Consider the following 288,358-nt stretch of genomic DNA (forward strand, 5'->3'; position numbering starts at 1 on the left):
AACCCTCCTATATTGCAGGCTCCACTCTTAAGTTCAGACATCCTCTCTGTTAACATAGCTGAGGCCCGCTGTGGCCCCAGGCCCACCAGGAGGGTACTGTTCGCATCCTAAGTTACAACTGATGAAGCAAAAGCACAGAGCAGGTGAGTGACTTGCCCAAGGTCACACCGCAGGATGTGGCTGAGCCAGGATTTAAACCCACAATGTCTAGCTTCTGAGTTCATACCTCCCTGTCTACAGTGCACCTCCTAGCACTCCCCCCGCCAATGGCAGGGGCCTCCTGAAAACCCTAGGACTTTGGGTGGTTCCTCAAGCAGTCAGACAGAACTACCCCATGACCCAGCATTTCCACTCTAGGGAGCATAGAGTAGGGGCCACAACCGATACCCACGTAGCCCTGTCCACGGTGGCATCACTCTCAACCGCTGAAGAGCAGAGGTGACCCCAAGTGTCCAGTGATGGAAAAATGGATAAGCACGACATGGGGGTGTGTGTGTAATGAAATGCTATTCAACCAGAGAAAGGAAGAAAATTCTGACACGGGGCTATGCATGGATGAACATTGCAGACATGAGGCTAATTGAAATAAGTCCATGATGAAAAGACAAACACCACATGATTCCACTTAGAGTGGGCATGTGGAGTAGTCAGATTCACAGACGCGGAGTGTAGAAAGTGGGGGCCGGGGAGCAGTCGGATTTTGTGGTGTCATGTGAACAGAGTTTGCATCTGGGAAGATGAAGTGTTGTGGAGGTGGATGGCACAGAGTGTTGCAAAGTGATGTGAATGCACTTAATGCACATTTTAAAATGTTTACAGCGGTTCATTTTATGTTATGTATATTTTAGCACAATGAAACCAGCACCCTCGGGCTTTGGCAGCACGCAGAGGGGAGACGGAGGACGCTAACCAGCACAGTGGTGTGGGCACAGGCTAAGAGAAGCCCTTTCTTCTCACCTTTGACCTTGAGCGTGCCATTCTCGATGCCAGTGTCCGGTTCTTGAGTTTTGGGAGGACATGAGGGGAGCTGGGAGGATGGACCAACACAGGCCGCAGCCATGATTATAGGGCCACCAAGAGGCACTCGGGGCCCAGGAGAACAAAGCTGGGAGCTGGCTGCTTTCATCTTGAGAAGTGGCTGGAGACACAGTGGCTGCAGAGAGAGCCGCTACCCTGTCCCAGGGACAACAGCTAGGGCTCCATGGCTGAGGCCAGGACAGCCCCATCTCAGGGGAGGCTCCGCTGGTTGAGGGCACCTCCTGGCTGGCTTGCTTCGTCTGTGGGGTCCCCTTTACAACCCTGCCCTCAGGATCCGTTTCTGCTCACGGGGATAATTCCAGGAGGAAGATCAACCTCTACCTGGAAGGCTGAAGACTTTGATCTTTGGGGACCATGCTGGGGGTTGATCCAGGGAACCCGGATTCAGGGGACCTAGTTCTAGGTTTGTCACTCCTGTGACAGGAGGAGCGAGAAGCCTCTGTGGTTCCCCACCCACCCACCCACCCCCATTCCTTTCATTTCCCACCCTCCTTTACTTTCCAAATGTGTTTTCTCTGTTTCTTTCAACCCCCCTACCGAGCTGGATGGCTAGTGATTTGGAGACTGACAAAGCAGAGTGCTTCACAGTTTATCAGCGTCAAGGATGAGATAAGGAGTAGGCATCAGTGCTGGCTTTAGTGGATGGATTTTTGCATCTGATTGAGCTCACTCATGGGGCTTCCTCCTGACACTGGTGCCACAGCACTGTCAAAACAGCCTGTCTTAAATATTTGCAGAGGTCCCCAAAGGGACACTGAGTCCTGGGTATTCTATAGCATATGCTCTGGAGAGTAAGAATTAAGTGTAGAAAATGCCTGGTACATTGTACCTGTTCAAAAATAAGTTATCAACTTATTTTTTTTACAAGTTATTATAAAAATAATTGTCACAGAAAAAAGGGAGGACTTTGTTTTTAAAAGTATGTGCTGAGTACCTACCATGTCCTAGGTCCTGCAGCTTGAGGTGTCTGCTCTGGGACTCTGGCTTGTCCAGACTAGAGCAATCGTGGTGACCTCCAGGGCCTTCCCTGGTGGCACATAGTCTCAGCACTATCACGCACTATCAAGCACTATCAAGCTCTCACCAGCCACTGCAGCATGAATTCAATCCCTGGCCAGGCAGCTACCCACATGGCACAGCAGACCTCTTCTGTCTCGCCCGCTGCTCCCCTCAGCAGTGTATTTCAGTGAATCTGCCTGTTCTGCTCCCTACTCTGTCTCTGATGAATCCTCTCACCCTCCACCCCCACCTCTGGCCTACACCACAGTTCTTGTATGCATAAATAAATAAATCTTTAAGAAAAAAAAAAAAACAGTAGTGACCTCCACAGAGGACATCACCCTGGGAACAGCAAAGTGAGCCACATGGAGGCAGAGGAAAAGCCAGCTGTGTGGACCTCCCAGGTGGCGCAGCGGGTTGAGCGCCGCCCTGTGAAGCCGTTTGCAGCCTCTGCGGTGTGGGTTCAATTCCAGGCTGCCCAGGGAGAAACCCACATGGTGTGGCAGACCTCTCCTGCCTCACCCGCTGTTCCCCTCAGCAATGTTTTCTATCTGTCTGCCTGTTCTGCTCCCCGCTCTGTCTCTGGTGAATTCTCTCACCCTCCTGCACCTCTGACTGTACCCCAGTTCTTGTATAAATAAATAAATCTTAAAAAAAAATCTTAAAAAAAAAAAGCCAGCTGTGTGTCCTTAGGCAAATTGCCTAACTTCTCTGAGCCCCTGTTTTCTGATCTGCTAGAGGCTGGGAATCCTCCCTTGCCTTACAATTGGGTTGGGGGGCAGATGAAAGGAAAGCTGTGGTCTGCCTTAGCAAGCAGGACAGTGCCACGGGGCCAAGCATAGAGGTCACTGTCCACGGCCACCAACCCTAACCTGGTCTCTAACTGAAGTACTTGTCCACAGCCCTCAAGCCGCCTCTGCGGAAGCATGAGAGACACCCTCGCTTACATCAGATCTGCCTCTATGTGGAGCTCCAGACCATCAGGACAAGGCTGACCCACCAAGTCCTCCACTGCGGCTCCTAGGTAAGGGTGTAGCCATGCCCCCAGCCCCTCCCAGTCTGTGCCTGACTCCTGGCCAGTCAGTTTCCATGGAGACCAGAGAAGGTGACAGCACTTCGGGGAGGTAAGGTGGGCTTCGTCAATGGCAGACTGGGTTTCAAAGGTTGGATCAGGTGGCACCAAAGGAAAGTGGCAGAGCCATCATTATACCAGCAGGGCACAGAATAGGATATCAATCTCAGGGACAGTTGGGGAGGCCCCCAAAGATGGGCAACATTTCCCAGGAGGGCCAGGTGGCTGTCTGCTTTTCCCACAGGCCTGTGCAGAGTAGTGCTAATGTGTGGTCACATTCACAAGAGTCATGTGCCTGCTACCGACATCAGTGACTTACAGGACTAGCTCCTTTATGCTCACATACCTTCGTAAGGCAGCTGCTAGTATCATCCCCGTTTTACAGATGAGGAAATTGAGGCCCAGAGAGGGTAAGCAATTTGTTCAAGGCCACACAGTGGAGGACCTGAGCCTGGACTTCAGCCCAGGCTGTCTGAAGCTGGAGTCTGTGCAGGTGACCTTGCCATATGCTATAGGCCAGGGAGTGGCTGCGCAGAGGTAGGTGGGGGAAAGAATAAAGGTCCCAGGTCCCCCTTAAACCTTTCCTTAACATTAGAGTCAGGCTCATGAGGAGTTTTCACCGGGAGTGTGGAGAGGTCGGGTGCGCTCCCCCAAGCAAGGGGGCGACATCTGAACCTACATATGTTGAAGCAGTGCTATCTTGGTCATCCCACTGCTGTAGGTGGCCTCCTTGGCGTTTTTTTCCCAAGTGTTATCTGATTCGAGAGCCCAGAACGGAAGCCCAAGCTATACATGTTTTCTGAAACCACGTCAGCGATCCCAGCCATTTCCATTGGCTGCTCCTTTGGGTGCAGAAGAGACAGTGGGGTAGGAAGTCTAGTGACCGCCCATCTTTTGTGCATGCATATTTTCCTGGGCCTGAATCCTCCTGAAACAGGGCTTAAAAAAAAAATCATGTGGAAGTAATTGCATCTCCTTGACTTTGGGATGAGTCAATGAAAAAAGAAAGCTCTAGGGGACTCAAATTGAAAGTCCCATCTGTCTGTCCATCCACCCACCCACTCATCCGTCCATCCACCCATCCACCTCTCTCCAGTCATTTATCTTTTTGCATTCATCATCCACGCACCCATCCATCTAGCCAACCAACCGGCCATCCTGCGCATCTATCCACCGATTTATTCACCAAACATTTGTCCCAATCAGCCAAACCAAAAATCAAAGACAATCCCTCAGAGAAGGAAGCCATTGTTTGACATTGTAAGGAAAATGAGTTCATTCAGGCTCTTTTTCTACTTTCCAAACAACAGGCAGCGGGGAACCTTGAAATGTCTCAGTTATGTTTCCCCCTTTCGGATGCCCAGCAAACAACAGGTGGGCCTCGGACGCACAACAGTATATCAGCTCCGTGACTAGGGGCACCTAACAGTATAAAGAGACCACGAATCTCAGTGACTCTTCAGTCTTTTGGTCTTTCTGTCCCCCTGCTCCCCTGTCTGTGCAGCCCTTCTCCTGCTTCAGCATTGAAGGCCTAGCAAAATTATCTAAGGCTCCAAGATTCTTTTTTCCATCTGCCCAGATCAGTGGTGAACCTTCCCGGCCTAGGATGGTTGCACAGACATTTTCCTTTGTTTTTTTTTTTTTTTTAAAACCAACAGTTTAAAAACAGCATTATTGAGAGAGAATTCACACGCCAGACCACCCACTCACTCAAAGGGCGCAGTGCAGTGTAGCGTGGTTGTGAAGCCATCACCGCCACCCACTTTAGAACCCTGTCATCACCCCAAACAGAAACCCCATGCCCTCTGAGCAGTCATTTCCCGCTTCCTCTCTCCCCAGTTACCTTCAGTCACACATTTGCTTCGTCTCTGTGGAATCACTTTTTATGTGAGTGGAAGCATACGTGCGGTTGTCTCTTCGGACTGGCTTCTTGCACTTAGGGTGCTGTTTCAAAGTTCGCCTGTGTTCAGTGTACGTCAGCCGTCAGACCCTTCTCGCTGCTGGCCTTGCTCCCTGGTAGGGGTGGCCCACATGTTGTTTATCCATCTGTCAGCTGAGGGACACCTGGGTTCTTTCCACCTTGTGGCCATTATGAATAATGGCCATTCACGTCCCAGTGTCTGTGCAGACATGTGTTTTCCATTCTGGGGTGCACACCTGGGGGTGGAATTGCTGAGTCATATAGTCACTCTATGTTTAACTTTTTGAAGAACTGCTGGGCTGTTTGTCAAAGCAGCTGCCCTGATCTCCATTCCCACCAGCACTGTCTGCAGGCTCTGATTTCTCTATGTTCTTGTCGGCCCTGTTGGGTGATTTTCTCTAGTAACTGTTCCAGGGGGCGTGAGGTGGTGTCTCCTGTGATTTCAGTTTGCATGTCTCCAGGAGGCTGAGGATGGCCAGCATCTTCTCCTGGGCTTATCAACCACTGTGTGTTTTCTTTAGAGTAGTGTTTATATGAATCCCCCTCCATTTTTAAGTTAGATTATTTGTGTTTTTATGATTGAGTCATAAGACTTCTTTATAGATTCGAGATTACGTCTCATCTCAGATAGATGATTTCCCTCCTATCCTGTGGGCTCCAGCTCTTCTTCATTGTGTCTTTGTTTGTTTTGCGTAGAAGAACTGGGGTGTAGGCCAGAGGTGCAGGAGGTGAGAGGATTCACCAGAGACAGAGTGGTAAGCAGAACAGGTGGGTTTGGTGGTGAAGAACACCACTGAGGGGAGCAGCAGGTGAGACAGGAAAGTTCTGCTGCACCATATGTAGGTCAGCTCGCTGGCCGGGGATCAAACTCAGGCCATAGCAGTGTGAGCGCTGAGACTTAACCCATATGCCACTAAGGAGGCCCTTCTTTATTATATCATTTAATTATAAAAGCATGTCTCCTCATGCTAAGATATTTGAGATATACAGAAATGCATAAAGAGGTGGAGAAGGAATCACCCAGAGACCACTGTAATTAGTATTCAATCATGTGTCCTTTCCACCCCCCCTCCTTGGTTCAGTTATGTGTTTATTTTTGGCAGATAATACTTGCACAGGTACAGAATTCTCCAGGTTTAGAATAAGTCTCCTTCTGCCTTGTTCCAGCCACCCAGACTCCTCTCTAGTCACAGCTACTCTGATTTTTTTGGATATTTCTTGACATACAGACATGGATACATCAACTTTTTGTTCTTTTTTTTTTTTTCAAAGATTTATTTATTTATGCATACAAGAACTGGGGTATAGTCCAGAGGTGTGTTGGGGATGTGTGAGAGGATTCACCAGAGACAGAGTCAGGAGCAGAACAGGCAGATGGACTGAAATACACTGCCGAGGGGAGCAGCGGGCGAGTCAGGAGAGGTCTGCTGCGCCACGTGGGTAGCTCCCTGGTCAGGGATTGAACTCATGCTGCAGTGGCTGTGGATAGTTTCATAGGTTGTGTCCTTCCCCCTGTTCTATAGGGTATTATTCACCCAGCCAAGGGTTGTCAACAATTCCTTTGCAGTTTTTCAATTGGACCTAGTTTTCTTTATAGAGTCACCTGGAGATACAATGTTTCCACCAGTTGTAGGTGCAGAGAAGAAACCCTTTCCCCATTAGTGAAAATAAGGATATGAAAGGATGTTGGTGGATTACAGACTTCCCTGGAGGACTGAGATCCAGGTCTGGAATCTACATGGACAGAAACAAAGCAAACCCACTTGCAGAGGATACCAGTGCAGCTGCCCTGCCAGGACTGGGCTTATAAAATAGTGGTTCTCTGGGGAGGCTGCATACTCTGCCCTGCTCCCTCTGGCTGCCGCTGTCTCTGCCACAGCTTTACCAGCTGTGTGCCCTCTGACACTCGCCTTGCCCATTCTGGCTTCTGATGCTGGTATACTTGACTGATGGGCCCCAGAGTTCAACCTGGCAAGGTGTGGCCTCATAAGGGATGGGGTATTCTGGACAGTAGGAGTAGGAGAATAGAAGCTCACTGCTATGTAATACTTCAATACAAAGGCTCCATAATCATAAAACTCCAATTCACCTAAATATAAAAGCAGGACAAGAGTGAGAAAGGATGTGTGGTAATGGTTAAGTGGACGCAGCCTTGGGACTGTCTGCCTGGATCCTGTCCCACCTTTGTCCCTCACCAGCCTGTGACCGTAGGCCTTGCCGAGCTTCCTCATTAATAAAATAGTGACAATAATAGACCTTCCCTTATGGGGTTGAGCTGGTGATTGAATGAATGAGCAGATGTTGAGGACTAAAACCATAACCAGCCCATCATGTTTGCTGTGTCATTGATGGCTTTTATTATTCTACTAATGTTTTATTGTGAACATGTAGAAACACTCAAAAAGCTGAACAAATTGTACAGCATGCATCCATATAACTACCACCTGTGACTCCATGAATATTCTGCTGTATTCATTTTATTAAGTTGCCGCCCATTAATGTCTCTCCCCAGTCATTAGCCATTTGAATCTTCATGTATTTCAGAGAGATGGCAAATGTAGACATAGTTGCTTCCCCTCTAATTAGTAAGCCAAGTCCTAGAGGGTGAAGCAGAATCAGCCAGGTAGAGAAAGTAGAACAGGACTTCCTGACAGATGTCCCAGCCTGTCCAGGGGTGCCATATGACACTCCCCCATTAGGCAGGCTGATGATATAGTGTCCCTGCCAAGGGACTTTTAAACAACACTTGTTTGGATTTTATTTAAAGGAGAGGCTGAAGAGGAAGCCCCAGGGAAGAAAGAAGGAGCATTCTAGATGGCATCCTCTCTTCTACGGCCCTGGACAATTCTGCTCTGCCCCAGACTTGCTAGGCTAGCTCCACTGGGCAAAGCAAACCCCTTCACTGGTCATCTGTTGCTGTGTAACAAGTCATCCCAAACCTTAGTGGCTTAAAACCACAATTCTCTTTGATTATCTCCCAATCAGTTCTCATTGATTATCTTGGCCATGCTTTGCATGGGTCAAGAAATTGGGGTGTAGGGCCTCCCCGGTGGTGCAGTGGTTGAGTGCTGGGTTGCGAAGCTGCCCGCAGCTGGTTTGATCCCCGGCCGCGGGGTGAGGGTCCCACATGGCGCGCAGACCTCTCCTGTCGCCCACTGCTCCCCTCAGCAGTGTACTTCGTCAGTCTGCCTGTTCTGTTCCCCACTCTGGCTCTGGTGAATTCTGTCACCCTCCTGCGCTTTTGACTGTACCCACTGCTTGTATGAATAAATAAATAAATCTTTAAAAAAAAAAACAGAAATTGGGGTGGCTGGGCAGAGCTGGCTCCGGGTCTCTGGTGCAGTTGTAGGTGTGTGCTAACTTGGATGGGGGCCATATCAGTGACTTCTCTACTTTCATATCCAGTGCCTGGGCTGGGAAGACTTGACCAGAGAGGGTCCAAGCAGTGAAGGCTCCCTGGGTATCTCTCTCTTTCCCTGTGTGGTTGTTCTCTGCAGGCTCTCCAGCACGGTGAGTTCAGAGTGTCAGGTCTTAAGTCAGCTTGGGGTTCCCAGGCCACATGTCCTGAGCCAGGCAGATATTGTCACGTATCTTCCCTTCTGCCACATTCTGTTGTGATAGTTATAATAAAAAAGTGACAAAGCTCCACCCAGTTTAAGGAGGGGAACTAGATCCTACCTCTCAGCAGTAGAAGGTTGATGTGGATGAGCAGGAAGGATGGACAGGTGTCTTTGGAAAACACTGCCACCCTCAGACAGGTTTGAATAGAGTCACTCTCTGGGGAAGAAGGGTGTTGCCCCAGTGACCACCTGGGGCCGTGGGGTCTCGCCCTCACCACTTACAGTTTACTTTTCAGTCACAGCCAAGTTCTCTGGCCATTCCAGTTCTCTCTGAGGCCCATGACAAGCCTATTTCCCTGCCTTGTCTGTTGTCTCATGTACCAGATGGAATAGTGTCCACCCCAAATTCATGGTCCCTCTGAAACTCAAATATTACCTTATTTGGAAATAGGGTTTTTGTCCATGTCATCATGTTAAGAAGAGTTCTGGTTGGATTAGGGTGAGCCCTAAATCCAGTGACCGGTGTCCTTATAAAAGGAGAGGACACAGAAACACTCAGGGAAAAGGGTGTGTATCCAGAGGCAGAGATTGGCTTGATGTGTCTCTAAGGCAAGAGACCGCAAGGCCATCTGAAGCTGGAAGAGAAGTCGGGACAGTTTCTCCTTCTTCCTCCAGGTACAAACAGCCCTGCTTGATTTCTGCCTCTGAACGACTTGGGAATAAATCGCTGTCATTTTAACCTTCCCAGCTTGTGGGGTCTGGTTGCAACAACCACAGGAAATGAATGCACCCTGTCCGGGACAGTTTGGCCCTGTACAACTGGGTGGTCTGACTCAGTGGCTGGTCGGCAGCTTAATTCAGACCTGATGCTGAGCATCAGGAAGAACGTCCCCTGCACGCTGTGTGGCCCAGGGGGTGATGCACCTGGACAGAGTTGGGTGGGGCGGCTCTGCTGCCAGGGAGGACTCGGGTAACCCATGAGTCATGGCACTACCATGTGTTTGCTTGCTCTGGTTTTATTTTTCACTTTTCAAATTGGAAAATTCAGATTGGCCTTCCAAGATGTGTTCTAAGTCCCCCTGTTTTCCCTGGGGCTGGGGTGATTTTGTCCACAAGGGCTCTGTTCCTGATGGCCTCAGCTGAAAGCTGCCTGTGGTGCAGGCATTGTCTGTACACTGTAATTCACCAAAATTGGGAGGACAGGCTCACAGTCGCTCCTAGGGAAAGACTCTGGCCCTCCTCTGCTGGGGTGGCGATCCCAGGAGTGCAAGCTGCAAGCTGCCCCCCAGCCCAGGGCTTCCAGGGATTCTTCTAGGGACTCAGTCTGGAGTAGCTCAGAGCTTTTGCACTTGCCACCCCTGCTGCCTGAGAAGTTCCTTCTCCACCCCCTCACTTAGCTGACTCCTCCCTCTCCCTCTGCAGATCCCAATCAGAAGTCACCTCCAGGAGGCCGCATTTAAATACCCCTTCTCCCCCACTGCAGTCATCTGCTTAGTCAAAGTGCTGTGGTACATATACACCATGGAATATTACTCAGCAATCAAAAAAGAGAAGCACATGCAATTTGCAGCAACATGGATGGCGCTGGAAGGGATCCTGCTCAGCGAAATAAGCCAGAAAGAAAAAGAAAAATACCGGATGGTCTCACTCATAGCAGGAATCTAGAAAACCTAAAGAAGGGACCAAGAAAAAGACTAATCAATACAAAGTAATAATCAAAATCAATAAGCAACTATAAACCAGAGACACACTTTGGGGGGAAGGAGGAGGGAGGGTTGGGGAGAGGAAGAACTAGAGTCAAAATAAGGGGGAGATGCAATTTTATGGGGAATATAACCAAAATGAAAATGCATACATTGTGCAAAGATGAAAGTGATGTAAGAATTATATAAAATGAAATATTTAAAAAAATACAAAGGTTCTTCTGCCAAAAAAAAAAAAAAGCGCTCACCCCATCTGAAATGATCGTGTGCACGTGTTTCTGGTTGATGGTCTTTTCCATTGGATGTAAGAGCTGTAGGGATTTCGGTCTTGGGGAGGAGGGTGTGCGTTCTTGAATCCCATTCTTGTATCTTTCACCATGCCTGGCACAGGCATTGTTCAGCTGGTGACTGTTGAGTGACAGAATGTCTCAGCCAAGAATGCACAAGCCTAGGGAAAGAGCTTGACCATCTTGCTGCTTCTAGCACGGTTCCCTCATCCTGAGCTCCTGCTGCTCACAGATGATTTTTCTAAGACAGAAATCTCTCCAGAGACCACCTCTTCTCTAAGATCTCTGATAGCTCCCCAGCGCCCCAAAGCTCCCCAGCAGGTTAAGTCCCAAAGCCTCGGCAAGACCAGACGGGTCCCAGCCCTGCCCTCCTGCTAGCACCCACACCCATCTCTCCAGCTCAACTGAGTCACGCCCCAGAGAGGGCGTCTTCATGCGCTTCCCACCATGGCCATGGGAGCCCTGCCTTCTCTCCTCCCCGTCCAGCTGACACCCCTGGTCTTTTTATGGGACTCAGCGTCCAGACCACCACCTCCGCAGGAAGCCTTCCTCGCCTTTCCCAGAACCTGCATTAACTGTTGCTTCTTCCTCACCCCCTTGTATAATACAGATTCACCCCTGTATTGTAACCATCTTTTTTTCTTTTAAGACATGATTTACACAGAGGATGAATTTTATTTAAATCAGTTCTGTGCTTTTTAGCGTATGAGTCAAGTTGTGTAATCTCTACCCTAATCAAAATAGGAAACAATTCCAACCTCCCCACTACCCCAAATCCCCTTATCCTGTTTTGTAGTCAGCCTTTCTGCCTACCCCCAACCCTGCTTTTATAGCTCTGGCTTTTTCAAAATGTCTTTTTTTTTTAAAGAGTTATTTTTATTTATTTATTTATTTATTTATTTATTTATTTATTTATTTATTTATTTATACATACATACATACATACATACATACATACAAGCACTGGGTACAGTCAGAAGCGCGGGAGGGTGAGAGAATTCACCAGAGCCAGAGTGGGGAACAGAACAGGCAGAAGGACCGAAGCACACTGCTAAGGGGAGCAGCGGGCAGCAGGAGAGGTCTGCGTGCCACGTGGGACCCTCGCCCGGTGGCCCGGGATCGAACCAGTGCTGCAGAGGCTGTGGGCAGCTTCGCAACCCAGCGCTCAACTGCTGCGCCACCGGGGAGGCCCTCTTCCAAAATGTCTTATCGATGTACTCATACTGTTGTAGCCTTTGATTCTGGCATCTCCCTTAGCACACTGATGTGAGCTTCATCCCTGGCGTGGAGGCCATCACGCGTTTACAGGCATACCTCGTTCAAGGTCGCAGCACTTTATCGTGTCCCGCAGATATTGCACCCTGCCAATATTGTGCAAGTGAAAGGCTTGTAGGGGCCCTGCTCCCAAGGGGTCTCTCTGCTGATGACTAGTGTGATCCAGCAATAAAATAACTTTTTTTTAAAGATTTATTTATGCATAAAAGAACTGGGTGTGGGCCAGAGGTACACAGAGTGGGGAGCAGAACAGGCAGACTGACTGAAATACACTGCTGAGGGGAGCAGCGGGGGAGACAGGAGAGGTCTGCTGTGCCATGTGGGTAGCTCCCTGGCCAGGGATTGTACTTGTTCTGCAATGGTGGCTGATAACTTAATAGTACTGTGTCTTTAACCCCTGCGCCACCAGGGAGGCCCATAAAATATCTTTTAATTAAGGTATATACATTATTTCTTAGATATCATGCTATTTCATACTTCATAGACTAAATAGAGTATAAATATAACTTGCGCCAGGAAACCCCAAAATTTGTGTGACCGCTTTACTACAATAGTGAAGTTATTGCAGTGGGGTGGGAGGGGTGCTGGATCAGAACCTGCAATGTCTCAGAGGTGTGCGTGTGCTCCCTTTTACCACTGCAGTGGATATTATCACTGTGTGGATATTTATTCATCTTATCACTAACTGAAAGACACTTGCATGGACATCTGTGTTCCTTTCTCTTGGGCACATACCTACACGTGGACTTGCTAGGTCATCCAGAAGCATATGTTTCACTTTTTCAGAAACTGCCCAGTTGTTTTCCAAAGAGGCTGCACATTTCCCGTTACTGCCACATGCTCTCCAGTGCTGGGCATAGTCCATGGTTTTTAGTTTAGCTATTTTTTAAAAAAATATTTTATTTCATATAATTCTTACATTATTTTTCATTTTTGCACAATGTATGCATTTTCATTTTGGTTATATTCCCCATATAATTGCACCCCACCTTATTTTGACCCTAATCCTTCCTCTCCCTGCCCCTTCACCCCCGGCCCCCCCCCCCGTGTGTCTCTGGTTTATAGTTGCTTGTTGATTTTGATTTTTACTTTGTATTAATTAATCTTTTTCCTGGTCTCTTATTTAGGTTTTTTAAATTCCTGCTATGAGTGAGACCATCCAGTATTTTTCTTGTTTTTTTCTGACTTATTTTGCTGAGCATGATCCCTTCTAGCTCCATCCATGTTGTTGCAAACTGCATGTGTTTATCTTTTTTGATTGCTGAATAATATTCCATGGTGTATATGGACCACATCATCTTGATCCAGTCATCTATTTTTGGGCATTTGGGTTGTTTCCATAGCTTAGCTAGTGTAAATAGTACTGCTATATAGTTTAGCTATTTTAACAGGTGTGTAATGGTATTTTTACATGCAGGTCCTCCCACCAGCTGTAACCTCTGGGTAGGGAATGAATCTTCCCTCTCCTTACCTTCATAGCCTAGAGTGGCAGCTGCTTAGTAGATTCTTGCATGCTGAGTATGTGATCAAATGCATTGGTGTTTAAGGAGAATTTGTCTGAGACCCCAAGGGCAGAACATTAGTCAGTGCTACCTTTCCCAATAACTCATTATGAAGTGGTCTTCCTGGAATGGAGCCTTCAACAAAATCTCCCTATTTTTATGGTTGATACCTTCCTATATCTGCCCAAAGTACCCAGACTGCTTTTACCTGTTCTTCCCTGTTGTTTCAGCGGAAGGCACTGGTTCATAATAGAGGGTGTAAATGAATCATGGGGTGGAGTGGTGGGTTCTAAAATGCAGGTTCCCCAGCCCCTACCCTGGAGGTTATGATTCAGTAGGCCCAGTATCTCTGGGTATGTCTCCCTGACAATTCCCTAGGAGAGATAGGGGAATGGAAATAACTTTAGATCTTGGTGTCACCAGGCTTTAGATTCCAACTTTGCCACCAATGAATGGGTCACCTCTGTGATTTGAACACCGTGAGCCTCAGTTTCCTCATCTGTGAAATAGGCAAGAAAGTAATTGAACTTTCCAACTTTGTCATGAAGATTAAATGCATATATACCATGAAGGGTTCCTGTGTAGAGAGCCTGTGCACAGATCCTTCCATAAATGTTACTGATTTTGGTGAGCTGCAAAGATTTTAAATTCTTAGCCAACTGTCTTTTATTTGGATGTTTTTGTAGCTTCATAGCTTAAAGCAGAGAAAAGTACATAAGTGTACAGTTCACTAAATTTTCACAGATGCAACACCCCGGTGTAGCCAATGCCCTATCAAGAAACAGAAGCTACCCGTGTCCCCAGGATGCCCTTCTGCTTGCGTCCCATCACCACCTTTCCAGGTAAGTGACACTCTCCTGACCTCTAATGATCTTGCTTTTGAAACAGGTTTATTATCTGTGTTATTTTGCGTGTGTTTATCATTTAAAACATGCTCAGTTGCACAGCTGGTGTCAGCCATGATGCAGTTCCATCTCATGCCACCACCAGCCTCTGCCCCCTGCCACCCTGAGATCCATCCTTCTGCCCCCTCCACAGAGCCACTCAGTTGATGCCTATGGGAACTGATCACCTTTGTCCACCAGTCTTGGTCTAGCAAAGCTTTGCCCTCTCAGGTGCTCTTAGAGAGCTTTTGCTATCCCTCAAAACACAGCTCTGAGGCCACCTCCTCTGAGAAGTCCTCCAGCCTCTGGGTCTAGCTCTCTAACACTGCTGGCACCATTCTGTGGTAGTAACCCCTCTTCCTCCTGTCTCCTCCTCCAGCGGCAAACACTCTGCCCATTTTATCTAAGAGATGATATAGACAATGTGTTGAAGGTCACCTGCCCTAAAAGATCTAAGTCCAAACCCCCAAAACCCGTGAATGTGGCCTTAGCTGGAAATAAGAGTCTTTGCAGATGTAATGAAATGAAGGCTCTCCAGCTGAGATCGTCCTGGCCTAACTCCAGTGACTGGTGTCCTTGTCAGAGAAAGGAGAGGGAGGTTCGAGACACTGATGCAGGGAAGAGGGTCTTGTGAAGATGGAGGCAGACATAGAGCATAGCAGCCCCCAAAATCGCCAGCAGCTGAAGCCAGCTGAGAGGCAGGCATAGCTGCTCCTTTTGAGCCACTGTCAATTGTCAGCACTTTGAATTTGACCTTCTGGCCCTCAGAACACTGGGTGAATAAACGGCAGTGGTTTTAAGTCACTCTGAAAATTCGTGACATGGGCCAGGACACTAATACACAGGGTCTGGAGTTGATAAGGGCTGGCTATGTTTGCTGAATGAATAAATGAATGAAGTGAGAGGGCTGCTTGGCCTCTAGTGGGAACAAAGGAGATCCTTGGGTCTTTTCATGCTCTGTGCTGGCTGCACCAGCTGCTGGACCCCAGGGTGCCCTCCAGGCCTCATTTCTCCTGTCCTGGATCACCACTTCCCTGTTTTGTCACATACCCTCAGCCCCCACACATGATTTGGGGGAGGCTGACCCTGTCCCCATCATCCACCATTTGTGTGACCCTATATCTGTGAGCACCAGGGACTTGTGACCCGATGCTGTAAATAACAGAGGAGGGGAATAGTGCTGGGGTGTTGGGGGAAGGTTTCCTCTTCCTGGTTTCTTCCCTTGGCAGGTCTGATTGCCAATGTGGCAGAGGTGGGGAGAACCCTCATCCTCTTGATGGGTTTCAACTTCACATTGCCCCATACCCCCACCACCCTTTGGGGATTGTAGCTGTGGGGCGGGACATGTGGCAGAGCAGCCACTAACCCAGCAGTGTGGATCAGGACACTGGGACTCAGAGATATGAGGCACTTTTCTGGGATCTAACCCAGGTGAGTGGGGAAGCTGGGGCTCACCCTGGTGTGCCTGTCTCTCTGGACTGCATTCACATGTGCACCTCCACACTGTGGCTCATGCTTTTGAACCATCTCTCTTGACTGAACATGAAGCTCAGAGCCTGATCAGACAGTGGTCTCAGCACAGCAGGAACAGTGCATCCTGTATCTACCACAATACAATGACTGGTGTCGCCTGTGGGGTCCCATGGAGCAGGTAGCAGGAGCCAGAACGTGTCCATGCATTGGTGGGCTCACTCCTCCACAGCAGCCCTGTCCAGTGATGCCGAAGCTGAGGTTCACAGAGGAGAGTTCCATGCAGAGCCACGCACATAGCGAGGTATAGAACTGGGGTTCAAACCAGGTTAGTCTACTCTGGAACCAACTTCATGCGTCCCCCTAGCTAGACTATATACTCGCTGGGCAGGACTTTGATGATTCCCCTACCTCCCTGAGACCCTTCCTGGACAGGTGTTTGTTGGATGAATAAACAAGCCCTAGCAGAACCTGGGGCTTGAGAAACCCAAAGAAACCAGAAGACCCAAGGCCTTTCCAAGCAGGCCTCAGTTTAAAGGGCAGACTCCAACCACTCAGTGGTAAAAACAGTAAATAGCCTGACTGGAAAATGGACAAGGGACTTGAACAGACATTTCTCTGAAGAAGACATGCACTGGCTAACAGACCTATGAAAAGGTGCTTGAATTCACTCATCCTCAGGGAAATGCAAATCAAAACCACAATGAGGCACCACCTCACATCTGTGCCTCTGACAAAAGATAACAAGTGTCAGCGAGTTGGTGGAGAGAAGGGACCCCTTGTGCACTGCTGGTGGGGATGGAAATTTGTGAAGCCACTATGAAAAACAGCCCGGAAGTTCCTCAAAACATGAAAACTAGAACTGCCATATAAAACCTGGCAATTCCCTGGAAGAATTGAAAACAGGATGTCCAAGAGGAATGTGCACTCCCATGCTCATTGCGACATTACTCACACAGCCGGGATGTGGAAACAACCCAAATGTTCATCACAGATGAATGAATAAAGAAAATGTGCTATTTGCAGTCGGAGGAATAGCATTCAGCCTTCAAAAAGAAGGAATTCCTGCCATCTGAGGCAGTATGAATAGACCTGGAGGATCTTATGCCAAGAGCAATAGCCAGTTACAAAAGGACAAATACTAAATACTGTCTGATTCCGAGGAAGCATTTAAAATCGCCGCAGTTAAAGAACCAACACGAGAAGGATGGTTTCCAGGGAGGGGGTGGAGTGATGGGGGTCTGGGGACCTGTTGATTCAATACAAAGATTGTATCCTCCAGAATGAGTGAGTTCTACAGCTCTGCGGTGCAGGATTGTGCCTCTGGGTAACAACACACTATTGGATACGTAACATGCTCTCTATCCTCTTAACAGATTGAGAAGCATTTGTATCACACACATACACACAAATGACACAAAAATGACAGCAATAACAAAGGGACACAAAAAACTTTTGGAGGTGACTGTGTCTTTATTATCTTGACGGTAGGGGAGTTTTAAGTATTAACATGGTGCAGATACATGTGCAAACTCTGAGTGGTGTTTATTCCTCATGTGTGATTTTTCAAATGTCAATTACACTCAATAAAGCTGAAAAAACAAATAGCAGAGGGCTGCGAGGCAGGGCCTGGCCTTGCCAAGGTCGGGGAGGCCTTCTGGGTGGTACTTCCTCTCCTTGAGGCCTGCCAGCCCACAGCTGGGACTCAGCTTGCCCCACGGGACGTGCACTTCTCTGAACAATGTCGGGAAAGGAAACAAAACTCAAAAGCTCTTAGGGGTTTTTTTTGGGTCATTTTTGGCTGTGGGGGTGGAGGGGGGAGTTGGACAAGGCTTGGGGGTGCCTGGAGGGTCTCAGCATGGCTGGTGTCTTGGATAGTAGGGAGATGAGGCCCAGGCTTGGAAGACACTGTAATGAGTACTAGCAAAAGCCACTGTTAGCGTGCAAAGGCTGTGCTGGGCTGAGCTCTGTCATGGTTCAGCCACCCAAAGTCCACAGTTCAATGGCAACAGAACAAGCCATCATCACAGTCAATACTGTAACCCTCTCACGACTCGAGAAAGCTTGAACCCGTCAGTCATCACCTTCCAATATCCCCATGCCCACCAGTCCTAGGCAAACAGTCCTTTGCTTCCTGTCTCTTTATTTTTTTTAACGATTTATTTATTTATGTATACAAGAGCTGGGGTACAGGCCAGAGGCGTGGGGGGTGAGACAACTCACCAGACAGAGTGGGGAACAGAACAGGCAGACGAACTGAAATACACTGCTGAGGGGAGCAGCGGGCGAGTCAGGAGAGGTCTGCTGCGCCATGTGGGTAGCTCCCTGGCCGGCCGGGGATCGAACTCATGCTGCGCCACCAGGGAGGCCCTTCCTGTCTCTTTAGACGTGTCTCTTCTGGATATTCTGAAGGTAGGTCTCGTGATGGGGAAACTGGGAGATTCAGAGTAGGGAAGTGGCCCACTGAAGATCACACAGCTAAAGAGATGACAGACCTGGGACTTGAACCCTGCTCTCCAAGACCGTACTCCCTCTGCCCCTGGAGGCCCTTTCTTCCTCCAAAGAACAGTATGAAAAGCAGCCCCAGTTGTGGAGCTAGCATGCCTGCTTCACCTCGATTGTCTCATTTGATCCTTAGTTACCCTGGAGGTAGGTACTGTTATTCCCACCCATTTTTCAGAGAGGGAAACTGCGGCACTGTGGGCTCATGGGCCAAGGTACCATATTTAGTGAACTGAAGAGGGTTCTGGGGCGGGGGAAATGTGTGCCTACCTGGGGACTGGTGAGGGGCACAGAGTCAAAGGTGAAGACAATGCTGACTGAAAGACTTTTCTTTCAGGTTATTTTAAGTCCCATCTTAACCCTTCTTTCTTTTTATATGAAAAGGAAAAGAATGTTCCCTCCGCCCTTTGAGGTCACTTCCTGACCCATTTGTGAACCTGTGTGGAGTGGTTACAAACTCACTCCTCCGGCCTGCTTGCCTCCTGTTAATGCTGGGATGGGCAATGGAGACGTGTGCCTATGGGCTGTGGCAGCAGAGAGAGCCGCGTTCAAATCCTGCCTCCACCACCCATGGACCAAAATGATCAGAACCCTGTAACAGCTCACGAGTGACAGGGGGCTTTCTGCCTCCCCCCAGGTTCAGCCATGATTCCTGAGGAGTTCCCCCATGCCCCCAATCCCCAGTTATAACAAGCCTTTCAAAGATCTCTTTGGAAAAGAGCGGTGAGGGACATCTGCTGAGTAGCCCTGGAATCTTGCTCCTCCCCAGCCCCATCCCCACCCCTAGGGGAGCAACTAAAGAAACGAATCCTTGGATTTTTGAGTCAGCCAATGAGTCCTGTGGCTTCAGATACAATTTCAGTCACAGGGGCACTCATAGTTCCAAAAAAAAAAAATAATTCTGGAATTCAAGCTGGGGATAAAACTGATGGGCTCTGACAGCCATGCAGGTGACTCAAGAGTTAGCGCTAATCCTGGTGAAGACGCGGGTCAAAGACCAAGGAGAAAGATTTGAATAAAATTGCCTCAGGAAACATGACACTGGACAAAGCAATATTTCTCTTAAATACTAGGGTATAGGGGCCCTGAGCACCATAACTAGGCACCTGTGTCTTCTATATGCTTAGAGGTTGATATATTAAAGCTGCTGATGAAAAAAAAAAAAAACAAAAACAAAACCTCATTGGGAAAATGGGAGATGATTCCTTCATTCTTGACAACTTTGGGGGCGGGCACAATTTGGATGCTGTTTGACAGATAGGGAAACTGAGGCTATTCAATTGGCATCTCCCAGACAGCGCCAGGTAGCCTGACGCTTGCACAGCCCCAGCGACCATTTCAATTAAGGGCCGGCTCCGGTGATGAGGATTATAAGGCGCACACTAAATGCACAGTCAAGTGTATACAGTAGGCACTCCATAAATCCTACTAGCCTACCTGGAACTTCTCTACTCGAGTGACCAGGACCAGTCACTTCCACTCCTGCCAGTTTCTCCCTCGTCTGGTGGGAGGCGGGTCCCGGTCCTGGCCCGCCCCCCAAACCGGACGCGGCGCTCGGGGTGCTACTGCTCAGCGCCGGGCCGTCCAGGCCGGGGGTGGGGCCGGCGGGGCGCGCGGGGCGGCCCTGGAGGAGTCACGTGGCGCGCGCGGCCGAAGCAGAAGTAGCAGCGGGGCGGCGGAGGGCGTGCGCCTCAGGGAGTGCCCGGACCCTGGGCGGCGGGCGGCTGCGCGGGGACCCCCGAGCCGGGACCCGCGGCTGGGCCACGGGCAGGTGAGTGGCTCGGGCGCGCGGGGACGCAGGCGGGCGCCCGGGAACCGGCGCCGGTGATCTGTGCCCGGGGGTGTGGGGGCGCGACCTGCGCTCGGGCGAGGCGGCTGGGGTGGGGCGCGCCGTCTGGGGGCCCTGTGCGCTGTACCCGGGCTCGGGAGGGGGCGGCAGGGCGCGTCCTCACCCGCGGCCGGTGCGCTCCCGTGGGTCGGTGCCGGGGCGCTCTCGTGGGTCGGTGCCGGGGCGCTCCCGTGGGTCGGTGCCGGGGCGCTCCCGTGGGTCGGTGCCGGGGCGCTCCGAGCGTTGGGTGCAAGCCCAGGGGGAGGCGCGCGGCTGGCGGCTGGGGGGTCGCGTGAGCGCTGCCTTCCAGGCTGCGGTGGCCCGGGCGTCCTGCGTGGGGTCGAACTGCGCGTCTTGGCCACTTCTGTGCCAGGGCTGGCGGACTTTGGGGCGGCCCGGCCGGCCCCCGGCACTTCCCCGTATTGCACAGGTGGCTGCGGGTGGGTGGATGGCGAGCGATAGCGCGCTGGGCGCAGCCCTTGCCGGGGAGCGACTTGGAGGGGGTTCTGGCAGCCAGTTTCTCTCGCAGCCCTCCGTTGTGTATATAATTATGTGTGTAGGTCGGTGCACTTCCCTGGGTTTATTTTGGAATCCCAAGGAGATTATTATCCCCGTAGAGGAGGAATTGGCGAGGAAGATGTGTCCCGTTTGGACTGGGATTCTGGCACAGCCTGTGAGGGCCTCTTTTCAACTAAGATCTTGTGCTGGATGAAGTCTGGCTGGGGGTGGGGGGTGGGTCGTGGGGAGGGATGCCATGGTGCCAGGGAGCCAGGTGGCCTTGTGTCAGTCAAATGAATTTGAATTTCACTTCCAGTTGTGTCCCCTGGGCCTGCTGAAGAACCTCTCTGAGCCTGTTTCTTCCCCTGGATTTGGGACCACTCAAGCCTAAATTCCAGGACTGTGCTGAGCATTGGGGTCTAGCTATGGAAAATGGTGCCGGGGTAGCTCTTCACCCCCTGGTTAAAGGGCCAATTGTGGAGCTGGGACCATTGTTGTTAGCGCTGGTTCTGCACTGAGCCCTTGTTAATGCTGTTGTAATTGCCACAGTGTGTGTGGCTGTGCATGCAGCAGGGGTCACCACTCACGGAGGGCTTCCCTGCTGCTGCTACTTCCCCCTACCCCCCAGCTTGTAAAGCTCTCTAGAGAGGCAAAGCTGGGATCCCCATGAATAGTCATTTTGCTATTGCTGGAAAATTATTACTGAGAACACTAGAAAACTCTTCTTAATTTAGAAAACAGCAAGAACAGCTACAACCAAAAAAGCTCATCCTTTATGTCACCACCTAAAGTCACAAAAAGTCAAGTCATCGCCTTTACCCTCTTCCACCCTCTACAAGTCACCACCCTCCCTGGCTGTTTCAAGCATCCAGCTTTTTAAAAAATGTAATTATATTGTACTTACTGGTTTGTGAATTTTTGTCCTTGTGCTTCATGGATTTTCCAGACCGTTTGCTTATAAATCCCTCACATTCTTTTCAATAGTCAAAGGGCGTTCTTTTGTGTGTCTTCCGCTATTTTTTTAAGGTACCCCCACCCCACCATTGAAGAGCAGTTGAGTTGTTTACTCTGTTTTTTCTTTATGATTTTCTATTACAAATGTTGTTTCCGTGAACATTGTTGTGTTTTTTTTCTCTGCTCATATTTGACTCCTGGGTCAAAACTTGTACATGTTTTATGTTTTAATAGATGCTTGTACCCTCCCCATGGGACAAGCTCACACTCTACCTGCCGTGTTCCTCCAAAGAAAATATGTGTCCCCCTCTTGCTGTGGGGTAGATGTAAGATGCAGCAGTAATGTCCCCCTAGCTGTAAGAGGAACAGTAATCTCTTAGGGAGGCCGCGGTGCTGGATTTTAACAGAGGATAGTTTTGGGGGCGTCTGTATAAAATTCTGTGTGGCTCTCACGTGTGTGGGGAATATTCACCAAGGAGCAGCAAATCCCCCTGCTTCCTGGTGCTGCGTCCCGGTGTCCCAGAAGTTCATTTCAACAAGAAGGGCATGAAAAGTAGAAATGGCCAAACCTTCTATTAAATCTCAGCCACATTTGTATTGGTGCCACTGTCATTCTACAGAGTTACCCAGGGAAGATGAGAAACAGGAATGAAAACGGGGTTTCAAGACTGGTTCTTTCCTTTTTTCGAAAGCAGAAGCAAAATGGAAATTGCCTGTGTTGGCTCGCGCCCTGCCGTTGGGCCAGGTGCCTCAGAGACCTCCTTGCCTGGGGTGGTGAAGTGTTGATGTCTGGAAGCCCGAGCTGGGAGCTGACTGGATTTTGGAGGGTTGATTGTGAGGATCTTGTTTATGGTTGAAACAATTCACTGGGCTTCTGAACTCTGGAAGTCACTAGAATCCACAGAAGGTCAAGTTCTGGGTTGTCCCAGAGCCAGCATCAGAAAGCACTGAGGCTCCTGCCTCCTGGCTGTCCAGTTGAATGAGAGGTGCAGGGAGTGACTGTTTCCCAGTGATGCCTGTTACCCCGTGACCTTGAGACCTGGGCCTGGGGAACTCCAGAGGCACATGTCTGGGGGTGGCAGCATCTCTAAGAAGCATTGCAAAGTGCTGGGGAGCTGGCATCTGCTCCAGTTCCTGCTCCTGCCACTTTCCAGCTGTGTGACCTCTCTGGGAGGGGTGGGGCCTGCCAAATTAGTTAATATCTGGCGGAATTTGGTCAAGGGGCTTCTGAATTCCAGAAAGCAAATGTGAAGCAGCAGTGGCATGGGATTCAGACCAGGGATCCAATCCTGATCCAAACCACTTCTGGAGTTTCTCATCGAGTTAAATGAGATGGGCCACATAGAGCAAGGGTCGGCATCAAGGGAGAGCTGGTAAATACTTTACCAGCACAAAGGTGCTCCCAGGCACCCCTCTGCTCCCCCTGGCCTGCAGTAGGGCTGATGAGGCAGGAGGCTCATCTCAGGCTCAGTTCTTGGTGTGCCAGATTAGTCCTCCACCTGGCCTTTGCTTAAGCCAGGTCTGGCCTGAGCACTACATCCTTGACTTTGTCTGTTTTCAAGATTGGATCAGGATGCCCTCTTCCTCCAGACACTTTCTCTGAACCCTCTAAGCTTGGGCCTCATCCCAGACTGAGATTAGGGACCTTAGGGACCTTCCTGCTGTGCTCTTAGCTCCTGGGGCCGTCCGACCACTGGTGTGCTCGCCTCTGCCATGGACTCCCTGGGCTGGTTCCATATGTTGAGAGCACAGTTGTAATTCATGACTGCATTTCCGGCTGGTGGCACACCCGCCAGGGGCCCTTGGCTTCAGTGCCATATCGATGGAGGAGGTAAAGGGCAGGTCTCTGTCCCTCCCCGTGCTCCCTTATTTGCATGCAGTCCCCAGCTCGGGGCCTGGCACAGAGCTGACACTGAATTCACACAATGGCTACCTGGCTGATCCATATTTACAGAGGCCCTACTGGATGCCAGGATGGAGTGTATCATACCTTGCAACTCATAGTCCTTACAGTGCCCCCGGAGGGTAGTTTATTACTCAGATGAGAGCACTGAGGCAACTGGACTGGAGGCTGCGGGAGGCTCTCCAGAGCCAGACTGGTGGCCCAGACAGCCCTGGCCAAGCACCTGCATCTCATTTTCTGGTCTTGGGCACTAGCAGAGTCATAACTGTGCATGCCTACAGGAATTTGGCAGGAGAGGGGGGCATAAGAAGGATACACAGAATAATTCCATAGACTAATTGGTGGTAATAGTAGTGAGGCCAAAATCTGAGGAGCAGTGACTTTGTATCTTTGTTTTAAGGGACCCCGAAATAAATTATTTGGTTTAATCCTTGCAAGAACCCTGGAAGTTCTTGTCTTTCATTTTCTTCCCCTTTACAAATGTGGATGAACCAGGGGATTTGAGAGACCTGCTGTCAAGCCTGCAGTGAGCCGGCCTTCCGCCTGAGCCCCCTGTGGGTGGTGGGCGGTGTGTCTTTGGGGGCTTCCGAGGCAGAATGCGGAGCCTTGCAGAGCCAGGCTAGGGAGTGACAGTGTCACTCTTGTCTGCAGCATCCCTCTGGCCATTGGTATGACAGTTGACTGTAGGGGGCTGGGCTGGAGCAGGGAGACCAGTTAGCAGCTGATCAGAGTAATCCAAGTTCCTAGGGATCCCAGGGAAGGGGAGGGGCTTGGAGTGCTGGATTCACTGTTGGATTTGGAGAGGGGTTGCATGTGGGGTGAGAGGCACAGTTGGTGTCTGGCTTCCTAACTCACCTCCTGACCCCCCCAGCCCCCATTTTAGAAAGAATACAAGTTAGGCAGGCAGAGAGAGGGCCTACTGCCTGCTCAGGACTGCACATGTCAGCAGGAACCTACACCAGGATTTGCACTTGAGGCAGCTGGGCCCAGATGCCCTCTATCCTTTTTGCCCTATTTTTTATTCCTATTCTCAACTGAACTCAGGAAGTAAAAGGATGGTTAGAAATATCCAGGCAGGATAGAAAAGGATGCTGGTGCAGGGGGCAAGGGTTGGAAGCCAGTCTGGACTGCTTTGGCTATTCAAATAGGAAAGTGTGGGGAGGGAGTGCGGAGGTCACTGCCAGGCTGGGGTGATTTGGTTATTCAAAGCTGGGATAACGGTTGAGTCTCTGAGGCCCCGGGGTTCCTCCCTTACTTTGCCTTCCATTTAAGCCTCTGTATATCTTGCCTCAGCTCTCCAAGGATCTGCTAGATCCTTCTCCTGAAACTCATCCCACAGGCAAAAGGCAGGATTTTGGCTCCTGACGTCCACACCCCGCTACCTAAATCACTTTCAATTGACTACAACCTGATTCTCTTCCTTCCAGCCTCCCATTTCCTCACTCCTTCCTTCTCCCTGGAGTGGCCAGCAGTGACCACCATGGCGAACGTGGACAACCTTGCAGAATACGAAAAGAGTCAGATCAAGAGAGCCCTGGAGCTGGGGACAGTGATGACCGTGTTCAGCTTCCGCAAGTACAGCTCGGAGCGGAGGACGGTCCAGGTGATCATGGAGACGCGGCAGGTGGCCTGGAGCAAGACGGCAGACAAGATCGAGGGCTTCTGTGAGTACCCGTGGCCCAGGCGGTATGGCCTGCCATGCGGCGCTCTGGCCTATGACCTTCCCTCTTCCTGCCTTTAGCTGCAACTGCAGTGGTTGTTTGATATTTTCTGCTGTTCTTCTGAAAATGAAAGTGTGTCTGCCTGGTCTGGGTCACCAAAGGGGTTGCGAGCAGGTGGGGGGAAGTTCAGCCAGGAGAGCCCTGGAAGTCTCAGAGACCTGCTTGGGCCAACTTGAAAATGTTTGCAGGGCTCACCTGGCCTGGCAGGGGTGTGCTCTTGCCTGACAGCACCAGGGGTCACTTGGTTCCCCTTGTTGGTCTTGCATCTGCCCTCTTAAGGGTGAAGTGGCCAGAGATTGCAGAAACTCACAGCCAAATGCCTGTTTAGTTTTACTGTAAACCATAGAGCAAGGAGCCTTTGCCCTAGCTTCTCTGTGCAGAGAGCAAGCCACGGAATGTTCTGTAGCTTTCAGATGAATTGGAGGCATCTTCCCTTCCCCGCCCCCTTAGATTGGGCAATTGACTCAGTTCCTAAAGTTTTTAGGACTTTTTTTTTTAAACAGAGTAGAGAGACTTAAGCAATTGTCAGTTGCAGAGACTTGCTTTAATTTGTATTTTAAAAATATTTTAACTAGCTTTTAATTGGAAAATGAAAGTATACACTTGGGGGAAAAAATCAAACAATTCATAAATAAGTCCTTATTTCCTTGTCCCCTACCCCATGTATCAGAGGCAAAGCAAGCTCATAACCAACTTCTGGTGTCTTCTCAGAGTGTTCTGTGCACATATCGCGTGCTCTGTGTTTTTTACATGAATTGGGTACCTACTGCCCTACCTATTCTTTTGTGCCTGAATTTCTTATTTTTAACTTAGTTATTATCTTGGGTGTTGTTTCTTATTAGCACGTTGATCTGCCTTATTCCTTTGTGACCATGTAGCTTTCCGACTGCAGAGTGACTGTGTGACCCCAGGGGTGAATATTTGGGTCTGTTTCCAGTCTTTTCCTGTTAGCTGTAGCAACTCTCCTTGCATTGTCTTTTTGTGGGTCACAGCTTTATTGAGATGTCATTCACACACCATGTGTTTTACCCACTGGAGATGAGTTGTGCAGTGCTTTTTTTTTTTTTTTTAAAGATTTTATTTATGCATAGAAGAACTGGGGTGTAAGCCAGAGGTGTGGGGGGTGAGAGGATTCACCAAAGACAGAGGGGGAGTGGAACAGGCAGACTGACTGAAATACACTGCTAAGGGGAGCAGTGGGTGAGACGGGAGAGGTCTGTTGTGCCATGTGGGTCGGCTCCCTGGCCGGGGATTGAACTCAGGCCGTAGCAGCGGTAGTGTAATAGGGCTGAGACTTAACCCCTATGCCACCAGGGAGGCCCTGCGATGGTTTTTAGTATATTCACAGATATATGTATAGCCGTTATCACTTAATTGCAGAGCATTTTTAACACCTCAAAAAGAATCCCCCCTTTAGCCTCACCGCTACTCAAACCGTTCTCCTCCTTCCCTCAGCAACCATTAATCTACCTTCCTCCTCTGTCATTTTCCCTGGACATTGCCCATATGTGAAATCACATGACCTTTTGTGTCTGGCTTCTTTAGCTTAGGTTGTTTTCCAGGTTCATCCATGTCATAGTGTGTAGCAGTGCTCTGTTATTTTTTACTGCCTGGTAATATTCCACTATTTGTTTACCCATTCCTCCATGGACAGACATATGGGTGGTTTCTGCCTTTATGCTGATGGGAATAGTGCTGCTGTGAGCTGTCATGTTCAGGCTTTGGTGCGTTTTCATTTCTTTTGCATATGGGCCTGGGAGTGTAATTGCTGGAGCATATGCTTAACCCCTTTAAATCATTTGTGGAACTGCCGGTCTATTTTCCAAGTGGCGGCACCATTTTTCATTCCCTCCAGCAGAGTGAGAGGGCTGTCTTTGTATGATTCTTTCATGCACACATGTGTGTTTATCCTCAGGATGACTTCCTGTCTGTGTCATAGCTGAGTTAAAGAGTACGAGGTACTTCACCTTTCCAGTTTGACACCACCCCACAAAAGTCCATGAGGTATGAGAGTAACCCCACACCTTAATTCATGCTGTGATGAAGCTCTGAACTTGGTCATTCTTAGGTCAAACCTAATAGCTGTGAATGGTTCTTCATCTGCTTTCTGTCATCATGGGGGAGATGAAACAGCCTTCCAAAGCTTTCCTGCTTTATTTTTTATTTTTTAAAAAGATTTATTTATTTGTTTATACAAGCACTGGGTACAGTCAGAAGCACGGGAGGGTGAGAGAATTCACCAGAGCCAGAGCGGGGAGCAGAACAGGCAGAAGGACCGAAGTACACTGTTGAGGGGAGCAGGGGGCGGCAGGAGAGGTCTGTGCGCCATGTGGGACCCTTGCCTGCGGCCGGGGATCGAACCGGCGCTGAAGAGGCTGTGGGCAGCTTTGCAGCCCAGCGCTCAACCACTGCGCCACCAGGGGAGGCCCAGCTTTCCTGCTTTAGAGCCAAGCCGACCTCTTATGGCCCAGAAGCCCTGTGTTGGAAATGCCCATGTGTGGGGGCAGCTCTTGTCCCAGTTTTGTTTGCATTGGTGACACTCGATGTCCCAGGTGGCCCAGAAACCTGTTGCAGCTGGGGCAGGGGTGGAGCAGGCACTGATGGTAAATACAGCTGTGTCGCACTGAGAGTAGCCCGAGCGTCCTTCCTCTACTTGACCTATGGGTCCCCTGCCTGGCTGACCATTAGAAACACCTGGGGGGGGCACTTTTAAAAGCACAGATTTCTGGATCCTTCTCCTAAAGCTCATTCTGGTGGTCATGAGACGGAGTTCTGGCTTCCCCTCAGCTGGCTAAAGCAATACTTCTCCCTGAAGTGTTAAGGATGACTGTCATTCACTAGGGTGGTTGGACTCAGTAGTTTCATAAATGCCCCAAATCCTGGTACCTAGCCAGGTTTGGCATATACTTCCCTAGAGACAGTTTCTCTCCATCCTTCCTTCCACCTGTCTTTTCATCCTTCTTCCATTAGTCTATCCACCCACCCTCCCTCTCTCCCAGCCTCCTTCCCCCCTCCCCGGCCCTCCCTCCCTTTCCTCCCACTGTATTTGAATGCCTGCTCTGCCAGGCCCTGTTGTAGGAACTGGAGATGCAGCAGTATTTAAATTAGATTCAAATCCTCATGGCGCCTCCATTGTCTCCTTAGGTGCACACAATGTGGCTCTTGACTTCTCCCTTATTTGATGAGCTCTGCTGCATGACTGTGGGCAAGCTACATCCAACTTTCTGAAATTTAATCTTTTGTCAGAAATGGGAAGGACACTGGTGTCCACCCGCAGGGTTATGGTTGGGAGGCTATAAAGGAGTAAGCATGCCTGAACTGCAAAGTGGGGCCTAGCAGCCCGTGGGAAACGGGGTTGTATTTTTGCCATTAGTAGCATCCAGTTTGTCTGGGGTGCCAGGTCTTGGCAGGTGGTGGTCCTTTTTCTGGAGGGCAGTAGGGGTCCACTGAGGGGCTTTCAGGAAAGGGATGGTATGATCAGTCTGCACTTTGGACCATGCTCTGATGGTCCCATGTGAGGTGGCTGTTTTAGTGTTATTTGCAAAGTGACGGAAAATGCCAATTTGGGGTTAAAGAGCGTAGACACAGTGCTCTCTGGGCCACTTGGAGTTCAGTTGTCTGGACCCTGGGTGTGGACTCTCAGGGCTGCATGTCTAAGCTCCTGCTGTAAGGGCGGTGCCCCAAGGGGAACCTTCCAGGTTTCTAGTCACCAGTACCCTGAAGGTTACTGTGAAATCTCTAAGGGGTAGGCAGACATAGGCAGAGCCCAGGCATGTGATTCTGTGGTACTTGGCAGGTGGTGGGGGGCTTCTGGACAGTTGTCACAATCCCTTGTACAGGCCAGGTGAAAGCAGACACACATAGACCCTGCTGTCTAAAGCGGGGAGTGGTTCTACACCAGGGTGTCCACTCCTCTCCCTCCAGGGGCATTTAGTAGTGCCAGCAATATCTTTAGTTGCCATATTGGGGGGTGGGGATGCCACTGGCATCCAGTGGGTAGAGGTCGGGGGTAGTCCTTAAGTGTACAAGACACAAAGAATTATCTAGTACAAATTGTCATCGGTTCCATGGTTGAGAAACCCTGGTCCAAATTCACCCAGCTTACATCTACAGACTGTCATTGGGTTTAATGGGATTTTTCCGGACCCGCTCAGATGGAGCCATTGCATTTGTTCAGTGCATACTTGCCATTGTGCTGGGTGCCGGTGCTGTTGAGAGAGAGGGAGCTGCCTGGAGCCCCTGCCTGGTAGGGAAACAGTCGGCAGTCAGCCCTTGCAGGGGCGAGTGACCCACCTCAGTGAGGCCCTTCCTGGGGGCTGTGTGAGGGAGGCAGGAAGGTGCCCCGTGTGTGGGTGTAGGGCAGGTGGTAGGGAATGGGGGCGGGGGCTCAGTGGAGTTGCTGCTTTGGGTGAATAGAGGGATGCTTTGTCAGGTATGATAAGGTGGCTCTCCCAAAGGGGGACCCTCACTGCTACTGAGAAGCATTGGTCAGAGACTTGGGAATGGCTCAGCTGGGTGGTTTTTCTACTCTATGAGGCCTGGGTGGTGGTCATTTGTGGTAGTCAGTTGCATGTCACCTGTTCTGGAAGATTCTGGCATCTTCATTCCCACACCTGGAGCCTTGGTGGTGATCGCTGGAAGACTGGGCTCAGCTGGAGGTGCTGACTGAATGCTGACTGCCTGGCAGTTCCCGGGAGTTGGACTCGTTATATGGCGCCTGGCGGCTCCCTGGGGTGCCTGTTCCATGAGGGCTAGGCAGATGATGTAGGGTTTCTGATGACGTGCAAATCACAGGAAGGCACTCAAGCCAGCTCAGGTGAGCAAGACCAGCTCAGGCTCCAGGAGCAGGGACTGTTTGAGAGGGAGTGGCCTGCATGTCCAGAGCAGGGGCCTAGAAACTGATGGTGGCCGACCTTGGAGCCAGCCGACTCCGAGCGCACCTGGACTCTGGGTCCAGACTTGCGGTTCAGGCCCTGTTCTTCTCCAACAAAGTGCATGATCCGAAGCAACTTCATTTGACCTCTCTCTGCCTCTATTTCCCTTTTGTCAAGTGAGAAAATCAAAGTTCCTGTCTTTTGGGGTGAGAATTAAATGGATTTTGCTTAATGTGCATTTTGTGTGTGGTAAGTATTGCATAATTGAAACTTAATGCAGTCAGAGAAAAACGCAGTGGACAGGGACTCCCAGGGCCTCGCTCCTATTAGAGGTAGGACCGTGGCTCTTGAGCCAACCACAGACACATTTTCCCTTTTGCCTTCCCAGTGTGCCGGGGATTCCCCCCAACACTGTCTCTGAATGTCAGGAGGGAGCTTTGCAGCTGGTGACACAGTGACACCGGGCTGCCCGTGTGGATTTTCTTTCCTCCCAGGGCACCAGGTGAGCAGTCGCCAGGTCAAAAGGGACCCACTTGTGCGTCTTTGAGTTGGCCCTTTGGAGTCCTCTGCAGTCACGTCTGTGTGGGTGCCTGAACATTGTATTAGGAGCCGACATGGTACCAACTATTTGTGAGTCTGGTTGCGGTTAGTTGTGGCCTTGAGCTGCCTTGGAGGGCTTGGACCATGGCCAACTGGACTAAATAGGCCTTTATCCTGAAGTTTTCACTTTTGCTTACCTGTTTTCTCCTTCTGCTTTTACTTATGGCAAGTTGGGGATGCCAATGAATGAGGGGTTGTGAAAAATAGGGGGTGTTCTGTTTCCTTGGTATTAGGTTCTTGACTTTCCTGCCTGGTGGTGGTGCTGATTGGTGGTGGTTGTTGGTGTTGATTGGTGGTTATTGGTGGCGAGTGGTGGTGATGTGGCGATGGATTGGTGATGGTGACTGCCAGTGAGGGATGATGGTGGTGTTGGCAGTGGTTGTTGTTGTTGGTGGTGATCATGTTGGTGCTGGTTGCTGCTGGTGGTGGTGATAATGAATTTGGCAACAATGAAGATAATGCTGATGAGTCGCCTCAATGAACACTTACCATGAACTAGTTCCTATGTGGACATGTCACATAAAAACCCTTTACATCCTCACAGTAACTCTGTAAGCAGGTGTCATCTCCTGGGGAGATGAGGTGACACGCTTCAGGCCACTCAGCCAGGAAGGAGCAGGCGTCCAGTTACACTTATTCTGTCTGCGTTGAGATTCTCCACCTTCTTCCTGCTTTGTGATGCTTTCTCTTCCTCTTCCATCTCAGAGATGTTTCAGATCTGTATATGATACAGAGCACGTTGCTGGAACCTGGGGTAACTTTGCTCAGACTTTTTTTTTTTTTTTTTTTTTTATAGAGGCATGTTTTTCATTTATTTATTTATTTTGTTTGTTTGTTTTGTTTATACATGCACTGGGTACAGTCAGAAGCGCGGGAGGGTGAGAGAATTCACCAGAGCCAGAGCGGGGAGCAGAGCAGGCATAAGCACCGAAGTACACTGCTGAGGGGAGCGGCGGGCGGCAGGAGAGGTCTGCGCGCCATGTGGGACCCTCCTCTGGTGGCCGGGGAGCAGCCGGGGATCCAACCGGCGCTGCAGCCGCGGGCAGCTTCGCAACCCAGCGCTCAACCGCTGCGCCACCTGGGAGGCCCTGCTCAGACTTTCTTAACAGAAGGCAACTGCACCAACTTTTTTTGTGTGAAGAAAACTCTACTGGGAACTGGAGATGCCAAGAGGAGGGATTCTAGAAATGTCCTGATCAGCAGAGAGACTGTGAACGTGGTGTGGACAGTGCTCACAGAGCCAGGGGTGGTGAAATGGAGTTGTGTGGGGTCTTGGCTGGCTCTGAAATTCATCCTTGGGTTTCTTATCCTCTGAAAAAATTATGAGTATTTTCAGATTTGTTATTTTATCAAAATGCTTTTATTTTTCTTCTATTTTTATTTTGTGTAGAATTGGGGTGTAGGCCAGAGGTGTGGGGGTGGGAGGTGAGAGGATTCACCGGAGATAGAGAGGGGAGCAGAACAGAAGGATTTACTGAAATACACTGCTGAGGGGAGCAGTGGGGGAGACAGGAGAGGTCTGCTGCGCCGTGTGGGTAGCTCCCTGGCCGGAGAGTGAACTCAGGCCTCACCAGTGATAGCACTGAGTCTTAACTCCTGGGCTACCAGGGAGGTCATCAAAATGCTTTTAGGATAGTGGAGTTGTTGATATTTTCTTAGCGGTACCTCCTTTCTAAGAAGAAGTCCATTGTCTGAAAGTGGTTCCCAAGCTTCTAAGGCAAGTGTCCTTTCAGAGTTGAGATTGGGCCGGTGTCAGCTGTGTCTGTAAATGTACTTATCTTTTGATTATAGATGTGCTGCTAGGCTTATAACACAGACTCAAGAGCCTGAGGATCCGAGTTCAAAGACCTCTACCCCTTCATGTCACTTCTGTGTGCTTCCATCTCTTCATTCGTAAAACGAGGCAAATAAAAGAACCCATTCCTTAGGGCACTTGTGAGGATTAAATGGAACGATGTATATAAGATACCTCAGTGCCAGGTACTGGGAAGTAAGTGTTCAGGTAGTAGCTGCTTTTGTCTTTCTCATCATCATCAACCATCAGTGGTAGTACATGGCAGAAAGGATGGGGTTAAACACTAGAACATCTATGAACACAAGTTTCCTTCCTGCACCCACTGGATTCTTCTGCTCTCCTTCTGGGGTACATATCTCCTCATTGGGGTTTGGAGTGAAAAAAAGAATTGGTGTTTCTATTCTTGCTGCTGGTAGAGACCTCCTTGTGTGCTAGACAGTTGAGGAATTGGTTTCTGTGGTTCTTCAGGAGGTGATCTTCTGTTTTTGATGGTGATTGTCAGTGTTCTTAGCCTTGGTTCCTTTGTTAATTGAACACTCAGGTGCTTATATGCTGCTTGTCTCACTTGTTACTGGGGAGAAAATGAATAGGTCTGTGGAGGTCTGCAGTCTCATATCATGATAGTCTCATATCATTCCATCACCATGGCGTGTGGCAGACGCTAGGGAGGAAGAAATAGGCACCGTGACAAAGAGTGACCAGTCACAGGCTCTGTTTCAGTAGATCACCTCTCTTTGGGGGTGACCTTTGAGCTGATACTGGAAAGGTGACAGGGGAGAACATTCCAGGCAGAGGGCCCAGCAGTAAAGCTTGGACATTAGTCAGGGTGGCCTACTATAGTGACAAGGGATTTCTTGATAGAAGTTTCTCTTTCACTCAAGTGCTGATTCTGGGCAGGGGGTGAGGGGAAGGACTCTGCTGTCCACTGGCCCAACCATCCCCTAAAGCACCTGAGGTCACCACAGTGTCTGCCAGCATATGTGGGAAGAGAAAGAGTGGAGGGTGGCTCAGAAGGCTTTTCAGAGCCAGGTCTGGAACTGCTGTGCCTCTTCCTTCCTGCCTTCTATCCGCCAGAACTTGGCAGGACTTGCTGCAGAGGATGCTGGGAAATGTGGAAACTGTGTGCTGAGAAGAATGGACAATGGATTTGGTGGGCACCCCCTAGCTCTTGCATGGCCCCTAATTTTGGAGATTACAGAGGAGGCTGTAGGAGCTGCACCCATGGCTTAGAGATTAGAATTATTGTAGGGATTTTGGGGGCATGGTCTTTGTTGTAGGATTCCAGGAAAATGAACACCCTAATTCCTGGGCTTCATGGGAAGGGGAGGTGATCAGCAGTGGGCACTGAGGACACCCTGTCTTATCTGTGATCAGAGCCTCTGGTGGTGCCATAGGCCATAGGCAGGCCTTGTGGCTTCTAAGGTTGCCTCTCTGCCCATCTCTCCAGCTACTCCTTCTGTGGTATTGCTGCTCTACCTTGGCTTTCTGTGGTCCTGTTCGTGAAGGCTTGGTTTCCCGGCCTCTGAAGGGTGGAACCTGAGGGAGGCTTCTAACCGCCACATGCACCCTTTGGTCAGCTTTGGTGGGGGCGGGTGGATGGAGCCCCCTTGGAGCACTGAATTCTCCCTGTGAATGAATGGCGTGGGTTCCCAATCTCCAAGGCCACAAAGCAAATCATGCAAATACGGACCCTCTTGGGAAGTAGGGTCTTTGCAGATGAAATTAGTTAGGATGAAGTCAAGCTAGCGGAGGGTGAGCCCCTAACCCAACATGACCACCACCGTCTGTGTAAGCAGAGAGTGAGGCCATGTGATGAGGGCCCAGAGGTTGGGGTGACGGGCCAGGGAACATCACGATTTGCCAGTGACATTAGAAGCCAGCAAAGTGTCACGGAGCCAGTTCTGACTTACAACTTCAGAGGAAACCAGACCCTTCCTCCCCTTAACCCCCCAGCCCTTGTTTTTGGACTCTCAGCCTTCCAGAACCATTATCTGAACCTCCAGTTTTTATTTATTTTTATTTATTTTTATTTATTTATTTATTTATTTTTTCCGGTGCTGTAGAGGCTGTGGGCAGCTTGACAGCCCAGCGCTCAACCTCTGAGCCACCAGGAGAGGCCCCCTTAGGAATTTTGTTCTATGATTTCTAGATGTGCTATGAGACATCTTTTATTTATCAGGGTTCCGCAAAATTTTTTTTTTTTTAATGTTTTACATAGTGAGATGTTTTCCTTTGCTTGTTATTTTTACTTCATTTTTGTATATAGTATGCATTTGGCATTTTGGGAAAGACCTAAATGAGGAAGTGCTTACAATATTAAGACTGTGCTATATATGTGCTTTTGATTTTCACTTTTCTATATGTTTTCTCATCTTCTTTTGTTTAAATTCTTCAGGACGTTGAACTGCCAATCCCTTTTTGTAACCTTCCTATGATACAACAGTGCTAGTATTTTAGAATTCTATGGAAAATCACCTGTAAAACTCATGTTGTTTTTAAAAAAGTCCATATATTGTATAGCTATGAAGTTCTTAAGATATTAGGGCTAATGTGATGTCCAGTTGAGCACTGTAACCATTTGCTATCAATGCCATATATTGTGTTTTTATTTTTTTTTTTATAAATTTTATTGTTATATTCCCCATACAATTGCAGCCCCCCCATTCTGACCCCAATCCCTCCCCTCCCGCCCCCGCCCCCCTAAAAGTGTCTCTGGTTCATAGTTTTTTGTTGATTTTGATTTTCACTTTCTTATAGTTATTCATTTTCCTGGTCCCTTATTTAAGTTTTCTAGATTCCTGCTATGAGTGAGACCATCCGGTATTTTTCTTTTTCTTTTTGGCTTATTTCGCTGAGCATGATCCCTTCCAGCGCCATCCATGTTGCTGCAAATTGCATGTGTTTATCTTTTTTGAATGCTGAGTAATATTCCATGGTATATATGTACCACATCTTCTTGATCCAGTCATCTATTTTTGGGCATTTGGGTTGTTTCCAAAGCTTAGCTATTGTAAATAGTGCTGCTATAAACATAGGGGTGCAGGTGTTCTTTGGAATTGATGTTTCTGTGTCCTTTGGGTAAATACCTAGGAGTGGAATTGCTGGATCATATGGAAGCTCTATGTTTAGTAGGTCCAGAAATCTCCACACAGCTTTCCACAGTGTGAACCTCCAGTTTTTAGTTATAGGTTACCATGGCCCCAGGAAATGAATTCTCCCCTTTGAAGGGGCTTGAGGGGCCCTGGGGTGAACATGGCTGTGGTTGATGCAGGCATTTGGCCATGATTTAGGTGTGCGCTGGAGTGTGTCCTAATGGAGTTCCAGAACCCTGGCTTTGTTCCAGGTGCCCTCATACTTCCAAGCCCCTGACTTCTGGCCTGGACTGTGAGCAGGAAGAGGGTGTCTTGTACAGTTTAAATGTGGGGACTGTGGAGCCAGTCTGCCTGGGTTTGAAGCCTGCCTCTCACTTCTTAGCTGTGTGACCCTAGGCAAGAGAATTCCCTCTCTGTGCCTCTATCTTCTTACCCATAAAATGGGGAATGTTAGTGCCTGCCTTACAGGGTTGTCACAGGAGCTTCCATAGCTAAGTTGCTTAGGTGCATGGGAAGCCGCCTGTAAGGCTTGTTCTTGCTATTACTGCTCCTGCTTCTCTCCTGCATCTAGAAGGACATCCATGAATTTTCTTCTCTAAGCAACCAAGCCTCCCCTTTGGGCAACCCTGTACATGTCCCCTGGTTTGTGGTTGATCCGCTTCTCTGTGCTCCTGTGGACTGCCAGGCATGGATATGAGGCTTTTTCAGTCTCTTTGGTCTTTTCAGTCTGCTTTTGGGAACCTGGTGTTCCAGACCAAAGCCCCACCTAGCCTTGGGTGGGAGGGGACGGAAGAGGATGGGCAGCTGCAGTAGGAACACATCTTGCCCTGAGAAGCCAGAGGCTGGACAGGGAACCCCTGACTCACTATGGTGCCATGCCCTGGGAGGGAGGGCAGTGTACCCTGCTCCGTGTGATTAGAAGCTCCTGAACAGTTGGGCAGGACAGATCTCTTCCCAATGTCTAACTAGGGGAGGGAAGGCATGCCCTGCTGAATCCTCTGGGCAAGAAAGCTACCCTCACCGCCTGCCCCCCACCTTTCACGTTTCAGGCTAGCAAAGCGAGGTGTCTTGTTTTGTTTTGGAAGAGGCTTAAGTGATCTGCGATTTGAAGTCCAAGTCAGAAATCCTGGTGTAGACTTTTCCTGCCCACTGTCGATGCCTGACCTCAGAGCAGGGCCCTCGGTGGTCCTCACCCCACATTCTGAACCCTGGGAGGCAGGGACCCATCTGTTCTGCTCGCCTGGAGGGATCCCCAGCATCTGGCTGGCACTTGACCCAAGAGGGCACTTCACAGATGTGCAGTCCCAGATGAGTCAGGCAGAGGCCTGGGATGCTCCTCTCTGCCTCTGCTGCCTTTGTCCCAGAGCCCGCCATGTCTGGGGTTAAGACAGGACACCTTTGTGACAGCTCCCTCTTTAACCACACATCTGGTTCCTGTCTTGCCTGGTGCTCACGGTTGTGGGAACTGGTTTAATTTTCCCCAGTTAAAACAACTGGAACTTTTTTCCTCTTCGAAGCAGGAACATGCATTCATTAGTTAGAAACATCATAAACTACAAGCAGGTGAGGGTATGCCTTGCCCTCCCACAGCCACCCAGAGGGATGTGGGTTAACCCTTGGCGTACACCTTCCAGATTTTTTTTTTTTTTGCATGACAGATAACATTTTAGCAAGTACAATCCTTTCATAATACTCAAGTAGTGTGTTTTTTTATTTTGTGCTATATTGTGGTGATCTTGCTGTTACGAGCTATTTTAAACATAGAGAGTGGTGTGGAGAGTAGTAGACATCCTCAAGAGCTTGTCTGGGTTCAAATCTTGGCTCTGCCACTTACAGTGTTTGTCTCCATGGATAAGTTATTGAGCTTGTTGTACCTGTCTATAAAATGGGATAACAGTGGTGCCTTCCTCACTTGATCCTCATGCATTCCTTATGTAGCACCCTTTGGGATAAGGCCTCACATATGTTCTGAAGCACGTAAGAGTTAGCTGCTGTTGCTGTCACTACCATCATCATCCCTACCACTCCCTCCACCATCATCATCATCCCCACCACCATCATCATCCCCATCCCCACAGGGGGATTATAGCTACTGTTATCATCATTTATTGTTATTTCTACATACTCCATGATAGGCAGAATGAAGCACACCACACCCCCTCAAGATGTCCATATTTTGGTCCCCAGAACCTGTGAATATATTACCTTATCCTACAAAAGGCTCATTGTGATTAAGTTAAGGGTCTTGAGATAGAAGATTATTGTGGATTTTCTGGATGCGCTCATTACAAGGTGTTTCTAAGTGGCAGAGGGAAGTGGCTGAGAGCCAGAATAGGACATGTGATGACAAGTTGAGGTTGGAGTAATGGACTCAGTGACTTTCAAGATGGAAGGGGACTCAAGCCAAGGGATGCAGGTAGCCTCTAGAAGTTGGAGAAGGCCAGGAGGCAGATCTTCTCCTGGAGCCTCCAGAAGGAATGCAGCCAAGCTACCCTCTTGGTTTTAGCCCAGTGAGACTCAGTTTGGACTTCTGACCTCCAGAACTGTAAGAAAAAAAAGCCTATGTTGTCTTAAGCCATTGGGCTTTTTGTCATTTGTTCTTGCTGCCATTGGAAATGAACACACATTCCCAACCAACTTTCCACACATTGTAATATTTGCTTTGCATCTTGTTTGTTTTAAGAAATGGACTGTGTTTTGTTTAGCCATTTTGTCATTTGATGGGCATTTGGATATTTCCAATTTTTGTCTGTCATGAGCAATGCTGCTGTGAACATATGTGTACAAGTTTTTGTATGACAATGTTTTCATTCTGTGGGGCCTATATGTAGATGTGGAACTGCTGGATCACAGATAACTCCATATTTAATCGTTTTCCTAAATGGTTGGATCATTTTACTTTCCCACCAATAGTCCAGTTTCTCCACATCCCCATCAACAATTGGTGGTGTCGGTCTTTCTGATGACAGCCAAGCTCGTGGGGTGAAGCTGTCCATTGTGATCCTGATTTGTTTTTCCCTGATGGCATATTGTTCTATTTTATTTTATTTTATTTTATTTTATTTTATTTTATTTTATTTTATTTTATTTTATTTTATTTTATTTTATTTTAATTTTATTTTATTTTAAGATTTATTTATTTATGCGTACAAGAACTGTGGTATAGGCCAGAAGTGGGGGGGGGGGTGAGAGGAATCACCAGAGACAGAGTGGGGAACAGAACAGGCAGATTGACTGAAATACACTGCTGAGGGGAGCAGCGGGCGAGGCAGGAGAGGTCTGCTGCACCATGTGGGTCAGCTCCCTGGCTGGGGATCAAACTCGTGCTGCAGAGGCTGCGGATAGCTTCATAGGTTGTGTCTTAACCCCTTGCACCACAAGGGAGGCTCTATTCTATTTTATATAGAACTCATGGTGTGCTTTTTAGTTGATGAGATGTTTTCCCATCAAACCCTTGCTTTCATGGATGTTGTCAATATCTTACTTTCATTTTCATGGACTTTCACTTTTGTGCCATCGGGCGATCGTCATGGAATAATCAATGAGGAAGCTCTGAAAGGTCAGTGCAGAGTAAATGCATGTGGACTTTGATCCATGAAGTTGTGATTCCTGCATCGAGTCTAGAACCATAAATTTTGCCCATTACTTCTGCTTTTGGGGGACAAAGGTCATTTTTTGAAGGTGGCAGCCCATCTCATCTTTTCCTTGATAAGTGGGCAAGATGTGACCTGGATTTTCCATTATTTCAAGGCTTAGTGCCTCAGCCCAGTGTGTCCACACTCACACTTTTCTCTGAGCCCTGGAAGTGCCTCCTTACTCCTCACTGTCCTCTTGAGCCCCTGCTCTGCTATTTGCTACTAGCTACCCCCTAGAAGGAGCTGCGGGGGTAATAATTGGGAGGTGCTGCTGGCTCCAGGACAGGGGGGTGTGTTTCCAAGTTTGGGAACACCTTGAGGACACAGCAGTTGTTGCACACCTAGAGCTGTGATAGATGTCGGGGTGGAGCTGGGTGCTGCAAGAACAGGTGTGTCCATGTGGTCAGTAGAGTTGTCACCAGTCACCACAGTAAGCCTGTGAGTGACGTCCTTTTACTGGTGAGTTAAGTGGGTTTGGGTGACTTGTCCAAAGTTACCAGTCCCCTCCTGGACTGTATTTTTATAGGAACTACCTCCGGCCAGTTTTCCCCAATTACTGTGTGCTATAAAAATTTTCAGTTAAGAGATTAAAAAGACAAATGGAAGAAAATGTTTGCAAAACATGTGGCAGATAAAAGACTTGTATCCAAAATACACAGAGGATGCTTGAAACTCAGCGGTAATTAAACTACCCATTTAAAAAATGGGAAAAGATCTGAACAGATACCTCATCCCCACCCCCATACTGCCTCACTCCCTCACCTCTCTATTATGCCTTAACTAAACTGGACCCTTTCTTGACCTCCATCCTCTGAAAGATGGTGCCAGTCACATGTTTGGTAGTAATATTTCAACATGTAGGGGCCTCCCCGGGGGTGCAGCGGTTGAGTGCTGGATTGTGAAGCTGCCCGCAGCGTCTGCAGCGCCAGTTCGATCCCCGGCCGCCGGGTGAGGGTCCCACATGGTGCGCAGACCTCTCCTGCCGCCCGCTGCTCCCCTCAGCAGTGTACTTCGGTCCTTCTGCCTGCTCTGCTCCCCGCTCTGGCTCTGGGGAATTCCCTCACCCTCCCGCGCTTCTGACTGTACCCAGTGCTTGTATAAATAAATAAAATAAATCTTTAAAAAAAAAATTTCAACATGTACACACTATAATTTTTTTCATTTATTCTAATATATTTTAAAATGTCATGGTATTAAAACTTATGTATCCATAGCTGTGCCTAGACAGTGAACTCCTCCAGGGCAGGGAAAATGTCTTTTTTTTTTTAATTTTATTTTTATATTCCCCATACAATTGCAACCCCCTTATTTTTACCCTAATCCCTCCTCCCCCCCCCCCATAGTGTGTCTCTGGTTCCTAGTTATTTGTTGATTTTGATTTTTTCTTTCTTATAGTTATTCTTTTTCCTGATCCCTTATTTAATTTTTTAGATTCCTGCTGTGAGTGAGACCATCTGGTATTTTTCTTTTTCTTTCTGGCTTATTTCGCTGAGCATGATCCATTCCAGCTCCATCCATGTTGCTGCAAATTGCATGTGTTTATCTTTTTGATTGCTGAGTAATAGTCCATTGAACATGGACACACTATAATTGTTAATGAAATTTTGCATTCATGTTTTTAGTATTCAAATTCTGGTATGTATTTTATTTTATTATTTTTTGATTAGCTTTCTTATTTATGTATATTTTACATCATTATTTTTAAACAATGTTTGCTCCCCCCCCCCACAGGTGTAGTCCCCATAGAGTTTCCTTCACCAGTGCACCCCTGCACCATCACCTCAGTCCCCTGTGCTCCTCCCTCCTTCCCTCTAATCCCTCTCCTTCCCCCGCTTCAGGATGTCTCTGGTTTATAATTGTCTATTTGTTTTTGTTTTGTTTTGTTGTGCTTATTTTACTTTTTTCCCCTGATGTCTTATTTGGTTCCCCTATATTCCTCCTTTAAGTGAAATCATCCAATATTTTTCTTTTCCCTTCTGACTTATTTCACTGAATATAATCCCTTCTAGCTCCATCCATGTTGCTGTGAATGGCATGCGTTTATCCTTTTTGATTGCTGAATAGTATTCCATTGTGTATATCTTCTGGTATGTATTTTATACACAGGAAGGAAGGAAGGAAGCACATCTCACTCAGAACCAGTTCGGTTTCCGGGGCTTAGTCACCTCTGGCCCAGAGCGCCTCTTTTGGACCCGGTGCCCTTCCAGAATCTACTTCCTCCTTTGCACAGCCCACTTCCTCTGTTGTCCCCTTATTCTCTCCCTGGCAGCAGATGTGTTCTCTGCAGGGCAGCTGCTCTGATGATTATGGTAGTGGGTCTGTATCCCTGCTTCATGTGGTCAGGTGGCTTTATTTTCCCACAAAGGCAGAAGTGTGGAGTCGTGCACATGTTCTGGCTTCGCCATCTGCTGGGGAGTCTCCTAGATGTAGATGTGACACCCGATTGCCGGACTTGAGCATCCAGTTCCAGCTCTGCTTCTGCCCATTTTGGGGGATTACAGCAGAACCTTCTGGGGGGGCTGCATCCCAGGGGGTACCGTTCAGCTTGCAGACTGGGAGCTCCACGGGTGCTGGACATGGGAGTCTGTGCTCTTAGGTGTTACTCTGGCTACCAGCGTGGGCCACAGGTGGGCAACTGATCTTATATGTCATCATCGGTTGAATTACTTGCATCTGGAAATAGAGCATGGCGGGTAGATCGTGAGGGTCAGGGTTGGGATTGGGGGTGTGGGAAACCTCAATGGAAAGGTGACATTTGAGCAAAGATTTGGAAAAGACGAGGACTTGAGTCATGTGGGTTATTGGGAAGGCGATTTGGGTCTTGATTGAACCGGTCGGGGTCTTCCCGACCCTGCTGCTGATTCGGACTGGTTGGTTTTGGGTCAGAAACTAAACACTGCTAGTGCCTGCCCTTGTTGCATGGCACAACTTCTGTCAATGTCTGTGACTATGCCTGGGAGCTCTCGCTGACCTCTGGTGCAGGCAAGTCCTGGAGAGTTAAGGCCTTTGGAAGTGGCCAAAGACCAAGGACAGACGGGGAGTTGGTGGATCAGTGCTCCAGCTGCCTCACCCTTGATCAGAACAACTCTGACGCCTGTTTCCCACTGGCTGTCTGGATTCCTAGTGCTTTAAGCAACCTTTGCCCAGAGGAGGAAGGAGCTTGGGAACGCCTGTTCTGACTGCCCTTCCTCCCCTGCCCCACGGCTGGGAGCCTCTCCTAGATAAACAACCTGGACGTGCCTTCTGGATAGAGGGTCTGTTTCTTGGGGGAACCTAAATGGAACAGAAGCTGTGTCAGAAAGCACATGGGCCAACATGGAATTGCTCTGGGACTCCTTGTTTTCTTCGTCCTTGGTGTTGCGTGGCCAAGTGTGTACTTTCGCCTCTGACTCTTGATTGCCAGTCCCCTCTGCCATTTGTCCTGATTCTAGAGAGACAGGGCGCCTGATGGCTCAGTGACCTCTGCCCTCTATGCATGTCGGTCTGTTTTGGCTGACAGGGTCAGAAAGTGCTTCAGCCAGAAAGAGAATTGACTGACACGTGGAACAAGAGTGGGAATCCCTTTCATTCTCTGTTGGTTTTTCTGCCAGTTTTGCTTTCCACCCTGTTCTCTATTCTCCAGCAGATCTCAGAGAGCAGATCCTGTGGCCGTGAGCAGTTCGACCCTGCAGCCCTGCGCTTACTCTGCTCATTGTCCGTAGTCAGTCCTTGCTGGTGGGCTTCTTATTTCCACATGTGCTTACTCGCATCTGCAGTCATTTATGGGGGTGAAAAATTTGAGTCGCCCTGCATGCAGATTTCCAGCCAGCTGCCTTCTCAGCTCATGCTCTCTTCCTGAAAACAGGTGTCCTTTTTACAGACTACTCAGTGCCACGTCTTTCTCATTTTTTCTGTGCTTTTCATGAGTAATTTTGTTGTTGAAAAAGGCCCCCAAGTGCTGTCCAGTGTTCTAGGCACAAGGTGGCTGTGAGGTTCCTTATAGAGAAACCATGTTTCAGATGAGCTTCGTTCAGGCACACGTTACAGTGCTGTGGGTCGTGAGTTCAGTGTTGATGCAGCAACACTATACATTAAATATAATTACATAGAAATACACACAATTGAGTGGATGATGAACATGTCATGACCAGAGGCTCTCAGGAACCTAATCCTATATTTCCTGTAGGAGCTCTAGTTCAGTATCTGCTAATTCAGTGTTCATGGTGACTTTACACGGTGCTAATTCTGTAATCATGGTGACTTGACTGTAAAGGATGAGAACTGGCTGTCTCTGTCAATCCAGGGGAAGACTCTGGGCCTGCCTTTGTTGCCTGCTCACCACGAGGATCAGTGACATCAGCTCTAGAAGAGCAGAGTCTGCTGAGGCCAGGGGATGGGTGGCACAGCCTCCACATGGAAGGGGACCTTTGGCACCAAAGCCTCCCAGTCTGAAGTCTGAGTGCCCACAGTCCTGTTTTCCTGAAATTTCTACTAGTTCTTCCAACATCCCCAGGAGGTACTAGACCTCAGGTCTGAGTGGGGAGAAGGTCTGTTTCCTGAGAGTTAGCCTCTTCCTCGGCAAGGTGGTAAAAGCTGTTTGGGAGCTGGTGTGTTCAAGTATGAGATCAGGAGAGAGTGTCTTGGGATGTGGCTCCTTCGGGTGGTCATCCCTTTGTGCTGATTTGTCATTGACTGGATTCATCCTTCCCACTATTTATTCATTTAATGACTAGTTATTGATCATCTAAGGGCAAGGAGCCTAACAGGTGGAGTTTAATCAGTTGAATATAGGTTGAAATAGGCATGGTCTTTTTTTTTTTTTTTTTAAGAATTATTCCTTTGTTGTAAGATTTTATTTATTTTTGTGTAGAAGAACTGGGGTTCAGGCCAGAGGTGCGGGTGTGGGGGGTATGAGAGGATTCACCAGAGACAGAGTGGGGAGCAGAACAGGCAGAAGGACTGAAATACGCTGCTGAGGGGAGCAGAGGGTGAGACAATAGAGGTCTGCTGCGCCATGTGGTTTTAGCTCTCTGGCCAGGGATCAAACTCAGGCGTCAGTGATGACAGCATTAAGACTTAACCCATAGGCCACCAGGGAGGCCCAGACATGGTCTTTAATTTCATGGGTGTTATTGTTGGGGGAGGCAGGCAGACATTGGGCAGATCTTCTCATGAATGCATTTACTGCATTTATTTTTTTTTTTAAGATTTATTTATGCATACAAGAACTGGGGTACAGTCCAGAGGTACAGGGGGGTGAGAGGATTCACCACAGACAGAGTGGGGAACAGAACAAGCAGACTGACTGCAATACACTGCTGAGGGGAGCAGCAGGTGAGACAGGAGAGGTCTGCTGCGCCAGGTGGGTTACCTCCCTGGCTGCGGATTAAACTCATGCTTCTTAGTGCTGATATGTAACCCCTTGTACCACCAGGGAGGTCCCATTTACTGCATTCACAAGGAGAGGAGTTAGGCCTTTCTGCCGGGGACCCTGGGAGCGTTGTACCAGCTGGTTGCTCAAGAAGCAGCAGCCATTCTGGTCTGACAATGACCTCTCTGGTCCCAGGGGCTGGGCTTTGTGTCTGACGCCACATTGGACCTGTGTCTGAGAGGGGTGTGAGTTTGTACTTCCTGGGGCGACCCAGGGTGGTTGAAGTGCTGCAGGAGGTCACGTGACATCGTGCAGCCAAGCTGCTGTGGGCGTGACTCCTAGCTCTGACGCTGTGCTGGCCCTTCAGCATCTGTGCCTGAAACATCAGTGCTGGTCCCTGCCTTGTGGGCCAGATCCTTCAGTTCAACACTCAGCTGTGTTGGTGGAATCAGGGGCAGCGGATGGCTTTGCTTACACAGGATTGGGGCCGCCGAGGGAAAGACCTTTGCTGGTATTATCTTCTGAGAAGGAGATGCCCTCTCACCGTCATCCTGTCCCTGCTCTGGCCTGCACGCCAGCTTTGGGATGGAGTTTTAGTTCTCTGTTGCTGTATAACAAACCATGTCAAAACGTAGGACCTAAGAACAATGATGTGGGTCAGGACCCAGCTGGGTGATGGTTCTGTCTTATTTGGTACTGGCTGGGGTCGGGGTGGGGGGGACCTTGCCAGCTGTATTCAGCTGGTATCTGGGAATTGAGGTCCCAAGACACAAGGGCTCATGCCTCCCATGTCGGGCCCTGTGCTTCTTCATGCAGCCAGTGTCTGTCTGTCTGTCTGTCTCTTCCTCCTCCTTATCTCCCTCTGTATGGCTGGCTGGGGCTTCCTCACAGCAAGCTGACCTCATGGTGGTGGGACTTGTCACTTGGTGGCTGGCTTCCAGGAGAGAATGAGAGAGAGCTGGAAGGCGGCAGGCAGTCTCCAGGTCTGAGGCTGCAGCTGGCCCAGCGTCACTGTGAACGCTTTCATCTAGTCCAAATCCCAAGTTGCAAGACCAGCCTGGGCTCAAGAGAAGGGAAATAGATTCCACCTCCTAGTGGGAAGCGTGGCATAGAATTTATGCCTGTCTTTAGCTTACCAGCCTTAGAGACCATAGTAGCCAGGGGCATGTCTAGGGCTTGACCTTGACTGGTCCTGACCTCTAGAAGGCAGCTCTGGCAAGCCTCTAAAGAGGGTCCCCTCCAGGAGGAGAAGGGGTCACGCCATGCAGGGCAGGGTCTTTGTGCTCGTGACACCTCGGGGCTTGAGGGCAAATATCGTAAGATGCAGCTGGGGGAGTGGGCTCGGGTCCAGCGGATGTAGCATTGGAGCATCTTTCTGCTGTTCGCCTCACTGTTGGCCTCAGTAGGGCGTAAAATCTTTGCCTATTTTTAGCTGAGATGAGGGGCAGGGATAGAAGAACACTGAGGGACAGAGCCCCTCCCTGGGGGTTCAGCGAGGTGGGAGGTAGCACCAAAGACACTCAGCGTGGAGAGTGAAGACCCAGGCTCCTGACCCCACTGCTCCCTCGCTGTGTGACTGTGGGCAGTTGTCTTAACTTCTCTGAGCTCAGCTTCTTTCTCTGGACCGTTGGATGTTGGGGCCCCACACCCCATCGGATTGGAGTGGGGGTCGAATGGACTTGGGAGCACAGCGCTCGGCCCAGAAAGTGCTCAGAGCAGGTCAGCAGCGGGGGTAGTGTTAGCTCGGTTACTCTTACTTTTACCAGGAGTGCTTGGATCTGCAGTTGTTCCAGCCTTTGCTGAGGTTAACTTTTGAGTGTTCTTTTCCCCCAGTTATAAAAAGAGAGGGTGGCCATCATCAGCAGTTTGGGAGTTAGAAGGATTGTTGTCAGCCCGCTGTGCCAGCCTCGCATGCCGCAGCCAGTGGTGCTAAAGGTGGTGACAGAGGGAGGGGCTTCCGTGCCCGCGGAGATGGCTGCCCGCGGGTGCTGGCTGTTGGTGGGAGGGCCTCTGTTCTCCATGGTGCCTTGATTGCTCACTAGCGTGGGTTCCTGGTGTGGGGGCCTCAAAGAAACTGGCTGGGAGGGAGATGGCAGCTGCTGGGTGGTTGCTTCAGGTCTGGGCTCTGGAAATTGACTTCTCTCTCATCAGAATGAATGATTGGGGGGTGGGGGGAATAGAGCACTCTTCTTGGTGGGGGGAGCTGTGACGTGGGCAGCCATGCTTTTCAGTAGACCAGGGTGTCTGCTGCATCCACCGTCATCCTAAGGGGCACTGCCTGCCCCTAACACGGGGTGCCTGCCCCTGATCGTCTGCGTTTAGTGTGGCTATGGCTTCAGCCAACACAGTTAGCAAAAGAGAAGTTCTCACATTGCACCTGCTCTTCAAGAAGACTCCAAACATGACTGCAGAGCATCTGAAGTGGCGTGGTGGTCTGTTACCTAACTTTTTGGTCTAGAATGTGGGGCACCTCCGGCTCAGGCCAGGGTATGCAGAAACAAGACCTGCTCCTGCCCTCCTGGGACATGCAGTCCAGTGTGTCTTATTCCTGGGGTGAAAACACAGGGACTAAGTTAACCTTAAGGCTGATAGTAAGAGCTCAGAGAAGTCAGATTCTGGGAGGATTCATTCTGATAAGACACAGAGACCTGGTTGTCATCGACTCTGTTCCTTCCTGGCATGTGACCTGGGCCCAGTTACTTCTTCTCTGAGGGCCCAAGGCCATGATCCATGAAGCGAGGTTTAAAAGACTTACACCACAGGGTTGTAAGGGCCCTGTGAGCTGGACTGTCAAGCTCTACGATTGTTCTGTCACTTCCGTCCTGTGCCTTGGTGTCCTCATTGGCGAGGGCCTTTCTGACCCATCGGTGCGGAATCCATTCCTGTGGGCATTTGGTGCCCTCTCCCTTCCTGTAAGCCTTTGCAGGGGACTGCGTTGGTTCTCTTCACCATGCCAGTGCCCTGCACGATGACTGCCCTGAGCCATGGGCATTGTCTGAGTGGGTGAATCTGTGCCTCTTCTGCCTGGCCTTGGTGATAACCTTTGGCTGCAGTGAAATGAAGCTCTGGAGGTTTGAGCTCTAGGAGCCAACCGTCTGCCAAAGGCTGTGTTGCCAGAGATCTTGGCAGAGTGGACAACAGGCAGGCCAGCGCCACCCAGCCAAGCATGCCCCTTCATCAGATGTGGCTGAAGATAGGCACTCGCAGGTGGTGGAAACTGGGTGGAATATCTTCCCCTGGCCACGAGTTTCCATCAACACTGAGTGGTGCAGTCAGAAACATAATGTTGAAATGGACAACAATTGATGTTGACAGGGAGCGTGAATGGAGGGGTTGCTTCCTCTTCCACGAATTAATGGGGAATTGTGGAATTTCTTTTTTTTTTTTTTTTTTTTTGGTGGGGAACTCTGAAGAAGTAGTGAGAACTTAGGGGTGTACCCAGATACCATCATTTCATCCTCTAGCCCTCTCCCAGAGGCAGGTATAACTCCTGATTCACAGATGAAGAAGCCAAGGCTCAGAGAGGTCTAGTGATTGGCCTAAGCCACACAGCCTGGGAGTGGCAGGATTGGGAGCCACATCCTGGCCTGTCTTCTCTGGGGCTTGGAGGCCTGGATGTGGAACACAAAGATCCCTTTGGGTGTGTGGAAGCTTCTGGGGATGCATGGATGGGGGGAGGCTGGACACAGGTGACAGGGAGGTTCCTGTGAGTCCCCTGCACAGCCAGGCTCAGAGGGTTAACGGCCCCAGGGGCCCCTCCTGACTTACCACCCCTCTTTGGGGGAAACAGTCATCCAGGCCATTTCAGGAGGAGTGGACTGCGTCCCATGTTCATTTTTGAAAATTACAGTGACTGTGGTTTTATTTTCCATTACACGAGCATTACAGATCCATTGTAGAAGCTTTGGAAAATATAAATGAACATGGAAAAATATCCCTCATTGCTGCCTAACTCAGCAGCCACTGGAAACAAGCCTTGCCTTTGGTACCTTTCCTGTGAGGATGACATCTTTTAGGGTTGTGATCTTCGGGGAGGTAGAAGATCCACCTGGGATTTTTAACTTTTCAAATGAAGTTTATTGAGGGACAATTTACATGCACTGAAATGCACCCATTTTAAGTCTATAGTTTAGCACATTTCGACACATGTGCGAACCCTCCTGTTGATGATAGAGAACACTCCATGACCCCAGAAAGTCCCTGGGGTCCCCCGCCAGGCAGCCACCTGCCCTCACCCCTGATGGACTTGCGTGTTCTAGGGTTTCCTGTAACTGAGCTCCGGGTGCCATACTCTGCTGTGGTTGGCACTTCAGTGCCCTGCCTGAGGTGCCTCTGTCTTTGCATGTCTCTTCTAGTCTACCCTTGCCCATGCCGAGTGCAGTTTCACTTCTGAATACATCTCTGCTGTTGACCCGTACTCCTGGTGGGGGACCTCGGGCACCTCAGTTACCCTTCTGTCAAATAGGAGAAATCGTCTCTTCTGGACTGAATTGGTGTGAGGGTTAAGTGAATTCCTCTAAGTGGCGGAGAGATTGCCTGGCACATTCAGCATCATTGACAAGTGCTAACTGGAGGGTGTTGGTTGTTGATGGTAAAAATGATGGCTTCGGCTATCTGTTGCTGTGTAACAAACTACCCCTGACACTTAGAAGTGGACATTGGAGATGGTTCCAGTTTGGCGCTCATTCTGCATGTGTGACTAAAACAACACAAAGGGGAGCCTCCCGGGTGGCGCAAGGAGTTAAGTCACAACACTATGAAGCTGTCTGCAGCCACTGAAGCATGAATTTGATCCCCAGCCAGGAAGGTGACCCAAATGGCGCAGCAGACCCCTCTTATCTCGCCTGCTGCTCCCCTCAGGTGTATTGCAGTCTATCCACCTGTTCTGCTCCCCACTCTGTCTCTGGTGAGTCTTCACAACCCCCCCACCCACACACCTCTGGCCTGTACCCCCAGTTCTTGTATGCGTGAATAAATAAATCTTTAAAAAAATATAACACAAAGGGCAGCCTTGATGGCCGAGGCCTGAACACTGTATCTTGGTGACACACTGACCAGCAGCTGCTGCCTCTTCTAAGATGGGCAGTGCTGAGGAGCGTGCGGGGCTCTAATCTGCTCTGCACTGGCCCTGTTTTGTGTTCTGTGTCCTGCTCTGGTCTTGCTGGGCAGACTCGCCTCTTGCCTCACACGAACTGCAGGAAGTGGCCTCCATAGAAAAAAAATGTAGAAGCAGAGGCTTGTGAGCTTTGGGGCAAGGGAGCAGCTCACTGGAGCACAACGCTCCAAAATAGGTATTTGTCAGCTACATCGCCGAGTGGCGTGGGGGGCAGCGCCAAATGCTTTGCATAATTTCCTACTCAAAAGGATAGGTTTGACTGTGAGCAACTTTTTGGGGCCAAAGGGAAAAAAATATCTCAAAAAGATTCAAGTCTTTTCAGAGCAGCAAAACGTAAGAGCCAGATGGAGCTGGGTTCGAATCCCAGCTCCATCATCCAGGCTCTGTGGTTCGGGCAAGTTCCTTAACATCTCTGAACTCAGTCTTCCGGCATGTTCACTGGCCAAGATGGGGTCAGACACTCCAGTGTGTAGGCAGAGCTCCTGGCACTGCCTTTGACATGGGGTAGGGATGCTGCCAATGTGGAGTGTCTTTTGTTTCCTCTTCCATTTTCTGCTTTTTCCTTCTTCCAGTTTCTGTTTCTGTAGCTTTAGGAAGGCATGAGGGAGGGTTCCCTTCAGCTTTCCTAGGGAAGTGCTTCCAAAACCATCTATGAAGTAACAACAACTACTGCGAGTATCTCTTCTTCTGCAGGTCACTGACGAGGGATTGAAAGGCACAGATGTGCGGGGCTTGAATAATGCCTCTAAAGATACCCATGTCCTCGCCTCTGGAACTAGGAATATGTCAGCTGACATGGCAAAGGAACTTTGTAGATGTGATTGTGTTATGGAGTTCAGGTGGGAGATGATCCTGGATTGTCCAGGTGGGCCCAGTATTCACAAAGGGTCCAGATAAGAGAGGCTGGAGGGCCGGAGTGAATAGTCAGTGACATGAGAACAGAAGCAGAGGGGTTCATGAGCCGAGGGGGCAAGATGGTCAGTCCACTGGAAACTGACCATGCATGGAACAGGAGGCTGGCCACACCTTGATGTTAGCCCAGCAAGGCTGATTCTGACTTCGGAACTGAAAGAGGACACATTTGTATTACTTTAAGCCACAGAATCTATGGTCATTTGTTATAGCAGCAGTTGGAAACATAGACAGCTTGCTGGGCCTATGTTGTGAAGGTTGCAGAGGAAGCTGCCCTCCCAGATGGTGGCCATTTTGTGTCCATTTTTTGTTTTTGCTCTTGGGCAGATTATTTTAGTCTGCCTCTGGCACTGGGGGATGCTGGCTTCCCTGGGGTCTGACCTTGGCGCTTCTGTCTCTGTGGTCAGGCAGCCAGTGAGTTCCTGTGGCCGGGGAAGCCACTGCTGAGGCTTCTCCCTTCCTCTCTCTAGCAGGAAGAGAAGCGAGCTTCTCCTGGGGGTCATGGGGGCCTGGCTTCCTGTGTATGTCCCCACCTGCCTGTGCCACCTTGAGGTCTAGGGGGCTGGCACAGGACCTCTGCTGCCCTGGTGTTCTCTGCGGCCAGCTCCTTGCCAGCTGCAGGTTTAATTTTTCTTCAACGAGTGATTTGGTAGCATGTGGCCTGTGGAGATGTGTGTTAGAGACCCGTCAGACCCCATGCAGAATGGGGTGAGACCCCAAGTGTGCTTGTGATGCCTGACTGAACTCCATTTGGATAATAGGGATCATTATTATAACTAAGGAACAATGCCAGGGCTGGGAAGTAGAGCAGGTCTCTAGGCTGGAGTGGTCTGCCTAGTGAATGTATGTATGACCTCTGCCCTTTCCGTGCCTTCCCGGATGTCCACGGTCATTGGATGACACCCCCCCCCCCCAATGTGGACAGAAGAGGGGCCCTTCATGTCCTCATCCGGATCCCTGGAAGCTGTGAAATCTGTGACCAGTGAAAGGGACTTTACACTGTGGTTGAGTTAAGGATCTTGAGATGGGGAGAGGGTCAGGGGTGATGGGGGTGCACCCCCATGTCATCACAGGGACCTTAAAAGATGCAGGGGGAGGTAGGTCAGACTTGAAAAGATGGGAAAGATTCTGGCTTTGGGGATGGAGGAAGAGCCATTGGCCAAGGGATGCAGTGGCCTCTTGAAACCGGAAAAGACAGGGAAGTGATTCCCCTGGGGCCTGCAGAGGACATGCAGCCCTGTAGACGCCTTGATTTAATGAGACCCACTTTGGGCTTTGGACCTGAGGAGCAGGACGGGAATGAATTTGTGCTGTTTTAGGTCACCCTGTTTCTGGTCACTTGATAGAATGGCCACAGGCAAGTAACACACTCCCAGATATGAGTGTCCTTCAGGATGCCTCTCGTTGGCCACTTGCCAATGTTCATGGACCCTGATCTTGTACTGGACATCATGCTGGGCATTGGGTGAGGCAAGGTCAGTCCCTTGGGGGCTCACAGCTACAGAGGAGATGGACAGGGTGAGGTGCTGTGACAGGGGTTCTTGCAGGCTGCCCTGGGAGCATGGAGAAGGACACAGAGGTCAGACTGGGGAGCACGGCAGGCTTCTCAGAAGGCCATCAAGAGGGACATTGAACTTGGATCAGGAGGACTTGCCACATCCTGTCGTCTCTTGGCTGTTCCTAGTAAGTTTCAAACTCAATCTGTCCAAAGTGGACCTTGTCACCCTCAAAGTTAAGGTGTCCCACTTTATTTATTATTATTTTTTAAAGTGATTTCCTTTGTTTATTTCAAAGATTTATTTATTTATTTATACATGCACTGGGTACAGTCAGAAGCGCGGGAGGGTGAGGGAATTCACCAGAGCCAGAGCGGGGTGCAGAGCAGGCAGAAGGACCGAAGTACACTGCTGAGGGGAGCAGCGGGCGGCAGGAGAGGTCTGCGCGCCATGTGGGACCCTCCTCCGGTGGCCGGGGAGCAGCCGGGGATCGAACCGGCGCTGCAGAGGCTGCGGGCAGCTTCGCAACCCAGCGCTCAACCGCTGCGCCACCGGGGAGGCCCAAGGTGTCCCACTTTAAAGCCAACACTTTATCTCCATCATGTCTGGGAGTCCCTGGTGTCCATGCCAGAAACCAAGTCCTCCTGTCCCTCCCTCGCCTTTACCTTCTCTGTTGAATCCACTGCCTGGGCTATGCGGGATCTGTGGGTTCTATCCCCATTTGGGAATGTTTCCCTCTTCCTTTGTTCCCTCCTAGAGCACTGACACCCCAGTCTCAGAAGTGGAGGGGACTAAGAAAACCTTCCAGTGCAGCCTGTTTCCTCTTACAGAGGCAGGAGACAGTTAAGTGTCATGGAAAATGGGGGGACTCTGGGGGGGCACGCCCCAGGTTCCGATCCTTTCCTGTGCTAACTTGAGTTCTAGCTCAGCTTCATTTTGAGTGCCCCAATGCCCTCATGGATGAAAGGGGAACAGCAGTAGACTCTGTGCCATAGGGATGTTTAGGATTAAACATGTTAATATATAAACAGTGCTTAGAATAACAGCTCAGAAAGTGACATTGGTGGCTGATGGGAAGTCACGGAGAAAGAGCACAGCAGCAGCCACATCCCAGCCGGGTCCTCTGGGGGTTCTGATTAACGTCTTTGCTGGGTGCTTTATAATCCCCTCCACCCATTTCACATGGGAAACTGAGTCTCAAAGCTAGCATGACCTTCATGAACCCACTTAGCGGGCATAGCTCTGCCGAGATTTTTTCCAGTTTGTCTCTTGAGACAGCTGAAGACAATTTTGAGCAATTTTTGTTTTTTTGCAAGGTTTTTCCATCTCCGTTTGAAGTCTTGGTTCCTATTGCTGGAGAGCTGCAGAATTATCCTTCTGCTTCCTCCGGGACAACCGAGCAGATAGCTGAAGCCAGAAACCTTGACCCTGAACTGGTGTCTGGTTTCCTCCTCAGTTCCAGCAGGGATTTTCTTGTGCTCCTGGGACTCAGTCACTATGCTCATGGGGCCTGCGGATGCATTCATGCTGAAATAAGACCCACTGGACTTGTCATGGGCCCCCAGCGGACTGTTGTTTCATAAATTAAGGTCTAATGCAACGAGAGAGGGTCAGCACTGGTTTGGAACTCTGGCCGCTTCTGTAGAGATGCGAATCAGTTTTCAGATTCAAGAAGAATCATCTGGCATTGATTCCTTTAAAACCTCACTGCCTCTGGCCTAGAGGAGTCTCTGGAGGCCAGGCAGGTGCCCTAAGTAAAAGAAATGGCCTGGGACGAGGTACAGCTAACAACATCACAGCTGCACAGTTGGTGAGAAGCTGGGTAGGCAGGAACAAGGTTAGTTCGAGGGGAGCCTGTGCAGACCTGGGGCCATGAAGGCAGGTTAGCCCCCACTTCGAGGGCTCAGGGTGGACCGATCTGTGACTGCCAATATAGGTTGTTGTGGTGAAATCTCCTCAAAGAAAGTGCTGACTATTTTAAACCGGTAAACATCAAATAAACAACCAGAGATGAAATTCCCAGGCCAACAGTTTTGTCAGGTCTGTTATAGGATGTTGAGGAATTTTGCAGTTTTTATTTGGTTGTGTGGCTTGGGGTGCCACCTTCATGGTATCAGCTACGGTTTTGATCGGTGCATCAGTGGGGATGCCAGAGGATCCTGGGGTGGGGGAGGCACCTGCATGTGTGACCTCTTGTAAGTTGTAGAACTTGTCTGGGACTCAGTTTACTAGTAAAGAAGCACCGTTATGGCCCCCTCTTTTCATGCTGCTTGGAAGGTGGATGAGCCCAGCCTTTCCAGGGTGCCTGGGGTAGGGTGTGTTACACACAAGTTTTCAGTGCATGTGCATTTCCTTGCTCTCAGCTTGCCTTCTTTCTCTTTTCCAAATTTTGGATGAAAAAACAAGGAACTAAGAAACAGAGCCCTGGGTTAAGTGCTCGAGGGGGATCTTGCATGTCACCTGGTCACCTGCATGTCCTGCCATTCAGCCCACTGTTGTGGTTTGTGTTCCTCTCAGCCAGATGTGATTTAGGTTGGAGATTCCCTGGACCCATGTGGTGTAGAGGGAAGAGTAAGTGCTGCAGTTCTGAATCCTGGCTGGTGCCAAGGCCCTGGTGTTGGAGAGTGTTTGCTGCATTTAGTAAAAGAAGGCAAAGAGGGCAGGGCACGGGAAGCAGAGTGGGTGGAAATGAGGTAGTGAGCTATGAGCACACAATTCTGACTGCTGCATCCACTCTGTCTTGTGTTTTTAAACTTTTTTTTTTTAAAGATTTATTTATTTATTTATACAAGCACTGGGTACAGTCAGAAGCGCGGGAGAGTGAGAGAATTCACCAGAGCCAGAGCGGGGAGCAGAACAGGCAGACTGACGAAATACACTGCTGAGGGGAGCAGCGGGCACGGCAGGAGAGGTCTGCCACACCATGTGGGACCCTCACCAGTGGTCGAGGATCGAACCGACACTGCAGAGGCTGCGGGCAGCTTCGTAGCCCAGCGCTCAACCACTGCGCCACCAGGGGAGGCCCTCTTTTATTTTTTGAATTGGCAGCACCCACGAACTATTCAGTAGACTAAATAATTGCAAGAAACTACCATCTAACCATCACTCAAATCCAGACCTTTCCAGCTCCCCTGTTTTCTCCTTTGCTTCTCTTTAGAGCTTGACCATCTATGTTTGCTTTTGTCCCCAAGTAACAGCTTGGGTCCATTTCTTTTCTAGTACCCTTTCTACTGGTTGAGTGATAACCCACAATGTGGCTGAGCCACAGTCCATCAGCTGGTCAGCGGCCCTGTGCTCCAGGTTTGTATTTAACCACTGCAGACATTGAGATAAAGGGGTCAGATCTTGCCCTGTTATTACAGAAACAAAACGTGCTTACGACAGCAAACTCAGACGGTGAGCATGAAAGAAAATTCTCTTTCTCCTCCCTTCTCCCCCGTCCTGGAGGTAACCAGTCTTTACCATTTCTTGTGCATCCTTTCACATCTTTTATATGCACATAGACACAGTGCACACACACACACGTTTATGGTCATTGTTTTATGTATAGATTTTATTTTATTTATTTTTTAAAAGATTTATTTATTTATACAAGCGGAAGGATGAGTGGATTCATTGGAGACAGAGTGGGGAACAGAACAGGCAGACGGACGGAAACACACTGCTGAGGGGAGCAGCGGGCACGGCAGGAGAGGTCTGCGTGCCATGTGGGACCCTTGCCAGCGGCCGGGGATCGAACCGCCGCTGTAGAGGCTGTGGGCAGCTTCGCAGCCCAGTGCTCAACTGCTGCACTACCAGGGGAGGCCCTGTTTTATGTATAGATTTTAAAACAAAAATAAGAGTATACAAAGCACACAGTTCTTCAGCTGACTTTGTCCTCTGGTTTCCTCTGGGCAGCTTCTGGGTCAGTTCCATTCATTTCTGATAGCTGCCCAGCAGCCTGGAGGTGGGCTGTGCTGTGAGACCTTTAGGGTTGGATGGTGGTCCTTGCCAGCCCTCCAGCTTACAAACCCCCTTTTCCTGCATCTCCTGCCTCCTGCAGATGGACTCCTGGTGGTGCACGCCTGGCACTGTAAAAGCTTGTCCTGCACCAGCCCCTGGAGGGGCTGCATCTCACCAGCTGCAGCCTGGTTTAGGGGGCTCATCCAGTGACCTCTGTGGCTTAAATATCAAAACCCTCAAATAGGTCTAGAACAAGAGTAGTCAGAACATCATAAAGCTGGGTTTTAATGGCCAGGGCTCCCTGCCTTTTTCTGCTTTTGTGGTTTTCATCTATTCATGAGCTTCTGTTTAATTTCAGTTACGTTCAACAAAACGTTTGAGTTTTAAAATTATAAACTAGTGGCACAAGAGATTGAGGAGCAGCATTATGAGGCAATCCGCAGCCACTGCAGCAAGAGTTCAATCCCCGGCCAGGGAACAACCCACATGGCGCAGCAGACCTCTCCTGACTCACCCGCTGCTCCCCTCAGCAGTGTATTTCAGTCAATCTGCCTGTTCTGCCCCCCACTCTGTCTCTGGTGAATCCTCTCACACCCCACACCTCTGGCCTGTACCCCAATTCTTGTATGCATAATAAATAAATCTTTAAAAAATTATGAACTATTTCAAATATACATAGGAGAATATAGAACATAATAGGAGTGATACCCACACCCAAACCCTGTTTTACCAGGTCTTAACAGTTCTTCCATATCTGCTTGAGATCTGTTTTCATTACATGTTAGCTCTCTGACTATAAAACAAGCCCTCTGCCTTTTCGTGAAGTTGGCGTGTGCCCTCCTGTGCTTTGTACTTTCAGTACACAGGTACCCATGATTTGTATCTTTTAAATCAGTTCCCATTCATCTACATTTTAAAATGTTTTGCACCCCCCTCCCCCATTCAGCTTTTGGGAAAATAATCTTTTGTTTGGAATAATTTGGATTTACAGAATTCAAATACAGTACAGAGTTTGCCAGGGCTCCTCCCCCAGGCTCCCCCTGAAGTTACTGGTGAATTCACCCAAACCAGGACATTAACATTCACATGTGATTGGTGACTAATATTCAGACTTCATCTGGATTTTACCAGATGTTTTCCCACTCCATATTCGTCCCACGTATCCCATTACATCGAGTTGTGATGTGTCTGTCAATACACACTGATCTGTTTCTTTTCACTGGCTGGAGAGTTGTCCCTGGGTGCCAAGGGCCAATTTCTTTGCTCTTTCAATGTGGGACCTTCCTGTTGAGTTCCTTTTTCCTCTGCTAGTGCAATCAGCACTGTAGTCAGTGGGTGGGAGTTTCTTGCTGGTGTAGACTGAGAAATGGGATTGCCTGGTGGGAAGGGCTGTGGGTTTGGAGTTTAATTCAGAACTGCCAAGTTGCTTTGCAGAGGCCTCGTTCTGCTTCCCGAACTAGTGGCTCCTGGTGCCAGGCTCTCTCCTGATCTGGGTACAGAGGACAGATCCTGTGTTCAAGGAACAGGGAGATAGGATTAAATAAATGCTGACAAAGCCACCCACTGAGGGCCACAGCATCTTCTAGGGGACTGCAGAGAGGGCTGGATGAATCCAGGTGAGAGTGGGGAGGGGGGAGAAAGGAGGAGAGATGGCTGCAGGCCAGTGCAGAGACTGCACAGGCGGGGGGTTCAGGGGGGAGAATGACTGAGTGCAGGCCTGGTATTGTAGGCAAGGGCAGGCAGGAGAGGGGAGGTAGGTGGCCACCATAGTCTCAAGGCTCCAGAGAGTACACACTGTGACCCACCCCGTGACCTGCTTTTTCTAGAACATACCATGCACATATCCCTCTTGGGGGCCTTTGCACTTGTTTGTTCTGCTTGGAGTGTTTTCCCCCAGACATTTGCATGTATCTGCCCTCACTTCCTTCAAGCCAAAGCTAAGAGGATACCTCCTCTGGGGAGGCCTCCCTGATCAGCCCTGCTACCAGAGCTCTCCCCTGGCCCTGTATTCCTACTGTGTCTCTGGAAGTACAAACTGGAAGGGGTGTAGGTGGCTGTGATGGGTGGGCATGGAATTTGAACCTCTACCTGACTCCAAGCCCCAGTGGGGACCCCATGCTGGGTCTCTGACCACTGTTGGGTAAGAGGGAGACAGGTTGTGGGTTTTAGCTTCAGGCTGCAGAATGAGACAAGTATTTGTACCAGACTGGACTCAGATGTGTGTGTGTGTGTGTGTGTGTGTGTGTGTGGACTCAGATGTGTGTGTGTGTGTGTGTGTGTGTGTTGTGGGGGCGGGGGAGAGCCGGGAGGGAGGGCACTCTCTTGCCCCAATCCTATCTTCTCTGAAAGGGAAGGAACTCTCTCACCTTCTAGCTGCCTGTAACAGGAACTGCCCTGGGCTGCACTGGCTGCCCCCACCCTCCAACTTTGGTTTGCAACACTGAGCCTGGTGGGGAAATGAAGGGCTGGCTGCTAACCACACAGAAGACTCATTTGCAAAGGCAAGGCCTGAACAGCAGGCCCTTCTCTCACCCCAGCAGGAGGGGGCAGCTTGCTGGAACTAGTTTCACCCTGCTGTTGGGCTCTGACAATGGACTTTACAGTCTCCTTAGTGTCCTGTTGAGTGTCCTGTGGAGTAATCATAACGTGGTGGTGTCTAGAAACTCAAGTGAGACACCTAACCCTCCTCCTAGCTGTTAATACTGAGGTGGAGGTGTGGGCTTCCAGCCTTCACACCACAGTGTAACAGCTTTTTTGTAATAACCTTCAGGGGTAGAAGGTCTTAGTTAAAAGTCTGAGTGACATGGTATTCAGGTGACAGAGGGAGGGCTTCATGAGGCCAGAGCCTGTTCCTAGCAAGCAGAGGAAGGACACAGAAGCCTGCCCTCAGGCCTTGTTCTTGGGCAAGCAGGGGAGTCTGGGAGCGAGCAGGATCAGGGCCAGAATTGAAAGGTGTTAATGTGCTGGAGGTCCAGACAGGCCTGCAGGGATGGGGAGCATTTGAAGGCTTTCTGTGTGCCCAGCTTGGTGCTGGGGCCTGAGGCTGAAATGGTAACGGCTGGAGATGTGACGAGAAGCAGGAAAGGGGAAGTCAAGAAGGGGAAGGGAAGCCCTCACAGAGAGGGGGCAACCATGCTGGCCTTGGGCCCCCATGAGGGCTCCTTCCTGCCCTGGGTTCTCTCTGTGGAGCCTGTTCTTTCCCTGCAGAAGGAAAGCACAGCTGCTGGCTGCTGCGCTGGGGATTCAGGGATCTTTGAAGGCTTATGGGCCCCCAGGGGAAATTGCTCCTTTAAAATGATAACAATACAAAACACTAATAACAAAAACAGACAGACAATTATAAACCAGAGACATCCTGCAGGGGTGGGGTTGAGAGAGGGATCAGAGGGAGGGAAGCAGGAGCACAGGGGACTGTGGTGATGGTGTGCAGGTGCATGATTGGAGGAAATTCTGTGGGGACTACCTGTGAGGGGGCAGGAAAGCAAACATTCTTTAAAAATTAACAATGATATAAAATATAAATAAATAAATGAATAAAAAAATAAATCTACCAAAAAAAAATTTTGAGATACAAAAAAAAAAAAAAAAAAAAAGCCAAGGCTTTATCTCTCTGAGGAGGCTTTCTAGGCCAAGAAGACTGGGTGCTCCCCAACTCCCGAGTATGTGGTAGATTTGGCTCCTGGAGAGGCTTCTAGAAGACTAGGGCCTTTGCTGGCAGTCTGTTCACATCCCCTTGAACGCTTTCTCTCTTTCGTGGCCCTGTCAGTCAGTCCAAGGGTCCAGAGTCAGTGTTCTGGCCTCTGCGTCTTCCTCCCTGGTGAAACATGAGGGCCTCCTGCTCTGGGGAGGTGACTGGAAACCCCCTTCTGCCCTGTTGCCCCCAGCAAGTGACAGGCATTCTCGCCCCTGTTATCTAATACCTGACTTTGGCATCTTGTCTCTGCCTGCAGGGACTCTGCTTCAAAGAAATGATTCATGTTTAGCCAGAATCCAATCCATTCACTCCAGGGTTTTTTGAGATACCACTGTGGGAACAACCCTGGTGAAAATGGGAGTGGGGAGGAGAAGGAGCAAGCCCACATCACCTCCGTGGTGTCTTTGGCATCAAGGCCCAACCAGGTGGCCCAGAATGAATGACTTCACCTGCTGGAGTTGATGCTGGAAAATGGGGTTTGCTCCCAGGCTGTGGGAGGATTAAGGAGACGGTGAAGTCAACTCTGACACCTAATAAATATTTTGGAAGGAGGAACCAGTCTGTTTTCTGTCCAAGTCAGGTGTTTTTGCCCTGAGTTTGACCTTGGCTGGGATCCACCCTCTGCTGGCAGAATGGATTGGTTCAGTCTGCATGGGCCTATCTCAGCCTGAAGCCTGTTGGCACCATCAGAGATACCTGCTCTGTGGCTGGACCCTCAGCTCACCCTACCTGCAGGAGCCTCAGTTTCCCCTTCTGTGAAACAGCAGTGATTGACAGTGACCACTCTCTTCCTGGGGCCACAGGAGGTCCTGCTCTCATGATGCAAAAATGAACTGTCAAAGCTGCCTTGGCTGTTGGGGGAAGTGGTTTAGCATTCTTTCAGGGAGGCTCCTGAGGATAAGAATCTGGCAGGAGCCAGCAGGTCTAGGGTGAGGGCTGAGCAGAGAGGGGCACTTCCTTGGAAAGGAATGCCTGGGGGTAAAGACATGGCTCCCCTTTCCAAAGGCAGCCTGGATCCACCTGACACGTGGCTGGGATTTGTCCTTGAACAAAATTCCTAATCATCCTGGAGCGATTGATTGTGAACTGAAGATTTACACTTGTTTCATTTGACTTTTATAGTTAGTTCCAGTTGCTCTGGGTCCATTGCACAGATGGATGCTGCTACGGCAGTGGCACAGCCCGGGATGAACCCCTGCCTGGGCTCATGGGTGTTTCTCAGTGGAAGGAGGTAGAGGCACCTATTGGGGCTGGGCTGGTCTCTGTGGGTACGCTCTTGGGGAGTAGGTTTCTGCACTGCTTTTCATCTCCTCTGTGATCTTGGAAGAGCTCTTTGTCTGCCCTCAGCCTTAGTTTTTTTATTATTATTTTAATTATATATTATTTTAATTATATATATATTTATATCGTTTTTCATTTTTGCACTATTTACAATAGCTGATCTATGGAAACAATCCAAATGCCCAAAAATAGATGACTGGATCAAGATGTGGTACCTATACACCATGGAATATTACTCAGCAATCAAAAAAAAGATAAGCTCATGCAATTTGCAGCAACATGGATGGAGATGACCCTTAGTTTTCACATCTGCAGGATGGCTCCAATGACTCCAGCATCGGGCTATGGGAGAGCTCGGAATGAGTACATCAGTACTTAGTATGACCAAGAGTCTTGTGCACAGTGACAGCTGTTCATACTAATCATGAAAATAGAGGGAACAGCTATCACCTGAACTTGCAGACTTTGAACAACAGAAATTTGCTCTCCCACAGTCTGGATGCCAGAAGTCTGAAATCAAGCTGTTGGCTGGGCACCCTCTGAAGGCTCTGGGAAGGCTCCTTCCTTGTTTTGCATCTGCTGGTGGGAATCCTTGCCAACCTTGGCGCGTAGATGCGTCACTTCCCTCTGTTTCCACCACCATGTGGCCTTGCCTCTGTTGTGTACAAATTTCCTCTTTCTTACAGGGACACTGCTCACTGGATTCAGGTTACTTTAATTCAGCACGAGCTTATCTTAACTTGAATACACCTGCAAAGACCTACTCCCAAGTAAGGTCACACTCATAGGGACCAGGGGTAGGACTGCAACAAATTTTTTTGGGGAGCACAGCTCAATCCTCCACATTATCCATTTATACTTTCTCTCCAGGGCCACCTGGGGCAGGACTAAAGCACTTTTCAGCCTGAGTTAATGTCAACAGTGTTGTCATCACTAAGAACTCTGAAGATGCAGGTGTCCCCCCACCCCCTGCCATAGGTTGGGGAGACTGAGGCCTAGAGGACAGAATGACTTTTCCAAGATTAATGACAGGTGGGACCTGTTCCCAGAGCTCCCAGGCTGGAGCTGTCCCTGTGTTGCTGAGTCACATGCCCCATGCCAGCCCATGCTGTGGCCTCTCTGCCTCTGTCTGGAGCCTGCGGGCCACCTTGTGCTCAGTGACGGATAGCAGGGAGAGTACTTTGAGTACTGGCTTCTAATTTCCTCCCTTCCTGTGTCATGTGCAGGTGTAGAAGCCAGAAGGGAGAGGTCCAAATCCTGCCTCATCCAGGGGGAGGCCTTGGGCAAGTCACTGACACTCTGCCTCAGTTTTCCCATCTGTGGAACATAGATGACAGTCTCAGCCTCATGTGAGCACCTGCATGTCAGAACCCCTGTGTCCTAAATGTTTCCCTCACTGTGGCTTCCCTTCCCTCTTCCCTTCTTTGGTTTCCTCTAAAGCCAAGAGGTCCTGGGTGGCACCATGAGGACCAGTGCCTTGCATGGAGGGACAGAACGTCATTTATTCACATGGGGGTGATTGTATCCTTTTCTTTTGCTATACATGTTTATAACGCCCTCAGCAAAACCCAAGCCATCAGCCTCAAAAAACAAGCATGCTTTTGTGCTCATTGGATTGAGGTCAGGCAGGGTATGATCAGAGGGGTCTGTGGTTAAGGGGAATGAATCCACGTTGGTGCCTCACAGAGTTGAGAGCACCCCATCTCCACAGGGACACTCAGAGACAGTGTTCTTGGCCTGACTTGCTTTTCCCCTTTGTGAATGAATATGTGGCCCCTGAAGCAGGCCCAGCTCTGGGCCCCTGCGGGCCACTTCCTCTGCATGTCAGTGACCAGCTTATCAGAAGGCTGCATGAGCATCTATTTCTAGCCTGGCCAGAGATAGCATGGATCCTGGCGGAAGGTGGAACCCCGAGTTGGCTGTCTGCATGGCAACGTGGCCCGGGAGGGGCTAAGGAATGTTCTCTCCAGTGTCCCTAGGGGAGACCAGGCTTAAGGGCTGTGGCAACACCTGGATTCCAGGGGGACCCAGGGAATGTCAGCAGTGGGCTTCCCCCTGGCTTTCTAGTCTTTCTGATCCTGTGGAGGAGAACCCTAAGTCTGTTTGGGTTTAGCTTGTCTTTATTGTTGTTTTCCTCCCTTGACACTTTGTATTTCTTGAGAATTTTATTGAGATGGTTATTGTTTCAACAGATCTGTGGGCCCCATGCTAACAACACTTTGCCAAACTTAATGTGATATGGAGGTCAGGCTAGGGACATGGATGTAGCCTGCTACTCGCCCTCCCACCCGCTCAGATCCCTGGTTTTACTTGTCCTCTCTGTGTGTGTCTGTTTTCAGTTCTTTGCAGTTTTATCACATGTTTGGGCTCCTGCAGCTGCCACCACCATCAAGACACAGAGAAGTTCTGTCACCCCAGGATTCCTTGGGTTCCCTATTAATAATGACACCCAGCTCCCTGTCTGAAGGCCTACCCTGTTTCTTTAGACCTGAATTTTCTTTAGTAAGGTAAGATGTACCTTCCTAAAAGGTGCGTGTGATGCACCAAGGGTGAGTGTAGGCTCAAAGGCACGCTGTGGGCCCCTGGCCCTTCCCCGAGCCCCACAGCCCCCCCACCCCAGAGGGAACCTCTGCTCGGGTGTGTATCTCCGTTGGCAAGACTTACCCCTGGTTCAACCTCACTTGCTCTAACAACTGCTTCTCTCCTTTTATGGCTCAGAGACCCGCGCTGAGGGCTTTGTCGCCGCCAGTAGCTGCATCCAGGCTGAATTGAATAATGTCCTGTTTCCTTTCAGTATTTCTTGTCTTGATGGGTGGCACTGGTTGTCTTTTTACCAAAGACACAAACTTATTCCTAAGATGGGCCTCATCAAGTGGGAAGGGGAATTCATCTAAAGACAGTGGTGAAACAGGGAACGCCAGCTTTGTGCACACAGGGCAGTCTCCCCAGAAATTGGTGGTCAAATGACTGTAGCTTGAGAAATAGCATCAGGAGGGCATGTGGTTCCCCAAAAGTCCCCATATGAAAACTGGTTGAGCCAACCGGAAAGAGACATCTCTGAATGGTTTGTGTCCAGGGCGGGCCTTTTGTGTGATTTTGTACACAAAATCAAATTAAAGCAAAGCAAATTGAAGTTTTAATAGACCACAAATAAAATAAATCCTTCCTTGAATGCCATAGCAACTTTCATCATAGCTGCATACCACCTCTTTTTTTTTTTTAAGATTTTTTTTTAATTCATGTGTACAAGAACCGGGGTACAGGCCAGATGTGTGGGAGGGTGAGAGGATTCACCAGAGACAGAGTGGGCAACAGAACAGGCAGACTGATGAAATACACTGCTGAGGGGAGTGGCAGATGAGACAGGAGAGGTCTGCTGTGCCATGTGGGTATCTCTGAGGCTGGCCAGGATCTAACCGCACTGCAGAGGCTGTAGACAGCTTCACAGTGCTGTGCTCAACTGCCTGCGCCACCAGGGAGGCCTGCATACTGCCTCTTATACTTAATACATATTTCAAAATGGACTCACTGTTTTACACTTAAATTTCTATGAAAGGAACTTGGATGTCATAGGTTAGAGGTGCTAGGTGTATATTTTCCCTAAAACACATCACAATTAAGACATAACAACATGTGAGCACCATTCAAGAGTTATCCCCCGTGTCCTGTATCTGGGGGTTGTCCTTATTTAGTCTCCAACAGGAGGGAGAAAGCATCCAATTTAAGTGACATTATAACAAATATTTAAAAATTGCTTGATGGTGTTTGGGTTTTAGTGGGCCATTTCCTATAGGTCTTGTTCTCATCTGCCCAATTTGAGACATCTCTAGCCACTGAGACAAGAGATAGAGGTAACTGATGAACCGATGTGAGAAGGTCCACTCTGCTTGCATTGCCTAGAGAGTGACTTAGAACTGACCCCTGACCTGCTGCTCCCTCTGGCACCCTGCCACAGGCCCCTCCCAGTGGCTGGGAGTAGGGCAGGGCTCCTGGTCCCTGGGGGTGAGGTGGGGTGGGGCCAGATGGGACTGGCAGGGACCTGGAGGCTGGCCTGTACACACCCAGTTCTTCCTTTCAGACTCCCCTGTCTGAGAGCTCCCTACTCCCCAGGTAAGAGAGAGCCCCAGAGGAAAATGAAGCCACAGGCCATTCCTCCAGTCTCACTTAAAATTCTGAAACACCTCTAGAAGAGTTGGTCAAACATTTCTGCGTGAATGTAGTGTAATGACTTGCGGTGATGACTGTCTAATTATTTAGATATTATTCTGGAAGAGCCTCTTCCTAGGGAAGCATAGGACTGGGATAGTCTCTACTATTATGGGCAGGTCTCCTCAGTCGTTAATTTTTTTTAATGATTTATTTATTTATGCATACAAGAACTGGGGTACAGGCCAGAGGTGGGGGGGGGTGAGAGGATTCACCAGAGACAGAGTGGGGAGCAGAACAGCCGGATTGACTCAAATACACTGCTGAGGGGAGCAGCCGGCGAGCCAGGAGAGGTCTGCTGCATCATGTGGGTCACCTCCCGGGCTAGGGATTGAACTCATGCTACAGTAGTTGCTGATAGCTTCGTAGTGCTGACACTTAACCCCTGTGCCACCAAGTTGAGGGGAGGCCCACAACTTGTTAATTTTTAATAAAGAAGACAGGAGCAGACCCTATCCAGACTTTCAAGGAATTTTAATATTTGATAGTCATAGAATGGCTTACATTTTACCGAGTTCTTTCAGGCATGCCTGCTTTTGGGGTGGATATTATTTCTCCATGTTACAGATGAGAAAGTAGAGACCGAGCTAGAGTAAAGTAGGTGCATACCAGGTTGCATAACGGAGATGGGCCATCCTTTACACGAACCTAGCAGACATGTGCTTAATGGTGGGGTCTTCACTTGCCCAGGTCTCGCTTGAGTCGCTGCGTGTTCTGCAGTGCTTCTTGGCTGTGTAGCTAACGTCAAGGTCAGATGCTGCTGTGAATGTGCGATCACCCAACCCCCCTGGCTTTCTCAAGTAGGGTCCCTCCGGGAGACAGCTACACTGAGACAGTGAAACCACTCACAGTGGTGAGGGTGTTGCTGAGAGTGATGTGAAAGAGCCCTTATCCCAAGCGCTAACCTGAGACCTACCGAGGCCAGACCGTCTTTCTTTAATGTAATTTCATCTTATTTTCAGAACAGCTCAGCGAAGGAGCTGTTGTCATCACGGTTTGCACAGATGAACGAAAAGCAGAGAGGGGACTGGGCCAGGCGCCCACGTGACCTTGAGGTCCCAGGGTAGACTTGCCTCCTTTGAGGTTTTGAGCACGGTCATGGGTTTACATGTCACGGGCTGATTTACATGGGGTCTGCCCGCCCCCTCCTTCAGCCTCGGAACTTCCGGGGACAGAGGCAGGGGCTCTCTGCTTCCCTCTCAAGCTCTGTGTGATGCCCGGGGGCTGCCTGGTTGGGGGAGTGACTGAAAGCAATGCCTTTCCCCTTGGGTATGAGCATGTCTTGAGCTTCCTTGAAGATACTTTGTTAACCTTCTTGGCAGGTGGTACTGTTATAGGACAGCCCCGATATTGAACGGGTTGCCTGGCTGTGGGTCCTCACCCGCGCGCTTAAAAGGGGCTTATGAATACTCCACTACAGACACACGCAAAAGGTTAATAAAAGGTTTATTTACAAGGGAAAAGGAAATAAGGAAAATGTACAACTCAGGGAGAAAATAGGGAAATAAAGTCTTTTATGCGTCCTACCCAATCCGCCGACCTGGAAACCCGAAGGCACTCTCAGAGCTGGCTGTGAGCTGGCGGGGAGCCAAAATGGGGGACCCCACCCAAAGCCCACGTGTCTGCCTTTATATCCACCTGGCTGCTTAACCCCACCCTCAGGTCCCAGCCACCTTCCCTTGGGTGGTGATGGGATTTGGAGTTCCCAGTGTCTTTGGCTTTGGCCTGGGGTGGGGGTGGAGTCCACAAAGCCTGTATGGAATTAGCTTTAGGACATCCTGTTCCCCCTAACAGTACCACTTGAGGGTTGGTGTGGGGATTGGAGAAAAGGTCTTGTGCCTTTTAGGAGAGTGGTCCGGGAATGGGGGGCAGCCAGAGAGCCACCTGCAATCACTGGTGGGAGGAGGAAGGAGACAGCAGTTTAAAGAACAGTGTCCTGGGGTAAGTCAGAAAGGGGGTGATGGGCTAAGAGGGGGAGTGAGGAGGGGTTGGAAACCCCGGTGACTAGTGGGGAGTGTGGCCAGACTGGAAAAGACCAAAAGACGGAGGTGGTGCCAGGAAGGGGATGGGTATTGTGCATAGGCGAGCTGTCGCCTCTGCGGCTATGTTATCTCACTTCTTCAAGCAGGAAATACTCTGCAGAGCCCACCGCACAAGTGTGCATGGTCTGAGCTCTGGTGCCCAAGCATTCTCTGAAAATAAAGCCGGGCACCCCAGTGACTGTGCCTTTTGGCAAAAATGCTGGCCAGTGCTGGCCAAGCCCTGTTCGACCATCAATGACCCATCCCCCTTCCCTCCAGTAATCCCTATTGTCAGCAGATTGCTGGGAATCTTTTTTTAACCTATTTTTTACACTTTTGCACATACAAATATGGGCATCCTTCCTTAGCTGCGCTGAATGTTCCTGAAAAGGAATTGGAGCATGTCTTTTTTGGCTGTGTGTTACATCATATTGTGGATACAAACGGTGATGCATTGCCAGATGATGAAAAACTCCAACCACTTGCTTTAGTGTTGCTTAATACCCCTGAACAGCTAGAAACCGACCCATCATATATTTCTACATGAACCCAAAGCATTGACTATAAGCCTGTCTAATTATTTGGTGCTTTAATGAACTCATTATTGGGCATGTTTGTGAAAAGCACTGTAGTTTACTATAGGGTACTGATTCTGGATTGTGTGTGTGCATTTTTTTTTTTTTTGGTCCAATATCTATCTTTCAATTTCATGGAAATGACAAGAAAATGATCTATTAAAAATAGTAAAGATGCAGTCTAAATTGGGCTCTGACTGGTTGTTTGCTTCCCAAAAGCAAATCCTAGGATGCAGGAAATGTTACAGGTCAGGGAGAGGGGCACCCCAGAACCCCCAAACCTGCCTGCTCTAAATAGGTTCTGCCACCCGCGGCATTAAGACAAAACATATAGACCTTTAATGGAAAGGAACTTTAATACAATTAGTTTGCAATTCAGAAAAGACAAAGAATATAATTTCCAAATCAAGCACCTGGGTTACCCATCCCCTCATGGGCAAAAGTCCTGCCAAACAAGGTTGGCCCAGAGCAAGGCCTGAGAAAGCCTGCCACAAGTCTAAAGCACCTTCCAGCAGGGACCCATAGAAAAGGGTCAGAAACAGCCAGACAAGTCTGGGAGGAAAAGAGTAAAATCAAAATCAAGACAAAAAGCTGCCATTATTGTTAACCTCCCCACGGGTCTCTCACTCACATCTGTTTCAGCCAGTCCAGGACCAAGAGGCAAGTGTAATTTCTTCACATGTCTCTCTGCTCCACGCACCTCCTCCAGGTCTCCTTCTTGCTCTCCATCCTGCTTCCTTCCTTCCTCAGTCGCTTCTCCAGCTTCTTCTCCTCCCTGCTCAGCTCTACCCTCCTTTGGGTGGGGCAGGGAACCTGGCACCTCCCCTTTCCCTCGGGACCACCCTGTTACAAAAGGACTTAGTGAGGTGGGCAGGACACAGGCTGGCATGCACAGTGATGTCAACAACAGGAGTGCCAGATGTGCCCCTCTCCTGTTGCACACTGGTATACATCTCTAGTGTGGCACTGGCACCTGCCCATGAACCTCCTGCACCAGTTTGAGATGTAAGTGGTGCATTTTGCATAAAACATGTTTGGAATTCTGGTGGAAGTGGAGATAGTGAGAATTTGTATAGCAATGGACACATGCACGCTGTATGTGCATGCGCACATTCGGAGGTACATGCACATGTATGCACGCACCAACACACACACACACACACACACACAGTCTTCTATTTACATAAGCTGTTGTGGAGTTTTTCCCATGTCAGTACATAAGGATCTGTCTCTTTAATTTTCAGGGCAGACATATGGAGACACTGTTTTTGTTAAGTTTTATATGCATCTCGCTTTATTCAGTTGCATTCATAATTTAAAAAAAAGCTAACAAGTATTTAGAAGTTACTACATCTTTGTTAGTTAAAATTACCAGGCTCTATTTTAAGTGACATACATCAGGTGCGTGCACACATGCACATACATACTCACACACCCAGTCCTCATGAGAACACCACGTGAAAATGTGCATGGGGAGGTGAAGTGACTGTCGAAGTCACCTCCTCCAAGCTAGGATTTGAACCTGGGCAGCTAGACTTCGGACTCAGGAGGGCCTGGGTTCTTGTCTGTGCAACCCCAGTCCCAGGCCAGGAGGTAGTTTGGGATGAACATCATTGATGCCACAGACCTTGCTCCCTTGTTGATCCCACCCTGGGTATGGGTCTATCCTGTGTGATGCAAGAGCAGGTGTGGGCACATAGCCAGAGATGCCCAATGGGCCTTCAGTCTCTGCTGCTGATCAAATAGGTAACCACAGGGCTGGCAAGTGATTTCCTTCCTGTCCTCTTGGGGCTCCTGGTAGTGGAGGGGGTGGACAAGGGGTGGATGACCCCCTGCTGCTTGCTTGCCCAGAAGGCCTGAGAAGCATAGTGGCTTTTGCAAAGGGCTTGGCGGTGGCGCTGCCACTGTCTTCTTCCCTCAGAGGCCCCAGTGCACAGCAGGGAACTTTAACCACATACCAGCCCCCTCCTTGGCTCTGGGTTGGTGGCCAGGCAGCCCCTAGTATGCAGGGGACATTGGCCATTGTGCCTATAGCCCTGAGGGTGTGGTCAAGCCTCTTAGGAGATACCTAGAGAATGGAAAAGAGTTGTTCACATTTGAAATGGATGGATTGTCTGGTATGTGAATTGCAGCTTACTAAAACTGGTATATCGAGAGAGACAGACAGACAGACAGACACAGGCAGAGACACACAGAGACAGAGACATACAGGTGAAACCACCAGCGGATCCCAGATACTCCTGAGGGTATGAAATCTCCCAAGGCAGTAACCAGAGACCAGCCTCCCTGCCTCCAAGGACACCCACTTCTCTGATGGGATCCATGGTCCACAGACCACATGTGACCAGAAGAACCCCATCCCTTTGGAGACCTCATCTCAGCTTCCTTCTCCTGCCCCATCTTGCTCCCATGTTCCATTCCCCTTAGAACAATCCTCTCCTCTGCCCTCCCCAAATAAAATAACTGAACAAGAATTCCTGCCTCACGAGGGCTGGACTTCCAGGAACCCGACTTAAAAACAATGTGCAGAGCATTGCACCTGGCATATGGCATCTGTTCTGTAAGAGTTTTGGGTGATTGTTCAAACCTTTCTTTTTATCCCCATGTCTATAAGACCCACGAGGGCCAAGACCAAATATATCTAGCATAATGTCTGGCTAATGCTTAAAAGTATGATGTCTGTGTTCATGGATAAGACCCTCAGTATGTCAGTTCTTCCCAGCTTTCTCTTTAGATTCAACTCAGGCCCTATCATCGCCCCAGCTCGTTATTCTGTGGATATTGACAAACTGATTCTGAAGTTTTTAGGGCGAGGCAAAAGACCCCAAGGTAGCCAACACAATATTGAAGAAGAATAAAGTCAGATGGCTCGCCCACTTCCACACTTCCTATAGAGAGTTATCATGACAACGAGATATTGGTTGAAAAATCAGACAATAATTAGATTCGTGGAACAGGACAGGGAGCTCAGAAACATACCCACACAAATTCATCAACAGTGAAACATAGGCTCTTCTATGAAGAAAGCTGAGCTTTTCATAAGTATGACAAATAGGCCATTGCTTGCCAGGGAGAGGGAAGTGGTCAGGGTGATGTCATGGAGGTGACCCTTTGTGGCTGATGTAGGTGGGTGGGTGCCTGCAGCCCTCTGCTCAGGCAGGGCTGGCTTCGGCGGATACTGCCTGCCTTGAAGTGGAAGATGGGCGTGACTGGTCAGAGCTGCTTGCATCCTCGGTGTGGTAGTTGATCTGCTCAGTCTCCTGTCCTTTTCTCACATGTGCTCGTGTTTGCATCTCTCTCTCCCTCCATGTCTGCTGTCTTTCCCCCTTTCTTATGAGTGGAGGCACCCAAACAGGCTGAGTTCCTATCTGTGGGTGTGTTGTTGTCCTCTGTCCCATGTCCAGTTGCGTGTGTTCCCTCCCTCTCACAACAACTATTTATTGGGCTCCACTGTGTATCACCGCTTGGCCAGGGGTGGGGATACAGTGGTGAGGAAGGTGTGAGGGAGAGAGCTATGTCTCTGTTTCATGCTGTGGAGGAACATGAGGAGTCTGTGCAACAGAGGGCCTGAATAATTTTCTGTGAGTGTGATGGTGATTGAGCTGAGCCTGGGGCAGGCTCAGCTACCCAGGCGAAGAGCATTCCTAGCAGAGCCGACCACATGTGCTAATGTCCTGTGGTCAGACTGCGTGTGACCCATGGAGATTCTGAGATTTGGCTGGTGTTCCTGGGGCGTGCAGAGCAAGACACACATTTGGGTAGGCCTGGCAGGGTGGGCGCCAGGCCTTGGTTCTTAGTACTGTAGGTGGGAAGGTTTGAAGCTCAGGGGTGATGTGAACCCACATGCATTTCATAAAGATGCCTCTGGGGTCACCTCTGGCTACTGCAGTAGACTAAGCAGGAGATACTTTAGTAGACCAAGCGGGTGGTAATGGTGACTAGGATTATAGTGTTGATTGTGGGAATGGATAGAAGTTCACAGATTCTGGGGGAGTCCAGAAGATAGAATTGATCAGACTTGGTGATTGTGTCATTATCTGAGAATTTTTTCTTATGTCCATGTGACAAATTTTTATTGTGTTCCTGTAAGGAAAAAAGCTTACATTAAGTCCATGCACAGATTCTCATAAATATTTCTATGAGGGAAAGAGAACAGTTAGCTAATCATTATACATCTAGATAGGAAAAAATTGGCATCCAGTCCCTAAACATCTTAACTGGCAGTCAACTGGCCGGGTTACTAAATTTTGAGAACAGATATTAATCCCCTTAATTCAGCCTAACAGCCAAAGCCCTTATCAGCAAAGTTAATTTCCTCCTGGGAGGCTGTGAATTCCAGCCCACACAAAGGAAGTGTCTGTGCTTTGTTGTTTGCCTTTGAGGAGTAAAGATAAAGAGAGTAGGTTTTCTGGGTTGGGTGAAGAATGGGGATATGGCCTCCCAACCCTCTGAACCCCACCCACCCCCAAATTAGTGACATCATCCCTCTAACAAGAGACTACCCATAACTGATGAGCATTTTAAAAACCATTTTGAAGCACAGGACCGTGGCAAAAATCTTACGGTGTTTCTGTGTTACCATTCACTCGGCTTCGCCTGGTGCTGACTTCTCTCATAACCAGTCACCCACCCTGGCACAATAGGATTAAATAGACGCCAGACTTTGAGTTTCACCATAATTTCCATGTTCTCCGTTTCTGGCGTGATATTTCCATGGAGCTTGATCACTTGTATAGGTGTGTGTACCCGCCACCACGCATGGGGTGCAGGACAAGCGCTGTTCATTTCAAGTCTCTGCACATTGCTTCATGCTGTTGTCCCCCCGGCTGTTTCCAGTCTAGTTAGACACCCCCTAATCTCAGCTCCGCCCCTCCGCCTGCCTGCCCATGTCACCTCTGAAGGCTGCCAGCCTTCCCTGCCATTTAGGCCCTGACTCCACAGAGCTTTGTGCTCTTTGCAGGCCTGGGTCTTCTGCTTCCTGAACCCTGGCCAAGACAGAGGCCCCCCTCCCTGCCCTCTTACTTCCAGGGACAACTTTCTGCTTGTTTCTTAGTTCAGTGCAAGTCCTGAGATGCACATACCAGGTCGCCTTTTTTTTTTTTTTTTTAAGAAGTGGGGTACTTGGCCTCCCTGGTGGTGCAGGCGATTGAGCACAGCGCTGTGAAAATGTCTGCAGCCTCTGCAGTCTGGGTTCAATCCTGGCCTGCGTGGAGCTACCCACATGGCATGGCAGACCTCTCCTGTCTCACCCGCTGCTCCCCTCAGCAGTGTATTTCAGTCAGTCTGCCTGTTCTGCTCCCCACTCTCTCTGGTGACTCTTCTCACCCTCCCGTGCATCTGGCCTGTAGCCCAGTTCTTGTATAAAAATAAATAAATCTAAAAAAAAAGAAGCAGGGTACAGGCCACAGTCATGGGGAGTGAGAAGATTCACCAGAGGGAGTAGGGAGCAGAACAGGCAGACTGACTGAAATACACTGTTGAGGGGAGCAGCGGGTGAGGCAGGAGAGGTCTGTTGCTCCATGTGGGTTGCTCCCCAGCCGGCCACGGACAGCTTTGCAGTGCTGTGTTCAACCCCCTGTGCCACCAGGGAGGCCCCAAGTTCCCTTTTGTTGCAAGTGACAAAACTCATTTCATACTAACCTCAGCAAAAGGAGAATTTATTGGGGCATGGAAGTAGCGTGTTCTAGGGCAGAAGTGACTTCCAGGCTGACTGGACCCAGGGATTCAAGCAGTGCTTGCCCATGTTTTATTAGCCAGGTGGCAGCAGTGGGGAAAGTTTTATGGTTATCCCAGGAGGATGCTGACAGGCCCAGCTTGGGCCATTTGACTGTCACTGCTGGGGTGGACACCTTGGTCAGTCTGTGTACTCTCTGACCCCTCTTTGGCTGGTTGTGGAGAGAGGTGTTGAGGGGGGATTGGCCTCATCTGAAGCATGTGGAATGGCCCAGTGTTCACAAGAGGAGGAGGGGGGGCTTGTCCAGCCTGTGTCTTTGTGCCAAGTCATTCTCTGGGAGGGGTCGGGTGGCCATCCTGAGGGGAGAGTGGACTCCTTGGGTCTGATGGCCTTCTTTGGGCTTGGCTTAGGTGGTTTCCTGTGGGCTTGGGGTTCCCCTGAGGTTATGTGACCATCCTAAGATGTGCAGGCATGTGAATGTCAGCTCATCAGCTCCTGTTACTTTTCTTTCAGTGGATATCATGGAAATAAAGGAAATCCGCCCAGGGAAGAACTCTAAGGACTTTGAGCGTGCAAAGGTTGTCCGCCAGAAGGAAGACTGCTGCTTCACCATCTTGTATGGCAACCAGTTTGTCCTCAGCACCCTCAGTTTAGCTGGTGAGTGGACAAGCATATACTTCTTTCTCTCCCAGTGCCTTGGTTTTCTCTCCAGGGGGTTCTCTAGTACCAGAATGCTCTCCCCTGTCTACCCACTAACATGTTTGGGACATCAGGATTTTGAATCCTAACCTTCCCTATTTCTAGCTGTGTGGCTTTGGGGAAGCTGCTTAACCTCTCTGGGCTGCAGTTTGCTCAGCTGTGAAATGGGGAGACTAATGCATATTGTTGGGATATCTTGTAAGGAGTCTAGTAGGGCTCATGCTGAGGGCTGAGGACAGGTAATGTTGGTTATGCAACAGAGCCTGACAAACACTGTGCATTCAACTTGAATGACCTCAAGTGACTGAAATTTTATATCACACACACATGCACACACATCTCGCCGTGAGCTTTAAGGAAGAGCTGGGGAAATGTTCAAGCTCTTTAATAAGGGACAGAAGCTCAGCGCTGCCTTCAGGTCCAGACCCAGAATTCGTATACTTAGAAATGTATGTACAAGCTATGCCAGGCCCTGCATCTTGATCATTAGCATAGGATTAAAAGCTAATACTCAGAAAAATAAAAAAATCACCCACTGGTCACCTGGCTATAGATGGCATGTGCGTGTGTGGCTTCAGCACAAAGAGCAGGCCTGGGCAGTGTGGAGTGTGATGGAGATGCCTCCTCGGTGCCCTTCTGCAAAGCCAGAAACTGGCACAGGCCTCTCCCATGGCTGGGATGCATGCAACTTTTCTATTCTCTTTGCAGCTGACTCAAAAGAAGATGCAGCCAAGTGGCTCTCCGGCTTGAAGATCTTACACCAGGAAGCAATGAGCGCTTCCACGCCCACCATCATTGAGAGGTATTGGTGTTTGCCTGTTTCTCTCTGTGTCTCCTTGCTCATTCACTTATCCTCCTGCTCAGCCCACTTGTATGAGGGAAAGTAAAATGGGACTTTGCATCTTTGAGGCTGTTGAGTGCCCATTGCAAGTAGATGCCCTGTGGTGGCCGTGGACTCACTGCAGGGTCATTGAAGGGCTTGTTGGGGTGAGGACTCGGAGATCCCTCCCTCCTGGATTGAGAAGGGCTCTCACGGTTCCGGGGGAGCTGGTTTGTGAATTTTAGCCTCTGGTTACACCAAGCACAGCACCCTCGTATCCCCCCCTTTTCTTCCCAATTTTGGGGATTAACACATATTGTCAGAAGCCATCATCTGTGTAAAGGATGCTGGGGCCTCTTGGCTCAGTGGTCATCTCCGCCACATGGCGGGGAGCTGCTCCCCAAGTTAGAAATCGGGTAAATCCTTCCTACTTCCTATTTCCTATTCCCCTTCCTTTTTCAGCTTTATTTGTCCCCATGCCATAGAAGCCATTTAACTTGCACTATTTTCTCTCTCTCTCTCTCTCTCTCAATGTCTCAACTCTCTTCCCAGTTGGCTGAGAAAGCAGATTTATTCCGTGGATCAAACCAGAAGAAACAGGTGAGATTGCTTCACATTTCTGGATGACTGTACATGCCTGTTTTTTTTTTTTTTTTTTTAAGATTTATTTATTTATTTATACAAGCACTGGGTACAGTCAGAAGCGCGGGAGGGTGAGAGAATTCACTAGAGCCAGAGCGGGGAACAGAACAGGCAGAAGGACCGAAGCACACTGCTGAGGGGAGCAGTGGGCGGCAGGAGAGGTCTGCGCACCATGTGGGACCCTCCTCCGGTGGCCGGGAGCAGCCGGGGATCGAACCTGTGCTGCAGAGGCTGCGGGCAGCTTCGCAACCCAGCGCTCAACCACTGTGCCACCAGGGAGGCCCCATGCCTGTTTTTATTCTCTGAACCTTCCAAGGGGCTTGGTGCCTGTTTTGGGGTGTGGCAACATCCTTCTGAGGTCAGGTTTGTCCCCCAGAGGGCCAGGCCCCCATGCCAGGTGCCCCATGTTGAAGGCGACACCATCTCAGCCCTGGGGAGCCTCATTCCATGGGAAAACTCTGTCAGCAGAGGTGACTTCTCTCCATGGTCACTGGGACCTGGTCATTAAGGCCTCAGCTTCGCACCCCTGGTGTCCTGAACAGGTAGTAAACAGGAGCGGGACCGCAGGCACATGAAGCAAGTTACATCACCTCAGTCATAAGAGATTCATGTGACAGCTTGTGACTCAGTGTCCTTGGCGGGTGCCCTTAGTAGCGCGTCTGGAAGAGGGTCCCCATCAGCACACATGGCTCTATGCCTGACATTGTTGGACAAACCTTGGATGGAAGCCATGTGTTTCCCTGATGGATGAGAAACCATTTCTTCCTCAGTGGACTTGGAGTTCTTCCTGGTCCTTAATCACCCCCATAAATGACGCCACTGTGACACCTTGGGTCTCCTTTTTGTGAAGGGGTGTGAGCAGGATACAGTCATAGAGGGGAGTACCTGCATGACATGTTTTCTGGAGTAGCATTTTGGCAGCTAGAGGCAGACATGCTTTCTCTTTCTACCTGTGGGGGAAGAGCACCTGTCTCCCCGCACCCTGAATCACGAGACTCTGACCTTTGTCCATCTGATGGATGAAAGAACACTGCTGAATTTTGCGTCAGCGTGCCTTTATTTGTAGGCGTGGGTGACATTCTCTCCTCTACTTTTTTCGTTTGTAGCTTAGGATCCAGTTCTTCATAAAACAATAAGGATGGCGATTTATTGAGCACTCAGTGTGCCAGGCACTGTGCTAAGCACTTTGTAGTCCTGGTCCCACTTTGGCCTCACATTTCAGACCATGTAAAAAATTTTTGGGTGTTTTTCTTGCCATCCATCCTGCCATAAGAGCTGTTGGTCTGGTGTACTAACTAATCTCCCCAGCTGTCCCCTTGGATTTAGAGTTTGTGTGTCTGAAGGTGCCTTTGTGTTTTGCTCGCCCTGCCTGGGGCTCTCCAGGCATGCCCGGAGGGATGGTCTGAAATAGAACGAAGAGCTATGCAGTGGTGACCCCTTAGCACTGTGTTTAAATTGGCCATGGGCTTCCTCTGGGATGCCCCATCATCTGCCTTTCCCCCTCCCTTCTCTTATCTTATCCACCTTCACTGTGTGGCCTCCCACCCTGGGCTACCCGTGGGGACGGGATGAGTCCCGTGTGGGAGTATTTTGCACACACTGGGCCCTTTCAACCTCAGAGGGGGTGCCTCCCAGGAGCGTTTCCTTTCTGTGCACTTAGAGGTGACTCATGGTTGGGGTTGGCACAGGGAGGATGCCTGGAGCCCTCCTGGGCCCCCCTGCATGTGCACTGGGCCTGGCTTTTTGATTGGACTCTGAGTCTGCGTCTCCTTCTGTCAGGACCTGGAAGCTTCCCTCTGGGTCTCAGGTTGAGCACAGATTCTCACCAGTCCTTTGTAGAGATGGGTCTGGTAGCTGGTCCCAAGCCTGTGGCAGAGAGGATGTCTGTTTCTGGACTTGACTTCTTGTTCTGTACCTGCTCTCCCTGCCTGTTCCCACCCTGCCTCCTGTGGGCAGAGCCCTCTGCTCCATCAACACGGACAGGACCCCGCCTTTCCCCTGGCTCTCGGAGGCCTGAGGGATTTCTTCCAAAGGAACTTTGACCGAGGTGCCAGGGTGAGGGCACTACCTTCTGTTCTGCCAGCTTCCCTGCCTTTCCTGCCGCCTACATTTCCTGCAGGGAAACAAAGGAGCTGCAGAGCAAAGCAGAGACCCGGGCGACAGGAGGCAGCTGGGAGCTGGCACAGTTCCTGGTGCTTTCCTTGATCTGAGCATCGTTTTGCTTCCTAACATCTCTGCAGGGTCAGGGTCAGAGGCAGCCACTGGTGGCGACTGGCTTTGCAGCAGCCACTTCATGGGGAATCATGGGTTGCTCTTGGGGTGCACTCAGAATAGGGTGCACCTATGATCTTTCCATGAGAAACAACTTTTCTGCAGCAGCCAAACTCCAGGGTTTGGGGGTGGGGGTGGTTGGGCATCACTGTTCCTACTTGATGTCCAGGTTTCCTTTTTTTTTTTTTTAAATATAAATCGTGCTCTTGACTGGGTCCAAGAAATCTTCCCTTCCCAACCCTGACCTGTGACTAAAAAAATTGATTTGTTTTATGCCTTGCTCTTTGCTCCCTGTGCAGGTGACACTGAATTTGCATGACCGAAGTCAACTTCCCTAATTTCCCTTCTCCACCTGCTGGGAGCTGGACTGGGCCCGTGGGAATGGGCACAAGGGTGTCATGGACGATCACTGCGGCCAGACACAGGACTTTCCCCCCATGGGTCGGGGGGCTTTAGCTAGAGACCTGCCGTGCTTCAGCTGACCCCTTGTGGAGCTGTGGGGGCCCTTGCAGAGGCCTGAGGAGAGGCCAGAGGATCAGTGTGGACCAGTTTTTGGATACAGGCTATGACCTGGGCTGGGACACCTCTTTACCTGCCCTGCCCTGGACAGGCATGACGCTGCTGGCCCTCTGCCAGCTGAGGAATCAGAGTGTCTGTTCTGTTTGGGTTTGGGTGTGAACATAAAGCCACATAGGAGGTGGGTGTCCGGAAGAAAGGGGAGGGGAGTGTGTGGGAACCCAGAACTACCTTTATTGGGGTGCTCACTTCCACTGTAGGTGGGCCGTTAGACCTAGGGGGGTCCAATATCCCTGTGTTGCATTCTCATGGCCCCAGCCCAAGATCTGCTCCACTGATCCCCCCAGGCAGCTGCTTCAGCTGGCAGCACCCCAATCTTGTTGTTCATGGATGTGGGGAGGTTTCTTTGCCATGTTCTGCATGGAAGTTCCCTGGGGAACTCTGACCTCTCCTTTGGTGGTGGACAAGCCCCTGAGGGGTCACCAACTTGGCCAGACCCTCTCCCTGTCTTGTCTTACAGCTCCAGCCCCCACCCTCTCCCTTTCTCTGCCCTGGCCAGTATAATTCTCAGAAGAGGGTCTTCGCCAGCGCCATTTAGACCATCAGAGCCCTTTTGTCCTGGGAAATCCCTGGGTGCTGACTCGAGGCAGTGGTGGGTGGTGAAGCATCGTGCAGGTGAAGGTCTCCCATGCTAGAGAGGTTGTTAGACCAGAAGTAACAAGGTAGCATTAGGGAAAGCAGCTGGCCAAGTCCCTCTTGCTGTCTTGGGCAGCTGTGAATGTAACGTGCTGCTTCCTCCCCTCTCCACCACCACCTTGGTTCCCCAGCCCTAGGAGTGGGTCTCATGCCCTTGACCCAGAGTCCCTCCTCTCTGTGCCGTTTATGCCATATCCCGGGGCACAGTCAAATCTGTGGTGGTTACAGGCAGATCTGAGGCAGACGCTCTGAGGGTGACACCTCCATGAAGCTTTGAGCCTCAGTTTCTTCACCTGGAGAATGGATAGCAGGCCCCCTATCAGGTCGTGAGTGTGTGTGAGTCCCCTGGAACTGTGCCGGCATTGAACGTGCTCTTGAGGTTTCATTGCTGTTGCTGTTCTTATGGCTGCTTATCCTCGGTGTCTGGATTGCTTGCTCCCTCTCTCTTCTTGCTGCCTGACCCAAGGGAAACCCACTCATGAAGAGCTCCGTGCAGGTCAGATGACCGCAGTTTTGGATTTGATTCACGTTCAGGCTCTGCCTCTGTCCAGTGTGACCTCGCGCGCCCCTCACCTCCATGCCTGGCCTGAGCCCTGAGGGTCCCATCAGGGAGGGACTAGGTCCCGTGATTGCGTGGACAACACTCAGGGCAGCGTGAGGCACAGTCGGTGCTTAAATAAGGTTGGCTCCTCCCCATCCCCTGCCTTCGGCAGTCAGTGACCTCGCCTGTCCTTGAAGCCCTGTGGCTTTGAACCCATGTAACGTTTCTTTTTTTTTTTTTTTTAAAGATTTATTTATTTATTTATATAAGCACTGGGTACAGTCAGAAGCGCAGGAGGGTGAGAGATTTCACCAGAGCCAGAGCGGGGAACAGAACAGGCAGACTGATGATACACTGCTGAGGGGAGCAGCGGGCGGCAGGAGAGGTCTGCGCGCCATGTGGGACCCTTGCTTGGTGGCCGGGGATCGAACCGGTGCTGCAGAGGCTGCGGGCAGCCTCACAACCCAGCGCACAACCGCTGCGCCACCGGGGAGGCCCTGAACCCATGTAACATTTCATAAGTGCCAAGATTACCTGGTCATCTGGTGCCATGTTCTGCCCATCTGTGAGTCTCTTGGGGATGGGTATGCATGGCTGTCCCGGAAGGTGGAGACCAGCCTTGTGCATGGGGTGTCGCCTCCACCTGTTCCCATTGGTGCCCACTAGGCCCAATTGGCCTGGTCATCTCAGAGTGAGGTGCCGAGGTGATGGCTGATGGGAGTGGCTTCCCTTCCTCTGATGAAAGGCCTGGGGGCTGATGGGACTGGGGTTCTCCTCTTTTGCAGTATCAGCCTGCGAGAGTTGAAGACCATCTTGCCCCTGGTCAACTTCAAAGTGAGCAGTGCCAAGTTCCTCAAAGACAAGTTTATGGTAAGTTTCTCAGCTCAGCCTGGTGATTTGGTGACCTTAGGGGGAGAGGGGTGTTGGTTTTTGATGGCATCTCCCACGTGAAGCTGCCACGTGCCTTGGATCCCTGCTGCCTGGTACCCAGGAAAGTCATTTGCCTCCAGAGCGCTTGTTAGTCCAGACAGGGTCAGGCGACGAGCTTAGGACCAGGTTCTCAAGCCCAGCCAAGCACATCACCTAAGGTTCCTGCCTGGCCGGCCTTCCCTCACCATCCTGCTGGCTTCCTTCCTTCTGGTTCTGGAGCAGATGTGTTTCTTTCGGGAGATATTATCAGCAGTTCCTTACATCGGTTGTCAAGGACATGGCCTTTTGTTTGCAAGTCCCGGTGGCATCGTCAGACTTGACTTTCCTTCCCTCCACCCGTATGACCCCTCCCCCACCCCATCCAGTCTTCCATCCACCAGCCCCGCCCCCCCATCATTTAATTGTTGCTGTTCTTGTGTAATGAAGCTGTTAGTGGGTCCAGCGCAGGTGGAGTCCCGCTCCATGAGCAATGGGCCAGGGCAGGTGAGTGGGACTTGTCCTGGGTGTGCAAGGACAGAGGGGATGCACAGGCACTGTTTCTGGTTCCCAGAGAGATGCCCACTTCTGTCAAGTACTGAGCATCCTTCCAGCCCAGCAACCCCAGTGGGGGCTCACACCACCATTCACAGACCCCTCTGCTGGAAAAGCTCATTCATTGTACTAACAAGGTCCCAGCAGAGTTAACCCCTCTCATGAGTGGGAAGCCTACTCTTGTTCTGCCCCCAGCACTCCAGCTAATCCCAAAACAAGGCAGAAAAAGGAGGGATTTAAGAGAGATGAAGAAGTGCTTACCATTGAAGCACACAGTTGGAAATGTGTTGTTTATGCAGTAGGCATTTCATGGTTGGGGGTCAGGAAGTCCTGGGAGGATAATGGTGGGTCTCCCCTCTTACAGGTGAAATCATGGAGGTCTGAAAGGGCAGGTGCATCACCCAGAGCCATCCAGCCTTTGAGGGGACTGGCCTTGACTGCAGTTGAGCTCTGTCTAACCCAAAGACTTGGCTAGTTTCCTACATTTTTAAAAACCACCATGTGCTGGCGAGCAGACCTCTCCTGTCTTGCCTTCTGCTCCCCTCAGCAGTGTATTTGGTCAGTCTGCCTGTTCTGTTCCCGTCTCTATCTCTGGTGAATCCTCTTACCCTCCCACGCATCTAGCCTGTACCCCGGCTCTTGTATAAATAAAATAAATCTTAAAAAAAAAAAAAAACCCAACAAAACCACCAGGTGCATAGACCTTGTAATATGTTGGAGTTCTGCTTTTTGGCTCTTGGGGCTGAGTCTAAAATGCTTCCCTTCTGGGACTCGAGGGAAGGGTCTTACTTACCTGTGGGGTCTTTGGGGAGGGAGTAGGTTTGGGCACAGTTTGGGTTCAGAGGATGTCTGCTTGATTTTAGGTCATGTTGTAGACGCACTGTTCTGTGTGTATAGCAGGGAGGAGGCAGCTGGTGGTGGACATTGGAACTCATGTGGTCACTTTTTTTTTTGTATTTACAGGAAATTGGTGCCCACAAAGATGAGCTCAGCTTTGAACAGTTCCATCTCTTCTATAAAAAACTAATGTTTGAACAGCAGAAATCGGTAAGAGTATGCTTAAGCAAATGGTCAGTGATGCTTTGCTTTCCCTTGTTTCAGTCCGTTGCAGAAGGAAATTTACTTTGTTATTAATAGCAACCGTTATCCGCGGGGTTGAAGGATTATGTATGTGCCTTCTTTTTGTACCTTCATTGATATGTTTTGTGAGAATGTGATTTCTGACAAAGATAATAGGCTCTATCAAATTAAATGAATATGTGCATTTATTTTGATCTGATGGTGGTGTTTTGGGGACCCCGTGTAGAGAATGAAGGCCCTGGGGGCTATGAGTATACGGGCAGATGGGCCAGTACAGCATTGCCAATACCAATGCCAGCGCCGAACCTGGAGACTTCCCAGTGTCTCTCGGCAGAGGAGAAGCTGGTGAGCTGTGTCTGTCCACAGCGTGGCGTGATGTGGCATGATGCCACTGGCTAGCCTGCTTCAGCTGTATCTCTGTGACCTAGACCACAGGCATGCTGTTTTGAAGAGAAAGCCAGCGCAGGTGTACACGAAGAGCTAGGTCTGATTGTGTGTTAAAACAACAACAACAACAAAAACAGAATATAATGACCCCTTTTCCTCTTTTTTTAAAAAAATATTTATTTATTTATGCATACAAGAAGTGGGGTACAGGCCAGAGGTGGGGGAGGGGGGTTAGAGGATTCACCAGAGACAGAGTGGGGAACAGAACAGGCAGATTGAGTGAAATACATTGCCGAGGGAAGCAGCAGGCAAGTCAGGAGAGGTCTGCTGTGCCATGTAGGTTGCTCCCTGGCCAGGGATTGAACTCAAGCTGCAGTGGCTGTGGACAGCTTCATAGGTTGCATCTTAACCCCTTGCGCCACCAGGGAGGCCCTCCTCTATGTTTTTATGAGCAAGGAGAAAGTGTGGAAGAGCCCACACTGTATTCAGTGCTGATGCTGTGTGTGTGCTGGAGGGGGTGGGGACAGTGTGCAGGAGAGGTGGCTCACTTTTCTCTGCAGCTCTCCGTTTACTCTGTTGTTCCAAGTAGCACATTAATTTTGTGCTTGAAAAAGTCCTTGTGAAGCATACAGCTTAAGAAGTGGGGTTTGGGTGCAGGGCACGGGCAGGGTGGCTGGCAGGCAGCATGCACTGTGCAAACAGGAGCTGCTGTTGTTCTGTTGGGAGAAGAGTGTTGCAGGTGCAGAGGGCGACCGGAGCATTGCTGTGAGCTGGTGGGAAGGGCTAGCGACCTGCAGCCACATGCATCTGGTTTCAATAGCTTGCAGGCCACCCCGGGCCAGCCGCTGACCACACACAGTTTTTACTCTTCTCCCCTGTGCAATGGGTGATGGTTCTTCCCCTGCTGGGCTCTTGACAGGAATGAAGGAGGGCCTGGGGATCTCCGATGCTGGCATTTTTAAAGGGATGAGCGTGAAAGTAGCTGGAGGATAGTTATTAACTGCTTTGTGCACATGGGGCTGCAGGTATCCGCCCGGACAGGGGGTCGATAGGTGATCCCTGGCCATGGGGTTGGGAGGTATCTGAGGTTGAGAAATGGGAGAAGCATTTCCTGTCTGCCTAGATTGTGGGAAATACATTATTTTACAGAATAAAAAACTCAGTGGTACTGTGTTCACCTTTTTACCCTGTAAAAATTTGTTCTTAGTTGGCCAAGAGTAGAAAGATTGTGGGCTTGGGAAATTGAAAGAACTGGATTCTGCCCCAACTTGACCTCTAACTGATCTAGTGATTTTGGGGGAAAGTCATGTTTTTCTTCCTCACTTTGCCTCCTCCATAAAATATAGGTATGTAAATCAGGTCATCAGTTACAAAATGTTTTATAACAGACTTTAAAAACGGAGCTATAATTGACATATGACATTAGACGCAGGTGTACAGCATAACATACTCTCTGTAAATATTATATAATAATCACCACCCTCCATCTAGTTAACATCCATCCCTTCACATAGGTGTTAAGACTATGCGCCCCGACCCTCTTTTTTGTGAAGTTTAAACAAAACACTCTGCTGCATAGAAAAAGAGCGAAAGTGCCTTTTTGGTTAACACATGTGCCCTGCATTATTGTCTTCCCTTGAAAACAATGACAGTGTTTTCATAACAGTGTACCCAGGAAATCCAGACAGTTTCTGTCTTATGCTGTTGACCCGGAGTAAGAACACTTGATTCACCTAAGATAAGTTGCTGCAGATGATAGCTTTTATAATCATTTGCCTTACGTTTCAGGGTGCAATCTCTTCAGACAGAGGACAAGCAAAGTTTGAGACTAGTTTGTGCAAAAGCTGTTTCACCTGGCAGTGCAGGTTAACCAGAGATGGTCTGTTCTTGATAAAATTTCATGTCAGCTCTATTTCAACGTGTACTTTGTTTTTTATTTATTTTCATTTTTTAAAAATATTTATTTATTTATGCATACAAGAACTGGGGTACAGGCCAGAGGTGTAGAGGGGGGAGAGAATTCACCAGAGGCAGAGTGGGGAATAAAACAGGCAGATCGACTGAAATGCACTGCTGAGGGGAACAGTGGGCGAGACACAAGAGGTCTGCTGCACCATGTGGGTAGCTCCTGGCTGGGGGTTGAACTAGTGCTGCAGAGGCTGCGGATTGCTTCATAGGTTGCGTCTTAACCCCTTGCGCCACCAGGGAGGCCCTCAATGTGTACTTTAAAAAAAATAATTCTTTTGAAGGTGAGTGCATATGTGTGTATACATGAGAGGGCAAAAAAGCAAATTGAGTCAGATTTCTGCAGAATCCCTGAACCCTCTGGGATCCTCTCAGGATCCTCTCAGGGAAAAATTTAGTTGCTGCTGGTGGCCAGGATGGTTGTAATATTTAAAAAAATGAATTGCTTACATTTGAAATTTAGGAGATTTCATATGAAGGTTCAGATTTTTATCTTCTCTAGGGAGAAAAATAAAGATCTGGCCACATACAGGTCCTGAGTTGCTCATGGCGACAGCCTTCTGAGTAGAAAGGAAGCAGAAGCCCTCTGGTTTGCCCAGCCCCAACCCCACCCAGCTCCCTCTACTAATTTAAGTCGCCTCTCTGGCCACAAAGACTGTTTGGTCTGAAGCCCCTGCTGTTCGTCCCTGCAGTGCATGACTATGCAGCGTGGCCGCTGTGTATTTTAATTCATCGACATGGAATTTGGGTAGCCCAGTCCCAAGCTCATAGATAAGTACTGGTCAGTTAGAGAAACCTCAGTGGTAAATGCCCCTCCTCTGCAAGCATATAATTTACTTCCTGAACTCCTCCCTGACAGCTGGGGCAGAGACAACTTGCTCTGTGCCCTTTGGGGCTCAGTTGGATTCTGCAGGCCCCTTTCCAAGGCAGGGGTGCTGGTGGCAGTTGGTACCCCCCAGGCCTAAATCCAGGGTACAGTCCCTGCCATCAGTAGCTGTTGGTGTGAAGTGGCCACTTCCTTCTTGTGCGTGACCACCTTCTTCTGCTGCTGCTCTTGAGCCGTCATGTTTCAGAAGTTGGGCAGCAGTTGCCAGCAGTTGCTGGCAAAGCCAGCAAGAGAAATTGCAGGGTGTCTTGACAGGATGGGATGTGCCTACCTTGCTCTCAGGGCAGCATTATGAGTGTAGATCATGCTGGGTGCAGTGCTGCATTCCCAGACTTTTGATTCTCCCCTCAGTGCTGTGAGCAAGGTTCTAGTACCATCCCCATTTTATGGATGTGGAAACTGAGGTCTAGAGGGGTTCCTCACTGAAAGTCATGCAGTTGGTAAGCTGCAGAGCTGGAATTGAATTCTCCTTTGCTCACCTTTAGTACCCAGCCACTGATACGTCTTAGCATTTTAAACCTTTCTTTTTTTTTAAAAAAAGATTTATTTATTTATGCATTTATGCATACAAGAATGGGGGTACAGGCCAGAGATATGGGGGCTGAGAAGATTCACCGGAGACAGAGTGGGGAGCAGAACAGGCAGATTGACTGAAATGCACTGCTGAGGGGAGCAGCGGGCGAGGCAGGAGAGGTCTGCTGCGCCATGTGGGTAGCTCCCTGCCCGGGGATCAAACTTGTGCTGCAGTGGCTGCAGATTGCTTCATAGGTTGTGTCTTAACCCCTGTGCCACCAGGGAGGCCCTAAACCTTTCTTTCAAGGGAAATTTCAACCATGTCTACAGCAGGGCTAATAGTATTTATAAGCCCCATTATCACCTACCAGCCTCAGGGCAACCAAGTCATGGCGACCTTAGTCCATCTCTGCCTTCACTCTCTTCTGAGTTGCAGCCAACCTCAGACACTGTAGTCTTTTGTTCTTAGTTTAATTGAATCCTCAGCTTCTAATATACATTTAGCTGCCTCCCTGCCTACCCAGTGACTCCCCTGTGGTTGGTGGAGGCTGGGGGGTGAGGCATTTACAGGCTAAGTGTGAGTGAGGATGACTGGCTGCTGCCAGTCCAGCTCTTGCTCTAGACTTGCATTTCTCTCCTGCAGGATGAGGGGGTTGGGTCACCATTGATTTACCCTCTGATTTCGGGTGCTCTGCTCTTGCTGCCCCTGGAAGTTTACTGTGACAGTGCTTTGGGCTCTACATCTGCCATGTATTGCTGCATAGCAATATTGCCCCAGACAACTGTTCCCTTAATTTCTGGACCAGGCATCCAGGCATGGCTTAGCGGGGGCTTAGCTTTGGGGTCTTGCAAGGCTACACTTAGGATTTCAGCTGGGGGCGTGGTCTCAGTGGATACTCACTGAGGGGATGCTGCCTCCCAGCTCATGGGGTTGTGGCAACTTTCAGCCTCTTGCACTTGTAGGTTTGAGGGCTTTAGTTTTGTCTAACTGGTGGCTGCTTGCAGGCCATCCATACGTGCGTGGGGCTCCCCTACATGGCTGTTTGTATCCTCAAAGCCAGCAAGACAGGTCTACAATCATATATGACATCATCATGTCATCACATGCACATAATTATGTGTGTCACATCACTCTTGCAATTTCCAGGGACGGTGTCAGGGAGCACACCATCGCTAGGAGTGGAGGTGTTGGGGCTGTCTTACAAGTCTGTGCACCGTGGGTCCCTGTGAACCCAAATCATGAATGATGTCCAGTGCAATTCAAAGAATGAATTCGAATCCCTTCCCAATTGTGCAAAGTGCCAGAAAACAAACAACCCCTCCAACCCATGCTATCCTCTCGGAGTCAGCATGATGCCTGCTGACATAGGAAATAACCTTACATACACACATACTTTCACACACACACACACACACACACACACTCACACTCACACACACACACACACACACACGCACTTTAAGGAGACATTCCTCTTCCCTTTTGCATTCATTTTAGCTAAGTGCAATATTATATGTCCTGACCCCCATCTTCTCTGTTATATGGGGCTCACAGCACCCACCCTAAATGCTTGTTGCAAAGATGGAAAGAGCTCATAGATGCCAGCTACCCAACAGAGGTGGGTGGCCCTGAGAACATGACCTTAACCATGGTTGTCAGCCACAAGGCAGGGTCAGCCCCAGGGTAAGGGGCGGCAGCTGACTCCTGCTCTGTGCTGTTTCAAAAAGACCAGCTTGGCCAGAACCAGTGAGTTTCCCAGTGTCCTGGCCTCTCTCACCACAGTGGAGCAGAGGATCTGCAGCACTTACAAGATACTCATTTTTCAGGTTTGAATATATTTTATTATAAGCTGCATAAAGCTGGTTTGTTATATTAAATTTTGTGTACAAGTTTAACATTATTTGGAAGTGTGATGGGACAGTATATAAATGCAAAAGCATATAAATGGGAAGAAAACCGAAGTGCTTAGGACCTACCTGTGATCATATCAGCGATGGTACCGTCAGTGAGAAGTTTAGTGTTTAGTCTTCCAGGTTTTAGATGGTACAACTGCGTGTGCAAAGTGAGTGGTAAGGTCCTGTGATGATGTGGTGATTACTGCAGATTATTCTGATGGATGGGCCCAAGTTAGCAATGAATCTGTTTGCTTTTCCATGTCTGCACTTTTCCCCATTGGCCTCCCAGAAACAAATGGGCCCGATGATCTGCTGAGCAGAGCTAGGTCATCCTTCATTTCCTGGGGTCCAAAGACTGGTGTGTCCCAGGCAGGGCCAATGCCTACCTTACTGGGCATGTGCCAATCCCAGTGGTTAAAATCATCTCCCTAGGGCCTCTGAGTGCCCTCCCCCTACAGGCCCCTGTCCTGGAGAGTCTTGGAGGACCCAGCGGGGGTCATTTATGCTACTCTTACATACTAGCTTGGCCTCTGGCCAGAGAGCATGAGACATGGCTCTCCCTGTACTACGGCTGGCTCCCAGGAGTGCATATCCCCCAAATGGCCTCCCTGCGCTTTTGGAGGGAGATGCCAGCTAGACAGGCCACAGAGTCTCGCAGCTAGATGAGAGGCTGGCATTCAGGGGAGGGGGCTGGCATTTAGAGGAGGGGGCTGATATTCAGGGCTGGGGACTGGTGATACCTTTCCAGTCGGGATGGTATCTGATGCCCAAGGACAGGATGTGATCTCACTGCCAGAAATAGATAAAGATGAGGGTTCTGGGGATGGAGGTAAGGATGGTCCATAAAGTCATCTTCACTTCTCACCTCTGTTCCCCACGGGCCTCCCCACACCATTGAATTCTGCCACGATCCTAGTATATTATCCAGCAGGGTGCTCGGTGAGAACTGAGCAACCAGGTTTGAATCCACTTGGGTTGATCAAGTGGAGGGGACCAGGCTGTCCATTCCCTGCCCTGTTTTGTACCCCAGGGGAGGGAGAGCGATTCCCTCAAGGACAATCCCAAGGCCCTCTATCAAGGGCCTTCCAGTGGATTCTGGGGGTGGGATGACCTGGAGGAGGTGTGGTGGAGGGGAGGGGAATCTGGGTCTTCCTTTTGTGGCCCTGATTTGGGCGCTTCTCTACAACTGCAGCCCCTTCTCCTCACAGCTCCCTGCTTGGCTCAAGTTGGTGCTTTTTTCCTGTGTGTCAGTGAAAGGGAAGGATGGGACGGGCTCATTTCACGGACCCCTTGGGGTGCAGCATTGTGGGCGGGCTGCAGATATGGCTTTCTTCAGTTGTAAGGAGCCCCATCTTTGGGCTTGGGAGGGATCTGGCCTCCTGGACCATCTGCACCAGACTGAGTGGTGACATCAGTGCCAGATGAGTCTGAGTAACAGCATTCACTGCCGAAAATTCCCTTTTTAAGAAATAAATAGCTGTGTTGTACACTACACACGAATGGAAGGAAGTGCTTCTGAATTTTTCTAAGAGTGGCTCTTAACCTTTTTGGGTGATCCACTTCTTGGAGTTGCTGATTAAAGCCCTGGATCATCTTTCTAGGAAAAAAAGTCATGCATCTGAGCACAGCCTCTCACAGATCTCCCACTGCTTCTGGGGACTGTGGGTTCCCTTGCTAGAATGTTGATTTTCCACATCATGCAAGAAGTTTGGCGAGAGGCCTGGAGAGTTGAGAGCAGGAGTTGTGCAGTGGCTGCATGTCCCTTGCGCCCCGAATTCTTCAAATGCTTTTCCAGGTCTCACTGGAGATGGTTAAAGTACTGCTACCTAACCGGAAGTGAACATAGTGTGGATGAGTGTGTGTCTGTGTGTGCAAAAAGCTCAGTTGGTGTGAGTGGAAGCTGGGAGGAGCTCCCATCATCATCATTTCACCCGTGGGAACATAGCAGGCCACTAAGAGGAGGGTTGATTCTTCTTGAATTTGAAGAGCAGAAATGAGCTCTTTGACATGTAAAGGATGAGAAGTGGGAGGTGAGGGTGGGGTGGGGCATGCAGGACAGGTGTGCATCTTTTGGGGGGTGCCAGAGCTGTTGGAGAAGAATTTGGCAAATCTGTTGGTTCATGAGCTCAGACCTGCCCTGTGTCCAGGCACTTTCCTGTCTCAAAATCAGTCCGATGGAAATGCTGGCACGAGCGGAGAAAGATGAAAGGATACAAGGCCGTTCTTGACGAAACTGGGTTGAATAGCATGAGCCTGGGACATACACACCGTGGACTATAATTTGGTTTTTAGGAAGTGAGGCCGGGCAGTGGAGCTTGCAGAAAATGAAGGAAAGCTGGAAACAGCAACGAAATGTTGAGAAACTTGTATGTGATACATGAGGAAATCTGACTAGATGAATATCCATAAAACAGGGCCTCCCCTGGTGGCGCAGTGGTTGAACGCTGGGTTGTGAAGCTGCCCGCAGCCTCTGCAGCGCCAGTTCGATCCCCGGCCACTGGTGAGGGTCCCACATGGCGCACAGACCTCTCCTGCCACCCGCGGCCCCCCTCAGCAGTGTATTTCGTCACTCCGCCTGTTCTGTTCCCTGCTCTGGCTCTGGTGAATTCTCTCACCCTCCCGCACTTCTGACTGTACCCGGTGCTTGTATAAATAAATAAATAAATAAATAAATAAATAAATCTTTAAAACAAAAATATATTAAAAAAACCAAACCAGATTCTAGGACACTTATTAGATGATCAAATGATTGTGTCTCAGGAAGAAGCCCATGAAAGGGATGAGGAAGACTTGCACATTTTTGCTTTCTAAGATTTGTTTATATTAGAGTCTTTGCAAGCCGCACAGATTGCAATGATAATCTAACAATGACAAAAGTCTGTTCATTTGTATCAAGTGGCTCGACCTGGCTAATGTTCTTATTGTGTGTATGTATTTCTGTTTTCTATTTCAGATTCTGGATGAATTCAAAAAAGATTCCTCTGTGTTCATTTTGGGGTGAGACACCTCTTCTGTGTAATTGCTTTTTGGGGGGACTGTGCCAGACACTGCTGTCCTCATGGATCTTTCCAGCCAGCCAGCTGGCCCTTGGAGGACCCCCCGTCCTAAGCAGGCTCTCTGGGGTCCCTTTCTTGAGAGATTGGCCATCGCGAGCCTCTGGCCTGGATAAACATGAGCAGCAGTGATGGGATTTGTGGTGTGCAGGGAGGTGGTCTGGAAACTTCTGTAGGGAAACCTGTATACTTCAGGGCCTCCTTTCCCAGAGTGGGCCAGGGTCATAGATTTTTACAAGGCCATACTTCCTGGGGTGCTCCTTAGCCTGAGGGGTGTCCCACACCAGCTGGGGGCCCTGAGTGCAGGTGACAGGGCCCCACTCTCAGTCTAAGGTGTCAGGGCCCCTCTTTGAGTCCTTCTGGGTCAAGCACACCCTCTCTTTCATCTTCATCTTTCCACTGGCTTGCCTGGCACCTGACGCGGTGGTAGGGGCATCTCAGCTGTCCTCTCTAGGTGGCAGAGTGCCCTCCCTTCCCCTCTGTGGTGCGTGTCCCTGTCTAAACGCTCTCCCTTTCCCGAGGATAGCAACACCGACCGGCCGGATGCCTCCGCCATCCACCTGCACGACTTCCAGCGGTTTCTCTTACATGAACAGCAGGTGAGAGGAGGGTAGGGTTGGGGGGATGGCCGGCATGTCTTACCTTCTTCTGCCTGCCACGCACCTTCACCTGGCTGCCTGTCCACCCGGGACAGCTGTGCTCCCCTGTGTGGTGCTGCTTTGGCATCTCCGACTCTGGAATGAGTCCACATAACTTCATACTAACCCCTTTCCAGGCCCCTCAAGAATGGGGAAGAGTGAGGAGGCACCGGGCTGGGTGGGCAGGAAGGTGGGCATCTGCTCCCACTCCCCCCTCATCTTGTCTCAGGTGCCACTTCTCCAGGAAGTCCTCCCTGACTGACAGAGGGTGTTTGACAGTGGGGAAGTTTCTGACATGGCAGGGTCAAAGTCGTGGGCAGTGGTCCTCCTTCATGCTGCTATGCCCCCCCACACTGGGCTTGTCTGGAGATATTCTTGGTTGTCGCCCTGGGGTGCTACTGGCATCTAGTGGATAGAAGCCAGGGATGCTGCACCACATCCTGAAATGCCCAGATCCCCCAAGAAATGACCACCCCCACATGTCCATAGTGCAGCGGCTTAGACACTGAGTTAGACTGAGACCACGCTGAGAACCCTGAGCAGCTGTGTGACCTTTGGCAGGTAGGGTGACCTTTCTGTACCCCAGTTTCCTCTCTTTCTGTGGGGATGAGCGCCCTGCTTCTCAGAATTGTCTGTGAGTATGTGTGACGCACACATGTGGTGTGTATTTAAAATGCACGGTTATAACATCAGACTCTCCTTTGCCTTTGTCCTCAGTTTTTTTTTAAAGATAGACTTTATTTAGAGTAGTTCCAGGTGTTCTACAGTAGTACTCAGTTCATCGTTGTGTGGCCAAGTATCTTAGACCTCACAAAGGTCTGAGTGATGCACCTGTCACCTGTTGCTGGGATTAAGTGTCAGGATCTTTTGCCAGTTTCGTCTCCTCCACTCTCCACCCTCAAACCTGCACGTATCCTCAGCCTCCCTTCCTCCTTCTTTATTTCTTTGCTGGAATATTCTAAAGTAAAACCCAGGCTCTATGTATCATTTCACTTGTCAAGACTTCACTCTGTCTCTTAGAATAATAGACTTCTTTTTCAAAAGCTGTACCCACAATGTATGTACATCGTGCACAATCAACTCTTAATTTCTTACTGTCGGTTGTACACAGCTGGGTTCAGATTTTATTGACTACAGAGAAAATAATGGACTGAGACAGCCCTGTGTGGGATCCCAGCTGCATGGAGGGCTGCATGAACACTGTGGGTGTGTCACAAGTGTTACACTTTCTTGGAGACAAGGAACCTTCTCTCTTATAATTCACCCCCTTGCGTTGGTTAATTTGATTTCAATGCAGAATCGTGGGCTTTCCCACACTGGCCCCTTTGCTGGGCTGACTCTGAGATGGGATGTGGGGCTGGGTGTTGGGACTGTCCCCTCACCTGTGGGAGTTATCACCTGGGCAGCATCAGGAATAACAGGACATGGTGTCCAGGGTGGGAACCCTGGGGTCTTTGTCTTCCACACCCTTAGTGTTACACGTACCCAGTGCCCTGGGGGTACTGGCAGGAATCAGGGCTAATGTCTCAGACACATGTTTGAGATGATAGAAGCTCATGGGTGAAATCATTCCTGTAGTACTAGGTGTGGGGATTGCTGCAGATTTTCTAGAAAGTTCATTGGCAATTAAAGTGAAAACTTTAAAAAATAAAAGATGTATATATTTGAGGAAATAATTGCCCTTTTAGGGTGCTAAAGAAATAATTACAGCATTTACAATAGAAATAAAAACACAGACGAATCTGAATTTCCATCAGGGGCTGGTTAGATAGGCTGCCTCACAGCCCTGGGACGGATAGGCGATGCCATCCATGGGTTAGGAGGAAGACCCCAGAACGGGTGTGCCTGGGATGTCTTGGGCTCATCACTGGGTCAAACTTTATAGCCACTTCAAGTCTCAGTTTCCCCATTTACCTAACCTGGAGAATCAGATCTTCAAGCTCCAGCCCAGAACCTGGCAGACAGCCTGTACCCCGGTTGACACTCACCACCACTGACTGACTGGTGGTGACTGATGGTGACTGACACTCTCAGGGTTCATCAACACTCTCAGGGTTGTTGGTGTCTAGTGCAATACCCCGGGCAACTGGACACATTTTTTTAACCCTCCAGAATATTCCTATTTCAAACTCTTGGGCTTTACTCACAACCAGTCTAGTTCCAGGTTCTATTATCAAAGTGCCTTTCAATAAATGCACAGGCTTTGCAGGAGAAGGGAGTAAGCACTGCCTTTTGGGAGACATTGAGGTCTGGCAAAGCATTTGCATCCAGCATCCTAGAGTTTGAGGTTCATAATCCAGCATGCAAAGATTTTTAACACCTCTGTATTCAAATGAACTGGCTGTTCCAAGCTTTTTACTTTGGGCCCCCTATCCAAGTGATCTGCACGAATCCTCAGCAAGACTCCTTGTTGATTTGCACCCATGCACCAGGGCGACCCGTTCTTTACCTCATTTATATCTGTCCTTACACGACTCTCTCTTTAAACATGCAGGGCTGACACATGCCATCCAACTACTCACATATCTGGTAGCACATTTGCTTTCATTGTTCATAATGCTAGAGGTTTTAGAATATTTGAACTCCAGAAGGCATTAACGTTGAAGCTGGGTTTCCAGTTTCTATCCCTTTGCCTATGAATATTTGGGGTTTTAGGGTTTGGAGAGGGAAACAATTAAGTTATTTCATTTTTTCTCTCTTAAGGGGCTTCTGAATTTCTAAGAATGACAAGCTGTCATTGAGCTGGCCGCATGTATTTCAGGCATTTGCAGCTTCTGAACAGCGTGACTTGGCTGATTCTGTGAAATAAAGACACATGATCAGCTTCTGTGTCAGTTTTCCAGACTGTAATTATTTGAACCTGACTCTGCTGCCTTCTAGCTTTGTGAACTTGGGATCATCCTGTGATGTTCTTAGCCTCTATTTCCTCATTTTAAAAATGGCAGTGACCCTATTCACATGCAGAGCTTTAAGGACAAACACAATAAGGAGGAGGGTGGTCTGCCTAATAAGCTGCCTTAGTCTGAGCACTTTCCATGAATCAGGGGCTGTGTTAATAAGCACTTAGCCTTGTTTATATGGTCCTGCACAGAAACGCTGTGCACAGATATTATCATTACCATGTAATGAATGGGGAGCCCCTTGTGGATAGGTATCCCCAGTAGTCTGACATAACTGTGCTTCAGGCCTCCTCAGGCCAGCAGATAAAAAGAACTAGGGGGGTTGGCAAACAACAACCTAACCCCTTGGGCCTAATGTGGCCCACCACTTGTTTTTGTAAATAAAGTTTTATTGGAATGCAGCCACAGACATTTGTAGATGTATTGTGTCTCCTTTTCATGTGACAACTGCATACTTTAGTGATTGTGACAGATGATGCAAGGGCCACAAAATCTAAAATATTTATTCCTTGGTCCTTTACAGAAAATGCTTACTAAGCCCTGGCAAGACTTCACTGTGTGGTCATGATTGTGTATTAATCCAGAATGGCTTGACCAATGTTTGGGTCTTTGACTGAAAGTGGATCATGGGACATAAAGACTTTTGTCATTTTATTTTTTGTGACTTCTTGTTCTCTTTATCATCCCAAGGAGCTTTGGGCTCAGGATCTAAACAAAGTCCGAGAGCGGATGACAAAGTTCATCGATGACACCATGAGGGAGACTGCCGAGCCCTTTTTGTTTGTGGATGAGGTGAGCGGGTTCGTGTCTACTTCCTCTGAGGTTTTATTTTCTGATTCTCTCTGCCTTTTCTGCCTGATGCCCCCGGAGGATTGTTAAGTCAAAGGCTGGTTTTCTTCCAGCTAGTGAATTACCAGCCTCTTCTAGTGACCAAGTCTCCTTGGCGTGTTCCTTGCTTTTGCCACTAGAGCGCATTTGCTCCTGGTGCCTCTAACCATTGGAAGCACAGCAGCAAAATTTGAGTCCCGGGTCTGATTAGTTGCATGTGGCCCTGGGTCAGGGAGGAGGGAATGGGACTGAGGGGGAACTGGACAGCCCCTTCCCCTTGTCAAGTTGTTCCCAGGCAGCAGGGTGTAGCCCCAGTGTCCCTCAAGAATCTGATTTTTTTTTAAGGGCCCAGAAATAGGGAGATAAAAATGACTTGCCTTTTAGATGTTCTGTTGCTCATGTCCTGTTGCTCATGTGGGGCACTGAGTTCACAAATACTCATGTTGCTAGTATGTCTTAAAGCTTATATAAGGGAAGCAAGGAGTTTCAACTATTACAGCACACACGTTAGCAAGGAGGTGCTCTGTAGGTCAGTGAAGCACATGTGGGTGATGCCTGTTGGACCTGAGCTTTCTGCTCTGCACGGTCAGGCTCCCAAGGCCTGGAGATCATCTGTTGGGTTCATGAGTCAGCACTGCCAGGGCCTGGGATGGGTGCAGACCTGGAAAACCGGGCCCCGTCCATCCTCGTCTTGTGATGATCCCGTCTCTGTGTCTGTGACTCTCCTAGTTCCTCACGTACCTGTTCTCCCGGGAGAATAGCATCTGGGACGAGAAGTATGATGTGGTGGACATGCAGGACATGAACAATCCCTTGTCACATTACTGGATCTCCTCATCACATAACACGTGAGTGTCACCTGCACCTTTGATGGGTGTAGCAGATGAAGGGCAGGTGAAGGACAACTCGGCGGGCACCCCACTGTGCTGCTCTGGCAGCATGTGTGGGCATGGGGCGGTGTGCAGGGCTGCCTGCTCAGACTGGAATAGACAGAAGATTCTGAAAGGGATGGGGGAATGTACCTTCCATTCCCAGTTCGTATTGCAATGATAATTCTTTTTCTATGACCCTAAAAGGCAAGTTGCCAAAGCTAGGTTTTGCAGTAGCTATAGCAGGGCAATTGAGTTATTCATTGAAATGATATTTGCAGAGCGTCTGCCTTCTGCCAGGCCCTCTGCTTTCTGGGTGCTGGGGATATAGCAGTGAACAGGGCAGGGACAGCCCCTTTGCTGGAAGGGATAAGGCCTCCTTTGAGTCTTTTATTTTGGCCCCTATAAGGGATGTAGCATAAATACCTTTGTATATGAATCCTTAGATAAAAATATTTTTATTTCTAAATAAAAATGCTGTAGAGGTTAGTGCTGCATCTGGAGTCCTTCATATGAGATGAGCAGAGCCACAAGCTAAACCACAGCATCAGACTCTTGAAATAGTATCTCCCCAGAGCTCAGGAAGAGACAATAGACCATTAATATGGCCAAGGGGGTGGTACCCAAAGAAGACACAAAGTACAGGGGGCCTGTGAGCTGGCCTCAGCCTCTGCATCTGTCCCAATCAATTCTCAGTTTCCTTGGACTTCTTCAAAGTGGAGGAGCTCTAGCAATTGTACTACCCCAAGTGTGTTGACGCACCCGCCAACTAGACTGTAGGGCCTGGGGCGGGTATGAGTGGCAGGAAATTGATATTTTCAAGTCCCAGCAATGACAGTGGCAGTGGGAGCCACATGCTCAAATTTACATCTTTGGAAAATTGTCTTGTTGCAAAACAAGAATATAGCGTGGAAGGGAGAAGTGCCTGTTATGCTCAAGCTCCAGCACTTAGTCTGTCTTGTAAGGTGAGAGGGTGAAGGCCTAGGCATGGGCACCCAGAGGGCTCTAGGCTGCTGCTTCCCCAGTGTCGTCCCAGGCAGGAGTTGAGAGTAGCCCCTAAGTTCACATCTGGGCTTTGAGAAGGTACAGTTGTTTTCAGGGGCAAACTGATATCCTGGTTCTCTCACCTGCCACATCCATTAGCTTGAGTCTTAGATTGATGAATTCTACCAAACCCAGAAGACCGCTGGTAGCTTAAACTCTTGAAAGGGGGCAACACGAGAAGGAGAAGAGTACATGAACTCAAGTATTTTATCTTGGTCTTAGTGGACGTAGTTTGTAGCCTAGTAAATCCCACCCCTAGTTATTGAACCCCTGTTCTGGGCCTGACCTGGAGCCCAACTAATGGCCCGTCTCTGCCCTGTTGAGATTCTTGGCCCCTTGGGCAGCCATGGGGCTCGTTAGTATATCATCCGCCACTGACCTCACCCCCGACACCCTTTGCCCAAGTTCTTCTTGAAGAGCACATGGTGTCGTTGCTGCCCTTGGTGGTCGTCACTCACGTCCTGTGACTGTGACGAGTCCCAGGCATGCATCTGGCCTGTATGTTCACGGAGGGGCTTTTTAGACAGGAAGGTCTCAGAACTTTGGGGGCTGGGGCTGAGAAGTGCTCCTGGGTCACCCCACACAACCCGTGCCTGGTCTCCTGCAGGTACCTCACAGGTGACCAGCTGCGGAGTGAGTCCTCCACGGAAGCCTACGTCCGCTGTCTGCGCATGGGCTGTCGCTGCATCGAGCGTGAGTCCTTCTCCGGCACAGGCCACTGACTTAGCTTCCATTTCATCGCAAACATTCATCCTGACTCGAACCTTACTTAGTAGCAGTTACTCCTACAGACTTGCCTAGTTTATGCAACCCCCCCCTCCTCCAGGGAAAAGGAAATGTGAAAAAAACGTAACTTGAAACCATCAGCTCTGGTTGCCTCTGGGGCTGAAGATACAGGGGACGTTCCCCTTGTACACAATCTGTTTCTGTTTGATGATTTTACCCAGAGCCTTTACAAATACATTTCTCATTACTCTGTACTCTTCCCACCTGCAGATAAAGCAAGCCAAGGTTTAAACCAGTGGAATCAGAAAATCAAACACATTATAAATACCTTTTTTTAAATTAGATTTTTTTTTTTTGCACAAATGTATGGCCATATTATAAATTCATGTTTCATTAGCATCCAACATCTGCCCATAACCACAGGGGCGCTCACTCCTGAGGGTACTAATGGGGTGTGACTGCCCCCATGGGTGCTCCCATCACTGAGCGGGTTGGATGCTGGGCCCTTTGGCCGGGTAGTGTCTCCATTGTGGATTGTGAGACTGATGGGCAGATGTTGAGGCCCCTTCCCTCCCCTAGTGGACTGCTGGGACGGGCCTGACGGGAAGCCCATCATCTATCATGGTTGGACGCGGACCACCAAGATCAAGTTTGACGATGTCGTGCAGGCCATCAAAGACCATGCATTTGTCACCTCCAGGTTGGTTGGCTGGTTGCTGGGTGGATCCCTTTAAGGGGAAGGCAGGTAGGGTTGGGTAGACAGACAGACACATATGGAAGGACAAACACTCCCCTATCCTGGACTCCATCTTGTCCAAGGACACTGCCAACAAGTCATAAAGGCTGATGCCCCTCACAGGCCCAATGCCCAAGTCACTCCTTGGTTCTATAACCCAGAGAAGGCTGCCCTGGCAGAAACCCTGTGGCTGCTCAGTGACATCCCCACCCACTGAGTAGCTCTGCCTCCTCTGCTGGGCAGGCACAGGTGGTGCTCTTGGCCCCCCTGCTGGCCAGGTGTGAGAGGGATCCCTGGCCCCTATACTGGGCAAGCATAAGGGGTTCCTAGGCTTTCTGCCAGGCTGGGACAAAGGGTTCCTGCCCCCTTGCGAACTGCCCCACCCCTGCCACTGCAGCTTCCCTGTGATCCTGTCCATCGAGGAGCACTGCTGTGTGGAGCAGCAGCGGCACATGGCCCGGGTGTTCAGGGAGGTGTTTGGCGACCTGCTGCTGACCAAGCCCACAGAGGCCAGTGCCGACCAGCTGCCCTCACCCAGCCAGCTGCGGGAGAAGATCATCATCAAGGTAGGTGGCCACTCAAGAGGGCTGATGGCTCAGGCCACGGACCCTGAGACTCTGGCAGGCCACTTACCTTCTTGGTGTCTCTGTGTCCTTGGGCTCTGGGGATAATAATAAAACTCACGTCTTTTACAGTGTGCTATGAACGTAACGTGGAAGTGTTACAGGGCAGGGAGAGGGGCACCCCAGCCCCTGCCTGCTTTAAATAGGTTCTGCCTTTCGCTGCATCAAGACAAATACACTCTAGTGTGCAAGACCTTTAATGGGAAGGCACTTCAATACAATTAGTGTGCAACGAAGAAAAGACAAAAAATATAGTTTCCAAATCAAGAACCCAGAGTAATCCATCCCCTTGTGGGCAAATGCTCAGCCAAACAGGCTTGGCCCAAAGCAGGGCCATTGAGACCCGAAAGTCCCCCACAAGTCTAAGGCACCTCCTGGTGGGGACCTATAGGAGAGGAGCAGAAGGGGCCAGACAAGTCTAGAAGGAAAGTGCAAAATCAAAATACAGATGAAGGCTGCCATTGTCAGCCTCCCTGTGGGTCTCTCACCCACATCTGTTTCAAGTGTCTACTTCCATGCACCCCACGTTCCTGGTGCAAGTCTAAGACTGAGAAGCAAGTGTAGTTTTACATATCTCTCTGCTGCATGTGCCTCCTCCAGGTCTCCTTCTTGCTCTCCATCTTCTTTTTTTTCCTGTCTCCTTTCCTGCTTTCCCTCCTCCTTGCTCAGCTCTGTCCTTCCTTGGGTGGGGCAGGGAACCTGGACCCTCCCTTTTCCCTGGGGACCGCCCTGTTATAGGAGGACGTGTGGATGGTGCTCAGAACTGCGTCTGTCTGTGGCAGGAACTGCATAAATATTAACTCATTCATTGTCTCATGCATTTTCCCCCTCAGCATAAGAAGCTGGGCCCACGGGGTGATGTGGATGTCAACATGGAGGACAAGAAGGAAGAGCACAAGCAGCAGGGCGAGCTGTACATGTGGGACTCCATCGACCAGGTGGGTCTCCTGGCACCCGGCCTCAGAGCCGGCTGCTGCAGAGCCCCAAGGACATTCCCCTCTGATTGGCACTGAGAGCCAAGGGAATTTATTGTTATCGTGAAGCTTTGTTTTTCTTTTATATTTTCTTTTATTTTATTTAAGATTTATTTATTTATACAAGCACTGGGTTCAGTCAGAGGCGCGGGAGGGTGAGAGAATTCACCAGAGCCAGAGCAGGGAACAGAACAGGCAGACTGAGTGAAATACACTGCTGAGGGGAGCAGCAGGTGCAGCAGGAGAGGTCTGAGCGCCATGTGATCCCCAGCATCTGGGGATCAAACCGGCATTGCAGAGGCTGCGGGCAGCTTCGCAACCCAGCGCTCGACTGCTGTGCCACCGGGGAGGCCCTTCTTTTACATTTTAATGTTTTATTGGGAAGTGATTTTATATTCAATATACTATGTATTCACATACACACGTATAGAGAATTCTAGTATTCCCTTTACTTAGCTTCCTCGGATATTAACATCACAAATACTATATTTTATATAACTAGAGTATCATTATCAGAAGCCGGAAATTAACATTGTTACAGTGCTACTCATTGATGAACCTTACTCCACTTCCATCTGTTTGTGTGTTATCAGCCTTTTGCTGGTGAATGTTCCAGTCCATTTGATGGTCCTAATCAGTCCTTTAATTTGGGACATTCCCACTGGAAATCTTATCTTTTGGAGAGAGTAAGGCATCTGATTGCTAATGCCTCTCATATTCCTTAACTTGCAAATCCAGCTGAGTATCTTCACACATGTTTACTCTATGTCCTAGAAATAATTATATAAAGTAGTTAAGATTTAAATAATTAAGACACAATTAAATGTTGAAGTCTCTAGACTAAGTTGAGAAATCCTGAAAGTCTTACAAAGCGGGTAAAATAGAAAAAAATCAGTCATGAGGACACTCAATCATCCCACCGGTCCTAAAAGGCCTCAGATGAAATAAACATGCAATAGAAATTTGATATTAAGTCCTGTTTACCCATAGACACGCCAACTTTAAAAGTCCGGAAAATGCTGAAATAACCCAAAAATAGATGTTTAAAAGAAATGGCTCAAAGAGGATCACATGTCTTGAAACCTCCAAAAATGTCAATGAGGTTGGGGAAGGCCAGTTGAGGGAATGTTGGGGTGATGCCAAGGAGGGTGCTGGACCCCAGAATTAGGGAGCAGAGCTGATGCTGGCTTCCCCTTCTAGAAATGGACTCGGCACTACTGCGCCATCGCTGATGCCAAGCTGTCCTTCAGCGACGACATTGAACAGACGGCGGAGGACGAGCTGCCCCAGGTGGGTGGGCACCCCGCCTTGTGTTGCTCCTCTTCAGCCTCAGGCCTGAGCAGCTTCAGCCCAAGGAGCTGCTATTGGGTAGAAGGCCTGGCTAGCTCCTCTCTGATTGGCTGGCTGAGGACTTAACCAAGAAGGTTCAGGGGTTTTTCTTCTCTCATAGGGGCCTGTGCTCCCTGGAGAGGATGTAAGCATTTGGACGCTCTGTCCAGCTCCACTTATGATCTGGTCCCCGACCTTCCTGCGCTCTCCCCTTGGGCCGCTGGCCATCTGGGATACCGTTTCTTGAGTGCAGCCTCCAGGGCATTATGCTCTCAGGCTTCCTATGGAGTAGAGTGGAGGGCTGTCCTGGGGACCCGGGGCCCTCTGTCTCAGGACTGCAGGTGGTCACCACAGATGGGAGGGGGCAGGCAGAGGGCAGTGGATGCTGTCTTTCCAGACCTCTTGGGTTTGGTCAGAGGAGACCAGCCCCACTTCTGATCTGGTTTTCTGAGTCAGCATGGGCAGGGGGAACAGGCTGGTGGGGCCTCGGGCCTCATCCAGGCTCTCAGAACCCCCTCCTCTCTTTGTGGTCCAGGATACACCCCCCACAGAGCTGCATTTTGGGGAGAAGTGGTTCCACAAGAAGGTGGAGAAGAGGACCAGCGCCGAGAAGCTGTTGCAGGAATACTGTACTGAGACGGGGGGCAAGGATGGGACCTTCTTGGTGCGGGAGAGCGAGACCTTCCCCAACGACTACACCCTGTCCTTCTGGTAATGCCCCTCGCAGGGCACACCCACCCTCCCCTGCAGTGGGCAGAGCGAGGGGCCGGAGCTCGGGCAGGGCCCTGGCAGGCCTGCCTGCAACTCCAGACTTTTTGTAGTGAGCTCTTGGGGTGAGATGAGGGTAAGGTGAGTGAGGCCCCTAACATTTTGGTAACCGCAATGAGAGATATTTTCATAAAAGTCAAAAGTAATGCCCCAGACAAGATCCATGATAACAAAGCGACAACATTTTAAGTAAAGACTAGGTTTGACCCTGCACTCCAGATCATGTAATCTCCTTCACTGGTCCCAGTTCCTACCCTGGGGTGGGTGGTATCACCCTGGGCAGTGCATGCTGCCTCCTGGAATCTCTGTGTCCTTGTTTCTAAAATAAAGATTCCAAAGGTGGCATTCCAGAGCTGTTGTGAACTTGGTCTTTCATCCTCATTCATGTATATTCATCAAAGACATTGATTGAGCGCTTGCTCGGTGCTAGACACAGTGACATAGCAGTGAACAGACAGGTCCTGTTGGAGATGAGAATCTGGTGCAGTAGACAGATGATGAAAAAGTCATCATGCAGATCAATTTTGCTGACTTACGCAAATTATTTTTACTTGTTTAAATTACATGATTCTAGCTATGGCAAGCACAGTGAGAAAAATGTAAAATGCTAGGAAAGTCTTTAAGAGGGGGATCCAATGTGATGTTGGAGACCGGGGTGGTCAGGGAAGACTTCCTGAAAGAAGTGGTGTTTACATCGAGAATTGGAGATAAGTTATAATAACTTACAAGTAAGATGTCTTGAATGTGATTGGCGGCACTCCAGGCACATTGTGTATGTGATCTTCTAGCCTCAGGACTGTGCCTTGGGTGGGATATTCCTATCGTCCGTGTTTGACCACCAGGGTAGCAACACAGAGGCTCAGAGATGCTGGGTCCCTTGTTCAAGGTCACTTGGCTTGTAAGTGGCAGAGTCAGGATTTGAACCCAGTAGTCCAGGACCAGGATAAAAATTATTTAGATAACAGGCGGACAGAGGGTGGAGGAAGTTGGTAGAATGATCTGGATTCCAGGTAGAAGAGCCAACCTGTGCTGAAGCCGTGGGCCCATTCTGAAAACAGAGAGAGGCCTGAGTGGCAACACATGGTATCCACCCCTTGGGGTCAGGTGGGAGCTCCAACGTCCCTCTGATGGCGTCTCTCTCCCTGCAGGCGGTCGGGCCGGGTCCAGCACTGTCGGATCCGCTCCACCATGGATGGCGGGATCATGAAGTACTACCTGACTGACAACCTCATGTTTACCAGCATCTACGCGCTCATCCAGCACTACCGCGAGGCGCACCTGCGCTGTGCCGAGTTCGAGCTGCGGCTCACGGATCCGGTGCCCAACCCCAACCCCCACGAGTCTAAGCCGTACGTGTGCCATGCCTTCCCCCCACCGTGTGTTGGAGCTTGGCAGGGTGCAGACACCTGTGGGGTCATGTCCACTGCTCGGAAACACCTGCCTGTGGGGGTGCTGGCACCCATTCCCATGAGTGGCTCTTAAATTCCCATGGAAGCCAAATTCCCCATCATCTGCTCCCCATCCCTGTGCTGTGTGCCTCTTGACCTCTCCTCCCCTCCTTCTGCCCCCCGAGTCCTGAGGTCTTGGGCCTTGATTTTCAGAGGTTCGTTTCAACCCAGTGACATGCTTCTGCTTGTCGCCACTCATTCCTTGTTTGTTCTGAAAGCAAAAGCGGGAAGAAAGAATTGTAGCGTGGACTGTAGTTATGCAGGGTTAGCCTGTTTTGGAAACAGAAAAAACCAGTTTTTAAGCAGCAGACTGCTAAAATGCACTTTTCTCAAGAAGTAGCTGAAGCTGTACCAACTTTGTTTCTTTCCTTTTCTTGTCTAATGTTCGTGTGCATTGCTCTTTCATGCACTCTTTCATGTCTTTTAAAAATAACCAAAAACCAAACAAAACCCCCTGTGACATTAGTGTGTTTTTTCTGCCTCTGAGTCTACACAGCGGCTGCGCCCCCTTGAGGCTGCTCCCACAGAGCTGGGCTGCCTGGAGGGAAAGACGAGTTGGTCTATTGTCTTGTGCCTTGGCCACACCCCACCTCTCCCTCCAGCTGTGCCTCCGCAGTCTTTGAAAAGCGCCCATCCTCAGTGGTGTTTGTGGACTCAGAGCTCTACCTCATCACCCCCGGGGTGGTTTCTGGCCACATGTCTGGGGAGCTTGTTCCCTCCTCCACAGCAGCCCCTCATTTGTCTGTTTCCTCTCTTTGCTGCAGCTGGTACTATGATGGGCTGAGCCGCGGGGAAGCGGAGGACATGCTGATGAGGGTCCCCCGGGACGGGGCCTTCCTCATCCGGAGGCGGGAAAGTTCTGACTCCTACGCCATCACCTTCAGGTGAGTGTGCGGGGCGGCTGTCCTGGACCGGAGAACAAGGTGGAGGCTTGGCTCACAGCGTGCTGCCCCCAGAGGTCACCACCGATGACAACAGTGACAGTAGCTAAAGCAGCAGACACTAACGTGCTTTCAGTGTGCTGGGTGCTGGTCTATAGGGTCTATATTGGTGTGACCAGGTTCCCGATCATGCAGAGAAGGAAACTGAGGCACTGAGAGGTTAGGCAACCTGCTACAGCATGCAGCCAGGAAGAGGTGGAGGTGGGATTAGAACCCAGGCAGCCCTGGAAGCCCAGAGGGTGAGGAAACAGATGTGGTTTTCTTCCACCCACAGTTGCCACCAAACACTGCCAGTGGATGGGCCACATAGCCTAGCCATCTCCAGGCCCGGACGGTGGGCCTCCACTTTAATTTACCAACCCCACCCATGACAACAGGAGGAGTGCTCTGCTCAGAATCAGTTCATCTCCCCAAACCCTGGCCTTCAAGCTGGCCATGGGTTCGGGGTCGCTTTACTGGAACCATGCAGATGAGGATGGTGGGGCCCGCAGATTGATGCTTGATTAACATCCATTCTATTTATACGTCTGTGTTCCCCATGAGGCATGGGGGAGCTGGCTTTCTGTGGTGGTGGAATACCTACATTTCAGACACTGTGCTGCCTCTGAGGCGCCATCCTATTGAGACCATCATAGCCAGCGAGTGGGGTAGATCCAGTTATTCGAGTAGAGAAACACAGGCCCAGAAGTATTCAGTGGTCTGTCTAGATCCACACAGACCAGTCCCTGGCTGTGTTGGAATTTCAGCCCCAGTCCGGTCCATCTCCAATCCTGCGTTCTTTACCATGAGGTCTCCAGCAGGAGACTTGCGGGCAGGCTGGGCCTGCAGTCTTTTGCTTGGCCTACATGATGATGTGAAACTTCGGTTGAAATTTGAAATTGCTTCTTATGAAAAAATGGGAGGGGATGGAAACTCTGGCCCCCATCCACACTGCGCTGGTGGTTACAGCAGCATCAGACTCTGGTGCCCCACTCGGCTCTGTTCCTTTCTGTTCCCTGCCCTGGTCCATCCTCCCTGCTGGGTACCCCTGGCAGGCTGCCCCCGGGCCTGGATTTATGTGATTTATATACAGGCATCATTCTGTTTACATGTCTGTCTTCCCCCAGGAGACTGGAGGCTCCCTGAGAACTGGGATTTTTGACTCTTAGGGATCTGTAGATGTTTGTTGAGCCTGTACTATGTACCAGGCCCTGAGCTGGGCTCCAGAAATCCGGGAGTGATAAAGACAGCCTGGTCCCAGCTCTCACTTGATCTGCCGTGGGGTTGAGCAATATCGGTTCATTACTCATGAGAGTTTCTTTTTGCTTCTGGCACTCTCCCTTAACCTTGCAGTGGGTGATGGTGGGGAAACAGTAGGTGGTGGGTAAATGGTGGCTGAGTCACAGCGAGGAAAGTTTCTGCCAGTAGGGGAGCTCAGTCCTTCACATTGTGGCTCGAAGAGGAAGGAGGTTACTCCAGCACCTGGGGGGAGGGGGGGATGTGGCTGGCCTCCATTCACTGTCCATCTGCTGGGGACCCTCAGCCAAGATAACTGTCAGAAGTGACCCCCTTTCATACTGCTCTTTTGCCAGCCCAGGTATGGGGTGGACATCCCCCTCTGAGGGTGAAGTGGTGCCTCTGCAGGAGAGTTAGCAACTGGACATTTGCTGATATGTGGCCTGAAGGGTGGCAGAGGCAGCAGGGCAGTGAAGGGAGGGAATAAGATGGGGAGCACAGGTCTGGAGGGATGCTCTTGGCTGCCCCCACATTTTTGGAAACTACAGCTGCTGTACCAGGCTATGCTCTGGGAATGTTCACGGAACTTCAGGGTGGATTCCCTTGCTGTTTGGGTGTGCTGGCGGGAGGTGTCTCTCCATGGGATGAGGACCTTCTTTTTTTTTTTTTTTTTTTTTTAAAGATTATTTATGCCTACAAGAGCTGGGGTACAGGCCAGAGGTGTGGCGGGTGAGAGAATTCACCAGAGACAGAGTGGGGAGCAGAACAGGCAGACTGAGTGAAATACACTGCTGAGGGGAGCAGTGGGCAAGGCAGGAGAACTGCTGTGCCATGTGGGTAGCTCCCTGGCCGGGGATGGAACTTGTGTTGCAGAGGCTGTGGATAGCTTCATAGGTTGTGTCTTAACCCCTTGCACCACCAGGGAGGTCCAAGGGATGAGGACCTTCTTGGCAAAGCTAAGATCTCAGGCTATGGCTCTGCTGAGTAGAAGCAAATCCCAGGGGGCTGGAAGGCACAGGTCATACTTGGGCTTTGCTGTCTCCCTCTTGCTCGTCTCTCCCAGGGAGGCTTGTTTTGGCTTTGCCTTGGGAGTTACATTTTTCCAGTCTCTCATTTATTAACTAGCTTTGGGGACCAGAGCATGGTGTAGGACTTTCCCTGAGGTAGCTGACAGTAGCCTCGAGACAGGGGCTGCGAATCCCAGCTCCCTGGATGAGGAAACTGGGGTGCAAGAGAGGTTACCTTCAGAAGGAACTACAACTGACCCATACTCTTAACCTAACATGCAGAGCCTGCCTGCCTCAGCGAGGCAAAATGAATTTTTAATCACATGAATGTTATATAAGTATATCTTCCTTATGAAAAATTAAGATGTTGCAGTGAAGGCTAAGCCCCCTGAGGTCCTTCTCGTCTCCATCCTTATCCTGGTGGAAGGCACAGTTTCTAACTGGTGTCTCCTTCTAGATTTTACATGTAGATGCTCCTATGGAAAATATGTGGAGCCATTTTGTGTGTGAGTATTCTGTCCCATTTTTCAAAAATACAAGTGGGATCATGTTATAGTTTCACTCTGCAGCTTGTTTCCCTGCTCAAGTGTTTCTCTTAAAAAAATATTAAATTCGATAACATCATTGCAAATAAGCTATGAAGCAGAAGTCTTGCTGCACTTATTTTTATAAGACTTTTTGAATGGTTTAACAGGATGTGTTTTTTAAAACAATAAAAAGCTTCTAAAGTACATAAAATTAAAAATGGTTGGCCCGTAGAAGCAGTGCCACACACAGCTTTAAAAATACCCTTTGACTATAAAGTTAGGGTCAAAACTTACTTTCCCAAATGTTTCTTGCTGATAAAAGCTAATCAGATGGAGGAGTGTGTTCTGTGTTGGAGATTTTCTCCTCTTATTTCAAACAAGTGAGAAAATAAAAAGACTTGTTTTGGGGGGGAAAAATTTCCAAACTTGTACTAGCTGGACCATGGAAGATAAAATTTAAGGATTTGGCATCATTTCCTGGAGTTCTAGATCGGAGACTGGCAGAGTTTTTCCGTAAGGGCCAGGGGGCAAATAAGTTGGGCCTTGAAGACATTATATGGCTTCTGTAGCAGCTGCTCAGCCCTGCCACTGAGTGGAAGCTGTATATATGTGTGTGTGTGTGTGTGTGTTTACATTGATGAGCAGGGCTGTGTTTCAATAAAACTTTATTTATAGAAACAGGTGATGGGCCAGGCTTGGTAGATTAGGTCATAATTTGCTGATTTTGATCTAGGCTCTAGGAGGATATTCCCAAAGTCAAAACCCATTGCTGGGGAGGAAGGACAGGCAAGAGGGGCTAGTGTCGAGTCACTGAGGTTTGGCTTATTCTGCGTGGGAAGTTCTTATATAGAGTGTCAGTGGGTTCTTGGAAGCTGTGACATGAAACAAAACAACATATAATGAAACACATTTGATCACAAGCTAATTGATAAAAACCAAAGTTCCTACTACATATCAGGTCACAAAAATATCAGACCTCCAAATAAAGACCCCAAACACTTCTGAGAGTAAGCAGTCATTGGCATTCATTCATTTTCCAACTCGAGTATTCCAGTTTGGGGTTGTGGGTGGCCAGAGTTCAGCCCAGTGGCTCAGGATACAAGTTGGGACCTGCTGGACAGGACACCCCTTCATCACAGGTGCCCCCCCAACACTATGACGGGGACAGTTGAAACCCGCCAGTGACCTCGGCATATTGTCAGGATGTGGAAGGAGACTGGAGTCCCAGGAAAAAGTCCCGATGGACTTTTTCTCATTAATTTGTAATGAAATGATACCCGAGGCCCTGCTGTACCTGTTCTGAAAGGCCCAGCATGTTGTGTTCTATTGATTTCTGTGGTCCCCCGTGGGTGGGTGCGAGCGTGTGGGGCTTGTGTAGTGGGTTCTGGTGGCCAGGATCTGGCACATCAGCTGTGTCGTCTCCCTGCCAGGGCCAGGGGCAAGGTCAAACACTGCCGCATCAACCGGGATGGCCGGCACTTTGTGCTGGGCACCTCCGCCTACTTTGAGAGCCTGGTGGAGCTGGTCAGCTACTACGAGAAGCACGCGCTCTACCGCAAGATGAAGCTGCGCTACCCTGTGACCCCCGAGCTCCTGGAGCGCTACAACATGGTAGGTGGTCGGCTGGGGCTGCGATGGAATACCGTGCTGGCCGTTTGTTCATTCTGGGAACCCCTGTGGAGTACTCACCACGCGTCCACTACTGCATAGGGGGTCCAAAATTGGACATAGTGGACAAAGACCCTGCCCTCAAGCTGCTTATGCTCTAGCATGGGGTGGGGGAGGACAGACAATAAGCAAGTAAGAAAAATACACAGAGATTGTGTCATATGGTGATAGTGCTATGGAGTAAACCAAACTAGACAGGTGGCTAAGAATATAGGGTGATGGGGAAGGGGTGCAGTTTCCAAAGGGGGGGCTCTGGGAAGAACTCACTGAGAAGGAAACGTTCAAGCAGACACTGGTGGAGGGGAAGTGTGAACCATGCAACTGTGTGGAGGAAGGAAGGAAGAACAGCGTATGCAAAGGTCCTGAGGTCTGAGTGTACCTAGAGGCAAAGAAGGTGTGGTAGGAATTGAGGAAGCCAGGCTGGGGATAGAACTAAATAAGGATGGGGATTCTCAGGGGACTGCGTGGTGTAGGGCACGTAAGACATGGCTTTTAGTCTGAGTCACTGGAAGATCTCAGTTCTTATCAGGTGGATTCATTGATTTATTGAAGAGAGGCTTATTGTGCACCAGCTGTGTGTACCAGGAACTATTCTAGATACTGGGAGTCTGCCCTAGGGGAATTTAGGTTCTGGAGAGGGGAGCTCACAGAGGTGAGATGTCCCCAGATGGTGTGGGTTCCGATGGTGTCCTGCAGGTGGGTGCTCCATTCCATTGGGGTGGGGGAGGCCAGAGACAGTCTCCTGAAGAGGGTGAAGTATGAGCCAACACCCCGGTTTGGGGGCTGTGAAGAGGCCAATTCCAGGTAGGGGAGCAGCCAAGGCTCAAGCCGTGAGGTGACTTGGGGACAGGAGAGTGGCAGCGAGGCGGAGGGAGGTAAATGTATCATTGCCATCTGCCCTGCTGTCAGTGCTGGCCAGTGTCATGGCACGTGTCGGGGGGTAGGGGAGCGGTGTACAACGGCTCCCCATGTCAGTGTTCTTATAGACGAGCGTAGCACCTGGCATGCAGGATAGGTTCCGCTCTTATTTTGAGGTAAAGTTTCCAAGTTTTGGGGTACTTATAAATAGCTTCTTATGTCTCCACCTAGAGGCCTGAATAAATTGAGGTTTCTCGTCTTCTGGGGGATAGGACAACGCATCACCCTTGTTCTTTGGAAGGACTGTCTCGAGCCTGGACCTCATGTTTATTTGTCTTTATTCTTTTTCAGGAAAGAGATGTAAGCTCCCTCTATGACGTCAGCAGAATGTATGTGGATCCCAGTGAAATCAATCCCTCCATGGTAAGTTTCCTCCCCCCGTATCTCTATCCCCCGCCACTTCTCCATCCCCCCTTCTAACAGGCCAGTGGAACATTTTGGAAAGCTTGTCCGAAAGTGTGTGGGTTATTTATTTTTTGAGATGAATGATGATTGACAGCATGATGTCTGGTTTCAGGGAAAAGGTTAATAGACTCCCATCCGAATGTGACCAAGCCCTGCTAACATTCTGAGGTTTGACGAACCACCTGTGGGCCCAACAGTTTCTAATTAAAAGCCTTTCAAATGTTCTCTGCTCAGTGACAGAGCCTGTGGTTATAAATTCCCTCTGCTTCACTGACCTCCTTGCAACACCAGCGCTATCTCCTCTCCCCATCCTGGCCGCTGTGTGATTTCCTGAAGTTAGGGGTGGATTTTGCTTTTGGCCGCCAGCTCCTCTTTGCACTGTTTTCATCTCAAATTTAGTTTGAACCCGTGGCGGAAGAACCATACCGAATTTTCTGCTTGGGGTTCGTCGGCTACATCATTAGTATGCCTCATTGGAAGGGGCCTGCTCGTGGGTTTCTGGAATCCCACACAAATTACTTTTTTTTTTTTAACTTATAATCCTTGGCCAATGCAAATCCCTTTCAGCAAGAAATAAAGTCTTGAAAAGTTGTGGGCCCATGGAATTGTGTGCCAAATGAGTTAGGGACTTAGTGTCATAGCAGAAAATTCTTAGAAGGGAAGGATGCTTTGGTAATGAGAATGACTAGGCCTCACATCAGCCAGGTGTCAGGGGATGGTGGAGACTGGGGTAAAATTGAGGAACACAAAACCCATCCTGCTTCCTGTGGATAGTGATCATCTCCTTTCCCGAGAGCAGACTGGGTCTTCTGCTTTCTCAAGAGACGCCAATAAGCTGGCTATTTTATATGAAATCTCCCCATTTTTAAATCCTGGCAACTATGCCAAGTGGTGGAGAAAATCTTCCTGGGCTCCCTGAGCCAGGTAATACACAACAGTGGGCTGAATCTGACTGCAAGCTGCCACACCACTGTGAGTGCCTCAAAATTAAATTATTGCTGTGGTTATGATTGAAAAACGATGTAACAACAAAAAAATTGGAAATAAGAAGAAGATTCAGCCTGCGTCTTACCATCTGATGCTGCATGTTTGATGTTATGTCCCTGCTGTTCTTTGCCCACGTGGAGAACGGTGTGCCTGCCAATCCCCACCCGCACCTGCCATTTTTTTTCCTGCTCAGCTCACTTAACGTTTGATCACGTGTGATTTTCTCCATTGCTAAGCTTCTTAATGACCATTTCAGTCAAAACTGGTAGGCTGAGTAATTTAGAGGAAAAACATGGACTGGAATTTTAACCAAAATGCAAACGACTGTTAGGTTTTTACTGCAGAAGGGGATTGATTGTGGGTGGCAGTGCCATTTTACCTGCTCCCCATCAATGCCTTTTGGGTGATTTCTAGTCTTTGCTCCTGCAGCAGTAGAAGGACCTTCTTCACACGCGAAACTTTGGCAACTTTTGCATTGTTTCCTTTGGATATATTCTTGGGGTTGGAACATTAGATCAGTGGCAACAGGCAGCACATATTGAGTGTTGTTCTAGAAACTGCAGCTCATTAATCCTCTTAACATTCCAGTAGGTGCTGTCCTGGTGCACAGATGAGGACACTGAGGTTCACAGGCAATGAGTAGCTGTTGAGGTCACAGAACTAGCAAAGTGGGGAGCTGGGGCTTGGACCCAGGTAGTCTGGCTTTTGGGTGTGTCCTCTGGGCCTTTCTCTGTATCACACGCCTACATGGGCATCCGATGGCTGGCTCGTTTCTCTGCTGTTCCCGAGAGCCCTCTCCTGAGAGTCTCTCCTGCCCTCTGTTGGGCTGGATACTTGCTCCTGGTGTCCCCAGTGCTCCCATCATCCCTGCCACTGGCTGAATCTCCCTGGTGGCCTCGGTGCCGGGCAGTGACATGTATGTGGAGTTTCATGGGGAAGGACGTGGCTCCAACCACTGAGGCAGGTGCAGGAATAGAGCTGGCTTCATTTGCAGGTGCCTGCGGCACAGCTTCTGGCGGAGCACCATGAGCTATGGTGCTCACACACCTTGTGGGTTCCTTCAGAGCTCAGCCACTCACCCCCTGGCTGACTGTGGGCTAGGATATTCTATAAAATGGGCCTCTATAAAATGGGTCTCTTACCTCCCTGTCAGGATCATTATACTAGGACTGTGCTGGGACTATAGTACCCACTTAAGAAATGCTGTCTTTTTCCTTTTTATTGATCTGTGTTCCCTCCTGTAATAGTCTCACAATCCTGTGAAGTAGGTGGAGTTTTAATTCCAGTTTCACATATGGGGAAGCTGAAGGATCCTCACAGTTATATACATTGAGTAGGGCCAGAGCAGTGATTTGAGCCCACATGTCTGACTCCAAAGCTCTGTACCGAGGAGCAGTTTAACCGAATTTCTTATGAAGCCCCTGTTCTGGTTTCCTTGGGCAGAGAGAGGGAAACTGCTGACTTAAATGTGTCGAACAGCTTCAGAGCTTTCCCATTACTGTCAGCTTGCTATGTGGGGGCTCATTTTGCCATGAATTTGTGTCTGTTTGGCAAGCAGCAGGCATGAAGCACATTCATTGGAGAGAAATTTTATCCTAAGTTCCGGCTTACATGTTTCTGTGATTGCAGGGTTCACCTTTTGAAACATTTCATGGAGGGCCACCTTGGTTGCTCTTGCAGAGTGTCCTGCAATAATCTAGTTAGGGACCTCTGACTTGGGTAAAAAGTACAGGTGAGGGCCTCCCCGGTGGCGCAGCGGTTGAGCGCTGGGTTGCGAGGCTGCCTGTAGCCTCTGCAGTGCCGGTTTGATTCCCGGCTGCTCCCCGGCCACTGGAGGAGGGTCCCACATGGCGCGCAGACCTCTCCTGCCGCCCGCTGCTCCCCTCAGCGGTGTACTTCGGTCCTTCTGCCTGCTCTGCTCCCCGCTCTGGCTCTGGTTGATTCTCTCGCCCCCCTGCGCTTCTGGCTGTGCCCAGTGCTTGTATAGATAAATAAATAAATCTAAAAAAAAAAAAAAAAAAAGCAATGGAATGTTTAAGAAACCTTAAAAAAAGAAGTAAAATAAAAAAACGTACAGGTGAGGCCCAGAATGGCCAGGGATGGTGTTGAGCTTGAAATTCCAGAAAGGTTGTTGAGCCCAGGTGCTGAGGACTGTTGGTTTTGGCGTAACCTGGAAGGATATCTTTTCCTTCACGAGCAATCCTGGGCCACTCTGCATGTCCTTGGCCCTGACCCGGCCAGTGCCCTTCCACTCGTTTGCAGTGTCAGGCCATTGCCAGCAGATGGCGATGTAACCTTGGCCTGAAGCTGCCGGTTCGCTAATAGGCCTGCCAGCGCAGCCAACCTTCCTCTGCTCCTGTCGCCCGGCCTGACCTTTTCCTTCTTGTCTCCCCTGAAAGCCTCAGAGAACCGTGAAAGCTCTGTATGACTACAAAGCCAAGCGAGGTGATGAGCTGAGCTTCTGCCGAGGCGCCCTCATCCACAACGTCTCCAAGGAGCCTGGGGGCTGGTAAGGCTGAGTGTGGGCTGGGGCTGGGCTGCATGGTAGATGAACTTGACTTGGTCTCTTCTTGGTGATGAGACTCAGGTGCTGGCTGAGCCCTGACCCTCTTTCTCGGATCCCTTTTTCAGCTGTTCTGGGCTAGCTTTGAACTGTTGTAGCTTCTCAGGGAAGGTGGTTTGATGTATCCTCTATTTGGGAGAATGGGTAAAGTGCCGCAGTAACAATTATCATAGATCATGTATTATATGCACGTCCTATAGCACATAGCATTATACATTACCTTAATTACAACAGCACCTGCCATTTATTGAGGGCTTACTGTGTGCCTAGCACTACGGTAATTGCTTTCATACACCACCTCACCAAATCCTCCTTACAACCCTGTGGAGTTAGGAAGGAACATCCTTCCATCACAGATGTGACAAGTGCAGCTTTCCAAGGTCACATACCTGCGGAATAGTGCTGGGTCTCCCCATCACACAGGCCTCAGACCGCTGCATTATTTTAAATTCACGTTCTTATACTGTTGCTTAGTCCTGTGTCCTAGGCAGTGGCCTCAACCTGAATAGAAGACAGTACATTTTTAGGCTCAAGGTATCTGGGTATGCTTGTGTTTAATGAGCTTTTCCCCTGGGAAGGAAATCCCTGCTCAGTAAGTAGGTCCCTGAGCAGGTAGTTTCGTGGGCTGATTTCTGCCTTAGAGCACTAAAACTCAGGCCTCATGTAGGGCACAGTGCAGGTTTTCTGATCCCATGCAGACCGGGTAAAGGAGGATTCTGAATCCTCAGTGGTTTTTTGCAGGTCTTTTATTGGGGTTCACCAGGCATATGGCAGGCAGGGGTGCTGGGGGGCTGGCAGTCCTCCCAGCCCCCAGAAAATATTCACTCTATCTGGGCTCTCTGCTTCTGCTTCGGGCTTCTTCTCTTTCGGCTTCTACTGGCGTCCCCGTGACACCACCCTTAAAAGCACAGCCTCAGCCCAGGTGTACCCACTCCAGGTGCCCGCCATCAAGCATGCATTCAGGATCACAGGGTTCCCTCATCTATCCTGATGGCGGGAGGGCAGAAAAGCCTGATTTTTTAACCTTTCCCTACAGTCCACCCCCTCAGGGTTTTCTGCCATATAATCCACACATACACAACTTTGTTTCTTAGCAAACACAATGCAGCCATGGCCCACAAAAGCAAATACATTGCAATATAACAAAATACAACAGAACACAAATAAGTCCAGGCAGGGCCCCAACCTAGTGCAAAAGACAATTATTGGTACCAGCAGATGAGCCACCAAATCTGCTGCCGAAGGCACTGCTCATACGAGGGAGGGGAAATCACTCACGGCATCTACTATATCACACCAGGAGCCGTCGGGCTTCCTGGCCTTCTCTGGCTGTAGTCTCGGCTACAAGCCACACACCGCATCCGCCCCCAGGATGCACTAGCTCTGGGATTGGCGATTCTATTCTGTTGGGGGTGATCGCCAACCCTCAGGGTTTCTGTCTGCAGTCGCTCCAACACTCGGCCTTCATAGCCACCCATGCGACTCACAGACCCCTGCACTCAGGCCAACCCACTGCACAAGCACATGGGTCGGGGATCCAAACTCTACATGCGGCGTGGGCTCCAACCCAGGCCACGTTCCCCACCCTTCCCCCAAGGACAGGTTCCTCAGCTCCTCACCCTCACTCAACAATGAGCAGGGCATCACCCACAGGTGATTTTACGAGACTCACAGGTCTTCAGCATACCCAGGCTGCTTAACAGCCACTCAGGGCTTCTGAACTTAGCATCAGCACCAGCTTTTGCCTTCTCAGTTGGGTTTTCTCCTCCGCCTGGCTGCTGGGCATGCACAGGCTGCTTTTGGCCAGCAAGACCCACTGGCCACCCCCAGATTCCCATCTCCTGGGGTTTACAAACAAAACTGTTCCACCCCCAGGGTCCCAAAACATATCAACCTGCAAAGTCCTCCGCCTTCTGGCGGGATTGTCAGTCCAAGTTCATCAGTCCGTGTTCAGCAGTCGAAGTCTGTTGGCCTCTCCCTGCTTCAGCACTGGCGAGCTCCAAATCATGGTCCTCTCTTCGCCGACGATTCTGCTGCCTCAGGGGTCATTGGCTGGTCCTTTCAGGTGTCGTTGGCTGGTCCTCTCGGGCGTCTCCTCCTATTCCTCTGGGTGAGGTCTTATCCTGTAGCTCCCGGACCTTGTCCACCAATCCCTCCAGGTCTTCGGAGGGCTCCATACCCGTCTGCATGGATCATCCTGCCAACTTACGCCAATTGTAAGGCAGGACTGGACACAGTGCAGGTTTTCTGATCCCATGCAGACCGGTAAAGGAGGAGTCTGAGTCCTCAGTGGTTTTTTGCAGGTCTTTTATTGGGGTTCACCAGGCATATGGCAGGCAGGGGTGCTAGGGGGCTGGCAGTCCTCCCAGCCCCCAGGAAATCTTCACTCTATCTGGGCTCTCTGGTGTTCTCTGCTTCTGCTTCGGGCTTCTTCTCGTTCAGCTTCTACTGGCATCCCCGTGACACCACCCTTAAAAGCACAATCTTAGCTCAGGTGTACCCACTTCAGGTGCCCGCCATCAGGCATGCAATCAGGATCACAGGGTTCCCTCATCTATCCTGATGGCAGGGGGGCAGAAAAGCCTGATTTTTTACCTTACCCTACACCTCACCACGAGCCCTGGCCGAGACAGCCCTCACAAGGTCAGCATCTTCTCTTCCACAAGATAGTTGGACTTGCCTCTGAACTCTGAATTGCCACTTGGGTCAAGCATCTCTGGGTATAAAGCACTGTTTCAAACACTTCATATAAAATAACTTAATTCACACTATGACCTAGGAAGGTTGGAACCTGCATTTTACAGATGAGGAAAATGAGGCACAGAGCAGCTCAGTGTCTTTTCCAGGGTATAATGGCAGGAGGACACGGAGCAGGTTCTCTGTGATCCCAGCAGACAGGGTAAAGAAGTTCTGGAGCCCTCAGTGGCTTTTGCAGACTTTTACTGGGATTTACCAGGTACACAGCAGGCAGGCCAGGCCTCCCGGCCCCCCAGCAAGTCTTAACTCTGTCTGGGCTCTCTGGCGTTCTCTGGTGTTCTCTGCTTCTTGGCTCTTCGTGGTTCTCCTGTTCGTTCTCTGCTCTTCCATTTGTTCTGTTTCTTGGTTCTCATGGTACTGCTCTGCTCCTTGTGGTTCTCTCTGCTTCTCCTGTTCGTTCTGCTTCCTTCTGCTGGCGTCCCGTGACGCTGCCCTTATAAGTGCAGTCTGAGCCCAGGTAAATCCCATCTACCTAGGCCCACACCCTGTTCCAGGTGCCCGCCATCAGGCATGCATTCAGGACCACAAGTATCCATCATCACTCCTAATGGCAGGAGGGTAGAAAAGCCTGATACTTTTTACCTTACCCTACACAGGGCTACTCAGTGCTCAGAAATTGGAAGTCAGGCCCTCTGACTTCCTCACTCTGGTACAGGTGCTTTTTTCCCCCTTCTTTAAATGTGAAGACTCCCATCTTTTCAATTCTTCCTGGAACTCAAGAATAAAAAACATGGGGCCTCCCTGGTGGTGCAGGCAGTTGTGTGCTGCACTGTGAAGCTGTCCGCAGTCTCTGCAGTGCAGGTTTGATCCCGGCCGGCGAGAATCCCACATGACAAAGCAGACCACTCCTGTCGTGCCCGCTGCTCCCCTCAGCAGTGTATTTCGTCAGTCTGCCTGTTCTGTTCCCCGCTCTGTCTCTGGTGAATCCTCTCACCCTCCCGTGCCTCTGGCCTGTACCACGGTTCTTTTATAAATAAATACATCTTTGAAAAAAAAAAAGAGGGCTTCCCTGGTGGCACAAGGGGGTAAGCACTTCACTATGAGGCAATCTGCAGCCTCTGCAGCATGAGTTCAGTCCCCAGCCTGCCAGAGAGAAACCCACATGGCAAAGTAGACCTCTCTCCTATCTCGCCCGCTGCTCCCCTCAGCAGTGTATTTCAGTCTGCCTGTTCTGTTCCCCGCTCTGTCTCTGGTGAATCCTCTTACCTCCCCCCCAACCTCCACATCTCTGGCCTGTATCCCAGCTCTTATATGCATAATTAAATAAATCTTTAAAAAAAAACAAAAACATGTAACTGCAGTTACCTGTTGAGCAGGAGCTGGGGCTTGGAGCTCCCCATCACACACTTCCCTGTGAGTGTGCAACAGCCCCATGCCTTGCCACACCACTGAAATGGAATTCTCCAAATTGCTGAGGCTCTTGAGATTATTTAAGCTGGCATGAGAGCCTCATACGAGGACTGGGCATGAGCTTGTCCTTTCTCATTCTCTCTCCCTGGTGGTAGTAGCGCCACCTAGTGGGGTGCCTGCATCAGACCACCTTATTTTGCATTCTCCCAAACTGGGAGAATGGGCATCAAATCATCGTTGTCCAAACCAGGATGCCTTAGAGAGTGAAGGGAACTGCTCATTTCTGGGCAAATGGTACATACAGTCACCATGAATATGGCCAGTCTTTGCCTGAGATGAATCTGGAGAAAAGGGTGTGAAATGGACATACAACAGTTTCTTGTGGTTCTACAAGGACCATCAGGGACAGTCAGTCCTCACTCTGCTTGCTTAGCTCAATAAATATCTATTCACTGATTTGTGTCAGCCTAAGAACAGATTTGATTAAGTTCGAGAAAGCTCTCACATAGAACAATAGAGTCTGCATTAAATATAAGGTGTGGACTGGTCTAGCAACTTTGGGGACAGATGCTGAAGGAGCATACAGGAAGAACGCTCAGCCGCAGTGGCAGTCAGAGAAGGCTCCCTGGAAGAAGCATGCATGAGCTGAGACTTAAATGGTTACTGGGAGCAAACTGGGTACAGGGCGGTTAGAAGGAGGCATAAAGCCAGAAGGCAAGGCAGGGCCACCAGGAGAGTGGCAGGCCATCTGGAATTAATGCCAAATTCAAGTCGTAGAGAGGTAGGAGTTGAGGTCTGAGTGTCCCTGGGATTACCCCTGACTGGGCTCTGGTTGGCAGATTAGTCTGGGCTTGATTCTGAAATCTTTGGAAACTGTTAGTGTAGCATGGTCAGAGGTACCTTCTGGAAAGAACCTCCTGGCTTCGGAAAGTGGCCTACAAGAGGCGCTGGAGGAACGAGCCTGCATTCCTGGCTGGTGGGCTTGGGGAAGAGGCCAGAGGTGCCTGAGGTTTGCTGGAGTCAAGACACAAGCAGAGATGCTGTTGCAGAAGTGCAGAGAGGGCTGGGGTCGGTGCTGCAGCTAAATGACAAGAGCTCGTGCTATTGGGTGTTTGCCGTGTGCTCGGTGCCCTTGGCTCATGTAGCCCAGTAAAACCCGCCAGGGGTAATGCTTGCATCTGCCCACTTCATAGAGGGGGAGTCTGAGCACAGGGCACCTGCATAGTTGGTGGTAGAGCTGGAATTCATTCTGGGCTGTCAGACCCTGAACCGTCTTTGTCCCATCTTGTCCCTAAATTCGTGGCCTGTCCTCCTGTGGGCCTGGGCCTGGTCTGGGGTTGAGCTTTTGTCTTGTATGACCTCTGATGTCAATGTAAATCATTGAAACTTTTGAACTTCAGTGTCTGACCAGACGTCAGGATCATGTTAAGGGGAGGACAGTGACCCCCGCCCCCAGCCAGCAAGTGCTGGTTCGGAAGCAGAGGATGGCTGCAAGGGACTCTGTCATAGCGGCGGAAGACCCTCTCCCCCAGCACTCAGCCTTTTGCTGCCTTTCCTGCCAGTGGCTGTACCCAGCATGGCATTCTGATGCCCTGTATTCTCAGGTGGAAAGGAGACTATGGAACTCGAATCCAGCAGTACTTCCCATCCAATTACGTGGAGGACATCTCGACGGCCGACGTGGAGGAGCTGGAAAAGCAGGTGAGTCTCCATCACTGATCATCCCAAGGAGGGACCAGCTGACCCAGTCCTTCGAGGAGTCCATCAAGCTGTCTCATTTCACACGCACTGCTGTGTGTTCCCTCTGGAAGAAAAAGCTGTGCACCATGGAAATCGGGACTGCCCCGAGTTGTTGTGGGTGAAAGTCGTCATGATAATCAGTTGTGCTGGGCTGGAGGTTTTGCAGATGCAAGAGAATTCCCTCCAGAGACAAGTGGCCGACGGGGCATTTGTCCTTTGTGTAAAGCAACTTGCAAATGAGACACTTAGCTGGGCCAGCCAGACGTCTAGAACGTGCTTGGTGTGAGTAAGCAAGTGTGTGGAAGGGGAAGGTGAGCTGAGGCCTTCCTGGTGACATTGCAAATGTGGTTTCTGTCCCCTGCCGCCTCTTTCCTGGGAGGCTAGTAGAGTAGCTACTTTCAGTGTGACAACATGGTGCTAAGGACAGACTCTATGATACTGTTTGAGCCCAAGGAATTTTCTAAGGATGTTGGGGCAATCTGGGAAGGCTACATGGAGGAGGGGGCATTTGAATTTTGAAAGTCAAGTTAGTGTTCAACAGTAAAGAGGGCAGCAGAAAGGGTTTCCAGGTGGGACGTACAGCAGAGGGGCGGTGGTGGGAACATGGTTGTGTTCAGTGCATTCAGCCTGACACAGAATACACTATCCCATCCCTGTGCCTGCACTGCTTTGTCCTTACAAGGTCAGCATTAGCCTGGGGGAGGGATGAAGTAGGCAGGTGCAGTTCTCTGAGACTGAGATGTTCCCATATCCCCGGACCCTGGGGTGATTCAAATGTGCAGTGGGTGGTCGAGCTGGTTAGCTAACTGGGGCCCAGACTGCAGAGTGTGGGCACTGCTTCTGCAGGGCTTGGGAAGCCTTGGAAGGTTCTTGAATAGGGTGATAGTCCCTCCATTTCAAAATGATGTCAGAATAAAGGATCTGGGATGTTTTTTGAAACCTGAGCTAGAGAATCACTTTAAAACCTGTTCTAGAATTCACAAGGCACATTTTTACAGATTGCAAAAATGAAACGCTGAGCCTGCCGGCACCCGCGCACTGCTCGGTCCCCATCAGCTCCATGCTTCATTATTTAGCTCTCTCCCCGTGGACGTATCCTGTAATGAAAATGCATTTTAAACAGTTCCACAGGCAGTGTCTCTGCTAAACGGTGTGCTTTGGAAACCGGTTGTCTTTTTATTATTCCCGTTAAGACTAACGTGAGTGATGTCTTGTTTCTTCACAGATTATTGAAGACAATCCCTTAGGGTCTCTTTGCAGAGGGATATTGGATCTTAACACCTACAATGTCGGTACGTGCTCGTGGTCTCAGCCCCAATTCCTACCCACAGCCCCTTGGCCCGGCCTCAGCAGCTTGGACTGAGATGCTGCTTTGATCCCCAGCTCAAGCTGGGTGTTCAGGCCAGGCCGGTCAGTGTGGGCAAGATCATGTCTGCCAACACAGAGTCTGGTGTGTCAGACGTGCTAGATGAACCTACCTATTACTACTCCTGATATCATCATCGTCACTTCAGGCCTCTGCCTGCATTTGCCCTGCTTTTCTGGGCAGCTGACCTGTTAGCTGGGCAGCTGTGGCACTTGGAGCTGGGATGTCTGCTTTTAAGCCTGAGGCTGCCTCTCAGCCGCTACAAGACCTAGGCCTGTCCCTTCTCTCTCAGTCTCTGCTTCCTGGCTATTCAGCTGGGCAGCTGGACCCCTGGCCCACCTACCTGGGAGTGTGGTGCAAGGGGGAGCCATGCATGCAGCTCCCAGGTGGCAGAGACAGAGCTTGGGTTAGGTTCGAGCCTTAACTCTGCCATTGCTAGCTGTGTGGCTGTTCACGTGTGACTTTTCCTCAGCAAGTCTCCCTGTAAAAAGGGCTTAACCGATATGCATATCAAAGACATCTTTACAGACACATCACCCAAAGCAGTGATAGTGAAGGCAAAGATAAACAGCTGGGACTACATCAAATTCAAGAGCTTCTGCACAGCAAAAGAGACAATAACCAAAACAAAGAGAAACCCCACTGACTGGGAGAACATTTTTGCACACAACACTAATGATAAAGGACTGATCACAAAAATCTACAAAGAGTTGATGAGACTCAACAAAAACAAAGAATATAATCCAGTCAAAAAAAGGGCAGAAGAGGGACTCTCTGGTGGCGCAGCGGTTGAGCGCTGGGTTGCGAAGCTGCACGCAGCCTCTGCAGCGCCGGTTTGATCCCCGGCTGCTCCCCGGCCACCGGAGGAGGGTCCCGCATGGCGCGCAGACCACTCCTGCCGCCCGCTGCTCCCCTCAGCAGTGTACTTCGGTCCTTCTGCCTGTTCTGCTCCCAGCTCTGGCTCTGGTGAATTCTCTCACCCTCCCGCGCTTCTGACTGTACCCAGTGCTTGTATAAATAAATAAATAAATCTTTAAAAATAAAAAAAAGGGCAGAAGAGCTAAAAAGAAACTTCTCTGAAGAGGAAATGCAAATGGCCAACAGGCATATGAAAAAATGTTCAACATCACTTGTAATCAGGGAAATGCAAATCAAAACTACCATGAGATACCATCTTACACCAGTGAGAATGGCACATATTAAAAAAACTAGCAACAACAAATGTTGGCGAGGGTGTGGAGAAAAAGGAACTCTCCTGCACTGTTGGTGGGAGTGCAAACTGGTCCAACCACTGTGGAGAGCTGTGTGGAGATTTCTGGACCTACTAAACATAGAGCTTCCATATGATCCAGCAATTCCACTCCTAGGTATTTACCCAAAGGACACAGAAACATCAATTCCAAAGAACACCTGCACCCCTATGTTTATAGCAGCACTATTTACAATAGCTAAGCTTTGGAAACAACCCAAATGCCCAAAAATAGATGAATGGATCAAGAAGATGTGGTACATATACACCATGGAATATTACTCAGCAATCAAAAAAGATGAACACATGCAATTTGCGGCAACTTGGAGGGAGCTGGAAGGGATCATGCTCAGCGAAATAAGCCAGAAAGAAAAAGAAAAATACCGGATGGTCTCACTCATAGCAGGAATCTAGAAAACTTAAATAAGGGACCAGGAAAAAGAATAACTATAAGAAAGAAAATATCAAAATCAACAAACAACTATGAACCAGAGACACTCTATGGGGGGTGGGGGGTGGGGAGGGGAGGGATTGGGGTCAAAATAAGGGGGCTGTAATTGTATGGGGAATATAAAAATAAAATTTAAATTTAAAAAAAAAAAGGGCTTAACCAAGCAGCAACCTCAAAAGGTTGCAATAAGGATGACATAAGATTGCACACATCAGCTGCTTAGAATACTGCCCGCTATGTAAAAGCTCAGAGATCTTAACTGATGGTACTATTTGGCAGGTGACGTCTCCTCTTATTTAGAAAATGCTTCCTGTGAAGAATGAATCTGTCAGGTGCCCCCCTCTGGCTTCTGTGGCTGCTGGTCACCCTTGGTGTCTTTGGCTTGTGGCCAGTCACTCCAAGCTTTACCTGTGTACTGTCATCGTCATCCTTCTTGTGTCTGTGTCTCTAATTTCCCCCTTTTCTCTGAGAAGGAGTCCAGTTCTTGGATTTAGGGTCCATCCTAGAATCCAGGGGTGACCTCATCCTGAGAGCCAAGTTTGCCTTCAGCTTCCCAATGACGGTACATTCTCAGATACTGGGATTAGGAAGCAGACTCACCTCTTAGGTAAAGCTGCTTGTGCCACTGTCTGCCTTAGGTGGGAGTGTGTGCCTGACTCCTGGTGCCACCTCCCGCAGGGCCCATCTGCATTGCCCGAGGCTACAGCTGGGCCATGTGCCTGGCTTCAGGGAAGTGGCTCTGGCAGCATGAAGTTTGGCCTTTGTGGCCTCGAAGCACACTGATCAGAACTTCTGTCATTCTCTCCCAAAGTGAAAGCCCCCCAAGGGAAAAACCAGAAGACTTTCGTCTTTATCCTGGAGCCCAAGAAGCAGGGGGACCCTCCCGTGGAGTTTGCAACGGACCGGGTGGAGGAACTCTTCGAGTGGTTCCAGAGCATCCGGGAGATCACCTGGAAGATCGACACCAAGGTAGGCATGGCCCACCTAGGCCCAGGTGGGCCCACATGCTCAGGTATCTGGCACTCTGCTGAGGCCGTAGGTGTGTCCAGGCAGCGGGAGGAGTGGACCCAAGGGCCAGACAGAATTCAGGGAGGAGTGAGGTAGGAGCAGCTGTCTGTCCCAGTGAGGGGGATATTGGAGGTCCTCCTGGGAAGCTGCAACTGGTTTGAACCTTCACCTGGCTTAGTGTGTGCAGGTCAACATTTGAGGTTTAGAGCTGACTGGCCCTGTGTAATACCTAAGAAGGAAATGGTGCTTCTTCATCTACCAGATTTTCTTGCTTCTAAGCCTTGTTCAAAGGATCCTTCCATAGTGGCTTCCTCTGAGCCAGCTCCCCAACCTGCTCTGTGCCCAGGGAGCACAGTCAACAAGACCCAGTTCTCTGTGTTCTGGGGGAGGAATGTCCCCTCGAGGGGAATGGACTGGCCTTCTTGTGACTGCAATGTTGGTATTTGACTGGAAGTGCTTTGAGGAGGGTGGGGTGAGGACAGGGTTAGAAGTGGGCAGGCTGTGGCTTGCCTGCGGGCAGACCTGGACCCTGAGCTTGTCACCACACTGCTCAGGCCTTGGTGTCCTTGTCTGCAAAATGTGGGGCCACATACCTCACTCCCACAATGAAGTGGGGCGAGGCCCAGTGCCTGGCGCCTGGCCTGGGCTTGGGTCATGACGGCCTGCCAGGGGTCTGGGGGTGCTTTCCTGCCTGTTTTCTTATGGGCACAGAACTAGGAAATATTAGGATTTCACATGTACCCACTTTTAAGGCAGATCTGGACTGAAAAGACTAATGTTAAAGCTTTCCCAGGACCTCTTGGTCCCTCTGACCTCTGCTGACAGTGGGTAATTCTCTCTCCCCCAGTGTACTTGGAGGGTTGTCCCTCCCTGTGGGGGCCTGACATCTTGGCTGGTATCTAGAGTGTGATTCCTTGAGTCACCCTTTCCTCTACTGTGAGGTCCTCTTCTTTAGAAACCTTTGCAGAGGGCCATGGAATGCGCATCCTCCCTGCAGGGCCTGCCTTCTTTCCCAGAATCTACTCAGAGGCCTTATATCCTGAACTTTCTCCGAGACTTGTGTCACCATCACCTGTCACTCAGGATGAGCCACGTGCCAGGCAGGCCATTTCCTCTGGAGGAGTGTCACCAGTGCCTGCTAGTGCCAGCACATCTCCAAGGCACAGGGGGATGCCACTGTTGCCAGGGCGTGGATCTTACCTCCTCCGTCTCCTTTGAGAGGTGTTCCCTTGCTGATAGTCCTCGCAGCTGTACTGGCAAATCTCGCCAGCAGGTGGCCCTCCTGAGCGGGTTCTAGTATCTGGGAGGCAGCCCTCCAGCTGAGAATGGGGGGGATTGGTGGTGAGAGCGCCCTCGGGGGCTGTTCCCATGGGCCCTGAAACTCTGGCTTGTGTAGATGGAGCTAGGGCTCCGGGGTACAGATGGGCATGGAGATGCCACCCTCTGCCTGGCGTGTCCTGGCTTTCTACTTCAGTTAGCGGCAAAAAAATGTGACTTCGTTTCAGGTTCCCCGCCCACCACGCCCTCCTCCTGCACAAAGAAATTAAGCCTCGCTGTTATTAAGGGCTGTTATTTTCTGCCTTTTGTCGACGTTCCTCCTTAATTGGTTTTTACATCTGCTAAGATTTCATAAGAAATTTTATTTAAGTCTTCTTATTACATGGGAAGGTTGAATGCCCCTGAGTCAGCGGAATCCACTGTCTCTGTATCAAGAGCAGTGAGGGCCAGGCCCTGTCCTGTCCATAGAAGCAGCTCCTCGCCCATGCCTTCCGGTCACGGCCATCCCTGGGAGCCCAGCTGGCCTCTGTCATTTTACAGTCTCTGGCCTCCTTTGGCCGATGGCGAAAGACAAGTCCCTAAGATTCACCTAGGTGTTAGGGTCCAGGGTCTGAGCAGTGAAATGTGTGGTGACTTCATGGCATGGAGGTGGCCTGGAGAGTGGTCGTGCACATTTGAAGAAGCAGCTGCTGTTTCTTCTTGAACTGCTGGGGAAACGTGGCGTTCCGAGACTCGTCAGTGCTTGGGGTCCCTGTGTTCCTCGTTCATCATAGACTGGGTGCATCCCATGCATTCTCACACGCGCCCCTCCTCCTTTTTAAAAAGATTTATTTATTTATGCATACAAGAGCTGGGTACAGGCCAGAGATGCAGTGGGGGGCAGTGAGAGGATTCACCAGAGACAGAGTGGGGAACAGAACAGGCAGATTGACCAAAGTACACTGCTGAGGGGAGCAGCGGGGGAGACAGGAGAGGTCTGCTGCACCATGTGGGTAGCTTCCTGGCAGGCCAGGGATCGAACTCGTGCTGCAGAGGCTGCGGATTGCTTCATAGTGTGGTGCTTAACCTCTTGTACCACCAGGGAGGCCCCTCATGCCACCTTTTAAAGCAGTTCTATCCACCTTAGAAGTGAGCTGTGTGTTGTTGGGTTTCCTGTTCCCAGATAGCCCCCCTGGGAACAGTTATGTGGCAGGGGAACAAGGTCACACTGATACAAGGACACTGCCTCTCGCTCCATGCCCTTCCCACCACAGCTGCCCTCCTAGCCTGACCCCTGTGGTTTGTGCCCAGGACATCCAGGCGGTATGGGGAGGGCTGAGTGCTCATTACATTGGAGCCTCACTTTACAGTGGAGGACACTGGTGCGGGGGCATTTGTGACTTGTCCCGGTGACACAGTAACAGCAGGGTTGGGTCTCACACCTGTGCTCCTAATTCTGGCTCCCGTGTTATGCAGGCTGCACCTGAGCACTTGCTGCCCGCGGGCCCTGCTCTCACGGGGAGGCAGGTCTGGGCACCACTGATGGGCAGTGCTGATGGAGGACGGCCGCTGAGGGGTGGTGGGGGCTGAGAGCAGGTGCACGCTCTGGAAGGCTTGAGGAAGGCCACATCTCCCCCTGTCTTGACTGGCGCTATCCAGGAAGACTTTCTGGAGAAGGAATGGTTTGGGTGGGGTCCCAGAGGAGGAGACATCTAGTGGAGAGGCAGGTGGGGAGGTTGGGGACTGCGGGGCCCGGAGCAGGAGGTCCTTGCTGTGGTTCAGAGGAGTCTGGGCTGTGGCTGGTGGCGTGTCTAAGGGGCGAGGCAGAGTGGTTATGTGGCTGAAGCCTCTTAGCTCCAGCCTGCTGTGAGGCGTGGGGGAAGCTACTCAGCCTTTCTCTGATGCAGTTTCTACCTCTTGGGGGAAGTGTGTGATGCCTGAAGCTAAACACCCCCAAATGCTGTGTGTTACCTGCTGATGACATTGTGAAGGTTCCCCTTGGGTCAGTGGGAGGATAGAGTCAGAATTGGTGAGGCCTCGGGGTTGTCCGGTTGGGGTTGAGGTCGACGCTCATCCTTACTTGGATGGAGATGGATTTGACAAGGGTCTGCCAAGAGGAACTGCCTTCCTAGTCTGTGGCACGTGGTCTGGGCCTTGGAACCCTTTGGTGGGAGCTGTGATGGTGAAATCAGAGGGGCAGGCGCTGCACGTTGCAGTGGACAGTGTTTGTGACTGGCACGCTGGGCCGCAGAGCCCACGAGGACATGCGGTCACGGGCTTAGAGAACTAAGAAGCTGATGAATTTTTTTTTTAAAGATTTATCTATTTATGGATACAAGAACTGGGGTACAGGCCAGAGGTGCGGGGGGTGAGAGGATTCACCAGAGTCAGAGTGGGGAGCAGAACAGGCAGACTGGCTGAAATACACTGCTGAGGGGAGCAGCGGGCAGGACAGGGAGAGGTCTGCTACACCATGTGGGTCACCTCCCTGGCTGTCCCGAGATCTGGCTGCGGGCAGCTTCCCAGTGCTGCGCTTACCCGCTTGCGCCACCAGGGAGGCCCAGAAGCTGAGAATCTTAACAGAGGGTACAGAAGGCCAAGAGCAGAGGGTTGGGGCGGGAGAGCAGTCACCTTGTTGAAGAGCTGAGCATGCTGGGGCCCACAAGGGCTCAGCCGGGAGGGAAACTGCCGCAGGGCATGGGGTTTCTCAGGCCCTGCTTGAGCTCTGGAACTGAGGCGCTGGCTCCAAACAGGAGAACAACCTGAGGTACTGGGAGAAGAACCAGTCCATCGCCATCGAGCTCTCCGACCTGGTCGTCTACTGCAAGCCCACCAGCAAGACGAAGGACAACCTAGGTACCGTCTCCCCTCGAGGCTGTCCTTAGGGCCAGGGTGCTGGTGGAAGGGGCCCTTCTGGTAGGTTCTGAGGGACTGTCTTGAAGGCTGGTCCAGGTTGCTGCTGCCATGACAAGTTACGAGCTTGGTGGCTGAAAACGTGTTAGCCCATGGTCCAGGAGACCAGAGTCTGAAACAGGGGGCGTGGGGGCCTGCACCCTCTAGACACTCTGGAGAGCCTCCCTTCCTGCTGCTGCCACTCCTCGGCCTGTGGCCACATTAGTCCCCTCTTCCTGTAGCCAGATGTCCCTTTGCTGCCCTTCGGAGTGGAGCCTATGATTACTTCTAGGGCCCAGGTAGTCACCCCATTTCAAGCTCCTGGTTTAATCATGCCTGTGAAGTCCCTAGTGCTTGTATCAGACTACAGGTTCCAGGGATCCGGACCTGAACGGCCTCCTTGATGGGGTCCCCAAGGGCAAGAGCCCAGAGCAGTACCGATTCAGGCCCGGTCCCCACAACCCCGTCTCCCTCACCCCCCTGGAAGGCCCCGGCCTCCGGCTGTTGCAGGGCCAGCGTTAAGAAAGCACAGGCACAGGCGGGAGTGACCGCCTCTTCTCTTTGTGCAGAAAACCCCGACTACAGAGAAATCCGCTCCTTCGTGGAGACGAAGGCCGACAGCGTGACGAGACAGAAGCCCATCGAGCTCCTGAAATACAACCAGAAGGGCCTGACGCGGGTGTACCCCAAGGGACAGAGGGTGGACTCCTCCAACTACGATCCCTTCCGCCTCTGGCTGTGCGGCTCCCAGATGGTGGCGCTCAACTTCCAGACCCCCGGTGAGGGCGCGGAGCCCCTCCTCCCTCCTCCCCTCCCCCCCTCCTCTCCCTTCCCGCCCCTGCCCTTCTGCCCCTTCCCCCCACCCATCTTACCCTTCCCTCTCCCGCCCCTCCCCTGCTCTTCCTCACCCTCTTTTCCACCCCTTCTGTTCCCGCCTCTCCCTTCCTTCCTACCCCTTCCCCATTGCCACGCCCTCCAGCCTCCACTTCCCTCCCCCCCTCCCTCCCCCCCCACCTTTCCCCTCCTCTCTCACCTCCTCCCCTTCCCTCCAGCTCCCACATCCCCTGCATCCCTTTCCTGCCCACCACCCCTCCCCTCCCTCCCTCCCTCCTCCCCAAACTCCCTCTCCCTGCCCAGCCTCCATCCCCCACCTCATCTGACTCCCCTTCCCCTCCCTTCCCTCCTGCCCCTCTCCACCCTCCCCTCCTATCCTCCGCTCTCCCTTCAACCTTCTCTCCCCTCCCACGCCCTTCCCTCTGCCCTCCCACCCATTCCCCCCTTTCTGTTACCTCCTCTCCCCTCGCATCCCCACCCCTACCCCAGCTCCCCCTTCCCTACCTGCCCAGCCCTCTCCCAGCCCTTCCCTGGCCCTTCCCCATCTTCCCCTCCCCTCCACTCCCTCTTCCATCCCCCCTTCCCCCCTCCCCTTGCCTCCCTCCCCTCCCTCCTCCCATCCCTTCCCCAGCCTCCCCTCCCAAACACTCCTCTCCCTTTGCCCCTCTCCACCTGCCCCCCACTCTCCCTGCCGCCCATTCCCAACTCCCCCCCAATCCCATCCTCCCACCCCTTCCCCTCCCCTTCCTATCCCCTCCCCTCCCCACTTCCCATTCGTCCCCCACCCTCTCCACTCCCCTCCCCGCCCATCCCCTCCTCTCCCATTGGCCCCTACATCCTCCCCTCCCTTTCCCTCTCACCTCATCCCCACCTCCTCTTCCCTCCCATCCCCCTCCCCTTCCTCTCCATCCCCACCCAGGCCTGCCCTCCTCAGACCCTTCCCTCCCCCTTCCTCCCCCACCCACTCCCTGCCATCCCCTCCATCCCCCATCCTGCCTCCCACCCCATCCCCCTTCCCTCCCCTTCCCTCGCCCTCCCTCTCCCATCCTACCTCCACCTCCCCATTCCCCATCCCTCCCTTCTGCCCCTTCCACCCTCCCTTTCCCTTCCCCTCTCCTCCCACCTGTTCCCATCCCCCGCCTCCCCTACCCACTCCTAGCCCATCCCCACCCATCCCTTCCCTCCCTCTCCCTTCCCCACCTCCCCTCCCATGCCCCCTGACCCTCTCGCCCCCTCACCCCTTCCCTCCCTCCTCACCCTCTCCCATCCCCACCCATCCCTCCCCTGCCCTCCCCACCCATTCCCCTACCTCTCCTCCCTCTCCCATTCCCACCCCTTCCCAGCTCCCCTCCCTTGCCTCCTGCCCTCTCCACCCCTCACCCTTTCCCTCCCTCCCTCCTCACCTTCTCCCATCCCCTCCCATCCCTCCCCTCCCCTTCCCCACCCATTCCCCTAACTCCCCTAGCCTCCCCCTCCCATCCCCCACCAATTCCCCCCCTCTCTTCCCTCCCCTTCCCCACCTCCCTCCCTTCCCTCCTGCCCCTCTATCCTACCCCCTCACCCCTTCCCCATATCCCACTTCCCTCCTCCCCCACCCCTCCCTCCTCTACCTCTCCCTCCCCTACCCCACCTCCCTTCCCTCCAGCCCCTCTCCACCCCTTCCCCTTATACCCCTTCCCTCCCTTCCCCATATCCCCCTTCCTACCCTCCTGCCTTTCCCCTCCCCCACCCATTCCCCTGCCTCCCCTCCCTCTCCCATCCCCCTTCCCCACCCCATATCCCCCTTCCCACCCACCCTCCTTTCCCCTTACCCACCCAGTCCCCTCCCTCCCCTCCCGCTCCCATCTCCACCCCTTCCCCACCTCCCTCCCTTCCCTCCTGCCCCTGTACCCTCCCCTCCTTACCCCTTCCCCATATCCCACTTCCCCCTCCCTCCTCCCCCTCCCCTCCTCCTCCCCACCCCTAACTCCTCTCCCCCTCCCCCACCCATTCCCCTCCCTCCTCTCCCTCATCCCTATCCCACTTCCCTTCCCTCCTGCCCTCTCCACCCCTTCCCCTTACCCCACTTCCCTCTCCTCCCTCTCCCATCCCCAACCCATTCCCCTCCCTCTTCCATCCCCACCCCCATCATCCCCCACCCATTCCCCTAACTCCCCTCGCCTCCCTCTCCCATCCCCCTTCCCCACCCCATATCCCCCATCCCACCCACCCTCCTCTCCCCTCCCCCACCTATTCCCCTCCCTCTCCTCCCTCTCCCATCCCTACCCCTTCCCCACCTCCCTCCCTTCCCTTCTGCCCCTCTACCCTCCCCCCACCCATTCCCCATATCCCGCTTCCCTACTCCCCCACACCCTTTCCTCCTCTCCCTCCTCTACCCCACCTCCCTTCCCTCCTGCCCCTCTGCCCTCCCTTCCTCACCCCTTCCCCCAAATCCCACTTCCCTCCTCCCCCCACCCCTCCCTCCTCTACCCCTCCCCTCCTGCCCCTCTACTCTCTCCCCACCCCTTCCCCATATACTGCTTCCCCTCTCCCCTCTTCCCCCCACCCCTACCTCCTCTAACCCTAACCCCCACCCATTACCCTCCTCCCCCACCCATTACCCTCCCTCATCCCCACCCCTACCCCACCTCCCTTTCCTCCTACCCCTCCACCCCTTCCCCACCACCCCTCCCTTCCCTCCTGCCCCTCTCCACCCCTTCCCCTTACCCCTTCCCTCCCCTACCTCTCCCATCCCCAACCCTTCCCCACCATCCCTCCCTCCCCTCCGGCCCCTCTCCACCCTACCACCCTCACCCCTTCCCCATATCCCCCTTCCCTCCCCCCTCTCCCACCCATTCCCCTCCCTCCCCCATCCCCCTTCCCCACTGCCCCTCCCCTCCCTCCTGTCCCTCTCCACCCTCCTCTCCCTCATGTAACCCCATATCCCCCTTCCCTCCCACCCTCCTCTTCCCTACTTCCCCTCCCCATTCCCCTCTCCCCTCCCTCTCCCATCCCCACCCTTCCCCACCTTCCCTCCCTCCCTTCCTGCCCCTCTCTACCCTCACCCCTTCCCCATATCCTGCCTCCCCCTCCTCTCTTCCCCCCTCCCCTCCCTCCTCTCCCCCTCCCTCCCCCTACCCGTTCCCCACCTCCCACCTTCATCTCCACCCCTACCCTCCTCTCCCTCCTGCCCCTCTCCACAACCCCTACCCCCTTCCCCATATCCTGCTTCCCCCCCTCCTGTCCCAACCCTACTCTCCCCCTCCCTCCCGTCCCTACTCTCCCCCTCCCTCCCGTCCCTACACTACCCCTCCCTCCCGTTCCTACTCTCACCTCCCTCCCCCACGCATTCCCCTACCTCCCCTCCCTACCTCTACCCCACCTCCCCTACCTCCTGCCCCTCTCCAACCCCTTCCCTTTATCCCCCTTCCCTCCCCTCCCTCTCCCATCCCCCTTCCCCATTGCCCTCCCCTCCCTTCCCCCACCCCCACCCCACATCCCCCTTCCCATCCTCCCTCATCTCCCCTCCCTCCCCCACCCATTCCACTCCACCCTTCCCCTCCCTCTCCCATCCCCACACCTTCCCCACCTCCCCTCCCTTTCATCCCTCCCCTCTCTACCCTCCCTTCACCCCTTCCCCATATCCCACTTCCCCCTCCCCTTCTACCCCCACCCATTCCCCTACCTCCCCTCCCTCAGCCCCACCCCTACACACCTCCCCTCCCCTCTCTCTCCACACCCCCTCACCCCTTCCCCATATTCCCCTCCCTCACCTCCTCCCACCCCTCCCCTACTCTCCCTCTTCCTCCCCCCACCCATTCCCCTCCCTCCCCTGCTCCATCCCCACCTCTACCCCAATGCCCCTCTCCTCCCTCCTGCCCCTCTTCAGCCCCACACCCCTTCCCCTTATCCCCCTTCCCTCCCCTCCCTCACCCATTCCTCTACCTCCCCTCCTCTCCCATCTCCCTTCCCCACTACCCCTCCCTTCCCTCACCCCAACCCATAGCTCCCTTTCCTTCTCCCCCCACCCATTCTCCTACCTCCCCTCCCTTCCCTCTCCCATCCCTGCCCCTTCCCCACCTCCCCTCCCTTCCCTCCTGCCCCCTACCTCCACACCCCTACCCCATACCCCACTTCCCCTCCCCTCCTTCCCTCTCCCTCCCGCACCCATTCTCCTACCTCCCCTGCCTTATCCCCACCCCACCTCCACTCCCCTCCCTCCTGCCCCTCTGCATACCCCCACACCCTTCCCCTTATCCCCCTTCCCTCCCCTCCCATCCCTCCCCTCCCCTACTTCCCCTCCCCTTCCTCATCCCCACCTCTTCCCCACCACCCTTCTCCACCCTCCCCTCCCTCCCTCCTACGCTTTCCCTACCTCCTCTCCCCTTCCCTCCCTCACCCATTCCCCTACCTCTCTCGCCTCCCTCTCCCATCCTTGCCCCTTCCCGATCTCCCCTCCTCCCCTCCTGCCCCTCTCCACCTCTCCTCCCTCACCCCCTTCCCCATGTCCCTCTTCCCTCTCTCCCCTTCCACCCTATCACATCTGCTCCCTCCTACCCTTCTCAACCCTCCCCTCCCCCTTATTCTCCCCTCCCACCCATACCCCACCTCCCCTTCCTTCCCTCCACCTATTCCCCAGCCCCTCCATTCCCCTCCACTTCCCCTTCCTCACCCCTTCCCTACCTCCCCCTTCCCTCTCTCCTGACCTGCCTCCCACCCCAATCCCATCCCCTCCCTCCTACCCTTCCTCTCCCCTCCCCCTTCCATCTCCCCTTCCACCCATTTCTCGGCACCCCCTTCCCTCCCTCCCCTCCCTCTAACCCTTCCCCACTCCCCTCCCCTGCCCCTTTCCTCCACCCCTCCCCACTCCTCCCTCCCATTCCTGCAGCCCCTCTCTACCCTCCCTCTCCCCTCTCCCCCACATCCCCTTCTGTCCCCTTCCCCGACCTCCCTCCCTCCTCACACCCTTCTCCACCTCCCCTCCCTTCCCTCCCCCCTCACACCTTCCCCTCCTCCCCCTTCTCTCTCCCTCACAACCCCTTCCCCTTAGTCCTTCCCTCTTCTGTCCCCTCCCTCCCTGCTGTCACCCCTCTCCACCCTCCTGCTGCTCCTCTCACCCAGTCCCCACATCCCTTTCCCTCCCTCCCCCTTCCCCATCCCTTCCTGTCCTCTTTCCACCTCCCTGCCCCTCCCCCACCCCTTCCCCCTCCCTTTTCCTCCTCTCCCTCCCTCCTGCCTCTTTCCCAACCTTCCGCCTTCCCCACCCCATTTACCTCCTCCTCTCATGCTCTCCTGCCCCTCCCCTCCCTCCTATCTCCCCTCCTCCTGCTTTCTCCACCCCACCCCTCCCTCTCTCCCCTCCATTCCTCTCCTCCTTCCTCTCCCCTTCTCTGCTCCCCAACCTCTTCCCCCTCCGTACTCTCCTTGCCCTCCTCCCCACTGCCTGCTGTACCCTCCTCTCCTTCCATTTCCCTCTCCCCATTTCCCCCTCTTCTCCTCCTCCCTCCTCCCTCCCCTTCCATTGTTGAAGTCCATTCTTCAGGAGTCATTTTCAGCGTCTTCCTGAGCCACTTTGAGTCTTGCTGTGTCTGTAGCTTCCCGGAAGCACCACCATTGCTGTGGCCTGCGAGGCCCTGCAGCCCTTTCTCCTCCCGTAGTGCGGCTGGCACCACCCTCTGTCACGGTACCTGCAAGGGGTACCTGAGCGTCACTTCAGACGTCAGGCACATCAGTGCTGCCTGATGTCCCCTCCCCGCTGCTCTTCTGGTAGCTTTGGTTTTTTTTTTTTTTGTATTATTTTTTTGAGATAACATTGGTATACCACGTTATACTAGATATACAGGAGCCCCTTTTTCAGTTCATGTTACAGCACCACACCCACCACCAGGACGCCCAGTCTTTTAACATAGTCCTGTGCTCCATACACACCATGGAATATTACTCAGCAATCAAAAAAGATAAACTCATGCAATTTGCAGCAACATGGATGGCGCTGGAAGGGATCATGCTCAGCGAAATAAGCCAGAAAGAAAAAGAAAAATACCGGATGGTCTCACTCATAGCAGGAATCTAGAAAACTTAAATAAGGGACCAGGAAAGAGACTATAATAAAGTAAAAATCAAAATCTTCTGGTAGTTTTGATCAGCTTGGCCATGTGTAGGTGGCCTCTGAGGAGACAGCCAGCCAAGTGGCGGCCTGGAGGTGGCTCCCGGGGCTGCTGTAGCTCCACACCCGCCCCCGCCTTCACTGCCCGTCAAGCCAGGGCGTGTTGAGGGAGTGCTGCCTTTTCTTTCCTGTGACCTGTCTGTCCCTGCTTCTTACCCCGCCTTTTTTCATGGCACCTGGGTATTCCTAGTGTAACAGGGTGGGCCCCAGGGAAAAGGAAAGTTCCAGGTTTGAAAGTCTTAAATGTTTTGTGTTGATGTGGCGGATGGCAGAACCCATTTAGAGCAGGCGGGTTTGCGGGGTCTGGGCTGCCCCGCTCCCTGCCCTGTAACAATAGCATCCATGTTTATTAAATTTATATGTTTCCTGTCATTGAGTTAAAAGCATTTTTCTTTCCACAGCACGTCAGCTTTTAAAGAACTATTTTCTACATAGACATTTTTAGCTTTGTGTAGCTTCTCATTTTTTTCATGGTTCAGGTTTTTGTCCTTGGGTATAAAATCGCCCCCCACCCCCACCCCACAGTGCCTTCTGGGCCACAAGACCTGCCTCTTCATGCCTAAAGACTCTGTACCTTCCTCCCCAGATAAGTACATGCAGGTGAATCATGCCTTGTTTTCACTCAATGGGCGGACGGGCTATGTCCTCCAGCCGGAGAGCATGAGGGCGGAGAAGCACGACCCCATGCCGCCGGAGAGCCAGCGCAAGATCCTCATGACGCTGACCGTCAAGGTAACTCCACGCGATGCAGACAGCCCAAGCACCCCCCAACAGATGAGTGACTCAAGAAGCTGTGGGCTGTGTACACAATGAATGCTACTCAGTGAGCAGGAAAGACAAACTCACGCCACTTGTGGCAACGTGGATGGAGCCAGACGGGCCCATGCTAGCTGAAATAAGCTAGAAAAAAAAGAGATAAATATCGGATGGTCTCACCTATAGGTGGACTATAGAGAAACCAAGCAAAGGGTCTGGAAAAAAGACAAAACTCGCAAGCTGACCCCAGATGACAGGCATATGGTGTGGGATGCAGAGCACAAGGGACTGTGGTGATGGTTCATGGGTGATGCGGTGGCAGAACTCTGGGGACTCCACCTAAGGGGAGAAACCTATTACTGTACCAAAATGAACCATGATATAAGAAAATAAAAAAGTTGAAAAAATGTTAATGGCATGCTCCCCACCCTTGCCCTGGGAGCCAGGGAGGCCTTGTTCTGCAGTGCCTGTTCTGCAGTGCACTCCAGGGCCATTGCAGGGGAGAAGTGGGGAGGGATGGCCCCCCCCATCTGTCTTGGTCACCTCCCCTTCATCCATTGGGGGTGGGGGTGGTTGGTGAGAAAACAGGCCCAGCTGACTCTGCGGTCCCAGCAAGGTTGATTTCTGGCCAAATCAAACCTGTGGAAAACTGGCCATTTAGGCTTTAGGGACCAGAGAGCGTGTCTCCCCGGGGGTCAGTTTTAGGGATGAAGCCTTATTAAAATTCATGCAGCTTTCAGAGACTGCACGGACTCTTTGGGAGAGTTTTGTGAGTGCCTTTTGGGAAACTGGAAAGTAGAGAAATGAATTGCCTGTCTCATAAGATTAAGGAAGTAAAAATGAAACATTAAATAAAAAAGGTCTTGGGGAAAAAAAAAAAAAAAAACGGTTGCAAAAAGAATATCACACATCTTTCCCATCCTTTCCTGAAGCTGGGAGACAGTGAGGGATCTGTCTCTGCGGGTGCCTCTGGGCAGGAGTGCGATTGTTGTGTGCTTAGGTGAGGCCCCCCCCCCCCCATTGATTCTGATGACATGGGAGCTCCTGTCCTGCCTCCTCCTTAACTCTCAGCCCCCGTCCTGGTCCACAGCTGGGTGGTAGTCCAGCAGATGGCCGTTTGGATGTCTCCAGTAGAGAAATCGAGGCTGACTGGGAACTCCCAGATCTGACTGTAGAGTCCAACCTGAGCTTGTGGTTAGACCTCCTAGCCCCGCCAGGGAACTTGCTAGCACTTACGGGTGGCCGGAATCCCAGCGCCTATCCTTTGCCGTCCTAGGTGCTGGGCGCTCGCCATCTTCCCAAACTTGGACGAAGCATCGCTTGTCCCTTTGTGGAGGTGGAAATATGTGGAGCCGAGTATGACAACAATAAGTTTAAGACAACAGTTGTGAGTAAGTTGCCCGGACCCTTTCCTCTCCGTTGTCAAGTGAGTTGGGTTGCATGCTGGGCAGGCCATTCCTCAGGGAGCTGGTCGCAGGCAAGCTGTCCTTCTCTAGTCTTTGCCACCATCCCCTTGTCCTGGTTCAGCTCAGGGAGGCAAAACAAAGGGCCAGTGATTACACAGTTGGATTACACAGTGGGTACCCAAGGCGACCTTCTCTGCCTATGGCTCATGTCGGGAGCCACAGGCAACGCTGTTGCTCCCTGGTCTGTGGTGCTGGGGGTGGGGGTGGGGGTTCTCCCTGATATACCTGATACTTAATGAGCAGAGATACGCAGAGAGCAGCTCTGCTTCAGCACAGCGCCTTGCACCCCCCAATCAGAGATATGGTCCCCATGTCCTGTCCCCTTTTCTCTTTCAAACCCACCTATTCCTGCTCTGCCATCTACCTCCCCTCCTGTCCTGTCCCAGGGAGGGGAGGTGGGAGATGTATAAAGGGGGAGGTGTTCTCCCCCTGCTCACCAAGGGCCAGGCCAGTCCAACTTTACCAGGGTTGCTTACTAGAAAAATGATGGTTGAGATTTTCTCAGCACTTGGCATAAACACGTGTTTACATGGTTGCCAAGGCGATTTGAAGCCCAAGGATATAGGGATGGTTTTACCAGGAGGCTACAGGACAAGCGGGGCAACTAATGAGCTTTGATCTCCTTCCAGATGACAATGGTCTCAGCCCTGTTTGGGCGTCAACACAGGAAAAGGTGACATTTGAGATTTACGACCCAAACCTGGCATTTCTGCGCTTTGTGGTTTATGAGGAAGATATGTTCAGCGATCCCAACTTTCTGGCTCATGCCACTTACCCCATTAAAGGAATCAAATCAGGTAAAGGGGCACTTTAAGGTGTTCCATTTGGGCTAGAATCGTCCTCTAAAATAGCCTTTGTCCTAGTTTGTATGAAGTCATTGCAAAACCTAAGGAGGATTGCACAGCCACGCCCGTGGTTCCCAAGAGCGGGGGCGGGGCCCAGCACTGAGCCTGGGGCCCAGGGAGAGGGGGCAAGATGGGGTGCTAATCCCTTTACAGTTGGGCCACCAGCCATAGTGTTTCTTTTTGAAAGGTTGGAAGCTGTGTGCCTCTCTCATGCAGGGCCAGGGGCTTAAGTCTGGAGGGCCCCCTGCCCTGGCTGGCACTGCGCTGTGCAAAGGGCCTGAGCAATCAGGGTGAGTCACCATCTTAGTTAGATCGGCCTCTCCTGAACCATCTGGGGCAAGTTACTTATGCCCTCAAAGCTTTGTCTTTCTCCTTTTATAAAATTGGGATGGTTGCTTTACTTCCTCCAAGCTGAATAAAATACAAATCTTTTATGGTTTGGGATGGGTCATTTTGTGTTTGCCAGAAACCAAGCTGGGTCTTGTGACCAGTGCTGAAGAATCCCCAGACTGAGTCTGAGCCCCTTGGAGGCAGTGAGGGCAACCCCCAGTGGCTGGGTGCTGCTTCCAGGCCACCTCTCCAAGTCACTGCCGTGTCACCGTGGCCATCCTCACCCCATGGGCACAGTTACAAAGCAAGGGACTGCCTGGACTTTCCTACTGGAGTTTTGTACAGTGTCCTGCAGTCAGGCCTTCCCTCTGTGCTGAATTCCCTATTCCCCTTTCCAGAATGACTTTTGATGGCTGACACCATATTATCCTTCTCGGTTCCTCACGAGGTCACTGTTTCCCTGTTTTTTAGGAACCATTTTTCATGAGAAAAAGCACTCATTTGGGTGATCTATATACTCTTCTATCTTTCCTCTTGGTGTTGTTTGGAGATGTTGCTTGGTTGTTTAGAAAAAATTAAACGTGGATCATAACAAATATTCCCTAAATTTCTATCACTGGACACCTGTCTAACAGAGGTATTCGGGGCCGGGGTTCGAAAATTCAGGTTCCCAGGCCCATCCCAGGATGCTGATTCCTCAGGGGTGAGGCCCAGGAAGCTACCTGGTCAGCTGGCTCCTTAGATGACCCTTTGATAAAACAGAGCTGGGCTAAGGGGCCGCTTGCCATCGAGGAAACAAGTTCCTGAAGCAGGTTAGTTAATTAGACAAGCACTTGAGAAATTTTAAGTGATTTTTTTTTATCACTCCAGAAATATCCATCTTTATAACTTATGTGTGAGTCCCAGAGGTCTGATACTTGGCAGCCCTCCTGGTTGGCTTGCCCATCCTATAAGGGTTGGGAACGCCAGCACTATAGCTGCAGCCCTTGCTTTGTAACTTATCACTTAGATTAGCTGAGTAGATAAGGCTTCAGGCAGATATTTTTAGGGTAACTGTGCCCACGCCTTCCTAACCCCTCCACCAGCCTCATTCTGCACCCATGGTGGCTCATGTGCTGCCCTCCTTGCCAGGTGGTTTCTAAGGATGAGGGGTACGAGCTGTGAACCCCTCCCAAAGGCTTGGAGAATGTCAGAGTGGATGAGCCCCGCACCTCATCCACCACCGCCTTGTGTCAATTCATCTGCAGAAGGCTGTGACTTAGCTTGGGGATTTAAAATACAAAGAACAAAACCTCCAGGATGACACCTGGCACATCCACATTCATGGGCAGAATGAAATAAAATGAACAATCCCTTTGTGGATAAGGCATGGGGGGGGGGGTCTTCTGAACTTGAAAATAAAACTGCCCATTGTCATTAGGGATGTACATAAGCTTTTAAGCCAGCTGGAACCCAGGAAGGAAGGCGGGGAAAGCAGCATTTATTATGTGAGGTGCCTTAAACTCTCTCCTTTAATCCTCACAGCGTTTTAGCATCTCTGCTTTTTAAACATGAGCACTGGAGGCCTGGAGATGTTAATTAACTTGCTCAAGGTCACACACCTATAGGACTGGAGCTGGGACTCCCTCCCCTGCCCCTCCTCTGCAGGCCTCCTCTGGCCTTCCCCAGCCCTCCTCAGCCAAGACTCTGCTCTTTCTTCCAAAGATGTTTCCATTTCCCTTTGCACTGACACAACCTAAATCAATATGAATGAAGACAGACTCACACTCTAGTTCTGAATCCCAATATACACAAAGACTTGAGAAAAATGAGATGTGGGCAGCGAGGAGGGTACGTGTTGCTGGAGTGGTCATGGACTTGAGACGGAGCTCAAGTCTCGAGGTCTGGAGTTACATGCCAGAGTTCCCTCTCGGCTCAGAACCAAGTGCCAGAGGGCTACCTCGCCCTCCCCAAAGGGCTCCTGCATCCCAACACATTCTAATGTTCACTTGATACCCAGACTGACTGCTCCACAGGTGAGATCTCAGGTGGTCCCCAGCCAGCCAGCCAGGTGCAACCTGCATTTTAGTAAGAGCCACTGGTGGTGGTTCCCATCTACACTAAAACGGGAGAAGTGGGCCTCCCTGGTGGCACAAGAGATTAAGCACCACACTATGATGCAATCTGCAGCCTCGGCAGCAGAGTTAGATCCCTGGCCCGTCAAGGAGCAACCCACATGGTGCAGCAGACCTCTCCTGTCTCGCCCGCTACTCCCCTCAACAGTGTATTTCAGTCAGTCTGCCTGTTCTGTTCCCCCCTCTGTCTCTGGTGGATCCTCTCACTTCCCCACATCTCTGGCCTGCACCCCAGCTCTTGTATGCATAAATAAATCTTAAAAAAAAAAAACAAAAAAACAAAAAAACGGAAGAAGACTAGGCTAGCCCACAAGAGTTGAGAGGGTATCCAGGCAAAAGCCAACAGCAGCCAGACCAACAACACAGATCATATCACCTGTAAGGGGAGCACCAGGTCAGGAAGATTCTCTAGAGAAGTGCCCCCAAATCCTCCTCTTGGACCCAGACTGTCACCTGAGTGTTCCCGGACCGATGTGCATCCTCATGTGCGCTCTTCAGGGATTACATGTCCCACGAGCTCAGGCTGAAGAGAAGCAGAGGACACACTTAGGCAACCTGGACACTGACAGGTGTGAGTGAAAAGTTGTGAGTGGTCATTTCTCTGCATGTCATTGTCACCCCAGGACACAAACAAGCTGAGCTCAGGTGAATGAGACACCTGCTGAGCTCTTTAGCGGGAAGAGTCCAGATGTCATCTTGCAAGTCCATGTATCGTGCACACAATTAACAAACGTCATAAAACCAATAGAGTCAGAGGTTAGTGGTAGACCCAGGTGACAGTGTCCTTGTAATATCCTTTTCGCTCTGCAGTGTGGTTGAAAATTATTGAGGAAAATGTTTGAAATGTAATTCTCTTTGTGGGAGGGAGAACTGTTTACAAAGTGGGTAAGCATGCCAGTCTCCTCCTCAGCAGTGAGACTCGGGAGCGGTTATGTAAAGGCCATAGAAGAGAGGGTAAGGGGACCTGGAGACTGACAGATGGGGGTGCCTGAGGAAGCTTTGGAGACAAGCAAGAGGCATGTGATGGCTCTGAGACAAGACTGAGATGGACACTGTGAGGTTCAGAACCGCTCAGCTAAGGGCATGGTCCTTCATGGTTAAACAGAGGCATGTGCCGTCTGGGGACATACTGAAAGCAGTCTTTCCTTCTGGAGAAAGGGGTTGTAAGTTTGTGGGGTCCAGACTTTCATGTAGACTTTCCTTTTTCAATCCTACCTCATTAAAACAAGCAAACCAAGCAACCTTTGGGACGTGCAGCCTGAAACATTTCTCTACAGCATCCTACCCCAATAAAAAGAACATTTCAGTGACTATGGGCCTAAATAGGGAATAGCTTTTTTGGGGGGGAGGGGGAAATTTGAGGTGGCCGTGAACAGCCAGGACCAGGAGCTCTCCCCACACCGGGAATCTTCAACCATGAAACCCACCCTGTCCTAGCTCAGTAAAGGCCTCAGTGGGGACAGCATGGAAGCCTCCTTCCCTCTGCACATCTCTTGGCCTCGAGCATATTTTAGGAATTGAACCTCGTCTGCAGTCACGCTGAGTTCAATGTGTAATACTCTGAGGGTTTTAATTTCTTCTGAGTGAGTCATTTGCATTTCTAGGTGGCAGGTATTTTTGATGTCTCCGTGTGGACCTGCCAGTCAAGGCTACCTTCTGGAGTCCCCCTCTCTAAACATCAGGATGGGAACTCTGGCTTCTAGAAAATCTGCCCCCACACCTCCTCCCCTACCCCTGCCCTTGCATTGGATACTGACCTCTGTGCTCCTTGACCTGGCTCACGTGAGAAAGCTGAGGCCTGACATTTATCTCCTGTCTCTGTGTTGTTTTTCCATCTGCTACAGGGTTTAGGTCAGTCCCTCTGAAGAATGGGTACAGTGAAGATGTTGAGCTGGCTTCCCTCCTGGTTTTCTGCGAGATGCGGCCAGTCCTGGTGAGTGGAGAAACATCCCAGTGTGCCTGAGCTGTGTTTGCTGGTGGGTGGAGAGGGCTGTGTGTACCGTTGGCTGATTCACTTCAACCAAAGAAGCCACATCCTAAAAGAACTCCTTCTAGCTACAGACTTCCCCAGAGGCCCCAGGTTTTCCCTGCCAGCATCTTTCCTTGATAAAGAATGCTGTAAGCATCTGTGAGTAGGCTATGTGGTTGCAAAGGGTGAAGCTTTGGAAAGTTCCTCACAGCTTCGTTTCAGTGAAAGCCATGTAAGATGTTGCTCTTCTAGAAAAGCTCACCCTTCCTGGGAGCTTTTTGCCACCTGTTGGTCTTTGGTAATAATCCCTCCCCAAGGTCTGAGAGCATCCACTGAGGCCTTGTTGTGGCTTGTCCTGGGGACGGAAATGCATGGATGCCAACTTCCGTTGTGAGTGGTACTCCCTTAACCAGTCTCTGCTGAAGCAACCTCCTTCTTGCTTCTTTTGGTTTGTCCTATCCTTATGCAGATACAGTCTTTCCTTTGGTTAACCAGATGGGTAGGCTTGGGCAGGGGGAAAGGCCTGGCCACAATAAATTATGAAAGAGGGTGAGATAAGGGTTAAGGACACAGTGCCAACATCTTGGGTTTGATGATGGGAGAACTGGATAGTTCTTGTGATTCTGGAACTTCGGGGTCTTTGTGCCACCCTGTCCAGTAGAACGAAATTAGTTGGTATATGTTGTAGGGCCCCAGGTGTAGCCAGTACAACCTCTGAAGATCTTTTCTAGTCCAAAACGCAGGATGTGTTGCGTCTGTGGTCATCCCCATCTCTTGCGATAACTTGGGAAAACCAGTGGGCTGATGTGGGCTTGTTGGAGGAGTAGGAATCTTGTTTTCTCATCCTGGTGTTCTCTGAGAACCATCCAGTGGAGAAGGGTGTACTGTTGAACAGCCATAGTTGGCAGCAAAGCTGGAACTGGAAGGGATCATGCTAAATGAAACAAGTCAAAAGGAGAAAGACAAATACCAGATGATTTCACTCCCATGTGGAATATAGAGAAACAGAACAAATGAAATGACAAAAAGCAGAAACAAAAATAGAGCATTTAGGTTACCAGAGAGGGAAACCAGGGACAGGGAGTCTAAGGGGGAGGGGGACCCAATGGACTGTGAGGGAAGTTTATGGGTGCCTTGGTGTTGGGTGTGGTAGGGCCACCCAGTGGTTATACTGTGTTACAAACCAAAATCACCTTAACAAGTAACACACACACCACACACCAGCCACAGGGATAGCTGCTGGGTGCCTCTGCACCCAGAGGCGGGTGTGACAGGCTTTTATGTACAGCTCTCTGCCTTGATGTTCAGTTTTTGCAACCTTGGTAGTTTTTTGCTTTGAAGCATCAAGATGCAAGAGGATGCAAAAATAAGGACAGACAGATAAAGTAATAAAAACAGAAAGTAGAGAGTTAAAAGAACACAGTAGTAGGGGCTCGGGGACAGCCAACGGCACTTTCTTTGGTATAGTAAGTTCCTGATGACAAAATTGTGTCTTAAAAGGATGAGGGGAGGGATAATGGAAAGTTTTCCATTTCGAAGCAGATTTTAAATGTTAGTTCTTTAGCCTCTGTCAAGATAAATGTAATGTCTATATGAAAATTATAGTTTTCACTTGAACCGTTAAATTGTGGAACAAAAAAAAAAAATCACCTTTCAGGATTCTCTTCCTGTGATGGAAATGCTCGGTCATGCAAGTTTATACAGATTCCTCCCCTCACCAGTGCGAATGAGTCTGTCAGCAAGTCCTAGTGGAGGAGACAAGTCTTAGATTTCTCCTGCTTTAGAATGAACTGTGCATTTATCATCCCATTACTAATAATGGTATCTGAGGTCATTAGTAAGCCCATTGAAAAACTCAGGCTCATTTTACACAAATGCTTAGAAAATATAAAACCACTGACCAGATTGTATGAAAAGTGTAGATTTGTCACTCGGGGGAGGAGACAGGCACATAGTTATTGTAGAATCTACACTCTATGCATCCTTCCTTTCCTGGACCAGTGCATTCTCTAAGTGTCATCATAATACATGTTCATTCTTTAAAGCATGTTTGTTTTTTCTTAAACTTCATGGTACTCTTGACTTGGGGGGCTGGGTCATCCTTTGGGTTGGGGGTCGTCCTGTGCATTGTCAGTGTTTAGTGGCATCCTGTCCTCTCCCTGCCAGATGCCAGAAACCCTCATTTCCCCCATTTAATTTAACCGTGACAATCTCCAGATATTGTGAAATGTCCCCTGGCAGCAACCTGGTTGACAACCACGGTTTAAGATCAGAATTATTACACTTTCCATACTATTACCTAGTCTTCATTAGCATGTAAATGACAGATTTTTCCACCGGTGAATCGACCATAGATTAATCATTCCCCCAAGTTGGGCATTTAGATAGAATCCACTTAAAATAAGGCTCTCATGAACATCTTCATGGGGTAACCCTTTTCCTTTTTAAATTCAGAATTATTTCCCTAGGATCAATTCCCAGGTATGGAATTAGTGGGATTAATTTTCTAATTTAGGAGGGTGGTAACACTGTAGAACCCGGTCCTCCCACAAAAGGCCACAATAGATTCACTTGCAGCCCCTTGGCTTCATCCAGCCCACCGAAGGGTCTGGATTCAGTGGCCAAGGAGGGACTGCAGCTTCGGTGTGTACACAGAGCCTATCTGCAGACATTCCTGCAACGTCGAAGGGGTCAAATCCATTTCAGAGGGTGCAGGACTGTGTTGAAGTAGACACTGCCATGTGATGCTGCTGTCAGCGACCCAGAAATGTTACACAGAATTGAAATGGTTGTCACTGGTGACGCCTAGAGAAAAGCGTAAATTTAAAAGACAGAGAACATTGTTCACCCAGATGTGACTTCCTTGCTGGGGATGCCACTGTAGTGTAGGGAGAGAGAGGGGTTCCCAGTGGATCCATGACGCCCACACAGCTAGCTGCTCTCTGGCCGGAAAGCTGTCTGAATGGGCAGATCTAGCTCCAGCTGCTGCTTCGCCAGCTCATAAATGCCCACCTATCCCTGGCTTTATCTCTCTTGCAGGTGGTGTGGGGCCCTCTGCCCCTGCTGCCACGTGGGGTCTCTGGGGTTGTGAACCATAGACCTTCCTTATCCCCATGTCCTCTGTTATGCCAGGGAGATGTTCTCGTCAACAGCTTCAGGAAAGACTTGTTTGAGCAAATGATCAGTCCAATGAAGGTTGGGGGGATGTTGACTCAAAACATTTGCTAAGACAGAGTTTAAAGTCCCAGAAAGCCATCAATATCACTTTAAACCCTTTCTGGAGAAACCATTTACATGGTATAATGACCTGATCAATTCTCAGTCTTTGACTCTGTAAGCTGTGTAGATGGCTTATAGAGAGTATTTTAAACTACATTTTATTGCCTATCATATTTACTTTGAGAAGTAGAAGAAAAACAGGCAGATGGGGGTGAAAAAATCCCTTTAAACATCCTGAATGTTATCATGCTTGGCATTTTGGTGTATTTCCCTTGCCTGGCAATTTTTTGCATATTTCCTATTTGGGTTCACATAATACACATGAATGTATGTCCTTTATTCACTGCACTGGTGACTTTGAAGCATTTTTCCATGTTATTATATGACTTTCAAAGCCATCAATGCCTGGTTCACCAGGGATGGGTCCCTAGCCATCCTCTCAGTGATGGACAGTTAGCTGGTTTGCCATATTTTACTTTATAAATAATGAAGGTCTTCATATAACATTTTTTGATTAAACTGGATTTCCTGAGGCTAGATATTTAGTAATGGAATAATAGATCAAAGAGGAAAAAAAATCACCGACATCTACCTCAAAACACATGAATTGTTTTCTGAAAGTAAATAGTTTAAGTTGATGTATTATATCCTGTCTTGCCGTGCACCGAAAAGAGCTTCTACCCAAATGATCTGAAACTGTGAGAGTCAGAAGAATTGGGCCAGCAGGAAGCAGGGGAACTTTGAGAAAACCACTGCCCCAGGATCTTTGAGTACTGGTCCTGGATGGTCTGGGCTTCACTTGGGGCTGAGTGGAGCTAAGATGGGGTGAGGATGATGACTTAGTGGGAAGACCGGATGCTGCTGTTTCAGGGATGGGCTCAGCCAGCAGGGCTACAGAGCACACAGCAGAAGCCTGAGGTTCTGGAGGGGAGCTGCATCAAGAGCTGAGCTGTCCTGGTTTCGAGGTTACGGAAGATTTCTATATAGACCGAGAGAAAGGCCCTCCTTGTGCCACAACAGCTCATGTTTGCTCAGTCCTGGCTCCAAGGAGCAGAAGCTGATGTGTCTCCCATTAACATCCAACGACTGCACCTGACTACTGAGCACACACAACCATGAGCACGTGGTGGAGGGACACTGGCACTCAGAAAGCCCAAGGGTCCCTGCTATAATCATTGAGTAGGGCTGGCGGAAGCACCTTAATGACAACCCTCAGTCATAACAGCTTCCAGGAATATCCAGACAGAGCACTAAGACTTTGTGGGCTGTGCAACAAAACTGACTTGGGGAATTAAAAGAATTCAGCGTATTAACAAAGAGATTACATTGGTGACCCAAAGGACACATGGACAAAAAGTCTCTAACTCCTGTGCATTTACCATCATGAGCTGGAGATCAGGAAAGAAAAGGGGAGGCACTGTCATTGGTCCTCTGAGCCTCATGCTAGCACATCCCGAAAGGACAAAGTGGAACAGAGGGGTGGGATGCTACAAATGAATTGGCCAGTAGGGAACCATCCCCTTGATATCTGAAGGGATGAAAACATGAAATAAACAGATGCCCACTTCCTAGCCATTACTTTTGTTTACTTTGAGGCTAAATAAAAAACCCCAGACTTCCCCAACATACTGTCATCTACAGAGAAAGTCATGGGAGTCTAAGGCCAGACTTGTCCCGCAGCACTGGAAGCTACACAACAGACTCTGAGACAGAAGAATTACGTGTCCAACCACCCACATGCCAAGGCAGCGAACATGTACTGTGGATGATTTTAGAAACCCTGAGAAAGCACCTGAACCAATGGAAACTTACTAGAAGAGAAATTTCTAGGTAGGGAGATGAAGAGGTGGGTAGAATAAAATTTGCGGCACAGTTACTGAAGTATGTGGCATGATAATCTGATAAAGATGTTAGGCTGTTAAGTGTCATAAGAATTCTTGAAACTGAAGAAATATGCTATAATGGAAAATTCCTCGTCATCTGGAACTGAAAATAATCGAGTGTGAACAAAGCCTTGGAGTTGAGAGGGAAAGTAAAGGTGTCTTAAAGGGTTTCCACTTTGATGCCTGGGGGATCCATTGGCTATAAAGCATCTTTCAAGGGGAGGATTGATGCTGACATTTTGATGTTAGAAGAAAAAGTGATTTTATTAGGATTGTTCGAAAATGGAAGGTAACTGCTTTAAGGCTTGAAAAGTGGGGGCAAATTGAAAGAACGCAGAGAAAAACAAAAACTTGACCAAGAGAGTAAAAATTGGAAAAAAGATAAAAGAAATTAAAGTAAATGTATAGTAATCAAAATAGAATGAATGAGGAAAGGTTATGGAAATAGGAAGGACAGAGTTATTGGGGAAAAACTGGGAGGGAAAAGCTATAGTCAAAGTTAAATTTAAGGTCAAAAGTAGCAAGAGCCTTGAGAGAAACTTGTATGTGATGATCCAATGTGTGTGTTAAAAAAGGTCATTTTCACCTGTCCTCTGAGCTCACAGGCAAGCATAGGTGTTTAACTAGGAGACACACAGTACCTAAATATCAAACAAACCCATATAAAGATTAGCTGACTTTAAAAAGTGTCAGAATTTGGAAGGTCTGGTATACTAAAAATCAGCAAGAACATATGAACACATAATATGAACAAGCTTGATTTAATAAGAGATCTATGTATAATTTCGTGCCCTACAAGTTGATAACATAAACCATGAGCTTCTGTTTCTCAGAAACTTTATGAACTTGATAGTGTACGGAGTCACAAAGAATGTCCTAATGCATTTTTAAAATAATGATTTGAGGGCTTCCCCAGTGGCTCAGCTGTTGAGCGCTGGGTTGCGAGGCTGCCTGCAGCCTCTGCAACGCCAGTTGTATCCCCGGCCGCCGGGTGAGGGTCCCACATGGCGCGCAGACCTCTCCTGCCGCCCGCTGCTCCCCTCAGCAGTGTACTTCGGTCCTTCTGCCTGCTCTGCTCCCCGCTCTGGCGCTGGTGAATTCTCTCACCCTCCTGTGCTTCTGACTGTACCCAGTGCTTGTATAAATAAATAAATTAATTAATTAAAAAATAAAATAAAATAATGATTTGAAAGATCATAAAGATGGCTAAAATGTTCACTCTTTGAAAATAATCCTAGCTAGAGGAAGTAAGTTACCTAGATGGTAGCAAAACGTGTCCCATAGCTATACCATGAACAAAGTGCTTGCCTTAAAACCACACAGAAGTCTGAAAAACGTGGATTAAATAACTGAATGAAATGAAACAAAGAATGAAAGAAAAATACTGACTCACAGAAAAGACCAATTAAGCTTTTCCTGCTTAATAAAGATACAAAAGCAAACATGTACAAGAGTAAATACTGTAGGAGACTGAGCCCCAAATGAGTAGATAAATTTGTGACTACAGATTATATATTTGAAAAAAAGACTACAAGATTTGTTAATCTTGTATTAAGTCTAACCACTTCATTCTAGGATAAATAAGGACATATGGGTAGTCTCATTCATGATACTGACAAAAATTGTAGCAGCATATTAGGAGAAGTTTAAAGAAGGTATAGGACTTATTTAAGGAAAAGTATCAAATCCTACTGGACGACATAAAGCAACAACCTAATAAGAAATATACACCAATCCTGCTCAAAATTTTTTGGTTAGAATCAAGGGCATTAGTATAAACTCAAAAAATGTATATACACACACACACACACACACGCTAAGTGGATAGGAATGTGTGTTTGCATGAGTTACTGTACATACACACCCTGCTGTCTGCCGAGAAAGCCCAGAACCAGAGGCACCCGCTAGCAGTGATCACCCCTAAGCCCCCAGATCTTGCTTTTTAACTATAATTCCCCCATTGAAAGTAACTGGAGTTATTCAGACAAGTGGTCAGTTACAAAATAGAGCAAAAAAAAAATATATATATAAAATGAATCTGAAGTATCTTCAGGTTCCACTAAGAAAAAAGGATGTGACACCAACCTGAAGGAGCTCCTGGTGGCCAAAGGTGGAGCAGTTTGAGCAACAAAATCATGATGCTGGATTAGAACCCATAGAATAAAACTCTCCACTTGTGGACACATGACTGTGCACTAATTGAGAGAAGAGAGCTCTTCCTTGCAGAAGAATTTGAATTAATAAATGTAAAGGGGATGAGGGCACTAGAGATCACCATTGGTTGCTGCAGGTATGACCTATCCACTGGATCCTAAAATTAGTGTGAGGGAAAGAGGATATTCGCATAGTCTCAAAGTGTCTTCCTTTAAGAAAGTAACTGGAAATAGAAGAAAAATGGTGGCTGGACAGTGGATGAACTGGGCAGACCCTCTTGACCAAATCACAGCATCACTACCAGGGAGAAGTCATGCCATTGCACCTTTGTGACATTCTTGCCCAAGCTGTATGACCTCAACAGAGCAGGAGAAAACACCAGATGAACCATATTGAGGAGAAATATACAATATTACTGACCAGTACTTTTCATAAATGTCAAGAAAGACAGGAGACATCACAGATCCAAACAGGGGGCTAAGGTGACAAAGCAGCCACGTGCAGTGTGGGATCCAGGATTGGGTGTTGGACCATAGAAAGGACATGGGTGGGAAAACCGTGAAAACCAAATAGAACTTGTAGTTTAATAGTTTCATGCTTGGCAGGAAGTAGACCTGGGAAGCTGGGCAGTGGAGGGTATATGAGAACGCTATACCATCACTGCAACTTTTCTGCAAGCTTAAAATTTCAGTGCACATACACAAAAGAAAAAGCATCCATGAGGAGAAAAGCAAAAAAATAAAACTAATGAACTCCATTCAGATTTTGTCACAGGGCAGGTAAAACTTTTTGCCAAAGCGGTTCTCTAAGGATTCGCACATCTTAAATCTATGTAATAAATACATCATTATATAAATACATGTACATAATTGTAGTAACATATCTTCAACTTAAAGTAGGGGTGAAATAAGAGCTCAAGTGGGAATAATGACAGCAGAATCATAAATTGATTATGTCCATTTTTGGTTATACCTCCACGGGAGAAGATCAAAGTATGTGGGGGAAACTAGCCAAGTCTCTCTGAAGATAATCCCTAACAACTGAAAACCTCACAACTTGCAGTATAAGCTTTTTTTCTTTTTTCTTTTTTTAAAGAACTGTCAAGTTAAAAATAAAAGAAAGTAACTATTGATTTTGGAGAGCAGAGATCATCGTGGGTGGGGGTGGTGAACAAGGAGACTGTCTGGATTTAGGTAATCTTGTTTTATTTCCAGACTCTTTCAATTCCATGCATATATAATTGATAAAACTGAAATTAAAAATTGAACTGTGAGCAGGAGATGATGCATTGAGGGGGAGCACATGACATTCAAGGACATTTGATGGGAAGAGAGATGGGTCTGTAGCTGGAGGGGGATGGGGTGAAGGAGGAGCTTTTTAAGATCTATCTGCATGCTGCTGATGGGAATGAATAGTATTTAGTATTGATTAGTATTTAGATGGCAAGGAGTGATATAGGAGAGAGAAAGGGTATGTACAGGGGTAAAGAAATGAGGGTGAACAAGAAAGAGGGCATGGGGTCCGGGACAGGGGACCAGGGTGGGCACATTTCCCATGTAGTTTCTCCTACAGTCTATGTGAAACAAGCAGCAGAGATACTGGGAGGCTTGAGGACATCGAGGTGTGATGTAGTCATGTTAATGAGAGCAGAACCACCAATTTCTTAGCGCAACACAGGAGAATTGTATTGTTTATGAGCTTCTGTAATGCAGGCGTTCCTTTTGGATTTTTGCACTGGTATTTACTGCACGTTCAAATCATAGGTTTGGGTCAGGTCTGCTTATACTGGTTTCATAAAAATTATGTGCAAGCCTGCCTTCCTGGGCAAGTGCCCAGGCCTCTGGCCAGCAGTCAGCTGCTTGATTAGGGGCTGGGATCAAAGTGGACCCTGCCTTGCAGTCAAGACACAGGCAGGGTGTTCAGGATTCCTAAGTACCCTGCCTGGGGCCAGCACTTAACATCCCATTTAGAACATTCAGGAAATCAGATACAACCAACCTATAGACTTCAGGAGGGGGAGAAACTTCCTTTTCAAGATGAGTCTGCACATTAAAATTTTGAAACACTCGAGGAAAATAATAATGGTAATAGTAGTAGTAGTGCTAGCAAATGTAAAAGCAAGGGAATTTGCTCCATAGATCTGAAAATATTTTTTGAAAAGGAAAAATTCTGGAGTGGACACAATTAAGGGAAGAATTGTGTTGGGTTGTCGGAAAAGTCATGATGCATTTTTGCATAGAAAATGGAAAAAAGGGGGCCTCCCTGGTGGCGCAAGGGGTTAAGCATAACACTGTGAAGCAATCTGAGACCTCTGTAGCACAAGGGGTCGGCCAGGGAGCAACCCACATGGCACAGCAGACCTCTCCTGTCTCGCCCGCTGCTCCCCTCAGCAGTGTGTTTCAGTCTGCCTGTTCTGATCCCACTGTCTCTGGTGAATGCTCTCGCCACCACACTTCTGGCCTGTACCCAGCTCTTGTATGCATAAATAAATAAATCTTTAAAAAAAGAAAATGGAAAAAATATGTCATGACTTTTCTGACAGCCCAATAAATCTGAAGATTCTTTTGGGGAATTTGAGTTGTGGAATTTGCTTTGAACACAGCAAGGCAAGATAAAAATGTGAAAAGGGTTTAAAAAGTTTTGAAATGTTAATGGTTGAGAAATTTCCAGCCTTGAAGAGACTGTAAATCCAGCAGTATAAATAACTATAGATCCACATACAGGCACATTCTATTGAATCGGCAGAATCCCAAGATAAAGAGAAAATTATAAAAGAAAAAGACATTACCTACAAAGGATTGACAAGTGACAGTAGCACTCCCATTTACAGCAATAACAGCCTAAAGACTGAAGAAAATCTTCAAAATGCTAAGACACACAGCTTAAGTCTAGACATTTTATATCCTAATAGCCACTATTCAAGAATGAGGGCAAAATGAAGGTATTTTCAGACATACAAAGACAGATCATTTGGTACCAATAAAGCTTCACTGAAAGAACTACTGTAGTACTTAACTTCAGCAAGAAGGAATGTAACGCAAGGAAGCAATGACAGAGAAGTAGGCACTATACATATATGGGCACTAAAAGACCAGACTATGTAACAGCCATGAATGCTCTGGGATTCAGAAAAGAAGATAAAGGACAGCAATGACAGACACCTTAGAAAAGGCGGATTTTGAACTTGATCTGAATAGCAGACACCATCTATTTGAAAGCAACAGGAACTCTTTTGTTCCAGGTGGACAGAAGGTGAGAGAGGCCATGTGTGAAGACTTAAATGGGGTCCTTGTTTTGTTTTGCTTTATTCTTTTTTTTTTTTTTTAGCATTCAGGTTGTTTATTGTTTATTATTTATATTTTTGCAAGCACGTTTCATAGGTGGTATTCAGAGATTTCTATTTTATCACACCTGGAGGCATATGCTATCTGGTGGTCCTGCTTTTAATGATACCAACATTCATCATGACTATAAAGTGGAAAAATTTCCCCCATTTAATGAGTTCATTTATTGATGACTATTCTTAATTAGCAAGGGGAGCTGGTCTCCTTGAGGAAAGGCACTGATTTAAGCAAGGTCATTGCTGACTTTCCCAAATGCTTCACTCAGTACATCAAGTGAGTCACCATGGACTGTCCATTTTACCTCCACTCTTTCGCAAAGGCCTGTTTTCTCCTCTGCACTTTTGTAAGGGCCAGAGTCATCTTCCAGTAGTTTCCCCACTCTGCAAAGCCAGCGTTCCACCTGTTAGCCTGTGGGATGCCCATGATGTTTGGTTAGGTGGTTACAGTGGGGAAAAGTTTTTGCAGAGCAAGGTATGACCTGAGTCCATTTTCAGGTAAAAATAAATGACAAAATAGCAACAAAAAAAATATCAGCACATGTTTTAATAGCACTGGATCCTCTCACTTGAATAACTCCATGTCCATAGTAGCCAACAGACTGACCTGCCTCAGTGGTCAGCCTTGCACCAGAGCCAGTTCTCTTTAAAGATACTAGGAAGGGGGCACATCTTCATGCTATCCTAACAATGGTTTTTTTCCCCAAATGTAATGCAGAGAATGGTTATGTTCAGAAAACTCAGAGATTTTAGGTAGATTTTGTTTCAGTCATGGCTGGATCCAGGTGCTCACCCAAAGACTCTCTATTTCCCTCTCAGTTGGATTCAGTCCCAACTTTCTGTACATAACAAAGGGGCCACTAGCGACTAGACATATTCAGCTGATCCCCAGAAAAGAAACTGTTCTTACCAAGAGCTTCAACCAAAGTCTCACAGATGCTTCTGAATGGCCTTTGGTCACCTGCCCAGAGACAGGGTGGGATGGGGAAGACATCATTACTGGGTATAACTGAGTCATGCCCATTTCTGGGCACTGTTACCCTGCCATTCTTTTTTTGGGGGGAGGGAGGTTAATAGCTTTATGGAGGTAATTCATATACAGCTCACCCACTTAAAGTGTACAATTCCATAGTTTTTAGTATATTCACAGAGCTGTGTGTGCCACCATCACTGAGATTAAGTTTAGAACAATTTCATCTGCCAAAAACTCCCGTTAACTGTCTGCACAAAGTTCACCATCACCCCAGTCAAACACGAATCTATTTCCTTTCTATGAATTTGCCTTTTCTGGACATTTCATATACAAGGAATCATAGAGTATGTCATCTTTAAGAACTGAATGGAAACAACCCAAATGTCCAAGAATAGATGACTGGATCAAGAAGATGTGGTACATATACACAATGGAATATTACTCAGCAATCAAAAAAGATAAACTCATGCAATTTGCAGCCACATGGATGGAGCTGGAAGAGATCATGCTCAGCGAAATAAGCCAGAAAGAAAAAGAAAAATACCAGATAGTTTCACTCATAGCAGGAATTTAGAAAACCTAAATAAGGGACCAGGAAAAAGACTATTTCTAATAAAGTGAAAATCAAAATCAACAAGTAACTATAAACCAGAGACACACTACAGGGTGAGAGGAGGGAGTAGGATCAAAACAAGGGGGGTGGGAATTGTATGGGGACTATAACCAAGATGAAAATGCATACATTGTGCAAAAATGAAAAATGATGTAAAAAAATTTATATAAAATTTAAAAAAATGGGCCTCCCCTGGTGGCACAGTGGTTGAGCCTCTGCAGCGCCGGTTCAATCCCCAGCCGCCAACGAGGATCCCACATGGCGCACAGACCTCTCCTGTCTCGTCCGCTGCTCCCCTCAGCAGTGTATTTCGTCGGTCTGCCTGTTCTGTTCCCCGCTCTGGTGAATTCTCTCACCCTCCCACGCTTCTGACTGTACCCAGTGCTTATATAAATAAAATTTTAAAAAAATTTTAAAAATTAAATTTAAAAAAATGAAAAAAAAAAAAAAAAAAAAAGAACCGACATGTCACAGAGCCTGCTTTCAAGGTTCATTCATGTTGTTCTGTGTTACTGTGCTTTTAGGGCCCTTGCAGAATCTTAAATGGTCCGCTGGTTCCTGCTTACCTTTCTGTCCTCATAGGCTGTTGAATTCCATGTGAAGCACAAGCCATTTAGTCCCTGTGTGTTTGGAGAAGGGCCAGAGGTGATGTAAACCTATGGACTTGGTTAAGAAGTAGGATCAGTGAGCAATGCATTTGTTATTTCAGTTTCCCCAAAAGGTCATCCTCGATTGTTAAATAAGGGTTGTTAAAACTGCTTGCTTCCAAAGGAATCAGTAATTGTGAGTTTTACCTTTGGTTAGAATAGGCCCCGGGTTTTCTGGAGTAACCCCAGTTGTAAAGCTCACGCCTTGTGCGCCTTCCTGTCACAACCTTAGATGCCCCAGTTCTGGTTTGGAAGGCACTGTCACCAAGTGGCTGTTCTCTCCTCTGCAGGAGAGTGAAGAGGAGCTCTACTCCTCCTGTCGCCAGCTGCGGAGGCGGCAGGAGGAGCTCAACAACCAGCTCTTTCTGTACGACACGCACCAGAATTTGCGCAATGCCAGCCGGGATGCCCTGGTCAAGGAGTTCACTGTCAATGAGAACCAGCTCCAGCTGTACCAGGAGAAGTGTAACCGGAGGTGAGCCAGCCACCCTCAGCTGCGAACCCTCCCTCTGGGTCAGGTTCCTTCAGGCAGGTCGGGTACAGGGGATCCAGGCTTCAGGAAAGTATCTCCCTGCCCCACCCTTCCCCAGTCTTGAGAACTCCTTCTGCTGACCCTCTTGACTCCATTGTCTTGGCTCTGTGCGTGAGCTCTGGCAGTGTCTTAAGTATGCACCTCCCTAAGCAGACCTGTCATCACTAGAAGGGCACATGTAATGGGATGTTGGGGGTCAGCCTCATCCAGGGGTGCCCACTGTCGTATATTATGCAGGGAGCCGAGCTCAGCGAACAGCAAGCCTCTGGTGGAAACTGTGCTGACCTCCTTCCCACGGCAGCTCATTTAGTCTTTAGCCTGCAGAGTAGCAGCGACCCCAGCGTAGTGACCTGCCAGGAAATGGAGCCTGAGAGAGGCTGAATGTCTTTCCAGAAGTCTCCCTCTCTGACTGTCAGCCCCTATATCATTCAGCCACGTGAGACCTGCAAAAATGTTCAGACTGAGGCGTGTCAGCTCATGGCCCACATGTCAGCCTCATGGATGATGGTGGCATCTGTCTTGTTTCAGGTTGAGAGAGAAGAGAGTCAGCAACAGCAAGTTTTACTCGTGAAAGCTGAGGTACATTGTGTGTGTGCGTGTGTTTGCCCCCAAAACGGACTCTGTTCAGACCCTGGAATGTGCTAATCTGTGACGTCATCCTCTCCAAGCCTGACAGCAAGATGGCATCGCTGAAGGAGACCCAGCTGGCCTGAGGCAGGGTGGTTTCTTTCTCATTTTTTCATCTAGGACAATTTCTTAACTTATGTTCTTGATAGAGGGTTTCCAAAATGCTCCTCGTTTTGGTCTCTCGTATTCCCAAACCTCACTGAATAAAAGCAGTGAAAATCTCAAGTAATTAAACTTTCTGTGCATGACCTGTACAGCAAGCAGGATTCCTTTTCCAGCCTCAACTGACCCAGGTAATTGACTCCATGGAAGTTGAGCCCAGTTCATTAGATTCTGAGATTTTAAGGGAGAAGGCTTTTAACAAAAAGGCAGATGATTCCATGGTTCAGGCCACCAGATCACACCAGGCCTCTCACTGCCACATCTGCCCAGCTTCCCTGTCCCAGGTCAGTGGGCTCAGCTCAGTGCACTTTAATTACCACCAGCTGGATAGCTGGCTAGACAGACCTGCTGCAATGTGTGAGAAGTGAGAGGAGGTTAGGGATGTGGTCTCTGTTCATTAAGACAACTTCCAGTTCATGGTAGACTTGCTTTGTTACTGGGGTGGGGATGGACATCCTGGGACCTCTCTGATTTAAAGAGCCTATCAGAGAGACCCACAGAAGGCTCAGTCAGCTTCTTCCTTACCCCAGCCCTGCCCCCTCATGAGCTGGCTATGCACCACAGCTGGGGAGACTCAGGACCTGCAGCTCTCTGCTCTCCAGAGACATGAGGTCATTTACCCATCAAATGAGGCGATCAAAGGTCGGCTCCACAGGGAAGTTTCTTGGAATCTCCCAGTTTCCTGGAAAGCAAGCTGAGCCTTAGGAGGCTATAGAAAATCTCAGATGCAGCCATGCCTAGAGGGGATGTCCTCCCCCAGGACCAGATAATATGCCTCTACATCCTGAGACACAAGCAATGCTTTGTGCAGTGATAATTTAGTAATGCTCTGTAAAGGCAAGGACGCTGCTGTGGGGAGTAAGCAGTAGAATTGCCATTTGCTGTGAGTGAAGGGGGAACTGACTTGGAGGGCAAAGATACTACTCAGAGAAAATTGCAGTAGAAGAGAAAAGTCTTATCTTTACTCGGATGACAGTGGCTCCCAGCTGCCCAGCCAGCCCTCCCCAAGCTGCCCTGGGCTAAGAGCACGCTTGTACTGCTGAGAGCACACTCAGACCAGCCGGAGCACTCTCAAACCAGTGGGCTCTGTCTAAGGTCAAGACTTAACCCTTCATTCCACAAGTGTATGGGGCACCTGAATGCAACGCACACTGGGGGTACAATGCTAACAAGTAAGGTGGCTCCTGTCTCATGGAACACAACACACCCATGTGCTTCTAGAAAAAATGCATGTTACCACTCACGAAGCCAGGATTGTAGGGGTCAGCTGCTTGATCAAGACGGGGCTGTTATCCTGAAACATCACTTAGTTCCTCCTCAAATTGGAGCTGCTGTTTTGTTTGGCAGTCAGCAACTGGGCAGCAACACTTTTGATGGCAGCAGATGTGCAAAGCAATGTTCAAGAGAGGTTAGATTTCAAAAGACACAGAACTGCATCTGCAGGGAAGTTTTTCAGACTCTAGCCACTACCCTATTGGCTGTGTGCCAGGTAGCCACTGGAGCCTAATTATTACAGTTCTACTCCCAGTCCCTTCTGACCCCATCAGTCCCTCTACACAGAAGAGCTCAGATTTTGCTGTTTTCAGTTCAGGGGTGAGTAAAAAACATAAACCTGCCCACTTCACTATTTCAAAGCCAACGAGCCAAGGCCTGGATCCCCTTCCCAATGGAAAGGATTTTTTACTACACTGTCAAATTGAGAAGTGATGGCACAGAAGGCAGAAGCTAAGCATCTTTTCAGCCACTACCCTGTAATATTCATTCCCAGCCACACCTCTGCTGAGCAAGACAGGGTTGGGGGGAGGAAGGGCTACACTAAAATGATGCTGGAAGAGCTCTCTCCCTAAAACTGTGTCCTACTAGGTGCTATAGGGACTTGAATCCACCATTAGAAACTATTTGCTTTGGCTTCTACATTCGTCCTTGATAGGATAACACCTTACTCTTATTTACAGTGGGTGGAAGGATTCTCTCAGAAAAAACAGACAAGGAAAGCAAAGAGCATGAGTGATATTACTGCTCTTCCCAGAGTAGGCTCAGAGGCCACCTCACCTGAGTATAAGATAGCAGGTGCAACTGTGGTTTATCTTTCCCGTCATAAGTACAGTCAATTCAGGTCAAGCAGGATTGTGACAGGAACATTCTGAAAAGTTACAGCAACTTTAATGGAGTCAAACCTGATTGTCTATGAACTACCCTGTGTGTGTTCACCATTTCCCTAAGTAAATTATTGACAACAATCGTCATTACATGGAAGAGCTAAGGAGGGAACTTGGTTAGAGCATTTGAGTTTGGGAAATTTAGGTGACACAATAAATTAAAAAATTATTGTGAAACTTGAATTCTAACAGGCACAGTGCAGAGGGGCATGAATGCCCTGATCAAACACCCAATATTTTTTTCAGAGTCCTTTTGCCAAGACTATGTCTTGGACTGGTACACTGCAGAACACATTTGGTGACTTGTTGCTATATTAAGAAGGCAGCCAGCAACATAATCTACTAATGTATATCTGTTGGACTGAACTAAATATAACCTAAACTTAAGTCACCAACACCAGTGGTCTTGAAATGAGTTAGCCATCCCCTGGCTGTCCACCATAACTTCCAGGGAGAACACAGGCTCCAATAGTCTTAGAGGATCAGTTTTCAGATCCTCACCTCCCTAGTCTTACTGGAGAACAAGACTCCAGGTGTCAGACTCAGGATATGTGTGTTTGAGAGGTGAAAGCAACTTAACAGCAGGCTACAAATCCTTTTACGGTTCTGAAGGTTCCCAGTTTTTCACTTTGAACTACACTGAGGAAACCCTCAAGATTTTGGAATATTTTTGTGTGCAGTTATAAGTGAGTTGGGAGTATTATGTTATCTTGCTATCACAGAGCCCCTCTGTTCCCTGTCTGCATAACTATGTCTGCAGAACAGGAACATAAAATTGAAAAGGGAGATTCAAATAGGTGCTTTGTTGGCCCATTCTAACAAAGATGGTGTTAAGCTACTTGGAGATGAAATAATTGGGGGAGAAGCCATCTTTTCATTAAATGATATATTGCCAAAGCTTATAATTTATTTAAATTTATATTGTGTTTATTGATCTCACTCAGTCCAGAAGCATATTTTAACTGTGTAGCCACCTTGTGATTTTAGGGTATTATAAATTTTTTTACAGGTATACAGTTAATATAAAAGTCAAAAATAATTAGGCTGAATTCTTGAGGGGGAAGGAGAATAAAAATCCAAATTCAAGGAGAAAAGGAAAAATGTGGCATTGCTTACCATTAAGACTTGCCTTGTTCATGTCATTTTTTGGAAAAGATAGTGTCTGTCAAATAACTACTGTATATTTGGAGACTTGGCTAAATGTAAAGTGGAATATAATGATTTAATCGAAGATGCAGTATCTATAATATGCCAACACGTCCTTTGTAGCTATTTATGATGAAAAATTTCAGACATCAATTTAGTAACATGCATGAGGATGCCAGGTTTTTAAAATTTGCTGTGAAAGTTTCTGAGCATAAAAATTGTAAGATTGCTGGTATTGCCACTAAGTGATGCCTTACTTGTTTTTGGAAGAAGGAAGAATTGCTGAAAGCGGTCTTAGTCTTTTTAACTTATTAAAAAATATAACTTAGCTTTCAACTTAGGTGACATCTAACTTTTTGGAGACAACCCTAAAAGCTATTTTGTAACTAACAGAAAGTTAATAATTACATTAAAACACATGTAGAATTACAAAATTGGCATTTTAAAATTATGCTTTGATTTGTTTCAAGCTTTTTATTTTCAAAATATTTTCTTTTTGAAAAGGCTTATTCCTGTGTGATTCTGGCTCTCAGAAATGTCCACATTTCTTATTTTTCAATAGGCTTTAAAAAATTGCATTTGTAAACTTGTTTTTCGTTATTAAAGCTTAACTTATTTTTTATGTAAATAATGGTGTGCTTGTGTGTATTTAGCGATTGATGTGAATGAGTCACACAAGTGTTGGTTATTGGTAAGTGGCTGTATCACAATTTTAATACAATAAAAATTTGGTCTCAAAGAATACAGCAATTTCCCACAACTTTTAAAATGCTGCTTATACCTTTAATTAATTCCATTTAAAACAAGAAAGACATACTTCAGCCAGGAGATTTATAAAGCTAAACATTTTTTTAAATGCGTTTTTCTCAAAAGTCTCAAACCAGATGGTTCTACAAGTAACTTTTATCAAACCTTTAAAGAAATATATGCTCCTTTTAGTCAAACTATTTCAAAACACTGAAGAAGAGGGAATACTTCCTAAAACATTCCATGATGCCAACAATACCCTAATCAAAACCAGACAAGGACATAACTTAGTACAGGCCAGTATCTCTGAATATAGATGCAAAAATTCTGAACAAAATACTAGCAGATCAAATTCGACAATACATTATAAGGCCCATTCACCATAACCAAGTAGGACTTTTTCCAAGGATGCAAGATGGTTTAACTTACAAAAATTAATGTGATACATTACATCAGCCAAAGAATGGATAAATATCACATGATAGTATCAATAAAGAGTAATCACTCCATAAGATCTAACACCCATTTATGATGAAAACTTTAACAAAGAGAGACTAGAAGGATCTTACCTTAACATAAGAAAGGTCATGTATCATAACCTAGAGCCTAAAATAAACAGTGAGAAACTGAAAGCCTCCCCTTCAAGTAACAAATCAAGGATGTCCACAGTCATCACTTCTATTTAATACAGTATTAAAAGTTTTAACTAGAGCAATCAGACAACAGGAAATAAATCCAAGTTGGAAAAAAAGTGAAATTATAATTTTTTACAGATGATACCACATATAGAAAATTTTGAATTTCAAACACCTAAAAATAGTAAATAAATATAATCAAGTGACAGAATACCAAATTAACACACAAAAGTCTGCTGCATTTTTCCATACAAATAACAAGAAAAAAATTAATGAAATTAATTTATAATTGCATTAAAAAGAATTAAATACCCAGGAATTACTTTAAGCAAGGAGGTAAGGAATATGTGTAATGTGAATTCTGATTAAAGAATGGGCAGCAGATATGAACAATTTCCCAGAGAGGATATATAGAAGGTCTACAAATACATGAAAAAGATGATCATCACCTCTTCTAATAAAGAAAATGCAAATCAAAACCAAAATGAGACATCATCCAACACCTATGAGAATAGCATACATAAAAAAATACTCCCATGTTCCCAGATTTCAAATTATACTGCAAATAGTAATTGAAACAGTATGGTAATGGAATAAAACCAGACAACACAGGTCAATGGAACAGAGAACCTAGAAATAAGCCCACACTTACATGGACAGTTAATCAATGACAGAGGAGCCAAGAACATATGTTGGATAAAGGAAAGTCTACTCAGTACAACTCAAAATGGATCAAAGACGTGGATGTAAGACCCAAAACTAAAATTCATGGAAGAAAATATAGGCAAAACACTCAATGACTTAGGCTTCAGGGATATCTTTAGGGACTTGGCCACAACAGCCAGGTAAGCAAAAGCAAAAATAAACTTAATTGGTACTAAATTAAACTAAAAAGCTTCCGCACAGTGAAATAAACTGTCATTATAACAAAAAGACACCCTATTAAATGGGAGAAAATTATTGCACATCTTAAATCTGACAAGGCACTAATATCCCAAATGTAAAAAATCTACAAGCAACTCATGCAACCTACCTCAAAAAATAGAAAAGTTAAACAGACACTTCTGCAAAGAAGACATACAGAAGGCCAACAGAACTATGGGAAAAAATGCTTATCACCACACCATCAGCGGAATGCAAATCAAAACCACAATAAGATATTACCTCACACCTCTGAGAATGCCTTTATCAATAAAATGAGAAACAATACACGTTGTAGAGAATCTTGGAAAACAATATGGAGTTTTCTTAAAGCATTAAAAAGTAGATCTGCCATATGATTCAGAAATCCTTCTCCTTGGTGTGTGTCCCAAGAATACAAAAATATTAATTCAAAGGTATATATTCACTCCTATGTTCATTGCAGCATTATTTACAATAGCCAAGCTATGTAGACAGCCTAAGTGCCCATCAACAGATGAGTGGATAAAGAAGATGTGGTATACAAACTGAAAAATTACCACTTAAAAGTTGATTATAGATCTGAAGAATCTAGGGGGGAAGAAAGGAGGGGCAAGAACAAAATGGGAAAGGAACACAATGGAATATGGTGATGGACTACAGGTGCTTTGAGGGAAGTGCACTATGGAATAACACATGACGGGGAGGACTCTGTACTCCCAAAATACAAACAATGTTGTAAACCAACATTACCTCAATTAAAAAACAAAACGTAAAATATCACACTAGTATTTTTAAATAAAAAGTGAAATGTATACCAGAAACTTAAATAATGTTATAATGCAATATACTTCGATAAAATTAAAAAAAAGATGTGTTATATATACCCAGGTGAATACTACTCATCGATAAAATAAAAAGATGAAATCTTGCCATTTGTAACAACATGGCTAGAACTGGAGGGGATGGTGCTAAGTGAAGTCAGAAGGGAAAAGGATTAAAAAGACTAAAATACAGGATTATTTCCACCCATATGTAGAATATGAAAAACAAAGGAACAGAAACAACTGAACCAAAATATGTAGAATTGAGGCTACTGGGGGTAGGGGGGTTGGCAGCAAAGTGGGGAGGGGGCTCAATGGACTTTGGTGGTGGATTCTTGTTGCATTGGGGTGGGTATATTGTGAATTTACATTCCTAAAACATACGAAGTGCTCTAAATCAATGTTACCAACCCTCACTTTGTGTGTGCGTACATATACATACACAGATATATGTATGTACATACGTATGTATGTATGCATCTATATGAGCCCCTCGCCCCCAACAACAAGTATTGGAAGGGATGTGGAAAAAAGGAATCCTAATACATTGTTGGTGGAATATAAATTGGTGCACCTATTTTGGAAAGCAGTCTGGACCCATTTTAAAAAACTAAAAACGGAGATACCATATGATCTGGTATTCCCACTTTTGGGTATCTACCCAAAGAACACAAAATCATCAATTTGAAAAATTATATGCTCTATGGTTTATTGTGGCAATATTTACAACAGCTAAGATATGAAGTCAACCTAAGTGCCCACTGATAGAAGATTGGAGGAAAAAGATGTAGTATATATCACTTATAGTGGAATGCTATTCAGCTATAAGGAAAGATGAAATGTTAACTATTGATGGCAAGATGGAAGGAACTGAGGGGGTTATGTGAAACAAAGTAAGCCAGAAATATCAAGATAAATACTGGGTGATTTTGCATACATGAATAGTCTTAGGAAACAAAAAGTATGAACTGACAAAGCAAAATAATCATAGATAGTAGACACTGATAACTCATTTGAGGGTTCTGAGGTGAAGAGGGAGAGAGATGGGAGAATGGTCACCAAGGTATTGCAAATGTGTTTTTCTAAGTAATTACACTTTTCTCTAGGTTACTGGTTTATCTTATTTTCAGTAGAACCTCACTCTACCCAGAAACACAAGTTTATATGAAATTAACACATGACTGCTCTTCAATTTGTCAGTCTTTCGAAGAAAGCCATGTGCTTAACTAAGGGATGGGGCATGCTAGTCACCATGTTTTCTTCCACAATCCCAGGTGACCAGGGAGCCATATTGTGTATCCTCCAATTGCTTCTACCCTCAGCCACAGATGATTGGGTTAGTCACCCTGGTCCACAATCTTAAGAATAGTCTATGATAACAAACCCCTGTATCAGAAGAGGAACCAGGTCCTAAAATGTAATGAAGGATACAAAAAGATCATTAAAAAAAATGCATAGTCATAAGTCTCAAACATATAAACTGAAGATGTGTCAAAAATTAATTCAACCTATTAGTTACTGAGGGAACCGACAAAATGTTACAACTAATTTAGGGGAAGAACCGGTGAGTAGTATATATAATAGGCTATCAGCTGTCCAGATGATCTAATTCTGGACTTTTCATGGTCTCAGTAGTTCAGATGTATCTTGTCCCTACACATACAAAAGTGTCCCGTGGAGGTTCAGTTGAATATTGACCAGTTTTGTCTCTGCTAAGCAAACTAATTTCATCATTATCAGTGACTATAAAATCTGATCCCTGCCTTATTACACCACATTCAACACACACACACACACACACATCAAGTCTAGTTAGATTACAGATCAAAATGTAAAAGATAAAATTATAATATTTCTAGCAATATTCATAAGCTTGGAGAAGGGAAAAGCTGCTTCAACAAAAAATCAAAGCACTAAGCCTAAAAGATGACTGATAATTAGACTCCACTAACAGAGCACAACACAGCACAACAGGTATTGATCAAAAGATACAATTAGAAGAGTGAAAAGGCAAACCATAGTGTGGGAGAAGGTATTTACAATAGTGTGTCTAACAAAGAACCTCAGTCAAAATATGACTCCATCCCTTCAAGTCAATAAAAGAAAAGCAATCCATTAGAAAAAAGGGGGGGCATATTTCATGACTAAGCACCTCACAGGAATATATCCAAATGACTGATAAGTGTAAAAAAAGTGCTCATTCATTATTCAGAAAAGAAAATGCACATATAAATGACAATGAGATATCATTATACACTTATCATGTAGCAAAAATTACACAGCTAGACACCACCAATACCAACTGTTGGCAAGAATGTAGAGCAACTGGCACACTGCTATAGTGTAAAGGTATAAAACTCTACCGCAAAGATGTTTGGCACTCAACTAAATTCAACCACACACACCCTATGATCTGCAAGTCTGCTCCTCTACAGACCTGACAGAGATGCATGTGTCAGCAAATGAAAAAATGTGTGTGAGAGAGTTCACAGAGCTGGTCTTCACAACAGGCAAAACCAGAAAAGAGCCCTCCTGTCTATTGACTGCAGAACTAGCAGGTTGTGTGTATTAATACAAAGGAGCACATACAGCAATGGCAAATGACTGAGCTATGACGTAGTGTGACAATGGGGATGGATCTACAAGCTGAGTGTAAGAATCTGGACACAGAGCAGAGGAAATCATGGGAACATATCAGTTAGACGGGCATATGGGAAATGTAGGATATTTGCAAGATGGAATAGTATGATGAAATGGAAGGGGAGGGTGGCACAAATACGAATGTGGACTCGTTTAAGCAATATTGTTTGAGAACAGCAAAATGCAGCAGTGATACAATAATACACATTTGAAGATCTATACATGCAACAGTATTATATATTTCTTGTCACAGGCACAGAAATAGTGAGATGAAAGTGTAAAAACCTTTGGAACATCTAATAATCATGAGAAAGATCGATGCAATGGGGAAAGCAAATTGACGTGGCTGAGATATGAAAAGGCCATTTTAGCTCTGTTACATGTTTGGTTCTTTTTTAAATTATTGGAAGTGGTGCTCTGCTTGGTGCCAGGCTTGCTCTGCTAAGAGGGATACAGGCATGCTCAATCTTTCTGGCCCTCAGGTGAACATCTAATAGAAGGATAAATAGTAATGAAAAAGTAAGGAGAAGAGGAGGTAGGGGTGAGAGGAGAGGGATCAGGGAGGGAGAGAAACCAGGGGAGGCTGAGACTGAAAGAAATTGTACAATATTTTAGTAGCTAAAAATTCCGGGAGGTGAGAAAATACCATTATAGTATTCTTCCTTTTTTTTATTCTGTTTTTTTTTAAAAAAAACATTTATTTATTTATACAAGCACTGGGTACATCAGAAGGGCGGGAGGGTGAGAGAATTCACCAGAGCCAAAGCGGGGAGCAGAGCAGGCAGACTGACAAAATACACTGCTGAGGGGAGCAGGGGGTGCAGCAGGAGAGGTCTGTCGCGCCTCTCTGGCGGCCAGGGATGGAACCGGCGCTGCAGAGGCTGCAGGAAGCTTTGCAGCCCAGCGCTCAACCACTGCACCACCAGGGGAGGCCCTTTTTTGGTTCTATTTTAACAAAAAGGAAAGGAAAATGGAAGCATAAAGCAGATTGGAGAAGATAATCCACCAGTTCACAGTTATACTTGGGGACAACACCTCCTTTCTCATAACACTATTAAGGAAACACCAAATAGGGCCTCCCTGGTGGCGCAGGCGGTTGAGCGCAGTGCTGTGAAGCTGTCCACAGCCTCTGCAGTGCAGGTTCAATCCCGGCCAGCCGGCAAGAATTCCACATGGTGAAGCAGACCTCTCCTGTCTTGCCCGCTGTTCCTCTCAGCAGTGCATTTCAGTAGATCAGCCTGTTCTGCTCCCCACTCTGTATCTGGTGAATCCTCTCACCCTCCCACGCATATGGCCTGTACCCCAGTTCTTGCATAAATAAATAAATCTTAAAAAAAAAGGAAACACCAAATAAAAACACAGAGAAACTAACAGTTCATGTCACAAGTTCCACCAAGTACACACGCCTGCTTCTACAAACACACACTTTGCTCTAGAGAATACCTGCTATGTTTGAGCTCAGTGCATTTACAAATATTGACTGTGTACCAATGATGGGGGCGGGATGTGGTGGCTTGAGGAAAGGAAGAACTATTTAATACAAGTCCAAATTTCCAGCCACAATGAAAACTATTTCTAAAATAGTTTTTAGATTAAAGGGAAGGGACAAATTTTTGGCAAAAAGCAGCAATTAGAACCTTCAGTGCATTCATTCTGAAAAAGAAAAAGTGAAAATGAATGTGGTAAATGTTTAACTCAGAAGCTAGAAGGAAACCTCAAAAGAAAAAAAAATGAAATTAATATAAAAGAAATTCATGAAGCAGAGAACTAAAGTCTAATAGAATTGATAAAACAGTCCTTGAAAAAGACTAATAAAATGCGTAAATGAAAGGGAAGTCCACACTCAACTATTTTAAGACATTAGGGAACCAAGACAAAATAGGCAATATTATATTAAAATGTCAAAATATCCAAAAATATCTGGAAATCTAATCAATTATAATCAAAGAAACAGAAATTATAGTAAATAACCTGTCCCCAGCTGGCATCAGTTCCATATTTAATGGACAACTTCAACCAAATTTTTGTTGTATTAGAGACAGTATTTTTGTTGTATTAAAAGGCACACAATATTTACCCTCTTATACTTTCAGGTGTGCAGTACAGTATTGTTAACAATAAGTACAATGTGATACAGGATGTTTTCAGAAATTTTTTTATCTTGCATGACTGACCCTCTGTATCTGTTGGACAATTCCTCATTTCCTCTGGCAACCATTTGACTTTGTGCTTCCATGAGTTTGCAACTTTAGATACTTCATGGAAGTGTATCATGCAGTGTTTGTGCTCTATGATTGGCTTATTTCACCTAGTGTAACATCCTCAAGTTTCATGAACCTTGTAGTGTATGACTAGATTTCCTTTTTCATGTTTTTCTTTCTTTTAAAGATTTAATTCATTAATTTATGCATAGAAGAATTAGGGAGTAGGCCAGAGGTGTATGTGAGAGAGAATTCACCAGAGACAGAGTGGGCAGCAGAACAGGCAGATCTACTGAAATACACTGCTAAGGGGAACAGCAGGTGAGACAGGAGAGGTCTGCTGTGCCACATGGGGGTTAGCTCCTTAGCCAGGGATTGAACTCAGGCTGTGGCAGTGATAACACTGAGACTAACCCCTAGAGGCAGTACAAACCAGATGGAGGTGGACAACGTGAGTTAATTATAATAAAGTAAAAATCAAAATCAAGGGCTTCCCCGGTGGCACAAGGGGTTAAGTACTGCACTATGAAGCAATCCGCAGCCTCTGCAGCATGAGTTCGATTCCCCGCCTTGCCATGGAGCAACCCACATGGCAAAGCAGACCTCTCCTGACTCGTCCGCTGCTCCCCTCAGCAGTGTACTTCGGTCAATCTGCCTGTTCTGTTCCCCATTCTGTCTCTGGTGAATCCTCTCACCCCCCTTACCTCTGGCCTGTACCCCAGCTCTTGTATGCATAAATAAATAAATCTTTTTTAAAAAAATCAAAATTAACAAGCAACTATAAACCAGAGACACACTCTGGGGGTGGAGGGTGGGTGGGTAGGAGGGATTATGGTCAAAAATAGGGAGGGTGGGAATTGTATGGGGACTATAGCCAAGATGAAAATACATACATTGTGCAAAAATGAAAAATGATGTAAAAATATATAAAATTAAAAAAAACCCACAACAACAACAAAGGTACACTGCCTGTACCTTCTTGAGTAGCCTGGGGTTGGAGCAGGGTGATGAGTAACACCTGATCCAAATACTTCTGTTCCTACAGGGCTCACCAGGGCACTATGTGCTTTACTGTTTCCCAAGTTTGAGGCAGTAGAATTACTAAGCTAATAACCATAACCTCGAGAAGGACAATGCATTGTGTGATGGCCAATTACAAGAATTACCTATGCTCAGGTAGTGTAGATGGCTGTTTAAATTTTGAGGAAATGAAGAGTTATACATTTTTTTAAAGATTTATTTATTTATTTATACAAGCACTGGGTACAGTCAGAAGCATGGGAGGGTGAGAGAATTCACCAGAGCCAGAGCAGGGAACAGAACAGGCAGACTGAAGTACACTGCTGAGGAGAGCAGCGGGTGGCAGGAGAGGTCTGCGCGCCATGTGGGACCCTCTTCCGGTGGCTGGGGAGCAGCCGGGGATCGAACCGGCGCTGCAGAGGCTACGGGCAGCTTTGCAACCCAGCGCTCAACTGCTGTACCACCGGGGAGGCCCTGAAGAGTTAAACATTTACGGCGCATTTCACAAATACTTTTGGACTAAGGCTGCTGTATTTACTGAAATATCAAGTTCCACTTGAATTCATCGAAGTGTTCTTATTGCTTGGATACTGTAGTATTCTGAAAAATATTTTATTTTACTGCATATACAAGGTTGATATTGGAATTCTTTCAAGTGCATCATTGTGCTATATAATTTGTAGCAATATTTACTGAAATATTTTTCTACATGCACAAAGGCTCTTGGCAGAGGAATTTATTCCAATGTATTATAGCTTGCTATATGACTTTACCAATTTTTACTGACTTTTTTTGTTTTGCATATACTGTACAGGGTTTCCTTCAATATATTTTACACAGTGGCTTTCTTTTTTAGTGATTAGCATTCAATAAAACACAATGACAGTGTCATAGTACCTTATCTACCACCAGCAAATGTATTTTGCTGTTAGTTACATAAAATGTTCACTGGCAAACACATACAAAGCTTTCTTTAGCTGGGTAATTTTATACTGATATTTCAGTGTTACTAGAATATAGATGCCTATGCAAAACTTATGATTTCCTACTAGATTCTACTACACATACAAAAAATGATGCATTCCTCCTAAAAACCACTTCACAACAATGTCTAATACATATATTATGGAAAAATATTCCATTCATGATATAACTCATATTTTATGTATACAGGGTGACTGTAAAATATAATATAGAAAATGACTCACTTGAGTGCGCCAGGGTCACTATTAAAAATAAGGATGGACTATAGGCACAAACTGGGAGATCTGGGGCAAAATGGGATATTGAGTCACATATTCTATATCTGTACACCACCTCCCACAGAGGTATGTACACAATTTATACGCTAGTATCAGTGGATCACCTTGATGTGCTATTTAGTGAGACACACCACACGTGCAGCAGAAGGAAATGTGGGGTAGCAGATGATCGACTCAGGCAAGAATCACATGCTAGCCCTACTTTCAGTGCAATGTGCACAGAAAAGAATTTGGGGCATGTAGGTGAGAGGGTTCTGCAGTGTTTGGACTTTGTACAAGGCTACTGTTCATGTACTGCTCACACAGTTGCTTCATAGTGAAAGGAAGTATAACAGGTGTAGAGAATTCAGACCCTGAGCAATGTATCATTTTGGGTTGGCTTTCAGCCCAGTGTTGTTTAAAACCAAGACAAGCCATCATGAGTGTGTTTAAAAACATCAGAAGTATAAGGCAGAGAGACATAGGTGACCATTTTTCCTCTGGCATGGCCTAATCTGCTCTGCCACTTCGAAACCTAAACAAAACAACCAGCCAAACAACAACAGAAAAAAACCTCTCCATTTTCAGCTTACAGCTCAAAACATTGCATTGGGGTATTTTAAACTACAGTCAACAAACTGGCACCTGCTTTATAGCAGCGAATCAGTGAAAGGTTTTCATTACTACTGTCACCACCTGAACATCTAGCTCTTCTTTAACTCCAGTCCTGCCTTGCAAACTACTTACTGAGCAGTCCACTTGAACACCTCCAGCCCAACTAGCATACTCTGAATCTCTTTCTGTACCCCACCAGCCCCCTCTCCAAATCCTCTGCCTCTCCCGGGGAAGAGTAAGTGTCTCTGTGCACACTGCTTTGGGGCTACAAAAGGCCTCCATGCCACTTCATCCACACAAGCTTTCCCATGACATGAGTTATCTCCACTTCCCAGGCGAGGATGAACTTGCTCAAAATTACCTGTAAATAAGAGATGGGCCCCGCCTCATGTAGTGCCAGCAGGGGCACAAGTCCTTGAGTGCCTGAGGGCCATAATCACCCATACCAAAGAACATTTTTCCAGTCAGGTCAAGGATCTGAAGGCTTCCTGGGCTTAGACAGACTTCTGTTCTGCAGTGGTCTGAAAAAACTTGGCTTTTTGTGGGAAAACTGAAACATCTATGGGTATTTCTACAAGTTGGACATGTAGAGTCATTTCATTACTTCGGCAGATTTTTATGAGGACTGTGGTCCGTGCCCAGAAAGGTATAAGAGACTGCAGGGAAGCAAATAGCAATCAGTCCTGAGTGATGCATGGGCTCTGACCTCAGGACACTGATTTAGAATGCAACTCGGGGAGAGGACCAATGTCAGTACCTGATTAGGTACAAAAGCAAATCAACTACTCTTGGAGGATGTACTATGGGTTATTAGGGTCCTATCATGCTAGACTCCTTATTTCAAATAATGGGATGCCAGTAGATTAATCTACCTACACACACAGTCACAGGATAAAATAATGCTTTGCTTGTTGACCTAACTAATGAGTTTGTGCAACAAAAGCCATGGTGTACGTTTGCAAGCTTCTCCCAACAAATAAAATCCAATCACTTATTTTAATTGCAAATGCAATCTGGGTGACATTTGGCCTTGAATACTGTCATGCAAAAATGATAAAGCCACCTCAGATGTAGTGAAGAATTTGGTGTCTGGATTCAAGTTAAGCTGGTTCAAATCCACTTTGTCACTTGCTAGCTGATGACTTTGGGTGACCGTGGGCAAGAGGCTAGACCACCCTAAACCTCCATTTTGTTACCCATAAACTGGAAATAAATGTACATACTTCTTAAAGTCATTGGGAGAACTAAATGGATTTAAGATATACAGTGTCTTACACATAATAAATGCTCAACAAATAGTAGCAATTAACTATTAAAAATGAACGATTAAGTTAATGAGGGTGACAGGTTAATATCCATCATTATCCCAGTGCTTGACAACGTCTCCTACAAAGCTACTTGATAATTTAGTAGGGGTATTGTAACTGCCCCAGCAACACAGCAAACCATTCTTCAAAAAGCATTTCACACATATTAATTATAGAGAAATTAGCTTCTAGGCATGGTTAGGAGCACAAAATGATGCATCCTCATAACAAAATTGGAAAATATATATTGATAAAATAGTATTTTACTTTTAGATCTGTAATAAATCTCCCCTGGAAGACTGCAGAAAAAGACATCTAGGATGGTTCCCAGAATTAATATCCCACATATTAGTAATGAACTTTTTAATTGCATGCTTCAAACAGCTCTGTTAAACCTTGTAAATTCCTGTAGACACTTTGGTGGATGAAAGACCAGCCTAGGTCACCTTGGTAGGTGTAATTTCTCTGCAGTGTGCTAGATTTGGTCTCAGTCATTACTACTTGAGTTCTGTGACAGAGGGCTTGAGTTCTGTCACAAAGGTTTTTCCAAAAGTTCTAAGGAAACTGGGCAACACATGCAAAATAATGAAACCCGATCACTATAAAACACTAAATACAAAAATCTATTCAAAATGGATAAAAGACTTGGATGTAAGACCTGAAATGATTACATACATACAAAGGAACAGGTCATATAATCAATGTTATCTTATCAGTCTTAGAGGTGTGTTTGGGGACTTGACTCAAAAGGCAAGGGTAATAAAAGCAAAAACAAACAAACGAGACCACATCAAGCTAGAAAGCTTCTGCACTGCAAAAGAAACTATCAGGAAAATGATAGTATATCTTAAGATCAAAACTCCAAACAACCCAAGCAAAAAATGTGCAGAAAAGGGCCTCCCTGGTGGCGCAGGCGGTTGAGCACAGCACTGTGAAGCTGTTCACAGCCTCTGCAGCGTGGGTTTGATCCCGGCAGGCCAGGGAGATATCCACATGGTGTGGCAGACCTCTCCTGTCTTGCCCACTGCTCCCCTCAACAGTGCATTTCAGTCAGTCTGCCTGTTCTGTTCCCTGCTCTGTCTCTGGTGAATCCTCTCAACCTCCTGCACATCTGGCCTGTACCCCAGTTCTTGTATGCATGAATAAACAAATCTTTTTTAAAAAGTGCAGAAGATATGAACATACACTCTCCAAGACCTACAGGTGACCACGGGCATGGGAAGAAATGCCCAGCATCATTTGTTATGGGGGAAAGGCAAACAAAAATGACAATGAAGTGTCACCCTGCACTTGTGAGAATGGTCTTTATCCAAAACAAAAACAAAAACAAACAAACAAAAAAAAAACAAAAGTAGAAACAGCAAGTCTTGGTGAGGGTGAAGAGGGTGGTGAGGAGAAAAAGGAGCCCTTCTACACTGTTGGTGGAAATGTGAATTGGTAGCCACTTGGGAAGTGTCTCAAAAAATTAAGCATTGAACTAGTGTTATGACCCAGCAATTCCAGTTCTTGCATCTATGCAAATAATATGAAAACAGGAATTGGAAGGGCTACATGAAGCCGTATGTTCACTTCCCCACTACTGAGGGTGAGCTCTATGCCGAGACATGAAGACAAGCTTGGTGTCCAAGGCTGGCTGGCTGCATGAAGATGTGGTTTTACCTACTCAAGGCTCTACTCTGCAGCTACAAAAAAGGATGAAATCTTGCCATTTGCATCAATATGGATGGGGCTTGGAGGAGTTATGCTGAGTGAAATAAATCAGATGGAGAAAGACAAGTGGATGATTTCACTCATAGATGGAATATAACAAGTAAAAACACTTGTAATTTGTCAAGGGACCGAGGTGAGCAGGGGTACTGGTTAGAGGGAGCCTAATGGACTATGGTAGAAGGTCACTGGTGCTTTGGTGGTTTGGGTGCACTGGTACCATATATTTGAAGATGTGTGAACCTGTCTTCCTAAAGCACACAGTATTGTAACGTAGGGGTTCATATAGCCTTTCAAATTCCTCTTTTCATATTCATTGGATAGGCGCCAAGAACTGGAATTGCTGGATCATACTACATGTTCAATGTTTAATATTTTGAGATACTGCCATGCTCTTTTTCAAGTGGACCAATTTACATTCCCACCAACAGTGTAGAACCATTCTATCTTAATTAAAAATATTCTAAACTAAAAAAATAAAGGTATCTTAACTTGGTGTTTGTGAGTTCTAATAAACAGGATGGCATACTGTGTGAATATACACAATTTAGAGATGTGGTCTGATTGACTGCTGTTTTGGTTCAATTTTCAATGTAAATGACTATTTTTGTGCTAAAAGTTTAGGTATCCAGGTCCAGCTGGATGGGTCACAAAAGCAGCACTTCGGCCAAAGAAAGGGTGTTCTGGGTGGATTGTGGAATCAGCACCATCATGTGCTGTCAGTATGTCAGTTAACAAACAACAGCTGGGGCTGCAGAGAGCACCCGGATCTAATGGCCTTTCATGAGCCACGCCTCCCCTATCACACACTCAGCGGGTGATGCCAAGCACCTATGACAGCCAAGCCGTACCAGGGGAATTCAGGCGCCTCTTATTAGCTTCTTGGCAAGGGAGCCACAGCCTCACAGCATTCCCCACCTCCTTGTTGGAAGATAAGAAACACCTGGAGTCCAGAGCCTAGGCTGACCCAAATCAGAACCACAGGGGGAGAGTTTGGAGTCTGCATGTATTTCTTTTTTTTTAAAGTGGTAACATAAAAATCATTGGTTCTGATCCTGCTCTTCCTCAGGTTACTTGTTCTGCCAAAGGTCAGACTCCTGAGTTCCCCACTGTGCCATAATATCCTTCCTCTGAAGTTTGTATTTTCTTTTTAATAAAATTGTATATATTAAAGGTACATGGCACAATGATTTGATAAACACACTGAAATGACTACTACTGTCAGACTAATTTACCTACCTTCTACCGGCGATTTCTTATGCTGGAAGCACCTGAAAGAAGTCCAGAAAGTGAATCCACAGCAGGATGACCGTAGTTAATAATAATCCCGTCCTGAACATCGAAGGCTGCATTTCTAACTCAGGCCTCCAGTGTTATTCTCAGCTCTGCTGGGAGGCCCAGGTCTGAGCATCATATCATCTGGATACCAGTTCTGTAATGTCAGATAAAACCACCTGATAAATGCAAGCACTCCTTCAACAAACATTTTGGGAGAGCTACAGGGGCCGATCAGAGTTCTTTGCATATGGAAGCTGACAGGGTCCCTGCCTTCCCCAGACGCCATATTCAGGGGGAATAAATCACTTCATCCAGTCATTTTCTTATTGAAGGAGAGTGCTTAAAGATTGCTCTGGGGCCTCCCCGGTGGCGCAGCGGTTGAGCTCTGGGTTGTGAAGCTGCCTGCAGCCTCTGCAGCACCGGTTCGATCCCCGGCTGCTCCCCGGCCACCGGAGGAGGGTCCCACATGGCGCGCAGACCTCTCCTGCCGCCCGCTGCTCCCCTCAGCAGTGTACTTCGGTCCCTCTGCCTGTTCTGCTCCCAGCTCTGGCTCTGGTGAATTCTCTCACCCTCCCATGCTTCTGACTGTACCCAGTGCTTGTATAAATAAATAAATATTTAAAAAAAAAAAAAGACTGCTCTGACCCACGTCTATATGATTTTAGAAAAGAAAATTAAACAGATTTGGAAGAACTCCAGCAAATGTGCAGCCCCCGGCGGGCTAAAAGAGCTCCCGCTTTATAAGGCAGGCCCAGGGCACACAGGTGTGGGGCAGGGAGTGTATTAAATAGCATGAGTGTGTTCAACCATTTCCAATTTATGGAGAAAAATCCAACTCTAAGGACTTCGGAGCACAAAAGAAAATGTACTAAGACTCACAGGGTGGAGCTGGCCGTGGCTGGGTGGCAGAGTCCTGATGATGTTCGCCAGGAACTTCTCTCTGCATCTCCCAACTCTGCTGTAAATAACTCACAGCTGGAGCCAGGAGCCCAACCAGCAATATCAGCGCTCGTCTCTGCTTTGGTGGGAGAGTCTGTGGCAGCCCTTAATGCTGTTCCTCAGGATGAGACACCCCCGGAAGAAAGACCCGTCCCCTCTCCAGCAAAGAAGGAAAAAATTGAGTAGAGGAAGGCCTACCTTGTGATTGGCTCACCTTGGCACAATGGCCACGGCCAGTAGGACGCAGTCTCTGATTGGCCAGGGTTTGTGCGTGGAGGTCAGCCTCGCAGTGGGTGGGTCCGGGTTTCTCTCATCCAGAAGGGGCCTGGATGTCATTCTTTAATGCAAGGGATGCTAGCAAATGGGGACTAACTGTTGATGCGGACGGCCAAGGCCAGCTCACAGCTCACAGACCCTTACTGCCAGGGTGCCCAACTAGTGGGGCTGGAAGTAGGGTGCTGCAGGCTACTTTCACCCAGTCTGTAAGGCTAGGTGAACCACTGGGGCTGTGGAAAGCATACAAAGAGGAGATGCGATACAACAATTGTTAGTAAACTGGTTAAATCTAAGAGCAATACTGGCTTCGGTATAATCACCATGTAGGGTGTTTTAGGGGGAAAAAAACCCCCTTTTTTGAAAAGTATCCTTAGCTTACTCTGCAGGCCAAAGAAACACCTAGGTATTAGTTTACATAACTTGGTGCTTGAATTAACCATTTGGCCCTCCAATAACTGCTGCTCGGCATGTTGCAGCCTCTGTTACCCATGATCTGAATGGCACTAAGGACAGGCATATCTGGTCCCTCCACCGTTCTGCAGAAGTGGCAGCTCAGGCATCACCTTTGCATTGCTGACAGGGCTTTATTGCATGGTGTGGCCCTCCAACAGGCTATGGGAGCAGTGGTTAGGGTGGCACTGCTGGGTGACTTATGTGTAGGTATCTAGTTGTCCCCCACCCCATGCACAAGTGTGAGTATTGTTTTATAGCTTTATGCAGATTCAATCCAAGGTGGAGACAAGGTGAGGGCAGCAGGAAACCCTAAAACTAATGGAATTCCTCAAGTGGAAGGAATTCCTCCTGAACCTTGAAGGGGGAAGGAAAACAGTTTTCAGTTAAGTCATGGAGAGAGTACAATCAAATTCCCACTCTACCTCCCTCCCCCAATCTCCGAACATCTTCCAGCGTATGCGCCTATAATATTCCCACCAGAACAATGTCATGTCCTGATGAGGCTTCATCTAGTCTCAACTTAGTTGATACACAATTCTAGTAGATTGGCTATTTCCCCCAGTCTTCAACAAACAAGAAATAGGAAATTATGAGTTACCTTTGTCCCCAGATGTGTCAGCTGAGGAAAAACTGGGATCAAAGGTGATCTGAGGTTACTGGCATGAGAAATGCAGTGAATATGAAGAAAAATCCTGCAAGAATATGAGATTGTGAATTCTGTTTTGGATATGTTGACTCCAACAGGCTACCGGGGTGGGGGGGGTGGAGATGGGGAAATGCAGCAATAGTTGGATATATGGTTCTGGAGCTGGAACTAATTTTTTATGTTATAGATTTGGGGTAGAGATGAAAATTAAAGCTAGGGACTTGGACAAGATCACTTAGAAAGAAAGTGTGTGTAGGCTAAGGTAAAAAGTATCAGGCTTTTCTGCCCTCCCGCCATTAGGATAGATGACTGAATCCTGCAGTCCTGAATGCATGCCTGATGGCGGGCACCTGGAGTAGGGTGTGGGCATAGGTAGATGGGATTCACCTGGGCTGAGACTGGGCTTTTAAGAGCGGTGTCATGGAGAAGCCGAGAAGCAGAACGAACTGAAGAGCCGCGAGTAGAAGCAGAGAGGAGAGAAGCACCAGAGAAGGCCAGAGAGCCCAGATAGAGTGAAGACTAGCTGGGGGCTGGAAGGCCTGCCGGCTGGTTAATCCAAATAAAAACCTGCACAAGCCACCAAGGGCTCCAGGACACTCTCTCCTCCTTTACTCCAGCTGCTCAGGTCACTGAAAATCTGCCCTGTGGCCCATCCTGCCCTTATGGTGTGGTATTGGGAAAGAGCCCCGTGGTGCTCAATGACGAAATGGGCGTGGAGTTGATGAGGTGGGACACGATCCAGGCTCGAACCTGGCCCCAGATATCCCCACCTCCTGGTTTCCATGTCCCTGGGTAATCTCTCTCACATGGGGTGGGGCTAACATCTTCTGAGGTTGCAGAGATATTTGGGGGTGCTGCAGAGAGCTGTTTAAACACTAAGATTTTTAAGATCTTAAGGATATCTTTCCTATCAGTCTGAGCAGAAGCCAAGAGAGAGAATTTATTTCAAAGGCACTCATGGTTGTGGCTTTCTCCTTGTGGGTGAATGACAGTAAGACTCATAGGAGACCCCTGATGTGTTCAAAATAATTATATCTGTGGCAACACTACCAGCTTGCGCTAAAGGGGATATGGTACAAAGTGTAGAGGTCTTTGTAACCCCCAGATTCTACTGGGTAGTAACAGGCCAAAAAATGATATAGCTCCAGTAAACTGCGACTCATCCTTATAGGGGATAGGTATATAATTATATGTGTATATATTGGGGATATGTATCGTTTTGGGGATAAGTCCTTGTAGGGGCAGGAATGACACAGTGCAGGTTTCTGATCCAGCAGACCGGGTAAAGGAGGAGTCAGAGCCCTCAATGGCTTTTGCAGGTCTTTTATTTAGATTTACCAGGCACACGGCAGGCAGGGGTGCTGGGGGACCGAGAGGACTGCCAGCCTCCTGGCCCCCAGCAAGTCTTCACTCTATCTGGGCTCTGGCGTTCTCTCTGCTTCTCTTCTTCGCTTGGCTTCTGCTGGCGTCCCCGTGATGCCACCCTCATAAACTGTCTCTCAGCCCAGGTGTACCCACTTCAGGTGCCCGCCATCAGGCATGCATTCAGGACCACAGGGTTCCCTCATCTATCCTAATGGCGGGAGGGCAGAAAAGCCTGACACTTTTACCTTACCCTACAGTCCTGAAAACATGGCATCTTATACCTTGTTCTTTTGGATCACCTACTCTGGAGGAGACCTGTTAGCATGTTATAAAGACATTCACCCAGACACACAGAGATGCCCAGAGGAACTGGGACCTCCTGCCAAAGGTGATGCAGATGGACCATCCTGGAAACTGATTCTATAGCTTCAGAAAAGCTGTCAGATGATTGCAGTACCAGTTACCACCATGACCCTAATGAGAGCCCCTAAGCGAGAACTAGCCAGTGAAGCTGCACCCCAATATCTGACCCCTAGCAATGAGGAGGTAATTTGTTGTTTTAAGATATTAAGTCTTGGGCTAATTTGCTATGTAGCAGTAGCTACAAGAAGGAGAAAGACCAGGAGAGTGTGAGTTCATGCAAAGAGTGATGGAAAGGCAGGAATGGACGCGGTGCAGGTTTTCTGATCCCGTGCAGACTGGGTAAAGGAGGAGTCAGAGTCCTCAGCAAATCTTCACTCTATCTGGGTTCTCTGGCGTTCTCTGCTTCTGCTTCAGGCTTCTTCTCTTTCGGCTTCTACTGCTGCTGCTGGCGTCCCCGTGATGCCGCCCTTAAAAAGCACAGTCTTAGCTCAGCTGAACCCCATCTACCTACGCCCACACCCTATTCCAGGTGCCCGCCATCAGGCATGCATTCAGGACAAGGATCCATCATCTATCCTGATGGCGGGAGGGCAGAAAAGCCTGACATTTTCTTTACCCTACAAGTATGAACTGCTTCAAGGAGAATGTGGAGGGTGTATCAAAACAGAACAAACCCAGGGGACTGAGGTCGACTCAGTGGGTGGGTCCTTACCCGTGCACTTCAGAAGGCAGGACAGGACTCAAGAGCAGATGCATGGGGAGACACCACAATGACAGTATTTACACAGGGAACAACAACAACATAAACAGGAGAGGAGGGAAGGAGTTTGAGATGATTGGGAGATTCTTTGCAGGCTGCATGTGGCCAGATACTGTCTTACCAGATAGTGTCTGCTGAGCAGAGACCAAGGACCAAGCTGAAGCTGGCAGCTTCTTTATTGATTTCCCTCCTCACCTCCTCACCAAAGGCCCTTCAAAACAACTAAGTAGCCAAAGTCCCAGCAGCTTAACTCTCAAAAGCACAGCATCTTTTTTTTTAATAGGTGGGATTTATTTATTTAATATACATTTTACATCATTCTTCATTTTTGTACAATGTATGCTTTCTCCTCTCAGGTGTAGTCCCCATGAAATCCCCACCATCAGTTCACCTGTGCACCCTCACCATAGTTCCTTGTGCTCTTCCCACCCATTTTGATCCTTCCCCCTCCTCCTCCCCTGAAGACTCTCTCTGATTTATAGTTGCCTGTTGATTTTGATTTTTAATTTATTATAATTACTTTTTTTTTCCCTGATCCCTTATTTTGTTCCTCTACATTCCTCCTATAAATGAAGCCATCTGATATTTTTCTTTTTCTTTCTGGATTATTTCACTAAGCACAATCCCTTCTAGTTCCATCCATGTTGCCGTGAATGGCATGAGTTTATCTTTTTAGATTGCTGAGTAATATTCCTTTGTGTATATAAATCACATCTTCTTGATCCAGTCATCTATTTTTTGGCATTTAAGTTACTTCCACAGTTTACCTATTGTAAAAAGTGCTGCAATAAACATAGGGGTGTAGGTGTCCTTTTGAATTAATGTTTTTGTGTCCATTGGGTAGATTCCTAGGAGTGGAATTGCTGGATCATATGAAGCTCCATTTTTAATAGTTTGAGGAATGTCTACACAGCTTTCCATAGTGGTTGGACCAGTTTGCATTTCCACCAGCAGTGTAGTAGAGTTGCTTTTTCTCCACATCCTCGCCAACATTTGTTGTTGCTATTGTCTCTAACATGTGCCATTCTCACTGGTGTAAGGTGGTATCTCATTGTGGTTTAGATTTGCATTTCCCTGATTACAAGTGATGTTGAACATTTTTTCATATGCCTGTTGGCCATTTGCATTTCCTCTTTGGAGAAGTGTCTTTTTAGCCTTTCTGCCCATTATTTGATTGTATTGTTTACTTTGTTTTTATTGAGTCTTGTCAGCTCTTTGTAGATCTTTGTAATCAGTCCCTTATCAGTAGTATTGCATGTGAAATTTTTCTCCCAGTCAGTGGGGTGTCTCTTTGTTTCGGTTAATGTCTCTTTTGCTGTACAGAAGCTCTTTAATTTGATGTAGTTCCAGCTGTTCATCTTTTCCTTCACTTAAAAACACAGCAGCTTTTTACCAAAAATCAGTGGTTCAACTGCAGCAAAGCTTCAGCTCTGCCCATCAGCCCCCCTCTAGCCGTACCCTGCCAACCGTGCTCAGGGAGTGGAGTCTGCAAAGCCCCACCCTCCACCTTGGAGTTGGCTATAGTGCATCACCTCAGAGACTGCTCCTCATTGTCCTTTCTACAGCCAGGCCACATGTATCACACCCAGGTGACAGTAGTCCCATACATCCATCCTGATTTTCTTTTAGGTATATTGTGTGGGAAACAAGAACAAGCTAATCCCCACCATGCTTGGTGTACCTGGCTTGATAAAACTGAGAAGTATCTATCATTCTTTCAAGGGACTTTATTGAAAACATGTTTGGAGAGTCTGCGTTCCCTCTTAACCACTGATACAGGTTTTACTGTACTCATCTGCTATCAGTCACCTCCTGGTATGCCTACACCATGTCCAGACACGCTGAGCCTGCAGAGCAGAGAAACCTGCCCTATAGCACCCAGTGTTAGATCTGCTGCAGGTGCTCATGTGAATTAACCCCTAAAGCAAAAGCATCTTGTGATATAAAGGACCACAAAAATATTTCACAAAAACAATCTCTATCACTACTCATGTTTATGTTGCAATTTATACATCAAATGTACTTTTACCACATCTAATTTTTTTTCTTCAAATTTTATTGAGATGACATTCATTTACCATGCTGTGTACATTTCAGCTTCACACCTTGATTATCGCATACAACAAACCATATTCACCATGAAAGTATCAATGACTCCCCCAACATAATCCATTGGACCCCCCTCTCCCAACCTTCTCCCCCTTTGGTCACCATGATTCTGTTGTCACAGTCTAAGGGGTTATTTTTATTTGTTTATCTTCCACAGAAGGGTAAAATATAAGAGTAAAATCATATGGTATTTGTCTTTCTTCTTCTGATTTATTTCACTTAGCAGAATTCCATCAAGATCCATTGACCTGTTTAAATTTTAATTTCAGTTATTTAACTAATTGAGGCAATGTGTGTTTACAACACTGGGATGTTTTAGGAGTCCAGGCCCATACCACCCCAGATATATTACCACCTCTTATTTTAGGCTCCAAAAACACTCTGGGAGGTGGGTGTGTAGGCTTATAGAAAAGATCAATAGTCATTCCCATACCAAAAGAGGAAACTGAGGCCTGGAGAAACTTCAGTGACTTGGGTAAGACTGCACAAAGTGTTCCTGGTGGCAGGTCTTCTGGTATCAAGTTGAATGCTTGTCCCAAAACACGCAGGGATGGTGCATCTAACATCCTCTACAAATACTCTCAGAATGACGCTAACATGAATTTGCACAGCAACCTGTGCTCCTGCTAGCATTTAACACTGCCTCTTCTGTAGCTGGCACCTTGGCACGAGCAGAGTCTGCCTTCTTCCTCTTGCTTTCTATGCAACAGCGCTCCTTGAATGTCTCCGACAATGGTCCCCGGTGGCTAGACAATGGTACCATTGTTCAAAACATTCCTCCCTGGAATTTGTCTTCAGAGTACCAATATTCTTCCCAGTGAGAAGTCGGTCTATGAATTCAGAGCTATACTTCATTTTTTAATTACAAATGACATCGTTAGTTCATCTTCCTTAGTTATCAAAATTTTGGCTGTTTCCTGAACTTTAGTCTCTCCTCAGAGACTAAAACTCTATAAACACTCAGGGCACACATTAAGACATTTGGGAAAGTCAGGAGCAATGGCACCCTTTAAACAGAACACCCTGAGGAAGGAAACTTCAGAATAAACAAAGGCTCAGTTAGGCATGTTGAGTAACACTTTATATGCCTTGTCTAATTTAATCCTCAACAGCACCTATGAAGTAAGAAAAAGATGTGCTTGCTTAAACACCCAATATTGCCATGTGGTCACACAGGCTGAAAGTCTGAAAGTCCTTCAATCACATAGGGGAAAAAATGAATTCGTAAAATTTAGGCTGTGGATAACCAAGGTGTCCCCTGCAACAGGCAGGAGAGGAGTAGTCTGTGGGGACCTGGCCTGACTTGTGTTTTTCATACATTTTCAAGCCATTGGATCATGACATTCTTTTATCAGTGTGTGTTTCAGTCCATTTTAAGTAGGTTCAGAGAGTACAGCCAAGCATCACTTAGTGACAGGGGTGGGTTATGAAAAATGTGTTGTTAGGCAATTGAGTTGTTGTGTCACAGTGTGGTTACATAAAGTGGGAGATAAATCGTACCCCACACCAAGGTGACCTGCTGGGGCTTCCGTGTGTGGTCTGTCACTCACTGAAACATCACTATATAGAATGGAAATAAGTGACTTTTGGCATCTGAGAAATTTAAGTAAGACATTTCCAACCAAACTAAATTTAGCTCTGTGGCTCCAAAATGACTCGGGTTGTACCCATCTAAAACATTTTAAATCTATCTTTGCTTCTTTTCTTTCTCTCACCAGGATTAATGCAAGGAGGTAAGTAAGGAAGACTTAGTCCAAGACTCTATTCTTAAATAGCAATGAGAAGAGTTGAAATTTAGCACTGGGTGTCACTGTAGACACTAAACCCATGTTTTCTGAAAACCATCTCAGTAAATATGAGCAGCTCCTTATTTTTAGCTCTTCCTTCACAGTGACAGAGTCACAGAGGGCAGCCATGTCAGGACAGCTATAACTAAGAACAAAACAAACAGTCCATTGTGAACAAGAGGCTGAGAGTCACAAGTGCCAGGGCTTTTGCCATGGCCATGGGCTTTAAACCACTCCACTACTTCCTGGAGGTCAAATGTTTTAGCCTCATAACCTAGCTCCTTCCTGGCTTTCTCTAGACTAAAGTAATGTGTGACACCAGTTTTGTAAACTTCAGTGCGGGTGAGGAAGGGCTGGAAGTTGTACAGTCGACCCAAAAGGAAGTAGCTCACCTCTGTGAGGAAAGCCACCCAGTAGATGAGGGTCAAGGGCAGGCGGAAGGAGGGGAATGTATAGCCCAGGCCCTCAACCAGAGGCCGGAAAAACTCAAAGTTGTTCACAGGTCTGCCATCTGAGATGAAATAGGGCTGCCCAGAGGCAATGTAGCCCTTGTCAGCTTTCAGGGCCTCTGAGGCCAGAATGTGCGCCTGCACCAAGTTATCCACATGGACGAATTCAACCAGGCTCTTGGGGTCCCCATACACAAACTTAAACAAGCCCCTTTCAATGTAGTTCACTATCCTGGGAAGGTGTCTCTGCTCTCCGGGTCCGTAGATGCCCGCTGACCTCAGTGCACAGGTTCTCAAGACACCATTGTTACTCTCCAGGGCTGTGCCGCTGGCCCCCAGCACCTTCTTCTCTGCAATGGATTTGGTCCGGGAGTAGTGATCTGGATGGAGGTGAAGTGGTAGGTAAGACAGAGATTCATCTCCATTTCTGATAACTTGACCTCCAAAGATGACATTGAAAGTGCTAGTATAAACTAATCTTGGCACCCCTCTCTTCCTGCAAACCTGGAGGATGTTTTCTGTGCCCCCCACATTGACTTCTTCGATTCGATTTCGATTTAGTTGCTCTTGCCCTGACATGCCGTAAGAGGCGATGTGGAACACACATGTCACGGCCACTTCCTGGAAGGCCTTCTCTACGTCAGAGAGGTGGCAAATGTCTCCGTGTACAAACTCGATTCCTTCTGGAATGGCTTGAGCTGGGCTGCTGATGTCAAATAGAATCACATGGACTCCTTTCTGATTTAGAGCACAGCCTAGGCTGAAAAAATGAGAAAGAGAAAAAGTTAGATTAAATCACTAGCAAGCTCTGGCTAGGAAAAGTGTATAAAATGACTTACCAGATCTTCCTAGCAGCTTATCCTGAAACCCTTGCTTTGTGTGTGTTCAGTAGCGCAAATATTAAAAAATGAGAATCATCATTGTCTACTTAATTTACCAAGACAGAGTATTTGTCTTCAAAGATGGCGGCATCTACACATTACAGTTTTCTCTCTGTCCCAGGACCCACCATCCATTATTTGGAACATAGCTGTAAAAGAACAGCTGTTATTTTCATTTCATTTCATTTCATTTCATTTCATTTCATTTCTTTTCTCTTTCTCTCTCTCTCTCTCTCTCTCTCTCTCTCTCTCTCTTTCTTTCTTTTCTCCCTCTCTCTCTCTCTCTCTTTTTATTTTGGAGATGTAACTATCTCTCTTCTCTATTTTAATGGCATTATAAAGAATTTTTGTTAAAGTGGAATATATCTGTCATTCTCAACCTCAATATCTGAGCAGTGGGCAGCATAGTCCATTCCTGGTTTAACCCTATAAAGAGGTAAAAGTCTACACTGTTTTAAAAAGTCAGAGATGAAAGCTGTACTTCTTCCAGGAACTACCAGTAAAATAATTCCATGGAATGACTGCCATTTTACTGACCGGAAACCAAAATAGCCAGCTCCTCCTGTGATGAGGACAGTTTCTTTTGGAGATTTTGGGGAGTCCATTATGGGAGTCCAAAGGTAACTGGACCTAAAAGAAAGAAATTTGCAACACAGTTATTTATCCAAATGCAAATGTAATCATCCCCAATTTCAGCTTAAGCAAAAGAAAAAGGCAATATTCTCTTGAAATGAAAGCCGAGACCTGAGCTTAGGTGACCTAGTGGGCATGTGATCGTAGCCAATTGCTTCCCCCCCTTGCCCTTTTTCCATCTTGGCTTCAAATTCCTTCCTGTGTAATATTGTGACAGTAACATCTGCCCTGCCTGCCTAACAAGGTCAAGGTTGATGTGAAGGTGAAGCTATGTACCTGGGAGTGCTATTAAAACCAGAAAGCACTCTCTGAATGTAAGGCATTGTTCTTAATCTTTGGAAAAAAATCAATCCTTTAGAAAAACAATCTAATCAAATCTGCACTTGATCTTAGCCAAAAGGCCGAGAAGCGATAATCTAATCAAATCTGGTAGGGAGAGGCCTACCAAAAAAAATCAAGAACCCTAAAGCAAATTTCCAACAGCTTCTATTTTAAAATAGCAACTGCACCATGGTTTAGTTTAATACTGGTGTTTTATTAACATTATATGCTATATATCTATATCTATATATTTCTTTATAACAAAAAATTCCTGTATGTAGTAAACCGTATCCCTGCCAGAAATCTTGTAAGGATGCATGCATGGGCTCATGGTGGGGGATCTTGCTTCTCTCTCCCTACTCTTCTATGTCAAAGTAATCATAACAACAACAATAATAATTTTCTCAAGAATCCAAGAGTTCTGTCTCTGAAAACAAAGCAGGCAAACAAAAAGTGGGGCACATAACTCTTTCCATGTAAGAAGAAATGGAACAGGATGCATACAGGCCCTCAGATGCACTGGGAATGCAGACACACACTCACTCATGTCAATGGAGATGCTCAGAAGTGTGGTTAAAAACAACCAAGAACTCTATCACTTGCACATATCAGTCCCTCTGAGCCTGTTCCTGCATCTAAAAAGCAGAGCTGATAATAAACTCACAGGCTCACGAAGACTGAGTGGGATGGTTTATTTAAGCAGTCTAATCAAACACCTGACATAGTATGGGCACTCCATGATGTGGCTTCCCTAGTTTCCTCTTTAGGCTCTAGGGTTTAGGGACTCTGTTATTCCATTCCATTCCCATAAAGCATGATTAGGTCTCTCCAAAAGCGCAGGTTCAGAAAAAGTTTGACAAATTCTGCTGTATAACTGTATAGTAGATCAGATTGCTCCCTCGAAGACAAGATTCAGCAAGTGACGGTCTCCCTGGCTTGAGGGTAGTACGTGGAAGAGAAGAAATACTTGAAAAGTTGAGCAAGAAAGTGTGGAGGTGGGTTAACTGTTGCTACAGGTTTGACTAAGCAATTGCTGCAGCTGTGTGCACAAGAAAATCCAGGAAGAATGAGTACACCATCAACCCAATCATATATATCACTTGATGATTCTCTTATCTTCTGAGTATAGAACACTTCTGTTGGATTGCAGTAATCATACATGCTGTCTGTTATTTAATATAATCTGGTGGCTTTGCTAAAGACAATGTTTGCAAACACTATAGATGTCAGCCACTGACATTTCAATCCAGACTTCTTACCTTCACCTCTATGTGCTGTAGCAATCTCCCTCTGCGACTTCAGCCACACTCTTTTACCATTCCACCTGAACTACCCTCAACTACCTGGACTTCCTTTCCTTAAAGACGCCAAACATGTTTGTGTCTTGAAGCCTCTGTGAACTTCCTGTCTTCTCGTTGCACCTGTTCCTTACCTGGCTGTCCACCACTGAATGTCCAGTGTACACATTCTTTCTCCATATTTAGTTCTTCTTAAGGGTCACTTGTGCATCTTAGGCTTCCCTGTCACCTATCTAAAAGCACAACTACAAGACGAGAACTAGTGTTTGGTGAGGACATAAAGAAAAGAAACTGCATGTACTGTTGGTGGGCATGTATGTTGGTGCATGCACTATGGAGTATGGAGGCTCCTCAAAAAATTAAAAAATAGAACTACCATATGATTTGATCCAGCAATTCCACTTCTGGGATTTTACCTGAAAAGAATAAAAACATGAATTTGACTAGATATATAGATGTATGTCTCCTTATGTTCACTGCAGCACTATTCACAGTAGGCAAGACATGGAAACAATCCAAGGGCCTGATGATGGATGAATAGATAAGGAAGATGTGGTATGTGCACACAATGGAATACTACTCAGCCATAAAAAAGGTGAAACCTCACCATTTGCAACAACATAGATGGGCTTTGAAGGGATTATGCCAAGTGAAATAAATCAGAAGGAAAAGGACAAATACTGTATGATTCCACTTATTTGTAGAACATAAAATAGGAAAAAAAAAGACAAAAGAAAAAAACAAAACCAAAACAAACCCTTATACTCGGAAAACGAATGGTGATTCCTAGACGGGGAAGGGACTGGGTAGAGGAACTGACTGGTTGGTGGGGGGACATTTGGTGGTGGGCAAGGTGTGATAACAATGATGTTAAGGTGAGAAATTCTATGCCTGAAACCCATACAGTTTTATAAACTAATGATACCTCCATCAAAAATAGTAAGTAAAATAATAGCGCTGTCACCTTCAACTCTGCCTTGATTTTTTCACAGCACATTTCACCATCAAAAATGATGTTCACTTTTACACTATTGATCTCCTTCGAATAGAACCTAAGTGCCAGGAAAACTGAGACCTTCAGTCTTTATTAGGGATGTGTCCCTGAAATGCAGGGATTTTGAAGACTGAAATATACCTAATTTAGTCAATTCTGAAGATGATGGGTATAAATTCTACAGAATTCTGTGGTGTCCAGGGGTCACTTTTATGTATTAATTTAACTTATCTTCTAAAAAGTTCTGGGGTGAAACTGACACTAAGTTAAAAGAGAAAGTGTTCCTGCATTCTAGGGCTTATAATGGGGGAGAGAGGCTTTTGAAATATGTCAAATCCCAGGCAAAACAGAGAAAACAGAAGGGTATAATAATGTTGGTATAAATGAGATGGTTGTAGAAGCACTGAGGGTGAGCACGTTGGGGGTAGGGTGGGTGAGTGGATTCTGAAGGGTAGATCAGTGAAGATACCACCAAAAAGTGCTAGAGCTGAAATGGAATGGGCAGAGGCCTTAGGCAGACTGAGAGGGCATCAAACATGAAGAGAGCAACAGGGAAGCCTTGTGTTGGACAGCTAACATGCTGAGTCTGCTGTGGCTGGTATACAAACTGAAGTCAGTGTGTAGCTGGTGTATTAGGGTGGAAAGTTAGCCTGGAGTCAGCTTGGATACAGCTTTGAGACTCCTTTGGGGGATCCTTAACTCTTCTGTAGACAATAGACAGTCTTTGTAGTTTCACTACACTTGGTATTGCAAAAGATTTAAGTTTTCCCGGAAGGAGGGAGCACCTGGAGACAGGCAGGAGTCCAGGTGAGGGGTGATGAAGATCCAGACTAAAGGTTTTCAGTGAGGACAAAATGCTGGTGTGCTTGGCTGGAATCAGGGTAAGTGCGGGCAGGCAACTGAGGGCCAAGCAGGCTGTGCCCAAAGTCTAGAAAAGGGAATGTCATTAGCTGAGACAGGACACACGGATTTTAGAAGTGTTCTGCCTGGTTAATAGAGTCTTGGTTTAACAGGATGCCAAATAACAAAGTTTAAGTTGTTCTTGCGATTTCCACAAGAATCCCATGTTATGGGAATTAGCAAACAGATGAGGTTTCAAAGAGTCCAATTAAAAATTTCCAACAGAAATTCTTACGGACCTCTAATTATTCTCTGTTTTTAAAACTGCACAGTCCAGCCCAGTCATAAGACCACGGGTCCGTCATGGCTTGTGTGCACATTAATCATGCTGGGAACGCACGTGTTTGAATTATTAATGATTCTGGATGCCTGCCAGGCCTATTCATGCTAATCCTCATTACCTTCCCACTAATTCCACAATGACATGAGGCAAGAATTTGATAACTGATCTGATCTGGAGGGTCAGATGAGAAAGGCAGCAGGGAGAAAGGAAAAACAAACAATTTAGCAAGAAGAATTACAATGAAAAGAAGCCTGTGCACCAGGTCAACTAAACCTTTGGAGATTAGCAGCCACTGGCAGTACCACCCAGAGTCACCTCTTTCCTGTCTGGTTTTCTCCATCAATAAACACAGAAAAGTCTCAGCAAACATTTCATAGACTCAAATTGCCATGAACACGAAGCCAGAAGGGAGGAAGAGAGTATGCACAGTTTTACTTCAATGAGCTGCCTGGTCTTTGTAGACTTTATAACTTCTGCTTTATTAATTAGTTTCCATCTGATTCCTTCTAGGGCTGCACACTCAGATCTGCATTTATAATCACAATCACTTTGAGGCTCTTCCAAAACGTGGCTATGTTCAGTAATCGCTTTTCTCTGGGTAGGGGGAAGGGATACAGCTGACCTGTGCAGTGGGATACAGGTTAAAGTATTCAATCAAGGAAAAAGAATCTTATTAAGACATTACACTTTTGTAATGTGTTATATTACATGTAAAATATTTGCAAATAGAAAGTAATGCTTAATAGTAAAGAAACTTTTTATAAATATACACTATTAGTATTTTTCAGAGATTGTGTAAAGTCCATAGTAATTTTGTAATGTCTTTACTGTGTGTGTGTGGTTATGAATAATCCCAGTTATTATCTCAAAATGTTGTATGTCACAGAAATATCCATATTTTCTTATAGACTATTTTGTTATATTCCCTACCCTGATCTTTTTAATTATGATCATTTTAAGTCATTATTGTTTTTGCTGTGGAGGCAAAAGTGAACTAAAAAAAAAAACAAACCTCAAATCTAATCATAATCCAGAAACTATGTTTTGTTTTGTTTTCCTAAAGGGCATTTAGTTGTATTTCGCCGTGGCTTTAATTTCTATTTCGTTAATGATCTGTGATGTTAAACATCTTAAAAAAAAAAAGAAAGAAAAAAGAATCTTAATTACAAACAGGAAAGAATCAAATTTAAAATCTGTCTGAGCTCTTGATAACACTAAGATAAAATGAGGGTAATAAAGTTGACATCTCATAGGGGAAGTTATGAGAAGAAACTCATAAAAACGTCTAGGAGTACTTTAAATTTACAAAGGACTAATTAAATGCTAAGGATCAGTAATAAGAACCTTAGCTTATGCACACAGTTCCTTCATCCCCTGAGCTCAAGAGGGCAATGCTACCAACCCTCTGGTATTATTGTGCAATATACAAATCTAGGTGCCACTAGAGTTTAGAAAAGAGAGAACTGAAGACTGCTTTCCTAAAAATAATTAAAAAAAATCCAAAACATTTTAAGGAAGATAAAAAATATCTCCACATGGCTTAATCCTATGGAAACCAAAAAAGCCAAACACATTTGAGAAGGACATAGCATTAAGTAGAAAGTCAATATATTATAACAGACAGTGGTATCTGAGCACATTGTTTTGAATATAACTGAAGCAGCAAGGCACCTGTTTAACTCAGGATCATTATCTTAGATGTATCAAATATCCTTTCCCAGCTACCTACTCAAACTCACTTGACCCAGATATTTGTCACACAAAAGACAAAGATTTCACAATCCTTATGACAAAGGTGGCTGAGAATGCTCAGGGCACTTTTGCAGGAACATCTGTAGGAACAGGAGACTCTAGAGGATCCCAGACCCATTAAATACGTGAACACTTTGCACCTTTTTCAAAAGCCCCTTTCTGCTGCATCTGCAAGGAGTGTCACACTTGCACTTCCTCCCTGCTTGGGTACCTATGCCTGCCACTTCAAGTTACTAATGTCACCCCCCACTTACTGGACAATTACTGTTTGCCAGGCATTGTGCTAGGCCCTCGATGCTCCCCCCAAACCTCTGAAGACTACTTTCCCCCCATTTTTCTGATGTGAAAACAGGCTTAGAGACAAAAAGTGACTAACCCCAAGTAACTACAGCTGGTGAATGGTTGTGCTAGCATCTGCACCAGCGGAAACCTGGTGCCCTACAGGGAAACCTAGTGTGTCTGATTCCAGAGCTCCCCAGTTTCTTAAATGCAACAGCACTGGCAGCGCACCCTTTGACCTGATGCGGCTGAGTATATGCTGACTGGAGCCTAGCAGGCGATTTTCACACTTCACACTCTCTGCAACCTCCTAAGGGCCCAAATCCAAGGGGTGGCAGGGAGGGAGCCCTCCCTCCCCGCTCTGAAGGCAGAGGTGGGGACAACGCAGTGTGGTTCACTGAACCACCCTCACAACTTCTGTCACACCTGGCACCTCTGGGACTATTTATCTGTCTTATTTCAATCTACTTATCTTGTTACAAAGAAATATGTTCGTTTTAAAAGTGAACACTACATTACCACTTTACATGGGAAACAGGAATCACTTGTCAGAGAGAAAGGACGCTTTCCCAAGAGTGCGATGAAAACAGAAGATGTGACTCAAGCCTACCTAGATCCAGGTGCAAGCCAGGGGGCTGCTGTCTTAACCAGGAAAGAACGAGGCTCGCCAGTGGCTGAAGCCTTCGGACAGTCTAGGTAAGTCGCTTCCAAGCGAAGCGAAGAACAGAAAAGGCGAGAATGTTCCGCCGCGCGTTACCACCGATCCCTGCGCTCCTGCCCCCAGGAGGCGGTCACCCCGGGCAGGCACAGATGGGGTCGCTCTCTCACAGGGTTCGAACCTCGGTGCTGTCACCAGCCCGGCCCAGGGGTGCCCGCAGCGTAACGCCCTCCAGACCCTCGTCCACTCACAGCGGCGGCAGGCGACTAAGCGCACCGGGACTGCGAGCTGCGGGGCGCCCTGAACTACCAAGCCGGGGCCCCCTGAACTACCAAGCCGGGGCCAGGCCCTGCCTCCCGAGAAGACCCACCGGCGTCCTGGAGCCACTTCCGGGTATCTCTAGGCAGCCCGGAGGCTTGACATCTCTATGATACACAGGTTTCTCTCTGCGCTCACCTGTATTGGGGCTGCTGGCTCTCCCTAGGGAGGTACGTCCACGTGCCCCTCCCCAGTGTTCTAGCTTCGCGGGAGCCCTTGCAGGCTCATGTCTGCTGCTAATCTCACCTTTACGTTTTCCTTTGTCCTCGACTTTCTCTGTTTTTACAGCTCCACTTCTTTTGGTCATTGAGTTACCAATGATGCCAAGACCTACCGCTGTTGCTGAAGGAACCAAAAATTTAAGAGCCACTGAGAAAGGAAGTTTGACAGCCTCATTCAAAGGTCTCCCCGAGACAACCACTTTTGGTGTCCTCAGCAGGAGTATGATTCTGTGGGAACTCAGTTCACAGATTGCATACACACAAATTGACACCTGCCTGGAGACGGTTACTGTTTGATGGTGCAACGGGTGGAGTTTTGACTGCGTATGCGGTCTTGTCATATTTAGACTTAGAGAGGTTCATCTGAAGTATGTCATTTACTGCTAATATAACAGTGTAATCCCTATAGAAAGGGCAGGTTGCAGGTTCCCTGCCCCACCTAGGGAAGGGTGGAGCTGAGAGGAAGGAGGAGAAGCTAAAAATGACTTGGGAGAGAATGAAGAGGGAAGAGGAAAACCGGGGAGGACTTGTAGATTTGGGGGCCACATGGAGGAGAGTCATGTGAAGAAGCAACCCCATGTGCTTCTCTGCCTTGGATTTGTACCAAAGACTTGGGGGACATAAAAGGAGACACTTGAGACAGATGAGGGTGAGAGGCCAGTGGGGAGATTGGTAACCTTTATCTGGACTTGTATTTTGCTTTTGCTCTTTTCCTTCCAGACTTGCCTAGTCCCTTCTGCCACTTTCCTATGGGTCCCCACCAGAAGGTGCCTTAGACTTGTGGCAAGCTTTCAGGCCTCAGTGACGCTGCTTTGCGTCAACCCTGTTTGGTGGGCATTTACCCAAGAGGAGATGGGTAAATTTTGGTGCTTCATTTGGAAACTATATTCTTTCTCTTTTCCTCTTTCTATTGTGCTAATAAAATAAAATAAAATAAAATAAAATAAAATAAAATAAAAGAACTAATTCTAATCAAGTTCTTTTCTATTGAAAGTCTTACAAACTAAGAGTCTGTTTTGTTCTTATGCAATGGGTGGCAGACCCATTTAGAGCATGTAGATTTGGGGGCCACAGGGTACCCCTCATTCTGTCTGATTATACTAAGTTTTCACCAAGAACACAAAGTCAAGACCTGGCATATAAAAAATAATGGTCAAGTCAATAAATCTAACCTCTTTGATCTTGTCCCCAACTGTGATTCCACCTTAAGTATTTGGAGGTGGAGACATGTGTGTAGCAAGTAGTCTTAGGAATAGCTTTGCTCTGACTGCCTAAGATGCACAAAGACTAGAGGAGGGGAAGATAAAGGCTAGTAAGGGGGCTGAGAGCCAGTTATATGCTCTTGAGGCCAGTATCCAAGAAGAAAAGAGCCCTCTGAGGATGCATCCAGAAGACAGATTTCCTTTGGAGGATTTCAGGAACCCTGAGGGATGCCCATATTTACTGTGCATTGGTAGCTCATGAGAGGAAGTGTGGCACATTAAAATGTTAATATTCTTATGCCACCAAGGACTCTTAAAACCAAAGCACTTAATGTTTTAAAGGAAAACATAAACTTTATAAGTACTTCCTTAGCTTCTTCTGCAATTTATTGAATTGAATTGATTTTGTAAAGATCTGAAGAACAAATCTAAGACACAAGTGGTCAGAGAGAGATACTGACCTCATGTGAGTTTGGATATCAATGATTGTTTAGCTTCTTCCCCCAATAATATATCCAGACAGTGGGTTTATTTCTGAAGAATCAATTTACAGTTATAGTTTCTCACATAAGTACAGTACTTTACATTTTACAAAGCAGTTACATACCTATTAGTTCATCAGATTCTCACAGAAATTGTATGCATAAGGTTCTTTGGGTTTCAAGTTACAGAGAGTAACTCCAGGTAATTTAAGTTTAAAAAGTCCCAATTTTTAGAATCTCTGAAAGAGTTTAACAATTTATGTGTCGGTGGTAAGTAGCACCTACTTCTATAATAGACACACTCTGAAATCTCAGTGTTTTAGTGCTTATTGTTTTAATGCAATAAGCACTTATTTCTTACTCTCCCTGCAACCTGCAAGGAAAGGCAAGCTCTGCTCCACATAATCATGAAGGGACCCAGCCTTCTTTCATGCTATGCCATTGTCTTCAACATGGCTTCCAACCTTCCCACAGAAAGGAAAGCAGAAACTTGGCTTTCCCCAAAATTCCATTTAAATGGGGTCTCCTGCAGTCCTTGAAAGTCTCCAATCCCTTCACTGCACTTAATTCATCTGAAATGATTTTGTATATTAATAGGATGAAAAGTCATTGAGCACAGATGCTTACTTTGCTGACTGGAGTGTCTCCATTGCCTATTACAGTGTCTGATAAAGAGAGAATTTAAAAAAAAATTTGAACTGATGAGTTAAAAATTTTTTTGAACTTTTGAGCCAACTTAAGTAAAAAAAAATCACCTCTATTATAGTCAACTGTGGCAAGGGGGCACAAAAATAACTGTTGCCTTTCAGGACTGTGACTGGGCATCTTGGAGAGAAGGGAACTTAGTGTGAGCTTGGATGACACTCTAAAACTGCTTGCTACCGAGAAGTAAGGGCCAACAATACCAACATCACCTGAGCATATTGAAATGCCAGATCTTGGGTCCTGCTCCAAACCTCACTAGAAGATGCTTTTTAGCAAAATCCCCAGTGACCCTCCTATGCACAATAAAGGCTGAGAGATACTGCCCAAAAGGTGTTAATCATAGCTCTCTGAGGTAAATAAGAGATTCCTTGTACTAGCCTCCCATTACAACTGGAAGCCAAGTGAAGTTAAGTGATTTGCCCAAGGTTCCAGAACCTGTAAGTGACAAAACTGGGGTTAAAAGTTAAAGCTTCTCTGTGTGGAGATTCCTCAACCTACTAAAGGTAGAGCTCGCATATGATCCAGCAATTCCACTCCTAGGTATTTACCCAAAAGACACAGAAACATCAATTCCAAAGAGCACCTGCACCCCTATGTTTATAGCAGCAGTATTTACAATAGCTAAGCTATGGAAACAACCCAAATGCCCAAAAATAGATGACTGGATCAAGAAGATGTGGTACATATATACCATGGAATATTACTCAGCATTCAAAAAAGATAAACACATGCAATTTGCAGCAACATGGATGGAGCTGGAAGGGATCATGCTCAGTGAAATAAGCCAGAAAGAAAAAGAAAAATACTAGATGATCTCACTCATAGCAGGAATCTAGAAAACCTAAATAAGGGACCAGGAAAAAGAATAACTATAAGAAAGAAAAAATCAAAATCAACAAATAACTATGAACCAGAGACACACTGTGGGGGGTAGAGGGCGGGGAAAGGAGGGATTGGGGTCAAAATAGGGGGTTGCAATTGTATGGGGAATATAAAAATAAAATTAAAAAAATCATGCTGTAAAACCTAAATATGTACAACCTTTATATGTCAATCATAACTCAATAGAGTGGAAATAAAAAGGACACACTGACAGAGCAGTTCCAAAGTTCCCACCAAAAAAAAAAAAAATTAAGGCTTCTGACTCCAAATCCCTCTACACTCCATGCTCTACAGGCTAATTCCACTCTGCTCCTCCAGCTTTTGCATAAACCCACTGTTTTCCCACTGGTGAAAAACAAATTAAAAGGCAGAAACAAATAGAAAAAAAATAGAGCTACATTTAAATGGTGGTTAATGGCTTCAAGAATTGATTTGTTTTAGAAAAGGAAACAAGCACTTATCACTTACAGTGCATATGACCAAGTGTTTTCCCCCATTACATATTAAGGAACTCTCCCAGTAACATAATGAATGTTTATATTTCATTTATTTAGCAATTAAGCATCTCAACATTCTTTTATAAGCTCTTGATCAGAATTATCAAGCAATCTATTTGGGTCAATGGGTTTTCTTTTTCTTTTAAAAACTTTGAAATATCTGAATATGATTACCCATGCCTCCCTCAGTAGTGATTAGATTAAGTGTTTAAATAGTGCTGATTATCTCAAGTGTCCTGGCCAAGGGCTCTCTGCTCAGGGCTCAGATACTTGGAGCTCTTCTAGAGGGACATAAGGCAACCCCTGAGATAGCAAAGCTTACATCTGCCGCTGACAGGATCCACAGGGCACATTCACATTTCCCCAGGCTTACCTGTACTAGTGTGTGTGTGTGTGTGTGTGCGCATTATGTGTTTGTGTATTTAGTTCTAAACAATTGTATCGTGTGTATAGGTTTGTGTATCCAACTACTTCAGTTTGAGGGTTTGCTTTTTTACAGCAGCTTCACCTTTATACCGTTATTAGATCATGGAACAACATCTGCCAACAAAGAATGAGGTATTCAAAGGCCAGAGATACTGGCATGCATTCTACTTGGTGCTCTGCACAGAATATCTTTATTAAAGCATAGTCTGCTTTACTGGGCACCTGCTGTGTCCCAAGCATCATGTCAAGTTTGGGGCAATGCTGTAAGAAGTAAGACAGTGCTAGGAACAACCACCACTGAGGCAATGTCTACCAGCCAACAGGAGTTCTGATCCAGACCAGTTGCTCTTGAACCCCCTGCAGGAAATCAAGAACAAGCCTGATCAATACCCCATCTTTGTCTGTGGGGCTTCCTCCTAATAGGGGGTGATGTATCTTAGAAAGAAAATCTGGTGATTGAACTGTGAGCAATAGTTACTGTTTTCTAGTTTGTTTCCCCAGAAGTAGATTTAGGGCCAAGGATTCAAGTGCAAGTGGTTTATCTGGCAGGTGATCCCAGGAAATACTCACAGGAGAGTGGGGAGGCAACAGCTGGTAGGGGAGGAAGTCAGCTATTCTGAGGTTAACGGGAACTTAATTCTCTTGGGGAAACTCGGGCACTCACTATGAACACTGTTCTCGGTTACTCCTGTAAGTTACTGGCTGAGGGTACACTGAGGTATTGGTGAGGGAGTGGATTTATTCTCCATCACTTCCTGTCTTCCCATCTATGACAAAGCATCACAAAATAATGTGAATGCTGGTGTTTGGGGAGTCAGGCAGGCAGATGCCTATGTCATAGCTTTGAGGGGAGCAGTGGGATATAGTAACATCAGATACATGCCAGAGCCCTTTAAGGATGCTCCATGTTGAGGTGACTCTCCAATGTCGCCCCATCTCAAGGGTTTCCTCAGACACAGCTCCTGAAGAGTCTGTTGAGGAAGTAGCTTATGACATGAGTCCTAAGAGAATGAGTAGGAATTGCCCAAAGAAAACAAAGGAACATTTTGGTGGAAGACATAACAGGGAAAAAGCATACAAAATCAGAATTGGGTGCCACATGTTTGACAGATTGAAGAGGTGCTGGCTAGGCATGGCAGGGAAAAGGAGCGAACTTTCTATATTCAGATGGGTTAATCTGAAGGGGAAGGTTTGTCCATGTGCTGGGATTGTCTAACTACGGCAAGATGGAAGAAGTCTGCTGGAGGGAGAAGGTAGACCCAGTCCCTGAATTCTAACCTTTTCCTAGGAGATCCCTGCCACCCACCCTGCCCCAGAATAAACTTCTTAACTGCTTCTGAGGGGTCTTTAGTGTTCTTCCCTGATTTCAGTGAACTTCAGAATATGAGAGTATAACAGGATAATCTCCAGGGAAAGGGAAGGTTCCAGATTCCCTGCCCTGCCCAAGGAAGCATGGGGCTGGGCAGGGAGAAAAATGAGAGAAGACTGGGAAAAGGAAGGAGAGAAGCCAAGAAGAAGACCTGGAGGAGGCATATGGAGCAGAGAGACAGGTGAAGAAGTTGCGATTGCTCTTCAGCCCTGGACATGTCTCAGGGACTTGGGGGACATGGAGGGAGACACTTGAAACAGATGTGAGAGACCGGGGGGGCGATTGCAAATGGCAGTCTTTATCTTGACTTGTATTTTTGATTTAGCTCTTTTCCTTCCAGAATTGCCTGGCCCCTTCTGCCTCTTTCCTATAGGTCCCCATGAGAAGGTGCCATAGACTTGTGGCAAGCTTTGGGGCTCAGATGTCCTTCTTTGGACCAAATTTATTTGGCTGGGCATTTACCCACAAGGTGATAGGTAACTATGGGTGTTTCACATGGAAACTATTTTATTTGTTCTTTATCTTTTCTTCTTTCTATTACATATTAATTGTATTAAATTTCCTTTCCAATGAAGGTCTTACCCACTAGAGTATGTTCTGTCTTTATGTGGCAGATGGCACAACCCATTTAGTGCAGGCAGGTTGGGGGGGCCCAGAGTGCCCTCACCCTGCTCTCTAACAAGAGCATGTACTGATGAATACAGGTTCTGCCTCTCAGATCATTGTTTGAAGGAACATTTCCAGGAACAGTGTTTTATTACCCACTTGCAGGTGTTATAACTGACAGCTTACCTAGAATACAATCATCAACTTGAGGTAATTCCCTCAATGTGGATCCTATGACTCACCTTACTAATCTTTAGACTGACAGGAAGCTTGGCAAAGAGAAACGTGGACTTTGCAGTCAGAATAATGGAGTTTTGAAAACTGGCTCTGCACAGGGGAATCTAGAACTGATGAAATAAGATGATGCCGGCATTCTGCAGTCCCTGCAGACTCACCCTTCTCTTCCTCCCTCCACCCCACCATAGCGGTGTTATTGGCCCTTGCCATTGATCACAAATGACAGACCCCACAAAACTTGTATGGTACAGTTCATAGCATTAACTTTTCTTTTTTTATGTCCTCATCATTTTATGTTTTTATAATAATTTTATTTTTATATTCCCCATACAATTGCAACCCCCTTATTTTGACCCCAATCCCTCCCCTCCCGCCCTCTACCCCCCATAGAGTGTCTCTGGTTCATAGTTTTTTGTTGATTTTGATTTTCACTTTCTTATAGTTATTCATTTTCCTGGTCCCTTATTTAAGTTTTCTAGATTTCTGCTATGAGTGAGACCATCCGGTATTTTTCTTTTTCTTTCTGGCTTATTTCGCTGAGCATGATCCCTTCCAGCGCCAGAGCATGATCCCTTCCAGCGCCATCCATGTTGCTGCAAATTGCATGTGTTTATGGAGAGCTGTGTGGAGATTTCTGGACCTACTAAACATAGAGCTCCCATATGATCCAGCAATTCCACTCCTAGGTATTTACCCAAAGGACACAGAAACATCAATTCCAAAGAGCACCTGCACCCCTATGTTTATAGCAGCACTGTTTACAATAGCTAAGCTTTGGAAACAACCCAAATGCCCAAAAATAGATGACTGGATCAAGAAGATGTGGCACATATATACCATGGAATATTACTCAGCATTAACTTTTCTTAACAGCTCCCAAGCAGAAACAACCCGTTTTTTTCTTTAGCAGATGAATGGAGAAATAAGACGTGTACATCTGTACAACTAGAATGCCATTCAAACATGAAAAGAAACAGAGCACTGACATGTGCTGCAACAGGGATGAGCCTTGCACACTTCATGCTCCTTCTTTTATTATTTTCAGAAGCCAGTCAGAACACCCCATTTTGTACATTTTCGTGTATCTGAAATGTCCAGAATAGGCAGATGCAGAGATAAAACTGGTGGTTGCCAGTGCCTGGCATATCTGGGGTGACTTGGGGAATCTAATGGGTACAGGATTTGTTTTGGGGTTGATGAAATATGGTATTGGATACTAAAAGCCCCCGATTTGCTTTAAATGGGTGAATTGTTTGATATGTGAAAGTATCTCAAACGTGTTTTTTCTTTTTTAAAAAAATGACACCTCCAATAATGCCAATGTTGTGATTTCAATGATTTGAATTGGGGAAGACAGGATGGCCTCTTTCCCTGGATGTGCCATGCAAAATGTGTCACAGGAGGCCAAAACTGCAACAGTGGAAATTAAGGAGTCATTGCCTTAGAAAAATAAGCTTAGTTCTTTTTTCTACCATCTCAGTATGATGACTTGGCACCTGGGACTCTCCTGTCAACTTTCTCTTTCTCAGGGTAAGGAGGAAAAATAGTACAAACCAGAAAGAAAGTGAGCTTTGAATAATAAATGGTTTTCAATTAGCTGCATTGAAATTGAGAGTTGATTTGTATTAATTTTTGTGATCAAATTACTTCATTTTGTCTCTCCTCTAACAGCGAGGGTAATCGTATGCCTGGATTATTTTAGTCATTCTAATTATGCATGCATCAATATTTAGTGGGTGTTTACACAGCCCACAGCATACCCAATTGTTTTCCTCCTTCAGAGACCAGGGCAGAGCACTCTCGTATGAATAGATGGTGCTCAGGGAAGAGAAGCGCCTTCCCTTGCTCCATCTCTCTTTGGAAGGAAGATTCAGGTGGTGTTGAAAAGCAATGCGAATCCTATTCAGAGGCATCTACAAAACTAAAGCCAATATTGTGAATGCCATGATTTCACTGCAGGACACGAAATGATAATTCTTGAACAAATGTTTCATTAGGGATTCGGTTATGCCAGACAAATTAGAAGTTATCATTTGTGTAGACTTTCCTTTTTGCCCTTATTCTCTTGTTTCCATGTATTTCCATTTCTTTGTCATGGACAGTATGGCTTACCCCCTTTTCCTGAGGGATGGCTTCTCCTTGAACAAACATTGCCCTGTTTGCACTATTCTCTGCCTCCTTCTCCTTCCCACCGTCCACTCTCACTCCCCACACTTCCATTTTCATCCCTTTCTCTCTGTTACCGGGCAGGGTGAGGAGCAGCTCAGAACCCCCTAATATGACTGCTCTGTGCAGATTCTGCTATCCGCCACAGCAAGACAAAACATCCTCCGGTGCATAAGACCTTTAGTGGAAAGGAACTTTTATACAATTTGTGTGCAATAAAGACAAGGGAAAGAATAAATAAAAAGTTTCAAAATCAAGCACTCAAAGTTACCCATTGGGTAAATGCCCAGCCTAACAGAGTTGACCCAAAGTGGGGTCACTGAGGCACAAAAGCCTGCCATAGATCTTAGACATCTCCCGGTGGTGACCCATAGGAAAGGAGCAGAAGGGGTCAGACAAGTCTGGAAGGAAAAGAGCAAAATCAAAATCAAATAAAGGCTGCCATTGTTAACCTTCCCATGGGTTTCTCAACCACGTCTCTTTCAAGTGTCTCCTTCCATGCCCCCCCCCCCCCCAGTCCCTGGTACAAGTCCAAGGCTGAGAAACAAACACAGCTTTTTTCCATTTCTTTGTTCCTTGTGCCTCCTCCAGGTCTCCTTCTTGCTCGCAATTCTCTTCTTTCCTTCGTCCAGTCTTTTCTAGCTTCTTCTCCCTGCTCAGCTGCACCCTTCCTCAGGTGGGGCAGGAAACCTGGAACCTCCCCTCTCTCTGTTACATCTCTATTTTCTTTCATAGGTTCCTGTGTATTTTCTGCCCAGTTTCTGACTGGGTAAAACCCAAGATTCAACCCTTAATCTTCTTTTCTTTTACATCTACATCTTGTACTGAAAAGAATACTTCCGTTCTCTTGGTTCAACTCTAAACCCTGTGCTGAGGTCTCTCAATTGTACATGCCCTTGACACTGGACTTTATTTCTGGGGATGGTCCATTCGTCTTTTTTTTTTTAAGATTTATATTTATGCATACAAGAGCTGAGGTACAGGCCAGAGGGGTGTGTGTGTGTGGGGGTGGTGGTGGTGAGAGGATTCACTAGAGACAGAGTGGGGAAAAGAACAGGCAGACTGACTGAAATACACTGCTAAGGGGAGCAGGGGGTGAGGCAGGAGAGGTCTGCTGTGCCATGTGGGTAGCTCCCTGGCTGGGGATCGAACTCGTGCTGCAGCGGCTGCAGACAGCTTCATTGGTTGTGTCTTAACCCCTTGCTCCACCAGGGAGGCCTGGTCCATTTGTCTTAACCTAGTATCGGGGAGTGGGTTCCTTGCTCATCCACATTTGCACTGGCAGTACTATTTTGACCCTTCTCTTCTCTTCCTTCATCCTTATTCTCCTAATATTTTAATTTTGCCTGGAAAAGTGAGCTCTGGCTTTCAATTCTGCTTCCACTCTGCTTTGATGACCTCCCAGCCAGCTTACGACCCCAGAGTGTTGGCCAGTTAATCTCAGCCTCTGCAAGTTCTGAGCATTTCTTAGGTAATCCATTCTGAGGCCTGATCATCATGCTGACTTCTTGCTCCCTTCTTCTGCCTCCAGGATCCAAAGACACCTTGCTCTTTGCCACTTCCCCAAAGTCCCTGGAAGGAGATGGAGCTGAGAGAGAACCTTAGCTAAGAGAGTAGGACATGAAATGGGGCCATACAGGGAAGAGCATGAGGGGACAAATCACAACGTGGACCATAGAATCTAGTGAAGGAGAAAGGGAACAGACCAAGGAAATCTTCCCTGCTGTCAATGAAATACTCCTGCAGAATGGCTGTTCTTGCTCATAGAAACTTCTTATTTAAGGACGTGCACTCAGGTTGAATAAATCAAAATAGTGTTCATTTCAGTATTGTGAATGCAATGTTTTTGTTAAAAGTACTTCATCTTGTCTTGGGTCTTAAATATATTTTAAAACAACTTTGGAACAGAAGATTTACCTCATTCAACATTTCTCATTGTCAAATCAATCAGCCAGATCAAAGTATTTGCATTCTTCTTGAGTTATATACCCCAAATTCTATTTAATGATCAACTGTTAGAGGAAAAAAATATTGACTTTATATGTCAGTTCAAATAAATATAACAGCACCCTCAAGGTAACTGTCTTATTTTTGGCAGAGATATATTTATAGATAGATAGATGATAATAGAAAGATAAGTGATAGATAGATATACAGATGATAGATAGATGGTCGATAGATAGATCATACAGTTTTTTGTTGTATGAATTTCTTAGATTATTTTCATAGGAAAATTTAGAACATGTTAAAAGGGAAGGAGTGGGAACAGGGTGAATGAAACGGGAGAACTTGAGCGAGGACTTACAGGAGGTTCTGGATTCAGGCAAGGAGACAAGAGAGTTCCAGGCAGTAGGAATGAAGCAAAGCCCCAAGGAAGGACTATGGCTTGTGTTAGGGTTGGAGCAAGGAGATCCTTGTGACTAGAACAGAGGATAGAAGTCAGAGATACACCAGAGATGTGTCTCAGGAGGTGCAGGGGATACATAATTAGTCTTGGAGTCTTCTAAGGGTTTTGTCTTTCATTGTGGGTAAGAGGGAGCACCTTGGTGGGGTTTTCGGCATATATGTGCTATCAGAGGACTGAGGATATAGAAGCATTTCTCTGGTGCTAGTTTGAGAATGGACAGAAGGGAGACAAGAGTAGAATCAGCAGGGCCTATTCAGTGGCTATTAAAGTCCAGGCAGGAGGTGATGGTAGCCTGCACCAGGTGGGCAGAATGGAGTGGTCAGGAATGGTCATATTCTTTTTTTTTTTTGACTTGAGCTTTTGAGGTTTAGGAATGGACATATTCTGAAGGTAAAGCCAGCGAGATTTCATGATGGAGTGGATGTGGTGGAGTCAAGAGCAGAGCGGAGGGGAGGGCAGTACTTGCATGCTGTGCTGTGGAAGGATGAAGTTGCCCAACTGAGGTGGGGCAGGCTACAGGTGAAGTGAATTTGGAACATGTAAACTGGGGAGTTAGAATGAGCTAGGAGCTGGTAACTTCTGGACAGAGAGGGGAGAAGTTAGATTCCACGAGACAACAAGGAAAGAAAGAAAAGGAGGGGGGTAAAGGGACGGTGAGAAGTGAGTTCGAGAACCTCAAGGTTTGTTCCGCGTGGTTGGTGAAACTCCACGTTGGTGGTGGGAGCAGAGGAAGCTCGTGTTCTTCAGTAGCGTTCTCCTTTCTGTCACACATGCTTGGGTGACTTTCCTAAGTCGCCATATCAAATGTCTACAAACCTGGGGCTTAAACAACAGAAATTTATTCTTTCTCCATTCTGGAGGCCTGAAGTCCAAAATCAGGGGGTCACTGGCCTGTGCTACCTCTTCAGGCTCTAGGGCAGGGTCTTCCTTGCCTCTTCCATCTCCTTCTGGCTCTAGGCATCCCTGGGTGGTGACATTATGACACAATTTCTGCCTCTGTCTCCACATGACTGCCATCCTGGTTTCCTTCTGTCTCTTCGTCTGTCTTTTACAAGGATATCTATCTATAATTGGATTTAGGGTTCATCCTAATCCAGAATGACCTCATCTGGAGATTTATAATTTCATCTGTGAAGACCTTTTCTTTCAGATAACATTACATTCACAAGATTGTGGAGTTAGGGCATGCACCTAGCTCTGTGGGTGTGTGTTGGAGGGGGGCATTATTCACATTGTTACAGTGATGTAAAGTCTTCCTCCAACCCCTCATCTCTCCATCCCCACCCGCATGCCACTAAAAGTAGGAGAAAGGTCGATAAAATTGATTTTTCGGTTATAAATTTTGTTTTGCAAACAGATGAGAGAGGTTGTGTTTCCCACTGAGTCGGGAATGGGAGAGAGAACCTGTAACTGACAAGAGGAAGAAGAACTGTGTGAAGGCAGACCCTTAGAGCTTGAAGAAATCTTGGCAAGTCTTTTACCTCCCTGGTCCATGAAATTGGAAATGTGAGCCAATCTTATTTGGATCTCAAAATTTAGGACATTCCAGTTGATATCTGGGTTGTAATGACATGAAATAGGATCATATTTTATATTCTACTTTGTAACCTGCTCTCCTTGCTCAAAAAATATTGCAAACCTCTTCTGAAGTCTTTAAATATTCTTTAATGACATGATTTTTAATGGCTGTGTAGCAGTCCATTAAATGAAAATGCCATAATTTATATAATAAATCCTTTATGGTAGGTCATTTAGGATGTTTCTACATTTTACATGTGATAAATAACATGGAAATGAACAACTTTTTCCATAAATCATTGTGCACATCTTTGATTATTTTCAAATGGGCTCATTTTAAATAACTATGAGCAATTTTGTGATAGCCATTTGTGCTCATCGTTTTCTTTATGAACTAGAACTTTTCCTTCAGGCAAAAAAAAAAAAAAAACCATGAAAATGAAGTTCCTGGAACATCTGGTTTATGATGCCATTTACTTTTGATATCCAGCTGTGTTCCTAAATTTGGCATTGTCTTATTTCTTTTCTTTTTTTTTAAAGATTTATTTATTTATGCATGCAAGAGCTGGTGTACAGGCCAGAGGTGTGTGGGGGTGTGTGTGTATGTGAAGATCCACCAGAGACAGAGTGGGGAACAGAACAGGCAGACTAACTGAAATACATTGCTGAAGGAGCAGGGGGCAAGTCAGGAGAGGTCTGCTGCGTCCTGTGGGTTGCTGCAGAGGCTGCGGATTGCTTCATACTGCTGTGATTAACCCCTTGCGCCACCATGGAGGCCTGGCATTGTCTTATTTCTAATAGACTCATCCTAGATTTAATCTCCCTTCTGGAAATACAGGTGCAATTGTGTTTCTTTTCATGAACTTTGGCCTGGGAGCCAGGCCCAGAGGAGAGAATTCATACCCAATTGTATGTTGTTTGCCTGCAGCTCCTATATCTCAATGTGTAAGTCCCAAGAAGGGGCAGAAATGGAAATAATGACATTGCAGGAGTTTTTGTGGAGACATAAAGATGCTTATGATATTAAGTGCCATTGAAAACTCCAATATACCAGTCCACATATATAGATTATCCTTATAATCAATATGAAGTATGAATTGTTATGGTCCATATGGGAAGCAACCTGTGGTTCACAAGGTCAAGTAAGCAGGAATTCTTACCTAGGCTTATCTGACTCAAATGCATCATGCTGTATATTACTGGTGCTCCCATGTTTTTAAATTTTGAACACTGGGAAGATTTCTGACCAAAATTTGGGGTGATGTGTAGGCTTGCTAGCTTTTAGCTTTGCCAAGTAAGTGCATCAAAACAGCAACTATATTGCGATATCCTATTACCACCCTTTCATATATGGAAAGGTATTTTAAAGCCCAAAAGAGAGAAGACTAAGCTCTTAAGACAATACTTTAAATTTTAATGCACTGAATTTTAGGAAAACTCCTTACATTGTCCTTACTGATGATCTGCATCTCACCAGAAGCCACCAACCACATTTAAGAAGTGCTTCCAGAGGTCCTGTTCTCCTCACTGTCTCGCCACTGTGGTTATTGTGGCTTGGCTGGCTGACATGGAAGGAGATGCCCAGCTTCTCTTCTCCTGCAAGAAGGATCTGGCAAAGCATTTAGCCTCATGAGAGTAAGGTGTCCATACCATCACCCCACTCTAGCCAGGGTAGAATTCTCATACTCTGGTCCTTCATAGGAGTGAAGACAGGGGTTGTAGAGTAATTTCAACATATTTAAGAGGGAGAATAAGAAGAATGAAATATTTGCATACATGTGTTGAAATATTTTCAAATACATTGATTCCTTAACGTATTCATGAAAGGAAAGTATGTGGGCAGAGAACCCTTGTCAGAACCCAAGTGGGTAAGTAAAAACAGAACCCATAAATCTTTCAAGTTAACTCCTTACTAATATTACTGTTATGGTAGACATGGCATGGAAGGGAGGGACAGTAGATTTTTGAGTACACCTTCCTTCCTCTCTCACACTTGGGTTTCAAGGGCAAAGTGCCATCTGTAAAATAATTATTGGCATTTCATGGACACAGGAAATAATTGGTGAACTACAATTAAGTTAAAAGCCAATTATTAGGTCAATTGTTACTGTTTAATGTCAGTAGATTATCCTGTTTCACTCTAACTGCTTCATTCTTGGATTTACAGACATAAGTGGCTCAGAAAGGCAAAGTGAGCTTGTGTGTGGTCTGCGTGGATATAAAGGTCATTGAATAGTGAAGAAAATGAAATGCAGGCCAGGATGGCCTCCTACCATAAGGCTGTTTCCTGAAGTCAGCATGTTGCACAGAACTCTGCACCTGACATTGTACTGAATACTTGACCAGCACTGACCTCATGTGATTCACTTGTGCAAGAATGTGGATTCCTATGAGCTAACCTTTCATGGGCAACTGTGACCTATTTGCTATCTGCAAATCACAACAGAGTATTCCTGCTTGACTACCTATGGACAATAGCCCATATCACGAGGCAGGCCGGGGAACGCCCAGGCCACTGTTGACCTTATTATGTGACTATCTCCATGGTGGTCTCAGGATAACTCTGTCTGTGATAACATCAGCACATCTACTTTGCTGACGCAAATATCTACTGATGTATTGTCACAATGTCCCCTCTGTTCTTCATGAACCTCTGGCCCCTTTGCCACTGCCCCACCTCCGTGAACTTATTCCTCACACTGTTGTTTCATGATCATCTTTTACTAGACTTTATGCTTTCAATAAGTGACACAAGAACTTTTGCTTACATAGCAGAGTCTTGCCTTACAAACCTGCTCAGTGACTGTTGTATTGTGTCAACTTTTTGCGTCACTCATGGAGTTCCCAACAGAGTTTCTGTTGCAACACAAGAACACAATGAGAGAGAATTGTATTAATATTGTTTCTAGTTCAAAGACTGCAGAGCCCAAGGAGATACTTCATGGCTGGACTTGGTTGCTATAAAGGTGTAGGGCTGCAACCCACAGCAGCCTTCCACAGTCCTCTGTCCAGTGGTCATAGACCTCTTTTTTGGAGGTTAATTGACTCACCAGCATACATGTGTATGCACAAACACACACACACATGCACACTCAGATACAGAGACATCAGAGACATGTATGTAAATAACACAGCCAACCACATGCCTACACATATATACATAATGCACCATCCCCAAACACATATACACACAAGAGGCACCCCTACGCCGTGCATGCTTCTACCCCCATATAAGATATGCATTCCTACACATACCCCTACACACACACAATCACATACTCACACAGCCACACGTACATATACACATGCACACACACAACTCACATACATCACACAGAGTCACATACATACACACACTGATTCACATACACACTGTGGAGGACAAAGACAGGCTGCCCAGGCTGATTGTTTTGAATTAAGAGATGTTGGGAGAAGAAGAGCCAAGAATGAAGTTTTTCCTAATTATCTGTCTTCCTAAAAACAGGAAATATCTGTGGTGGTCCAGGAAGAGGGAGGTGGCCTCATCTCTGAAAACTACAAGACTTGCTAGGTCTATTTTTGATGCTTAAGTAGTTAGACCCTGCAAAATTCCTTTATCTTTAAACTGGGAAGTTCTTTGTTCTGTTTTTCCCTTCTAAATTTATTACTCCCTTTCCAGAGACTATATCATCTCACTAGTGGGGCCAGATGACAGGTTCCATTATTCTATGCAGGGGCCTCTGTGCACACATAATTAAAGTTTATCTTTTCTCCTGCTAATGTCTCCTGTGTCAATTTGAGTTATTTTCTAGCCTGTGGATCTAGAAAAGTAGAGGAAGATTACCTTCCTCCCCAACAACACATGAGCTCATGTGCACACATGCACATATTCTCAGAGGACCAGATGTGTGCACACACACATGCACACACAAAATACCTGCATAGGTCCATAAGTACAAACACACAGGCACACACAAAGCATGCACAAACATACATATACCCCCATAGGCACAGACACACATACAAACACACACACATACACACACTGAAGAAAGCACACACAGGCCTCTCATAAAACCAGGCACCAGGGAACGTGAGATAAGCTGAATCAGAGATAAAGCTGACAACAGAAAACAACTTCAGCAGACCCCCTCTGGCAGAAGAGACCCCCTCACACACACCAAAACCTCCAGTAGTAAATAAAGTCCTGCACTCCCATTTTGGGGCATGACTCTTGGCCTGCAGAGAGTCATCACCACAGAGTTTTAATAAAGCCTGCTTCAGTCTGATATTCTTGGCCTCCTCTCCTTTCTAACATACACAGTACACATGGTGTGGCTCTAGCCAAGCATTGTCTCTCTTCCTCAGATTCTTTGCTGTGAGTTTAGACCACATCAAGAAACCTAAGCTCATGGGGCAGTGCCTGGGGATCGCCTGGCCTCCCCTGAGTATCAGTCAAGATAAAGACACTTTCCTTTGTCTCAACAGTGGTTACTGCAGTTTCATTTCATTTGCACAAAGGGCTCAGGATTTAAAAAGTTCAGAAGCAAGCAGACTGTAGATTCCCAGGAGAAGATCAGCCAGAGCAACCTCTCCAGGGAGGTAAAGCAAGGAGTGTCAGGGAGCAGAGAGGGAGATTGAGCTTCCATTCATTCTCTGCTTAGTTCCCTGCTCTTTCATTCATTTCCCCAACTCCCAGAAGCTGGCAAAATTCTGCCCCACACAATAGCCTTGTGTTACTGGGGTAGCTGAAGATGCTAGTACCTGGTAGCTCAGGGAAGTGCAGCTAGTCTGGACTCAGCCTCCTGGTGGCCAGCATGGTGGGCGAGATCTGTCTGTCCTGTGAAGACTCTGCACTCAGAGTCTGAAAGGAATCACTGCGGGGATAGGGAACTGGGTTACTGATAGGAGCCAGGTCTATCCTGGACCCGCAGGCAACTGAGAATGCTTTATGAGGAATGTAAATCCCCCCAAATCCTCTAAGATAATGAAGAGAGCTCTGTGTGAGGCATTCCTGTAGTTGGATCCCCTGCATTTTGCAACAAAAGACTCCCTGGACTGAAAATTTAGTAATAAGCAGAATTAAACCCTGATCATTGAATTGCATTCCCTTTTGAGGATTAATTGTTAAGACCCTGAATTGTACCCCCTTCTCATGATTAACCATTAGCTGGCTCCAACTGCATTTATGGGAACTTGGAAAACTGATTATGTTACTGCCTTAATAAAATTCTCTGCATCCAGCTGAGGTTGATAGCAGCAGCAGAAACTGCTGGGAAAGCCAAACACCTTGAATCCCATGCCTAGAGGTCCCCTTTGCCTCAGGGACCCCCATATGGACTGGCCAGAGGTGGGGGTAAGGATGATTAACATAGTCGTTAAGAGAGAGAATCTAAAGCTTTCTTATAAAGGTATAAGTGAATATTTATTAAGGACAATATTGTTTCTTAAGCTATTAGACCAGAATTTTTTATTTGTTATTTTACTCTTCAGAAGACTGTACTTCCTTTATATTCAGATGAAAGGGATGCTTACATATAAATAAAATTTGAGGAATGTTTGGAAAAAAAAAAAACCTGCTGTGGAAAGTTCTGAAAGGTCAGGAACCAGACTAACAGTCCTTACAGCAAACCAAGCTGACACCAAAGTGAGCGATTCCACCAAAGAACAGTGTAAAAAGACACCCTGTCCTTTCAAGAATGCAGGCTTTGCCCATTTGTGTCTACAAAGGGGTGTCTTTTTCCTAATAAACTCACCATGTGCCAGTGAAGGTGACTTAATCAATTTTTTCTCAAAGGGATCCAAGATCCCACACACTTGTCCCACATCATTAGGACTCCAGCTTTATGAGTGAGAAAAAGTTCCAGAAAGCCAAAGACTCCAATATTCAGGTTATATATCTGCTCATAAAACCAAAATCACCATCTGGGTGGTAAAGGAATTTTAAGTCTTTTTTACTGAGATTACAAATCTCCTTGGCAGGAGGGGAATTAGCTTGTAATCTGTGCTTAAATGTAGTTATGGAATTTAAAAGTGTGTGTGTGTGTGTGTGTGTGTGTGCAGGCAGCAAAAGGGGGGAGGGGGAGGGGAGAAAAATTGAGAGAAAAGGAGAGAGAGAGACAGAGACTTTTCCATTCCCTTGGCTGGGAACAGAGCTTAGAAGGAAAGAGGATGGGACCAAGAACAAAAGCAGAGGGAAAAATACCGAATTTGGATGCCTCTTTCTAGCATTTGTTATCGAGGTTTCTCAAGTATAATATTCTATTGTTGTTTTCATAGCAGGGCCCTGTACATTCTCACACCTCACACTTTGGTTCCCAAATATCATATTTGGTTCCCAAAAATCCATATGCTCATGGATTAATGATTCTGAGAAATTCTTTTGAGCTCTGAAAGCCCTCCATTTCCATAAAGCAGAGGTGAATTTGACTTTCATTGTGGTTCTTAAAAAAAAAATGGTTGGGGGCCTCCCCGGTGGCGCAGCGGTTGAGCGCTGGGTTGCGAAGCTGCCCGCGGCCTCTGCAGCACCGGTTCTATCCCCGGCTGCTCCCCAGCCACCGGAGGAGGGTCCCACATGGCGTGCAGACCTCTCCTGCCGCCCGCTGCTCCCCTCAGCAGTGTACTTCGGTCCTTCTGCCTGCTCTGCTCCCCGCTCTGGCTCTGGTGAATTCTCTCGCCCTCCCACGCTTCTGACTGTACCCAGTGCTTGTATAAATAAAATAAAAAATAAAAATAAATCTTTAAAAAAAAAAAAAGAATGGTTGGGCAATCTTAGAGAGGGAATTGTCAGTCACTGGAATTAATGTGACTCATCAATAAATGATGATCAATAAAATGAAGTACACTGATTTTGGGATTTGACAAAGTAACATTGACGTCATTATTGACAAGATGAAGAAATATCAGAGGATCAATATCAACTTGAAAAAGCTTTCCAGTGCTTTCTCCAAATAAGCATGAAACAAAGAGTAAGTCCCAGTGGAAATTACACTGTTTTACTGAACATTAACGAGAACAGTCAATATCAAAAAAAACTAATGATTGCAAGAAGGCCTGAGAAGGGTCAAAATAAAGGGGGTGGGAATTGTATGGGGAATATAACCAAGATGAAAATGCATACATTGTGCAAAAATGAAAAATGATGTAAAAAATATATTTTAAAAAAGAGTTTCTGGGGGTTGCTGTTTTCCTTCCTGACCAAGGGTGGTTATAATTTGTTTCTGTTTATTGAAATTATATAATGTTATATGTGATATTAAATATAATATATACTATATTATATAATATAAATAATAAAATAATAATATATGATAGAAATACAAAATACACTACATATTATGTAATGCTTTATTGCATATTATATAATGCTTGATTATATAGTATAAACATACATGTTACTTTATATATATACTGTACTGGTCTGTATATGTATATATAAATAAAACTGAACTATCTTCAAAATTTTCTATAAATCTATTCTAAAATGAAACATTTACTAAAACATATATCTATGGTTACATTTATTAAACACAAGAACACATTATGCAATTATTAATATTTATTATATTTATATATTATCTGTTGAAATAAACTTTTGCTTTTAGAATAGCTTTAGATTTTCAGAGTAATTGTGAAGATAGAATGGAGTTCTTGTCCCACACCATGTTCCCCTACTGCCAACATCTGCCATGATTGTGGGGTATTTGGCACAACAACGAACCAATCACATACATACATACATATACACACACACACACACACACACATATAATCATTAACTAAAGCCCACACTTTATCTCAATTTCCTTACTTCTCCCACATTTCCTTTTCTGTTCTAGAATCCCATATTACATTTAGTAGTTCTCCTCATTTGACTTCCACTTTCTTTCCCTGCCCTCCTACTTCAGAATGCTCAACTGGAAATATTGATGAAATGTATGTCCATATAACCCACAACTCTTGCTCTACCCGCTAAGCTAACCTGTCCAGTGACCACACAGGTGTTCTTGCTAAATCCAGGTAAAGGCAAGCCTAGGGTTAGGAACATGCCAGGGTCCCCATCAGACTGTGGACAACTTATTTCAGCTGCACATGTCACATTTCATGTGTGAATTCCATACTGGAATTCTATGTATGGATTCCTTATAGGAATTCTGTGTGTGGATTCCATATGTGAATTCCCTGCTGGAGTCCTGTATATGATTCCATATAGGAATTCCATGGAAGCGGCCACACATGATATTCCACTTCTCTTCTATCCATCTAATGCTCTCCAATTCCCTGACCCCATCAGACCCCAATCCTTTATTCTGCTTGATGGCTTAACTTTACCTGGCTAAAATCCCAAAGTCCACTCACACCCTTGAGTTCACCTTTCCCTCCTTTGACCTCTCTCTCTTCCACATCTCTTAGTCAAGCCTATAGTCTCTGGCCTAGTACACCTAGCTGCACCCATACCTGGGCAGCTGGAGGACAATGCATTTCCCTGACCATGTCACCCTGAGTTCCAGACCAGAAAACCCAGGGGCCCTTTGGGAATCCCATGTTCCTGTTCTTACCCTGCTCACACCTTCTTTCCAGTCTCACCCTCTGCTGTCCAGCACCACCCCACCCCTCTATGCTGCCTAAATACCTGAATCAACTGGCCATCAAGGTGGGCTCTGCATTTCCTTCTATGGCCAAGTCCCTCCTCTGTGGCTAGGTCCCAAAACCTCTTGGCTACTCAGTAACATCAGTCCACCAATGAACTTGCCCCTCTTCCCCTACGTTCATTTCATCGGCATATGGGATTATTCTATTAGCCTTCTATATATACATACTCACATACCCTCCTCCCTCTCAATAAAGTGTCCACCCAATATGAGGTTCAAACCCATGACTGTAATATTAGGAGTCCCAAGCTCTACCAATGAGCCAACCAAACAACCACTCAGAGGTTACTGCTAAATCTCTAAGTAAAGTTGAGCCTGGGATCAGGACCATGCCAGGGTCCAGACCAGATTGTGGACAACCTACACTTCAGCCCAACACCTCCCATCCACATAGGAACTCCGTATAGGAATGACGTGGACGGTTCTGATGAAAGCTGGTCAGGTTTTGCGTAGAATATTCTGTATTGATAAAGGTGCCATTTCCGCACATCATATCATCAACACTGTTGTTGATGTATCATTATAGATGTTGATGTTGACCTTGATCACCAGGCTGAGTAGTGTGTGTTAGGTTTCTCCACTGTGCTTTTACTATTTCTGTTTCCACACTGTGCTCTTTGGGAAGGAGTCATGATGTGTGACCCACACTCCTCAAGTGTGAGGTATGTTCACCTCTGTGATTGGGGTACAGTTACACAAATCATGTGAAGTTTTTCTGCATGGGAGTTTTGTCTCACCCTCCATTTATTTATTCAATATTTATATCAATATGGACTTGTGGATATTTACCTGTTGCATCAGGCAACACCATACTGTCAAAGAAACATGAGTCGCGGAAAAAGTCGTTATGGCAGGATGCTGATGAGAAGGCAAAACCTGGCTTTTTTATTGATCGAATGATTTTACAGAGTCAATAACTCAGGACAAAAGAGAAGAAAGAGAAAAAACTTAGAAGGAAACAAATGTATGCTTCAGTTATCTAGCCTTTTTGGGGAGATGAGTCTGAGGCTCCAGATTAGTTTTATGGTCCATGTTTGAAGATCGAAATCAAGCTTCTGACCCCCACTCATGGTTCCAATCTTATTTTTTAAAAAGATTTATTTATTTATTTATACAAGCACTGGGTACAGTCAGAAGCATGGGATGGTGAGAGAATGCACTGGAGCCAGAGCGGGGAACAGAACAGGCAGACTGACGAATACACTGCTGAGGGGAGCAGTGGGCATGGCAGGAGAGGTCTGTCATGCCATGTGGGACCCTCGCCAGTGGTAGGGATTGAACCGGCGCTGCAGAGGCTGCGGGCAGCTTCCCAGCCCAGGGCTCAACCTCTGTGCCACCAGGGGAGGCCCTCCAATCTTATTAACAAGACATTCCACTCATCAGTCTCTGGGACTTGAAGTTACATGTCAGTCTACCGCTCCCCAGGCGTTTCTGGTCATATCTAGTGATGTAAGCTCATTGTCCCAGGGAATTAAGCATACTGCTCTCGTTTAACTTGAAAGGAACATTTGCAGGGTCAATAGTTTGCATTCTTTTTTTTTTATAAGATGTATTTATTTATTTATACAAGCACTGGGTACAGTCAGAAGCACGGGAGGGGGAGAGAATTCACCAGAGCCAGAGTTGGGAACAGAACAGGCAGACCGATGAAATACACTGCTGAGGGGAGCAGTGGGCACCGCAGGAGAGGTCTGTTGCACCATGTGGGACCCTCGCTGGTGGCTGGGATTGAACCAGCGCTGCAGAGGCTGCGGGCAGCTTCGCAGCCCAGCACTCAACAGCTGTGCCACCAGGAGAGGCCCAGTTTGCATTCTTTAAGTTTAGGTAATTGATTGACTGGGCCAAATGAACTATGTACTGAAAAAGGAAAAACTGCATAGCCAGAATGGCAGTTTAAGCAGCCCTTTAAGCCTAACAGACCCACATTTACCTACCTATATATTTTCAACAATTTGTCCACGTTTTATATTTTACAATGGAAATTTTTAAAATGACATGAAAACTCCGGTAAAAACTGGAATTTTATTTGGTAGTGAACACAAGAGGAGCCAACCATAGCATAACTTGAATCAAGACAGCAAATGAGTCTTTGAACACATAGGTAGAAATATGGTTTCAGGGAATGTGATGATCTTGCTGTACTGAGAGCTATTGTACTGAAAATTATGTCCCTCCTCCTAGGGGGAGAAGTAAATGATTGGATCCCATTCTGAGACTGCTAAGGATCCTTGAAAACTTATTCAAAAAGTGAGGGGTCTGACCTATTTGGAATTAATAACTGTGGGGCTTAGAATATTTACTCCATAATGTCTTAATGCTAGACAAAGAAAAGATTTCATCCAAGTTGAAAACTCTGGTTCTCTTTTCCAGGTCTTTTTTCCCTCCTGATGTCTGAAATAGAGAATGAGATATACAGAGAGATATACTGCAGAATTATATTTCCATACTTAAACATTATCATGACCAAAAATCTTGAAAAACATAACACAACTTGCATTACCAGGAAGACCACCCTGATGTCTGGGAGATGATCTTTCATGACTGTCACACCCAGAGCTGCTGAGGTCACTGTGACATCAATATGTGGTCATTCTCTGCTTGGTCCATTCCATCATGTCAACACCATTTGACACTCCCCACAACAACCCATTCTTTATTGCAACAAGGTGCTTTTACAAATGTTTCAACTCTTAAAAATGTGGCTGCTTCAGACATGTCTCTTAACACAAGATACATTACATTCTACTGTATATAAGGGGTGATTGACAGAACTTGAGGACCATCATCCTGGAGAGGGTGAGATAAGATAACAGTTTTCAGTTATTTAAAGAAATAGAAACTGGAAGTGGTCTATGTGATCCAAGTGAGAAATGAAAGATAAAGGCCACTGCCTAGCTCAGCCTAGAGAAGAAATTCCCAATACTCTGAACTGTCTTGAACTAGAAAGCCCATCTTCAGAGGCCTTGAAGGGCTTGTTAGCAGAGCTATACTGGCAATAGAATAGGATGACCACTTGGTGGAGATGTTACAGAGAGAATCCCTGTTTCAGATGGAAAATTACTTCAAATTCCCCTCGAGAGGCACTTATGCTCAAGAAATCATTTGTTCTAGGATTCTCACTTTTTGGGTCCAGGTTGGGAAAACTTCTCTTTGGGGTAAGTAAAATATCTTGTCTTCAGAGGTGCCTTCTAAAAGGCAGCTTGGTTGATAGAAGGATGCAGCATGCTGACCCACTGGCATCATTAGCAAGAATGGGTTGATCCAGTTGGATCGTCCTCTTACAAAGTTAAGAGCCCCTTGCCAGAAATGGGACAATGGCCAAGGAAGAACGGCCTCAAGGAGAGCTTTCGGACAAAATGATGAGGTCCAAAGAAGGGACACAGGGCCTTCTGTGGTGCAAGGGGTTAAGTCACAGCACTATGAAGCTATCCACAACCACTGCAGCACAAGGTCGATCCCCTGCCAGGGAGCTACCCACAGGCACAGCAGACCTCTCCTGTCTCGCCCCCTGCTCCCCTCAGCAGTGTATTTCAGTAGATCCACCTGTTATGCTTCCCACTCTGTCTCTGGTGAATCTTCTCACCTCCCACACCTCTGGCCTGCACCTCAGCTCTTGTATGCATAAATAAGTAAATCTTTAAAAACAAAACAAAAACAAAAAGTGCACAGTTCAGCACAGACGGATAAAATCCTCATTCAACATCCAGGTAGCACAGATGGATTAGGACCCGTGGGTCCTCAAGAAGAGGAACGAGGCCTTCAGGGCTGAGAAGGGGTTGGGATAATTCTCACCTGCAACTCCATGTTGGTGTTTCCCATTGGAACAGCCTTCTTTCCACCACTATGTACCCCCATTAGTCTCTGCAACTCCTGAATCTTGCCCAGGTCAGGAACTGGCCCACATACTCGCTGCTGAACCCTGCCACCTAGAAGGAACTCAATAAAACCCTGATCCTTTCATTATCTCAATGAATACTAAGTACATGCAATGTACTGGGGGTTAGGCTAGACACTGGGAGGACAGTGAGTAAAAAACAAAACAAAAGAACAAACAAAACAGCCAATGACCCTTGACCTTCTGAAGTTTGTGGTGTTATAGGAGAGACAGAAATCAAGCTGAGTGAGAGAAGGTAATGAATGGATGTGGGATGGGAGGTAATGAGGTTGGGTGCTAAGGAGGTGACATGTCAGCAGACACAAGGGAAAGGGGCATATGATCAACTGAATGAAGAAATGAAGAAATGAATGGGGAGGAGAAAGGAGGCTGGCCAGGGAGAAAAGGATGAAGAGCAGTGAGAGCTGCGCACCAGGATGAGTGGCTATTATTTCTAGCACCTGCTGGTGTGAGGCACGATGGGAAAAGGATGCCAGTCCTGTGACCAGCACAGGATGCTGAGTCTCTTTCTTCAGGGCAGGCGACTTGCTGATGCCTCACAGCTGGTAAATAAGAGCTGGGATTTGAACTCAGTGCACCAGGCTCTACCACTCAGGATAGTTGTGTGTGGTCCCCTCACTGTTGGGGCAAGGAGCATCCTTATCTAGAGGTCCATGGCCTGGAAGCTTTTGCCCTCTCCTTGGGAGCTCTGAGTGAAGCTGCTGGGAAACCATGTGGATTGGCACCGGAAGATGCACTCCATCTCAGGCCCCAGTGCGGGGGGGCCCTGACAAAGTGCCAAAGCCCCCAGAAAGTGCCGAACTATCCTGTATCCTCACTTAGAAAGGTTTCAGACACCAGAGCTGGCTGTGCTGAATCCTGGCTGGTGAAGGAGGCCCACCGAGGATTCCTGGTCATGGTCCTGATATGTGATGAAAGGGCTGACAGGTGGAATGGGGTGTGTGGAGGGCGGGGATCTCAGGGCTAGCCTAAGACAACACGAGGTCCTTACTCTGAAGCATCCAGGCTGGGAGCCAGTAGCATCTCCTACCTCCTTATCCATGAGAAGGCTGGGAGGGCATGCAAGTGGTGCCATCATTCTACGTGAGACCCTATATTGGTCTTGTGCTTCTGTCTGAAGCGCAAGTCACACTTGCTACTACTTGGTCTCTCTCAGGTCTTGAGATAGCCTTGAGCCCAGGTGGACTCTGAGGTGCTTGAGGGCAGGAATTTACCTGGGACTCCTCGGAGGCCAGCAGCCAGTTTCCCGCTCCAGGTCCTAAGCTCTAGCCACTTTCCTACACTAGTGGCTGCTGGGTGCATTTCCTCCTAAGTTCTGCTCTGCCCATATCACCCACAATCAGAGTCCTCTCTCCTCCTGCTCCCCGTCTGTCAGCATGAGCTCATTCCAGCCATGTTTTTGGACAAGTCTGTACTTCACGGGGCACTTAATTTTACTGCTCTCCTTCTCCCTCTTCTGTTTAAAAAACATGACTGCCAGCATTTACCAGGTAGCAGGTACTAAGTACTTTACCTTGGTATTTTTATTATTTTACTGTTGAAGAGACAGAGCTTTAGGGAGATGGTGTCAATCACATAAGGCTGCCTACTTAGTAAGCAGCAGAATTAAGATTAGATTTGCATACAAATGGAAACTTTTCTTCTCTCTCCAGTAGAGCTAACTCCCAACCTTTATTGGAATTTTGCAGCCAGGTGCTGTCATGTGGGTCCAGATCCACAACGTTTATACATAAGCATAAGTAAACAGACTTATGCTCTGTTTTCCTGCCTAAAGGATAAGTGTCATAAATACTTCAAATACCTTGTATTTGTTATCTTTCCAGAGATTAAAATATTAAATAGAGATGGGCTAATTCACAAGTATTAGTTGTCTTTTATTGTTTGCCTAAAGCAGGCAGCAGAGTAGAGAAATCAAGAGCATAAAACTATAAAACAAGACTGCAGACTCCGTGCTGTGTGATCTTGGGTGAGGTGCTTAACATCTCTGTGCTTCAGTGTCCTCTCCTGTAAAATTACTATCATAATAATAATAGCAACTATTTCAAAAGGATATTGTATTCAAAGTAATGGACCATATTACCTGCTGAGTCCCAGTGCCCAAAACAGAGCCTGGCAGAGACTAAGGTATCAATAAATAGAATGAATGGACAAGTAGCTGGACATGGCCCCTGGCACAAGTAGATATAGGTCAGTATTAGTTGTATTATTATGGTTATTATCTCTCCCTGGTATATCTCCCCTCAGGCAAGACCAAAAGCACCTTTCATCTGCCGAGAAACTCTCCCTCTAGTTCTATATTCTCTCCATTTAACCCTTCTGCTTGACTCAGGTGAGGGTGGCTGCAGTCCTGTGGACACAGACAAATTCAGACTCTCCTTCCCCTTCCAGAGCACATCTTCCAAACCTTACTGGTTGCCTGGATTTCCTTTCTCTCTGTCTCTCTGTCTCTCTCTTCCCGTCTCCCACTCCCTCCCTAGGTCTGAGAGCTACAGTTTTTGTCATTTATCATTCAGACTGGAGTCTGTCAATTATTATCCAAGTAGTTCTCTCTCCAGAGGTGGAGCTGTCATTTAAAAAAAATAATGTGTGTACGTGTACATTGCGGGTGAGTATGCATATCTGTTGTGCATGCTGGGGGCATAAGGGGGAGCAATAGAATAGCAAGTGCTCTGGTATTTATAGCAAAGTGCACACCCAATTTAAATTATCCACCAGGAAATATGCATGCGTGCATGAGCTTAATCCAGGCTCTTTCAAAGTGTGCCTGGGTGGTTTTTCCCCGCCCGCTTTTTGCAGCTCTCCGTTCATAAAACCCAGGCTGCCTCCAGCCTGCCTTTACCCACTGCACTTGCTGGCCCTGAGCTCACAAAGGTGTGGGGAACTCTCCGAGAATGATCACTTTCTGGCTTTGCCTGGCTGTCACTGCAGCTATCGGAGGAACAATTCTTTGCAAACTCAAGAAGAGCCCAGGGCAGATGGGGAGAAAGGTGGTCTGCCTGGTGGGCCTGGGGGGAGGGGTTTGCCTACTCAGCCTGTCCCTCTTTTGGGGCTCAGTCATCTTCTCCCTGTCCTGTTTCCTCACGTGCACTTTCTTCTCTGGCCAAGAGTTGTTACCTGTGGATCAAAAGGCGGTCCTGGTCACAGGTAAGCAGATGGGATGTCACTGTGCTTCTCACCCAAGGAGGGATCTGGCACTTTGCTTTGCTTTAGCGGGACTTTTTCAAATTGTTTAAAGTGGGCATGTTTGGGGGTTTTGGGGTGCTCCTCTCCCTTTCCTGTAACAAAATGTCATTTAAAAATAAAATCCTTGGCATGGAGTAAATGAAACACACCACCAAGTGGTTTTCACTATATTGTTTTGGTTTGCTTTGCTCCAGTCAGACAAAGGAGGGGGTTGGTGGTGAGGGGTGGGGGACGCTCTGGTGCTCTGAAGCAAGGATCTGTTCATTTCCCAGGATAGATATTAATAAGCAAACCTGTGGCATTTCACGTGTTTCGTTGTGTCCAGAAAAGTCCCATAGGTTTTTTTAGGCTTAAACAGAATTTTGTTCTGAGCTTAGGGTTTGCCGGCTGCTGTCAAGAACCTATGGCTCATCTGAACCTTTTGTCTATAAATCTGTCATCAGACCGCTAACATTTCTTAATTGGATCAATCTGGCAGTGTGTCCAGGAGGCTGTTGCTGGTTAGCTGAGATGCCAGCTTTTCTCTTCTTTTATGTTTCTTTTTCCGCTGCAAGTGTGAGGCCAAATTCAGTTCCTGTGGGTCGTAAAACTGGTTGGTTTGGTTGTGAAGTCTAAACTTGGATAAAACATTAATTAGGATTAACCAGCATTATCCTAATTCAGAGAGTCCCACCACAATAAAGACAACAGCTGCAGAATCATTTGCTGGAGGTCACCACACCCCTGTACACCCCCCACACTTTCAGGGGCTAGAACCCTCTACGATGTGGGTGAATATGAGGTGTGGATGGAAGCAAATCAGGGGTTTCCTGAATTCATTGAGAAAGGAACTCTTAAATGACTTGTCTATTTTGTTCTTGATTCTAACCCTAAAATGAAATTCTCTCATAAAATGAATTGCTACTAATCACTACCTGGAGTCCTGAAGCACTACCTGAAACAATTCAAAAGTAGAAGACTCAGTTGATCCATGGCAGGTTTTATCTACACGGCATGCAATCGGAAGGCTGTGTTTTCCACTTTTTCATGAGAATCCGCTGATGACCATGCACTTGGTGAAAATCTATCACAATAGTCTAAATCCACCCGTTCTCTGTGTAGTAGCAAGTATGCAGGATTTCAGAATAAGCCCAAATTTAGCATGTGGAAAAAAAAATAGTGATGCTGTGGTTGACACTAATGAGAGGCGATCTCCCAGAGGTTTAAATATTCTTGGGAAATTGATTTCAGGGACCAGCACTTCTAAGGCTAATATTAAGAATACTAAAGGTTAGGATTAACTCAAGCAAGCCTCAGGGTAACTAAGAATACAGAAATCTTCTTTTGCTTGTTTTTCTTGTCACTGTTCTTTATCCTCTCTTTTGAAGATGCAGGCATGGAGAAATGCTTACAAAATACACACCCAAGTCAGGAAGCCCACATTAGCCACTGAAATGTTCTGACTTGTATTAGTGACAGGTTCAAATGATTGATTCAATTAGGCAACTTAAGCATAGTGACTAATCCCTAACTGAAATGCTTAGCAATTAGAAATCTTGGACTTTAGGAAGGAACTACCTACATGCAAGGGAAACTGAAATGTTACTTTCTGGTTTTTGGTCATTTTCATGAGGAATGCCATTAGTTTCAATATAATTTGATAGGTTTCAAGGCCTTTGTGCTCAATAAAGAAATTTAAATTGAATGCATTTAACTGGAACAGAACTCATTAAAAAGGGGAAGCAACCATGAGTTGGAATAACCTTTGTTCAAGCTTGGTTTATGTTATAAATTAGTACACATTTTAACAGGTGGGTATTAGGGGGGAAATGTGGCAGTGTGTGTCAAAAGCCATTCACATTCCTTTATCTGATAATTCAAGTTTTGGGAATTTTTCTTACAGAGCCTAAACCTAAAAGAAAGGAGCAGATGCAAAACCAAATGGCATATTCACAAAGTAGTTTAGCAAAATTTTATTTGAAGTAAAATATTAAAAGGAATCAAAATGATGATAAATTATGGTGTATTTATTTCTGGGCTTAACCATTAAAAATGACAACTACAGGACTGTGTTACATGGGAAACTAACTAAAGGAAAACATGCAGGAGATGCGGGTATTTTTCCCTTTTTATTATTATTGAGGAGACACTGGATATGATTTTGGGAAATAGATTCACATCAACTACCAGAGCACCCACAGTCCTTTACTCGAAACCCCTGGGCCCTTCCCCCTTGACTTCCACCTCCACCTTCCCCCTCTAGGACCTCCAATTCTATAGTCAGATTTGCAGTATTAGTTTTGGTTTACTTTTATCTGATCCTTCATTTTGTTTCTCTGCATTCGACATATAAGCGAAGTCATCTGGAATTTCTTTCTCCTTCTGACTTACCTCACATAGTACCATCCCCTCCAGTTCCATCTATATTGTTGCAAACGGAAAAATTTCATCGTTTATTTAATAGTTGAGAAGTGTTCCTTGGTGTATACATCTTTATCCACACATCTTTTTTGGGGGGGCACTTAGGTTGGTCACTGGGTTACTGTAAACAGAGCTGCAATGACCTTGGAAGTGTACATATTCCTTTGAATGAGTATCTTTGAATTCTTTGGGTAAATACATAGGAGTGGAATTACTGAATCATATGACAAACCCATTTTTAATATTTTGGAAAACCTCCATACTGTTTTCTATAGGTGCTGGACCAGGCTACATGCCCTTCAGTGCATCAGGGTTCCTTTTTCTCCACAGCTTAGCTTTAGTTGTTTCAGGTTTTAAATTTTTTTTAAAAGATTTATTTATTTATATAAGCACTGGGTACAGTCAGAAGCGTGGGAGGGTGAGAGAATTCACCAGAGCCAGAGCAGGGAACAGAACAGGCAGACTGATGAAGTACACTGCTGAGGGGAGCAGTGAGCGCAGCAGGAGAGTTGCGTGCCATGTGGTACCCTCTGGGGGGGGGGGGGGCGGCTGGGGATCAAACCGGTGCTGCAGAGGCTGTGGGCAGCTTTGCAGCCCAGCGCTCAACCGTTGCGCCACCGCCACCGGGGAGGCCCTTAAATTTTTTTTAATGTGGGCCATTTTCATGGAAGTGAGGTGAGAGATACAGGTATTTGAATAAAACTGCAACTGTATCATATAAATGACAAAACAATGGAAGGATATAATCCATGTACAGTTGAATTAGAGTACTGGGGTATTTCTTCCCCTAATTTCCCTCTTAGAATTTCTGTAGTGTAGTTGTTCAAAAAAAAAAAAAAATCTTGCAAGAGATAGCATTTAAAGGATAAAGGCTAGGGGCCTCCCTGGTGGCATAGGGAGTTAAGTCTCAGTCACTTAACTCAGTCACTGCCATGGCCTGAGTTTGATTCCTGGCCAGGGAGCTGACCCCATATGGCATAGCAGACCTCTCCTGTCTTGCCTGCTGCTCCCCTTAGCACTGTATTTCAGTAGATCTTCCTGTTCTGCTCCCCACTCTGTCTCTGATGAATCCTCTTACCCACTGCACCTCTGGCCTATACCCCAGTGCTTCTTTCCATAAATAAATAAATAAATCTTTTTTTTTTTAAAAAGGGATAAAATCTGTTTTAATGCCTACTTAATTTTGGACCCAGCTGTAGGACAATTACAAGGACAAGTTCAAGCAAATAACTTCTTTCAGTCCTTTACTTCATTTTGCTAACACATTCAAAGATCTATTTTCTTTGTAAGAAGTTTTGTAAGAAGAAATAAACAAGCTAGAGGGTTTGAACACAAATTTGTCTTATAGGTACTGAAGCAACAGAGCCATTCAGTTTTTTAAATGACTAAAATTAGTGAAGAACTGTCTCATATGATTGCAATAGCATTTCAAGCACAATATTGTGTAAAAAGCTTCAAAGTCAGACAGGCTTGAACCAAGCCTTGGGGTGTGTTTTCCAAAGGCAGAACTTGAGATAAGGATAGTTGTGAAAGAGATTTACTGGGAAAGTTGCTGGGAATATTGGTCCTGGGGTGGAGAAAATGGAAAGCAGCAAAGAGCAAGGAGGCAAGTGGGGTGTGTTATCAAAGGAGATCCTCTTTGGCTTAATCACTTGGGACAGAACTGGAGGCTGCGAGAGTCACAGAACTGTCCCCATGGAGGGTCAGGAATCTGAGTCTTCACTCCTTCACATATGCTAATCATTAGTTAAGGCCTGCCACCTCCTGGGTGTTGGGGACAGTTGGTGGGAGGAGGGGAGGCTTAAACTCCAGACATCTGACTCTGGCCACTGGCAAAGTGAGTTCCATTTGAGGGGAGGCCTCAGACAAATCACAGGTGCTGGGTGTGCAGTGCCTTGTGGATGAGAGCCACAGAAATGGTCAAGGTGTCCAGGCAGGATGACATTGTCTGCTACAGACCTTTTATTAGGTGTGTTTGAACTTATCTTTTTTCCTCTGTAAAGTGGAGGTAATCACACACACACACACACACACACACACACACACACACACAGATGGAGACAGTGGAGAGAGGTGGTTTTATGTTTTGGGGTGGTGAAGGGGAGGATTGACATGTTAGAGAGAAAATATAAAAAGGGAGATAAAGAAATGGAGAGAAGATGCATGTTGCATTGAAAATACCACACTGATAAATGGGAGTTGTGGAGCAGGCTGCACAATGCAGGATGCTGCTGAATGAGCAAGATCCTGGCCTTTTTATTGATAAAATAATCATACTGCATCAGTTACACGGGGTAGGAGAAAAAGATGGTGAAACTCAAAAATGTGCTTTTGTTATCTAGGGCTTCAGGGGGACGTGAATCTGCTGAACAGATAATTCTTATCTGCTTATCTTATCTGTTGTAATCGAAACCATAACTCAGACCCCTAGCCATGGTTCTAATCTTATAAACAAGGTGTTCCTCTGATCACCTTCCGGGGTCCCTTCTCAGATATCTGTCAATGCCCCCACCCTGGGCGTTCCCGGTCATAGCTCATGATGCATAGCCTTCCCAGGGTGATCAAGATTTCTGCTCTTGATTGATTTGAAAGGAACTTGTAAGGCTGGACTCCTATAGCTGATTGACCGGGCAGTTCTGACTTTGTACAGAAATGCAGAACTGCAGGTAACAAAAATGGTGGCTGAATAGGCTGCTTAAGTCTAGCAGATGCACAGACACATTTATTCATTCAACATCTACATGTTGAATCCTTAGAATCCTACATGTGTTGTCCAAAAGTCATGGAGGAGGAAAATTAAAAACTATGCAGTTGTTATATCATCTTGGATGGGATAAAAATCCCTAGTTTTCCTTGACCTTGAACCCACGTTCACTGGGATTACTTCCTCCTTTTTGGAGGTTGTGTGTTGTCCTCAGTCTATCCTATGGACTATCCTCAGTCTATCCTATACAATGGTAACTGAGTTTCTACCCTAAGGCTTTTCACTATGGGCTCTTTAGTCTTTCTTGCCTCCTTTGGGTGCTACTTACTGATTTGGCACCTACTGTATACAGGGCATGGGCCTGGAGGACTTCATGATCCATTGGGAGAGACACAGACACCCTAACTGAAGCTGTGTGACAGGGTACAGAGGAAGCCCTCAGGAACATTCCCAGAGTGCCATGGGACCCAGGAATGGGTGCAGTTCACATGTGGGGGGTGGGGAGCACTATGGAAAGCTTGACAAAGGAGGAGCTTCACTGGGAATTAAAAAGGAGACTTGTAGAGGGAAAATAGGAAGGTCTTCTGGACTGAATGGTTAAGTAGTTACAGGGACTAGAGCTAGCACTCATTAAAAATTGTTGAGTTGCATCATTTTTAATTTATATTTTTGGCTTTTGGGTGATAGTTTTTAATTGAAATTTTCAAAGTTGGGTACAATGGAGGATGGATTAAGTAGTGGAAGGGATCTGTTTTATGTGGAGGTCTTTAATTTATGCTCCAAATTTGGGGTCTAAGGTATATCATACCCCTTCTGAGACTCATTAAATAAGTCCAAGTAAGTCATTAAATAGTCCAGTGAAAGTTCTAAAGTTGAATCCTAATGGTGTCATCTTGGGATTCAGATTTAATACTAGATTATTGAAATAGATAAATACCAAGAGAAATCACATCTCAGTGCTCAGAGTTTTTTATATACATTTTATATGTGATTTTCACAACCATAATAATTTATATCTTGTGAACAAGGTAACTTGTTCATTTTTTTTAAAGATTTATTTATTTATTTATATAAGCGCTGGGTACAGTCAGAAGAGCGGGAGAGTGAGAGAATTCACCAGAGCCAGAGCGGGGAGCAGAGCAGGCAGAGTGAAGAAGTACACTGCTGAGGGGAGCAGCAGGTGGCAGGAGAGGTCTGTCATGCCATGTGGGACCCTCGCCTGACGGCCGGGGATCGAACCGGCGCTGCAGAAGCTGTGGGCAGCTTTGCAACCCAGTGCTCAACTGCTGCGCCACCGGGGAGGCCCAACAAGTTAACTTGTTCAAATAGCAGAGCTGGGACTAAAACCACATCAGACCTATCTGCCGCCCAAAGCCATGCTCTTGATCACTGTCACCAGCAGTATGAGAGCCACCATCGGTAGCAGCCCATAAAGGTTTTTGGGATGCAAAATGTGTCCATTTAATTGGCCAGTACATATTGAACATCTATTACCTACAAAAGATTCTGCTTGATTCAGAACCTGGCGATTGCTTGGACTCACATGGTGCAGATTAGCAAAGGTAATAGGAAAGTGCCTTGGCAGGAATAGGGATATTTGCAGAGGATGCTTATCTGAAAGATGCCCCAGGGTGAAGTTGACTTTAGGTTTGGGTTTGAGAGCAGTGAGGGCATTGTCATTTGAGTGGAAAGTCATTGGCAGTGGGAAATACAGAACTAGAACGTGGTTAGGTTTAGAAGAGGCTGGGCAAGCATGAGCAGCAAAGTGATGGTGAATCTGGCAAGGAAAGTGGTTATGGACGGAAAAGTAAGGAATCAACACAGTCCCAGTTAGCCTATCTCCCCTCTTCCAGGGGAGATAAGTTTAAACTATGAACTCCTGTTCTCTTAGATCATCTAGTTTAAGCTTGAACCTTAGTCCTCTACAGAGAAGCATAATATTGTTAATCTGGGCAATTTTGTAAAAGTTTAATGGTGATTTTAATGGGCCAATTAATTGGGATGTTTAGGGTGGAGAGACGTTTTTGTGGAATAAAAGTTCCCCCTAAATATACTGTAAACCTCCTGAAGACAGCGACCAGGTCCTTTAAGGACCAGGTTTCCTTCTCATGGTCTAAACAGGTTAAGCCCGCTACTATATTAAGGATTAATGAGCCTGGAATGAACAAAGAAAGCTGGTGAAATGTCCTCCCCTTATTGTGGTCATTGATTGGATACAATGGGATTTCCTAATCTGGCCACTCACTTAGGCACTTAACTCGGCTAGGTTTTTTTTTTTTTTTTTTTTGCTAGGGTCACCTGTAGCAAAAGGGCAGAGTGACATGGTCTAGGTGTGAAGGCTCCATTGTTCTGCAACTTCATTGTTGGCTTGCTCTGGACAGGCCTTTTGACGACTCGATTCTAAGCATGCTCCTCTAACCAGGATGTGGCACAAATGGAACATCCTCTGGCCCCCACCTAGTTGCTGAAACTGCTCACCTGAAGGCCACTGTGTCCTCTTAGTGACCAGTGCTCGAATTCCGCTCCAGCACTCACTGCCAGCCACATGTTCCTTCTTGACACAGTTCCTTTTGCCTTCCAGAACACTGTTTTCCCATGCTTCCACCTCTCAGTCCGTGACCCTTCAGCCTCTTTTTCCTACCCTTCCCCCAAGGGCTCTGTCCTTATCCCTCTTACCAGAACACTCTCTCTCATGTGAATCCTTCCTGCTCCTGTGGAATTAGTGGTCTTTGTGTGAGGAGTGGTAAGTCTGTAATTTTGTATAATGAACACTTTCTTGAACTCTTGGCTCAAATTTCTAGGATTTTAGGCTGAAACTTTTATGTCCTAAAACAACATCATTTTCCCTCCTAATCCTTTTCCTTTTCTTAACTCCTCTGGCTCTTACCTTTTGCACAATTCTGTCCAGACATTTGCACTGTACAAAACCACATGGAGAAAAATGGCTGACTAGAAATCAGAGAAATCAGTAAGTCCAGGTGCCAAAGACAAGGAGGAGATTAGGTATGGGGGGTGTTTGAGGAAGTCTCGTGTAGAATGGAATGGTGTGGGAAAATATGTCTGGCCTGGATGATTCAGGGACCCCTGGGTTTCTGTGCCATCCACCACTGGCATCTCCTCTTTAACATAAGACTCACATGTGTACCCCTGCTGCTCCTTGAGTCCCTCCACTACTAGCCCACTTAATGAGATCCTTCCTTTGTGTCCAGAATTACCAACTCCCATGAAGTTCAAGACATAAACAGGACCTAGGAGAAAGATATGTTCATTGAAAAAATCATTCTAAAACTCAAGAACAAAATCCACTAGGAAACTTCTGTTGAATGTTCTTTGTGTGAATGTCCTTGGTGTGTAGGTGGAGAAATGAGGTCAGATATGTTTTAATTTGAGTCAACTGTGGTCTTCAGTCATTTGAAACCTAAATTTCACTTTCATGGGTCCAATCTCTAACACATCACTGGGAACCTGGGAAAGGGATCTGAGTTTCAATGAATCCTATTTTCTAAAGACTCAGGTCTACTGAGGTCTGGGGTCTACCAATCCTGGGCATTAGTAAGAAGGAGATTAGAAATAGAACCTAAACCACATCCAGCTCTTGAAACAAAACCTTAACCTACATGTGTCTAAGTGCTGGGTTGGTCACAGTCAGTCAGGTGTTCAGTTCGGTGCAGTGGTTAAGAGTACACACCTGGGACAATGACTAACCTGCTGCCACCTCCTGCCTTGCTACTTACTTGAATTCCCTCCCATGAACCTTTTCAGTCTTGATCCTTTGACTTGTTTCTTCAGTTCTTCTGACAGTGGCTTATACACTGATTTTTGAGGATGTTGGGTTATGGAGACCTTGCTCTAGGTAAAATGCTCAGTTGTTGTCCTTCCTCCTGAGCTTCCATCTCCATCTTAAGCTGAGGGTGAGAGGTGCTAATATTTTTTAAGGATGTATTTATTTATTTATGCATAGAAGAACTGGGGTATAGGCCAGAGGTGGGGATGTGAAAGGATGGGGATGTGAAAGGATTCACCAGAGACAGTGGGGAGCAGAACAGGTGGATCTACTGAAATACACTGCGAAGGGAGCAGACGAGACAGGAGAGGTCTGCTTCACCATGTGGGTTAGCTCCCTGGCTGGGAATTGAACTCAGGCAGCAGCAGTGATAGTGTGATAGCACTGATATTAACCTCTAGGCTACCAGGGAGGCCCAAGAGGTGCTAAATAATTCAAGCAGAGGCTCGAGCTACAGCTAGTCATAGTCCCAGCTCATGTTTTCAATAACCACTTGTCGATTGCCTGTTGTGCACACTTGACACTCAGTGAGAAGCAGAGAGACAGACAAGGTTGCTGTTTTCATGAGGTATGTCAGTGGCAAAGACATTAAAGAAAAAAACCCAATAAATAGATACTTTCAACAGCATAAAACCCTAATGGAATGGAGAGTGGTTTTGCTGGACTACTAAGATTTACTTTTGACTGGACTTTCTCTGTGCTGGGGACTGTCAGGCACTGTGATTAGCATGTTCCATTAACTTCATTTAATTCTGAAGGTACTTTATCATTAAAAAAATATTATGAAAAGCTTTAAATATATTAAAAATAAAACAAATATACTCAACATGCTCAGTACTCATATTCTAGAACATTCATGATTGAGATCTAAATGAGGTCATTTCTATTATTCCTCCCATTCAAACGTGAAGAAATTGGAACTTTTAAGTGTTTATGTGTGACAAGACTCAAGTCACATTACGTAAAATAAGTAAGTGGCAGGATTAGTATTCAGAAGTAGGTCATCGTAGGGATGCTGACGTCATCACAGGGATGATGTGAGCAGTGCAAGTGAGGGGATGACAGGGGTGCCCCCTCTGAAGAAAGAGGCAACTGGGAGAGCTGCTAAGCTGTCCCAAGCATCTTTGGCTTCTGCTTTCACACCCGAGGCCTCTGGTAGATGTGCAATGAAAGGTGCGCTGTCACCAGCAAGGACAGCCATGGCAGCTTAGAGAATCTTGGGGTCCCAAAAGCCAGGGACTTACCTGCATTTCTCACTGGTAGAAGGGTGGTTATGTCTCCAACAAGGAGCCATTTGTGCTCTGCACAGGACAACTTCTCTTTGCTCAGGGAATCTGTCACTGCTTTCCAAATATTCCCAACTGTGCCCTGGGGGTGTCCCTGACTGCCTCTAGGTTATCACTTTAGAATAACTTGCATTCCGTTGTGTTTGATGAAGATTTTGGTAGTGTGGGAAGGGGATTAAAACCCATTCATTCATTATTCTACCAATAATTACTGAGTTCCTCTGTGACTAGTACTGGGAATACAGTGACACAGCGGATGCATTCATCACAGTTAATAATGTAGAGGGTAGTGGAGGAGATAGACAAGCCAGGGCACTCAAAGGCAATGAAACAAGTGAGAGTTCAAAGAAGTGAGAAGAAATAAGAGCAGATAAGTCCACCTAGGAGGGAGGAGAGGTGGTGAGTCTGTAGGACAACAGTGGCTTGGAAGGATGAAACAGAGGACTTGTGGGCTCATTGGATCTACACAGAGCAGAGATGAGACCTGAAGCATTTTCCTCTCCTTGCCTTCATCCAAACCCTTTGTAATTTCTTTGACCATCTGTCTAGCCGGATGGAAGGTGAGTGCCATCGGGGAAGGCCATGGAGAGTGTGGTGCCTACAGCAGGCTCAAGAATTGAATTCATGGGCCTCCCTGGTGGCACAAGGGGTTAAGCATGGCACTATGAAGCAATCTGCAGGCTCTGCAGCACGAGTTCGATCACTGCTGGCCAGAGAGACACCCACATGGTGAAGCAGACCTCTCCTGTCCCGCCTGCTGCTCCCCTCAGCAGTGTATTTCAGTCAGTCTGTCTGTTCTGTTCCCCACTCTGTCTCTGGTGAATCCTCTCACTCCTCTCATCTCTGTCCTGTACCCCAGCTCTTGTATGCATAAATAAATAAATCTTTAAAAAAATGAATTCATGAACAAATGAATGGAAAGAATGATTCCGAGGGTCTGAGAACAGTTTCACCTCTAAGAGAAACAATAGATTTCGAGAGACAGAGGGGGAGGAACTGACTTTGAAGAAAAGATAATGCTTCCCCCCCTCCCCCCAGACCCTGAGACGTATTGTATTGGAGGCTGGAGTTGTATCCTGTTCTGGAACTGGTTGTCTTCATGCTGGGCTCTTTTCTCTCTGTATTTCCCCAATGAAAGCCAATCTTTCTTTATGTTCCTTTCTTCACCTTTATATGGGGATGATCTTTTTGCTCTGAGAACAGTGGTTCTGATTGTGGCAATTTTGCATTCCATGGAATTTAGCAATGTCTAAAGATAATTTTGGTTGTCTCAGAGGAGGCGGGAGTGGGTGGGTAGAGAAACAAGTTACTGGCATGCAGTGGATAGAAGCCCAGGATGCTGCTAAACATCCCACAATATACAGGATGGCCCCCACCACCAAGAATTACGAGCAGAGATACCCCTCAGCACTGAGGGTGTGCAAGCTCCCGAAATCAGGGGCCATATAACTTCTCAAGGAACGTGGCATCCCCAAGGGACTGGCACAAAATAAGTCCCATCAGAAATGCTAAATACCAATAAAAAGGAAATAAGGATTGAACTGGACCTTGAAGAATAAATAGTTCAGATATGAATGTATTTGCTTCTGCTTTGAGTACACAAGAGGCAGAGGCCTCTGGGAGAGTTCACAAAGGAGATTGCAAATATTCCTTTTTTTCTTAAAGATCTATTTACTTATTGCATAGAAGAACTGGGGTATAGGCCAGAGGTGCGGGAGGTGAGAGGATTCACCAGAGTCAGAGTGGGGAGCAGAACAGGTGGTTTGACTGAAAAACACTGCTGAGGGGAGCAGCGGGCAAGACAGGAGAGGTCCGCTGTGCCACGTGGGTCACCTTCCTGGCCAGGGATCGAACTCAGGTCACAGTGATGGTAGTGCGGAGGGAGGTCACCAGAGAGGCCTCCTGAGATTGCAAATATTCTAACCCCAAAAGGATGGGAGAGGTGAAGCAGCCTTGAGCTTCACTTGAAGAGTGACATTGCTGTAAACAGGAGAGTCTCACATCAAAAGGTCTAGATCCGCAGGCAACACGGGAGCACCCCTGGCTGTACGCAATGCATTGTTTTCCACAGAATTCAGTCAACCACTAAAGCAGCAGAGACAGAATTTTAAACAGACACAAAATAGAGAGAGTCCCTTTGGTCACACACAAAGTACAGCTTCTCAGCCCACTGGGGTTGCCAAGCACACAGAGGAGGTCTCTGCTTTAGGGCAGCTCCCCAGTCTTTTGGATGTCATCATCACAGTGCATCAGAATCATCTGTGGGGCTTTGAAAGCCGCCTGGTGCTCAGATGCACACTCCCAGGGCTCAGATTTACCTTATCTAAAGTATGTGATCTGCTGAGAGCACCCCCATCCCAGCTGAAGCAAATGCACAGCAAACACAGAATGAACCACAGTTCAAAGTTCTGTACAAACAATCCCTTTCCCCAACCAAGCCCATTGGTGTCTCAGACTCACATGTCTGAAACTCAGTTCTTGATTTGGGTCATGCTCTTAGTGGGCTCTGGCTCAGCCTGCCCCATCTCCTGGGCACTGGTAGAAAACAGAATCCCTAGATACTCTTCATCCCTGTTTCCTCTCCCTGCCCCCCTCCCCGTTTCATGCATCACAGTGCTGGCACAGTTGCTTTCAGAGTGCATCTGGATATAGCCCTGCTTTCCTCCACCCCTTTGCCTTAGTCACAACTATCATCTTTATCTCCCTAGCTGCACCAACTCACTCTCTGAAGAGCAGCCAGAGGGCTCATCTCTGGCTTAAGACCTTCAGAGGCTTTCCATGCAGAGTATAAATGCCCTAACATCTGTCCAAGACCAGAGGACTGCAGGATTTGGCCCCTGCATGTCACACAGCTCTCTCCGGTCCCAGCTTTATAACCTTTAGACTGCTCTTCCTTCCATCTGGAATGCTGGGGTGGGAGGGGGAGCCCCTTTACAGGGCTGGCTGCTTCTTTACCTTCATAGTGAAGGTTCTTCCTCTAGATGATGGTGAGACATGGGAAGGTTCACAAACCCGCTCAAGCGAGTTCTTGGAAGCTTGAACTTAGAAGAATTAAGCAAGCTGCCACAGCCATCAGTAAGGAACGGCAGAGATTCAGAGTAATGTAGAAAAATTAGAAATGTATTAAAGAGTAGAGTACAGCTCGTGCAGGGGAGGGAGGTCTCTAGTGAGATACCCGTGTGGTAGTTTTTTACGCTACTTTATATAGTCCCTCTAGGCAGGCTTCTAGCTTCCTGCTGCATCAGATATGGCTGAAGTCTGTTGCTTTATTCACAGACGCTCCCTGATAATACATAATCCATAATACAAAGACCAAGCACTGCCCATCAGGCACTCTTCAAGTCTAGCTTTGTATTGGTTCACCAGTTCCAGCCTGACATGAAATTTCATCCCCAGGGGCAACAGCACACGAGGTCAAGTTTTCTCTGTGCATAGTCTCAGTTCATTTAAGACATCTTTAGGAGCCAGACCCAACCAAAGAGTCTCACTCATTAATTCATTCCCCTTCTCTCAGCCCCACACTATGCAGGGGTCTGGTGGTAGAAGGGTGACCAAGATGGACCCCATCCTAGCCTCCTTGATCAGCAGATGTATTCCTCTGATATTGGCATGAGGAAACCTACTGGGTGCTATCTTACTCTCTGTCTCAAATCTCCCAGGTGCTAGTCTTACTGTCTTGTTGGCATTGTTGACATTTGAGACCAGATGAGTCTTTCTTGTTGGGAGTGTGTGAGTGGCCAGTGTCAATGAGAATGATATGACCCCTGAGTACTGTAGATGCCTCTACTCACTAGCTGCAGGTAGCCCCCCCCCACCTTTCCCCCCACCAGAGACTGCCAAATGTCCCATGGAGTAATATTTAAGCTCCTGGTTTAAAAATCAACTTCTACAGCAGTTGTTCTCTGACTTGCTATCTCCAGCTGTTATTTTCCATCTCCATATCTTGCTATCTTCATAGTACTTTTTCACCTTGAAATTAAATATACATTTATGTACCTGCAAGTCTGTGTGCCTGCCTCTTCCCACTGGGCTACCTTCACTCTGTCAGTTCTGTATTACTGGCATCTAGCACAATGGTTGGCACACAGTAGCTGCTCATCGAACATGCAGTCAGCAAACACAGGCATGACAAGTCAGGACTGCTGGGTATGTATGTGCCTTCCCCCAGGGTGAGACATGATCTAGCACAGCAGAAACATCCTGGGCTTTGGCTTTCTTGGAAGCAGCTGAACAGAACCTCAGTTTAGTCATCTGCAAAATGGGTCTATGGCCCTTGAGCAGTTGATCACCTGTGTCGTCCTCCCTGGGCTCCTGTAGGGCCCAGGTATTTGATGCTCCTATTAGCACATCACCTCTCCGAGCTCACCATCACCATGGATGGGATCAACACTGTGCCCTCAGTGCCTGATCAGATGCCAAGCTCGTGATAGCTGGTCAGCCAGTGACCTCTGTACAGTGGCGGGAGGTGGGGAGGGGCAAATTTTGTCCTCCTAATGACAATGATGTGATCAGTCTGCTGAGATAATACTTTCCCAGTCCCAGGGAAAAGGGACCAATTCCAGTCTTGGACTGGAGAAGACATGTCCCTCTCTGTCATGGGCCCAGGATCAGAGAGGCATTTCTGCATCCTTGCAGAAAACTGGCAAGATAGGCCAGGGTCCGCTTACATCTCTGTTTCCTTCCAGTCCAGCTTCTGCAAGTAATGAATTTGATTATGGCCTGTGTTGCCCTGTCTCTTAGACCCAGGGAAGTGAGTGTGGGCAATAAGACATTCCTCTTCCTCCTTGACCTGGAAATGGAAAGTTTCATCTCCAAAAGAGTTCTAGCAAAGACTTCTGAGCTGAGTCGCCAGTGAGGCCCGCATGCTGACAGGCGTGCTCCCTCAGAGGTCATCCTTTGTGCTGTTCTTACTGCTAAACAAGGCCTCCTCTAAGGGTTCCCTCTACTGGCCTCTCCCCATCCTGCTAGGTTCAGCGTGAGGCAATGCTGGGGCCTGTGTGCTGGCCTCCTACATGTCTCTTTTCATGTTCATAAGCCTCCTTCCAGGGGAAAAGCACCGCTAGCCTGGGAAGCACTGAGTGGCCCAGCCAGACCCCCCAGAGGTGGGCACAGGGTCCCTCTATCAGGTCCTAGTGTTGCTGTGACAAAGGACCACAAACTGGGTGGGTTAAAAACTGTTGTTTTAAGTTGCCTTGGGATTCTGCAGCCAGAAATACAAAATCAAGGTGCAGGGAGGACATGGTCCCTCCAAAGCCTCTGAGGGAGGATACTCCTTGTTTCTTCCAGCCCCTGGAACCCTGGGGGATCCTTGGTTTGTGGCTGCATAGCTCTAATCTTTGCCTCCCTTGTCTGTGGTGGTTTTCCCTCTGTGTCTGAGCCCACACACCCTTCTTCTTGTAAAGATTCCAGTCATACTGGGGATCATATCTTAACTAATTCTCTCTGCAAGGACCCCACTCCCAAATAAGGTCCCATTCTGAGATTCTGGGGGTGAGGATTTCAACAAATCCTTTGGGGAGGGACACAATTCAACTCCTAAAATTCTCCCAAGCCAGAGCAAGGTCCCTCTTCCACCTGCAGAATAGGGATGAATGTTGAGCGGATGCTCTGGCTATGGGCAAACCTGGAAGAAACCTGCCTGTCCCTGTTCATCTTGCCCACTCTGCCCTCTAGACTGCAGGGGAGCATGAACCAGAATTTGTAGGAAGGGAGAAAAGTGATGATTATCTCCCTCCCCGTGTTCTCTCCCCAGGGTCATTGTGGGCTGCCTGACTCCTGTGCTTGAGGTCATGTTTCACCCTCTCTGATTCCATAATTAATCCCTCCCTGTACCCCTTCAGGACAAGGAAAGGGGATCCTGCCTTTTATGTGTCCAGTGTCTTCCCTATCCCTTGACACTTTCCAGGCCCTTCACTGAAAGTTCTCCCAGTCACCCTATTGGCTTTCCTTTACCCTGGTGTTCCTGACTTCTACAAAGACAAAAATAGTTCATACCCATCATACTCCCAAGAAAGGTTACATCTCTGGCTATTTCCTGACAAAATAAACATTTTGCTAAATGAAAAATTTGGTCATAACTTCCGGCTCTTGCTGTTCTTTCAGCACTGCATCCAGTCATAAAACATTAGGTAAGATGCTTTCTAAGAACTTTCCCTCGAAGGTCACACTCTGCTAGGTGGCAAGAGGAAAAGTCAGTGGAAGTTGCTCATGCAGATTAGACAGTCAGAGACCTGCACCGCAGAGGAAAGATGCCAAGCCAAAAAGCATTAAGAGCAGGAGAGATTTGGAAGAAGTACACATTCCAAACTGCTAAGATGAACAGAGTCTGCAGCGGAGATACACTATCATTGAAATCATCAGCTCATTAATCACTCTCCTGTGTTAAGGAGGGGGAAAAAAAAAGGCTAGATTGCAAATGACAGCAAACATCAAGTTACCCAAAGACATATTTAGCACTATTGTGAAAGGTCTGTGGGGCCATCCATGACCTCTAAGGTCCCCATTGGACTATTAACCACTGGAGGGTAGGAATGGGGTCCATCTTGGTCACCCTTCCACCACCAGACCTCTGCATAGTGTGGGGCAGAGAGAAGGGGAGTCAATTAATGAGAGAGATTCTTTGGTTGGGACTGGCTCCTAAAGATGTCTTCAGTGAACTAAGACTATGCACAGAGAAAACGACCTTGTGTGCTGTTGCCCCTGGGGATGAAACTTCATGTCAGGCTGGAACTGGTGAACCAATACAAGGCTAGACTTGAAGAGTGCCTGATGGGCAGTGCTTGGTCTTTGTACTATGGATTATGTATTATCAGGGAGAGTCTGGTCTGTATAGAACATGGAACCATTCATGCAAACTTATCATGGACTGGAGTAGTTGTTCCTGACCAGCAGGGAGGGTGGCCCTGCCCAGTAGGTCAAGGTATCATCTACTGAGTCCCTCACAAGGGGCTATTCTTTACAACATATCTGCAAATTCCCAAGTTCATTTTTCCTGAAATCACGTCTGGATCTGATTTCTAGGGAGAGGGAGCTCTTGTTCTCCATCCTGCTTTTAGCAAAACCTGTAAGGGCCTCTTTTCCTTAATTTTGCACCCTCAATTCACCCCACCTACGCCAACACACACGAAGCCACACACAGGATCAGCTAAAAGCAGTAACATTTCCAAAATTCAGGAGTCTTCTGTCATATTAGACTCCCCTATTCTTTTTCTTTTTTGTATCTTATTTTTTTTATACTCAAAAATGTTTTTATTTCTCTATTAATTTAGAGGATTCTCAAGACGGAGAAGAATCAAGTACTTTTGAACAATTAGACATTGTTCTTTTAACTGAAGGATGTAATTTTTTTTAAATTTTTAATTATTTTTTAAATTTTATATATTTTTTACATCATTTTCCATTTTTGCACAATGTATGCATTTTCATCTTGGTTATAGTCCCCCTACAATTCCCACCCCCTCCTTGTTTGTATCTTACTTTTTATTGAGCTATGATTCACATACTGTGAAATCCACCCTTTATTTTTTTTAATTTTTTTTATAATAAATTATATTTTTATATTCCCCATACAATTTCAACCCCCCCATTTTGACCCCAATCCCTCCCCTCCCTCCACCCACCTCCGCAAAAGTGTCTCTGGTTCATAGATTTTTGTTGATTTTGATTTTCACTTTCTTATAGTTATTCCTTTTCCCTGTCCCTTATTTAAGTTTTCTAGATTCCTGCTATGAGTGAGACGATCCGGTATTTTTCTTTTTCTTTCTGGCTTATTTCGCTGAGCATGATCCCTTCCAGTGCCATCCATGTTGCTGCAAATTGCATGTGTTTATCTTTTTTGAATGCTGAGTAATATTCCATGGTGTATATGTACCACATCTTCTTGATCCAGTCATCTATTTTTGGGCATTTGGGCTGTTTCCAAAGCTTAGCTATTGTAAATAGTGCTGCTATAAACATAGGGGTGCAGGTGCTCTTTGGAATTGATGTTTCTGTGTCCTTTGGGTAAATACCTAGGAGTGGAATTGCTGGATCATATGGAAGCTCTATGTTTAGTGGGTCCAGAAATCTCCACACAGCTCTCCATAGTGGTTGGACCAGTTTGCACTCCCACCAGCAGTGCAGGAGAGTTCCTTTTTCTCCACACCCTCGCCAACATTTGTTGTTGCTAGTTTTTTTAATATGTGCCATTCTCACTGGTGTGAGATGGTATCTCATGGTAGTTTTGATTTGCATTTCCCTGATTACAAGTGATGTTGGACATTTTTTCATATACCTGTTGGCCATTTGCATTTCCTCTTCAGAGAAGTTTCTTTTTAGCTCTTCTGCCCATTTTTTGACTGGATTATTTTCTTTGCTGTTGTTGAGTCTCATCAGCTCTTTGCAGATTTTTGTGATCAATCCTTTATCATTAGTGTTGTGTGCAAAAATGTTCTCCCAGTTGGTGGGGTTTCTCTTTGTTTATGTTATTGTCTCTTTTGCTGTGCAGAAGCTCTTTAATTTGATGTAGTCCCAGCTGTTTATCTTTGCCTTCACTATCACTGCTTTGGGTGATGTGTCTGTAAAGATGTCTTTGATGTGCAAATCACGTGGTGTTTCGCCTATATTTCCTTCTATGTATTTTATTGTTTCAGGTTTTATTTATTTATTTATTTATTTATTTATTTATTTAATTTATTTATTTTTTTTTTATAAATTTTATTGTTATATTCCCCATACAATTGCAGCCCCCCATTCTGACCCCAATCCCTCCCCTCCCGCCCCCGCCCCCCTAAAAGTGTCTCTGGTTCATAGTTTTTTGTTGATTTTGATTTTCACTTTCTTATAGTTATTCATTTTCCTGGTCCATTATTTAAGTTTTCTAGATTCCTGCTATGAGTGAGACCATCCGGTATTTTTCTTTTTCTTTTTGGCTTATTTCGCTGAGCATGATCCCTTCCAGCGCCATCCATGTTGCAGCAAATTGCATGTGTTTATCTTTTTTGAATGCTGAGTAATATTCCATGGTATATATGTACCACATCTTCTTGATCCAGTCATCTATTTTTGGGCATTTGGGTTGTTTCCAAAGCTTAGCTATTGTAAACAGTGCTGCTATAAACATAGGGGTGCAGGTGTTCTTTGGAATTGATGTTTCTGTGTCCCTTGGGTATATACCTAGGAGTGGAATTGCTGGGTCATATGGAAGCTCTATGTTTAGTAGGTCCAGAAATCTCCACACAGCTTTCCACAGTGGTTGGACCAGTTTGCACTCCCACCAACAGTGCAGAAGAGTTCCTTTTTCTCCACACCCTCGCCAACATTTGTTGTTGCTAGTTTTTTTTAATATGTGCCATTCTCACTGGTGTAAGATGGTATCTCATGGTAGTTTTGATTTGCATTTCCCTGATTACAAGTGATGTTGAACATTTTTTCATATGCCTGTTGGCCATTTGCATTTCCTCTTCAGAGAAGTTTCTTTTAAGCTCTTCTGCCCATTTTTTGACTGGATTATTTTCTTTGTTGTTGTTGAGTCTCATCAGCTCTTTGCAGATTTTTGTGATCAGTCCTTTATCATTAGTGTTGGGTGCAAAAATGTTCTCCCAGTTGGTGGGGTTTCTCTTTGTTTTTGTTATTGTCTCTTTTGCTGTGCAAAAGCTCTTTAATTTGATATAGTCCCAGCTGTTTATCTTTGCCTTCACTATCACTGCTTTGGGTGATGTGTCTGTAAAGATGTCTTTGATGTGCAAATCACGTAGTGTTTTGCCTATATTTCCTTCTATATATTTTATGGTTTCAGGTCTTATGTCTAGTTCTTTAATCCATTTTGAGTTGATTTTTGTGTATGGTGTGAGGTGGTGGTCAAGCTTCATTCTTTTGCATGTAGCGACCCAGTTTTCCCAGCACCATTTATTGAACAAACTTTCTTTGCTCCAATGCATAGTCTTTGCTCCTTTGTCAAAGATTAGTTGACCATAAATCTGTGGGTTTATTTCTGGATTTTCTATTCGATTCCATTGGTCTGTATGTCTGTTCTTGTTCCAATACCATGCAGTTTTGATGATTATGGCTTTGTAGTATAGTTTGAAGTCTGGGAGTCTGATGCCTCCATTCCCTTCTTTTTTTTTCAGGAGAGCTTTGGCTATTCGGGGTTTTTTGTGATTCCATATGAATTTCATCAATAATTGTTCTATTTCTTTGAAGAATGACGTTGAAATTTTGATTGGAATAGCATTGAATCTGTATATTGCTTTTGGAAGGATGGCCATTTTAATAATGTTTATTCTTCCAATCCATGAGCAGGGGATGTCTCTCCATTTCTTTGTGTCTTCTTCTATTTCTTTTAACAGTGTTTTATAGTTTTCTTTGTATAGGTCCTTTACCTCTTTTGTTAGATTTATTCCCAAATATTTGATTTTTTTTGTTTCAATAACAAAAGGGATGGTCTTTTTGATTTCTTCTTCTTCAGATTTATTGTTTGTGTATAGGAAGGCTTCTGACTTTTGCGTGTTGATTTTGTATCCTGCCACTTTACTGAACTGATTGATGAGTTGAATTAGCTTTTCTGTGGAGTTTTTGGGGTTCTCTATGTATAATATCATATCGTCTGCAAATAGTGATAGTTTGACTTCTTCTTTTCCTATTTGGATTCCTTGGATGTCTTTCTCTTGTCTTATTGCCCTGGCTAGGACTTCCAGTATTATATTGAAAAGCAATGGTGAGAGTGGACATCCTTGTCTTGTTCCAGATCTTAATGGAATAGCTTTCAGCTTTTCACCATTGAGAATGATACTGGCTGTTGGCTTGTCATAGATGGCCTTTATGATGTTGAGGTATGTTCCTTGTATCCCAAGAACTTCAAGGGCTTTTATCATGAATGGGTGTTGCACTTTGTCGAAAGCTTTCTCAGCATCTATTGATATTATCATATGGTTTTTATATTTCTTTTTGTTGATGTGTTGGATAACGTTGATTGATTTTCGGATGTTAAACCATCCTTGTGCCCCTGGAATGAATCCAACTTGGTCGTGGTGAATTATCTTATGGATACATTGTTGGATTCTGATAGCTAAAATTTTATTGAGGATTTTTGCATCAGTGTTCATTAGGGAGATTGGCCTGTAGTTTTCCTTTTTTGTGTTGTCCTTGTTCGGTTTTGGTATTAGTGTAATGTTGGCTTCATAGAACGTGTTTGGTATTGTCCCTTCCTTCTCAATTTTTTGGAAGAGTTTGTGAAGGATAGGCACTAATTCGTCTCTGAATGTTTGGTAGAATTCATTTGTAAATCCATCAGGTCCTGGGCTTTTGTTTTTGGGGAGGTTTTTGATTACCATTTCAATTTCGCTAATTGTAATTGGTCTGTTTAGGTGTTCTATTTCTTCTTTATCTAGCTTTGGGTGATTGTAGAGTTGTAGGAATTTGTCCATCTCCTCTAGATTGTTAAACTTGTTTCCATATAACTGTTCATAGTAGTTACTGATTATTCTTTTGATTTCTGCTGTGTCCGTTGTGATTTCTCCTCTTTCATTGATGATCCTGTTTATTTGTGCTTTCTCCCTTTTTTCCTTTGTGAGCCTGGCTAGGGGTTTGTCTATTTTATTTATTTTTTCAAAGAACCAGCTCTTGGTTTCATTGATCTTTTGGATTGTTTTTTTAGTTTCAATTTCATTTATTTCTGCTTTGGTTTTTATTATTTCTTTTCTTCTACTGGTTTTGGGGTTTTCTTGTTGTTCTTTTTCTAGATCTTTGAGCTTTGAGATTAGGTTGTTTCTTTGCGTTCTTTCTTGTTTCTTGATGTGAGCTTCTATTGCTATATATTTTCCTCTTATTACTGCTTTTGCTGCATCCCATACATTTAGGATATTGGTGTCCTCCTTGTCGTTCAATTCAAAAAATTTTTTAATTTCTTCTTTGATCTCCTCATTAGTCCAATGGTCTTCCAGTAGTGTGGTTTTTAATCTCCATGAGGTAGGAAAGTTCCTTGCCTTCTTTTTATGGTTTATTTCTAGTTTGATGCCTTCATGGTCAGAAAAGATGGTTGATATGATTTCAATCTTGGTGTATCTGTTGATGTTTGTCTTGTGCCCCAGTATGTGATCGATCCTGGAGAATGATCCGTGTGCGCTTGAGAAAAATGTGTACTCCGTTTTTTTGGGGTTTACTGTTCTATAGATGTCTGTTAAGCCCAATTGCTCTAGGTCTTTATTTAGAGCTTTGGTTTCTTTACTTATTTTTTGTCTTGTTGATCTATCCATTGTTGATAGTGGTGTGTTGAAGTCTCCCACTACGTATGTGTTTTCTCTGATGTCTGTTTTCAGAGAGGACAACAGTTGTCTGATATATTTTGGTGCTCCTTCGTTTGGTGAGTATATGTTAATGAGTGTTATTTCTTCTTGAAGTATTGTCCCCTTGATCATAATGTAGTGACCATTGGGGTCTCTTTTTATCTTTTTGAGTTTGAAATCTGTTTTATCTGATATAAGTATAGCTGTTCCTGCTTTCTTTTTTGGCCCATTTGCTTGTAGGATTGTTTTCCATCCTTTGACTTTGAGCCTATTTTTATCTTTTGTAGCTAAATGTGTTTCCTGGAGACAGCAAAAGGTTGGGTTTTGTTTCTTAATCCAGGCTGCAACTCTGTGTCTTTTTATTGAAGAGTTTAGTCCATTTACATTTAGAGTTAATATTGATATGTTAACATCTGTATTTGCCATTGTGTTTGTCTTTCCTTTGATTTTATTTATTTATTCTTTTAATAACTTTTTTTTTTTTGGCCTTCTTTCATTGTTATTCGTCCCTCTGAGGTTCTGGCTTTAGGACTCCTTGTAGTATTTTTTGGAGTGGGGGTTTAGTTGCAATGAAATTCCGGAGTTTCTGTTTGTCTGGGAAGGTCCATATTCTTTCTTCAAAGAGGAAGGAGAGCTTTGCGGGATAGAGTATTCTTGGTTGGCATCTGTTTTCTTGGAGTCTGTTGACTATGTCCCTCCACTCTCTCCTTGCCCGTAGTGTTTCTTCGGAGAAGTCTGATGTCAGCCTGATTGGTTTTCCTTTGAATGTTATCTGTTTCTTCCCTCTTGCCAGCTTCATTATTTTTTCCTTGTCCTGGATTCTTGGGAGCTTTACTATTATGTGTCTTGCTGTATTTTTCCTTTCGTCGTGGAAGTTTGGTGTTCTTCTTGCTTCTTGTATATCAATTTTCAGCTCCTTCTTCACATTTGGGAAGTTCTCTTCAATTATCTCTTTGAATATTTTCTCTGTTCCTACATCTCTCTCCTCTCCTTCTGGTATTCCTATAACTCTTATATTTCCTTTCCTCATGGAGTCAGATAGTTCCCGAAGTCTTTCTTCGTTCTTTTTCCTTCGTACTTCTCTTTCCTTCTCTGTTTTGGTTCTTTTTATTTCTGTGTCTTCAAGATTACTTATTCGTTCTTCCATTTCATCTATTCTGCTTTCATTGCTTTTCCCAGAATTCTTTAGTTCTTCCATTAATTCTTTGATCTCCTGCATTTCTTTTACTTCCCTCTTTAGGGACTCAATTTCTTTCTTCTGACCATTGTTTTCCCTCTCTAGGGACTCAATTGCATTCTTCTGATCGTTGATTATTTTTCCCTTATCATTGTTTTCCTTTATGACTTCTGTCAGTTTTTTAATCACGGCAATTTTAAATTCTCTTTCTGGAAGGCTCAGAAATTCTTCCAAGTTATTGTCGTTGCAATCTGGGGGCTGGCTTTCTTTTTGTGGTGTGCTTTTTCTCTGGAGAGTTGCTAGGTTGCGTGTGGTTCTTCTCCTCCCTACTGTCTGTTTTCTAATTTGCCGTATGCGTTGGGACACTGTGTTGTTGGGACTTGCCGGCATCTTGGGTGGGCTTCTCTGTTCCCCTCTGGTTCTTCCAGGAGTCATCTGTCAGTTTCAAGCAGCCTTTACTGGAGAAAGGTCCCTGTTCTAAAATGCCGATGTGGGGACACACTCCCCTGTGCGCCTGGTCTGCCCCGGCGGTGGGTTCCTGCTCCCCTCTGGGCTTGGACTGCAGGCCAGAGGGGGTCTGGCGTGGGCGAACTTCCCCCGCTCACCTCTGGCTCCTGGGGAAGCCTTCTGCAGGTAGTCTTTACTGAAGAAATGTCCCTGTTCTAAAATGGTGATGTGGGACACACTCCCTGCGCTTCTGGTCTCAGGCACACTATTCTGCGCGCCTGGTCTGCCCCGGCTGTGGGTGCTCGCTCTCCCTGTGGGCTCAGACTACTTGTTCAGAAGGGGCCCGGTGTGGGCTAACTCCCCAGCTGGCCACTAGCTCCTTCAGTAGCCTGTGCTGGGGTCAAGTCGCTAGGTGGCACCAGAGATCTCTCCTAGAGCCCTTGGGGAGCTGATTTTCCACCCCGTGGGACAGGGAGCAGAGCGGGGATGGTAGGGTACACCTCAACGGCTTTGGGGTGCTGTGTCTGCCTTGTGCCCCACCGTCTTGGGGAACCCACGCCCCTAATTTCGTGCCCCGGGTCTCAGTTCCAAAGCCCTCAGTTCCAGGACGCGGGCTGTAGCCCAGATCAGTGGCGCGGGAATGGCGCCTTTTGAATCCCGCTCCCCTGCCTGGGCGCCTTGTTCCTGCTCACTCAGGGAGGGCCTCCGCCCGGGTCTCAGTTCCAAAGCCCTCAGTTCCAGGACGCGGGCTGTAGCCCAGATCAGTGGCGCGGGAATGGCGCCTTTTGAATCCCGCTCCCCTGCCTGGGCACCTTGTTCCTGCTCACTCAGGGAGGGCCTCCGCAGTCTCCCCGCAAGCCTAGGTCGCAGGCACAGGGCCCTGGGCAGCTGCAATCCGAGCGCCGCTTTCGCGCAAGCTTACTGGGCGGCCGGGGCTGTGTGCTGGTGCTGGTCTCCTCCTGGTGGGCGGGGCTCTCTTTAATGGCGTGTGGAGCTCACCTCCGTGGTGGATCCTGCAGGGTTCGCCTCAGCTCCCGTTCACGGGGTGTGGTGGTTGAAATAGTTCCTTTCCACTCACAGTCCCGCTTGCTGCATCCGTTTTTCTTGTTGGGCGTTTTGGTTTGTTGTTTCCCTCGTCTCTGCCGGTCGGAGAGTGCCGCCTCTGTGGGCGGGGGAGGGGAGCAGGGTTCTGCGCTTCCCTCCCTTCTCGTCCTCTTTTATGGCAACTTTCTTCTTCGGGCAGTTTGCTGGAGTCCTCCGTTTATCTTCCGTGTCCCAGTTCTCACTGGGACCTGCCGCTTTTCCTCCCTATTAACTTTTTTTAATGGGAGATCTTACTCGCAGCGTCTCCTCGCCGCCATGTTGCTCCGCCCCCTCTATTTATTTATTTTTTAAAAGATTTTTTTTTTTATTTTATAGAGGCATGTTTATTTATTTATTTATTTATTTGTTTGTTTGTTTTTGTTTACACATGCACTGGGTACAGCCAGAAGCACGGGAGGGTGAGAGAATTCACCAGAGCCAGAGCCGGGAGCAGAGCAGGCAGAAGGACCGGAGTACACTGCTGAGGGGAGCAGCGGGCGGCAGGAGAGGTCTGCGCACCATGTGGGACCCTCCTCTGGTGGCCGGGGAGCAGCCGGGGATCGAACCAGCGCCGTAGAGGCCACGGGCAGGTTCGCAACCCAGCGCTCAACCACTGCGCCACCGGGGAGGCCCTGGTTTCAGGTTTTATGTCTAGTTCTTTAATCCATTTTGAGTTGGTTTTTGTGTATGGTGTGAGGTAGTAGTCAAGCTTCATTCTTTTGCATGTAGTGGCCCAGTTTTCCCAGCACCATTTATTGAACAGACTTTCTTTGCTCCAATGCATATTCTTTGCTCCTTTGTCAAATATTAGTTGACCATAAATCTGTGGGTTTATTTCTGGATTTTCTATTCGATTCCATTGGTCTGTGTGTCTGTTCTTGTTCCAATACCATGCAGTTTTGATGATTATGGCTTTGTAGTATAGCCTGAAATCTGGGAGTGTGATGCCTCCATTCCCTTCTTTTTTTTTTCAGGAGAGCTTTGGCTATTCGGGGTTTTTGGTGATTCCATATGGATTTCATCAATAATTGTTCTATTTCTTTGAAGAATAACATTGAAATTTTGATTGGAATAGCATTGAATCGGTATATTGCTTTTGGTAGGATGGGCATTTTAATAATGTTTATTCTTCCAATCCATGAGCAGGGGATGTCTTTCCATTTCTTTGTATCTTCTTCTATTTTTTTTAACAGTGTTTTATAGTTTTCTTTGTAAAGGTCCTTTACCTCTTTTGTTAGATTTATTCCCAAATATTTGATTTTTTTTGTTTCAATAACAAAAGGGATGGTTTTTTTCATTTCTTCTTCTTCAGATTTATTGTTAGTGTATAGGAAGGCTTCTGACTTTTGCATGTTGATTTTGTATCCTGCCACTTTGCTGAACTGACTGATGAGTTCAATTAGTTTTTCTGTGGAGTTTTTGGGGTTCTCTATGTATATTATCATATCATTGCAAATAGTGATAGTTTGACTTCTTCTTTTCCTATTTGGATTCCTTGTATGTCTTTCTCTTGTCTTATTGCTCTGGCTAGGACTTCCAGTATTATATTGAAAAGCAGTGGTGAGAGTGGACATCCTTGTCTTGTTCCAGATCTTTTTTTTTTTTTTTTTTTTTTTTATAGAGGCATGCTTTTTATTTATTTGTTTGCTGGTTTGTTTGTTTGTTTTGTTTTATACATGCACTGGGTACAGTCAGAAGCGCGGGAGGGTGAGAGAATTCACCAGAGCCAGAGCGGGGAGCAGAGCAGGCAGAAGGACCGAAGTACACTGCTGAGGGGAGCAGCGGGCGGCAGGAGAGGTCTGCACGCCATGTGGGACCCTCCTCTGGTGGCCGGGGAGCAGCCGGGATCGAACCGGCGCCGCAGAGGCCGCGCGCAGTTTCGCAACCCAGCGCTCAACCGCTGCGCCACCGGGGAGGCCCTTGTTCCAGATCTTAATGGAAATGCTTTCAGCTTTTCACCATTGAGAATGATACTGGCTGTTGGCTTGTCATATATGGCCTTTATGATGTTGAGGTATGTTCCTTGTATCCCAAGAATTTCAAGGGCTTTTATCATGAATGGGTGTTGCGCTTTGTCAAAAGCTTTCTTGGCATCTATTGATATTATCATATGGTTTTTATATTTCTTTTTGTTGATGTGTTGGATAACGTTGATTGATTTTCGGATGTTGAACCATCCTTGTGTCCCTCGAATGAATCCTACTTGGTCGTGGTGAATTACCTTATGGATACACTTTTGGATTCTGATAGCTAAAATTTTATTGAGGATTTTTGCATCAGTATTCATTACTGAAATCCACCCTTTAAAGTGCACAATTCAGTAGTTTTTAGTATATTCCCAAGGTTATAAACTATTAACACTAACTCCATGTTTTCACCCAATAAAGGGACCCTAGAAACAGCGGACTATATTTTTCAAATGTCACTTAATCATTACTTCTATGAACTTGACTTCCCAACCTCAGCACATGTTTCCATCCCTGCTCCCACTTCATCTCTTTGGGCTGCTCCTCTTTCTCCTTCCTCATTACTGTCTTCTATGGGAAAGAATAGTATGCAGCAGTACTTTACAAGAGAAATATAATGTCAGCCATGTAAGGAATTAAACATTTTCTAGTAGTCACATTTACAAAAGGAAGAAAAAAACAGATAGCATTAATTGTAATAATAAATTTTATTTAACACAATATGTCCAAAAGATTATCATTTCCACATGTCATGAGGTAGAAGTTATGAGTCAGATAGTTTTCATTGTACCTCATGTTTTGATGATTTGCTTGCATGTTACATCCTTACAGAAATCTTCTAAGATCTTCCTCCTTAATGATTTCTCACACACACCTTGTAGTTCCCTTGTAGACTCACCACCATTCACCATTTTATTGTTGATATCATGCATGTACTGTCTGTATTCCATACTGGAATATAAACTTTGTAAGGATGGGGCTATATATTGATTGGATGTGTCCCTCAAAATTCATATGTTAAAACTCTAATATCCCAAACTCTGTGTATTTAGAGGAGGGACTTTTGGGTGGTGATAGGTTTAAATGAGGTTATGAAGGTGGGATAATAAAGATGCCAGGAAAGTTCCCTCTCTCTCTCTCTCTCTCTCTCTCTCTCTCTCTCTCTCTCCTTCCTTCTTTCCCTCTCTGCCACATGAGGACTCAGTGAGAAGGTGACTGTCTCCAGACCAGAAACAGAGTTCTCATAAGAACCTACCCATGCTTATCCCCTTGTCTCTGATTTCTGGTTTCCAGGACTGTGGGAGAATGGATTTCTGCTGCCTAAGTATGTATATTTTGTTATGGTAGCTGATGGGGCTCACATCTATATCCCTCACTGGTATATCTCGAGTGTTGAGCACAGAGTAGGACTCAGTAAATGATTGATGTGGATGTTTAAGATTAGCAAAGCACAGCAATAGCTACTTAGACCTCTTAACTTTCCAGTGATCCAGAAAGTTTCCTTTCAGGAAATTGTCACAAAATTTGGATATTGTCCTCCTGGGAATGGGCCACAAAAATTTATTAGATCATAGTTCACAGTTCAGGCAACGAACACTGAATTCAGTTCTCTCGTCTGTGAAATGCCTTCTGTGAAATTCATCAAATTTGCCTTCTGTTGGGGAAGAAATTAATGGAACCGTCTGTAATACAATGTCAAGTAGTCATAGGAACAATGGAGAATGTCATGTTGTCTTAGGAAAGGTGTTGAGTATGTTATCTCAAATATAATTGGCGAGCAATAAGTGTATCACTCATTCAAATTTTGATTGATCATACAGTATCTAAAGAGATCCTTTTAAAACCTAAGTCAGTTACTGTCACTCCTGTGTTCAAAACTTTCTAATGACATCTTATTACTCTTTGAATAAAACGAAAAACATTCACCATGATCATAGAGTTTCTCAACCTTGGCACAGTTGACATTGGCAGCAGTTACTTTCTTGTTCTGGGGGATCCATGTGCATTGTAGGACTTAAGCAGCATTATTAGCCTCTATTCACTAGATGTCATAGCACCTGGTGACAGAGTCTTTGGATATTGTTAGATGTCTCTGGAGGGCAAAGTCACCCCAGTTGAGAAGCACTGGCTCATATCCCGTCCCTCCATGACCTAGCCTTAAACTACCGCTCCAATGTGCCTCATTGTTATTATCTTCCTTACATGTTCTTCATTGACCAGTATGGCCTCTTAGTTCTTCAACTAACAATTATATCTCTGTCTGATTACCTTTGCACCTGCTCTTCCCTTGCCTGGGAATTCCCTGGGTTATCTGTTCAACTGTTCCCAGACCTTCATACAGAACCTGGCATCCTCACCCCATCTGTATTCTTCATCTCATTGCTTACACTGGATATCACCTGTGTTTGCTTATTGAATTTACTCCATGTCCCTCTACAAAGGGGACTTGGATGCTTCTATGTTTGGCTGTACCTCCAAAATCTAAAAAAGTGGCACATAGTAGGTGCTTAATAAATAACTGTGGAAATAATGAATTGATGAACACATGAAAGGTTATTAGAAGGATAGGCAGGACCACCAATGATGGAAAAAGCAGAGGTGATGAAGAAACCAGATTGATTGGGATAAAGGTAGGTTCTGAGGTTGGGAGCCACAATAAATTTGACTGGGTATGGACAAATTATAGAGATTATAGAAATCCAAGCAGGGTACTTCATCCATCAGACAAGTGAGAGCCAGAGTAGGCTCATGAATGGGGAAGAGACGTGGCAAGGACGGAGTAAAAATGAGTAGCCTGAATCCAGCTAGAAAATAGCACAGTGTTCTGGGCATGAGGAGGGATGGGAACTAGATTTCCTCTCTGGTTGATGAGGAGTGTTGAGGTGAGTAGGTTCTCAGGGAGAGAATGTTTTGATAAACAATGTCTGAAGGATGTGGTCACAGGGATGCCAAAGGATTACTGTCTCTGTTGAAAGGAACTAGGTTGATGGCAGTGATTGTTAATGAAGCAGAAAATGGAGAGTTCCAATAAATCAGAGATCTCTTTGGACTTGGAGGCATTATTATAGTAATTCTGGCAGGTAGCATCTTGTGCCTTAATACATCAGGAGTCACTGAGTGAGTTTTTGGCTATGCGTTGGCCAGAATGACATCCTGTCAGTCAGGGTATTTCCTGTGAGAAAGACCCACAAAAGCATTCTTAAGGAAGTTTTTTTTTTTTTAATGATACTATAGATAGTGATAGAGAGGAGGAAATCAGACACCTTAGGATTATGGAAATCAGACATCTTAAGACTTTAATTACACCTCCGGGTAGTTTTCCCTTCGCTGTGTTATGTTTATCTTAAGTAAATTCACTTTTTATGAGATATCTTACTATTTTTTTATGTAGTTGCTTAACATGTTTTTACAGGTGTTTCTTTTCTTGTAAAGAATGTTTACAATGTTGGCACTTTTTAAAAAGGAATCCCACTTAACAAATCACATAAAAATATGGGACAAGGAGTTATATAAGAGGCTCAGAAAGGCCTCTTCAATGATTCTCTTTACTGAAAGTAAAAAAAATCAGATACAACTGATTTGTGCTGTTAGAATCGAGGATAGTAGTGACCCATGAGGTGGGGGTGGCTGGAAGGAACCACAAGGGAGTTTTCTGGTGAGTTGATCAAGCTGCTTGACAGGGTGCTGGTGCACGAGTGGATTCACCACCATACATTTCTGCTTTGATACTTTTTTTTTTTAAAGATTTATTTATTTATGCATACAAGAACTAAGGTTAGGTCAGAGGTACAGGGGTAAAATAGGATTCACCAGAGACAGAGTGGGGAGCAGAACAGGCGGATCAACTGAAATACACTGCTGAGAGGGGCAGCCAGTGAGTCAGGAGGGTCTGCTGTGCCATGAAGGTAGCTCCCTGGCTGGGGATTGAACTCATGCTGCAGAAGCTGCAGATAGCTTAACAGTGCTGCGTTTAACCCCTTGCGCCACCAGGGAGGCCTGCTTTGATACTTTTCTTCTATATATTTAATAAAATGTCCAAAAATAATTTAGGAAGCTTCTCTGTAAAGAGCACAGCAGATTGATAGTCTCAAAACTGTTATTGTCTTAAATAACTCCACTAGGTGAAAAATACTCTAGTCATTGATTTATGAAGATTGGCTGTATTCAGATGGAACATGGTGAATAGGGGTAAGAAAACAATTTTATATTCTAATCATGCTTCTGTCTTTCTTAATTGAGTTATGGTGGAAACTGTATATTCTTTTAGGGTTGGTTTCCACATCTTTAAAATGAGAATTTGGCACGCAGAACTCTCCTGCCACCCACTGCTCCCCTCAGCATTGTACTTCGGTCCTTCTGCCTGCTCTGCTCCCTGCTCTGGCTCTGGTGAATTCTCTTACCCTCCCACGCTTCTGACTATACCCAGTGCTTGCATAAATAAATAAATAAATCTTAAAAAAATAAAATGAGAATTAAAAGACATTTCATGGGAGTGAACTGAAAGAAATCCAAATCGGGAATGACTTCTAATTTCTCCAAACTGGGCTGAAATGGCCAGGTTGTTGTGTTACTGCACTGATACATTATTGAATGTGGACCACCCTTGGAAAGGGGTGTGTCCTGGACTGAAGTGGCACTGTGTAACTGGGCCAAAACCTGGAGAAGCTGATTTCTGAAGGATGTATGCTAGCACTCCCAGCATCAGGAGCAAACATCTCCTGAGAGGGAGTCCAGAAGGCTCTTCGCAGAGGTGTCTACCATAGAATGTAGGGGAAGGCATTTAAGTTAAGACTTAAGGATATGTCTGGGAGTGTGATGCCTCCATTCCCTTCTTTTTTTTTCAGGAGAGCTTTGGCTATTCACGGTTTTTTTGTGGTTCCATATGAATTTCATCAATAATTGTTCTATTTCTTTGAAGAATGACATTGAAATTTTTATTGGAATAGCACTGAATCTGTATATTGCTTTCGGTAGGATGGCCATTTTAATAATGTTTATTCTTCCAATCCATGAGCAGGGGATGTCTTTCCATTTCTTTGTGTCTTCTTCTATTTCTTTTAACAGTGTTTTATAGTTTTCTTTGTATATGTCCTTTACCTCTTTTGTTAGATTTATTCCCAAGTATTTGATTTTTTTGTTTCGATAGTAAAAGGGATGCTTTTTTAAATTTCTTCTTCTTCAGATTTATTGTTGGTGTATAGGAAGGCTACTGATTTTTGCGTGTTGATTTTGTATTCTGCCACTTTACTGAACTGATTGATTAGTTGAATTAGTTTTTCTGTGGAGTTTTTGGGGTTCTCTGTACCCAAATGCCCAAAATAGATGACTGGATCAAGAAGATGTGGTACATATATACCATGGAATATTACTCAGCATTCAAAAAAGATAAACACATGCAATTTGCAGCAACATGGATGGCGCTGGAAGGGATCATGCTCAGCGAAATAAGCCAAAAAGAAAAAGAAAAATACCGGATGGTCTCACTCATAGCGGGAATCTAGACAACTTAAATAAGGGACCAGGAAAAAGAATAACTATATGAAAGAAAATATCAAAATCAACAAACAACCATGAACAAGAGACACTCTATAGGGGTGGGGGGGCGGGAAAAGGAGGGATTGGGGTCAAAATGGGGGGTTGTAATTGTATGGGGAATATAAAAATAAAATTTAAATTAAAAAAAAGACTTAAGGCTATGAATAAACTAGCCACACAAAGAAAAGATGAAGTACTGTCCCTGCAAATATCCTGGAGCGGGAAAGAATTTAGTACTGTCCCTGACAATTCTGCTGCCTCAGGGGTTCTGGGCTGGTTCTCTCGGGCCATCTCCTCCTCCAAGCGAGGTCTTGTCCTGCAGCCCCTGGACCTTTTCCTCCTCCTGTGCTCCTGCAGTGTCTCCAGCTCTTTCCACAGTTCCTGGACTTTGGTCACTACCTGTGTTGCCATGGCATGTCCAGCGTTGTCACAGGCAAACAAATACAGTCTGCTATTCCTCAGCCCCTCCTGAGATCTTCAGAGGTGTAAGGGCCGGAATGGCCACTGAGCAGGTTTCCTGATCCAGCAGACCGGGTAAAGGAGGAGACAAAGTCCTTAGTGGCTTTTTGCAGGTCTTTTTATTGAGATTTACCCGGTACACAGCAGGCCTCCCAGCCCCCAGCAAGTCTTCACTCTGTCTGGGCTCTCCAGCCTTCTCTCAGCTTCTGCTTCTCTTGCTTCTCTCTCGGCTTCTACTGCTGCTGGTGTCCCCGTGACGCCGCCCTTAAAAGCATAGTCTCAACCCAGGTGAATCCCATCTACCTATGCCCACACCCTACTCCAGGTGCCCGCCATCAGGCATGCATTCAGGACCGCAAGGATCCATCATCTATCCTGATGGCGGGAGGGGAGAAAAGCCTGACATTTTCCTTACCCTACAAGAGGGCTCCATGCCCATCTGCTTCTGATCATCCTGTTGACTTGCGCCAATTGTAGTGGCAAGGAGGCCACTGAGCAGGATTTCTATGATCCAAGCAGACAGATAAAGGAGAGTCTTGGAGCCCTCAGTGACTTTCTCAGGCTTTTATTGAGCAGTACATGCATTGCAACAACCAGGTGCATGGCAGGCAGGGGTGCCAGGAGGCCCAGAGGCCTCTAAGCCCGGGGCAAGTCTTCACTCTGCGCTTCTTTCTCTGGCTATCTCTTCAACCCTTCTCTCTCCTGCCTCTTCTGCTTCTGCTTCTCTTGGTGACTATCTCTCAATGCTCCTCCCATGGCCCACAAAAGTAAACAAGGCTGTTTGCAACAATGTAACAACTGCAGGTATCCATCAGGAGGGGCAATCCTAATGGTTGGGAGGGCAGAAAAGCCTGAAAACCATTTACTCTACAGCATCTTATTTTGGGATGTCAGTTGTCTATCTTAACATAAGAATAACAAAAGTATGGGGGAACTTACTTGTAAAGTTTATGTTCCAGGAAAAAATGCATTTATGGCCATTAAAAAATTGACACAAAAGATTTATCTACTTCCCACGACTTTGGCACCCTACAGTTACTGTTCATTAGAAGTGCCAGCAAATGGCAAGGATGTGGAAAAAAAGGAACCCTCTCACACTGCTGGTGGGAATGCAAACTAGTCCAACCATTATGTAAAGCTGTGTGGAGGACCCTCAAATTACTAAAAATGGAGCTACCACATGACCCAGTTGCTCCACTCCTAGGAATCTACCAAAGGAAACAAAAATATTAATTTGAAAGGAAACTTGCCTGCCTATGTTTATTGCAGCACTGTTTACAACAGCTAAGATAGTGAAACAACCTAAATGCCCAAAGAAAGATGAATGGATCAAGAAGATGTGGTATTGTTAGGGCAGAATTCCATCAGGGAAGCAGGCATCACTCAGAGGGGAGGTGGGAAGTTCATTATTAATGCCTGCGGGGCTCAGAGGAGATCTTTCTTCAAAATCTGAGTCCAGAACAATTAGACAACTGGATATTTATTACCTGAAGTGTGGGTGGTGGTGGTGGTGTACATTATCACTTTAAAGCCAGGTGGGATACAGAAGCTGGAGACTTTTAAGTGGGTATCTGGGATGAGTCAGGAGTGTGGCCTTGAGACCCTTTTTCAGTAACTCTCTGGAACTTTCCATCTACAGTGAGCCTTTGTTTCAACATAATGTTAGACATACCACTTCAGTGTATACACACAATGGAATACTATTAAGCAATCAAAAAAGATAAACTCATGCCATTTGCAGCAACAAGGATGGTACTAGAAGGGATTATGCTCAGTAAAAGAAGACAAAAGGAAAAAGAAAAATATTGAATGGTTTCACTTAAAGGAGAAATGTGAGGAAACCAAACAAAGAACCCCCCCCCCATAAAAGAGAGACAAAACTTGCAGGCAATCTATAGATATGAGTCATATAGCAGGGGAGGGACATGGGTCAAAATAGGACAGGGAAAAAGGGACTATGGTGATGGCTCATGGGTGGTGGAAGATTTATAGGGACTACACTTGAGCAGAGAAGCCAAATATTATACAAAAATAAACAACAATGTAAGAAAATTTTAAAAATGAGAGAAAAAATTATACTTTCATATTATCAAAAAAAAAGTGATGAAAAAAAAAAGAAGTGCCAGCTAAGGAGGATGGGGTGTTGGTGATACAATTATTTAGACCCTTTCCTAGATTAGGAGCTGGTGTGACCCTCATGCCCTTAAATGCCCCAGAGTTTTATAGGGAGAGGCAGTGTCAAGGTTAATGTGCAATCTGATGGAATGTTTAAGTCATCAATAAAGGAGGGTAAAGTCTTTTCTTACTTTATTTCCCTAGGGAAAAAAAAAATCTCTTGACCCAGATGCCCTTTGTCAGTGGAAACAGTTATGTCAGGGGCCTCAGGATCAAATCAGCAGGGCTGGTTAAGGTCTGAGGCATGCTGGTTTATGGAGCAGTGAGCCTTGTAGCGAAGGGTGGCAGGGGCTGCCCTTGGAACCCTCTGCTGCAGCTGGTGAACTCCTTATAGGCATGCAGGCTGGGTATATGGTTCATCTCTTGGTTAATCTACAGAAGCCATTGACCTGGATGGCCAGGGGAAATCACCTGATTGCAAATATTCAAACTTTTACCAAATCCCCCAGACAAAACAGACATTCAGACTGTATCCTGTCATTAACACATAGTAGGCCCGAAATTTCTGTTTCCATTCCACCCTTTTGGTTCCAGGAACCGGAACCCTTTTGTTCCAGGAAGATGTAAAATACCACTATGTGAAAGTGGCCTCAGTGCCCACCTTTGAATCACTGTGCTTTATGCTGCCTTTGCTTGAATACTGGCAAACTCAGGCTTCCGAAGTTTTAGGGGCAGAGTCAGAAACAGAGAGGACCATGGCAGAAAGCAGAGCCCATGACCTGTGTTTGGTTCATCACTGTGGTTAAAATAGCTGTGATGATCTTCTGAGATAAGAAATGAACTGAAACCCTTTTGGTTCCAGGAACTAGATTTTGCCAATGAAAGTAGCATGGATTTAAAAACAACAAACAGTTGCCACTTACTTGATGCCCAATTGGTAACTGTCATGTGCCAGGCCTGATGCAATCATATTATTTTAATATGGCAAATCGTTTAATTCTCCCAACAACCCCATGGGGCAGGGCCTAGTATCACTCTACTTTATAGATAAAGGAGCTGAAGCACAGAGAGGTTAAGAGATTCATCAAAGTCACACAGCTAGTAAGTGGCTCCAGAATCTAGAATCTCACTTTTTCTCTGTCATATTTTAATAGGGATAATTATATCTGGTGAAATTATGGATTATGGAATTGAAGACTATGAAGAAATATATAAAAATGGTTTAGATATTAACTTAAAATTAGTTGTAAATTTTATGTGTGCTATAACTCCAGTTGTTAAAAGATAATGGGTAGGAAAAAAGTAGATTTTAAAAAACATGAAAAGTATAAAAGTTATGCTAGATTGGTAGGGTGATGATTTATTCTTTTATTTATCTCATTGTTGATCATGAAGCTTCATTACTTATATGATGTTTTAATAACACCCAGAATCTATATGTAGGCTTACAATTTCACCCCTCTTGTCTTTCTGAATGTAGCTTCTTAAGAACCTCATTTGTGTCTGTGAACACTTCCACTTCATCACCCAGCAATATATTTGAAGGGTGGTGTAGTGCTGGCAGGCAGCAGGCAAAGCGGGCAAAGGAGAGTCCTGGAGCCCTCAGTGGCCTTTTCAGGCTTTTAGTGATCTTTATATACCATTTGTAGTGAGGCAACCAGGTACAGGGCAGGCAGGGGGCCTGGGGGGCCAAGAGGCTGGCAGGCTACCCAGCCCCCCGCAAATCTATACTCTCTCTGGCATTCTCTTGTTGACTCATCTAGTATTCTTGGCTCCACTTTCTGCCACACCATCCTCTGTCACACTGCCCTCACAGCCTCAGTCTCTTGGCTCAGGTGTGCCCACTTATACATGTCCAGCCATACTCCAGGTGTCCACCACCAGGCATGCATACCCCGAGCCTAAGCTCCCAAGTGCCTCCTGCATTCAAGGCCACAGGTGATAGCCACAGAGGCCAATGGCGCAAAAGCCTGCACAATCTTCATTTACTCTACAGGTGTCTTGTCTCATTCCAAGAGCCTGGCCTGCAAGAATTCCTGAGCTTGAATTCTTCAAAACTTGCCTAATTTAAGGCTTGACCTAAAATTATAGGATATGTTTCTGCTTACCAGCTAGTACTTGCTCCCCTGTGGCAACAGCATAAGCACAATTCAGCCCACTGACTTTGACACAGTTTTATTAACTCGAAGTCATTTATATTGTTTCCATTTCACACAAATAGAGACTCTGCTGACTAGTTTTTTAAGAATGAACCTTGGCGGCAGTCTTGCTCAAATAGGACTCTAGGACTCATCTATTGTTTGTTCTGAGTTGATGAGAGTTCCAGGAACCTAGAGATAGAAGGATCACAAAGAAGTTAGTTTGAAAGCAACCCCAGCATTTCCTCCATCCCCTGTTGGGGTGGCGTCCACCTCAACAAACACTTGTTGAGTACTTGTTTGGAGTCAGGCACCCCCAAGCATTCACATTCCTGTGCCCTCTTAAATGCACATTTGAACAACACGCGCATTTAATTGACTACCTGTTATGTGCTAAGTCCTATGATCTGAAGATTTAAATATTTTCTATCCTCGATGTTTATAACCCAAATCTTGCTGAGTTTCAATCTGCCGCTCCCATTTCCCAATTGATTGACATAACCTTCCTGTGTCTCAGTTGCCTTCTCCATAAATTGGCGATTATCAAGTAACCACCTCTCTGGGTGGCTAGGAGGACTCAGTGACTTAAAGTGTGAGTGGTGCTGGCTGGAATTCTGTGAGCACGCAACCTGTACTAAGTATGGTTACTTTCAGAGGCCACTGTTGGGTAACTTGTGAAACTTCTGCCTTTGCATGAAGGACCCAGCCTTGTCTTTTTTTTTAATATTTTATTTTATGTAATTCTTACATCATTTTTCATTTTTGCACAGTATGCATTCTCATTTGGTTATATTCCCCATACAATCCCCACCCCCCTTATTTTGGCCCTAATCCCTCCTCTCCCCTGCCCCCCATTAGTGTATCTCTGGTTTATTGTTTCTTGTTGATTTTGATTTTTTCTTTATTATAATTAGTCTTTTCCCTGGTCCCTTATTTGGGTTTTCTAAATTCCTGCTATGAGTGAAACCATCTGATCTTTTTCTTTTTCTTTGTGGCTTATTTTGCTGAGCATGATCCCTTCCAACTCCATCCATGTTGCTGCAAATTGCATGAGTTTATCTTTTTGATTGCTGAGTAATATTCCATTGTGTATGTATACCACATCTTCTTGATCCAGTCATCTATTTTTGGGCATTTGGGTTGTTTCCAAAGCTTAGCTATTGTAAATAGTGCTGCTATAAACATAGGGTGCAGGTGCCCTTTGGAATTAATGTTTCTGTGTCCTTTGGGTAAATACCTAGGAGTGGAATTGCTGGATCATATGGAAGCTCTATCTTTAGTAGGTTGAGGAATCTCCACACAGCTTTCCAGCCTTGTCTTTGGGTTGTAGGAGAGAGGAGGGTCAGGTCAGTTTTTCTTGACAGGGGAGTAGCTAACTCCCCAGGCATATGTCTACCCAGGCCTTCTGACCTTGGCACAGACTCCTAGCCTTATGCTTCCCGATTAGCCAAGCCTGCTCTAGCCCAGCCAATCAGAAATGATGTCTGGGTTGGAGCCATGAGATTGCCACACCAGATGTAGGAAACATCCTCTGTCTGTGGATCTCCAAGGATAACCTGTGGAAGGGAGATGGGGGAAAATAGGGGCCCCACATGACCCAGTGTAACATTTCCTGAGGCTCATATGTGGAAAAGATTTAGACAGCCTGTACCTTAACCAAGATGTTTAGCTGACTGCCAGGTGAGACGAGTCCCCATCTATCAATATTGGGCATGCAAAGCCCCCCACACCAGGAGGGATGGGTGATAGTTTGCCTTTAAAAAAAGATCCATGTAGTAGTTACTTGAACCAGACATTATTTGGCAGATGGTAAATTTTAACTGGTATCAGCTAATATTATTGGACTCACTTTATAGATAAGGAAGCTGAGTCAGAGAGGTTTAATCACGGAGAGAGTAAAGGGCCATACAGATAGGATCGGTGGGGTCAGGTAACTCTGCTCTGCTTCCTCTTAGGTGAGGAATGACCTTCAGTGTACTGTGGACTTATTGATTTACACAAATCCAGAGTTGATAATGAGAGATTTCATTCAAAAGGATTATTAATTACAAGGCAAGGGGTGGGAATATTGCAATAAGGGGCACACTAACTATAAGATCTGCAAGTGTGTCAAGAAAAAGACAAAAAGATGTTTTTCTAGGGGGTTGTAAGCAAGGAAGACCTAGGTGAGGGGAAAAAGTGGGTGAACACTGCAGATAACAGAAGAGAGGTTTACTCTAACTATACCCTAACTCAGCCTGTAGTATGGAGGCATGTTTGCTAATAGTGCCCAGGACATGGGACAGGAGATAATCTACCCCAAAGGGTGCTTATCAAGCACCTGTTCCAGTGACTCATGGGGACAAACAATTCACTTAATCATTTATCTAACAAAGATTGGGCATTTGGAGGGGCTGGGTCTGACCCTGTCCTAGGGAACCAGGGTACTTCAGGAAGTGGTTGGGATAGGGTCTTCTTTATAGTACAGAGTGGGGACTTTTGTAATCTTGGGCTGTTTTCCAGGATCCCAGGGCTCTGTAAAGTTCAACTTGTCATTGCTCCTTTGTGCGTAATGTCTACTCTGTGCCAGACTTGTCCTGCCAGCTTTCTGAAGAAAGTCAGATCCTGGATTTCTGGCATGAAAGTTGACAATGTTTGAAGGATATTCTCTACTCAGAGAAAATTCGGTGGGGATCAGAGGGTGTCCTCCTGGCTCTACCTGCCACATGGGCCTCTTTCATGTAGTAGCATACAGTTTTGGAGATTCATCCTGGCGATCACAAGGACAGGAACTTCATTCCTTTCTATGGCTGAATAATTGTTCATTGTATGTGCACACACTACATTTTGCTTGTCCATTCATCAACAGATAAACACTGGGTTTGTTTCCAAATATCCTTAGGGCTTTTGTGAATAATGCTGCTGTGAACATTTGTGCACAGGCTTTGTGTGGACATATGTTTCCATTTTTCTCAGGTAGATGCCCAGGGGCAGTGTTTCTGGATCTTTTGGTGACTCAAAGAAACTGCCAGTCTCTTTTCCAAAGCAGCCATAAATAGTTTTAGTGTTCATAATAAGGGAAAAAAGATGGAGCTTAGGCAAGGCACTCAAACTAATTTGAGTTTGAGTTATTCTGTGGATGTAGGGTGTCTTCAGGTATCCATGCGAAGGAGATAAATAACTTGGTTTTTCAGAAGTCAAGAAGACCACTGCTCTGCTTCTGTGACCCTGTCTGATCCTGAGACTAGTCTCCTATTTGCTGCTTTGGCTCTTAACTCTTCAGAAGGGCTCACCCTTTTTTCCTATCCACTTGATAGCGGCAGCCAACAATTCCCCTTCATCTTCCTCCCACCTATCCGCCCTGACCCCACCCCACTAACTCTGAGTTTAATTTCTTCCTGGTCAAACACTGATGGCCATTGTTTCCAGGAGGGAAAAGCTGGCTGACCTTGTTCTAAGATTGTCCATGAGCCAGGGCTAGGGTAACACAGGATGATTATAATCTTAAGGATTATAATCCCCATAATCCCCTTGTGAAGAAGGGGCAGCTCTCAGTATCATGGGTGGGACACACACATAAGTGCTGACCACATAAAAATGTGAGCTGGAAGGCCAGAGAAGGGCTGGCAAGAGTGCTAAGGTAATGGTCCCACCTGCATCTGGGGACTTTAGGTTCAAAGGTGGTGAAAGCTTTGGGCAGCAAAGCTTGGGCAGCAGGTCCAGGAAGGTGGGTGAAACTTTCTCGCTTTCTTGGGAGATGCCCTGGTGTGGTGTTTATGTGCCACATGGAGCCCAGCACATAGGTTTTGTCTCTGCACCACAGAATGATTCTCTCTGCTGAGGGGATATGGTGCCATCCAGTATGACACACACCTGTCAGGGGAACTGGGAGCTTTAGAACCCAAGGCCCCAGTATATCTGACTGTGCCTACTACTGAGCACCAGGAGCAGAGGGTGGGGTGCCTCAGGGATGGGAGACCCCACTGTGAAAAACTGATCTCACAGTGTAACTGATCTAAGGCTCCTGGCCCACTCCCCACTCCAATCTTGTTCTAAATTAGTTATTTTCCACAAGAGAATCATTCAGGCTCAGCTTCCTCATGCTTCCTTTCTCTGCTTAGGTAGATAAAGGAGAAGGTGGCTGGTCTAGGGTGATGAAGAGCCATGGACTTGGATTTAGGATCTGGCAGAGTCTGAGTCCATGCCTGCTATCTCTGGGATTCATTTTCAGTTTCCTCGCCGACACAATGGGAGTGACAACCTAGATTGCAGATATTTGCACTGTGTGCATCTCTAAAGAGCAAGACTGAGTTTGTAGTGAATGTTTTACTGAAGATGTTATAGAGGTTGGTTACATCACCCAGCAGAAAGGGATGAAAATGTTCCCCCTGGTGTATTGGTTTTTTTTTTTTTTAATAGAGGCATGTTTTACTTATTTATTTGTTTGTTTGTTTTGTTTATACATGCACTGGGTACAGTCAGAAGTGCGGGAGGGTGAGAGAATTCACCAGAGCCAGAGCAGGGAGCAGAGCAGGCAGAAGGACCAAAGTACACAGCTGAGGGGAGCAGCGGGCGGCAGGAGAGGTCTGCGCGCCACATGGGATCCTCCTCTGGTGGCCGGGGAGCAGCCGGGGATAGAACTGGCGCCACAGAGGCTGCGGGCAGCTTCGCAACCCAGCGCTCAACCGCTGCGCCACCAGGGAGGCCCTGGTGTATTGGTTTTTGTTCCTGTGTTCCTTGGCTGTTCCTTGGAGTATCAGCCTTCCAGTTATGCCTTCACCCCAAATTCTACTTCATCTTTTTTTTTTAATATATAGAAAAAATCTCTCTGTTTTGGCTTGTCTGCCGATGTCTCACTTAGCAAATAAAGAAGTGTCAAGGCTCATTGTCTCCAAGAACATGGATAATCACCAATAAACAGCAAGCATTGTTTCTTCATAAAATCCTTTCTTCCTTCACTTGGCTTAAGCTCCTTTTGTATTGCAGGAAGCGATTCCGGGATTGGCCATGCCTTGTGCAAGCATCTGGACCAGCTGGGTTTCACTGTATTTGCTGGAGTTCTGAATGCACAGGGCTCAGGAGCAGAAGAATTGCGGAGAACCTGCTCCAAGCACCTCACCGTGCTCCAGCTGGACATCACTGTCCCAGAGCAGATAAAAGATGCCTACAGCAAAGTGGTGGAGAAGGTGCAGAACAGAGGTACTGCCTGCGGTAACCACCAAAGCCCAAATTGCTCTTCACCCACCTCACCAGCTCCCTCCTTACCACCCTCTGGTTCCAGCTGGTAATTACCCGCCCCCTATGCCCCTCAGTTCCTTGCAAGAAGCCTGAGCTGAGTGGCTAGAGGAGGAAAAATCAGACTTGGGGCCTCCCTTATGGTGCAGGCGGTTGAGCACAGCTCTGTCCGCAGCCTCTGCAGCACAGGTTCGATTCCCAGCTGGCCAGGGAGATACCCACATGGCGCGGCAGACCTCTCCTGTCTTGCCTATTGCTCCCCTCAGTAGTGTTTTCAGTCCATCTGCCTGTTCTGCTTTCTACTCTGTCTCTGGTGAATTCTCTCACCCTTCTGCACATCTGTCCTGTACCCCTGTTCTTGTATACATGAATAAATAAATCTTAAAAAAAAAAAAAAGAATCAGGCCTGGGCCACGCTCCCACTTCTTATCATCTGCCCCTTCCTCATTTTTTCCCTTTCATGGATAGACTTAAAAATAGCCTCTGAATCACCGACCACCCTCAGCCATTGCCCTGTCCCTTCCCCTTCCTTTGTGGCCCAGCGCTTTGGATTTGGAACTCAGCTGCCCCCTATTAATCTGATGTTAGTTCTCACCAGGTCTCCTTGACTAGTCTGGCCCCCATTGTTGATATCCCAAACACCAAGCTCTTGACCGCTCTGCAGTATTTATTACATGTGTTAACCACCCTCCCCTGAATTGGGGTTTCCCTGCCTCTCTGATCATTCTTTCTGCTGGTCCCATGTGAACCTCCATCCATTCTGTGGATGTCTTAGGTACTTTCTGCTTATTCTTTTTTTACAACAGAGATCTCAGCACTAAGAAAGAAATGTTTTCTGCTTCATTTGATAGTCGGAGGAGTAGGATTATAGAGAGAACACTTAAAATGAGTCCTGGGCAGTCAGCAAGCATTGAGCAAGGGCTCCTATTTTCCATTCATCCAACATTAAGCCTGGCGCCTGGGCATGTAGTAAGTATGCAATCAACACTCACAGGTAAGAGGAGGAGAGGTAAATAGATCGTGGTTTATCTGGAATTCATTTTAACAAGTTGAGTAATGGACAGGCATTTACAGGAATAGTTTTCCTCCCTTGGTCTTTGCCGTCTGAGAGGGCTGAGCTTGTGCCTCCTATGAGCCTGACTTCATGGTGTCTCATTAGGGGAGACCTCAGTACAAACCTCTTGAGCAAGGTACAGAAGGGTCTATCAACCCTTGATAAAGGAATAGTTTCTAGAGACAGAGAGACCATGCTAGTCTCCTGTGATGAAGGAATGTGCTTGACAGACCATGTACATGCCTTAGCATCATATCACCCCTCTGATTTGGGGCCAACATTTTAGAAGGAAGAAGACTTCCTGGGAAGGAACCAAAACGTCTTCCTATTCTTTTCAAAAGCTCTCTCAACCTAGTCTCTCTAAGATGAAGTGGAGCAGTGAAATAGGGGAGTTCACAATTGCCAATAAACCAGAAAGCCTCAGCTCCTGGAACAGGGCCAGCAATTGTGCAGTGTTTCTATAAAGTATATTATTTAGAATGAGCATATTGTTAATTATGAATTAATATCAACTACTTCCAATTACCCAAGTATTACCTAATGCCTTTTACCTAAGTCCATTATGATGGGCCAGAACATTGACAGGTCACAGGTGAGCTCAGGCCAAGTGAATGGAAACCATCCGTTGCTATAAAGAAGACATCCTCTCCACACTCACTATCCTCCTTATAACAGCTGTCCAGCTCCCATCAGGAGCACGCATCATCTCACTTAATGTTTTAAATCATTATTGTGTGTAAATGTCAGAGCACCAACTCAAGTGTGCAGAAATGTAGCTTTATTTTCTAGAACTCAACTCTTTCTATTTAGAACCTTCTTTAAATAGAAGGTGGGATTGACATTCACTGGCAGCATCTATATATCTGGGTATGGGACATTTGGTCTTTGACCACCAATGCTTAATGCTGACCCACCGGGATGTCCAACACTTGTCCCGTGTGGGTTGTGTATGCTACCTCCTAAAAGCCTGCAGAGGCTCTGTTAGGGCTGATGGCTCAAGCTGTTTCCACCTGCTAGCCATGAGGCTGTACAAACTGCTCCTCTATCAACATACATTCATATAAAAACACCACACCACAGATCCTCATGCCAGAGTGTGCCTTTGGAGGGCAGTTTATATCCCTGATACTGAGCTTCAACAACAATTTTTGTTTTTGTTTTTCTTTTTAAGATTTATTTATTTATGCATACAAGAACTGGGGTATAAGCCAGAGGTTTGGGTGGTGAGAGGATTCACCAGAGAGAGTGGGGAGCAGAACAGACAGATGTACTGAAATCCGCTGCTGAGGGGAACAGCAGGTGGGGCAGGAGAGGTCTGCTGCTCTGTGTGGATTGCTCTCTGGCCAGGCAGGTATCAAACTTGTAATGTAGTGGCTGGAAGTAGCTTGATAGCGCTGTCTTTAATCCCTGTGACACCATGGAGGCCCTTCAACAAGATTTTTTGATCCAGCAGGTCAGAGGTAGGGTTTCAGAATTTGCATAACTAACAAGTTGATGCTGATACTGTTGATTGTACAACACCTTGAGAACCTCTGTTCTAAAGTGCCAGAATCTTGAGGTTACTCCACGCATCTGCTTCAGGCTTGTCTAGGGAAAAATACCCTGGGTCCTGTTACCACTGTCTTTCCCAAGTAAAGAGGACCTAGGATTTCCCTCTGCCCCATCCCTTTCCCTCAAAACATCTGGAATTTGGGATCACCTCTTTCCTACCATTTAAGGTGGTGATACCCAAGCCTGATTATATGTTGGCACCATCTGGGAAATTTAAAAAAACTGAAAATACCAAGGTGCCCTCCCCTACTCCTTTCCCATCCCAGGTTCTGATTTAATAGGCCGGGATGTGGTCTGGCTGTTGAGGTTTTAAATTCCTCCCTCCCCCCGCCCTCACACCCCTACCACCCAGTTGATGCTAATATTCAATCAAAGTTAAAAAGAATAGCCTGTGCGCAATGGTTCTGCCATGTGGCTCACATCTACAGCTTCGGCATCACTTGAGAACTTATTAGAAATGCAGATTCACAGGTCTACTCCAGACGCACCAAACCAGATTCTCTGTCATCTGGGGCCCAGTGATCTGTGTTTGAACAAGCCCTCCTGGTGAACTGGATGCAAACAAGGGGGCAAGGGGTCTTGGTGCCTCCTCTCTTATTTTCCTGCTTCCCAGGACTCAAACCCCTTCTAGTGTAGGGAGCAGGGAAGATGGGATCTTGTCACCCTGCATTATCCTCCGTGCAACTTTGAGGAGAGAGATTCTTATTACCCTTGTCTTTTTTGGTCTTCCCTTCCCAAACATAGCAAATATCTAGCCACCTGGATGTAGGAAAGGGCTGTGCAGCCAAAGAGAACACCAACCCAGAATGTAGCCTAATATTTCACAAATGCACTCTCCACACCACCTCCTAAGGTAGTGGTTTTAGGTCTTTAAGGAGACTGAAGTTCAAGAATTTTAGTCTTCTGCTGGAACCTAAATCCCTAAGGGGCTGTCTGATTACAGATGTGATGTGCTGGTAAAAGTCCTCCTAATCTCCTTTCTTTCCTCAGGTCTGTGGGCTGTGATCAACAATGCCGGGGTCTTTTGCTTACCAGGCGACGGGGAGCTCATTCCCATGAAAGGGTACACACAATGTATGGCTGTGAACTTCTTTGGGGCAGTAGAAATCACCAAGGCATTTCTGCCTCTTCTTAGGAAATCCAAGGGGAGGCTGGTGAACGTCAGCAGCATGGCAGGTGAGTTTGCCTTTCCCCACAAGGTCATGTAGTGCTTGGCATGCAAGATGTAGCAAACCACATTCTTTTTATGCTCAGCAAAATAGCAGGACATGCTCATGCAGGGTCAGATCAAGATTAGTCAAATTTTGTGTTTACTGTTGATCTTAATGCCATAAACCCTTTCTCCCCTTTCAAATCTGTTCTTGCGCAAACTCTCATCTACATTCTCATTCATCTGTTCAGTGCTGGGGATTTAGGTCTCATATATTTTCACAGCATGATAGTCAATGCACTGATATCCTAGATTTGGGCAGGATATCCTGCATATCATCAATATCAACATTACAGGGAACCTGTTTCCAACACTCCACCCTCCCTTGCATACTCTGTCACTCCCTGTAAGTAAATAGGAAAATATCTTGCTTCTATTGGCTCTATCAGAGCCCCATATATTCCATCTCCATTGGCTGCTTACTAGTGTTTTCTACTAGGTCATCCTCATTCTTTTGCAGTCTCAAGGCAACTAGGTCAAGGTTTTACATTTGATAACTCATGTCTTTCTATTCCAAAGAATAAATAGTGCACCACCTCAATCAAGGCTTCATAATCTTCTTTTCCAGAAATAACACCCATGTGTGTGATGTCCCATCCTTTCTTCAAGGACTGACATTTTTGCACTGGGCTTTTTCAAAGACTTACTTATCTTTTCATCTTTGGATAATGACCATGGGGTTGTCTTTTTTTTTTTTTTAAGATTTATTTATTATTTTATACAAGCACTGGGTACAGTCAGAAGCGCAGGAGGGTGAGAGAATTCACCAGAGCCAGAGCAGGGAACAGAACAGGCAGACTGACGAAATACACTGCTGAGGAGAGCAGCGGGTGGCAGGAGAGGTCTGTGCACCATGTGGGACCCTCGCTGGTGGCTGGGGATCAAACCGGCACTGCAGAGGCTGCGGGCAACTTTGCAGCCCAGTGCTCAACCGCTGCGCCACCAGGACAGACCCCATGGGGTTGTCTTTTGGGCCACTGCATGGATGAGAGAAGGGGACACCAAGGGGCTCTGGATTCCAAGATGTAGCCTTCAAGTAGAGGAATACCACTGCTCACTATTTTATCAGTTAGCTCCAAATAAATTTTGTTTTAAATAAAGGGCACAACTATGTTTTTTAAAGGTAAACAAAGATTTTTAAGAATTTTAAGGGGGGAGTTTTTATTTCCTAGATAATTATTGTTAATCATAGCCTCTTTCCTAGCTTTAACCCAGTAACACCCTTGAAGTGAATTGCTGTATAAGTGAAGGTTACTGGAATTATTGGCTAGCCTGAGGGGGATGGAAGAGAAAGAGAGAGGGAGGGAGGGAGGGAAAGAGAGAAGAAGGAAAGGGAAAGGAAAAAAGGAGGGGAGGGAAGTAAATCAAAGAAGGAAAAGAAGGAAGGAAAAGAGGGAGGGAGCAGGCAAGAGAGAGATGTCTAGAATGGTTAAGAGCAGGGAGTGCTATATTTTAATTTGTATGCAAACCTTGAAGTATTTTCAGTTCCTCCCTACCTTGCTGAAGCAAGCACACCCTGAGAAAATGCATTTGCTGTATTTCACTCTTTTATTTTTTTTAAGAATTATTTATTTATACAAGAACCGGGGTATAGGCCAGATTCTCGGGAGGGTGAGAGGTTTCACCGGAGACAGAGAGGGGAGCAGAACAGGCAGACTGAAGAAATACACTGCTGAGGGGAGCAGCAGTCGAGATAGGAGAGGTCTGCTGCATCATGTGGGACCCTGGTGGCCAGGCGGGATCGAACCGGCTCTGCACAGGCTGCAGACAGCTTCACAGCGCGGCGTTCAACTGCCTGCGCCACCAGGGGAGGCCCTGTATTTCACTCCTAATGTTGCTCTGAACGTCACTTTAAAATTTTTGACCTGTGTGGAAACTTAACCTAATGCAGTCTCGTACTTCTGGAAAAATCTCATATGCTCCTTGCCTTTCTCATTCAAGAAATATATACTGAAATGTTTGTCATTTCCTTGACACATTGACAAGGACAATTTTTTCTTTCCTCTCAACTTTGAGTAATTCATTCATTCATACTGATTTTACTTCGGTTTTCACTTTTATGCATGCACTATGCTCTATGAAGGCCCATTGTTTGGCATGTAGTAGATGCTCAATTAAAAAATGAAGCAATGCGGGGCCTCCCTCGTATTGCAAGGGGTTAAGTCTCAGCTGACCCACATGGTATAGCAGACCTCTCCTGTCTTGCCTGCTGCTCTCCTCAGCAGTATGTTTCAGTGGATCCACCTGTTCTGCTCCCCACTCTGTCTCTGGTGAATCCTCTCAACCCCCTGCTCCTCTGGCTTAACCCCAGCTCTTGTATGCATTAATAAACTTAAAAAAATGAAGAAATGCAAGTGTGCAACTTGGGGAATGGATGGGGAAGAGAAGATTTCACAAAGCATAGGTTGCCTGTTGGCATCCGCAGCTTGACCTTTAAAGCTTCTTCCAAGCCAGAACTTTGTGTTCTTTTGTGACATATTTCCATTGGTAGGAAAGTGTGATTGTTAAAGTAACCATGATTCACACTCCTATTCTTTCTGCTTGAGTACAAATTCTTTGCATCCAATCTTACTGTTTCTAGTCTTCCTGGTAAGTGATGGGGCCAAACCTCAAAGGAACTTAAACAAGAAAAGGAAGAGTAGCTCACTCACTATCTGGAACCAAGTTTTAAGATGAGATCTTAGTAATGGCCCCCTAACTCTACTCCCCGTTCTCCCCTCCCTCAAACTCTCTGCTTTCCTCTTTTCTCTCTACTCATCTTCTCTTAAGTGGTAGCAAAAATGGCCCCTGGGAATTAGTTCCTGCATTCCACCAGTAACACACCTGTTTAGCCAGGGATAAATGGTAAAATCATCTCCCTTCCCACATCCATATGAGAACTCTGCCCAGTCAGTCTCCATGTTCAGAAGACTGGGTGTTATGATTGACTGGTCTGCCCCTAAATGCATGTTCTGAGACCAATGTTCTGATGTCTGCATGTGTAAAGATAAGAGTTCCCCAAGTCAACCCACAAGGCTCAGACACACAACTCAACCCAATTTGGATGCTGTCTACCTGGAAATAGCATCAAATCCCACAGGTTAAGGGTTCAGTCCCACAAGACTGTCCCCCTCCTTCCAATTCAGAGGCCAATCACAAGCCCAGGTTGTTACGTGTGTCTGACTGGTGATAAATCAGAGGTCCACAGATTCCCATCCCTGGATTTAATTACTTGGCTAGAGTAACATTTAATTTTTTGATTACTGGTTTATCATAAATGGGTATTACTCAGGAACAGGCAGATGGAAGAGATGCCTAGGTAAGATACCTGGGTACCTGGATTATCCATGCCCTCTTCAGGCAAGTCACTCTCCCCATCTCTCTACCAACCAGGAACCAGGTCTCCCAACCTGGAACCCAGTCCTTTTGGGTTTTTATGGAGCCTTCATAACCTTGACAGAATTGATGAAATCATCAAGTATAAGTCATTGCATTGGATTCAATGTTAAGCTCCTCTCTCTGGAGGTCAGAGTATGGGGCTGAAAGTTCCAAGTTCCTAATCAAGAGTTCAGTTTCACTGGCAGCCAATCCCCATTCTATGGCTACCTGGGAGCATTAAAAAAAAAAAAAAAAAACAACAAAAAACAACACCTCATTAGCATAACAAAAGATACCTATAAGCTCTCTTCACTTAGGAAATTCCAATGGTATTAGGAAAGAACACCAAATACATTATTTCTTCTGATAAATTCCAACATCACAGCTTCTCTTAGTAGGAAGGATAAAAATCACTGATTGACAGCCTTCTAGAAGGATAGGGAGATAGGGAATTATATGGGCTTGGCCTAAATGTCAATAATAATAATAATGATGATGATGATGATGGTGATGATGATGAAGACGTCAGGTTAATGATAATATTAACATTAACTATTCCAGGTATCTCAGCTTCAATGCTCATGCTCTTTTCATAACTGAAATTGGGAGAATGTCTCCTTGCTTCTGAGCTTCTGGCTATCCCAGGCATTCCTTGGCTTATGACAGCATCACTCCAGTCTCTGCCTCCATCTTCACTTAGCTTTCCTTTCTTCCCTGTGTCTTTTCTTTTCCCTCTTTTAGAGACACCCATTCTTGGACTTAGGGCCCATCCTAAAACAGGATAGTCTCATCTTGAGATCCACACCTTAATTACCTTAGCAAAGACCCTTATTCCAAATAAGGTCACTGCCCTTTTCTGGCTTCCTTTGCTTCCATAATTTTTCTTTTACAGTTGATTCATGGACAAACCTGGTTCATTCCCAACTACCTTCAAATACAAATGTGATTTAGGTAGGATAAGAAACATTTGCTCCCAACCCTAACTGGCCCTTTTCTCATACCTTTTTACAGAGATGCCCCAGTTCCCCATGGTATTTGTTACTCCTTGTGTTATAGGGCAGCCCCGATATTGAACGGGTTGCCTGGCTGTGGGTCCTCACTTGCGCGCTTAAAAGGGACTTATTAATACTCCACTACAGGCATACACAAAAGGTTAATAAAAGGTTTATTTCCAAGGGAAAAGGAAATAAGGAAACTGTACAACTCAAGGAGAAAATAGGGAAATAAAGTCTTTAATGCGTCCTACCCGATCCGCCGACCTGGAAACCCAAAGGCACTCTCAGCACTGGCTGGACAGCTGCAAGCTGGCGGAGAGCCAAAATGGGGGAACCCCTCCAAAGCCCACGTGTCTGGCTTTATACCAACTGGCTGCTTAACCCCACCCACAGGTCCCAGCCACCTTCCCTTTGGTGATGATGGGATTTGGAGTTCCCAGGGTCTTTGGCTTTGGCCTGGGGTGGGGGTGGAGTCCACAAAGCCTGTATGGAATTAGCTTTAGGACATCCTTTTCCCCCTAACACTTGTTGCAACAAGTATTAGTCAATTTGTTCAATTAAGGTGCTTTAACAGTTGAACAGTGCCTGCCCACACTCCCAATAAAATATATATCCATCTGGAAATTCAGAAAGCTGGGAGAGATTACAACTTATACTTGGTTATACTTGGTTTGCCAATGGACAAGCTGTGATAGAGTGGCCAGGAAGGCAGAAGGAAAGGAAGCCAGACAATGCTTGTAAACAAGAATATGAATTCACTTGGTACAGTGGTTCCTTATCTGTCTTAGTTACACCTGATAGCCACTTCCTACCCTTGCAGTTGGTGCTGTTTAGATATTTACTGAATCAACAAATGAAAACACGATCCTTGATTTTCCCCCTGCCATTATTCCCATAGGAGGGGTCCCCATATCATGGATGGCAGCATACAGCTCATCCAAGGCGGCTCTGACCATGTTTTCATCAGTCATGAGACAAGAACTTTCCAAATGGGGAGTTAAAGTCTCTGTTATCCAACCTGGGGCCTTCAAAACAAGTAAGTACCTGAGTCCAGGAGCTCATCCAGAGGGTTCTTATTCTGATGGAGCTCAAAGTGAACCCCTGGGTGGGTTTGGGATGGGTGGGTCTCTTAAGAATAGTGGGGTAAGGAGCAAGTGCCAGGCTCTTCAGTGTGTGGCTGCTGCCCTGCTTCTTTCCACTAAAACCCTGAAATTTTGATAAAAAAACTTAAGTCAAGGAATTTTCAAACACCACTTCCTCCCCTGTGAATATTACCTACCTCCCCTCTACCCTGGAAGGACATGACCTTCTTTCCCTCTCCCCTCCCTCAATTTCTGAAGAGTGGGCAGGCGCAGACCACCTCATGGCTCAATCTTTAATTTAGTTGGTGAATTCAATGAAGATGCAAAAAAAGCAAACCTAATAAAACACTATCCAGTAGGGAGGGATTGCTGACACACCAAAGAACAAACCCTAGAGGTTTGGATGTTAATCCAAACCCACAAAATTAAGCCTAAAAAGAAAAACTGAAATTTTGTCTTGAAGAAGTTGGTACTAGGATCTCACAGAATTGCCTCAGAGGAGCATGGCCTGGTGAAAGAACTGTTCTGGGAGGGAGACTGAGAGAAAGAGACATCGGGAATCTGATGAGAGGCTGTTCAGTTAAGGGTGATAGGAATGGAGGGAAGATGAAGTTGTTTTGTTGGGGAGGAGTTTGTGTAGAAGACTGAGGTGTAGGCCAGAGGTGCAGGGGGGTGAGAGGATTCACTAGAGACGGAGGGGGAAGCAGAACAGGCAGACTGACTGAAATACACTGCTGAGGGGTGCAGCAGGTGAGAAAAGAAAGGTCTGCTGTGCTGTGCATGGGTCAACTCCCTGGCCAGGGATTGAACTCAGTCCATAGTGGTAATAGCACTGAGACTTAACCCCTAGGCCACCAGGGAGGTCTGGGAATATGAAGTTTTGAGGGGAGTTTCCACCTTGCGGACTCTCTGGTAGAGAAAGAGAACTGAGGGGAATTGATGGAGGAGGAGAGTGGGCAAAGATGTCAAATATAACAGGAGCTGAGTTAGAAGGGGTGGCACAGACAGAGAAATTAGCAGAGAGTTAGGTAAGGGGGAAATTAGGAATCTCATTTTAAACATGGCAGGAAGGTTGAGGTTTTGTTGATGCACTCTAAGGAAAACACCCACATGAAGAGGTAAGACTCCATTTGGAGTAGAATTAATAATTAAGTTTCTCTACCATTAAGATATGTTATTGAGGATTTGCTGAAAATGTTAGAGCTCACATTTTGAGTGAACTGCTCTTATTAGGTACCAACCACTATCCCCACATTCTTTCCAGATGTTGATCTTTTTTTAAATTGAAAAATTTATTATATACACTCACAGTTTATAAATTATTAAAACTCACATTCTTAGTATCTGGATGTAAAGATAAAAACATTGCCAGCACCCAGAAGCCCCTCTATGATCCTGTCTAAGCATAGCCCTACTCCCACTAGCCAATATGCAACTACTCTCTTCCTTTTTATAACAATAATTGATTTGTTTTTCTTTGCAATGTTACATTTGTAAGTATATCCCCAAACAACAGAGTTTTGCTTTCCTTGGATTTGAAGGTTGAATGTAATCAATATGTATTTATTCTTTTGCATTTGGAGTTTTCATTCAACATTATGTTGAATGAATTCATCTATGTGTGGCTGTGTTTCATCATTTTCATTGCTATGTAATAGTCTATGAATATACCATGATTTTTCTACTATAGATGTGATATTTGAGTTACTTCCAAAATGGGACAATTATGAACTATGTCACTATGGATCTTCTGGCACATGTACCATGGTATATGTGTGTATGTGAATTTTCTTACAACACAGACCCAGAAGTGTACTGACTAGATCATAGAATTTAATTACCTTCAACTTTATTACATAATACCAAACTTTTCTAAAATATTGTTCCAATTTCTACTCCCTTTCTATGTATGTCTTAAGCAGCACCACAGCCCTGAGGGTAGGTTTGCTTAACATTAATCACTAGGTGAAGCCAGAGATGGGTAGGTAATATTAGGGACAGAAGGAGGCTGAACTCATCACTAACTTTAGGATTGCTAATTAGGGCCATGCCCCAGCAGAGATCACAAACAAAGCCCAAAGCCACAGAATTGAATTTAGGTTAACCAAGGATGGCATAAATAGAAAAGCATAATCTTAGCAGGAGATCAAAATGAAAAAAGTCATCAAAAATTCTGACTTCCAGAGCAACCTGCCATATGGCCTCAAATGCCATCTTGGAAACATAGACCCAGAAAGGAAGAGCAGACTCCATATTTGAGCTAGCCATGTGGTTTCAACTTGACACCATCTTTTGAGTAAAACTATTTACTACCACACACAACAATTTCTGCAAAATCAAACCCCTGAGCTAATGACTCGAAACAAATGGCACACATATACACAAAGTTTCCACAAGGTCAAGCCAGTTTTTCTATCATAAGTGTAACAGGGAAAAGGGAGATTCCAGGTTCCCTGTCCCATCCAAGGAAGAATGTTGCTGATCACGGAGGACCGCAAGCAAGGAAACACTGGAAGAAGGAAGGCTGGAAAGTAAGAAGACTCGGAGGAGGCATGTGCAGCAGAAAGACATGTGAAGAAGCTGCTCTTGCTTCTCGGCTTTGGGCTTATACCAGGGACTTAGGAGACATGGAAGGAGACACTTGAAAGTGACAGAGACATGGTGAGAGACCCATGGGGAACCTGACAATGACAGCCTTTATCTTAACTTGTATTTTAATTTTGCTTTTCCAGACTTGTCTGGTCCCTTCTGCCCCACCAGAAGGTGCCTTAGACTTGTGGCAAGCTTTTGGGTCTCAGCAGTCCTGCTTTGGGCTAACCCTGTTTTGCTGGGCATTTACCCATGAGAGGTTGGGTAACTTTGGGTATGGAAATTAATTTATCTCCCTGCCCTGTAACATAAAGGTTAGGAACAAATCTACACATAGCTAAAACACGGACACACCAGAGAAACAAAAACCACATTTGTGCTTCCGGTAGCTAGTGCCACAGGGAAACCAACTTTCCCCATAGGACTGACTAACCACCGATGGCTTACATCCCTTCTATGTGGAGTACCAAATCTGTTAGCATGGAGACTGATGGGCATCCCAGGAGCCCCAAACCTGCACACTCTAAATGGGTTCTGCTATCTGCTGCATAAATACAAAGCATACTCTTAGTGCATAAGACCTCCAAGAGAAAAGAACTTTAATAATACAATTAGTGTGCAATAGAGAGAAGAGAAAGACTATAATTAAAATAGTTTCTCCAAAAAGCACTCAAAGTTACCCGCTGCTTTTTCGGGTAAATGCCCAGCCAAACAGGGTTGGCCCAAAGTAGGACCGCTGAGCCCCAGAAGCTTGACACAAGTTGAAGGAACGTTCTGGTGGGGAACCATAGGAAAGGGGCAGAAGCAGCCAGACAAGTCTGGAAGGAAAAGAGCAAAGTCAAAATACAACTCAAGATAAAGGCTGCCATTGTCAGCCTCCCCATGGGTCTCTACCCACATATTTGTCTCTCTCAAGTGTCTCCTTCCGTGTCCCCCAAGTCTCTGGTACTAGTCCAAGGTTGAGAAGTAATCACGGCTTCTTCACTTTCTCTGTTCCACGTGCCTCCTCCAAATCTTATTCCTAAGTCCTTTTTCCAGTCTTTTCTAGCTTCTACTCACTGCTCAGCTCCACCCTTCCTTGAAACACTTACCTTTCTATGGGGATTACATGATACATATATACCCCAGTGTGGGTGTCTGACACAGCATGATAGTGGGGATTTGAAACCAGATCCTTTAAGTATGGCACTCAGATTCTTTCTTCTGTATCAACCTCAGTTTAAAGCTTTATTTTATTTTTAAATTATTATTTTAAAATAAAATAATAATTTAAAAAATAAAGCTGATACTTGAGTTCTATGAAAGCCAGAGCTAGACTGAAGATGACTGAGGACTTGTGTTTAGACAATGAGCTTGAAGGTGATGACAAGAAATCTTCAGGGGCATAAGGAGAGTCTGAATGTATTTAAAAAAGACATACCATATTTTTTAGTGCCCTGTAATAAAAATTGCTGAAACATATTGTACACATAGCAGATTTTAAGCACTTTATGTGCACAATCTGACTTAAACCTCATCTATGAAACAAACATCATAATATTCCCACTTTGTAGGCTCAGAAAAGTTTCTGAGCTTTGCGAACCTCAGAGCTAACTTGAGGCAGTGGTGGAATTCAGTTCCAGGTCATCTTAACAATTTCATTGTTTAGAGCCCCCAAGCACCGGGGTTGGGTGAGTGTCAAAAGTGGCAGATGAAGGTGAACAAAAGCCTGGAGGTTTTATTACCAATAAGAAGAGCTTTTGGGACGGGATAGGGTACCCACAAGAGTTAGAAAGTGCGTGAGGTGTTTAAAGAGGGAGGAACTGGAGAGGAAAAGGAATCTTCCACAGAAAGCAGATGGGGGAGAGGGAGTTAGAGGAACAATAGTTCATGCAAACAAATTTTTTCAAGTCCCAGAAACCTCCATAGTAATTGTCAGGGTGCTCATTTCTTTAAGTGTTGTGCTTTCATGAAAAGAAATGAGCAATTGAAACCCTGCTTGCATTTCCATGAGTATAATTGGATTTCACTGGCTTACATTTCAAGCAAGGTTTCCCTCCCCCTTCTCCACCACCCCAAATCTGAAATCACCCAAGCTGGCAAATAAAAGCTTATCTGCACAGCAATCCCTGAGCAATCAAGCACTTTGCAGGAGGGAGTGTGGTTTGCTGCCACCTTTCTGGAAAGTAATATGGCAGTGGCTGTTAAAATTCAAATTCAAAAGGCATGTACCTTTTGACAGACAGTCACACTTTGGGGACCATAGCCCACAAAAGTGAATGTGAAAACAAAAAGTCCAAATCTGTTTACTGCAACATCACCTGAAATGGTGAAATCTGGGAAAGTTGCTCGGTACAGGAGCAGTTGACTAAAAGCTGTTCAGTGAAAAATTCTGCTTCTTGGGTTTAAATCCATAGCCATTAACAGGAGGCAAATCTGTGATTTATTACTAAGAAACAAAAAAGAGAGAAAATAACAACCCAAAAGCAAATTCCTGGAAAAAATTTCTGTGCTTCTTTTTGGTTTTTGTTTGGAAAATAACAAAACAAAACTAAATTAAACCAAAGCCTTCTATATGTACATATATTTGCATGAACAAGGAGAGAAAGAGGGAGGATACACAAAACTATTAGTTATCTCAGAGGAAATTAATTTAAAAAACTATACATCTGGGGGGGCGGAGCAACATGGCGGCGAGGAGATGCTGCGAGTAAGATCTCCCATTAAAAAAAGTTAATAGGGAGGAAAAGCGGCAGGTCCCAGTGAGAACTGGGACACGGAAGATAAACGGGTGACTCCAGCAAACTACCCGAAGAAGAAAGTGGCCATAAAAGAGGACTAGAAGGGAGGGAAGCGCAGAACCCTGCTCCCCTCCCCCGCCCACAGAGGCAGCACTCTCCGACCTGCAGAGAGGAGGAAAACAACAAACTAAAACGGCCACCAAGAACAAACGACGCAGCAAGTGGGACTGTGAGTGGAAAGGAACTATTGCAGCCACCACACCCCTTGAACGGGAGCTGAGGCGAACCCTGCAGGATTCGCCGCGGCGGTGAGCGAACGGCTCCGGGCGCCATTAGAGAAGAACAAAGACCCCGGGAGACGCGCACACAGCCCGGGCTGCGGATGACTCCTGGAGGAACCAGAGGGGAGAAGAGAAGCCCACCCAAGATGCCGGCCAGTCCCAACAACACAGTGTCCCAACGCATACGGCAAATTAGAAAACAGACAGTAGGGAGGAGAAGAACCACACGCAACCTAGCAACTCTCCAGAGAAAAAGCACACCACAAAAAGAAAACCAGCCCCCAGATTGCAACGGCAGTAACTTGGAAGAACTTCTGAGCCTTCCAGAAAGAGAATTTAAAATTGCTGTGATTAAAAAACTGACAGAAGTCATAAAGGAAAACAATGATAAGGGAAAAATAATCAACGATCAGAAGAATGAAATTGAGTCCCTAAAGAGGGAAGTAAAAGAAATGCAGGAGATCAAAGAATTAGTGGAAGAACTAAAGAATTCTGGGAAAAGCAATGAAAGCAGAATTGATGAAATGGAAGAACGAATAAGTGCTCTTGAAGACACAGAAATAAAAAGAACCAAAACAGAAAAGGAAAGAGAAGTACGAAGGAAAAAGAATGAAGAAAGACTTCGGGAACTATCTGACTCCATGAGGAAAGGAAATATAAGAGTTATAGGAATACCAGAAGGAGAGGAGAGAGAAGTAGGAACAGAGAAAATATTCAAAGAGATAATTGAAGAGAACTTCCCAAATGTGAAGAAGGAGCTGAAAATTGATATACAAGAAGCAAGAAGAACACCAAACTTCCACGATGAAAGAAAAAATACAGCAAGACACATAATAGTAAAGCTCCCAAGAATCCAGGACAAGGAAAAAATAATGAAGCTGGCAAGAGGGAAGAAACAGATAACATTCAAAGGAAAGCCAATCAGGCTGACATCAGACTTCTCCGAAGAAACACTACGGGCAAGGAGAGAGTGGAGGGACATAGTCAACAGACTCCAAGAAAACAGATGCCAACCAAGAATACTCTATCCCGCAAAGCTCTCCTTCCTCTTTGAAGAAAGAATATGGACCTTCCCAGACAAACAGAAACTCTGGAATTTCATTGCAACTAAACCCCCACTCCAAAAAATACTAAAAGGAGTCCTAAAGCCAGAACCTCAGAGGGACGAATAACAATGAAAGAAGGCCAAAAAAAAAAAAAAAGTTATTAAAAGAATAAATAAATAAAATCAAAGGAAAGACAAACACAATGGCAAATACAGACGTTAACATATCAATATTAACTCTAAATGTAAATGGACTAAACTCTTCAATAAAAAGACACAGAGTTGCATCCTGGATTAAGAAACAAAACCCAGCCTTTTGCTGTCTCCAGGAAACACATTTAGCTACAAAAGATAAAAATAGGCTCAAAGTTAAAGGATGGAAAACAATCCTACAAGCAAATGGACCCAAAAAGAAAGCAGGAACAGCTATACTAATATCAGATAAAACAGATTTCAAACTCAAAAAGATAAAAAGAGACCCCAATGGTCACTACATTATGATCAAGGGGACAATACTTCAAGAAGAAATAACACTCATTAACATATACTCACCAAACGAAGGAGCACCAAAATATATCAGACAACTGTTGTCCTCTCTGAAAACAGACATCAGAGAAAACACATACGTAGTGGGAGACTTCAACACACCACTATCAACAATGGATAGATCAACAAGACAAAAAATAAGTAAAGAAACCAAAGCTCTAAATAAGGACCTAGAGCAATTGGGCTTAACAGACATCTATAGAACACTAAACCCCAAAAAAAACGGAGTACACATTTTTCTCAAGCACACACGGATCATTCTCCAGGATCGATCACATACTGGGGCACAAGACAAACATCAACAGATACACCAAGATTGAAATCATATCAACCATCTTTTCTGACCATGAAGGCATCAAACTAGAAATAAACCATAAAAAGAAGGCAAGGAACTTTCCTACCTCATGGAGATTAAAAACCACACTACTGGAAGACCACTGGACTAATGAGGAGATCAAAGAAGAAATTAAAAAATTTTTTGAATTGAACGACAAGGAGGACACCAATATCCTAAATGTATGGGATGCAGCAAAAGCAGTAATAAGAGGAAAATATATAGCAATAGAAGCTCACATCAAGAAACAAGAAAGAACTCAAAGAAACAACCTAATCTCGAAGCTCAAAGATCTAGAAAGAGAACAACAAAAAAACCCCAAAACCAGTAGAAGAAAAGAAATAATAAAAACCAAAGCAGAAATAAATGAAATTGAAACTAAAAAAACAATCCAAAAGATCAATGAAACCAAGAGCTGGTTCTTTGAAAAAATCAATAAAATAGACAAACCCCTAGCCAGGCTCACAAAGGAAAAAAGGGAGAAAGCACAAATACACAGGATCATAAATGAAAGAGGAGAAATCACAACGGACACAGCAGAAATCAAAAGAATAATCAGTAACTACTATGAACAGTTATATGGAAACAAGTTTAATAATCTAGAGGAGATGGACAAATTCCTACAACTCTACAATCACCCAAAGCTAGATAAAGAAGAAATAGAACACCTAAACAGACCAATTACAATTAGCGAAATTGAAATGGTAATCAAAAACCTCCCCAAAAACAAAAGCCCAGGACCTGATGGATTTACAAATGAATTCTACCAAACATTCAGAGACGAATTAGTGCCTATCCTTCACAAACTCTTCCAAAAAATTGACAAGGAAGGGACAATACCAAACACGTTCTATGAAGCCAACATTACACTAATACCAAAACCGAACAAGGACAACACAAAAAAGGAAAACTACAGGCCAATCTCCCTAATGAACACTGATGCAAAAATCCTCAATAAAATTTTAGCCATCAGAATCCAACAATGTATCCATAAGATAATTCACCACGACCAAGTAGGATTCATTCCAGGGGCACAAGGATGGTTTAACATCCGAAAATCAATCAACATTATCCAACACATCACAAAAAGAAATATAAAAACCATATGATAATATCAATAGATGCTGAGAAAGCTTTCGACAAAGTGCAACACCCATTCATGATAAAAGCCCTTGAAATTCTTGGGATACAAGGAACATACCTCAACATCATAAAGGCCATCTATGACAAGCCAACAGCCAGTATCATTCTCAATGGTGAAAAGCTGAAAGCAATTCCATTAAGATCTGGAACAAGACAAGGATGTCCACTCTCACCACTGCTTTTCAATATAATACTGGAAGTCCTAGCCAGGGCAATAAGACAAGAGAAAGGCATCCAAGGAATCCAAATAGGAAAAGAAGAAGTCAAACTATCACTATTTGCAGACGATATGATATTATACATAGAGAACCCCAAAAACTCCACAGAAAAGCTAATTCAACTCATCAATCAGTTCAGTAAAGTGGCAGGATACAAAATCAACACGCAAAAGTCAGTAGCCTTCCTATACACAAACAATAAATCTGAAGAAGAAGAAATCAAAAAAACCATCCCTTTTATTATTGAAACAAAAAAAATCAAATATTTGGGAATAAATCTAACAAAAGAGGTAAAGGACCTATACAAAGAAAACTATAAAACACTGTTAAAAGAAATAGAAGAAGACACAAAGAAATGGAGAGACATCCCCTGCTCGTGGATTGGAAGAATAAACATTATTAAAATGGCCATCCTTCCAAAAGCAATATACAGATTCAATACTATTCCAATCAAAATTTCAATGTCATTCTTCAAAGAAATAGAACAATTATTGATGAAATTCATATGGAATCACAAAAAACCCCGAATAGCCAAAGCTCTCCTGAAAAAAAAAGAAGGGAATGGAGGCATTACACTCCCAGACTTCAAACTATACTACAAAGCCATAATCATCAAAACTGCATGGTATTGGAACAAGAACAGACATACAGACCAATGGAATCAAATAGAAAATCCAGAAATAAACCCACAGATTTATGGTCAACTAATCTTTGACAAAGGAGCAAAGACTATGCATTGGAGCAAAGAAAGTTTGTTCAATAAATGGTGCTGGGAAAACTGGGTCGCTACATGCAAAAGAATGAAGCTTGACCACTACCTCACACCATACACAAAAATCAACTCAAAATGGATTAAAGAACTAGACATAAGACCTGAAACCATAAAATATATAGAAGGAAATATAGGCGAAACACTACGTGATTTGCACATCAAAGACATCTTTACAGACACATCACCCAAAGCAGTGATAGTGAAGGCAAAGATAAACAGCTGGGACTACATCAAATTCAAGAGCTTCTGCACAGCAAAAGAGACAATAACAAAAACAAAGAGAAACCCCACCAACTGGGAGAACATTTTTGCACACAACACTAATGATAAAGGACTGATCACAAAAATCTGCAAAGAGCTGATGAGACTCAACAACAACAAAGAAAAGAATCCAGTCAAAAAATGGGCAGAAGAGCTTAAAAGAAACTTCTCTGAAGAGGAAATGCAAATGGCCAACAGGCATATGAAAAAATGTTCAACATCACTTGCCATCAGGGAAATGCAAATCAAAACTACCATGAGATACCATCTCACACCAGTGAGAATGGCACATATTAAAAAAACTAGCAACAACAAATGCTGGCGAGGGTGTGGAGAAAAAGGAACTGTTCTGCACTGTTGGTGGGAGTGCAAACTGGTCCAACCACTGTGGAGAGCTGTGTGGAGATTTCTGGACCTACTAAACATAGAGCTTCCATATGATCCAGCAATTCCACTCCTAGGTATTTACCCAAAGGACACAGAAACATCAATTCCAAAGAACACCTGCACCCCTATGTTTATAGCAGCACTGTTTACAATAGCTAAGCTTTGGAAACAACCCAAATGCCCAAAAATAGATGACTGGATCAAGAAGATGTGGTACATACATACCATGGAATATTACTCAGCATTCAAAAAACATAAACACATGCAATTTGCAGCAACATGGATGGCGCTGGAAGGGATCATGCTCAGCGAAATAAGCCAAAAAGAAAAAGAAAAATACCGGATGGTCTCACTCATAGCAGGAATCTAGAAAACTTAAATAAGGGACCAGGAAAATGAATAACTATAAGAAAGTGAAAATCAAAATCAACAAAAAACTATGAACCAGAGACACTTTTAGGGGGGCGGGGGCGGGAGGGGAGGGATTGGGGTCAGAATGGGGGGGCTGCAATTGTATGGGGAATATAACAATAAAATTTATAAAAAAAAAAAGCTATACATCTCATTATGTATTCACCTTACACAAAAAATCAGGCATTGCTACTACATTTTAAAGTAAACCTATATGTAACTAAATTTTACATAAGTGGGTATTACTTCCACATTAAAATATATTGATATAGTTAATCATAATTTATAAATTTCATTTTAATTGTATATTTAAATCATATTTACTGTATTATTTAAATTATGATTTAATAGATAAAATGATATTTAAAATTATATATTTAATTTTACACATAGAAGCAGGCATTACTTCTATATTTAAACAATTATATATACATATATGTATATGTGTATGTATATTAGCACTCAGACTAAGGGGTATCCGAGGGCCCCCAAACTTGCATGTTCTGCCCATCAGTGCACAAAGACAAAGCACACTCTCCATGTAGAAGAACTTTAATAGGATTAGTGTGCATAGAGAGAGAAGAAAGGATAATTTTTTCCCAGTAAAACACCCAAAGTTACTCATCCCCTCATGGGTAAATGCCCAGCCAAATAAGGTTAATCCAAAGCAGGGCCAATGAGGCCCCAAAGCTTGCACAAGCTTGCACCTTCTGTTGGGGAACCATATAGCAAAGGGACAGAGCCAAAGACAAATTAAGACAACGGTTGCCATTGTCAACCCCCCCATATCCCTCTCACCCACATGTCTCTTCCAAGTGCCTCTACACGTCTGTCCTCCACTTGTCTGATCCAAGTCCCCCAAGCCCCTGCTGCAAGTCCCTTGCTGAGAAGCAAGAAAACCCTTCTCCTCTACCAGTCTCCCTCTAGAGCCTACATGCCTTTTGTGTTACAAAGCTTTCCCTGGCTGCTCAGTCTGCCCCTCATTAAGTGGGGTGGGGAACAATGTTTCTTCCCCTTTTATGGAAGTGTTTCTGTTACAGCATGTTATATATTATATAGTGTACCCTGTATTTTATATTGTATGTGAAAAGACATGTGCTAGAATGTTTGAGGCAGCACTGTATATGAGAACTCCAAACCTAAAACAATCCAAATGGGATGGTGAATTCTCACTTAATGTCAGTAAGTTCTTGGAAACTACCACTTTATATAAAGAAGCCCATGTTCTTGAATAATATTTTGTTGAACATGGCCTGGATTTTCCCTTTGTTACCCATGTACCAAATGATGTTATATGAGGACCTGTCGTATAAATGATAAATAACTGATGGCATATTTACACAATGGAAAACTATGCAGCAATGAGAATGCCCATAAAATCCCTGGATGAATCTCACAACTCAATGTGTTACTCCATTATGCACTTTTCAAAGCCCAGCAAAATGACGGTCTATTCTGTTAATGGAGACAGTGGTTCCCAGGGTGGCAGCCCTTTCCTTGATGTGGTTGCTAGTTACACAGGCTGTTCAGTTTGTTATCTGTGCACTTTTCTGAATGTATGTTTAAAATTATAGGATAAATACTATTATAAGACACATATTTTAAAAGGCATTTGGGAACTCCCATACTTCCCAACAGAAACTAATTACCTGTTAAGGGTCGGATATGCCTGGCCTGGCCTTCCCAGCATCTAAGTCTCCCTTTCCTTTCATATCACAGATATCTTAGGCACGAGTGACATGTGGAGCAAGATGGAGAAGGATATTCTGGACAATCTCTCACCTGATGTACAGGAGGACTATGGCCAGGACTATATTTTGCGTCTACAGAATTGTGTCAAGTCTATGGAACAGAAAGCCAACTCAGACCTCTCCCCGGTGATCCTGGACATCCAGCATGCTATCTCTTCTAAGAGCCCCTGTGCATTTTATTCACCAGGGATTTTTTCTTTTGTGTGCCTCTGCTTCATTAATTTTATCCCGACTAGCATATTTGATCATTTCTCCCAAAAAGTGTTTGATTTCAAAGAGATCATGCCCAGAGCTCTAAGGAGGTCTGACTGGAAGAATAAAGCCATGTAGGCAAAGCGGTGGGAAATGCTGTGAATGCAAGGGAAGCTTGAGCTCCTGAAGGGAACTTCCCCCAGGTGCTTCCCAAGAAGTACCACTTTGGCGTATAGATCATTTTGACCTAAGGTCAAGCAAGGCTTGACAGGAACTCTTGCAGGCTCAAGAGGAACTTTTACCACTCTCATAAACTACCCAGAAGAATGGAAATTAGGGGTTATTACCCAGATTTAGGGTTATCTCCAGAAATAAGCTTTTTATTTGAGAAACCCATCTAGATAGAGATGTAAAACACAGTTACAGAGCATCTGCTCCTTCTGCCTTGTGAGTCCCCTCCTTGCATCTTGAAACCCAAGGTCTCTAACCCATTCCTTAGCTCAGGATAAATATCCCCATTATCCCATTTACTTTAGAATTTATACCTATGTAGATTATCTGTATATACATACGCAATTAAATTTACTTTCTCCTACTAATCTTTCTGGTTTTAATTTGATTGCTTGACCAGCCCAAGAAGAATCCAGAAGTCTTGGATATTCCCCCTCTGTCCTTCAACTTTCATTAAAATTGGGACTTCCTACTTTTCATTTCCATAAATTCTGTTGGTTGAATAAGACCTAGTGACAAATAGATTGGAGGATAGAAATAACCACTAAAGAGAGCATTAATTGAATGCCTACTATATATTTCAAACATTTTAGATATTCTCTTATCTAGTTTTCATCAGAGAACTGAGGTAGGTATCTTCACCCCCTACTTAACAAGTAAGGAATTAAGGACCAGAGATGTAAAGCTCCTACTTTACTGTCACCCAGCTAGCAATAGGCAGAGCTAGAATTGAAATCCAAGTTGGACTCCATTGCCTGTTAGGAGAGGAGAAAGATTATCAGGGATCATCTCCCTATTCCAATATTGCATAGTTATACCTGCAAAGTCCCTTTTGCCAGGTAATGTTACATATACACAGGTTTCAGTGATTAGTGTGCATTGTAGTTCTAGGGACTGATAACACCTACTGACTCAGAAACTTGTTTTAAGGACCCTTCCAGGTGATACACAAAATTTTCAGAACTGCTGGTCTAAAACATTGAGTAATCAGAATGCAGGATACATGTGGTCAGGGCTCAGGTGACAGGGGAAGCTCTTTGAGTACAGTGGGGGAGAGCTGGGAAATCAAGTTGAGAACTGAAGGTGGGGACTACTTTCTATTCTGCAGCCTCCCAGGGATTGAAAACTGTATTGCATGGGGAGAAGATGCTGTGCAGAGACACAGATGGATCTGAGAATCTCAGAAGAGAAGCTACTAGCTGGGTTCTTCCAGACGATCTTGGGGTTATCTGGAAGGGAATATACTCTGAGGTTGCTTCTGCAGTTGAGGAAAGATTGACAGCCCTCACAGTCACTTCCATCTTGACTGCCTTGGATGTGGGTGGGAGTGGGGAGTTCTGGGAAAGTCCTAGAGGCTCCTGGATACAATCAGAAAAAGAGCTTGGAATGAAAAGCCAGGGTGCCTATGGGTGAGTGGGGGTACCCTGTAGCAGAGAACTGTGGGGAGCAAAAGGGAGCTGCAGTGAGGATGAGAAATTCATCTGGAAGCCAGTGAAGATGGGAAAAATGTCCCTTGCCTGGTGCCAGGAAAATATACCAGCTTCTAGGAGCCTAGATTCAGATTAAAAGGGAAGGGTGAAAAGAAGGAGAATGGGGGAGAATCCTGAATTGTACTGCACATTCTTCTGGAAGATCTTGTTTTAAAACACGAGAGACTAAGTTACCTGAAACTACAAATGAACATTCAAATGTATTTCCTTTTAGCTTAATAACTATAGTTTTCAGAAATCAAGACACAAGTATTACATATAAAACAACCCATGCCCTGACCATGTGTGTACAGTAATTGATGTTCCTGATTTACTGTAAGAAACCAGTAAGAGCTGATGCCAGGGGGATGTCCCCAATAAGTCCATAATTCATTGTATTGTTGGGGGAAGGTGTGATGAAGGGAGGTTCAACAGTAGGACTCTTGGCCAAAAGGATTTCTTCCTCCCCAGTCCTGCTCTTCTCCAAAAGAGCAGACAGTTCAGCATCTCATGCGAATTGCATGTAAAACTCAACCCACTCCAATTTATCTCTTCCTTTCTAGCTTTTTCCAATGCTGGTAGCAGGACAGTAGGTCATCCTCCCATCAGATTCAGGATAAGAGGGAGAATTAGGAAAAGCATCCAGTGACAATATGATTTCTTTGATCATATCAGAGGATAAATGCCTACAAATAAACTTTACTATATTATTTGAATGGAACATTAAATTTCATCAGTGTCATTATGCTGGTGATAAAAACCCTGTGCTGGAATGCCATTTTTGATGGTATAGTTCTGAGAAAGAGTAATTCCATGAAAATAGCTCTGATGAGGTGGTGGTGTGTCCTTCCCAGGTAATCTCCATTGGACACCATGGTCCTGACACCTGTTCGATAGTGGCTCAAAATAAAGTGTTTCTTCACTGATTATTTCAATTCTTGTGTTTCAGGCTCTCAGCAATAGGGGTGGCCACATCAGAATTAGACAGGTGTTTCTGAGTCCCAGTCCAATACCCAGCTCATACTTCTACATCAAATTAGAAGCAGGGCCTCCCAGTGGTGCAGTGGATTGAGTGCAACACTGTTCACGGCCTCTGTAGCACAGGTTTAATCCCCAGCCAGCCAGGAAGATACCCACATGGTGCGGCAGACCTCTCCTGTCTCGCCCACTGCTCCCCTCAGCAGTGCTTTAGATCCGTCTGCCTTTTCTGTTCCCCACTCAATATCTGTTGAATTCTCTCACCCTCCCACGCCTCTGGCCTGTATTTTATTTGTATAAATA

General features: G+C 46.5%; 3 protein-coding genes across 3 annotated transcripts; 2 read left to right on the forward strand and 1 right to left on the reverse strand.

The window, feature by feature from the left end:
- Positions 1–24,840: 24,840 nt before the first annotated feature.
- On the forward strand, positions 24,841–156,381 carry PLCG2 (phospholipase C gamma 2; the record flags this gene model as incomplete). The annotated part of the gene is made up of 32 exons (XM_084257077.1): positions 24,841–25,060; positions 73,894–74,037; positions 74,788–74,881; positions 75,452–75,499; positions 80,351–80,435; positions 81,990–82,073; positions 90,707–90,750; positions 91,333–91,405; positions 95,035–95,136; positions 95,902–96,020; positions 97,693–97,778; positions 98,391–98,511; positions 98,945–99,113; positions 100,004–100,108; positions 101,345–101,434; positions 102,009–102,184; positions 103,390–103,590; positions 104,454–104,573; positions 108,810–108,990; positions 110,257–110,328; positions 113,757–113,866; positions 119,632–119,728; positions 120,993–121,059; positions 123,645–123,802; positions 127,852–127,954; positions 128,560–128,769; positions 135,556–135,701; positions 137,002–137,116; positions 137,821–137,988; positions 142,325–142,413; positions 155,569–155,753; positions 156,339–156,381. The coding sequence occupies exons 1-32, from the start codon at positions 24,877–24,879 to the stop codon at positions 156,379–156,381; spliced, it is 3,789 nt and encodes a 1,262-aa protein (XP_084113203.1). The 5' UTR covers positions 24,841–24,876.
- A 27,434-nt stretch (positions 156,382–183,815) lies between these two features.
- On the reverse strand, positions 183,816–185,652 carry SDR42E1 (short chain dehydrogenase/reductase family 42E, member 1; the record flags this gene model as incomplete). The annotated part of the gene is made up of 2 exons (XM_084257249.1): positions 183,816–184,926; positions 185,585–185,652. The coding sequence occupies 2 exons, from the start codon at positions 185,650–185,652 to the stop codon at positions 183,816–183,818; spliced, it is 1,179 nt and encodes a 392-aa protein (XP_084113375.1).
- Positions 185,653–220,617: 34,965 nt separating this feature from the next.
- HSD17B2 (hydroxysteroid 17-beta dehydrogenase 2) lies at positions 220,618–285,515 on the forward strand (the record flags this gene model as incomplete). Its single annotated transcript, XM_084256839.1, has 5 exons — positions 220,618–220,870; positions 263,230–263,442; positions 267,074–267,259; positions 272,544–272,681; positions 285,154–285,515. 5 exons carry the CDS (start codon positions 220,618–220,620, stop codon positions 285,513–285,515), a joined length of 1,152 nt encoding a protein of 383 aa, XP_084112965.1.
- Between the last annotated feature and the right edge of the window lie 2,843 nt (positions 285,516–288,358).

This window comes from Talpa europaea (assembly GCF_964194135.1).
Source record: "Talpa europaea genome assembly, chromosome: 16".
Classification (NCBI taxonomy): Eukaryota; Metazoa; Chordata; class Mammalia; order Eulipotyphla; family Talpidae; genus Talpa; species Talpa europaea.